A 242,525-nucleotide genomic window follows, 5' to 3' on the forward strand; every position below is an offset into this window, starting at 1 on the left:
TATTTCTAAATGTGGGTATAATAAATTAGTAAAACATAATCTTGGGGAAAGTATTACACTATTTCTAAAGTGGGTATAATCAATTAGTAGAACATAATCTTTAGGAAAGTATTACACTATTTCTAAATGTGGGTATAATAAATTAATAAAACATAATCTTTAGGGAAAGTATTACACTATTTCTAAATGTGGGTATAATCAATTAATAGAACATAATCTTTAAAGAAAGTTTTACACTATTTCTAAATGTGGGTATAAACAATTAGTAGAACATAATCTTTAGGGAAAGTATTACACTATTTCTAAATGTGGTTATAATCAATTAGTAAAACATAATCTTTAGGAAAAGTATTACACTATTTCTAAATGTGGGTATAATAAATTAGTAGAACATAATCTTTAGAGAAAGTATTACACTATTTCTAAATGTGGGTATAATCAATTAGTAAAACATAATCTTTAGGGAAAGTATTACACTATTTCTAAATGTGGGTATAATAAATTAGTAGAACATAATCTTTAGGGAAAGTATTACACTATTTCTAAATGTGGGTATAATAAATTAGTAGAACATAATCTTTAGGGAAAGTATTACACTATTTCTAAATGTGGGTATAATAAATTAATAAAACATAATCTTTAGGGAAAGTATTACACTATTTCTAAACGTTGCTATAATAAATTATAAAACATAATCTTTAGGAAATGTTTTGCACTATTTTTTAATGTGGGTATAATCAATTAGTAGAACATAATCTTTAGGAAAAGTATTACACCATTTCTAAATGTGGGTATAATAAATTAATAAAACATAATCTTTAGGGAAAGTATTACACTATTTCTAAACGTGGGTATAATAAATTAGTAGAACATAATCTTTAGGGAAAGTATTACACTATTTCTAAATGTTGCTATAATAAATTAATAAAACATAATCTTTAGGGAAAGTATTGCACTATTTTAAAATGTGGGTATAATCAATTAGTAGAACAAAATGTTTAAGGAAAGTATTACAACATTTCTAAATGTGGGTATAAACAATTAGTAGAACATAATCTTTAGGGAAAGTATTACACTATTTCTAAATGTGGGTATAATCAATTAGTAAAACATAATCTTTAGGAAAATTATTACACTATTTCTAAATGTGGGTATAATAAATTAGTATAAAATCTTTAGGAAAGTATTACACTATTTCTAAACGTGGGTATAATAAATTAGTAAAACATACTCTTTAGGGAAAGTATTACACTATTTCTAAATGTGGGTATAATCAATTAGTAGAACATAATCTTTAGGGAAAGTATTACACTATTTCTAAAGGTGGGTATAATCAATTAGTAGGACATAATCTTTAGGGAATGTATCACACTATTTCTAAATGTGGGTATCATAAATTAATAAAACATAATCTTTGGCGTAAGTATTACACTATTTCTAATCGTGGGTATAATAAATTAATAAAACATAATCTTTAGGGAAAGTATTACACTATTTCTAAATGTGGGTATAATAAATTAGTAAAACATAATCTTTCGGGAAAGTATTACATTATTTTTAAACGTGGGTATAATAAATTAGCAAAACATAATCTTCACGGAAAGTATTACACTATTTCTTAACGTGGGTATAATCAATTAGTAGAACATAATCTTTAGGGAAAGTATTGCACTATTTCTAAATGTGGGTATAATGAATTAATAAACATAATATCTAGGGATAGTATTGCACTATTTTTCACTGTGGATATAATAAATTAGTAGAACATAATCTTTAGGGAAAGTATTACACTATTTCTAAATGTGGGTATAATCAATTAGTAGAACATAATCTTTAGGACAAGTATTACACTATTTCTAAACGTGGGTATAATAAATAAATAAAACATAATCTTTAGGGAAAGTATTGCATTATTTCTAAATTGGGTATAATAAATTAATAAAACATAAACTTTAGGAAAAGTATTACACTATTTCTAAACGTGGCTATAATAAATTAATAAAACATAATCTATAGGAAATGTATTGCACTATTTTTAAATGTGGGTATAATCAAATAGTAGAACGTAATGTTTAAAGAAAGTATTACACCATTTCTAAATGTAAGTATAATAAATTAATAAAACATAATCTTTCGGGAAAGTATTACACTATTTCTAAACGTAGTTATTAAAAATTAGTAGAACATAATCCTTAGGGAAAGTAGTACACTATTTCTAAACGTGGCTATAATAAATTAATAAAACATAATCTTTAGAGAAAGTATTGCACTATTTCTAAATGTGGGTATAATCAATTAGTAGAACATAATCTTTAGGGAAAGTATTACACTATTTCTAAATGTGAGTATAATAAATTAATAAAACATAATCTTTAAGGAAAGTATTACACCATTTCTAAATGTGGGTATAATAAATTATAAAACATAATCTTTAGGAAATGTTTTGCAGTATTTTTTAATGAGGGTATAATCAATTAGTAGAATATAATGTTTAAAGAAAGTATTACACCATTTCTAAATGTGGGTATAATAAATTAATAAAACATAATCTTTAGGGAAAGTATTACACTATTTCTAAATGTGGGTATAATAAATTAATAAAACATAATCTTTAGGGAAAGTATTACACTATTTCTAAACGTGGGAATCATAAATTAGTAGAACATAATATTTAGGAAAAGTATTACTTTTGTCTAAACGTGGGTATATTAAATTAATAAAACATAATCTTTGTGGAAAGTATTGCACTATTTTTAAATGTAGGTATAATCAATTTGTAGAACATAATCTCTAGGGAAAGTATCACACTATTTCTAAATTTGAGTATAATAAATTAGTAAAACATAATATTCAGTGAAAGTATTACACTATTTCTAAAGTTGGGTATAATCAATTAGTAGAACATAATCTTTAGGGAAAGTATTACACCATTTCTAAATGTGGGTATAATAAATTAATAAAACATAATCTTTAGGGAAAGTATTGCACTATTTTTAAATGTGGGTATAATCAATTGATAGAACAAAATGTTTAAAGAAAGTTTTACACCATTTCTAAATGTGGGTATAAACAATTAGTAGAACATAATCTTTAGGGAAAGTATTACACTATTTCTAAATGTGGGTATAATCAATTAGTAAAACATAATCTTTAGGAAAAGTATTACACTATTTCTAAATGTGGGTATAATAAATTAGTAGAACATAATCTTAAGGGAAAGTATTACACTATTTCTAAAATGGGTATAATCAATTAGTAAAACATAATCTTTAGGGAAAGTATTACACTATTTCTAAATGTGGGTATAATAAATTAGTAGAACATAATCTTTAGGGAAAGTATTACACTATTTCTAAACGTGGGTATAATAAATTAGTAGAACATAATCTTTAGGAAAGTATTACACTATTTCTAAATGTGGTTATAATAAATTAATAAAACATAATCTTTAGGGAAAGTATTACACTATTTCTAAACGTGGGTATAATAAATTATAAAACATAATCTTTAGGAAATGTATTGCACTATTTTTAAATGTGGGTATAATCAATTAGTAGAACATAATCTTTAGGGAAAGTATTACACTATTTCTAAATGTGGGTATAATAAATTAATAAAACATAATCTTTAGGGAAAGTATTACACTATTTCTAAACGTGGGTATAATAAATTAGTAGAACATAATCTTTAGGGAAAGTATTACACTATTTCTAAATGTGGTTATAATCAATTAATAAATCATAATCTTTAGGGAAAGTATTGCACTATTTTAAAATGTGGGTATAATCAATTAGTAGAACAAAATGTTTAAGGAAAGTATTACAACATTTCTAAATTTGGGTATAAACAATTAGTAGAACATAATCTTTAGGGAAATTATTACACTATTTCTAAATGTGGTTATAATCAATTAGTAAAACATAATCTTTAGGAAAATTATTACACTATTTCTAAATGTGGGTATAATAAATGAGTATAAAATCTTTATGGAAAGTATTACACTATTTCTAAACGTGGGTATAATAAATTAGTAAAACATAATCTTTAGGGAAAGTATTACACTATTTCTAAATGTGGGTATAATCAATTAGTAGAACATAATCTTTAGGGAAAGTATTACACTATTTCTAAACGTGGGTATAAAAATTAATAAAACATAATCTTTAGGAAAAGTATTACACTATTTCTAAACGTGGGTATAATAAATTAATAAAACATAATCTTTAGGAAATGTATTGCACTATTTTTAAATGTGGGTATAATCAATTAGTAGAACATAATCTTTAAAGAAAGTATTACACCATTTCTAAATGTGGGTATAATAAATTAATAAAACATAATCTTTAGGGAAAGTATTACACTATTTCTAAACGTGGGTATAATAAATTAGTAGAACATAATCTTTAGGGAAAGTATTACACTATTTCTAAACGTGGGTATAATAAATTAGTAAAACATAATCTTTAGGGAAAGTATTGCACTATTTCTAAATGTGGGTATAATGAATTAGTAAAACATAATCTTTAGGGAAAGTATTACACTATTTCTAAAGATGGGTATAATCAATTAGTAGAACATAATCTTTAGGGAAAGTATTACACTATTTCTAAATGTGGGTATAATCAATTAGTAGAACATAATCTTTAGGGAATGTATTACACTATTTCTAAATGTGGGTATCATAAATTAATAAAACATAATCTTTGGCGTAAGTATTACACTATTTCTAATCGTGGGTATAATAAATTAATAAAACATAATCTTTAGGGAAAGTATTACATTATTTTTAAACGTTGATATAATAAATTAGCAAAACATAATCTTCACGGAAAGTATTACACTATTTCTTAACGTGGGTATAATCAATTAGAAGAACATAATCTTTAGGGAAAGTATTGCACTATTTCTAAATGTGGGTATAATGAATTAATAAAGCATAATATTTAGGGAAGGTATTACACTATTTCTAAATGTGGGTATAATGAATTAGTAGAACATAATCTTTAGGGAAAGTATTACACTATTTCTAAATGTGGGTATAATAAATTAATAAAACATAATCTTTAGGGAAAGTATTACACCATTTCTAAATGTGGGTATAATAAATTAATAAAACATAATCTTTAGCGAAAGTATTACACTATTTCTAAATGTGGGTATAATAAATTAATAAAACATAATCTTTAGGGAAAGTATTACACTATTTCTAAATGTGGTTATAATCAATTAATAAATCATAATCTTTAGGGAAAGTATTGCACTATTTTAAAATGTGGGTATAATCAATTGTAAGAACAAAATGTTTAAGGAAAGTATTACAACATTTCTAAATTTGGGTATAAACAATTAGTAGAACATAATCTTTAGGGAAATTATTACACTATTTCTAAATGTGGTTATAATCAATTAGTAAAACATAATCTTTAGGAAAATTATTACACTATTTCTAAATGTGGGTATAATAAATGAGTATAAAATCTTCATGGAAAGTATTACACTATTTCTAAACGTGGGTATAATAAATTAGTAAAACATAATCTTTAGGAAAGTATTGAACTATTCTTAAATGTGGGTATAATCAATTAGTAGAACATACTCTTTAGGAAAGTATTACACTATTTGTAAATGTGGGTATAATCAATTAGTAGAACATAATCTTTAGGGAAAGTATTACACTATTTCTAAATGTGGGTATAATAAATTAATAAAACATAATCTTTAGGAAAGTATTACACTATTTCTAAATGTGGGTATAATAAATTAATAAAACATAATCTTTAGGGAAAGTATTACACTATTTCTAAATGTTGGTATAATAAATTAGTAGAACATAATCTTTAGGAAAGTATTACACTATTTCTAAACGTGGGTATAATAAATTAGGCAAACATAATTTTCAAGGAAAGTATTGCACTATTTCTAAATGTGGGTATAATTAATTAATAAAACATAATCTTTAGGGAAAGTATTGCACTATTTCTAAACGTGGGTATAATCAATTAGTAGAACATAATCTTTAGGGAAAGTATTACACTATTTCTAAATGTGGGTATAATAAATTAATAAAACATAATCTTTAGGGAAAGTATTACACTATTTCTAAATGTGGGTATAATAAATTAATAAAACATAATCTTTAGGGAAAGTATTACACTATTTCTAAATGTGGGTATAATAAATTAGTAGAACATAATCTTCAAGGAAAGTATTACACTATTTCTAAACGTGGTTATAATAAATTAATAAAACATAATCTTTAGGGAAAGTATTACACTATTTCTAAATGTAGGTATAATAAATTAGTAAAACATAATCTTTAGGGAAAGTATTACACTATTTCTAAATGTGGGTATAATAAATTAGTAAAACATAATCTTTAGGAAAGTATTACACTATTTCTAAATGTGGGTATAATAAATTAATAAAACATAATCTTTAGGAAAGTATTACACTATTTATAAATGTGGGTATAATAAATTAGTAAAACATAATCTTTAGGGAAAGTATTACACTATTTCTAAACGTGGGTATAATAAATTAATAAAACATAATCTTTAGGAAAGTATTACACTATTTCTAAATGTGGGTATAATAAATTAATTAAACATAATCTTTAGGAAAGTATTACACTATTTCTAAACGTGGGTATAATCAAATAGTAGAACATAATCTTTAGGGAAAGTATTGCACTATTTCTAAATGTGGGTATAATAAATTAATAAAACATAATCTTTAGGAAAGTATTACACTATTTCTAAATGTGGGTATAATAAATTAATAAAACATAATCTTTAGGGAAAGTATTACACTATTTCTAAACGTGGGTATAATAAATTAATAAAACATAATCTTTAGGAAAGTATTACACTATTTCTAAATGTGGGTATAATCAATTAGTAGAACATAATCTTTAGGGAAAGTATTACACTATTTCTAAACGTGGGTATAATAAATAATAAAACATAATCTTTAGGAAAGTATTACACTATTTCTAAATGTGGGTATAATAAATTAATAAAACATAATCTTTAGGGAAAGTATTACACTATTTCTAAACGTGGGTATAATAAATTAATAAAACATAATCTTTAGGGAAAGTATTGCACTATTTCTAAATGTGGGTATAATCAATTAGTAGAACATAATCTTTAGGGAAAGTATTACACTATTTCTAAATGTGGGTATAATAAATTAGTAAAACATAATATTCAGTGAAAGTATTACACTATTTCTAAACTTGGGTATAATCAATTAGTAGAACATAATCTTTAGAGAAAGTATTACACCATTTCTAAATGTGGGTATAATAAATTATTAAAACATAATCTTTAGGGAAAGTATTACACTATTTCTAAATGTGGGTATAATAAATTAGTAAAACATAATCTTTAGGGAAAGTATTGCACTATTTCTAAACGTGGGTATAATCAATTAGTAGAACATAATCTTTAGGAAAGTATTACACTATTTCTAAATGTGGGTATAATAAATTAATAAAACATAATCTTTAGGAAAAGTATTACACTATTTCTAAACGTGGGTATAATAAATTAATAAAACATAATCTTTAGGAAAGTATTGCACTATTTCTAAATGTGGGTATAATCAATTAGTAGAACATAATCTTTAGGAAATGTATTACACTATTTCTAAATGTGGGTATAATAAATTAGTAAAACATAATCTTTAGGAAAGTATTACACTATTTCTAAACGTGGGTATAATCAATTAGTAGAACATAATCTTTAGGGAAAGTATTACACTATTTCTAAACGTGGGTATAATAAATTAATAAAACATAATCTTTAGGGAAAGTATTACACTATTTCTAAATGTGGTTATAATCAATTAGTAAAACATAATCTTTAGGAAAAGTATTACACTATTTTTAAATGTGGGTATAATAAATTAGTAGAACATAATCTTTAGAGAAAGTATTACACTATTTCTAAACATGGGTATAATCAATTAGTAAAACATAATCTTTAGGGAAAGTATTACACTATTTCTAAACGTGGGTATAATAAATTAGTAGAACATAATCTTTAGTGAAAATATTCACTATTTCTAAACGTGGGTATAATAAATTAGTAAAACATAATCTTCAGGGAAAGTATTGCACTATTTCTAAATGTGGGTATAATCAATTAGTAGAACATAATCTTTAGGGAAAGTATTACACTATTTCTAAATGTGGGTATAATAAATTAGTAGAACATAATCTTTAAGGAAAGTATTACACTATTTCTAAACGTGGGTATAATAAATTAATAAAACATAATCTTTAGGAAAGTATTGCACTATTTCTAAATGTGGGTATAATCAATTAGTAGAACATAATCTTTAGGGAATGTATTACACCATTTCTAAATGTGGGTATAATAAATTAATATAACATAATCTTTAGGAAAAGTATTACACCATTTCTAAATGTTGGTATAATAAATTAATAAAACATAATCTTTAGGGAAAGTATTGCACTATTTTAAAATGTGGGTATAATCAATTAGTAGAACATAATGTTTAAGGAAAGTATTACAACGTTTCTAAATTTGGGTATAAACAATTAGTAAAACATAATCTTTAGGAAAATTATTACACTATTTCTAAATGTGGGTATAATAAATGAGTATAAAATCTTCATGGAAAGTATTACACTATTTCTAAACGTGGGTATAATAAATTAGTAAAACATAATCTTCAGGGAAAGTATTGAACTATTCTTAAATGTGGGTATAATCAATTAGTAGAACATAATCTTTAGGGAAAGTATTACACTATTTCTAAATGTGGGTATAATCAATTAGTAGAACATAATCTTTAGGGAATGTATTACACCTTTCTAAATGTGGGTATAATAAATTAATAAAACATAATCTTTAGCGAAAGTATTACACCATTTCTAAATGTGGGTATAATAAATTATTAAAACATAATCATTCGGGAAAGTATTACACTATTTCTAAATGTGGGTATAATAAATTAGTAGAACATAATTTTTAGTGAAAGTATTACAATCTTTCTAAACGTGGGTATAATAAATTAGCAAACATAATTTTCAAAGAAAGTATTGCACTATTTTTAAATGTGGATATAATGAATTAATAAAACATAATCTTCAGGGAAAGTATTACACTATTTCTAAACGTGGGTATAATCAATTAGTAGAACATAATCTTTAGGGAATGTATTACACCTTTCTAAAAGTGGGTATAATAAATTAATAAAACATAATCTTTAGGAAAGTATTACACCATTTCTAAATGTGGGTATAATAAATTAATAAAACATAATCATTCGGGAAAGTATTACACTATTTCTAAATGTGGGTATAATAAATTAGTAGAACATAATCTTTAGGGAAAGTATTACACTATTTCTAAACGTGGGTATAATAAATTAATAAAACATAATCTTTCGGGAAAGTATTACACTATTTCTAAACGTGGGTATAATCAATTAGTAGAACATAATCTTTAGGGAAAGTATTACACTATTTCTAAATGTGGGTATAATAAATTAGTAGAACATAATCTTCAACGAAAGTATTACACAATTTCTAAACGTGGTTATAATAAATTAATAAAACATAATCTTTCGGGAAAGTATTACACTATTTCTAAACGTGGGTATAATAAATTAGCAAAACATAATCTTTAGGGAAAGTATTGCACTATTTCTAAATGTTGGTACAATGAATTAATAAATCATAATATTTAGGGAAAGTATTACACTATTTTTAAATATGGGTATAATCAATTAGTAGAATATAATCTTTAGGGAAAGTATTACACTATTTCTAAACGTGGGTATAATAAATAAATAAAACATAATATTTAGGAAAAGTATTGCATTATTTCTAAACGTTGCTATAATAAATTAATAAAACATAATATTTAGGGAATGTATTGCACTATTTTTAAATGTGGGTATAATCAATTAGTAGAACATAATGTTTAAAGAAAGTATTACACCATTTCTAAATGTAAGTATAATAAATTAATAAAACATAATCTCTCGGGAAAGTATTACACTATTTCTAAACGTGGGTATAATCAATTAGTAGAACATAATCTTTAGGGAAAGTATTACACTATTTCTAAACGTGGGTATAATAAATTAGTAAAACATAATCTTTAGGGAAAGTATTACACCATTTCTAAATGTGGGTATAATCAATTAGTAGAACATAATTTTAGGGAATGTATTACACCATTTCTAAATGTTGGTATAATAAATTAGTAAAACATAATCTTTAGGAAAGTATTGCAATATTTCTAAATGTGGGTATAATGAATTAGTAAAACATAATATTTATGGAAAGTATTACAATATTTCTAAATGTGGGTATAATAAATTAATAAAACATAATCTTTAGTTAAAGTATTACACTATTTCTAAATGTGGGTATAATAAATTAGTAAAACATAATCTTCATAGAAAGTATTACTCTATTTCTAAACGTGGCTATAATAAATTAATAAAACATAATCTCTAGGGAAAGTATTACACCATTTCTAAATGTGGGTATAATAAATTAATTAAACATAATCTTTAGGAAAGTATTACCCTATTTTTAAACGAGGGTATAATCAAATAGTAGAACATAATCTTTAGGGAAAGTATTGCACTATTTCTAAACGTGGGTTTAATAAATTAATAAAACATAATCTTTAGGGAAATTATTACACTATTTCTAATTGTGGTTATAATCAATTAGTAAAACATAATCTTTAGGAAAATTATTACACTATTTTTTAATGTGGGTGTAATAAATTAGTAGAACATAATCATTAGAGAAAGTATTACACTATTTCTAACATGGGTATAATCAATTAGTAAAACATAATCTTTAGGGAAAGTATTACACTATTTCTAAACGTGGGTTATAATAAATTAGTAGAACATAATCTTTAGTGAAAATATTCCCTATTTCTAAACGTGGGTATAACAAATTAGTATATCATAATCTTCAGGGAAAGTATTGCACTATTTCTAAATGTGGGTATAATCAATTACTAGAACAAAATCTTTAGGGAAAGTATTACACTATTTCTAAATGTGGGTATAAAAAATTAGTAGAACATAATCTTCAAGGAAAGTATTAAACTATTTTTAAACGTGGTTATAATAAATTAATAAATCATAATCTTTAGGGAAAGTATTGCACTATTTCTAAATGTGGGTATAATCAATTAGTAGAACATAATCTTTAGGGAATGTATTACACCATTTCTAAATGTGGGTATAATAAATTAATATAACATAATCTTTAGGAAAAGTATTACACCATTTCTAAATGTGGGTATAATAAATTAATAAAACATAATCTTTCGGGAAAGTATTACACTATTTCTAAATGTGGTTATAATCAATTAATAAATCATAATCTTTAGGGAAAGTATTGCACTATTTTAAAATGTGGGTATAATCAATTGGTAGAACAAAATGTTTAAGGAAAGTATTACAACATTTCTAAATTTGGGTATAAACAATTAGTAGAACATAATCTTTAGGGAAATTATTACACTATTTCTAAATGTGGGTATAATAAATGAGTATAAAATCTTCATGGAAAGTATTACACTATTTCTAAACGTGGGTATAATAAATTAGTAAAACATAATCTTCAGGGAAAGTATTGAACTATTCTTAAATGTGGGTATAATCAATTAGTAGAACATACTCTTTAGGGAAAGTATTACACTATTTGTAAATGTGGGTATAATCAATTAGTAGAACATAATCTTTAGGGAATGTGTTACACCTTTCTAAATGTGGGTATAATAAATTAATAAAACATAATCTTTAGCGAAAGTATTACACCATTTCTAAATGTGTGTATAATAAATTAATAAAACATAATCATTCGGGAAAGTATTACACTATTTCTAAATGTTGGTATAATAAATTAGTAGAACATAATCTTTAGTGAAAGTATTACAATCTTTCTAAACGTGGGTATAATAAATTAGCAAACATAATTTTCAAAGAAAGTATTGCACTATTTTTAAATGTGGATATAATGATTTAATAAAACATAATCTTCCGGGAAAGTATTTCACTATTTCTAAACGTGGGTATAATCAATTAGTAGAACATAATCTTTAGGGAATGTATTACACCTTTCTAAATGTGGGTATAATAAATTAATAAAACATAATCTTTAGGAAAGTATTGCACCATTTCTAAATGTGGGTATAATAAATTAATAAAACATAATCATTCGGGAAAGTATTACACTATTTCTAAATGTGGGTATAATAAATTAGTAGAACATAATATTTAGGGAAAGTATTACACTATTTCTAAACGTGGGTATAATAAATTAATAAAACATAATCTTTCGGGGAAGTATTACACTATTTCTAAACGTGGGTATAATGAATTAGTAGAACATAATCTTTAGGGAAAGTATTACACTATTTCTAAATGTGGGTATAATAAATTAGTAGAACATAATCTTCAACGAAAGTATTACACAATTTCTAAACGTGGTTATAATAAATTAATAAAACATAATTTTTCGGGAAAGTATTACACTATTTCTAAACGTGGGTATAATAAATTAGCAAAACATAATCTTTAGGAAAGTATTGCACTATTTCTAAATGTTGGTACAATGAATTAATAAATCATAATATTTAGGAAAGTATTACACTATTTTTAAATATGGGTATAATCAATTAGTAGAACATAATCTTTAAAGAAGGTATTACACTATTTCTAAACGTGGGTATAATAAATAAATAAAACATAATATTTAGGGAAAGTATTGCATTATTTCTAAACGTTGCTATAATAAATTAATAAAACATAATATTTAGGGAATGTATTGCACTATTTTTAAATGTGGGTATAATGAATTAGTAGAACATAATGTTTAAAGAAAGTATTACACCATTTCTAAATGTAAGTATAATAAATTAATAAAACATAATCTCTCGGGAAAGTATTACACTATTTCTAAACGTGGGTATAATCAATTAGTAGAACATAATCTTGAGGGAAAGTATTACACTATTTCTAAACGTGGGTATAATCAATTAGTAAAACATAATCTTTAGGAAAAGTATTACACCATTTCTAAATGTGGGTATAATCAATTAGTAGAACATAATTTTTAGGGAATGTATTACACCATTTCTAAATGTTGGTATAATAAATTAGCAAAACATAATCTTTAGGGAAAGTATTGCAATATTTCTAAATGTGGGTATAATGAATTAGTAAAACATAATATTTATGGAAAGTATTACAATATTTCTAAATGTGGGTATAATAAATTAATAAAACATAAACTTTAGTTAAAGTATCACACTATTTCTAAATGTGGGTATAATAAATTAGTAAAACATAATCTTCAAAGAAAGTATTATTCTATTTCTAAACGTGGTTATAATAAATAATAAAACATAATCTTTAGGGAAAGTATTACACCATTTCTAATTGTGGGTATAATAAATTAATTAAACATAATCTTCAGCGAAAGTATTACCCTATTTTTAAACGAGGGTATAATCAAATAGTAGAACATAATCTTTAGGGAAAGTATTGCACTATTTCTAAACGTGGGTTTAATAAATTAATAAAACATAATCTTTAGGGAAATTATTACACTATTTCTAATTGTGGTTATAATCAATTAGTAAAACATAATCTTTAGGAAAATTATTACACTATTTTTTAATGTGGGTGTAATAAATTAGTAGAACATAATCATTAGAGAAAGTATTACACTATTTCCACACCTGGGTGTAATCAATTAGTAAAACATAATCTTTAGGGAAAGTATTAGACTATTTCTAAACGTGGGTTAAATAAATTAGTAGACCATAATCTTTAGTGAAAATATTCCCTATTTCTAAACGTGGGTATAATAAATTAGTATATCATAATCTTCAGGGAAAGTATTGCACTATTTCTAAATGTGGGTATAATCAATTACTAGAACAAAATCTTTAGGGAAAGTATTACACTATTTCTAAATGTGGGTATAAAAAATTAGTAGAACATAATCTTCAAGGAAAGTATTAAACTATTTTTAAACGTGGTTATAATAAATTAATAAATCTTAATCTTTAGGGAAAGTATTGCACTATTTCTAAATGTGGGTATAATCAATTAGTAGAACATAATCGTTAGGGAATGTATTACACCATTTCTAAATGTGGGTATAATAAATTAATATAACATAATCTTTAGGAAAAGTTTTATACCATTTCTAAATGTTGGTATAATAAATTAATAAAACATAATCTTTCGGGAAAGTATTACACTATTTCTAAATGTGGTTATAATCAATTAATAAATCATAATCTTTAGAGAAAGTATTGCACTATTTTAAAATGTGGGTATAATCAATTGGTAGAACAAAATGTTTAAGGAAAGTATTACAACGTTTCTAAATTTGGGTATAAACAATTAGTAAAACATAATCTTTAGGAAAATTATTACACTATTTCTAAATGTGGGTATAATAAATGAGTATAAAATCTTCATGGAAAGTATTACTCTATTTCTAAACGTGGGTATAATAAATTAGCAAAACATAATCTTCAGGGAAAGTATTGAACTATTCTTAAATGTGGGTATAATCAATTAGTAGAACATACTCTTTAGGGAAAGTATTACACTATTTGTAAATGTGGGTATAACCAATTAATAGAACATAATCTTTAGGGAATGTGTTACACCTTTCTAAATGTGGGTATAATAAATTAATAAAACATAATCTTTAGCGAAAGTATTACACCATTTCTAAATGTGTGTATAATAAATTAATAAAACATAATCATTCGGGAAAGTATTACACTATTTCTAAATGTTGGTATAATAAATTAGTAGAACATAATTTTTAGTGAAAGGATTACAATCTTTCTAAACGTGGGTATAATAAATTAGCAAAACATAATTTTCAAAGAAAGTATTGCACTATTTTTAAATGTGGATATAATGATTTAATAAAACATAATCTTCAGGGAAAGAATTTCACTATTTCTAAACGTGGGTATAATCAATTAGTAGAACATAATCTTTAGGGAATGTGTTACACCTTTCTAAATGTGGGTATAATAAATTAATAAAACATAATCTTTAGCGAAAGTATTGCACCATTTCTAAATGTGGGTATAATAAATTAATAAAACATAATCATTCGGGAAAGTATTACACTATTTCTAAATGTGGGTATAATAAATTAGTAGAACATAATATTTAGGGAAAGTATTACACTATTTCTAAACGTGGGTATAATAAATTAATAAAACATAATCTTTCGGGGAAGTATTACACTATTTCTAAACGTGGGTATAATGAATTAGTAGAACATAACCTTTAGGGAAAGTATTACACTGTTTCTAAATGTGGGTATAATAAATTAGTAGAACATAATCTTCAACGAAAGTATTACACAATTTCTAAACGTGGTTATAATAAATTAATAAAACATAATGTTTCGGGAAAGTATTACACTATTTCTAAATGTGGGTATAATAAATTAGCAAAACATAATCTTTAGGGAAAGTATTGCACTATTTCTAAATGTTGGTACAATGAATTAATAAATCATAATATTTAGGGAAAGTATTACACTATTTTTAAATATGGGTATAATCAATTAGTAGAACATAATCTTTAAAGAAGGTATTACACTATTTCTAAACGTGGGTATAATAAATAAATAAAACATAATATTTAGGGAAAGTATTGCATTATTTCTAAACGTTGCTATAATAAATTAATAAAACATAATATTTAGGGAATGCATTGCACTATTTTTAAATGTGGGTATAATGAATTAGTAGAACATAATGTTTAAAGAAAGTATTACACCATTTCTAAATGTAAGTATAATAAATTAATAAAACATAATCTCTCGGGAAAGTATTACACTATTTCTCAACGTGGGTATAATCAATTAGTAGAACATAATCTTGAGGGAAAGTATTACACTATTTCTAAACGTGGGTATAATCAATTAGTAAAACATAATCTTTAGGAAAAGTATTACACCATTTCTAAATGTGGGTATAATCAATTAGTAGAACATAATTTTTAGGGAATGTATTACACCATTTCTAAATGTTGGTATAATAAATTAGCAAAACATAATCTTTAGGGAAAGTATTGCAATATTTCTAAATGTGGGTATAATGAATTAGTAAAACATAATATTTATGGAAAGTATTACAATATTTCTAAATGTGGGTATAATAAATTAATAAAACATAAACTTTAGTTAAAGTATCACACTATTTCTAAATGTGGGTATAATAAATTAGTAAAACATAATCTTCAAAGAAAGTATTATTCTATTTCTAAACGTGGTTATAATAAATAATAAAACATAATCTTTAGGGAAAGTATTACACCATTTCTAATTGTGGGTATAATAAATTAATTAAACATAATCTTTAGCGAAAGTATTACCCTATTTTTAAACGAGGGTATAATCAAATAGTAGAACATAATCTTTAGGGAAAGTATTGCACTATTTCTAAATGTGGATATAATGAATTAATAAAACATAATATTTAAGGAAAGTATCACACTATTTTTAAATGTGGGTATAATAAATAAATAAAACATAATCTTTCGGGAAAGTATTACATTTTTTCTAAACGTGGGTATAATAAATTAATAAAACATAAACTTTAGTTAAAGTATCACACTATTTCTAAATGTGGGTATAATAAATTAATAAAACATAAACTTTAGGGAAAGTATTACACTATTTCTGAACGTGGGTATAATAAATTAGCAAAACATAATATTTAGGGAAAGTATTGCACTATTTCTAAATGTGGGTATAATGAATTAATAAAACATAATATTTAGGGAAAGTATTACACTATTTCTAAATGTGGGTATAATCAATTAGTAGAAAATAATCTTTAGGGAAAGTATTACACTATTTCTAAACGTGGGTATAATAAATAATAAAACATAATCTTTAGGGAAAATATTGCACTATTTCTAAATGTGGGTATAATAAATTAATAAAACATAAACTTTAGGAAAAGGGTTACACTATTTCTAAACGTAGCTATAATAAATTAATAAAACATAATCTTTAGGGAAAGTTTTACACTATTTTTAAATGTGGGTATAATAAATTATTAAAACATAATCTTTCGGGAAAGTATTACATTATTTCTTAACGTGGGTATAATAAATAGGCAAAACATAATCTTCAGGGAAAGTATTGCACTATTTCTAAACGTGGGTATAATCAATTAGTAGAACATAAACTTTAGGGAAAGTATTGCACTATTTCTAAATGTGGGTATAATCAATTAGTAGAACATAATCTTTAGGGAAAGTATTACACTATTTCTAAACGTGGGTATAATAAATAATAAAACATAATCTTAGGGAAAATATTGCACTATTTCTAAATGTGGGTATAATAAATTAATAAAACATAAACTTTAGGAAAAGTATTACACTATTTCTAAACGTGGCTATAATAAATTAATAAAACATAATCTTTAGGAAAGTATTGCACTATTTTTAAATGTGGGTATAATCAATTAGTAGAACATAATCTTTAGGGAAAGTATCACACTATTTCTAAATGTGGGTATAATAAACTAGTAAAACATAATCTTCAGGGAAAGTATTACTCTATTTCTAAACGTGGGTATAATCAATTAGTAGAACATAATCTTTAGGAAAAGTATTACACCATTTCTAAATGTGGGTATAATAAATTATTAAAACATAATCTTTAGGGAAAGTATTACATTATTTCTTAACGTGGGTATAATAAATAGGCAAAACATAATCTTCAGGGAAAGTATTGCACTATTTCTAAACGTGGGTATAATCAATTAGTAGAACATAAACTTTAGGGAAAGTATTGCACTATTTCTAAATGTGGGTATAATAAATTAATAAAACATAATCTTTAGGAAAAGTATTACACTATTTCTAAACGTGGGTATAATAAATTAATAAAACGTAATCTTTAGGAAAGTATTGCACTATTTTTAAATGTAGGTATAATCAATTTGTAGAACATAATTTTTAGGGAAAGTATCACACTATTTCTTAATGTGGGTATAATAAATTAGTAAAACATAATCTTCAGTGAAAGTATTACACTATTACTAAACGTGGGTATAATCAATTAGTAGAACATAATCTTTAGGGAAAGTATTACACCATTTCTAAATGTGGGTATAATAAGTTAATAAAACATAATCTTCAGGGAAAGTATTGCACTATTTCTAAATGTGGGTATAATCAATTAGTAGAACATAATCTTTAGGAAAAGTATTACACTATTTCTAAATGTGGGTTTAATAAATTAGTAAAACATAATCTACATGGAAAGTATTATATTATTTCTGAATGAGGGTATAATAAATTAGTAGAACATAATCTTTGGGGAAAGTATTACACTCTTTCTAAATATGGAAATAATCAAATAGAAGAACATAATCTTTAGGGCACGTACTACACTATTTCTAATCGTGTATATAACCAAATAAGAGAACATAATCTTCAAGACAAGTATTACACTATTTCCAAATGCAGATATAATCGAAGAGAAGAACATAATCTTTAAGGGAATTATTACAGTATTTCTAAATATGGATATAATCAAATAAAAAAACACTGTTACAGTTTTAAAAGTGTTCTCTTCTTACTGTGGGATAGGTAGCCTTTTTTATTTGTGCCATTTTCATAAATGTTTTCAAGTTGAAGTCTGACTTTGTTGTTTACTAACCCTTTAAGAACTTTAAGATGTTTACATTTGTTGTACAGTATCAGTGAAAGCAGCTCAACAATTCTGTGTTGTTCAGAACGTTATGCGAAGACAAAACGGCTAAAGAGAATAATATGACCATAAGTGATGATAGGGTCAGCTGCAATAAGTGACCATTCGAGAGCATAAATAAGCTTGCGAATTGCATAGAGATTTGAAAGATTTTGCAAGTATGAAACATTAGAATATCCCTCTCCTAATATATAATGGCCGTTTATCGACCATGCAGCATAGTCGCCAGAGATGGGGTGACTACTGGCCATTTCCCACCCACTTTGTAAAACAAGAAAATAAATGTTTCAACAGATCTTTTAACACTGTTAAAATTTTGGTTTTTAGGAGGCAAAAATCTGACAGCTAAAACTGAAGTTTCGATTTTTAAATTATTTTATCTACATCTGATATTAATAAAACTTGTGTCGAAAGAAAATTTTATATTATATTTAATTTTATTATATTTTATATGTTATTATATTTTAATTTTATATTAGAGAAAATTCTTGATATTACAACACATTTAATGTTTTGAAAGTTTGATGTCATGAAATGCTGTAATTTTGGTGACTCACACATCATACGATGATGTAGTGGAAATCTAAGAATTAATCAGTTCTTTATTTGAGCAACAGTTTTCATACGTATTTGATTTGTACAGAAATGTTTCTAACGTTACTGGCTGCCCAGAAGAGAGAACGTTTAGAGTCTGTAGTAACCATATAACAATTCGTACAGAAATAAATACAACGATAGTACAAAGCACAGTGTGTCTATACACTAAACCGAAACACACGGTAGTGTATCGTGCGGTCAAGACAACCTGCAGGATACACTGTGTGTTACTAACAGAAGTGATAGTTTAGCACCTATCCCCGTCGCACCAAACATGCTCGCCCATTTCACCCGTGGGGGGGTTTATAATGTGACGGTTAATCCCACTATTCATTGGTAAAAGAGTAGCCCAAGAGTTGGCGGTGGGTGGTAATGCCTTCCCTCTAGTCTTACACTGCAGAATTAGGGACGGCTAGCGCAGATAGCTCTCGAGTAGCTTTGCGCGAAATTCTAAAAACAAACAAACAAACAGTTTAGCAACTTTTCCATTTTCTGTAGCTCAAACAATGATAATCCAGAAGATCAAATATTTTAGTGGATATTCTCTACTGGATCCTTACTTCACATACAAATTTCAAAGCAATACGTCAAGAAATACACAACATATAAAATATCCAATTTTATTCGTATCAAAAGGTACGTATATTTTATTTAAAAGAAAAATATAATTACCTTTATGGATTTTATTCAAATTTCGTACACTGGCAGGCATTAACGAACTACAATTAGATGTTAAATTTGATCTAAATATAAGCAACAAGTGCAAAGTTAGTCAACAAAACCAAAATATTTGTGCACGCCTGCGCAAAAAAGTCACATGAGTTATTGGTCTAAGTCTTTTATTCAAGCTTCAAACAAGAGTAAAAGTGGATCATTTTTTAGATTTTTGTCATTGAATTAAAGAAAACTGATTTAGAGTAGCAAAACTACAAGGTGAAAGGATGTGCAGATACACAAGTATTGGTAAGGTCAAGCAAACAAGATTACCAGTTTGTAACTCAAGTTTTCAAAAATAAAATGGGTGTACAGTTATTATTCACTATTCATTGCTTACGTTTAAGCACAAATTTTCTAAATTTTATGAATTATCATAAATAAACAGTGTTCAACGTCATGTAATATTAACTTCGGCAATTCTTGTAAACTGTAATGTTTTGTATGACTGTACCGCGTATGTGCGGGTGATGTCAAGAAACTGTTAATCTAGATTCTATGGCGTTACTATTAAGAAGATTATTAGAGAGGAAAAATATCAACATATATTTTAAAGAGTCTAGTTAAATCTTAAAGTACAAGTCTATCCTAATAAAAGGGTTGCGATCCTAAAGCTAATTTTGTTTACTGTCAAGTGTTACTTGTTTACTTGCTGTAGTTTGTTGCTGTGTGTTGACCAAAACTCGTGATAACCATCATTATGCCTCAAGCTGAACACATACGCAGCCTGGTTAACTAACAAACGAATATTGGATGTAGATTTATTATCAATGTTTTCAGAGTAGCTACCAATTTTGCCGCCAATTTTGATTTCATTTCTTTTCTTTGCTTAATTAAATCCTATTTTTTGGCTCCACCTGTTTTTTAAAACCGAAGGTGATTTTAATTAGATGTTATACTACTGTTGTAATGTGTATTACATCTTTATATGACTGGTTTGCTCTACATCTGTATATCACTGGTTTGTACTATATCTATATATTACTAGTTTGTACTATATCTATGTATTACTGATTTGTACTATATTTCTATATTACTGGTCTAGAATAGTTTATGCTAATTGTTATAAGTAAAGTCATAGTTTGTGCTATGCGTTATAACTTAAAGATATAGCTTGTACTATTTGTTATAAATTAAAGTAATAGCATGTGCTATGTGTTACATGTTAAAATTATAATTTGTGGTATTTATTATGGGTAACGTTATAGCTTGTAATATATGTTATGTCAAAGTTATAGCTAGTATTATGTGTTATAAGTCAAAATTATAATTTGTACTCTTTGTTGTAAGTAACGTTATAGCTTGTGCTGTGTGTTATGATAAAATTATGTCCTATACAAATAGTTTCTTTTAAAACGCCTACGTTTTTTTCTCTGTGTCAGGCTAAAGAAGTGGACATGATGTCAGAATATCACAATTATTTTATTACATCTCTGGTAAGTGTAGAAAAATTCTGTTATTGGTGTATAAGTTGTAAAAAATATCTACTCTATGTGTGTTAGAAGTAGACTCTAGCACAGTTATATATTATTACAAAAACAAAAGAAGTTTGTTGTACGTTCGAACTACATTTGATCTGGGCTTTGTTGGAAAGCGCTTTTTAAACTTTAATATTGTACAAAGTTATAGCAGAATTTAGTGCCTGTAAAATAAGTTTTAATGAAACTGAAAACATATATAAAAATAAACCGGCTTTGTGGAGTAAGAAACTTAACCGAACATGTAATAAAACATCTTTCTTGTTTTGTAATAATAAATAATTCTGATTTAAATGGTTTATTAATTAAATACGAAAGGTTTAGAGCGCTTGACTCATAATTTGAGGGTTGCGAGTTCTAATCCCCGTCACACCAAACATGTTCACCCCTTAAGCTGTAGATGCGTTATAATTTGACTGGCAATCCCACTATTTATTGGTAAAAGAGTAGCCCAAGAGTTGACGATGGGTGGTGATCTGTCTTCCCTCTGAGTCTTACACTGCAAGGTAAGGGACGGCTAGCGTAGACAGCCCTCGTGTGGCTTTGCGCAAAATTCAAAACACAAATAAACAATTAAATAAATATGTTATTTAATAAGATTACATGTTCGATCTCTTATCATGTTTATCCATTATAAACTTCTTCAAATATGAAAAATGTTTTTGTGATACGTGTATATTGGTTTTGATAATCGTTATATTTGGTATTCTGCTATGATTTTGTACCGTTTGTTTCACGATAAAAATTTAATTATTTAACTATTATTATTTTCATTTATTCTCAATTCAACTAATTTAGTTCAAGATATTTATATAAAAAAATAAACAGTCAAGGCCTGAAAACTATTGAAAAATCGTATTCATTTACAGATACTAAAAATTATGCGGTGTTTTGATATTTCAATAAAATTCAGGGTTTAGTGTTTACAACATTCCAGATTATGAACTGATGTATTTTACAAACGACGCCATTTTAAGGAGTTGCGTCACTGTTTAAATTGCCATCTAGGAACACATGTTGGTTATTTTCATTTAGGATTTACACATTGTGGACTTAGAGGAATTCCAGAATGTCGGAACGAACATTTCTGGATTTCAGCTTGTGGACGAAACAGCTCCAGAATTTGAAGACGCTTTGTTTCGGTTGTCTACCGGTTTAGAACCAAGTACGGAAAGAGAAAAAAGTTATTCGAAAGTAAGCGTTTTTAAGCCTTCCCGTTGTACAAATATTTTGAACAATTTAGTTCCAGTGAAATAGATTTTCGTGAAACAGAACACATAGATGAAAATAAAACCAGCTATAAATAAAAAAAATTGATAGAAATATAAATATTAATATTTTATTTGGATAATTTAACCTAACAATCCTGTTACCTAGGCTACAGCTAGTTCTACAATAAGTGCTGGGCAACGAGGAAAACGATCAACTCAGCAGTTTTTATCATGGAAAAAGTTTCAAATTTCGTGGATAAATTCCTAATCAAGGCGAGCCTGAATGCAGTAGAATGACTCTAAATAAAAGTAACTGGAATAAGCTTTATTGACGAGATTACCAGCCTCGCTCTGAGGTATTCGATACAGAAAACAGTTTCTTTATACTGATCACCTATTTATTTGTGGCTTATACAAAATATTCCGAATTCCTAAAGACGTAACTGTGAGAAAATAATAAGAGCGAGGCTTGGAGAAGGCTTAAGGTTTCCGACATTGTTAATCTAAACATGTTACCCGCCAGACGAATATTTATTCTGTATTCCTACTAACTTTCGACTGTTCTTAAGGCTTTATTTTATACAGTCAGGCCCAGCATGGTCAGGTGGTTAATACATTCGACTAGTAGTCTGAGGATCGCGGGTTTGAATCCCCGTTACACCAAACATGCTTGCCTTTCAGTCGTAAGGGCGTTATAACGTAACGGTCAATCCCACTATTCGTTGGTAAAAGAGTATCCCAAGAATTGGCGGTGATAATGATGACTAGCTGCCTTTTCTATGGTCTTACAATGCTAAATTAGGGACGGATAGCGCAGATAGCCTTCGTGTAGTTTTGCGCGAAATTCTAAACAAACAAACAAATTTATAGAGTCATAATGTTCTATAACAATAATGGATAATAGAGCAAATTCTGACAATGAATCGCTGAACCTCAACTTGAAGGTTGTGACAAATTATGCAAATTTTAATTTTTATGATCAGGAATCATAGAGTAGATGAATAAAAGTACCACAGTTCTGTTTATATAATTTGATAAGTTTCCTTAAGCTGTAGTAAATACATAAATTACAACCAATCAGGGCTTATTGAAAGTGGCACTAAACTACTTTTAGGAGTTTTGTATATTTTTATAAAAACTATAATATTTTGAATTACTTTAGCCTAAAGAGCTGGTCGTATTTTAGAGGCTAACGTACTAAACTGTAAATTCAGAGGTCCTGTTTCGCGTCCCGTTACCACAAAATCGTACTTCACACTTCGAGGAAATGAATGTGTAAGAAGGGTGGCAGTCAAATCCCACTATTCGAGCAGCTTAGCACGTGATGGTGAGTGCCATTGGCTGGCTGCCTTCTTTATAATCCAGTTCATAATAAATGAGAGCTACACGTAGATGGCTCATGTGTAGCTCTTGTTGTGAGTACCAGGAGTACTCTTGTTATTCTAAATAAATCGTTGTGGACGAAAAGTGCGAATCATTCTTTCAAAATATAAACAAAAGCGCTTCAATAAAACTTGCTACTTTTAAGGACAAAAAACTACAAAATATACTATTCATAATCTAAAGTTTTTCCAGAACGGAAAGAAAACGAAGACCCCTAAAGGCAATTAGATAAACCAAGAAAACATGATCAGTTGTTCTAACACAACTATCTTCTTAAATAAACATAGCTAATTGATTTATTGTCTCAAAATTCAGTTTAAAATGATAAAGTGTTATTTAATCAATTTGTAAACTCAACATGAGGTTAAAACTAACAAAATGTTATTTAATCAACTAGTAAACTCAACATGAGGTTAAAACTAACAAAATGCTATTTAATCAACTAGTAAACTCAACATGAGGTTAAAACTAACAAAATTTTATTTGATCAACTAGTAAACTTAACATTAAGTTAAAACTAACAAAATGTTATTTGATCAACTAGTAAACTTAACATTAAGTTAAAACTAACAAAATGTTATTTGATCAACTAGTAAACATAACATTAAGTTAAAACTAACAAAATGATATTTAATCAACTAGTAAACTCAACATGAGGTTAAAACTAGAAAAATGCTATTTAATCAACTAGTAATCTTAACATGAGGTTAAAACTAATAAAGTATTATTTAACCAACTTATGATGTCAACATATATATGTACCTCAGAATACTTACCAACGTAAATAAAGTATTATTTTATTTCCCGAGGGCTTGGAGACTGTTTTTTAATAGAATATCAACTCTCAAGTGATTCATCCGTTTCTTCAAAACGAGTAGATACTTTTAGTGACCAGCAAGTCACTTCTATTGAGAACAAAAACTAAGTTGGTGTTGTATTTTAAGTTACTCTTATAAAGTACAGTTTATCTACAATAAGGCAAACACAATACATGTATAAAGACAAACTAAAGTCTTAACCTTCAAATTACTAAATTTATTTTATATCCTATGGTCCATGTTTTGAACGATATTTAGCAAATTTAACGCTTAAAGAACTGACGACTAAGAAAGAGTTATTTTTCCAATTAAAATAAGTAATATTAATTATAGAAACTAACTGTAATCTTGATGGTAGTTTTGTTTACATTTGTGCGTGTTATCCGCTTGTTCTAAGAACCCTGTACCCAAGAAAATCATAGATTCTCAAGAATCTTTTTAAAGCTGTTTATATAGCCCAACGTTCCTACCCTTAAATAAATATATTTATAGTCGCTTTCGACCGTTTTTCTGTCATAGAATTAATAAACAAGCTATTCTGTTTAGTATATTTCACTAAGTAATTTCGTGTAAAAATATGTTTATTGCATGCTGCCGAGATAGAAAATAAAGGTAAGTTATTTTATACACGTATTAGTTGTTGTCTCCTAAATCGATCACGACTAGATACACTTGAACGTTTTCACAAAATAAAACAATTTTCTCTTTTCAATGCTCGCGTTTCTCTGTGATTTTACTACTTTTTCTGAACCACAAAATTCTTAACTGTAGTTGAAGAGCTGGGAAAAATATAAACAAACAAGGATGTATATGTTATTTCACGTCATTCATTATACTATACTTTTGTGCTTAATGAGACACCTAGCGAGATAAAACAAAAGTTTTTCTTGGAGATTCAGTTTTGTTTTACGTTTTATATAAAGAGAAAAAAATTCGTCTCATATCAAAATTCATGTACTGATCGGACACATGGTCAGTGTGGCGTCATACGTTCCGCTTATAAATGCGCCTAATCCTACGGTTTTTGTTTCCTGTAAAGTAAACAAAAGAAAAAACATAAATAATTAAACAATGAGAACAAAGGGGGCGGCATGGCCAGGTGGTTAAGGCATTCGACTGGTAATCTGAGGGTCGCGGGTTCGAATCCCCGTCTCACCAAACATGCTCGCTCTTTCAGGTGTGGGGACGTTATAATGTGACAGTCAATCCCACTATTCGTTGGTAAAAGAGTAGTCCAAGAGTTGGCGGTGGTTAGTAATGACTAGCTGCCTTCCTTCTCGTCTTACACTGCTAAATTAGGGACGGGTAGTGTAGATAGTCCTCGTGTAGCTTCACGCGAAATTCAAAAACAAACAAACAGTAACAACAAAAATATCTAGGGGCAGGAAATCAACTTATTATTTGTGCCACAGGGTGATTATTCTGTATTGGTTCCACGATGTCCTTCAAGAATGTTTGTGTTTTCTTTTCTTCTATTCGTGCACCAAGACTGAAGTTGCTTTGATGCATGACGCCGTCAAGGTTCTAGCTGTCACCCTTCAACATCTCAGCCGAAGAGGACAAGATATCGACATTCCTGTGGTCTCGTGTGAAACAGAGGAACCTTGGCCACAAGGACATTACTTTGTGAACTACATGAGGACGGTATGACTGATAGGTATTAAGGAAAATCACGTGACCATAACAACTTGTAACTAAAGGGCTAGATTAGATAACAATAATATATATATTGTGGAATTTCAAACATAGGTGACACACAAACAGAAGTCGTAAACAACGAGTTATACAGCTAGATGCTGAGCGTATTATTAGTACAAAACTTTTTAATGCTAAAGGAAAGTCTAACTTTATTTTTCTATTTTGTTTTCATTCTATCATACAGTTTATCAATGTACAATTGTATAATACTGTTCCAAGTGTCCTCCTAAGTTTTTACACGTGTTTAATGTTTCACCACATTTGCACTATGCTCTAGTACTTATTAGCAGTCGGTGTGCCATCACTGTTTTTTAGCTCGCTGTCAGTGATGAATGGGATATATAGAGATAGTCCAAAACTTGTACTGACCCCATACGATGTTTCACTGTAGATGTTCTACACTGATTATGGTTCCTATCTTCTCTCTGGCATCGAGCGTTGAATGTTATCCAACAATTCAAAGTTGGATCTACCTGTAAAGAGCACAGGTTTCTAGCTTTACTCATTGTACTGATTTCAACTGTTTGGTTATCCATTCTCAGCAGAGGTTTTAAAACAGTTATTTATTCACTGATACCACTAATGTGTATGTGTCTGTACTGAAAGAAACGTTTACACCTCTATAAACGGCTTGGTCGTAAATACCGTGTTTCTCCGAAAATAAGACAGGGCTTATATTAATTTTCACTCCAAAATATGACACTAGGGCATATTTTCGGGGGATGTCTTATTTTGATATATTAAAAAAATGAAGTTACAAAGTAAAACTATTAAACTAATCATTTAAAATAAACTATTATTAAACTATTAAACTAACTGATTAATACTTAAACAAACTAATTAACTAACTATTAAACTAATTAATAAATTAATTTTTTTTATTTCTTTCCTCTTCCTGCCATTCTTAACTAGAGCTTATTTTAAGGGTAGGGCTTATATTAAAACTATCCCCAAAAATCACACTAGATCTTATTTTATGGGTAGTTCTTATTATCGGAGAAACACGGTAATAAATAACATCGTTTTTGGAGAGTTTCTGTTTTCTTCCTCGACCACTTCTGTTATTAACAGTTTCATACCTATTCTCTTCAGAGGTTTTGTTAAGTCTCCAACTAAACAATGGAGTTTTGATAAAAAATGTTTCTACGCGCTTATCAAAAGATATTTTAGTTTTAGGAGCCATTACTGAAATCACTGCTACTACTGGTTATAATAAACCTGCCTCTACTTTTGTAGGCTTAACACCGGCGGCAACCAATCACGAACTGCATCTGGGATAGTTCATTTTCACTCCGGTACATTTTCATAATTATTAACGATACTTGTTTAGGCCAAGTAGAACATGGTAACTAAAGCAGTTACAAGATAAATATAAAAATATGACTGATAAAGCCGTGCAAATTGCTACTATGATAATATTAGTAAGTAATATTTTATGTAAAAACTGATAATATAAAGTGACCTCTGGACCGGGACCCTTCCTCAAGAAAGTCATTAACCCCCCCCTCTCATAGTAAGAGGACTTCTAAGTGAAAATTGGAGGATGCGAATTACACTCTTGGCACTGACTTCGTGAGAAAAGAACCCGGGGTTCAATGTTTGAGATTAACTTTCGCTTATCTGTATTTCACGTCAAGTGTTAGTTATTACATAAATTATTAAGAAAACACTAGAATTTAACATAGAACAAATGTATTACTTTTTAGCCTCTGACAAAACTCACTTATTCTTGTTGGAAGAAGCGAATCTGAATAATTTCACTGGAATATTTGCTCTGTTTGACTTTTTTTTAAAAAAAAAGTTTGGTTGGTTTTACCTAATTCTCCTCAATCTAATTCTTTTTATGGTTAAAATCAAATATTTATAAAAAGAATAACAAATTATTTGAAAGTTTGTCTAACGTTCTGGTCTTATCCATTTTTAATTGTACACTTTCTCAGATTACCACCAGGGGCTTAACTGGAGAAATAAAGTTTGACAAGTACGGATTTCGTTCAGACTTTAATCTGAAGCTGAATGAACTCACTCGTGCAGGACTGCGTCAAGTGAGTAGTGACGTTTATAATTAAAATACCAAACATCAGCTACTGGGAAAGTCAATTAAGCTTTGATAGTTATCAACTCAGGGAAAACATACTCTTGTAGTATAAAGATATAAAAAATTAAATTTCTAGAATTATGAGTTAGCAAGCACTTATATGTACGACTTTTGATATGTTATTATATTTTTACCACTGCCTGGGTACAATGTTGTTTATCCACAGAATGAAGTAATAGAGTGGTACAAGGAGTTGTTAGAAAAGGACAATCTTACGCTAACTAGTTTCCAGTCTAGGGTTAAAAGCTACTCTTTAGGTGGATCCTAACTACACAAATTATCAAGTGCACCAACAAAATACATATCACCTTACAACATATTTCAAGAATCACAATCCACTCAACAAAGAATCTAAATAAATAAAATCCATGTTATTAACATGAATTCCTTTTTTTCAGGTACAGGGCACACGACAGGCAAAACTTTCGGCGCCTGTCGTGTGAAAGTGGGTTTTCTCGGGGCACTCCCGTTTCCCCCCACATCAAAATCTTCAGGCATTGGATTTCTAGATCCCAGCCCAGGCAACTTTTTTGCCAGACCCTGAATCGGGCCGTTTGATTTGATCTGGATTTGAATGAATTACATTCATGTTCACATCTGCCCAACTTTTTCCTTTCGGGTCAGGTCCCGGCCTTTCTTTCCACTGCTGCCTTTGCCTCCACCCAAAACGACATTTAGAGAGACATTCTCCACCCAAAAAGTCAAGAATAATAACGATAATTAATTTATTAAAATAATAAAAAAAACTACCACTTAATCTTAATAACAATCCACGAAAGGGGACGAAGAGGAACCACAACGTTCCTGAACACCACGGTTGGAGAGAGAACTCTTCTGATTTCTCTCTCTCTAAACTGAACCCCTGCCACGTTAGTTTAGTTTTAGTTTGTTATTATATTTCTGTGTGCCCCCGATAGTATAGCGGTAAGTCTACGGATTTACAACGCTAACTTCAGGGGTTCGATTCTCCTCGGTGGACTCGGTGTTTTGCTGTAACAAAACACGTATACATGTCTGTGTAACCTGCTAAAAACTTATACGTATGTAATTTCTGGTAAGTTATTACAGGTATATACATTCTGATGAGGTCTTACACGTCTATGAGGTGTACACTGCAATATCTTAAAGCAAAAATGATAAACGTAAAGAACAAAAATATCTCAATACAGATATTCTATGAACCCTGATTTAATTATCACTGCACAACAATGATTTTTGCTTCTTGAACACTGTTGGGTGTTCCTTATAGATTTTTGGCTGCTGATCACGAAAATCACATCCAAATTTGCCCATCACGTACCGTTTTATCAAAATCTTCAGTTTTGTCATGTTTTTTCTTATATTTATGTCCAAAAATTTTCGTTTCTGTAAGAGACCTATGAACAATGTTTTGTTTAGTCTGGGCATGATCAGGCATGAAATCAGGCCAGGTTGGAAGCTGTTCTGTGGAAGTATGCAGCCCGGGCATGCCGGATCCAGCTTGACACTGTCTCAGCAGACTATAAAAGTGGCTTGCATATACAAATGCTGCTCATTAGATTAATATAGACCTTATAGTGTGTACGCATTGTTTCAGAATATAGTATTTCCTCAGTAGCACTGTAACAACTAAGTTAGATGTTATAGACTCTTTACAGGACGATTGGTGTCAGTCGATATGTCTCGTCAATGTCGTAACAGCCGCAATACATTCTGCTTTATTTGTGGCAAATATACGCTTGTTCATCAGAGACGCTCAATAACTGCTCTTGTGAAGAAAGCATATCATCTGTACTTCGGCTGTAAAATTGGTGATCAAGACCAGGAATGGGCGCCTCACATTTGTTGTGTGACATATGCTGTCTGTCTGAGAGCTTGGCTAAGAGGCACTCGACAGACAACGCCGTTTGCTGTCCCGATGATATGGCGAGAACAGAAAGACCATGTGACGGGCTGTTACTTCTGTTTGACTAATGTGTCTGGTTTCTCTGCCAAAAACATGAAGTCAATTGAATACCTTAATCTGCCTTCAGCAATGAGACCCGTGCCACATGACGACATTCCTCTAATTCCGAAACCACCAGAGGAATGGACCTTAGATGAACCAGATGAAGAAATTGCAATGCAGGGAACTGGCAGTGACATTGATCCGGATTTTGAACCATGCTCCTCAGACGATCCACATCTCATAGCACAGTCAGAATTAAACAATCTGGTCAGAGATTTGAGTCTGTCGAAAGCAAAAGCCGAATTGCTGGGTTTGAGACTGCAGGAATGGTGTTTGCTGTCACAAGGTACGAAAATTTCTGTTTTTCAAAGCCTCCAAGATGATATAACCAAATTCTTTGCACAAGTTGACAGTCTCTGTTTCTGTGTTGACATCGAAGGATTTTTCTCTGCTTTGAGTTGTGACCATGACCCGCAAGAGTGGCGTGTCTTTATTGATTCATCACTGTTAAGCCTCAAAGCTGTTCCGTTACACAATGACGACGTTGACCCTTCAATACCTGTTGGCTATGTAGCACACATGAAAGAAACTTACGAGAACATGGAAATGTTGCTGAAGCACATCCAGTACAGTAAGTACAACTGGAATATCTGTGGAGACCTGAAAGTCGTTGGTCTGTTACTGGGACTGCAGCTCGGCTATACAAAATACTGTTGTTTCATCTGTGAATGGGGACAGTCGTGCCAAAGAGTCACATTATTCTAGACAGAGCTGGCCACTCCGTAAAAAGTTAGTTCCAGAACAGAAAAATGTAGCACGTGAACCGCTTGTCGACCCGGCAAAGATTTTTTATCTCATCTTCACATAAAATTTGGACTTATGAAGAATTTCGTGAAAGCAATGAACAAAGAAGGCGGAGGTTTTCGTTATTTAAGACAGATGTTCCCAAAAATAACTGAGGCCAAAATCAAAGAGAGCATTTTTATTGGCCCTCAAATTAGACATGTTATGAGTGACAAGCGGTTCGAAGATCTGTTAGTTGGGCAGGAAAAGATTGACTGGAAAGTTTTCAAAGACGTTGTTGGCAAGCAATTTTCTTGGCAATTACAGAGTCCCACATTACATTCAGCTGGTAGACAAACTTCTCAAAGCATACAAAATAATGAAGTGCAACATGTCACTCAAGATTCATTACCTCCACTCACACTTGGACTTCTTCCCCGCAAATCTCGGTGCTGTCAGTGACGAACATGATGAAAGGTTTCACAGGACATTGCTACAATGGAGAAACGATATCAGGGCAACTGGAATCCGTCAATGCTTGCTGACTACTGTTGGACACTGCAACGTGATGCACCGGACATTGAATACAAACGAAAATCAGGAGTAAAACACTTTTAATAATGTTGAACTTAATAGCGTATTAGAAACATAAACGCAATTAAATACGTTATTGCCGGTAAACAGTTAACTGTCTATTTCTCAGAGTTCCTACGTGATGAAGCAAAACCAAAGCTATATTTGTGCATACCCACCGGGTACCTGTCACAATCAGCAAAAACTTTTCAGGAAGCAAAGCTTTTCAAAAAACTTGTTGTGCAGTGTTATCTTATAGAAAAAAGTCATTTCTGGTAGTAGGTAAACACAGCCTAAGAAGGTAATAAGTAAAGGTTGATTGTTTGTTTTGGAATTTCGCACAAAGCTACTCGAGGGCTATCTGTGCTAGCCGTCCCTAATTTAGAAGTGTAAGACTAGAGGGAAGGCAGCTAGTCATCACCACCCACCGCCAACTCTTGGGCTACTCTTTTACCAACGAATAGTGGGATTGACCGTCACATTAAACACCCCCACGGCTGGGAGGGCGAGCATGTTTTAGCGCGACGCGGGCGCGAACCCTCGGATTACGAGTCGCACGCCTTACGCGCTCGGCCATGCCAGGCCAGTAAAGGTTGAGTAAAGACCAACGAATGGACATCTCTTGGTTTGTTTGAAGTTAAACACAAAGCTACAGAAAGGGATAGGTGTACTGTGCCGACCACAGGTATCAAAACCCGATTTCTAGCGCTATACATCTGTAGACTTACCAGTATGCTATGGGGCATAAGTAGCAATGACATAAGTAACAGTGCGTATCGATACATATTCGTCTTTAAAACTTATTGCATCAACGTAAGAAACATTATTTTTTAATAAATTATTTCTATTTAAGATGATAAAACTAAGTAAATGACAATATTACGTTCTTCGTTCTGAAAATCAGTATTTTATTTTGAACGTTATAACTTATATTTACAACTTACTGAATCTTATGTTTAGAATATATGGAATGTTATAACTTATATTTACAATTGACTGAACCTTATGTTTAGAATATACTGAAGGTTGCAAGTTATATGTACAGTACACTGAACGTTACTACTTATACGTACAATATATTGAACGTTATAACTGAAATATACAACATACTGAATGTTGTAGCTTATATTTACAACATACTAAGCGTTGTAGCATATATTTACAATATACTGAACGTTACAACTTATATTTACAATATACTGAACGTTGGAACTAATATTTACAATATAGTGAGCGTTGCAGCTTATATGTACAATGTTCTGAACGTTAAAACTTATATTTACAACATACTGAACGTTACTACTTATATGTACAATATACTGAACGTTGTAGCTTATATTTATAATATACTAAACATTGTAACTTATTTGTACAGTATACTGAACGTTACCACTTATTTGTACAGTATACTGAACGTTACTACTTATATGTACAATATACTGAACGTTGTAGCTTATATTTATAGCATACTAAACATTGCAACTTATATGTACAGTATACTGAACGTTACAACTTATATTTATAATGCACTGAATGTTACAGCTTATATTTACAATATACTGAACCTTGAAATTTATATTTACGACATAGTGAACGTTAGAACTTATATATACAATATACTGAACGTTAGAACCTATATTTACAATATAATGAACGTTAGAACTTATATTTACCATATAATGAACGCTAGAACTTATATTTACAACGTACTGAACCTTATATTTTTAATATGCTGAATGTTATTACTTATATGTACAATGTTCTGAACGTTAAAACTTATATTTACAACATACTGAACATTAGAACATATATTTACAATATACTGAACGTTGTAGCTTATATTTATAATATACTAAACATTGTAACTTATTTGTACAGTATACTGAACGTTACCACTTATTTGTACAGTATACTGAACGTTACCACTTATATGTACAATATACTGAACGTTGTAGCTTATATTTATAGTATACTAAACATTGTAACTTATTTGTACAGTATACTGAACGTTACCACTTATTTGTACAGTATACTGAACGTTACCACTTATATGTACAATATACTGAACGTTGTAGCTTATATTTATAGTATACTAAACATTGCAACTTATATGTACAGTATACTGAACGTTACAACTTATATTTATAATGCACTGAATGTTACAGCTTATATTTACAATATACTGAACCTTGAAATTTATATTTACGACATAGTGAACGTTAGAACTTATATATACAATATACTGAACGTTAGAACCTATATTTACAATATAATGAACGTTAGAACTTATATTTACCATATAATGAACGCTAGAACTTATATTTACAACGTACTGAACCTTATATTTTTAATATGCTGAATGTTATTACTTATATGTACAATGTTCTGAACGTTAAAACTTATATTTACAACATACTGAACATTAGAACATATATTTACAATATACTGAATGTTACAATTTATATTTACAATATACTGAACGTTATTGTTTATTTTTGCAATAGAAAAGAGAGCTTTCAGGTAAGATTGTATTCTATTATTTGATCAGGCTGCAGACTGGAACCCTTTTATTGGAATCAACATTACTGGAAGCATGTCCAAAGCATTCGCAGATGTTAAAGCCTCTTTGAAAAATAGAACCCTTGTTGTTACAACTCTGATGGTAAGTTATCCTATCGTGGATCGATACCATATTGTTGCAATACTATTGGTAACTTATTCTGTCGATAAATAGACCTTTATTATTACAATACTGTTAATAGATTGTTTTATAAATAAATGAATACTTATTGCTACAACACTGTTGGCAAGCTGTTTTATTAAAAGAAAACTTTCATTGCTTCAACAATTTTGGTAAATTACTCTGTTACGAAAACAGATGTCTTACTTTTATGTTAATGTTCGAAACTTATTCTATTAAAACTTTCTCATTATTATATTAAAATCGACAAGTTAATATGTTAAAATAACCCTTAATGATACGATATTATAAGCAGTGTCTTCTTCCTGTGGTAGCTACGTTTTATTTTCCACAAAAATTCAAAGCCTAGTTTGATAACAAATTAATTATTTTGAGGGGTATCGCACTGGTTGTCGTAAATAGTTGAATAATTTCTCTATAGCTGATTTAGACAGAACCTTCATGATGGATAAACAAAGTTCAATCGGGTAACAAATTTATTCATAAATGATACACTAAAACTAGGTCATTTCTGTTTCTTTAAGGTTTGTTCGTCAAGTAACTTTGTTCATTCTTGTTTTTTTCAGAATCCTCCCTACGTTTCGCTGAAGGAAGACAACACTTTAGAGGGTAACAATCCTTACCAAGGCTACTGTGTAGATCTCATTGAAGAAATATCGAAAGAACTCGGGTTCAAGTACAAGTTTAGAGAAGTGAGTGACCACACCTACGGCAAGAAGAACCAATGGGGAGAATGGAATGGCATGATACAAGAACTGATTGAAGGGGTTTGTATTCGCAGTTCCACCTGAAGAAAATGTTAGCTGTTTGCGTCTGTTATTCCGGGACAAATTATTAAAGAACTTAATAATTATTCTTTTTCTCGTGTTTTGTTCATTTTTTTCCCTGCCTAACATCAGTTTATATCTATTGGAGCCGAATATGTGTAAAATAAATAACTAAAATTTCCTGTTTTTATTTTCTTAATACTGTTATGCACGTTACAAGTTTTAAAGGTTATAACTTAACCATAGTAAACTGTATAACACTTGTGACGAAAGCCTGGTTCAGAAGTAGAGTACTAAAGTGCATAAATGTATACATTAAATCTAGTGCTAAGCCTACTTGTCACCTAAAAAAATTAAACTCACTTGTCTTTCCTGCTTATACTGTAAAGTTATTCAGGATGTAGGTGAAGTAAAATACATAAATTCAATTTTTGAGATGGAGTGATCATATTATTGGATCGTCTTGATTCATTGAAGCATACTTTATGTTTATCTGTTGGTTTGTCTAGAAAGCAGACCTAGCGGTAGGAGACTTAACAGTGACATACGAAAGGGAAAGTGCTGTTGACTTCACCATGCCATTCATGAACTTGGGAATAAGCATTCTTTTCAAGAAACCCACAAGGAAAATACCCAAATTATTCTCCTTCCTTTCTCCGCTGTCCCTGGAGGTTTGGGTTTATATGGTGACTGCTTTCCTTGGAGTTAGTCTCTTTCTGTTTATCGTAGCCAGGTTCAGTCCATACGAGTGGACAAACCCTCATCCCTGTGATCCAAATCCTGACACATTGGAGAACCAGTTCACTCTTCTTAACACTTTATGGTTTACTGTCGGTAGTCTTTTGATGCAAGGATGTGAAGTGAATCCTAGGTGAGTGAAAAGAGAAACACAAATTTTAAAAGTCTCAGTTCCAGATGAGTGGATAAAGTCACTTATCAACTTCTTCTAAATTATACTTTAGTGGTAATAGTCTCCAGAAATCAGATACACTGTGACTGTAGTATATATTACTTAGGTTTAAGATGTTAAACTAAATGAAGATATACTATATAAACTTTATAATTATTATTATTAAATTCTTATTAATAACATTTACTATACACATACATGGAATCAAATGATAAAACCTGGTAAATATACTTCTTGCTTCGCTACCGCTAGCTTATCTTATTTGATTTTCATCAGACTATAATACTTAACCACCATCAGGTTATCTTGCTTATCTAACACCAGGTTATTCTAGTTGAATATTACCAGCTAACTTTCATCAGCCTTAAGCAGAATATTCTACCTGTCTATCACTGGACAGTTTTACTCGTCTACTACTAAACAGGTTTACTTGTCCCTCACTAAACAGTTTTATTTGTCCACCACTGGACAGTTTTACTTGTCCATAACTAAACAGGTTTACTTGTCCCTCACTAAACAGTTTTATTTGTCCACCACTGGACAGTTTTACTTGTCCATAACTAAACAGTTTTATCTGTCCACCATTAAACATTTTATTCTTTCCCACCACTCAACTATTTATATTATCCACAACTGGACGACTTTACAATCCCATCTTTTAATGGTTTAGATTAATATTATAATACAAGGTTTATTTTAGCACTCTCTTAATATAAAGTAACCAGGTATTTTTATGTGGCTGTCAACACATAACGTTGAGTATTATGTACATGACTCTCTTTCAAAGTTTCGTTTTCGTTCAATTACTCACAGTTATAGATATGATATGGTCTGATATATGATTTGTTTCTTAGGGCTATGTCTACAAGAGTAGTATCTGGAATCTGGTGGTTCTTTACCCTCATTATGGTATCCTCGTACACAGCTAATCTTGCAGCGTTCCTGACTGCACAGCGTCTGTCTTCACCGATAGAGAGCACTGAAGATCTAGCTAAGCAAACGTCTATTCAATATGGCTGCCTACAGTCAGGGTCAACGCAGGAGTTTTTCAAGGTTAGAAGCTTGATGGATATAAATTTTAAGCTTGTTTAAATAAAAATAGGAAGTTTAAAGAATGATAAGTCTCCTGGGACAGATAATACTTCTCCAAGGAACGATAAGTCTCCTGGAACAGATAATACTTCTCCAAGGAACGATAAGTCTCCTGGAACAAATAATACTTCTCCAAGGAATGATAAATCTCCTGGGACAGATAATACTTCTCTAAGGAACGATAAGTCTCCTGGGACAGATAATACTTCTCCAAGGAACGATAAGTCTCCTGGGACAGATAATACTTCTTCAAAGGTTTTAAAGAAGGTCAAGGACTGGATATATGAGCCACTTGCCACACTTTTTTGCAAGTCCTTGAATAGCGGACAAGTACCAACAGATTGGAAATTAGTTCATATCACGGCTATTTTCAAGGGAGGTAATAGAAGTTATCCCAGTAATTATAGGCCTATTAATCATACATCGGTTATGGGAAAAGTTCTGAAAAGTTTGATAAACGATACTTCAATAAAGTTTAGAATTTTGTTGGACAGTCTACATGGTTTCACTAAACAAAAATATTGTCTTAAAAACCTTCTGACATGCTTTGTAAATGCTACTGCATCTGTAGGTGATATAAGGATGTAGATTTAGTGTGTCTGGATTTTCAGTAATCATTTGACAAGTGCCATATAAGAGGCTTGTAAAGAAATTTATCTCTATCGGAGTAGGGGATAGGTTAATTAATTGGGTGGAAGAGTGACTGGATGAAAATGAAAGCAGAAAGTTGTTACACGTGGGGTTCAGTCACTCTTGAATAATGTAGCAGAGGTCAGTCTCAGGACCATTGTCTTATTTGACTTACACGAATGACATAGATTAAGGAATAATCAATAAATTACTTACATTTGCTAATGATATTAATATCTTGGGTGTTTCTGGCTGTGAAGACGATGCTACTGATTTACAAAAATACTTAGATCATTTAGTGAGTTGGGTAAATAAATGATAGATGGATTTTAATTATGATAAATGCAAGATAATGCATGTGGGTTATCGTAATTTTAATTATAAATATAATATTGATGGGAATAATCTTAAAAGTGTCATGAAAGAAAAGGCTCTTAGTGTAATAGCTGATTAGTTTATAAAGCTATCCAAGCAGTGTGTTGTTGCTATTGGTAGGGCAAATAAGATTTTTGGTTGTACCTACAGAAATAATGAATAGAAGCCTAAAGAGGTTATAATTTCATTGTACAGGTCACTGGCCAGGCCACATTTGAAATACTGTGTTCAGTCTTTAGCTCTTTACCTTACAAAAGACACTGAATTGTTGAACAGGGTTCATAGGAAGGTTACGAAAATGGTACCTGGGATGGAGGGGTTGTCATATAAGGAGAGATTTAAAACAAAATAGTTAGAGCGGGTTTCATTGAAGTGTTTAAGACTGTAAAAGGGATCGATAATGTTTGTTTGTTTGTTTTTTTAATTTCGCGCAAAGCTATATGAGGGCTATCTGCGCTAGCCGTCTCTAATTTAGCAGTGTAAGACTAGAGGGAAGGCAGCTAGTCATCACCACTCACCGACAACTCTTGGGATACTCTTTTACCAACGAATAGCGGGATTGTTCTTCACATTATAACGCTCCCACGGCTGAAAGGGCGAGCATGTTTGGTGCGAGTCGATAATGTTGATACCTCGACGGTTTTCATACTTAACAGCAAGAATTATAGAACTGATGGACACAAGTATAGATTTAGTCAAGGTAGAAGCGTATTCATCTAAAAAATTTTATTTTTCAAATAGAGTGATTAGCCTCTGGATTAGGTTGCCTTCGGATGTTGTGAAGACAGTCTATTTGAGTGAGTTTTAAAGAAAGCTTGATAGACCTATGAATGATAAGAATTGGTTTTAATTTTGTATTAATTTATTTAATAGTTTTAGTTTGGCTTAGAGGATGGGACAGCCGAGATGGACCAACGGTCCCTTATTGTCCTTTAACATTATGTTATGTTATGAAAATATTCGTCTCAAACAATAACTGACATTATATATAACTTTTGCCTCTGTAAAATTGTTTGTGCTTTACGACACTTCTGTCAGACAGAGATGCAAATAGCAATAACATATGGGAGTAAGTTGAGGACTTGTAGCAAATCTTATTCAATTTAGGTTAGTTTCATGACTTAGAATATAATCAGGAAGAATAGTTTAAACCACATCGCCAGGGGGCGACAGTGGACATTTAATATGGAATGGAGGAAGTGAAGGAAGATCAACGAAGGCAATGAAAGATAAATTCTTACAAACAAATAACTCTTGGTCATCTATCAAGTGATAGTTTTATTATAGCTTTTCATTCTTGGTTTTTATATTGTATAAATTAACTATCGGACTTACCTTCTAGTTTTCAAATACTCATAAACATCAGCTATGATGTGGTAAGGGAATTTGTGTGGTTATTTAAAAGGGTGGACACGCCCATATACCAAACATTTCACTCGCTAATAACCCAATCAACCAGAACAATATGACCACAATAAATCACGATAAATATCGTGAGCTATCTATTTAAATAACACAGGATATTTTATAGGTCCTAATTATTTGTAGACTCAAGACTATTAATTCAATCAATTCACTGATGTCGAAACCAATGTTGATTCCTCTGTCTTCTTTAAACCAGAGTTACTACTTTTATTGCGGTCAAGCTAACGAGAGAAAATACAGTTTGTTCTTGTAGAACTCATAAACTTTCGTCCGACACCCGTCCCACTAAATATGCTTGCCCTCTCAGCCGTGGGGGCGTTATAATGTCACGGTCAATCTCACTATTCGTTGATAGAAGAGTAGTCCAAGAGTTGGCGGCGGGTGCTGATGGCTAGCTGCCTTCTCTATAGTCTTACATTAATAAATTAGGGACGGCTAGCGCAAATAGCCGTCGTTTAGTTGTGCAAGAAATTCAAAAAACAAAACAACTCGTCCATCAGGCAACAAAAGGGGGCTCAATATGCTGTGGGGGTGGGGTTATTTATTTATTTAATAATCTAACAATAGTAATCTTATCTCCAGTACTAAAGTGGGTGTTCGAATATATAATTTGATTCCAAAGAAATACACAAACTAGAAAACAAATCAAAATCTAAGTAGAAAATCAACATTTATTTTAATTATGCCTAACGTGAGCACAGCTTTCGTTTGATAAATTTTGGTTTAAAATGAGTGTGAACTTTTGTTATTGTTATTATCACAGTCGTTTCTTAACAGTGTGAGATGTGTGTTTTTAATGAAATCGTTTGCGTCATATAAGGAATGTCTTTGTGTGATAATGTACATGTAACGTAAGGTGTTTTAATAATTCAATAATCTTGTTAATCGTCCTGGGTAAATATGAATTAACTGATTGTTATAAGATTATTTTAACTACATAAAAACTTTAAACAACGTGCAATGACTTTAATTCATTACAAGTTTACTGTTTTGTTAGCAATAAAGATTTTTTTAACAGATGTGACGTTTCGATCATTCTCGAGGACATCACGCTTTATACTGTGTCGTCTCGGCATATAGATCAATAATTATTACCTTTAACAGTTACAGTTTCACCTGTTATTAATTTACCTTTCGAACCCTTCCAAACAGGAATCAGATATCCCGACATTCAAGCGCATGTGGAATTTTATGGAGTCAGCGCGCCCTAGTGTGTTTGTCGAGTCCAACTTTAAAGCTGTAGAACGGGTTAAAAAGGGCAACTATGCCTTTCTAATGGAATCTACTAGTATTGAGTACATAGTAGAAAGAAACTGCGATCTTATGCAGATCGGCGGACTTCTAGATTCTAAAGGTTATGGTATTGCAACGCCCCCTGGTGAGTTAATGAAGTGCGTGAGTTAAATCTTTTATAAATTTACAATATTGATTGTTTTAATTTAGATATTTATGCATTATAAATATATTATATTTATATATAATAAGTATTTTATTACAATATTTTATCAAAGTTTCTCTTTCTAATTATATTCTTCCTGACGAATTTTGAGTAAAACATAAACAACTTTCTACTGGTTAACTAAACTTGTGTAAAACAGCAACAACTTTCTACTGGTTAACTGAACTTGTGTAAAACAGCGACAACTTTCTATTGGTTAACTAAACTTGTGGCCAGGTAGGTTAAGGCTTTCGACTCGTAATCTGAGGGTTGCGGGTTCGAATCCCGGTCGTACCAAACGTGCTCGCCCTTAAAGCCGTTGGGGTGTTATAATGTTACGGTCAATCCCACTATTCGTTGGTAAAAGAGTAGCCCAAAAGTTGTCGTGGGTGATGATGACTAGCTGCCTTCTTTCTAGTCTTACACTGCTAAATTAGGGATGACTAGCGCAGATAGCCCTTGTGTGGCTTTGAGCGAAATTCAAAAAACAAACTAAACTTGTGTAAAACATCAACACTTTCTACCGGTTAACTAAACTTCTGTAAAACTCCGATAACTTTCTACTGGTTCAGTAAGTTGATTTAAAATACAAATAACTTTCTATTGGTTAAATGAGCTTGGGTAAAACACTAACAACTTTCTATTGGTTACTCAACCTCATTGCTGTTTAATATTCTGAACAGGAAAGATTGGATATTAAGTTAATTACATACTCTAATACTGTGTCATCAATAATTACTTATAATTCGGTGATACATACTGGCCCCATTGCTAAGATTTGGGGTTCGGTCTTCGATGTGAACTTTGTGCGAAGTTGATTTCTACAAAACTCTTAAATATTTAAAATTCGGATCTTATTTTTATGTTTCTTTCTCCAGGTTCTCCATATAGAACACTGTTGTCAAGCACCATTCTCAAACTCCAAGAAAGTGGCACATTACAGATGTTGAAACAAAGATGGTGGAAAAACAAAGGGAAAAACTGTACTCTCGAGGTGACGAGTCAATCCGTTTCAGCCAGTGAACTTGGGTTGGATAATGTAGGGGGCGTCTTTTTATTGCTTTTCATTGGTTTATGTGTAGCGTGTGTAATAGTTATTTTGGAATTTATCTGGAAGTTACGGAGAGTTCCTCTTGAAGAAAGGGTAAGTTATGTTTTGAAAATGTATGCAGTTGATGTTAATATTACAGTTTTTCTTGGCTTTGCTTGCAGTCGAAATTACTTGCAACCAATTGCAGAACTTAAAAAAAACAAAACGAAACCAGAACTAAAATGAGATGAATAAACACATTGGCACAAAAAAGTTTTCAGAAAAAATAAATATTCCCATAATGAATAAGAACAAGTAGTGAACACTAAAATCGAGCAAACACCTTTCTGATATGTTGGTTCATCATTGTCTTCTGTAATGGTATTTTGCTCTGCTTTTATAACTGCACGTGGGAGGTTAAACCTCAATGGATGGGAGTGAAATACTGCCATCACTGGAGTGTAATTAGTTTGAGAAACCTTCCTCGACATCAGTCTTATAGCTTGAAGTATTAAAATTTCATTCTCGGAATGCCTTCTGGACTTCTTAAAAGCCCACTAAAAATTCGTTTTTTTTCGGACTTCTCTTAGTTTTTCAATGACTATAAAGAAGGAATAAACGTTCTTATCTATCTAGATAATGTAAAACTAAAACTAGTGTAGACAACAGAACAGATAACAAAAGACAAGCTCATTTAATATACTTATAAGATTCAATATTTTCATTTACTTGATTATGCCTCTCAGGAAGTCAGCAACAAGCTATGATGATGTTAAATTCATGATTAAAATAAAATTTTGTTAAAGTTTGAGATTACCGGCAAAGGAAACTAATTTTCTGTGTTTGAAATATTAACATAAAAAATAAATTTATCGAAACTGTAAGTAGCGTCATCTCTTGCCTTTTATTTCCTTTGTGAATAACAACAAATTGGAAAATTTTCCATTGAATTCTAAACCTATATTCTCTCAAGTATACGTTGTCATGCTCGGTAACCCTAAACATGGAGCTTAATTTTTACAGCTTATATAAAAAATAATGAAATAGACAATTTACTGTGGAAGGTTAAGAAGGAAATCGAGTTATTTTGTTAGATACGTGAATACAATAACAACAACGGGATTTTTTAACGTGAAGTGTGTCCTAAGTTGACATTTCTAGGTTTATATTTTAACTTCTGTATTTCAGTTAAAGGTTAATTTAATGAAATATTTGGTCAAAATACTAATACTAATTCATAGTACTTGTAAAATGTATATTAAAACTTTAATAATACTAGAATGTTTTAGAATAAAACATTGTTTGTTTGTTTTGAATTTCGCGCAAAGCTACTCGAGGGCTATCTGCGCTAGCCGTCCCTAATTTAGCAGTGTAAGACTAGAGGGAAGGCAGCTAGTCATCACCACCCATCGCCCACTCTTGGGCTACACTTTTACAAATGAATAGTGGGATTGACCGTACATTATAACGTCCCCACGGCTGAAAGGGCAAGCATGTTTGGTGCGACCGTGATTCGAACCCGAAACCGTTGGGCCCGGATAAAACATTTTCCAATTAGCATGATAGATATTTATTAATATTTGAATAAAATAAAGTAAAATGTTAAACAAATAAAATTTAGTGTTTTTTTAATGGATTAAAAAATGTAACATTAGTTAAGTGTAATATTAGGTAAATGTATAATGGTTAAGAAAAATCAATAAAACAGACTTAGTGTAAGAGTTTATTTCAAATATGACAATAGATTTAAAAAAATATACATTTACATTTTTAAAATATCTAATGTAATTTAAGTGTTCTAGATTTCAATTTAAGTATTTAGTTGGATCGCGAGATGGATAGAAACACGCATAACGAATGTACAGACTTAGTAATGAATAATTAATATAGTGCACGTGACCTTAGCTGGGCGACTTATTACATCACACTCTCGCTAGAAGGCGGTGAGAGAAAAGACTCACGTATAACAAAGGTTTATTGATTGACGAACTTAAGTCAGAACTAAAAGAGATGAAAGTTTCAGCGGCTAAACTATTAATAGAACAAAGTTCTAATTTAGATAAAGCTATTAGCAAATTATAACATGATCATAATCATTAGAATATCACCAGAGTCATGAATAAGATGGAATATAACTTGAGATATCTGTAAGCTAAGATATCATGAGAATCATTAACAAAATCGGATATCGTTAGAGTCATGAATAAGATGGAATATAACTAGAGATATCTGTAAGCTAAGATATCATCAGAGTCATTAACAAAATCGGATATCGTTAGAGTCATGAATTAGATGGAATACTGTTAGAGTCATTAGCAAGATGTGATTTATTGTGAGATATAACTTGATTTAGTTATCAGTAAACTAGGATTTACTCATCACTAAGACAGTATTTAGTTATCAGTGAGATAAGACTTAGTTGTACAAATTGTCTTGTACAACAAAACGATTCCTGATTCTATCTGTAAACAGTTGTGCTCACAAAATTAATACTGTATGACCTCAAAAATTCAAATCTCAAATCATGTTCCGTTCATCTGTCGGTTTCATTGTTTTATAAAACTGTAATAAAATGCCCTTTTACATACATCTCAACGCTTCGCTATTAAAGATTTGGAGTAGAGTCTATTTACTTTAACAGTTTTGTTTTATTTGTACCTCTAAAACGTTTAAAACGTGTATGTTTTGTAGAAAGTTAATATAATGTTATACTGTGTTTCGCGAGATAAGAAATTTGTTTGGCATTTGCGACAATTTCTAAAGGAATATAGAATGAGACAGGAATGTTAGAAAATACGACAGTGATGATGTGTTTTTAATGGAATTGAGTACGAATTATGGGCGTGGCATTTCATTCCCTCAGGAACCACTGTGCATGGAACTTAGCAACGAGTTGAAGTTCGCAATTATGTGCAAAGGCAACACCAAGCCAATCAGAAATGAACCAGTGCTGCCCTCTAACAACTTGTCGCTCATACAGTTCAGCAGTATTGGAAATATCGACTCGAAAGATACTGTCTCCTGACAACAAAACCCTAATATATATTTCTGGACGAATTCAACAGCGAGGGCTAGCTAAGTTTCTCCAAGTGGTGGCCATACTGAAAATACTTCTGGTAGTGTAGAACTCGTAGGATCCCAGGAGTTTGTGTCCAAACATTAATGAAACATTGGACTGTGACTGACGACAAGTAGTGTTCTAATTTTTCTGAAGGTTTTTCTTGTATCGTAAAGGACTCGTTAGCAGACAATTTATTGAACTGTAAATAGTAAAAATAGGAACAATTATTTCGAAAACCTAGTTAAACGGTCAGAATAGAAGTTTCTAATGTATTGTTTAGCCTCGTTTAGTTAATACACTTCTAAGCCTCTTCTGGGCTCGCTGGTTTTGTCTTTTGTTACAACAAAATTTTCTCAATGTTTTACTCATTTCACCTTTCTTTCTTCTCTCTGATAATCTAAACATTTTAATAAAATGCATTTTTTAGTCCCATAATTCAACTGTAGTTTTGTAGATCCCTGATATGTAGATGTTAGTTCCAGCCCTGATGTTTTATAGAAATCATTTATTTTGCCAATAGTGACTCCACCTAACGTGGAATTGGCTTACTTTAGGACAATCGTCCCATTTGGACATACCGCAATTATGGTGATTTTATCTTAATTATCAAATCTCTGAATTAACGAGAAACGGTTCATGACTCTTATGCCGAAATCATCTCCAATTTGAATCGTTTCTTCAGATAAAACATCGTTTACGCGAATCGAACAAACTTTTTCATTCAAGGATATTTAGACACATCAGGAGGTTGAGTGAATTGCTTGTCATTTCTTATGAATGTTTACAAGTAGAGAGCCAGTTGAACTGTCGTTTTAATTGTAGGATAACTTTGTTTCTCGAACTTTACCTATTGCACGTTATAATCCTGTAGACGATTATTTACGAGTGTTTTATTAACTATTTATAACAGTCTTTCTGAAGGTTTCTGTAGAACTAAAGTGTATTTTTTTTCAAACAACCAATAAATTTTCCGTCTTTATACTATTATCTGATTGTAACGTATCTCAGCTGCACTGTAATTTTTTATACAGGTATGACCATACTCTCACTTCGAAAAGATTATTGCTGGTAGCATTTCATTGTTTCTAGTTTTATCTAAGTGGTCAGTGCAAAATAAAATTGGTTCAAGGCTCTCCATTATAGTTTTTTAAGGTAAATATTTACAAATATTCATTTTCTAAGACCTATGAAGACACAAGAATTAAGTATTGTGTAGATTTGGTGTATAGTTTTACTGATAAAGTAAAGAGAAATACGATAACAGTATCGTTAGACACTCCGTCTTTATACCCACTCTAATTATTAAATTACATTTTAATTCATATTAATCCCCTGCTAGTACGACGGTAAGTGTACGGATTTACAACGCTAAAATCAGGAGTTCGAATCTTCTAGGTGGGCTCAGTAGATAGCCCGATGTGGCTTTGCTATAAGAAAACACACACACAATTCACATGATAAGAACATCTGACACAGTTCAAAAACACAACCTGACGGGTTAATATATATTGCGCTCAAGCTTAAACCAAAATGGTTTCTTTTTAGTATTAATTATCCTTTTGCTAATATTTAAAAACTAAATATTAAGAGTAACGTAACTGATTCAGTTGTGTTTAAAGAAACAAAATGCGAACTATTTTTAACCGCGGAATACACTAAGAGATTTATAACGCGAATGTTGTTATAATCAGTTCTCTATATTTCGTTAGTGAGTTATGTCTTAAAATATAAATATAGCAATTATTTTGTACGACGGAAACCATAACAATATTGAAAAACAATATAAACTGAATATTGATAGAAGGTGGAGAATGAAACGGACGATTGGTAGATATTCTATGTTGTTGTAACCAAGACAATAAAAGTATAAACATTATATTTCATGTTTACATGAATTGTGCTTAAATCAAGTTGCTTTCTTTCGTTCATTTTAACTTTGGTATCTTGAAACGACTTAAAGATCAAACGCTCGCAGAGAGTGGAGCTTTTCTTCTTCGCGATAGGTTCTATTGAAATATAAATTATTTTCTTTTAAATTCATCTAAAGAACTGTTTCGTGTGTATATAAACGTAAGTTATCTCTCATCAGATAGAAACTACTAATATCTGATACATGGTACAGAAAAACAAAACATGGTAAATTATCTGTCTTCGGAAAGGAACTATTAGCATCTGATACGTACTATACAACAAAAAAATATGGTACACTACCTAACATTTGGTTGAATTATTGACATCTGATACGTGTCACAGAAGAAAAAAAAAACGTGTTACATTATCTCTCGCCAAATTTCATATCTTATCCAAGTTATAAAACTTAACGACACCAACTGGCCATTTGCGACTAATAACGAATAATTCTTCAATTTATACATGCGTTCTGTTTCGACTGAAACTGAAAATAAGTGGTAGTGGTTATTATAAAATGCATGAATTTCTGAGAGGGACCATAGGTTGAATAAGAGGGGAATATTAATGTATTTTGTTCGCAGTTGATCATGTGATGTATGAATATAGATAAAGAAATGATGTTTATCATTTGGAAGTGTTTGTGTGTTACGTTTAATTACCGATATGAAGAAGGCACGTCCAAGTATTGACGTATCAGATAGATATTATGTATCACATTCGTAATATCTGTACTACAAATATTTTATCTGTTACTGTAATGTCTTTACAAACCAGTATATTTCGGGAACATAACAGCTTGTTAGCTCGAAACAAGTTCTAAATAGTTTATCTTTATTTCCAAATTATTCTTGTTCTTGATTAGTTACTATCTAAAACTAGTAAACCATCGAACCATAAAACATTACAATAGATGGATGGCTTACTATCTTACAATGCTAAAATCAGGGGTTCGATTTCCCTCGGTGGGCTCAGCAGATAGACCGATGTGGTTTTGCTATAAGAAAACACACACACACGCGCTTACTAGGATACAACATCTGACCAGCATCCTGATCATTTCTTTGTTACGACACTAGAATAGTACCACAAAGTGTACGAAATCATTTAGTTCTTGTGGCACTAGAATAGTAATACAAAGTTAACGAAATTATTTAGTTGTTGTGGCACTAGAAGAGTGCCACCAAGTTACTGAAATGATTTAAACGACAAAGTTTAGAACCTTTTCAATTTATTGAAATTACGGTAACTAACATCAAATTAAAAACCGCTGTATAATGAAATTAATGAAAAAAATAAAAACATTAATCACAATATAATATTCATTTCTACCAGTCGCCATTTTAATTGGACATTTGCTGCCAAATCTTATCTACCCGTGGTTATCACAAACTAAATTTCTTTTTAAGTCAACTATCCCACAATAAAGTTTTATTCCCAAATACATCCATCAGAAAATTAAAAATTTGGTAACTTGAAAACATATTTCTATATTCCATATAATTTTACTATATAAAAAACAACTTTTTAATACATATACCGTTGCAGTTTTAATTTAAGCAATTTAAGTAAAATTAATCAACGTAACAACGCCCTTTGTAATTACAACATACTAATGTTCAGTTATGCCATTTGATACGTTAAAATAAAAACTGATAGTTAAAAATTTGTTACTTAACATGAAATATCTCTTCTTTCTGCTCCCTCCCAGTAAAATAGGTGGAGTTTAAAACAAATGTTATCTCTTAGCACCTACATAATAGAGAGAGAGTTATACACATTAAAAACAGTTCTGTCAAAAGACTGGGGTAAAAAAAAAAGTTTCCTACCACAAACTGATATTTTTTTTATATATTCTGGAAATTAAACCTGGACGTGAAACTCAACAAAACAGTATATTACCATACAATAAAGAAGAAATACAAATGATAGTAACTATGTCTTTTAAAACCAAATTATATTATCAACTGTTAAACCTTTGGATTATTTTTATTTAACTATTTACAAAAATATGCTACCAATTGTTCCATGAGAGAACGATTGGTACATAAGATTGGATTATTATATATCTTATACACAACATATTCCATAAATACTTGATTAGTTAAATTTGTTTCTATCTTTACAAAACTATGAACTTAAGGCTAGAAAATGACTTTAAAATGAAAAGTATCACTGAGCTTCGAGTGTCTAGTGTTCAAAGTATCCTCTATATATTGTTTTTATTTGCTGATCAGTGGAGTATTCTGAAAATTCTCCAAATACAGTTCAATAACCCTCAAATAACAGTGATGTATCCTCAGGACTCTTCCAATATGGCTCAATACCCATCAAGGAACAGTTATGTATCTTCAGAACTCTTCTGCAACCTTTTTGTTATGTGACATGTGGCATATGGAAACATTAGTTTAGTTAAAAACCAAATATCTGAGCATACACAAGAAATAGTTTTACTAAGCTAGCTTTTACGTGTACATCCCATAATGTTTACAAAGATACAAAATTAAGTAGCATGAAGCTTATTTGTTTACTTTTTACTGAAGTTCCAATCTATTTTTAAATTAACAGTTACTCAAGATTATTGTGTGGAAACAAAGTTTAAAAATCGAAGTTTTGGTTATCTCCACACTTAAGTTTTGCTTAACAGTAACAGTCTCATGTTCTAGCACTGAAGAAGCCAAAGAAAAGTTGAAATGCCAGGTTGAAATAAGTTCTATTATAAATTATCTGAAGGTAATTTTTCTCACTGTATTTTAATTTTTTGTTTATTTAAGTTTATAGCCAAATAGTATGTTGACTGAAATGTTTGAAAAGATAGTATTCAAAGATTGAAGTATAACAACAATATAAGGTTAGTTACTCACCAATTAAACAAATATTTATTGTCAACAATAATTCCAGACACAGTTGTTCATTTATCTCCCTGACATTCATTTTCAAAAATAAAATAATTCACACAGAACATAGTCCAAACTGTAGTGTATAATAATATCATTTAGTTACACATATTAGGATCAAAATCCAACAAGGCAAGACCAAAGAGCTACATATAACAAAGCTATGAATATTCAGTCAATAGGCACAACAATGTCACAATGACAATAAACTGGGCACTACAATATTGAACGATGACTTTATAATGCTAAATGACTTATTGATCAGAATTAAGTAACATTAACAATAAATAATATCCAATTTTCTTTGGCTAAACTATTGTTTCAAGCACCAAACCAGTCTGAATATTGAAGCATTGCTTGCCCAGTGAACTATGCCAGGTTTTAACATACTTTTCATTGGCCATTAATTCTTTTCCTTTGAATTCCAATTAATTAAAAGACACTAAGTACCTTCACACACTTATAGTTAAAAAACAAACAAACTCCACATGTAAGCAACATCACTTTAGCAACTAAAAAGTAGGCTTAACCATTGTTAAGCCTACTTTGCAGCATTTTAATATTCTTTAACAGTGTAACAGTTCATCTCTTCAGAAGTCTTGCAAATAAGTTGAATACTAACAACAATAATCAATAAAATAAACAGGCTTCAATCAACAATGGCCTGCTTCTGTGTGGAAAATGGACAGATATTCATGCTGGCACTCTGTGGAAGACTATTTGTTGGAAAAAATTCCAAAATCCAAAATTAAGTTTTACGTTTAACCTGTCTAAAAAATCTTAAAAACGTCAGAAGTTAAACTTTTTCCATTCCCAAATTAGCTCTACGCATGAGTGAATTTTATGGTGAAGAAAACTGGAAATTTGTTTTGATAGTAGTGCTAAAAGAAGAAATCCTGAATGTTTAGTATAGCACATTGTAGTGTTTTAGGATAAAGGGTTATATTTTGTGTTTATTAATACAGTTTGAACTCACACATGTTTCACACATGGCAATCAACATGTCTTCATCAAGTTATGTACGAAATTTAAAGGCATACTGTCAATGTCATTACAAAAACTTGCTGCAACATAAGTATTAAATGTTCAAGAAAACCTAGTTTTGTTTGGAAAACACTATGAAACTTACTCTTTACATACAAACTGCAAGTTCTCATTCAAAAATTATTTATAAACTATACAATAAAACGATGAATAAAAATCACTCACAAATGTCAATACACATATATCTGTGTATAAGACTCTTCAAAAAACTGCTACAAAATACAATAAAATAAATACGGATTGAAATGCTCAATGTTCTGAGATCTATTATGAGATAAGCATTACTGTCAATTGAGGATAATTAAATTATGAAATTAAATGCAAACTGGAATGTTCTTGCATTTTCGAAGTTTATACACATTAGCAACTGAATATCCTTTTTCCTGCTTTTCATCTTTTGAATTGTAAAAGATGGCAAAAATCGTCCACATTGTAAAGTAAAACGATTTCATATTGATAAATTATTTACTTGTCAAAACAAAACTCCTGTTAAAGAAACTTTAAACCCTATTAGCTTAAATTGTTAGAAATATCTTTGTTCTGTATCACTGTAAGAATTCCACTCTTTGGGAAACTAATAAACACTTGTTGATCATTGGGAAAATGGTGCAAAAAATACTTAAAATAAGGACTATCAATCTTGGTAAAATTAATGACTGTGTCTCGGTAACTCAGACAATTGAGTCTGACACCACAAACAATTGAGTCTAATACACGAACAACCGAGTCTCTGTGACTTTAATAAATGAGTCAAGTATCATGAACCTATGAGTCTAGTATATGAGCAACTGAATCTCATTGATTCAAACAGTTGATTCTCAGATTATGATAAACCTTTATTTGTGGAAACACACACCAGTCTCTAAGAGTAAATGAAAGTGTGTATGAAAGACATTATGTGGGCCTACATTCATAGGAACACAATGTAAAGGAGTAGATATAATCAGATACAGTGACATGTGCTTGGTCATGAAAAACACACACCAGTCTCCAGAAGTAGCTTTAACAGTACATAATGAAGATAATGTAAACATAGTCATGGAAACATAAGCATCCTTCTCAATGATTTGAAATCATGCTTATGAAAAGATGCCCAAATTAATCTGATTATCTCGTTGTTGTGTTAGTATCTGACTAAACTAATTTATCAGTTAAAGATGTAGCCCATACACTCTAATAACAATTAATGTATTTCCTTTATCAGTTAGTGATGTAGCCCCTACTGTAAAATAATAATAAATTTACTTCCTTTACCAGTTAGTGATGTAAACCCTACTCTCTAATAATAACTAATAGACTTCCTTTATCAGTTAGTGATGTAAACCCTACTCTCTAATAATAACTAATAGACTTCCTTTATCAGTTAGTGATGTAAACCCTAATCTCTAATAATATTTACTCTCATTTTGTGATAATAACTAATAGACTTCCATTATCAGTTAATGATGGAACCCCTACTCTCTGATAATTAATTTACTTCCTTTATCAGTTAATAATGTTACCCCTACTATCTAATAATAATTAATTTCCTTTATCAGTAAATGATATAGCCCCTACACCAATAATAACTAATTGACTTCCTTTATCAGTTAATAATGTAACCCCTACTATCTAATAATAAATTTACTTCCTTTATCAGTAAATGATGTAGCCTCTACACTCTAATAATAACTAACAGACATCCTATATCAGTTAATGATGTAGCCCCTACACTCTAATAATAATTGTCTTCCTCTAGTAGATTGAATCAATTGATTCAGACCAGATATCTCTTCAACTTTTATGAAACTGTTTGTTAGAAAGGATTTTCTGAAACTTGACAACTTACCAAAGAAGAGCAGTAGTCAAGGTGATTAATGGTATATATCTACTTATATACACTTTAGACTCTGATAAACATATGTTTTGAAATGTATAAAAATGACAGGTTTCAAAATAGAAAGAAATGAAGAACAGAAACCTTAAAACTAAACAATTATTTTCTTGCTAGAATATTGAGATAATGACATTATTGACCATTTGTGGCAGTTGTGCATTAAGTTTAACTGACTGGTTGGAAAAATCAGAACACTAGGTTTAAAATTATTGGTTGGAACTGTAGCAATACTACTTAGGATAGTGGCAACAAAAGGGTAAACCAATTCGCTGAGATAGTGTCATAAACATACTAAGCCTATTAGTTAAGTTAATGTGAACACTGGGCTTGATAGAGACAACTAATTATGGTGACTATGTAAGACTTTGAATTTCATAATAACTTCACATCTAGATTTCACCACACATATAATTTTCCTAGTCAAAGCCACTTACACATACTAAACGTTTTCCCAACAAGATTCTCAGCAACTAAGAAACTATTTTTTGACTTTGACAGTAGTTTAACAAAAGACTGATTGTAGCATGTGATATAGTAATTTAAAACAGTCTTCTAATACTTTCACATGAAACAAAAGTGACATTCAAATTATTCAAAATCACTGTTTGAACCTCCTGTGTATATTCTATCTGTGCTGATATGCATCTAGATTTACATGTCCTGAGCATGGTAACAGCAAAAGAACTGTGACAGAGTTTAGCCACACTTCAAACGTTTAACCTGGAAAAACAACAGCTAATCTATACCAATATTCTAAGTGCTTGGCACTGCTTCTAGAATCTATCTAACTAGACCGAATTCTGTGGTAAATGGAATGACACCGCCAGGTCCAGCTAAAGATGATGATCCCATCAACTCTTCGTCCATCTGCCTGGCTGCCAAACGTCCTTCATTGATAGCATGCACCACAAGAGATTGGCCTCTTCTACAGTCTAGAAAAATTCAAAATACTGACTTTCAAAACTTATTGAATGTGCTCAAAACCTGGCTTTTATAAACCATTAACAGCTACTAATTTAAATGAAAACTATAATTATACAACTGAACTAAAGCAAAATAAGCATTAAAATAAGATTTACCATAGTTTAAGCCACACAATAAATAATATTTAAACAAAGCATTATCATAAAAAATTATCAATGAACTAACATTTAAATAAAGCATAATCATAAAAATTATGAAATAAACTAATATTTAAACAAAGCATAATCATAAAAAATTATGAATGAACTAATATTTAAACAAAGCATTATCATAAAAATTATGAAATGAACTAATATTTTAATAAAGCATTATCATAAAAAATTATGAATGAACTAATATTTAAACAAAGCATTATCATAAAAAATTATGAATGAACTAATATTTAAACAAAGCATTATCATAAAAAATTATGAATGAACTAATATTTAAACAAAGCATTATCATTAATAATTACCAATGAACTAATATTTAAACAAAGCATTATCATTAATAATTACCAATGAACTAATATTTAAACAAAGCATTATCATAAAAAATTATCAATGAACTAATATTTAAACAAAGCATTATCATAAAAAATTATCAATGAACTAATATTTAAACAAAGCATTATCATAAAAATTATGAAATGAACTAATATTTAAATAAAGTATTATCATAAAAAATTATGAACTAATATTTAAACAAAGCATTATCATAAAAAATTATGAATGAACTAATATTTAAACAAAGCATTATCATAAAAAATTATGAAATGAACTAATATTTAAACAAAGCATTATCACGAAAAATATGAATGAACTAATATTTAAACAAAGTATTATCATAAAACATTATCAATGAACTAATATTAAACAAAGCATTATCATACAAAATTATCAATGAACTAATATTTAAACAAAGCATTATCATAAAAAATATTAATGAACTAATATTTAAACTGTGTTTACAAAAATACTGAAAAAGTTGTGTTTTTAAAAATTGTTTATTGTGGGAAATATACAGAGGGATAAAAAATATATGGTGCAAATATTCAAACATATTTACCAAATTATTAAAATAAGATAATTATTTTACATGCTATGATATCACCTAGTAAAGTTATACACACAAAACTCGTTTATGGCAACCAAATTTTAGTAGTTATTCAATATTTTCTATGTATTCTTAAATGTATTTTCAGGTAGAGTATTCATGATGAAATTTAGTTGAATGGGCAGCAACTGCTTGTCATAGAAATAAATGTAGAGGCCATCATTTCAAAAACTTTCCACCTTTTATCTTCTGGTATTTTCTATACACTTCTGCAACATGAGTCTTTTGAAATGTCTCACTTGTTACAAATAATTTACAAAATTGAATTATAGAATCAGAAAAGAAAAAAGGAAAATTAATCATGAATTCAACAGACATCTTTCATTTGAATTACCAGTTCTATATCATCTTTCATTTCTGTCTTCAAGGTGGTGATTTTTCCTAATTTTAGATAAAACTAATTCTAGAGATATTAGGCTAAATAAAAGAGGTGGACTGAACTTAATTCTAGAGATATTGGACCTGATAAAAAATATAGATTGAACCTAATTCTAGAGAGATATTAGGCAGGATAAACAAGATAGATTGAACCTAATTCTAGAGATATTAGGCTAGATAAAAAGAGATAAAAACTAATTTTTGAGAGACATTAGGCTAGATAAAAAGAGATTCACCTCCTGCTGCATACACCTTTGGGACTGAAGTGTTATATTTGTTTGATACAGTAGAAATATTGGAACGAACATCTTTTACCAGAGCAAGCTCTTCAATCAGGTATTTTTCAGGTCCCAGGAAACCCATGGCCAAAATAACCAAGTTGGCCTGTTGAAATATATTGTAGTTAAGTAGTGATCTTTACTTCAAACACAACTAATTAGATAAGTTCTTAGATCAAAACTTAACCAATTAAGCTGGTCTTTACATCAAAACCTAACTAAATGGAATGGTTCCTATATCAGAACTCAGTCAAGTATTTTTGTTGTTAAGTGCAAAGCTACTCAGCAAGCTATCTGTCCTCAAATAGAAACCTAACCAATTATGTTGGTTCTTATATTAAAACCTAACCAAGTAGACTTATTTTTAAATTGAAACCCAACCAATTATACTTGTTCTTACATCAGACACTCACAAATGAATCTTGTCCTTATTGTAATTAATATTATCTTCTGATCAAAGTAAGATGTTGACATAAATCAGAACTAAAAACATTATATCTAGTACTGAGCACAGTTAAATATAATGATTAGAATACACTGTTTAATACATTAAGCACCCTCACTATTAACAAATTTTCATTATATCTAGTACTGAGCACAGTTAAATATAATGATTAGAATACACTGTTTAATACATTAAGCACCCTCGCTATTAACAAATTTTCAGTTATAAACCCAGTAATATCTTACAAGGTTTGATGAGCCTGAAGGCTTAAGGTAAACCTGCATATATAAAATAAGCTAGAAAAGCAGAATAATTATTACAATAAAATAATAAAGAAAAATTAGAAAGAATAAAAGGTTGATATATTACATATCATAGCCCACAATGTGATAAAAGTTTATCTTTTTTAGACTGACAGCCACGTGTAAACTACCACACTGTGGTAAAAGTTATATTTGGCATGGTCAGCTCAGTAGATCTAGGTTAGTCTTAAGTCCTCAAATTATACTAACACTGTAAAATAATCTATTATAAATGTTATCAAAAATCATAACTGCTCTATAGAATTGTAATTAACTTACTAAAACACAGAAACAAAAAATAAAACTAATAAATAACAGTAAATATATTAAAGGATCTAAAAAGATATACAAATATGTAAATTTTTAATTCTGTACACATATAAACTTAAAACCACATATATGTAATGCATTAAAATGACATTTACTACTAAATACATTATCTGAACTACAAGAATATCTTTTAAACTATTTGCTGGAGTTGTATCCAAGCCAGTTTCACACTTTCAAACAATGTGTGAACACAGTTATTCACTAGCCAGTTTCACACTTTCAAACAATATATTGATAGAGTCATTTACTAAACAACTTCAAACAATATATTAACATAGTGGTTCACTACAAAGATTCAGACTTTCAAATAATATGTCTACAGATTTAGGTGTGTGTGTTTTCTATAGCAAAGCCACACTGGGTTATCTGTTAGGTCCACAAAGTGGAACAGAACCCTTGATTTTAGCATTGTAAATTTGTAGACTTAACGCTGTACCTGCAGGGAACCACAGATTTAGTCACTAAAGATTTTCACACTTTCAAACATTACAGTACTGAAATTGTGTACTAAGTAAATCACAATTAAACACACACTTGGAAACAATAAACTAAAATTCATTACCAACTAAATTGTATGGCACCAGCTGATTAATTGTTTTAAAAGTGAAGCAACTACACTATTTCTCCAACATTACACATGTGCATTTAACATTCTTCCTAACTTTGGAAAGTTTAAGTGTGATACCTGTACAGACATCTGTTCATTCTGGTTTGCATTACGAAAATGTTCAAAACCTACCTTAAAATCTCTACTAGAATTTGGTAATTCTTGAAATGACCATCGACCAGTTGGATCTTTTGTCCATTTCACATTTACAGTTCTAATTCCTGCTACATGACCTTGGCCATCATCAAGGAATTCCTGGTCAATTAAGTAAAAATTTCAGATTCCATTACTAATTTCACATTAATATTATCTTAAAAACGAAACTACAATACAAGACACCCAAATAAGTTTTATTATGTTACACTGATCACAGTCTCTTAATTTTAAAATTTCTAAACATGATTTCCACCTCAGGAATTTAGGTTATCATTATTTCAGTATGAAAGACATTCTCCCAAAAGGACAACTGAAACCACTACATGAGGAACTTGTAAGGAAGAACTAAACAGCTTCCTAAGAACAAGAATCTCTACCTTGCTAAGTATACAGAAATTTCTTGGATCTTGTCCATACTTCAGTCTAACTTCTTCATGACCATAGTCCACTCTGAACACCTTCGGCCACTGTGGCCATGGATTGGAAGATTCTCGTGTGGGAGGAGGTTGTGGAAGAATTTCAAAAGTAACCACACTACTTGCTCCCTAGAGGTCATGGAAATGGGTAATATTTCATCTTGGTTTACTTTAGAAAACAAAACTGAAACCTCACCACCACACAGACACATATAACAGTTGTGTTAATTATAACCTTGTATGAATATACCACTTATTGTTGTTATAATTAAACGGTTTATAATTATGAAATAAAAACCCTATAACTTGAGCACTTTCAAAAAGTGGACCTTTCTTCTTTAGGACAAACACTTTGCTCCTGAAGAAGAAATGTCCACCTTTTGAAAGTGCTCAGGTTATAGGATTTTCATTTGATATCTAACATTCTTGAACCTATGTGTTTTTCCAACATCACAAAAAAGGTTTATGATTAGATATGCTTTTGTTTGAAGGATTACCAGTTTAAGATGACAATTACTTTTGTATTTAATTTTAAGCCTCATTGTCCATTAATACCAATACAAAATTAATAAACATCGCGTTTCTCTACTCTGTTGTTAATATCTTATTCGTGAATAACAATCAGAAGAATTAAATATTACTTTGGTATTGAGAGTAAATGCTCAATAAATAACTTATTTGGTTTGTCCTTAAACTATGTAAAGCTTACACACTAAACATATTAGTAAATATTATGCTCTTACTTAACGGACAGAAGAAGAGATTACAAATGTTTTGTAAAATAAACCCAAACCTCTCGAAGTGCAGTGCCAATACAGTCCACTCCTGTGTCACCACCTCCAATAACAATGACATCTTTACCTCGTGCAGAAAGAACATTTTGTTCAACATCCATACCATACTGATTCTTCTGCCAACTCTCCAGAAAACTCATAGCATAGTGTATTCCCTCCAGGTGACGTCCTAAATTTAAGAAAATGTTTTATGGGAAAGTGTTATAATTTTATATATTTAGCTTTTATATCTATATACATATTATTTTTAGAAAAATAAACACATCTGAATTGTACTTGTAGCGTTAAAAATTAATGAGTGGTTATTTCCGTGTAAACTTTAACAAATTATGTATTTTATTATTATTGTTTATTATCACAGGAATAACTACTGGTACACTACAGTGAAAGAGTAACTTAAGGAAAATTACAAGGTTCAGCTCAGATTAGACGAGGGCGGTAGTTTACAGTAATTTTAACATAAGTAGCACAAAAGATAGTGTATTTGTTATATACATGCTTTGTATTTACAGTACTAAACAAATCTAGTTAAAAGGTATTATTTGTTAATAAAAAAAAGTGATAAAAACACATTTTCATCAAAGGTTTTGTTTCTTATTAAAAGAAAAAGATAAATGAATCAAAAACAAATTTTAATAAAAGGTTTCATTGGTTATTAAATGAGAAGGCGAAAGAAAACTTCTATTATTTTCAAGTAAATGTTATTTGGCCATGAAAAATTAAGGCATGTTTGGATGAAAAACATTGTTACAATCACTTTTTACCGCAAACAAAGAGAAGCCTTGTTATCAAGAGATACGAAATTAAGTTTGAAGTTGAAACAGATTTTATAATAAAATCTGTTTGGTTTGTACTCCTTAAACTTAACTAAGGTTCGGCATGGCCAATAATTAAGTCTTACGTACAGCAACTAAAAATGCCTCTTAATTAATAATACAAATTACGGTGATGACTAATTGTATTCTCTCTTGGGGATGGCTACTGCAAATAGCCTTCGAGTAGCTTTGCAAAAAATTCAAAACAAACAAACAAAACTTAACTATTACATAATATTTACAACCAAGCCTCACTGCGTGGTAGTGTTTTTGTGAACTTTCAAATTTTAGACTAGAATATTTCTGTAATAGATTTTTAATACACAATATTTTGTTTATTAAGATATAAATCACACATCATTACCTGGAATTGGGAGATCTCGAGGCCATGTAGCTCCAACAGCAAGAAGTATAGCATCATATTGGTCGAAAAGAAAGTTTGCTTGGACGTCTTTTCCTACATCCACTTTTGTGACAAACTTGACTCCCTCTTCAGCCAGTAAATCTACTCGACGTTGAACCACCTAAAGTCATTATCGTATAATTTGAGATTGAATACTTCAGAAAAAATTAACCTTTGAAATGTTAGTTTTATTCATGATACAATCCAATATACCATTTAAAAACTCAGCAGTATCTTCATTTAGAAAACAACGAAATTCTACTAAAATAACAAACATCATGTATTTAAGTAAACATTATTTAGAGATGGCAATGATAAAGATATGGTGGAAATGTTCAAATATACAAAAATAATTGTTTTACTTGGCATAACAAATTTTCTTTTTCTGTCAATATTATTATTTATGTAATGCGATATCACAATGTTAAAACTCAAGTAGAGACGCAAAATTTATAATGAGTGTTAGTAGTGCTATTTATTGAGTAATATAATTACTAATGCCTCCTTGCATAAAATTATATCATAATAAAATAATAGTATTTATAAAATACTAATTAGCATGAATAAGAATGAGTACCTCTTTGCTTAGTTTCATGGTAGGTATACCATACCGTAAGAGTCCACCAATTCGATCATTTCTTTCATAAACAGTCACTGTGTGACCAGCCTGAAGTAAATAATGCAGAAGCTTAAATATCAGTAGATTCAAATGTTGCCTAAATTCAAAGAATTAAAACTTGCATTGTCATAATTTTAATAGTTGTTAAAATATTTAATGTCTAATATCATAGGGTGCATCACAAACCAAACGACTTCAAATCACTTTCTATCGTAAACAACTTATAAACCATATGTGTGTACATCAAAACATCAGTTAAGCAGTAAACTAAAAAATCTTGATACAGTCCATTGAAAAAATTGTAACCATTATAAGTCTATTTTATTATGATCAACAATAGTTTCCGATTTTCTTTGCCCTTGATTTAAAATGTTCCTTTGCCATTGAAGAAACGCCCTTTTGCCCATGACTAAATGTGCTTTTACTCCTCAATAAAATCACCACCCACCGCCAACTCTTGGGCTACTCTTTTACCAACGAATAGTGGGATTGACCGTCACATTATAACACCCCCACGGCTGAAAGGGCGAGCATGTTTGGCGCGATGGGGATGCGAACCCGCGACCCTCAGATTACGAGTTGCACGCCTTAACACGCTTGGCCATGCCGGGCCCCTCTACCTATAGAAATGTTACTTTTGTTTTATTTTTTCACTGTTTTCAGTGACTCATTTCATTACCTTGTTTAGTTGAGCAGCTGCTGCGAGTCCAGACGGTCCACTTCCTATAATTGCAATTTTTTTCCCTGTACGAAAGGCTGGTAAACGAGGGGTAATCCATCCTTGTTCAAAAGCATTGTCAATAACAGCACACTCTATATTCTTTATGGTTACAGGGGGAGAATTGATGCCCAGCACACAAGCCCCCTGATAAAAGGTTTAAAAAAGTGATCAAGAAGTGTAGAAAGTTTGCTAAATAAGACAGATGTGACTAAAACTAAGTAAACTGTAGAATATCGTAGATAATCTAAAACCGTAGAAAAATTATATCATTAAATAATTATATTAAGCGTTTTAACTTTAAACCAGAAAAGCTCAGGACGTTGTTAGTATTCTATACATATCTATAGCTAGAACTGATAAAATTCCAAAATGATCATAAGTGAGGCAGCGGAAAATTTACAGCTCAGATGCTAACCGACTAAAGTCAACAATTTTTAGATAAAACTTAAATTTGTACAGTACAAACCTCGCAAGGAGCAGGACAGACCCGGCCTGTAAACTCTGGGAAATTGTTGGTTTGAAGTAGTTGATTCAGCGCCTCCTGCCAGTTATTCTGTGAAACATTTAGACAGTTATACAGTATAATATGCCATTTTGTCATTTTTTGTCAAACATTTATAAATTATCTTACATATTGAAGATTGTGATAAAACACAATCATTTTCAGAGAAAAGAAAACAATGTTATGTTAACACCGTGACCTATGTATGGTGGGATTTTAAATTATTGAAAGTGTAATTTTATAATTAATATTTTTGTTTGGTAGGAGTTAAGTTTTGCATGAGGGTAAGGTTATTTTACAGTTTCGTAGGAAGTTTAAACGTCAGGTAGAGAAATGTTTCACACTTGGTTGAGAGATTTTTACTTTAAGGTAGAAATATTTTACAGTTATATGTGAAATGTTTTCACAGTCAGATAAGAAAAAATTTACAGTCAGATAATTAATTACTTTAAAGTTAGATATGAACATTTGTAACAGTCACGTGGGAAGTCTGTGCACGAGGCAGGAGGCTTAACTTAATCTGGAACATTTACAATTCAGAAATTACATAAACATTTTTGATAAACTTCAAAATGTTTTCATTTCATCTTCATAATTTTTTTTTAAATACAATAAATCCGCGTAGTAAACAATGTCAAATATTTTACTTTTATAAAATATAACTATAGTTTAAAATAAATGTGAAATAAACTAGAACAAGTTTGGTTACATAGAAGTATAATAATTATTTATACTTCGGATATTTCGTTTAATCAGAAAATTGTTTCAATGAAAATCCATGACCGTTAGGCCTGTAGTTAAAATTAAGAAGAGATAAAAAAGATAATTTTTGTATTTAGTCATTAATTTGGACTATCATCACGTTATTTTACTTTTATTTTTTTATGTAACTTTTAATACATAAAATTTCGGCCCAATTACCTGAGCCTTCAGAGGTGCAACAAATCTAATAAACTCCAGGATCTGATGGGACAGCTCGAATTTCCCCTTTCCGTGCAACAATAAAAACATCAACGCGCCCTCTGTATTTTACAACAATGAGTCTCAATCCTCATCAAATAAAATAATAATACAAGTTAAAATATTGCAAGTCATTTTATTTTGACTCTTTAATACAATGCTAGAAACACATGATAAACTGTAAAAGATAAATAAATAAATGTTGTTAATTTAATTTTACAACAGCAACAGAGATAATGCGGAGCTTAATGTTTGCTGGCTCCGAAGGAAATTCCCATAGTTTCATGGATACGTTTAGAACGTTTGGTTTTGTTGATATAGGTAATCTTTCAGGTTCCATATATGTAAAAGTAATCAACCTATGAAGGATGTAATGCTAGATGTGGTGCACAAAATAGAAAATTATTCTTAATTCGGCAAATTAAGGGTTAAAACCAATTCAGAGTTGGATTTAGGTGTAGCACTTGCGTATTAGTTTTACAGCTTTGTAAGAAGGTGTTTATACATATTTATACCGGCACTGGTGTATAATGTTAAAATTATGGATATATAACGCTCGTATCAATACATAATTAAAATCATTTCAAAATAATGAATGTACACGTTTAAATGTGTCACACGTCGTAGAAACATGTAGAGTCATTAATTTGAAATGATTTTCATTGTGCATTGATTTTAACGTTGTATATTTATTATTTTAAAAAGTTGTTTTGGTCTCTAAACTGAGATCTTTGTTTCTTCAACAGGCAGTTTTAACCCTTTAAAATTCTTAAACTTACTATATATATAATCCACCTAAAATTCTACTGAAAAAGAATATGTTTTTATGTGTTTAACGCAGATGACACTAGAGGGAAAATCAACCTGGAAAGTTTATGTTTTCACAGATACTTCTTTTTAACACTCCAAAAGATGAAAGTTCATAATAATTAAATGAAAAATGTTCTTTGAAATAAGAATAATAGGAAAGTTTCACATAGCAAGGTTAGCTTCACTTCAATATAGTAAGTTACTTACGTGAAAAATCAGATCATTCCATTTCGGTATTATGTTACCCAGTGGACAACCATGGCTTGACTGGCAGAAAGGAACACCACATTCCATACACCTAGTATTTGAAATAGAAATTATTATAATATACTGAAGCTGTGACACGTTCTCCTTCTAGTAATGGAAACAGAGAAACTCTTACAAAAAGAAGGAAACTGTGATATGCTATCCCTCTAGTGTTGGAAATGGAAACTATTACAGTATAATAAAATTATAATAGGTGCTCCTTTTCGTCATCTTCAGGTTGACGAAGACAATCTAAGAAGGTCCAAATGTTGTTCTGTACTTTATTTTAATGCCCATATCAGTTGTCTTGAGAATACAAATTACAGAATACATTCAAAGTGCTATAAATAAAATAATATAATAAACATATATGTGTGTGGTGTGTAAAAAACATATAAAATATAATCGGTTTCACGATCAAAAATCAGTATTACAGATATATATAAATAATTACTGATGTGTTTCTTTTTTCACTGACTAACTCTATACGTAAATTTAGTGTTTCAAAATGTCGTTTCTTCTTATTAATCACTTATCTTCACACCTGACCCTCCATAATATCAGGTCATCCTATAAGTAACATCTGAAAATTTAATACAGAAAGTGCAACATCATTTCTGTCTTTGTAGAAGGTTTTAATGACTAAAATATGTAGTAGGATGTGTATAAAAATGTTCAGACAAATAAAAGAAACGAACCAAACTCCACTTTTTCAAATCATTAATCATAAGAACCCTTATGAAGATGGATGTGTCTGAGTAGCACATTAGACAAACAATGCTTTATGAGTTTAAAAAAGGCAATAGTGTAGCAAAAACTACACGAAACATTCAAGGTGTTTATGTTGAGGAGTCTCTGAATGAAAGAAAATGTTGAAGGTGGTTTCAGAAGTTCAGATCAGGTGACTACAGCTTAAGTGATGTGTCACGTTCAGATCGTCCTGTTGAGTTTAATGATGACTTGCTGCTGGCTACATCTGATGACGATTGTGCTGTAACACTTGAAGAACTAGCACAGAAGCTTAATTCAACCCATTCAACAGTTCACCATCATCTGCAACAGCTTGTCAATACTTGGAAAATGGGTCCCTCATGATTTGACAGAAGCCAACCTTAGAGCAAGAGTGGACATTTGCACTTCTCTGCACTCTCCTGAACGTAACTCATCGTTTTTAGACAGGTTAGTGACTGGAGATGAAAAATGGACATTTTATAATAATGTTAAGTGCCACAGACAATGGCTCAGTGCAGGTAAACTGGCTAAAGCACAGCCAAAAAACAACCTCCACCCTAGGAAAGTCTTGTTAAGCATTTGGTGGGATGTTGTTGATGTGATCTACTTTGAGTAGCTGACACTCAATGTAACGATTACATCAGACTTCTATTGTTAATAGTTAGAGCACTTGAATGTTGTACTGAAAGAAAAGAGGTCTGCTTTGATCACTCATTAACATATTGTGTTACAACAGGATAATGCACAGCCCCATACAGCAAGGATCACATCTGCAAAGACTGAAGAGCTAGACTGGGAAAAACTTCCACATCATCCTTATTCTCCAGACCTTTCCCCCCATCTGATTATTATCTATTCCGAAGTTTGCAGATTCATCTTGATGTAAAAGAGCTTGGAATGCATGAAGATGTCAAAACTACCCTCTCTACATTCTTTTCCTCCAAACCTCAATAATTTTATAGAAGTGGCATTTAGAAACTTGTGAATCGTTGGCAAGAAGTAATTAATAATAATGGAACATACATTATTGATTAAGTAACATTAAAAGCGTTTGAAATCCTTTCTCATATTCTGAGCCAAAAATCAGACATTATTTAAGGGATGACTTGATACAATGAACTAATATGAAACAGAGCTTTTAGTCAACATGTTTTTTCAGTACCTTGCAGCTTGTACTTGTAGTGTTTTCCTAACTCCTTTGTGATTGTAAATCTCATTCCAGTCCTTCATTCTTTCAGATGGTGATCGATAGAAAGATGTCTCTCTCTGGTACTTCATGAAACCTCTAGAAGTTAGAAATCAAGATTTTCAACATAGACAATATTATATGAAAATCTATAAGAAAGCTACAAAAAGATGTACAGGCTAATAGTTAAGTTGGGCTTCATTATCATTATCAACCAAGACATCTCTTATTATCAGAGACAAATAAAACTCAGGACCTAATATCTAATTGTTTAATAAAGTAGTGTCCAGTTTGACTTCACTGTTAATTCACTCATTTTCACTGAAAAATAAAATTCAGAACTTATTCTATTATAGTTTTGTCTTGCTATTGTTAAAAGGAATGGAACTTATAGATAGAGTAACCCAAGGGGAACAGTCTAATGAGGGTTTGCTCCCTCTGATAAACTGAATGTTTTTGTTTAATTTTAAGCAAAGCTACTCAAGTGCTATCTGCTAGCTGTTCCTAATTTAATAGTAATAGACTATACAAAATGCAGAAAGTCAACACCACCCACTGCCAAATTTTAAGCTGCTCCTTTACCTACAAAAAGTGAGATTGACCATCATAATATAACGTCCATTTTGCTGAGAGGGTGAGAATGATCAGTGAAGGGATTATAATCCACGACTAGCAGATTATAAGTTGAGTGCTCTAAACACCAGGCCATGCTAGGCCACACTTGAGCTGTAAAATTGTGTAAAAACACATAAACACACCAGGGTTGAATGTAAGGTTTCTATTAGGTTAAAAAAAGAATTTTGAACAAAGTTAAATATATTTGTTGCTTGAAGTTTTTAACTGTAGTTTTAAATGCATTATGTTTCTGAGAACCTCTTCATATTAACAGGCTTAGTAAATGTTTATAAGTTTCACCACCATTCAAAAAAAAGACTTACTTCAGCTTATCCAGTTTCTGAAACTGCATCTCCTTCATCTCAAAGTCAGGTACTGAATCTTCAATGTCTCGTACACCAGGACTAACGAGTTGCTTTGCGGGTGAAGTGGGTGATTTTGCGCACAAAGACAGGTCCAAAGTCTGTGGTTTCTCAAGTTCTGTATCTTTCTTTTCTTTTTGTTTCTCTTCCTGTTCTGCTTCAAGTAATACACGGCGATAGTCTTTTGGAAACACCTGTCAACATTGGAAAATTAGTAAAGAAGCCATTTATTTGATGAGTTTTTGCTAACCACACTTTTGAAAGTCCATATTTGCATTTTTTTATAAAAGGCAAAGATATTAATGTTATCAGTTGCAGTTCCCAATTTTCAACTTATAACTATAAGGAAAGTAACTGGTCATTAGCACCCTACTGCCCACCTCTCACTTGAATCTTTTATGATATCTAACGGGTTCGAACCCAGGTCACCAGTTCTACCACTTGGCCAATTCGTGCACCCCCTTCTGAACATCAACAATAATAATAATGATAAAGATTATCTTTTAGAATTAGCAGTCAACCTACTTGTGTGATGTTAACTAATACCAGCCCGAACAACAGACACACTTAACAAAGTGCTACAGAATAAAAACATTGCAAACACATACAAAGTTTTACATATGAATAATAAGCAACTAATTCTTGACATAAGATAGACTTTATAGATCTAGTCTTTAGGCCATTTGAATTTAAGATAATAATATATGTTCTAAATTCTTATTCAATGTAGCTAAAATCTGGGTTTTGATACCCTTGGTGGGCACAGTACAGATAGTCCATTATGTAGCTTGTGCCTAACAACAAACATTATTTACTGAAAATGCTGGCTGTGGTATTAGGTAGCTGTTGAACATGCATACAAATAATGTTTTTCAAAATTTTCTACTACAAGTTCCTCATAAAGATAAAAAATTTAACTTCTCATTAGTCATAACTAATAACGGTGATAACTTAACTTACTGAAACATTAAGCACATTAGTAATAAGCTGTGAAAATTATCAACAAGTGACAAAAATGTTAAGGCAACTAAAACGCTATTAACAATAAACACGGATATTAATTTCACGTTATGAATAACTGTTTAGTTTATATATTATCTATTAATTTATTTTGTGAATGAATATTTTATTGATGTTTAGTTTTTTTTATTATAAGAAAGTTAAAAGCAGACAATTATTGCAAATTGTGTTTATAACTCATTGATGTCGAGAATACAGCAAGCAGACGATTTAGTAATAAACATATAAATAGTATGAGATGAGAGGGAAACAGCAGACAGATAAACACAATATCAGAAGAGAATGATATCAAGGCTTAGGAAAAGTTTTGGTGTGAAGTTAACTGCAGTAGAAATGAATATGCCTAACAATTAACACAGACCTAACATTGAATACGTTAAAGTACGACTAATGAGGTAATTTATTCTGTTAAAGTGTTGTTATAACGTAATTGAATCTGCTGAGTACACTTTAACAAAAGGAACAGAAAAAGTTTTGAAGAAAGAAAACCAAACGATTACTGAAAGAGTAGTATACGACTGAGGTAACTCGTGCCCAAATTGTAAGTGAATTAATTATACAAATAATACTAGTACAAAAGAAATATGGTAAGGTACTTGTCAACTGAAATTCTAAAGTAACTGAATAGATCAAAGTGGAATTTTGACATTTGATGTAAGTGAAATATTAGGTGTCCAAAATACAACTGAAATGCTTGTTATAAATGGCATGAATACTAACTTAAACGTTTGTAATGGGTAAGAAGAATTATTTAAAATGTCAGTACTAAATAACAAAAATGTTTACATATACAACTAAATACCTTCACAAACTGGCACGATTTGGAAGGCCATCCATGAAGAATTGATTCTGCTACAGAGGAACCGGTCTTTTCATAAAACTCTCGAACCAGACTTTCTACAAAGTCTATATCACTCTGTTCATCCAATGGAAGAAGGTACACCATCATTTTATTACACTTGCTCGTAAATTTTTGCTCTCTGTGAGGATAAGAAACAAAAGTAGAAACAACACCAATTAAACCACACATAAAAAGTTCAATCCAGTATTTTAAATGATGAGCAAAGAAGTAAAGAAAGTATCTTATATCTAGATGAAAATATAAAACGCTGATGATAATGACATTATTATGATGCAAAACTTCAAACTTACGTATCTAACACATAAGCTATTCCTCCTGACATTCCAGCAGCGAAATTACGTCCTGTTGGTCCAAGAATGACCACTCTGCCCCCTGTCATATACTCACACCCATGATCGCCTACACCCTATTATTAAATCCACGAAAAAGATATGTAAAAACCTCGTAAAAACATGATTTTCTCAGTATCTTACATACACCGTGATCATTTCTTCGAAACATTAAAAGCCCTGAGTAAGACATGCCTCTCAACTACATGTTAAATGGATTTTAAGTATTATTTCAAAACTCACTCAGGAAATAATATCTTTCAAAATGATCACCTCTTAAAACACCTTTCAAAAGTTAAATTCATCATGAATGTTAACTCTTCAGAAGTTTTTCTACAACAAAAATGATTCTACAGTTTAATAGATTCCCATAAAACGATTTTTAAGAATCTTAATTAATGTTTCATTGATTTTTTTATATTTTATTTTAAAATATAACATAGTTCAACAAAATATCTTTTGTATTACAATCTCCAAACAAAAAACGTTACATCTGTCACGTTTATCAAAATATCAATGCCTTACATTATTGTAAAAATCAAAAGGTTGAGTAGCATAAGAACCACGGATCTTGGTTGTGCAACATACTAACTATACATCTGGGTTGTGTAACATGTTATATGTAATTGTAAAATTAAAAATATATTTTTACTCGGTTTTCTAACAAAACGCTTCTCACTCTAACACAGCAATGGCGTGGTTGTCTATATATCTATCTATGTATGTGACCAAAATAATAAATACAGTGGTACAACCTGTTCTGCTAGTATTAAAGATGAGTGCTTACTTCAACTACTGCAGTAGCTCCCGAGTTTCGTACACAGAATCTTTCTGCAGCAATTCCCCTGAAGAATGCTTTTCCTGAGGTTGCTCCATACAAACATACGTTCCCGACTATTATATTGTCTTCAGACTTAAAATGGCGTGGCATTCCTTTAGGTGGATATACAATAATTTCCCCGCCAGATAAACCCTAAAGTAAAAAAAATTAAAGAATATGTTCTGAAATCATAAATCAGATTCGTCAACAAACAAACTAGATTAGTAAAAACCAAAATATGTATTACAGTAACGAAAACTTCTGTTCAAAGCATACAATGTTAATGACAAAGGATCCCTTAAGTATATAATAGAGGCCCTACATAACCAGGTAGTTGAAGCACTCGCCTTGCAATGTGAGTGTCGCAGGTTCGAATCCCCGTCACACTAAGTATGCTTATCCTTTCAGCTGTGGGGATGTTATAATGTGATGGTCAATCCAATTATTCGTTGTTAAAAGAGTAGCCAAAGAGTTGGTGGTGGGTAGTGGTGACTAGCTGCCTTCCCTCTAGTCTTACACTGCTAAATTAGGGATAATTAGTGTAGATAGCTCTGATGTAGCTTTGTGCAAAATTCAAAAACAAACAAGTATATAATATTCCAACAATGAGACTCAAATGTCAGATGTGCATGATGTTGAAATAATGTAAGCCAGAAAGCCACTTAATATATAATGTTACAGCAATTTGAGTCTCAAATCCCTTAAGTATATAATATTACAACAGTAACAACTTTAAGCCCTTTAAGTAATACTTGTTACAAAAGTGATAATCAAAAGCCCAGAATACACAACAGTGCAACAAGGATAAATTAGTATCTAATTTTAAAACTAACCTAAACCTACTGAGCTAGCAGAACATCAATAAATATTACTGGGGTTACAGTAAAAAATGTTGTTAAGAGTGAGGGTACCCAACTTACAAAACAATGCATTTTACTTTTTATAAGTAAGAAAATAACAACAGTATATTATATTAAATTAAATATACTCAGTACCATGACTAGTTTTAATTATGAAATACTTTTGTCCAAAATATAATATTAATTTCTATGTTAATCTCACCTTTCCTATATAATCATTAGCATCTCCTTCAAGTTCAACAGAAATTCCATGAGATAAAAATGCACAGAAACTTTGTCCTGCTGAACCTTGTAATTTGACATTGATACTTCCCTGGGGAAGACCAACACTTCCAAACTTCCTGTGGTGTTGTTAAAACATACTTATTCAGTACACCAAATTACCATCATTACAATGTTAAACATGTACCAACTTAGCACACTATATTATAAACATTACCATGTTAAACATTTAGTAATTCGGTGTTTTATATTATCAGAATTACAACGTTAACATGTACCAATTCAGTAAACTATAATTATCACCATTACAATATTAAACACACGCTGATTCAATTAGCTATATTATAATCTTTACAACACTGGAATGTACTAATTCAGTTCACTATATTTTCATTATCATAACTCTAAATATGTAATGGTTCAGTTATCAATATTACAGTTTTAAGTAACAGAAAAAGAAAAACTAATGTATCTATTACAAAATAAGAAACACTGTAATATTTACTGGAACATTACTTACTGACATTAACTATGAGGTTTTCTCTGAGTATTTGATAAATTATAACTCTGTCAATATTTTTTATTTTTTGGAATTTAAAAACTGTAAATGCTACACCGTATCTAGGTTGTACAACAATCAAATAAATGCCAGACTTTTTACTTCCAACCCTTGTTACTTTGGTACATCTGGTCGAGGAAGAGAATCTGTTTTAATGAAAAGTACAAGATGATTCTGGACTCACTTTGTTACATGATATGATAGAGTTGTAGCAAATCCTCGATCTTCGTTACTGATATCCATGTGTATCGTGATATTCTGTGTCTTTCCCTCTATTACTTCAGCAGCCTGTCTCAATAGGAGATTATCCTAAGGATGAACACATTACACACTCTTTAGTAAACCCTTTCTATGTCATGTACTTTCTACAGATAAAGAATAAAAATAAACGAAAACTAGAAGTTAATAAATATAAATGGTATGACTCATTTAAAAAAAAAGTCTAGCCACTTCTTTGGGGCTCAGTCATTTTGATTGACCTTGTAATCACTATGTAACAATAAAAGGCACTGATTAGTCTGAATATAAGATTATTTTCATATTAAGGATAATAATACATTCTCATTTCAAAGTTTTCAATTGTCATGTCAACTTCATGAACCTTCTAAATGAATATCAAAAGTTCTTCAATAAAATCTTTATATTTTACTTGCATTTAAAATAATTATTTCTCTGTTCATTCATCACAATATTGACAAAATCAGATTACAGTTTTGGGTAATACCAGGAATATTAATAACTTTTCGTTGAAAAGTTATTTTACCAAACACTACAACAGATATTAAGATACTTGTCTGTAAATAGGACATGTTTTACCAATCGTTTTTCGAGACTGAAGTTTTGTCTTATACTTCCACCAATTATGCTAACTCCAGGACGAAGGCTCATAGCATTTAGCAGGATTGGAGAAAAGTCCAGAAGAGCTGCTTTGGGATTCTTTGTGTTATTGTAACGGGTTAAAAGGTCAGTTCTTCCAATAAGATCCTGTAGTCGACGGACACCCATCCTTGCCATGTGCTCTCGAACCTTATATTGAAGTATCCCAAAATTTATTTTTTATGTGAGGGTATACATATTTATTTTTATGTATGTACTTACATATATATGCACATATAAGTAAAGAATTTGTTCAGTCTTCGATTACCAAAAAAATTAGGTTTTATAGCGTGTGTTTGTGTATTATCATCGAACCACAACATTTACAAGAAATGAAATTACATGTATACATGTATACTTTTCTTGAAATTTATTTCAACACAGTTTTGAAACATAACAGCTACAATGTCAAAAAATCTAGTAAACAATTTCACTCATTTTTAAAGTGAAATAACTAATACAGAAAGTTTTTACCTCTTCTGCCAAAAGAAACAGGTAGTTTATGAGGTGTTCTGGTTTTCCTTGGAATTTTTTTCGAAGCTCTGGATCCTAAAAATGAAAAAAAGTCCATAAAAATGTGAATATCAATTAAAATTGCTCACTAATGTATAAAAGGTAAACAAGTTAACCAGAAAACAGTTTAAAATGGACTATTTGAATTACTATATTAATTAAATGTACTTTCCACATCAGCATATATAATAGCTATTCTAAATGAGGCTATTTGTATACTTGTTTCAGCACCCCCTGGTGGCTCAGATAGCTTACAAAACTCAAATCGAATTTTGAATCTCATGATAGTCAAGGCATAGATGGCTTGCTTTGTAGCTTTGTGCTTTACAACAAACAAACAGTGAGCTCTTTGTTCTGTGCCTGCCAAAAGATTCGAGCCTCGACTTTTAATGCTTCAAGCTCTCACGTTTACTACTAAGCCACAAGGGAGGATTCACCAACTGAGGGTTGAAGTTCAATTACAATCAACTCCTCTCTTTAATTATAAAGAGTTTCAATTATTATAACGCACTCGAAATTTCACCATGTCATCATTTACCATGGAAAATGGTGTAGTGTTTTTCAAGTGAGTTGTTTAATATGTGACAGCCTGTGGCAACATCCATTTATTGAAATAAACAAAGAGGTAATTTAATGTAAGCTCTTTAAAACATTAACTAGAGAAACGTGATATATGAAGGTCTTTATGTGTATGTATATATACTCTTCAAAACAAGAAACGGCAAAGGGATACTTTTGTTATTTTAAAGAGAAATATATGTAATAACGTTACAAGCTCAGAGTATGTGATGTTACACGTGTTAAGGCACTGATTGTCAGACCAAAATGACAATAAAAGTTGTGCACTTTGAAAACAGAGGAAAACATCGAATTTTTCGCCAAAACGCATGCGTGTTTAATAAATTTGTTTGAGAGATCTGCATGTTCTGCAAGTGCAACATGTGCAAAATCCCTATACAAGTGACGGGTTCTCGGTTTCCATAGCTCACTGTTAAGCCACCGACACACAATACAGTTACGCCAAGACTGACTGAAGCACAACGCAACAACGCCATTGGTCGCTTGGAAGCAGGCGAATCTCGATCAGATGTTGCCAGAGCTGTGAATGTCCACCCAAGCACCATCACAAGGCTATGGAATCGTCACCAACAACATGGATCAACTCGTGACCGTCCACAATCTGGCAGACCCCGTGTGACCACGCCTGCACAAGATCGCAACATCCGGTTACGTCACCTTCGGGATAGGATCACCACTGCGACGTCTACTGCCTCAACCATACCAGGGCTGCGTAGGATTTCCGATCAGACCGTACGCAACCGTCTACGAGATGAAGGAATCTGACCTCGACATCCAGTCAGAGGCGTCACCCTCACCCAGCAACATCGTCAAGCACGGATGCAGTGGACTCGGGCACATCGGGTATGGCCTCATCGACGATGGAGGCATGTTTGGTTCAACGATGAATCACGTTTTATGCTTCGTAGGCAGGATGGAAGGACTTGTGTTTACCATCGCCGAGGTGAACGTTTTGCAGCAAACTGTGTGCAGGATGTTGACAAATTTAGTGGTGGTAGCATTGATGTGGGATGCCATCGCCTTCAATGCTAGAACAGACCTTTTGCGCATTCGAGGGAATCTTACGGCTCAACGATACGTCGACGAGATTGTTAGGCCCCATGTGCAACCCATCATGGTGAACGTCAACGACGTTTTTCAACATGATAACGCCCGTCCTCACACAGCCCGACTCACCACTATCTTCTTGAGACACCACAACATCAACGTTCTTCCCTGGCCTTCCAGATCACCAGATTTAAACCCCATCGAACATCTTTGGGACGAGTTGGACCGACGTCTGCGACGGCGACAACCTCAACTGCAGACTCTACCTCAGCTTGCAGCAGCTTTGCAGGCTGAGTGGACAGCCATTCCACAGGATGTGATTCGTCATCTCCTCGCTTCCATGGGCAAGAGATGCCAAGCAGTTATTGATGCTCACGGGGGGCATACTCGTTATTGACGTTGAGTGACGTTAAACTTCACCTAGTGAGCGTGGACTTCGCCTTGGCAGACTTGATGTTCAGCAGTGAATGTGCAAAGTTTCACACATGTCATACAGAACTACCCGGAATAAACTTGTTAACAATTTGTCTCATATTTTGCCTTTTGCGTTTCTTTTTCTGAAGAGTATATATATATATATATACACACACACACACACATATATATATATATATAAGGTTTAAACCAAAGAAACTTCAAACTGATTTGTAGTTAGTTACAGAATACAGCTTGTTAAGTCATCAGGCCAATATTGAACACAACATGTAACTGTGTATTTTTTATTGTGATGTGATCACAGCCTAATTAGGCTTATCTTTAGATCACATCATAATAAAAAATACACAAGCTGATGTCACATTTATGTTTATAAGGATCTTGTGGGCTGATGTGTTTATCAAAACTTAACAAGTGTAAAATTACACAGTTCTTAGAACCTTAAAGAAAAAATTCAAGAGCTTATAGAGAACCTAATACTTGTGTGTTCTACCCATAATAAAGTGCAGGAATTTACAGAAAAACCATCAGGAAATGTATAAGCCTACAGGAAATTTTAATATTTGTGTATTGTATCCATTATAAAAATAAAAAGCTTATAGAAGGACCAAATATGTACCTGTCCTATCCATATTCAAATGTAAAAGCTTGCAGATGGATCCAATATATACATGGATCCTACTATCCATAATAAAATGTAGGAAGTTACAAAAGGCCCAAAATTCGTGGATTCTATGTTTAAAGAAGTCAGTCTATATCATCCTAGCAAAACTAACTGACAGCTGCCAGTTATTCATGATATGTTTTATACCCCAATCTCAACAGACTGTATGAGCCATTGCTATATTAACAGTACACATACTAAAATCACAATGTGTTATTTAATGTTCACCAATGTGTCTTACACTGTATGTTTAACAAATGATAAGAGTCATACCTGAGTTGCTATGCCAACAGGACATGTATTGAGGTGACACTTTCTCATCATAGTACAACCAAGAACAATGAGAGGTGCAGTGGAGAAACCAAATTCATCAGCACCCAATATGGCACCAATAATGACATCAAAACCTGAAAAATAAAATCTTATTTAAACATATTCCACTACACAGAGTCATGCTGAGAAATCTGTTATACAAAATGTTGTAGCCTTCAAAAAAACAGCTTCCACAAATAATATTTTCTAGGCACTTACACATTTTACCATGGACTATTAAATTACCCAATAATTCTCGCTAAATGATAATATTGTTCATAGGTCACAAAATTATACAAATGCTGATCTTTCAACCACTCCTTCATTTATCTAATGACACGTGTGAGATGATCATCATCGTGACATATGGTACTCTTCCTTCCTCTTGCAAAAAAATGAAATTTTAGCCATGAAAGTATCTGTTGGTCATGGTGATACAAGCTGCAATCTTTAAACATCAGTTAATTCAAGCGTTACTTATACATATTAGGGTCATTTATATTATTTATCTAAGAGGTCATTCGAATAACAAAGTTATTAACCAGTAAGTTAAACATTTGTATCACTCATTTATCATCTTGGGCAGAATTGGTAAACCTTTAAGCAGATGCTTCTATTTTTATATCCAACCCAAGTAAAACAGCGATATGTCTGTGGACATACAAAACTAGAAACCAGGTTTCAATACTCTTGGTGGACTAAGCACAGATAACCTATTGTGTAGCTCTGTGCTTAACCCCAAACGACAACATATCGGCAGTATTTGAAATATATACTCTTTCACATTTAAGTTGTTTTTACTTTTTCTCTTGTGAGCCACAAGTCTCAAACAGATCTAGTGTTAATTTTAATGACTTGTAATTATTTATTTCATTAGTTCTTTATTGCTTTACAAATGTTATTTTTTGTCACTATGACATTTACTGAATAAGGAATTATATTCTAATTTTTTTACCAGTACGAATTTGTCCATCAACTTGCAAAACAACTCTCGACCTAAGGTCACTTTGGACAAGAGTCTGATGTGTTTCTGCAATACCAAGTTCCCAGGGAACCCCTGCTCCTTTTATTCCTGTCCAGCTGCTAGCACCAGTCCCTCCATCATGTCCAGAAATTGTTATGTGTTCTGCTTTACCCTAACAGTAACAAAACAAACGGAAATGTCTTAAAGCTATTACAAGTAGTTTAAAACAAAAGCTGTTGCTATATTGATAATTTACTTTAGTTGCTATAGTGGCAATTACTCTTTTCAGCTTTGTTGCTATAATGATTTTGTATTTTACTTATATAAAATAACAAGAGTTACTTGTTATATCATTTGCTAAAATTCTAGCATTTGGATTGGAACATTTCAATTCATAAATCAGCTGATAAAACAAAACGATAAGAAAAGTTATGTCTGTAATTTATTCATTCTCTCTGTGTAACTGCAGTAAAAAAATACTTGTTCTTACTTTAAGCACTGCACTAACAATGTTATCTATGTCACATTACTTTCTAAAGTGATTGAGTTTTTTTTTTTTTTTACCTTAGTTACTAATTTGACTCAACTACTGTAGTTAGTATCATGGTAAAGCTATCTATGCCACTGTGATTACTTGATATGGTAAATCTGTTCATATAACCTCAGTTATATAATAGTGAAATTACTAACATAGGCACAGTGGTAAGTATGTGGACTTACAATGCTATAAATCTGGTTTCAATACCCATGGTGAGCAGAGCACAGATAACCCATTGAGTAGCTTTGTATTTAAACCACTATAAAATACCCATGTTGTCCTTTTCAGTTGCACAACAGTATGTCTCTGGACTTATGCTACTATCTCTTTGTATAGTTTTATGTGTAATAACAAATACTAGTACTATAGTTTTATATATATATATATATATATAATATTTTTATTTCTTTATTCTTATTACACTATTACTTTTTATTATTATTTTGAATTTTTAGCTTAGTATTTTTATATCTTTAGCTTAAATATAGAAATAAGCTAAATCTCCTAACTTGGTCAAACCTTGGGGACATATTACGTCCAACAGTATTGTTAACATTGTGGACACCCATCTGATAAATTAATACACTTGAAAAATAATAAATATTTTATGACTTTTCATACTCACAGTTAGAACAATATATTAATTTTTAATTATGATTTTACCTTTGCTACTCCAGATGCCACAACACCAACTCCAACTACTGACACCAGCTTTACTGAGATTCTAGCATTTGGATTGGAGCATTTCAAATCATAAATCAGCTGATAGAACAAAATGATAAAGAAATCCATTAATAGAAAGTTGTAACAAACATGTTTTTCACATTAATAAGAGTTAAGTTATGTATTCTAAGACACCATCACCTCTTATATTATGAACAGAGATTGCGTATGTTATATCAAAATGATGTTGGGACATCATAAAAGTTTACAATCCATGTTGCCACATTCAGTCATACTCTGCCTGACAATCATTGCATCTTGGCAATAGTCCTGCATTATAGTTTCCATTTAAAAGACTTCATCATCAAAAAAATTCTCCAACCTGTAGGCTTACCATAATCCATATAATGTAAAAGAACAAAGATTTATCCACCTCTCTTCCAACAGTCTGATCTCATAGAAATCTGTAAATGTGGCTTCCCATTTTTGACTAGTATGTTTTGGATTGAATAGTTTTAATATCTGTTTAATATTCCTGGTATATGAGATATACAATGGTAAAATGGATATGTTGTAGCAGAAACGTGTACACAACTTACGTCATTTTTCCTTACAGAGATCTTTCTTGATTACATTGTGTACTGTTGTCTAGGGCATATAAATGGAATTTTGCATTGACCTTTGTTTTAATGTATCCTCACCTGTTACAAGACGTGTACTTTGCTTACCACAGTTAAGGCATGACTTTTTCTCCATGTCTCCTTCTTGATAGTCCTAGTGCCCAAGTTGATCAATACTCCTAATATCATTAAGAACAAAGTCCTTGATCTGAACACCTCTAACAGTATAAATATTTTGCGTCCAAAAGGACTATTACATAACCTTCCTGAAAATGATGAATAATCGGAGGCACCATAATACCTACAAAACACCAAAGAACGTCAAAATGTAGTTGTGATATATTCTGTTTCTCAGCTGTGATTGTCACTTGTTGCTTTGCATATTCAAAATCATTTTAATATATGGTACTGAATCGTCTCTAATATTTCTTCTTGTGAATATCCCAAAGTATAATTTTAATTGAAATATTATTCAAAGAGTCTATTAAAATTACTTATTATAGTAACAATTATAATAATTTAGTGGTAAACTGATGGTCATATTGTTCATCATGTTATACAAAAAGATTAGACACCAGTGCTGCAATCTAATACCCTCTGTAAAAACTGAAAGAGCCATGAATGATATTTCATGGTCCAAAACTGTACATATTAAAACAATGTACAGAACAAGGTAAATATCTATTCCTAGTCGTTCCAATTAAGACTCATTACCATTCTATTAAACATTATGAAAATACAATGGGAAGATGTTTTCTCTGAATATATTACTTTAAAATATATATATTGCACTAAAACTGTTTTTGTGAAACATAAATTACAAATTAGTACGTTATTTAGAAGTAACATTTTCTACTGAGGAAACAAAAATGATAATTCTATTGTTTATTTCAACTGTTACACAGAACTAAAAATATTCAAATGTATGTGTATTAAACTGCAAAGATAGATATTGTTACTTGTATGTTACAATGTGTAATAGAGGGCAGGGCCATCGAGACGGGCCCCTTGGCTACAAGCATTAAAGGCCCCCCTACACACACACCCCAAATGGCAAGGCATTATATATAGGCTCTTTTCTCAGGCCCTCTAGACACCCGGGCCCCGGGTCATTGGCCCCCCTGACCACCCTCTCATCAGGCCTCATAGAGGGTTAAGACCTAAGGCATAAGAAGTTATACCAGTCACAAAATATCTCTTAGAACCTGAGCACCTATCTAGAATTTAAACTTCTTTACCTCAGACAAGTCTTCAATAGAGTAGATATCATGATGTGGAGGTGGGCTGATAAGCCCTACACCAGCAATGGAATGTCTTGTTTTAGCAATGTCTTTAGTCACCTATGTAACATGAGAATAAACCAAAAGACAATAGGTTTCCTACTTAATATTATCAATAACAGTTTTAATACAATAAATAATATTTTGTTATATTTAAGAATATGACATCATACACGAATCTTCAGGAAAAAATAATTATACAAAAAGCATGTTTCTTCTTGGAAGCAAGTTATAGTGTGAACAATAGAATAACAGTCTTATACTACGAACATAAGAACTAAACGATGTTACAACAGAAACACAAGAACTACACACTGCAAGACTATAAACAGAAAATTCAGTGATATACTATAAACAGGAGATCTATGGTGTTATACTGTGAACATTATTTCAGGTTGCATCATAATATTATGTCAGATAGTAATAAATACGAAGTTTGGACAACCTTATATCCTGGAAGCTCTCCACCTTCACCAGGCTTAGCTCCTTGTGCCATCTTTATCTGGATCTCATCAGCATTAGCTAGATAGCTACTGGTTACTCCAAATCTTCCAGATGCGACCTATTAAACAAGAAGAGTTGAATAATACTTAGAATGAAGTTGTTGGATACTCCAAATCTCTCCGATGGTACCTATATAACAAGGAGAGTTTTATAACACTTAAAATAAAGTTGAAACTTTTTAGAACGGATGGCAACTGCCTGTTGTGGATGGAAACAAGTGTAGAGGATGACGTTTCAAAAGGCGGAAGACTTTCAAACATCGTCCTCTAAACTTGAGTCTCCACAACAGGCAGTTGCCATCCGTTCTAAAAAGTTTCATCATGAATACTCTGCCTAAACAATCTATCATAGAATGAAGTTGTTGGTTTCTCCAAATATTCCAGATGGTACCTATTAAACAAGGAAAGATTTATAACACTTAGAATGAAGTTGTTGGTTTCTCCAAATCTTCCAGATGCTACCAATTAAAAAAGGATAGTTGTAAGTCACTTAGGATCATACTCAAATGGTTTCATAAACCTTCTTCTGGGTGAATGTGAAACCTTTTTTGGAAAGAAGGTATATTTTGCATTTTTGTAATCTTACATGTACTTAACAAACATATTAAATAATGTTTGTAACTTTACCTGGCTTTTAACAGCCCTCCTAATTCACAAACTCATATATTATTTTTGGTTGTTTTATAGTCTCCCCAAACTTTTAATTACTATGGATACCAAGAAAATACAAACCATAGTCCTGAATAACAATGCCAGTTAGAACCCTACTTTAGATTGATTTATTCAATTAATCATGAAATCTATTTTCTTTAAGTAAATTACAAACTTTTCTGATTTTAATAATTTTTATGAAATATTTTCATTAAATACAAGAAAAAATAAATATTTCAGTTAATCAATAACTTATGAAAACAGTAATAAAATTATTTGTTTTTAAAATAAAGCTTAACACATATTAGGCCTAATTTTCATTTCATTAATCCACCTCAGAAATCTATAACCTAATAAAAGAGAAGTGAAATAGTCCTACAGTTAATAGCATAGAATTCACACCTGTTTAATGGCAGAGCGGGTGTTGTTGTTAGAATCATGATCCACCCATCGATCTGCATCCTCTCCCCCTTCACCAGTGTTGGACTTTGCACCTACTTTGTTCATAGCCTTTGCCAGTGTTTTGTGAGCTTCAATGGATATACTACCAAAGCTCATGGCACCTTTAGGAAGTAAAATGTGCATCAGATCCTGTAGTGGTCCATTATTACAAAGTTACTAATCACAAGAATGAACGACTTCCTATAGTCCATCTAATTTGCAAACTTATGTGGTGTGTTTAACTACTGTACAACAGAGTTTGTTCATTAAAGTGGTTGACAAATCATTATTATAATTTGTAAAACTGAAAATGTGTAAAAATGTAAACATGACTTATAGCAGTAAATGAACATTATGACTTACAAAACATTATTCTTTATTAAAGATGGATTAATACATATTTCACACAGATGGTTAACTACATCCAGTTAAAACGATTTAGAATATCCAAATAAGCAAGCCACAAGATAATTATAAACCATAGCAATACTGTGAAGGATAGGTATTCATTTTGATATTGGCATTTCATTGGTAGTGCATTGTCACTGAAAACTGGGGGTTTTTAGGCATGTAAGAGCTTCTTCTGGCACTAAATATTCATAAACTTAGATAATAAAGATATGTTCAAATCGAGGATTTAAAATTTCGAAAAGAAGAATAATACCTTTACCTAATGGCACTAGAAACCAAGAGTATATAGATCAATCTGGGGCACTAGACTCATTCAGAAATAAGCCTGCAACAAGTCTTACAACAACCTTTATACGCAAAGTGCATCTTCTTGTAACAGGTGATAATTCGCAACACAATGATCAAAGGAAAAAGCCCTCCATGTGTCCAAGGCAATAGTACTAGACAGTTAAAAGGATCTCCATCTGGAAACGAAGTCAAGAGGGTAGTGGTTTACAACCATGAGGTTTCTAGTGATACGAAAAGTTCAGTTGCAGGCAATTGGGGAAGTAAACTGCTCTTCATACTATTCCACACAAAAATATATTAGCTATTTCATCCCATACAGCTCCTATGAATTTCTGTGTGGTATGACTATTGAAAAAGGCATTGGAAAACCATCGTCCATGTACACAAGAGGGAATATGGAAAGCACACAATAAGAAAAGATTTTTAACATGACAGCCTTACAATGAAGCAGAGAGAATACTAAATGTAGATGTAGTGGCTTGGACTGTAACAACGTGGTGGGGCTGCAACACAGTTTTAATAACATACTCATCCTTTGTATAATTTAATAAATTTCATAAAATATTTAAGTTTTAAGAAATTTACAGTTTTGTTATCAAAAGATTTGTACAGAAATCTGCCAATTCTTTGCAAATAATATCTATTACTATAGTTTGGTTTGTTTGTTTTAAATTTCATGCAAAGCTACACTAGGGTTGCGAGTTCAAGTTCCTGTCCCACCAAACATACTCGCCCTTTCATCCATGGAGGCATTATAATATGACAATCAATCTCACTATTTGTTGGTAAAAGAGTAGCCCAAGAGTTGGTGGAGGGTGGTGATAAGTAGCTGCCTTCTCTCTAGTCTTACACTGTTAAATTAAGGACGTTTAGCACAGATAGTCCTAGTGTAGCTTTGTAAAAAAGTAATAACAAACAAAGCACAATACCCTTTATTAACTGTGGTTCTTGTGCAACCCCTCCTTTTTTTAAATGAGTGAAAGATTGACGAGCTATAATACATGGATTAAAATGCTATACGTGTTATACTATTTACTTATTATTTTCATTTAAAATATATTAAAATACTTAATTTTGTATTATTGTACTATTTTTCTCTACTCTAATTGCTCGTGACCACCTGGGGGTCCACACACTTTAGAAGAGGTTGGTTTAAAGTACTGAGAGATCTTATTCTTATCCTTTCCAGTAAACTGTTCTGTTTTTGCTATAAACCTGCTAGATTAAAACGTGTTTTACAAAGTATCCCTAATATGTTAGAAAAACATTTTCACGTCATTTTTAAAAACACGTTGCTACTTTTAGGAGTTGGATCTCTTTGGTTGTCATAATCATAACACAAACAACCCATTGTGTAGTTTTGTGCTTAAACCAATTAACTACAAACGTTTAAACAATCTGAAGGAATAAAAACAGTGCTAATCAGCCCTTTTTTCCTCACCTGTCACAAACCTCTTCACAATTTCCTTGGATTCCTCAACTTCTGATATATCAATCGGATCATCAGTGTAGACTAAATTCAGCTGTCCACGTAGAGTGCAGGACCTCACACTTTCCATTGTTGCTTCGACAAATTTCTTATAAGCTTCTTGGCTGTTATTTTTGCCAGCATCCTGTTGTTGTATATAAGTCTATAAATCCCTAAAATCTGCTATTTTGTAATAAAACCCATCACTTAATATTCTTAGTTTCATTCTTAAAACAGGAATTTAAAATTACGTAAGTTTCAACCACTATAATAACTTGTGTTTTTGTGTTGAATATCTCAAGACATTACATAAAGTAGGCACAAATATAAACATGTTTTATATTGCTATGTACGATAACTGTACTTCAATTCTGTAACAAATAGATAAATGAAAATTTATGAAGTATTCAACTCGACAGAAAGAAAGTTATTCAATGTAATGACGACAACACTGATTTCTAAGCATCAGGTTTTAAAGACATTTCTTACATGGAGATTGGGAACACTAAGTGGGTTGTTCAGATATTTTTTTTTTATATCACACTAGTGGTAGTAACCTAGGTTTCTAAAACACATTTTCTTACCTGGAGATTGGCAATGCTAAGTGGATTGTTCAGATGTTTTTCTCCCCCACTACGCCAGTGATAGTAACCTGGGTTTCTAAGAATCAGGTTGTCACAGTCTCTCTCATGAAATGCTATCTGATACCTTTCTAAAACTTCTTCTGCCAACATTTCAAAGGTTACACCCCCAAGTCGGGAAGCTGTGTTCTGGACAGAGAAAGCATAATTTAAATACAGAATTGGTGGTGCTATATTTTGAATTTTGTTATTCTTAAAATTCTGTAAGCATACCAACTGTAAACCTACAGCTTAGTAATGACTGGAGGTTAACTGGTTTAGTCATATATCTTGTGATATCTAATTAATAAAAATTAACACACTTTTAAACCACAATTATTTGTTATTAGGAAACAAAAACATTTTGCTGCATGTCTTATAATGATAAATAATTGTAGTTTTGAAAATGTGGACACTTTTATTAATGGCTTGTTTTATTAACATATGATGTTAAAATAAAAAAAGAACATATTTCAATATAATCCACCTGCCTCTAGACTAGATTTTTTTTCATATTGAAATAAAACTGGTTTGTGTGATGTTAGCTATATTATTTGAAGAAGAACCTTCAGCATTCAAGCATCATTTTGTCTTAGGTATTATATTTCTTTGGTAGATTTTAATACACTGAGGTATTATATTCATTATATTATAAATATCATATCTGTAATATGAGAATATTTTGAAATCTCATTAACTTATCAAAAAAAAGTTAGAATCTACATGTTTAATCTGATTCAGATCATGAAAACTGATGATAGGTATGTAAGGTTAGGAATTTTGTCATCTTATAAAATATAAAACAAGGACTCTCTGTGATAGCTTCTACCTTAAAACACTTATCAATTATCTCTTCACTTAGACCAACAGCTTCAAATATCTGGGCCCCCTTGTAGCTCTGCAATGTGGAAATTCCCATTTTGGCCATTACCTGTGAAAAGCAAATAATTACAGTTGAGATAATTAAAGTGCTTTACTGTTTCATTTTCAAATATCAAAATATTAAAGTACCCTGACCTTTGTTCATGCTTCTAAATATCAATGCATCTATGGTGTCTTTACAAGTGCCATTTTCCAGGTCTCTAGGTAACATCCAATTATACATTCAGAAACATTGTGCACACACTTTCCACAAGGAATTAATGGAATAAGATATAGTAGTAAGAGATATTACAATCTATATGAACTCCAATATAATAAAGATTCAATTTACTTATAGTCATGCCACCTTGGAATCAGGATATAAACTATATATCCTAAGGTAATAACAAATATAACTACTGAATCCAAAATTTAACTCTATCTAGAACATAGATATAAAATTGTTCCTTTACTGAGGAGTTTATGCAGGTTAAAGTAATTATCTATTAACCTATTAACCACACACTAGCAAACTACTAAAAAGGTAATAGCTAGTGAATGTCACGAGGTTTACAGGCACTACTTCTTAACCTATTCACTATAGACTATCAAACAACACAAAGGACTAATATCCAATTAATCCCACAACTTCCACAACTGTCTGAGAACCACATCTACTTAATCAAAAGTCCCATCGTTTTTCCACAATTGTGTAACATTTGATGACAACTGCTGCTCTGTCTCCAATATAATACACATGAACATACCTTAGAAATTCCTCTACCAATAGCTTCAATGTAATTATTGAATATCTCATCATCAGAGAGAGGAGGGTCCAGTAGTCCTTCTTCACGAAGTTCCTTCATAATCTCAAACACAAGGTAGGGACAGATGGCATCAGCTCCATATCCCAGTAACACACACATGTGATGAACTTCCCTATTGATAAGACATAATACTGTACACCAAAAAATACACATATACATGTAATGAAGCCCCCTAGTAACATGAAATAATACTATACACTAAAAATACACATACAAGTTATGAAACCTCCTAGTAAAATGAAATAAAACTGTACACCAAAAAATATGCATGCATGTTATGAAACCCACTAGTAACACACACATGTGATGTATTTGCATAGATATAAAGGGAGAAATGATTTTCTTTTTACAGCAATAAACATATGGAATGAGTCTCTTTACTGTACTGAGACTTACAGTTCATCAACATAGGTATTATGGAACTCCTATATATGAGGAGGTAAACATAATAGACACAAGTGATGGAGATCCATAGTGGAATACCATACTTGTTATTAGAAATTTAACAAACCATTATGTGAGGGAGATAACATACCGAGCCTCGCCTGTCTCAAGAACCAACACTACTTTCATTCTCTGACGTTCGTTTATCAGGTAATGATGTACAGCTCCAACTGCCAGCAGGGCACTAAGAAAAAAAAACCGATTTAATCACGTTTTTACTACAAGAACCACAGTTCACTCTGTTGTGTGATAATAAAAAGTTAAAACTACATAATCTAGCTGCTAAAAGCATGTTTTATAACTAATCAGTTAATAATATAGTACTTAAACTGTCCTTTCTTAAATCAAAAATAATATTGTAACAGTACAAAGCTAAGAAGTACCATACTGGACCTACAAGAGAGGTAGCACTGAAATCACATTAGTAATTAAAATATGTACAGTGCTTTTGAAGCCTTAGTGAAGAGAGAGGAACCATAGTAGATCCATCTTTACCTGCAACAAAGATAGATTTGAAAACACTGGACTTGACGTGAATATGTCCAGTGACCTTGACATCTTGGTGAAGATAGAAGATACACAATGTACTTATCATTACCTGTTTCTAAGGGTTAGTAGTCAGTAGTCGAATTCCTGCTTAAAATATGTCCAGTGACCTTGAAGCCTTGGTCAAGAGATAAAATTTCACATTCCACCTTAACAGTCGCTGCAATCACATTTATGAGTGCAGCATTTTTGTCTCGAATCATCATTTCAAAGAAGATGAGTTCAATGAATCCTTTATTATATTTAACGAAGGAGGCGCTGCAGTAGCATACCTGACTGGAATATGGTCCCTTGAAACCATCATGTCAGAAAGGACAACCACCGTGTACCCTTCCTGAGCTGCGGAACAGGCTTCGTGACAAATTCGGTTAATTGCTGGTAGGAGTCCTGCTCTTCCTTCTGATACAGGGTAAACAATGTTGATAACTTTTGTCTGGAATTCAAGGTATTATAACATTATTTGTTACCTTCTAAACAAATATACGAGCGTTGTATCACATTGTCATTGGTCACTTTCTAAATTACATGCTAAGTCCAATATATTTTTATTGCTATTACTATTGTTATAAACAATTATACATTTTAGCCAAATCTACTAGTTTGTTTAGGGCATGAGCTACAGTGTCTTTGTATAGAGATATGTGTGTGTGCATAAAACTATATGCTGTAATATTCTTCATTTAAAAAGATACAACCCATGCTTGAGCCCATTCCCAGTTGTGATCCCAATGACAACCTACACATCTTGTTCCTTTCTCAAGTGGGATTTCAATAGATACAACCCACATCTGAGCCCTTTTCCAATCGTGACCCCAACAGAAACAACCCACATGCACCTTGAATCTAGAAAGTAAAAACAACACGAAACCCAGGAGTTTCTAAGGCTTAAAATATAAAGAGTTTATCAAAGTACGTTCTTTCAGAGCTCCACCTACCTTCCATCCTTTGTAGTTTGTCGCTTTGATTACTTCGATGTCTTTAAGAGATAGGATTGGTTGCTCTAAGTACAAACGTCTACATTGTTCAGGACTTGGTTCGAGAATATTAGCTTCAGGACCTACTGGGCATGCCTTTGAAAAATATTATCCAGACATTATTATTGTTTCCACACAAATATAGAATCATCTGTTCATTAAAGTTATATCAAACAGCAGTGACAGTTATAACAAATTATGGATGAAATTTTGACTTTCTTAAGTACTCAGTGAAGTGATTAAGTGTTTCCATCAGTTAATGATTTATTTAAATGTGTATATAAAACAACAACCAGATGAGAAAACAGTTTGAAAGTAGGCTTTCAAACTAAGTACGTTCATAGATTCATGAGGCGCAAAAAAATTTACTTTAATGATGTAAAACACATCCACGGAAGAGACAAATAACAATTACATTGGACGTTTCGTATTACACCCATTTCACCTTAGGTAAATTATCGCAATAAATATAGTACTCTAATTACAATTAATTACTTGAAAGTTATATAAAACCTTACGTATTACGGTAAAGAACTATGAGAAGAGGGATAGTGTAGAACTTGGAAATAATATAGGCCAACATCAGATGAATTAGTAAAAATATCAGTGTAGCTGGTGAGAAAGAATGAATTAAAACAGGCAGAACTGAACAGAAGTTATCATTCGAGCCGGAAGAAGTTTTATTTATTAAGTAAACTTTCTTTAATGAGAATTTCGTCTGTTTCGTCGTATCTAAAACCTTACAAGTCATTTAAGAACATTTTGTTTAATAAATAGTTGTTTTTTTTATGCGAGTCTATGCGGTCCGTAGTCTCACATCAGTTTTACTTGTGAAACTAAAGACGAGCTTTATCTGGGGGGCCCGGCATGGCCTAGCGCGTAAGGCGTGCGACTCGTAATCCGAGGGTCGCGGGTTCGCGCCCCCGTCGCGCTAAACATGCTCGCCCTCCCAGCCGTGGGGGTGTATAATGTGACGGTCAATCCCACTATTCGTTGGTAAAAGAGTAGCCCAAGAGTTAGCGGTGGGTGGTGATGACTAGCTGCCTTCCCTCTAGTCTTACACTGTTAAATTAGGGACGGCTAGCACAGATAGCCCTCGAGTAGCTTTGTGCGAAATTCCAAAACAAACAAACAAAAGCTTTATCTGAGTTCCTTAGACGTCCGTGTAAACCAAGAACCAAACGATTCCGCTACGTCAACTTACCGCAAGAAAATCTCTAATTGCCAATACACCTGTTTCAGTGGCCTGCCTGTAACTACAAAAAGTAACCCGATAGCTTGTTTACTTACTTTAGGTTTTAACATTTGTCCTTGTTAGATCTCTCTCAAAAAAAAAATATACAATGAAATATAATACCACATCCTTCTCTTCAGCATAACCTAAAGTGTTTTTTTTTAAAACACCAGTTTTTTGTTAGCAATACTAAAACGTGACTGCACCTAACTGCTTCATATACCTATGTCTTAAATATTTAGGTAAACAGAGAATAATTCTTAAAAATTAACTCACCAAACTGCTACTTAAATTACCAACTGGACAGATAAAACATTGTTTCCATGTGAAAGTTTCCATTCCAGTACCATTTCATTTATTGGTAATTTACTCATATAAGTGTGGTAGTTAAAGGGCTAAGTCTATTCTAACCAATTCTTATTTAATAGCTCCATGGAAACTATTACTAATTTGTTTATTTTGGGTACACGTTATTTCCACGATTCACTCACTTCCTTCCCCCTACCTATAATTCTCTACAGTAATAAAAGCTTTTTTGTTTAAACTTTCAAGCCGTTAATTGTAGTTACACTTTGTTTTTTGTTTATTACAGTAATTAGCTGAAGGTGAAGTGTGTATATTCTGAAACGTCCAATAAATGTATTGTTATCCATCACTTACGTTATGTTTTTCATCAACAATTAGATTATACGATTACTGTTGAGGTTTTCACACTCTATCTCGGAAGTCCCTTAATTTTTTCCCCCTCTCCCAGTCTGGAGACAAACTTCTGTGAAGGACGTCAAAATCCATCTTAGACCACACAACACGACAAACAGATCGTCTAGTGCACGTGGGCACGGTGATTTTCAGTTCGAGTTAACGAACATCAAGGACACAAATCTTTCTGTGCTACACTAGGGTACTTGTGTATGTACTGCTGCGAGCCTGCTTCGTTTTTTTCTAATGAAAACAACTACTGTTTTCGATATTTCATCGAAATCTTGTGAGCTTTGATTTGTGACCAATCAATATAAAGCATTGTTTATTGTTCTGTTGACAGAGTCAGAAGATATCCTCAGCTTCGTTGTAATGAAGTTTTGAGTTACAAACCTGTAACTTTCCTTTATGAACGTGGACGCTGCTCTGGGTTGACTTGAGGCGTGGTTTAAGAATCTGATGGAGATTATATGGTCTGCCTTACGAGTTTTTTGGCTTCCATCAAGAACGTTGCAGTTCCTTGCTTCGTAATTGTTAGTCTTTATACTCCATATCATTGAACAACCTCGCTCCACGTATATTACTCATCAGAAAGAGCTGTGACAGAGTTCCCTTCCAATATACTTACTCTTGGTAGCATTGCATCGTCGAATGGTCTTTATTAGCACTTTAAAATTGTTAAATAGAATATTACTGCTCTCTATTAGGCTAACGTAGTTACCAATGGAAAAAATGACAGTTTTCTGTAGGAATAATAAATAAACTAGTAAATATTTGGTTACATAACACAATGTAACACAAATTTTGTTCCTGCATAGTATGTGTTATTTCTTAATTGCTTATGTTGTAAAAGAAAAGAAAATGGCCATTTTTCCCTTTAAACTTTGCTTTTGTGACTTGGATAAAGAAATTTATAAATTAACCTATTTTCTATGTAAAAACGGGCAAATTTGCACATTTTCATTTGCATAAGGTCTGAATAGAACAACATATGAATCAAGATTTACATGTATTTATACTAAAGTAATATAAAAATGAACAAAAATGTTTAGAAATGAGTAGTTTTTCGAGATTTGCTACTGTAATGTAAATCACTTTTACGTATCAGACCCCAAATATAGTCTCCCATCATGTTTTTGTTATACGTTCCCAGGTCACAAAAGCAAAGTTTGAAGCAAAAAATAGGTCTTTTCCATTTACTTTAGGTATAAGTAATTGGGAAATAACACTTTCAGCCCAGGAACAAGAAAAAGTAAAATTTATGTTATATAGTGTAATCAAACAGATATACTGTTAATTTATAAATACACTGAGGCATTAGATGAGAAAAGAGGAAAGTTGGGCAAGTATTACTTAAATGTGGTTACATTTTTTTGTGAAACAAGTTAATAATTAGTTAGTTAATTTATAAGTTTACTGTCTCACTTCAACGTAATACGAAGATTGTTCAATGATCGTGAATACTGCTGTTGTTTAGATAACATACCAAAGACATGACAATCTTCTCCCTGAAAGGGTCGATAGGTGGGTTGGTGACCTGCGCGAAAAGCTGCTTGAAATAGTCGTAGATCAGGGGCTGATATAAAGACAAACAGGCTAGGGGGGCATCGTTTCCCATCGAACCAAGAGCCTCTTTCCTAATCAAAACAAAACAATTCAAAATATAATATTAAAGATTATATCCTCCTACAGTTGTCAGATGAGATGTGTTAAGCGTATACACAATTAGGGTAACCAAAAAGTGAAACACAACAACGAAATAAAAGTGTAGTTGAGAACTGGAAGACATTGTTAGAATTATCTGACCATACGTTGAAAAGAGGTTGCCAAAATTAAAAAGAACCGATAATCAAGTAGATAACGTTAATTAAAGATTAACTTTTCTACAAGAAATGTCAAAAAAACTTATGTAAACTCGTTAAGACATTGGCAGACCTTCTACAAACACATGGCGATAGAAAATTTTAATTAAAAAAATGTAGCCAACATGAAGAACCATTACGAACATAACAGATGTTAAGATACAATATATTTCACAAATATTTTAAATAGGAACAAATTATTATGTTAGTACACCTGTTTGAAGTTCAAAATGTTAGTCTATAAAACAAAATTATTTTTCTTGGGTAGATTAAAATGTTGACCAATGGTTAAAATGGCATGTGAGACAAGTAAAGATACTGACCAATAACAACACACACGCAAGACAGGTACAAAGTCCGATTGACCATTAAACCTAAATAAGTCACGTGAGATGGATTAAAATGTTGATCAATCCTTAAAGAGAACTAAACTGTTCTTCGTAAATAAGTACAGTTTCATTTAAAGTATTTTAACAATGTCTTGTCAAACAACATCCGAATCACTATTATCTACTAGTGAATACATGATCTATACAGTGCAAGGACAAGGCCTAAAAAGCGAGGAAAGACAGGTAGGGGTTAAACATTACATCGTATTAATTCTATCGTTTTCCAAGAAAAAAAAATTAAACGTAAAACAATATCAACTCTATCATTCCCTTTATGTTTAAAACTCCTTTTCTTGATTTAGTGGTATTATACAATGAATAAATTATAAGAAATTTGAAGAAAAAAAACGTTACTTGCTTTCAGAACAAAGTTCATCACTTCAAAAACAATGTGAGAAAAATAGGCTTCCAGTTCTGAGGGGCTTAACATGTGAGGACCAATATGAGCAAAATTTTTCTAAAGCACAAATGTGACGATTCGTTGTGTGTGTTTTTTTTTTTTTTAAAGACTTACACAATTTATTCAAAAACATTTACATGAAGTAAAATCACGACAGTACCACAATTTCGAATCAAATAGTCCGTTTTTTTCTCAACTCACTTGGTTTTAACCATGGGCAGGACAAGCATATTGACTGTTTCAATTGTGTAGCCAAAGAGAGATAGGCGCCGATCATTGATAATACTGAGCCATCTCTGATTGGTCGTTCCATTAGTCAGATCTTCAGTCGAAGGAGAGTTTAACAAATCAATACTTTTTCCGGTAATAATTTTCCGATGAGCTGTATACAATTCTTTCAAGGTAAACTGGAAATTTTACAATCAGAAGTAAGTACTTTTAACTGGTATCTGCCATAATAATTTAAAAATGAGTTCGCCTTATTATGGTTAAACACTTCATAATTAATAAACACTGTTACGTTATAATCATTATGCATATAATTATCGAAACTGAGGGAGTAATTCATATCTTAAATATGTGGTAATTACAAGTAACAATCTATTAATAAGTATTAACTAAGCAGCCAACAAGATGATTCATATCTCAACAATGTGTTAATATATATTAACTAAGTAGCTAACTAGGTGATTCATGTCTGAACAATATGTTAATAAGCAGTAACTAAATGGCTAACTAGGTGAACCATGTTTCGACAATGTGTTAATAAGTACTAACTAAGTAGCTAACTAGGTGATTCATGTTTGAACAATGTGTTAATAAGTATTAATTAAGCAGCTAACTAAAAATTCATGTTTAAACAATATCTTAATACGTATTAACTAATTGGATAACTAGGTGATTCATGTCTGAACAATGTATTAATAGGCATTAACTAAGCAGCTAAGTAGGTGATTCATGTCTGAACAATGTGTAAATAAATAGTAACTAAGTGATTCATGCCTGAAGAATGTGCTAACAAGTATTAACTGAGTAGCTAACGAGGTGATTCATGTCTAAACAATGTATTATTAAGTATTAACTGAGTAGCTAACTAGATGATTCATGTCTAAACAATGTGTTAATAAGTATTAACTAAGTAGCTAACTAGATGATTCATGTTTGAACAATGTGTTAATAGGTATTAACCAAGTAGCCAACCAGGTGATTCATGTCTAGACAAAGAGTTAATAACTAGTAACAAAGCGATTCGTGTCTGAACAATGCGTTAATAAGTATTAACTAAGTGGCTAACCAGGTGATTCATGTTTTAACAATGTTTTAATAGGTATGAACGACGTGGCAAACTAGGTAATTCATGTCTAAACAATGTGTTAATAAGTAGCAACTAAGTGATTCATGCTTGAACAGTGTGTTAATAAGTATTAACTGAGTAGCTAACTAGGTGAATCATGTCTAAACAATGTGATAATAAGTAGTAACTAAGTATTTCACTAGGTGATTTATGTCTGAACAATGTGCAACTAAGTATCTAACTAGTTAATTCACGTTTGAACAATGTGTTAATAAGCATTAACTCAGTAGCTAACAAAGAGGTTCATGACTCAACAATGTGTTAATAAGTATTTACTTAGTCGCTAACTCGGAGGTTCATGTGTGAACAATACGTTAATAAGTATTAACTGAGTAGCTAACTAGGTGAATCATGTCTAAACAATGTGATAATAAGTAGTAACTAAGTATTTCACTAGGTGATTTATGTCTGAACAATGTGCTACTAAGTATCTAACTAGTTAATTCACGTTTGAACAATGTGTTAATAAGCATTAACTCAGTAGCTAACAAAGAGGTTCATGACTCAACAATGTGTTAATAAGTATTTACTTAGTCGCTAACTCGGAGGTTCATGTGTGAACAATACGTTAATAAGTATTAACTAAGTAGCTAACTAGATGATTCATGTCTGAACAATGTGTTAATAAGCATTAACTAAGTAGCTAACAAAGAGGTTCATGTCTCAACAATGTGTTAATAAGTATTTACTTAGTCGCTAACTCGAAGGTTCATGTCTGAACAATACGTTAATAAGTATTAACTAAGTAGCTAACTAAATGATTCATGTCTAAACAATGTGTTAATAAGTAGTAACTAAGAAGCTAACTAGGTGATTCATGTCTGAACAATGCATTAATAAGTATTAACCAGGTAGCTTACTTGGTGATTCATGTTTGAACAACGTGTAAATAAGTATTAACTAAGTAGCTAAGTAGGAGGTTCATGTCTGAACAATGTGTTAATAAGTATTAAATAAGTAGCTAACTAGGTGATTCATGTCTAAAGAATGTGTTAATAAGTATTAACTAAGTGATTCACGTCTGAATAATGTATTAATAAGTATTTACTAAGAAGCTTACGAGGTTATTTATGTCTGAACAATGTGTTACTAAGCAGTAACTAAGTGATTTATGTTTGAACAATGTGTTAAAAATTATTAACTGAGCATCTAACTAGGTTATTCCAGTCTGAACAATGTGTTAATAAGTAGTAATTAATTCACGTCTGAATAATGTGATAATAAGTAGTAACTAAGTGGTTAACTAGGTGATTCATGTCTGAACAATGTGTTAATAATTTGTAACTAACTGGCTAAGTAAGTGATTAATGTCTGAACAATGTATTAATAGGTAGTAACTAAGTGATTCTTGTCTGAAAAATGTCTTAATGAATATCAACTAAGTAGCTATCTAGGTGATTCATGTCTGAACAAAGTATTAATAAGTATTAACTACGTAGCTAATAAGATAATTCATTTCTAAACAATGCGTTAATGAATATTAACTCAGTAGTTAATTAGGTGATTCAAGTCTAAACAATGTATTAATAAGCATTAACTAAATAACTAACTAGATGATTTATGTTTGAACATTGTGTTAATAAGTATTAACTAAGTAACCAACTAGATGATTAATGTTTAACCAATGTGTTAAAAGGTATGAACTACGTCGCTAACTAGGAGGTTCATGTCTGAACAATGTGTTAATAATATTAACTAAGTAACTAACTAGATTATACATGTTTGAACAATGTGTTAATAAGTAGTAACTAATTCACGTCTAAATAACATGATAATAAGTAGTAACTAAGGAGCTAACTAGGTGATTCATGTGTGAACAATGTGTTGATAAGTATTAACTAAGTAACTAACTAGGAGGTTCACGTTTGAACAATGTGTTAATACTTATTAACTATGTAGCTAACTAGGAGGTTCATGTCTGAACAATGTGTTAATAAGTATTAACTAAGTAACTAACCAGATGATTCATGTTTGAACAATGTGTTAATGAATATTAACTAAGTCGCTAACTAGGTTATTTATGTCTGAACAATATGTTTATTAGTATTAACTAAATAGCTAACGTGGTAATTTATTTCCAAACAATGTATTGATAAGCAATAACTAAGTGTGTCATGTCTGAATAATGTGTTAATAAGTATTATCTAAATAGCGAACTAGGTGAATCTTGTTTGAACAATGTGTTAATAAGTATTAACTGAGTAGCTAACTAGGTCATTCATGTCTAAACAATTTTTTAATAAGTAGTAACTCAGTGATTCATGTTTGAACAATATGTTAATAAGTAATAACTAAGTGGTTAACTAGGTGATTCATGTGTGCAGAATGTATTGATAAGTTGTAATTGAGTGGCTAACCAGGTCTTCATATCTGAGCATTGGGTTAATGAGTTGTAACTAAGTGATTGACTGGGTGTAACAGTTTTTTTCAACAAGCTTCTTCTCACAGCATGTAACCTACTACATGTACAGTCATGTGAAAATGTTAGGATACCCTATGAAAGCCTGTGTATTTTTATAACATTTCTGGATATATAGATATTTAATCTCAATTTTAACAATACTGAGAGATTATAGGAATATAACTAAACAATTAAAAGTGAAGAAAAGACTTTTCAAAATCTTCTCCAAATGTAACTCTACAAAAATGCATATTCTAACTGAGGAAAAAATTAGGACACCCCCACATTTATTCCCACTTAAAATAAATTAACTCACACACAGGTGTGTCACACCAGTGACACATGATTAGAAGATCGTTACTCAGGATATTGAATGAGGCTTGCCCTATTTAAACTCCAGACATTTAGTTTGGTGTGCTCCTGACTGTTGAAGTGAGAGTGAGCACCAATGGTGAAAGCAAAAGAGCTGTCTGAGGCCTTCAGAAAGAAAATTGTAGTAGCTTATGAGTCTGGGATTTAAAAAGATCCCAAAGGATTTTGAAATCAGCCATTCCACTGTCCGGAAAATAGTCAACAAGTGAAGGACTTTCAAAACAACTGCCAGCATGCCCAGGTCTGGTCTTCCAAGCAAGTTCACCCCGAGAGCAGACCGCAAAATGCTAAAAGAAGTCTCCAAACACTTTAGCATGTCATCACGGGACCTACAGCAGGCTCTGGCTACTGTTGATGTGAAAGTGCATGCCTCTACAATCAGAAAGAGACTGCACAAGTTTAACTTGCGTGAGAGGTGTGCAATGAGGAAACCTTTGCTCTCTAAGAGAAACATCAAGGCCAGATTGAAGTTTGCCAGAGATAATGTAGACAAAGACCAAAACTCCTGAAATAATGTTCTTTGGACAGATGAATCCAAAACTTAATTATTTGGACACCAGAACAGAGGGCATGTTTGGCGTAAACCTAATACAGCATTCCAGGAAAAAAAAACCTCATACCAACTGTGAAGCATGGAGATGGAAGTGTCATGGGTTGGGGATGTTTTGCTGCAGCAGGACCTGGACAGCTCACAATCATAGAATCAACCATGAATTCTGCTGTGTATCAGAGGGTGCTTGAGAATCATGTGAGACCATCTGTACGAAAATTAAAGCTGAAGCGGAACTGGACCCTGCAACACGACAATGACCTAAAACATACCAGTAAATCCACCAATAACTGGCTGAAAACTAAGAAATGGAGAGTCCTGGAATGGCCGAGTCAAAGCCAAGATCTTAATCCCATTGAGATGCTGTAGACTTGAAACGGGCTGTACATGCAAGAAACCCCTCAAACATCTCACAGCTGAAAGAATTCTGCATTAAGGAGTGGGGCAAACTTTCTTCAGACCGATGTCAGAGACTGGTAGATGCCTACAAGAAGCGCCTCACTGCAGTTATTTCAGTCAAAGGGAGTAACACTAGCTATTAGGGGGTAGGGTGTCCTAACTTTTTTCTCAGTTAGAATATGCATTTTTGTAGAATTACATGTACAGAAGATTTTAAAGTCTTTTCTTCAGTTTTAATTGTTTAGTTATATTCCTATAATCTCTCAGTATTGTTGAAATTGATATTAAATATCTATATATCCAAAAATGTTACAAAAATACACAGGCTTTCACAGGGTGTCCTAACTTTTTCACATGACTGTAGCTAAACGTGCCATTTATAGCAACTTTTTATGTAAAATCTTCTTTGGCTTTCGAGATAAATTAAAGACAATTTCGGGATTATTAGGATTTACCATTTCTTTTAACCATTCTCCCAGAGGACGCTGTCGGGCAATCTGTAGTTTGAGTTCTTCGTCACGAATGAATGACTTTTCTTGTGTATCAATAAGTAGCATTCTCCCAGGGCGTAGACGCCCCTGTAAGAAGGTTTAGTTAATTATATATTTAAAAAATATATTATCGTTTTTTAAAATGAAAAGTGCTAACTTTTTAAATCTAAATATTTTAAGATAGAAATTTTAATAGGGAATACAAGATAGCTGGTTAAGATATCAGCACTCAGAAAGCGCTTGAATTTGGGTCTCTTTCAAAAATCATTATCAAATAGCTGAATATTATTCAAAGAACCGAAAATATGAGCGTTTGTGTAGAATGTAAAGCATAAATAACTTAAAATGTAATTACTTTGAACCTTTGTATACGAGTGTAAGTCGAGCAAAGTGCTAGTTTCAGCGGATATGCTCAGCGCCATCTATGTTCAGGCAGGTAAATAGCACTGAATAAAAAAACCAATGTCTCACATTTGGGAGTACGAAAGAAGTTGGACATTTAACACTGTAAAACACATTATCTTATTTTCTAATTCAATATTAACAATAAAGTGGAAATAATTCTGTCTAATTCGTTACTTTGTGAACATGTATCTTGTGCGAGATCTTAAAAATATAAAATATACCTTCAGGATTATGTTGTCCAGTGGGATGTCCAATACGCCAACTTCACTGGCCATAATGATCTTGTTATCCTTGGTTTGATAGTATCTGGAAGGTCGAAGTCCGTTTCTGTCCAAAATGGCGCCGACGTAACGTCCGTCAGTAAATGTCAGAAGCGCTGGTGACAGAAGATTGTTAAATCGTTTACGAAATTAAAACGTTTCGTTCTAACTTTCTTTATTGTTAAAGAAATAACGTAGTTATTCGAATAACTACGGTAATGCAAAAGACTCGAAACAACTGTAAGACGAAGACGAGTTTAACTTAACACACGAGAAGAAACAGTTATAATTCTGAGTTAACATACGAAAAGTAAGAAATATAACTCTGATTGTTTGTTTTTGAATTTCGCACAAAGCTACTCGAGAGCTATATGTGCTAGCCGTCCCTACGTTAGCAGTATAAGACTAGAGGGAAGGCAGCTAGTCATCACCACCCACCGCCAACTCTTGGGCTACTCTTTTACCAACGAATAGTGGGATTGATCGTCACGTTATAACGCCCCCGCGGCTGAAAGGGCGAGCATGTATGGCGCGACCGAGATGCGAACCCGCGACCCTCAGATTATGAGTCGCACGCCTTAACACGCTTGGCCATGCCGGGCCAACTCTGATTGAATGTACAATAAGAAACATTATAACTCTTGCTTTAATTCAACACACAACAAGAAGCATTATAACTGGTTTATCATAACACAGCAAGAAACATTATCGCTCTGGCTTTAACTTAACACAACAATAAATACAACTATGGCTTTAACTTAACACAACAAGAAATACAACTATGGCTTTAACTTAACACACAACAAGAAGCATTATAACTATGGCTTTAACTTAACACAACAAGAAAATAACTATGGTTTTAACTTAATACACAACAGGAAACATTATAACTATTGCTTTAACTTAGCACACGATAAGAAACATTATAACTATGGCTTTAACTTAACACAACAAGAAACATAACTGTTGTTTTAACTTAACATATGACAAGAAACGTTATAACAGTGGCTTTAACTTAACACACAACAAGAAACATTGTAACCCTGGATTTAACTTAACCCAACAAAAAACATAACTATCACTTTAACTTATCACACAACAAACAAATTATAACTATGGCTTTAACTTAACAGAACAAGAAACATAACTATGGCTTTGACTTATCATATAACACTAAACATTATATCTCTGGCTTTAATTTAACACAACAAGAAACATAACTACAACTTTAACTTAACACACAACAAAAACATTATAATTATGGATTTAATTTAATGCACAACAATAAACATTATAACTCTGCCTTTAACTTAATACACAACAAGAAACATTATAACTCTACCTTTAACTTAATACACAACAAGAAACATCATAGCTCTGGCTTTAACTTAACACAACAAGAAACATAACTGTGGCTTTAACTTAACACAACAAGAAACATAACTATGGCTTTAACTTTACACAGCAAAAACATAACTATGGATTTAACTTAATACAGAACAAACAAATTATAACTATGGCTTTAACTTAACACAACAAGAAACATAACTATGGCTTTAACTTAACACACAACAAGAAACATTATAACTCTGGCTTTAACTTAACACAAGAAGAAACATAACTACAGCTTTAACTTAACACACAACAACAAAAATTAACTCTGGCTTTAACTTAACCCAACAAGAAACATAACTATGGCTTTAAAGTAACACACAACAAAAAACATTATAATTATGGATTTAAATGGCAATAAACATAACTATGGCTTTAACTTAACACACAACAAGAAACATTGTAACCCTGGATTTAACTTAACCCAACAAAAAACATAACTATCACTTTAACTTATCACACAACAAACAAATTATAACTATGGCTTTAACTTAACAGAACAAGAAACATAACTATGGCTTTGACTTATCATATAACACTAAACATTATATCTCTGGCTTTAATTTAACACAACAAGAAACATAACTACAACTTTAACTTAACACACAACAAAAACATTATAATTATGGATTTAATGTAATGCACAACAATAAACATTATAACTCTGCCTTTAACTTAATATACAACAAGAAACATTATAACTCTACCTTTAACTTAATACACAACAAGAAACATCATAGCTCTGGCTTTAACTTAACACAACAAGAAACATAACTGTGGCTTTAACTTAACACAACAAGAAACATAACTATGGCTTTAACTTTACACAGCAAAAACATAACTATGGATTTAACTTAATACAGAACAAACAAATTATAACTATGGCTTTAACTTAACACAACAAGAAACATAACTATGGCTTTGACTTATCATACAACAAGAAACATTATAACTCTGGCTTTAACTTAACACAAGAAGAAACATAATTACAGCTTTAACTTAACACACAACAACAAAAATTAACTCTGGCTTTAACTTAACCCAACAAGAAACATAACTATGGCTTTAACGTAACACACAACAAAAAACATTATAATTATGGATTTAAATGGCAATAAACATAACTATGGCTTTAACTTAACACACAACAAGAAACATAACTATGGCTTTAACTTAACACAACAATAAATATCATAATTCTGGCTTTAACTTAACACACAACATGAAACATCATAACTGGATTTAATTTAACACACAACAAAAAACATTGCAACTCTGCTTTAACTTAACACACAACAAGGAACAGTCACAACTCCAGCTGTATCTTAACAAACACATAACCAAATAGAAATGTTCTTCATGGATAAAAATTAAACACAAAATAAACTGCACAATTTGTGTCTATGGTTTGAATCTGTTCTTAGAAGAAACTTAGGTGTTTATAAAGAAAATAACGTTTAGTTATTTTTACAGCTGTTTCTAATTTTTAACTCTTTGGTTACACAAGATAATTAAAATTACTGCATAGGAATGATTAATTATATAGTTGGGACTTTCTTGTTTGGCTTAGTTTAGACTTCTGCTTGTCTGTATATACCTGGACCATCCCATGGTTCCATAGCACACCCGTTCCATTGATAAAAATGTTTTTTTTCCTCTGACATGAGTTGATCGTTCTGCCAAGCTTCAGGTACCATGGTCATAGCAGCCTAAGAACAGAAGGTATACAAGGTTGTTTCATTCATGTATCTATCATAATTTTGTGTGTTATCTATACATTATTTTAACTTTAATTATTTCACTGCTATTGATGAGGCAAGTTAATCTTTAGAAATCTCCTGTTTCATATAATTATTTGTATCTCACTTGTTGCCCCAACACACGATACTTGGTGCTAATAGTTACCTATAAGAATTATTCATGGATTTATTTCCAAAGTTTTCATACCACTGAACAACATTTGGGATTTTTCTAATTAATTAATTGTTTTAATTAATAAGGATGAAACAAAAGTTATCTCGTGTCCTATCCATGTTCCCATTGTGGTGCTGCAGAAGAGGACATGTACATGTAAATGGCAGTACTACAGAAAGAGATATATAAGGAACAAACCTAGCTGTTAAGCACAACTAGTGAAATTAGTGGTTAAACTTATGTGTAACACTTTCTGATTTTTCCACACAACATGTATGTATGGAGTATTTAAGCATACAAAATAAAGACATTGGTCACAAATCACAAGTTCGGTTACAACTATAAGTAACTGATATAAAGTTAGCTACCAACAAAGTATTTAAATGCAATTTACCAAATACAACTTTCCAGTCTTCCAATTGATTTATAATGTATTAATGTGACGTTTCAGCTAGTTAAAACTAATGTTTGATTGTGGTTATGTTCTTCTGGATATATTCTAGTCCAGTAAAATAACCAACAGTGTAAAATAAAACAGAGGTTAGACTAACCTCCGGAAGAGATCGTTGTCCAACCATAACGAGAAACTCCATAACATTATCAACACAACCAGAATCGGACAGGTCAGGCTCAACCACTGGATATAATTTATTCAGCTCTTCTCCATAGATAGCGCTGTGCATCACTCCTTCTCGAGCCCGCATTAAGTTTATGTTCCCTCTCAAAGTGTTGATTTCTCCGTTGTGTGCAAGCATTCTGAAACAGACATTAGTAAACAATGTAAGTATGTACTTCTAACAAAAGATAAAAATTTGTTTGGTAAAACAGCTAATCTAGTACAATGGATACTCTTCATAAGGGTTAGTACTTAAACAGGATACACTTAAACACAGTCAATAACTAAATATGATATACTCCAACACAGTCAAAAATTAAACAGGATACCCTTGAACTCACTCAAACATTAAATAAGATACACTTCAACACAATCAATAATTAAAGAGAATACACATCAACAATCAAAAACTAAATTGAATACACTTCAACAGTCAATAATTAAATAGGATACACTTCAACACAGTCAATAATTAAAGAGGATACACTTCAACAGTCATTAATTAAAAACACAGTCAATAATTAAACAGCACACTATTCAACAGTCAATAACTAAATTGGGTACACTTGAACAGTCAATAATTAAACAGGATACACTTCAATACAATCAATAATTAAACAGCATCCCCTCAACACAATCAATAATTAAATAGGATACACTTCAACAGCCAATAACTAAATTGGATACACTTCAACAGTCAATAATTAAATAGGATACACTTCAACACGGTCAATAACTAAATAGGATACACTTCAACAGCCAATAACTAAATTGAAAACACTTCAACAGTCAATAATTAAATAGGATACACTTCAATAGTCATTAATTAAAAATTCAGTAAATAATTTAACAGCATACTCTTCAAAACACCCAAGAATTAAATAGGATACACTTCAAATCAATCAATAATTAAACAGGATACACTTAAATGGTCAATAACTAAATAGGATACACTTCAACAGCCAATAACTAAATTGAATATACTTCAACAGTCAATAATTAAATAGGATACACTTCAATAGTCATTAATTAAAAACTCAGTAAATAATTTAACAGCATACTCTTCAACAGTCAATAATTAAATAGAATACACTTCAAAACACCCAAGAATTAAATAGGATACACTTCAAATCAATCAATAATTAAACAGGATACACTTAAATGGTCAATAATTAAACAGGATATACTTCAACACAGTCAATAATTAAACAACTTACTCTTCAACAGTCAATAATTAAATAGGATACACTTCAAATCAATCAATAATTAAATAGGATACCCTCAACAATCAAAAACTAAATTGAATACACTTCAACAGTCAATAATTAAATAGAATACACTTCAGCTCAATCAATAATTAAATAGGATACACTTCAACAGCCAATAACTAAATTGGGTACACTTCAACAGCCAATAACTAAATTGAATACACTTCAACAGTCAATAATTAAATAGAATACACTTCAGCTCAATCAATAATTAAATAGGATACACTTCAATAGCCAATAATTAAATAGGATACACTTCAACATAGTCAATAATTAAACAGGATACACTTGAACACAGTCAATAATTAAATAGGATACACTTGAACACAGTCAATAATTAAACAGGATACACCTGAACACAGTCAATAATTAAATAGGATACACTTGAACACAGTCAATAATTAAATAGGATACACTTGAACACAGTCAATAATTAAACAGGATACACCTGAACACAGTCAATAATTAAATAGGATATACTTGGACACAGTCAATAATTAAATAGGATACACTTGAACACAGTCAATAATTAAGCAGGATATACTTGAACACAGTCAATAATTAAATAGGATACACTTGAACACAGTCAATAATTAGGCAGTTCGTAACAATTCGTCACTCTGTTCTGTTACCGTCTGCTATTTAGACAATAATTTGTTTCTGTTAAGGTAGCTAAGCATCAGATCACACCAACTTCGTAGTAATGACAACCTAGGAAACCCGAGAAAAGCGTACCTACGGTACATAAGCTGCATAGAGTAAACCTAAGATGCATACAAGATATTTGAGGTACATACATTCTTTTTAACTACTTGTTAATATTAACTGTGAGTAACTTTCACCTAGACTTTAAGGGAAGAGAAATCTGAGGTTGGAAACTGTACTAGATCAAATGGTCGCTGTATCATAATGTGTACCCTGTGTCAGGAATTCGACAGATTTACAGTTCTGTGTGTTTAGATGGAGTTATAAAACCCAGCCAATCTCAGTTACACAAAGCTATTTAGTCTTAACGTTTATAAATCTGGTTTCTTTTGCTTCATAAATAAAATATTATAATACCGAAGAGTTTTTTCTAGACTATTACTGCCCTCAAACTCAGGAGGGTCACTACTGAAACATAGGGAGCTCAGATAGCTCTCGTGTAGTTTTGCGCGAAATTCCAAAACAAACAAACGGCAACATAGAGGCTATAACTTTCACTATAAGAGCTATCTATGTTCGACATTTTCATTATTTTTTCCATTTTAGTTGCTGCTATGTTTGTCATCAAAGCTCGCATCAGATGAGTCCGCTATCTGTCTATGCCCAAAGATGTAACAAAGCTGCGGGGTTGGTTACAGAATTTCTCTTGAAATAATGGAAAAGTCCTAAACAAAGCCGCGAACGGGATGAAGTTGCACTGGCTCAAGAAAAAATAAGAAAGCCATTACTTCAAGATGAAAGAACCAGTTGTCAGAGATGAAAACAAACTAATCAAACAGATCAAAGTTTGATTATTTTGAAACGAACAAACTATTCTCATTGTATCTTCTTTGCTGTGTTTTCAATCCCAGCGAAATGTTTTCTTTGTTATTTGCAAAGAGAGATTTGACTTTAAAACTCATTAACATGCAAAAAAGTGCTGTTTACTCTTTAAAAAAAGAATGAGATATACAGGTATTGACTATTCACAAAGCAGCGACGACAATGGGTCTTACAAATCAGACGATGTAATGTTATATTTAACTTTGTAACTAGACATATGTATCAATAATACGTTCTCTGAACCAGCTTATAAACGTTTCAAATTGAGTTAGTAGGCTTCTCATTTTATGGTGCTAGAATTGAGGGTTCGATCTCGGAAGGATCACTTTTACTTTTAACAAGAAACAGCCAATTAAATATTCTCACGCCCTGTATTCCACTATTAGTATTTGAATAAAGCCTACAGCTACGAAAAGACTGACAACGTGGCTTGTCACTTCACACGAGTTGAGCCTGTCGTAATAGAACACAAGACAGAGCATGAAAGAATTACACGTAACAAATAAATTATACCAAGACTTTATCAACAGGAACGGCTACAAATCTGTGGGAATTACCGCAGGTCACGTACTGTACGTGTATTTTCATGTGCCACAATAGCAACTCTACATAAATCTCAACTATACGAGCGAATACATTAAATTATTCACTATCAAACGGTACTTCAACCACGGTAATAACTCAATGAACCTTAGGACTATTGCTTTTTCATTACCTTCCTACAAATTATTGATTTTGTTATTACAGACTTCCAACTGATCCAGGAAATATATTGAGATTAAAAACTGTATTCAGTCATATGCAAGTTCTTCGATTAATTAGGTTAATTTTCTTCAGATTAATTAATCAACTTCGCAAGGTAACCGGCAAGTTTACGATGGTTTCTTTACGTTATTTACTGCTAGATGGAAAATTCTAAATTGCATTCTATATAAAAGGAAAAAAAAGGAAAAGACTCATGACTTATATAATATTTTTATTATGTCTTATAAATAGTGCTTATTTAACACAGCGCTATGTCTGAGGAACTTATACCGCTAGAAACAGGGTATCCTCGTGATTCATTGCAAGCAAGATTGTTTAATTGTACGCAAAAGTTTCGGTAAAGTACAATAATTATATCCAGAGTGTTGACCGAATTCTAAGGTACCCGTTTATACCTCGAGAAACATTATGTGTCTACGTCACTGGATGTGGCTGACATACTATTACATATTTTCGTTTACGAAAAACTCGGATATAAGATAATAAAAGAAATGTTAAGACGTCTGAATAAAACTATTTTTATTTTGTGCAACGTTTTTGGGAGATGGATGATCTTCTTCAGGTAACACAGAATGTATTACATTGAAATGAGGCTCAAACCTAATTATTGACGGGTAAGAATACAAAAGTTTCAACGATTTGTTTGTTAGAATTTTGCGCACAGCTAAACGAGAGCTGTCTGCGTTAGCCATCCCTAGTATAGCAGTGTAAGACAAGAAGGAAGGCAGCTGGTCATCACCATTCACCGCAAACTTTTGGTAAAACTCTTTTACCAACAAAATAATGGAATTAACCGGAACCTAATGACGTTCCCACGACTGAAAGCTCGAGCATGTTTGGTGCGACGGGGATTCGATCCCCGCGACCTCAGATTACGAGTCGAGCGCCCTAACTACTGGGTCACTGTAGAATAAACTCTATCAACTGCCCAAATATAACTACTTATTACTACTGAAACAACTAGAAACAATAGGTAAATTTAATTAACCATAATTCATAATAAATTAACGAGAGTACGACAATAAAATATTGTTTAATAAAATCATTACTGGGCCTTTTTTGGTAAAAAGTCTTAAAAAAACAAGAAAGGAAACAGAAACGTTTTTCAATTTTTTGCTAATTTTATGTCCCCCGCTAATACAGCGGTAAGTCTACGGATTTACAATGGTAAAATCAGAGGTTCGATTCCCCTCTGTGGATTCAGCAGATAACCAGATGTGGCTTTGCTGTAAAAAAAAACAAACACACCCGCTAATTTTATTATTATTTATGGAAAAACCAGTTCCATACGTTTTTAATAAATAATATATTTAACAGTTTCGTTTTGACGTTACTTGTTTATTACTGATACATACTCGAGTACACATGTTTTAATGTATAACTTTCTCTGTCCCACTTGCGAAGCGTTAAAAGCTTTATAACTTCATTCTGAAATTTCAGAAAATATCCGCACTCGAGAGTTTTTGGGTTTTTTTACTTTAGTTTAAACATTCCCTACTTTGTGCTGTCCTGATTGTTCTTTAAAAACTCTAGACATTATTGTTTTAGAATCTTACCTTAAAGGGTGCGCTCTTTCCCAGCTTGGAAAAGTATTCGTTGAAAACCTGGAGTGGACTAAAGCCAAGTAAGTTTTGAACGTATGATCTTGTAAGTCCTTGTAGTATTCCCATAGCTGACCAGAAGTTAGCTGACCCTAAAAATACAACATATTAATAAGTTTAAATTTAGTGGCCTTCAACTTAATTTTGAAATTTAGGCCACAACGTAATCGGTCACGTTGTAGTTACTGTATTAATGGTTCAAACGTAGGTGTAATGCTCGCTAAGCCTAATTTCTAATTAATTTGTTGTACGGTAACAGTGTTGTAATTCAGATGTTTGGAAGCTCAGTATTTCCGACGGAAAAAAAACAAAACAAAGAACGAATAAAAAGAGATCTCGTAGCAGCTTGTAAAGATTAATTTTAGTTCAAATTCAAAATTAGGGACGGCTGTAGACAATAAGGAAGGCAAGGCAGCAAGTTAGCAGCACCAACCGCTAACTCTTAGGCTGTTCTTGGCTGATCGTAAATGTTACAACCAGAAAGTGAGAAGCGAACCACGAACCTTCGTGTTCTCTTGCCAAGTACAATAACGCCTGTAAACGCATGTACCACTTTTATTTCATCGAAGAGTGAATAGTTACTCAGACTTACCTTGTACACTATAGTTTCCGTGGACAAACTACAAATGTAAAATCGGATGTCACGAGATGGAATTCTGTGTGTAGCCGATTTTCTTAGAACAAACACCTGTGGGAAGAAATGAATGCTTGATAATTTTAACATACAAGGTATTTGTGACGATAAAGAATAATATTGTATTTTAACTAAAATATAATTTTAATAAGTGTATATGTTTCGGGTTAATAATGATCAGTAACAGCAAGAAGATTGGACGAGTTGAAAAAGTAACACTTTATATAACAACAAAAACGTAAGAGCCGAGACTGTGTACTTGGAACGAGAATACAAAGCAATTAAACTGAACGAAATTCATTCAAAAACCAAGAAAAATGTTCTTTTAAGTTGCATACATACATGTAAGTGGAAAAAGGAACGTGATACCCATCTGAGCCGTACATTAACCGAAACTAAACTTTACCATAAAGATTTTTATAAAATAATTTCTTATCATTCAAATATGTATAAAATATGCCTTTAAACTTCCTTAAAGTCACCATATCTGCTTCCTCTTGGACAATGTATATTAGGTACAAGAATAACGATACATCAACATCAGCAATTCCCTGTACAGTCTTAAACACTTCAGTCAGAGCCCCTCTAACTTTGCTGTTTTCTCAAAATAAAACAGTTTCAGAAACCTTAACCCGTCCTCGAATGACAACTCTTAAAGGTATCATCCTATTAACTACTCCTCTGAACCTTTTACATCAGTTCATTGTCCTTCCCAATGTTAGACAGCTAAGACTGAACTCAATAATCCAAATGTGGCCTAACCAATTATATGTACAATGACATCATAATTCCTTTAGATTTGTATTCAATATTTCTGTATATACAGTCAAAAGTCCTACAACTAGCGACAACATAACCAGAACACCAGCACCCCGCTTTTTCAAACTTACACTCATAATTCAAATTATAGTATCCAGTATACATTACCTTGAACTTATTATAATTAAAAGCCACCTGACATTTATCCTCCCAACTTACAACAATCCAGGTCCTTCTGTAAAGCGAATGTGTGTGTGTGTGTCCATGTATCTATTTATAGCAAAGCCACATCGAGTTATCTGTGGCCACAGAGAGGAATTGAGCCCCTTATTTTAGCGTTGTAAATCCGAAGACTTACCGCTGCCCCAGCGGGGAACCTATACAAATCCCATTTAATACTTTACAATTATATACGTTCCATATTAATAATTATTATGCTGTTTTACGTTAGAAGAACAATATAGATCTGTATTCCTTGAAGAAATAAGTTTCTATTTTGAGAACTCTGTACAATGTAATGCCGTAAAGTAAAGAGAAAATTATAATCCGACAAACTTATAAAAAAAAAAAATTGAGTCGCAGTCTTTCTACGTCACTTGCTGGTGGGCGGAGCAGATACGTTGCCAACGTTACATATCACAATAAAGCTTGAAAAGATCTTTCTAGGTCAAACATATATCTGGGCATGCAGTGTTCATATAATGAGAAGTTCTCACCTAAGTTTTATATATGTGTTAACCCTCTCTTCCCTTACAATATGAATGTTTATGTCTTCTCTGTTACGTTGTATCCTTTCTTCTATTAGAGTACACATGTCTCTGTTATGTTGTATCCTTTCTTCTGTTAGAGCACACGTCTCTCGTTACACTGTATCCTTTCTTCTATTAAAGTACACGTCTCTGTTACGTTGTATCCTTTCTTCTGTTAGAGCACACATCTCTCTGTTACACTGTATCCTTTCTTCTGTTAGAGCACACGTCTCTCTGTTACATTATATCCTTTCTTCTGTTAGAGTACACATGTCTATCTGTTACACTGTATCCTTTCTTCTATTAGAGTACACATGTCTCTGTTACATTGTATCCTCTCTTCTGTTAGAGCACACATGTCTCTGTTACGTTGTATCCTTTCTTCTGTTAGAGCACACATGTCTCTCTGTTACATTGTATCCTTTCCTCTGTTAGAGCACACGTCTCTCTGTTACGTTGTATCCTTTCCTCTGTGAGAGCATACATGTATATCTGTTACAATGTTTCTCTAAATTCTTTCTCTTATAGTATGTATTGCTCAACCTTATGTTACAGCAGATGCATACTTTGTTACCTTATAAAAGAAGTTTAATTACTTGTTGATACAAGGCTTCGTGGCTTCCAGCAAGTTTTAGTATTTCTCTGTTCTGTACAATTTACTGCTATCATGACGCCATCTATTTACTAAGTAGGTTTACATAAAAAGCTACTAGGAGTGACCACGTAAGACTTTGAATAAAACACACATATTATCCTTAGAAATCTTAATAAAAATAGTAATTATTTTCGTTTTAAAAGACAATCAACACAAAAGATCGATATTTCAAACAATATATGTATTATTGTCGGTATTTCAAATAATAATTGTATTATTGGATAAGATAGTCACGTTCTTTTTATGTTTGTCGCGTTCCCCGCAAGGGGCCGGTGTACACCGCAGATGGCCTAACCGTGGCTTTGCTATAAGAAACACACGCACGTTTGTCGTCGGTACTGACAGAGAAGTTCCCCAGTGGCACAGCTGAATGTCTGCGAACTTGAAACGCTAAAAAGTTCGTTTTGATACCAATGATGGGCAGAGCCTAGATAGCTTATTGTGTAGCTTTGTGCTTAATTACAACTAACATCGAATATTTTCTCATTGTGCTTTTGTCAGAAAATAAGATTCAATGGTTAAAATTGATATATGGGCACTAAATCCATCAACTGAAACTAAAAATTCGACAAATTTCTTGTCGATGTATTTATATTTTCAGACAGTCACAGTAGTTGGTTTACATTTATAACCACAGTATAAGCTTAGTGACATATAGGCCTAGTTGTTATGATACTAGCAACTTCTTAATGGTATGTTACTTAATAAATTAAACGTATCAATATTGTTTTAATAAAATTAGATGCATCCTTTCAATTTTCATTAACTGTACAGAATGAGTACAACTTATTTGAGAGATACAGAAATTAAATAAATTTTATGCTTGTCTCATTTTGTCCGTAAATGGGTGATTTACATCTCCCCCTATCCGCCTTTGCAAAACATTGGGTATTCGACTTTTCGTATCGTGCTTGTTGTACACATAAAGCGTCATAGTGGAAAAAGAAAACAATGGCTAAAAACAGCGCAGCGTTGAGTCTGCGCGAGACATCACGTCTTTCCATTGCTCTAGTCTCTTGGCAATATGCCAAGTTATCCAGGAAATTGCTTTATCTGTTATTGTGAACTTCGTTTCTGAATATATACTATGAATTATCAGGCTTCGAACTATATTTCTTTATTTATTTTTCCCTACTAAAACAGTATGAATGTTTACGATACAATGCGCAACAAGAACAAACATTTTTTAAAATAACGATCTTTGAACAACGTAAATAAATCCTTGAACTATAATTTTAACCAATCAAGTAACAGTAATATTGTATATGGCCATACCTGTTTATATACTAAGCCTAAAACAAAATACACAATATCATGAAATATATATACGTCTCCATATTTGTGCGTTCAACTGCACATAACTTGTTTGACATTAAAGTAATGCAAAGAAAAATAATGTAGATTATTTATTTTATTTTTCCAAGTCAGAATTTCGCGCACAGCTAAAGTAGGGTTACTTCTATGTAGCCGTTTCTAATTATGAAAAGCTAGACAAGAAGGTTTGTTTCTTTGTTTGTTTTTGGATTTCGCGCAAAGCTATTCGAGGACTATTTGCGCTAGCCGTCCTTAATTTAGCAGTGTAAGACTAGAGGAACGGCAGCTAGTCGTCACCACCCACCGCCAACTCTTGGGCTACTCTTTTACCAACGAATAGTGAGATTGACCGTCATATTATAACGCCCCCACGGCTGAAAAGGCGAGCATGTTTGGTGCGACGGGGACGCGAACCCGCGACCCTCAGATTACGAGTCGCATGCCGGGCCAAGACAAGAAGGAAGGCAGCTGTTCATCAGCATCCACTTTAAACTCATGGGTTATTTTTGTTCTAATCGAATAATAGATCTGACCATAACTTTTATAATGCACCCATAGCCCCAAAGAGTTTTCGATAACAGGTCATGAATCGTCGAATATTTCTTTTCTAAACAGAAGGATTGCAATCCGAAAATAACCGTTATTTCAGAATACTATCATTTGAAATGCAACTTTTTCAGAATACTATCATTTGAAATGCAACTAAATTGAATTTTCAGAATGTACAATAGTGTTACTTCTACTGACCGATCACAACAGACATTAATGTGACGTACACAGTAGAATTTGTATATTTATAGAATTTCGAAAATAGTATTTACGAAGAAACAAATATTTCATTTTATTATATCGTGATTTTTGTAGACCGACTGCTTTAAAGTATTGGGGTTAGGACAAACCTATTTAGATCCTGTGCTGTCTTCTTGGAGTTTTTTCAATGGTGGTAATATTAGAGTCTTAAGAACATCAGGATGAAAAGGTCAATTTCCCGAGGGAACGTGGCACACTTCCTGTGCTCGTGGAGAAATAAACTAAAAGTGAAGCATTGTACCAGCTTTTAACACCTTGAAAGATTATTTTGTGAAGTGCAAAAAACATTCCTCTGGAGTAGTTATGGAAACGTTCGAGAAAAAAGGTCTAGAATCAGGAAACAGCAGTGAATGTAGAATGATATTCATAATTGAGAAACTTAAGGTTTCGTTTCATTATGCTGTGAGAACTCTATAATTAGTATGTGAACAGTTTATGCGACATAAATCGAGGTTAAAAGTCAAATATTTCTCAATTTGTTGTACTTATGCATTAAACTACTGTATATATCTAATTGTCTGAGTTTTTGAGGGTCAGTGTAGGTAAAGCAAGGTTAAAAGTCAGACATTTTTCCATTTTGTTGGACTTGCGCACTGAGGTACTGTAGTTACCTAACTGCCTAATCTCCTGGGGTCAGGCACCCCAGTGGCAAACCGGACTCAAACTGCTAGAAATCGAGTTTCGATACCCGTGATGGGCAGAGCACAGGATGAAAAGGTCAATTTCCCGAGGGAACGTGACACACTTCCTGCGCTCATGGAGAAAGAAACTAAAAGTGAAGCATTGGACCAGCTTTTCTGTGTAGCTCTGTGCTTAATTTCAAATAATCAATCAATCAATTTGGAGTAGGTGAAAATAAATCAAGGTTAAAGGTCAAATATTCCTCTACTTGTTGTACTTATGCACTAAGCTGCTGTAGATATCTGTCTGAGTTTCTGAGGGTCAATGAAGATAAAGCAAGGTTCAGTGTAAAATTTTACATCATCGTGTTAATAGAAATTTGCTTTTTTTGTAATATTGTCTGAACGTCAACTGAGACAATGAACTTCTAACATACAACTTTCAATAACGTTTTCAAAATTCTTTGTACTGACCATATGGTAAATAGTTTAAAACATTCGATTTCATTTCATATGAGCACATTCGTAAAGATAAACTGATAAAAATTTAGTTAAGTATCTCTGTGGTAAGTTAAACGACTTACACTATTAAAATTTAAGGTTCGAATTCCCGCGGAACACACATGGTTTTCTCTAAAATAATAACATTTCAGAGGTTAAATTGATATAAATGTACTTAAGATGCCAAAAGCTAAAATCACAGAAATTTACTTAAGATGACCACATGATGATATTCAAGTTGACAGCTTGTCTTCATATATTTCTCTACTTTACATATTTCAGAATCCAACAGCATAGAATAAGTGGACCATTATTTCTATTCTATGCATTTAGCGATAACTTTCATTAACTTCTGATCAAAGCAAGCTATCTAAATATATCAAAATTAAAACTAATTCCATCTTTGATATAGGTAACGTAACAAACAATTCTATCTACAGCTAAAAAACATCATAACACAAATTATGATGAGTAGAATGCATTTATATATCAATTGGTACCTTTTCTGTTAGCGACATTTTCGGCCATATTCTCATAAACTGTAATAACAGAATAGCGATTGTTGATTTGTGTTTCACCTATTGTAAAACACGAAACAGCGTTTGAAAATACGTTTAACTTATTGTAAGTGATGTTTATTGGTTAACTTAATAACCAACCTCTCTTTTGAAACGGTTTTCACTGAGACCTGGACCAATCACAAAGGCTTGTTTCATAAGCGGTTCTGTAGACAGCGCCACCTCTCCTAAAATCCCACTATTCACAGGAACATCTCTCCAACAAAGGACCTACAAAAATCAAATTATTTTCAAATTACAATCCACAAGACGCTTCAAAAATCTTCCTCCTATACGACGATAGCGTAAGCCTAAAAACAGATATTACAATGCATTTTGTAATTTATAAAATCCAAAGCTCAAATGTTTTATGTTATGGAAATTTTCAAAGAAAGAAAATCTTTTTGCAACTGACTTTTATCTATTTACCTGTAAATTATATTCGGAAGCCAACTTTTGGAATTCTGTTTGAACCTTATCTACGGAGCTTGACTCCAGAAATAAAATCCCGGTAGCATACTGACCACGAGGTGGCAGCTCGATCTGTTGCTCTTCCCTAAAAACAAAAAATTGAATACTTATTATAGTTCTTCTTCAAAACTGTTATCAATCACAAACTATTATTATGGTATTACTGTTACAGTGCATGTTTTAATGTTCTCATCGTAAACATTACAATATTAAGAACCGAGTTAATTAGTTTCTTATTCGCTTGACAAATATTTTGCTGTACTAACAAAAATGTAAAGTCCAATACAGAAATATGTTTATAAACATGGTATTACAGAATACGTCAATTACATTTCGGATTGCCATATATTCGGTTATATTTTAAAATTATGTACAAATGATGCATTATTAACTTCAGGCCCATCTACCTTCGACAAGTTTGAGAACTTAGAACGTCAAAGATTGGTGATTCGATTCTCAAAACATTTTCTGCTAAACGTCAATTAAAGTGCAGAAAATTTCTTCGTACGTTTGTGAGACTATTTTTGTAGTTACTTATCAGACACGTCATTAAAAAGTAAATCAATATGTAACTTTATTTTCATTATTACGTGAATCGGACTGTATTAAAAAACCAGAAAATATCAGTTTTAACAAAATGAAACGAGTTTTCGTCTTTCCTCACAAACAGTAACAGATGGAGACTTTACGGATATTTCTAAGTTTAGAAGGCGAGAAGGGTAGAGAAAGTTTGGTTTGTTAAGCGCTAAACTACACGGAGAATCGAAACACAAGGATTTAACGTTGAAATCTGCAAACATACTGCTGACCCACGGGAGAGAGTGAGAAACTATGAAAAAAGTGTTCTGAAAAACTAAGAAAAATCACCTAATTGTCGTGTTGTTAGGCCTAAACTTACACATGTAATGGGCTATCTGTGCTATGCTCATTACAGGGATCAAGCCTCAAATTTATTACGAACTTTAAAGTTTACTATTGATGTTAAATAGGAGAAAAACGAGAAAATTAGGGCATAAAATCGTGAAAAAATGAACATTGAAGTTTTTAAAACATCTGGTCTGTTATATGAACGAAATCAAAGAAGTGATAAATTAGTATATTCTACACAACTGGCATAGCCAAGAACATGCTCGCCCTTACTGCTGTAGGGGCGTTATAAACAATTATGTGACAACCAATCCTAAATTGGTCTATCACTTTAAATGTTGGGACTGCTACCCCTGGAATAGTTTTGCGCAAAGCTTAAGAAATAAACTAGAAGTGTAGAGAAACTAGGTCATTAGGTACAACAAAGAAAGACAGACTTATTTATACACAAATTACGTCATCAGTGACGTAGATAAAAAATTCTTTTCTACACATCCCTTTGTAAAGTTCTAAAGTAAGAACGGTACAACGTCAATTGAGTATGTAAAAATGTTTATTTAGAGCTATCTAGCGGGAATGTTAGAAATTGTTATACTGTCTTCGGTTATTACCTTAAACAATAATAATAATATAATTATCTCTTAAGGGGTTATCAACACTTTAAATGGAAAATTCCTTGAAGTAATTGCTCAAATAATCGAAGCACTTTTTAAGAGACTATTTTCTGACATTTTCAGGTGTGTGCCCTCTATTCTGATTCCACCTGTTGGTGTTCATAAAGAGATTCAAGGTGAAATCAGCTGTTACATGAAACTTCGTATCGAAACAAAGCAGAAAGATCATTTGTAGCCACAATAATGAGATGGCCTGTTTCGTTTCGTTTTGAAGTTTGTGCACTCCTTCAACAAGAGTAAATCGATATTTCTGATTGATAGTGAATCTATAATTTGATGTGTAGACTGAAGTTTAGTTCTACCATATCCACCAATCAAATTCATACCTATTAAATCTTTATACTAGTAACATACGATTTCTGTACAACACCTCTTGGTCGACGTTTTTATTATAACACAAACGTGTTAGAAATTTTGAGAACAATGTATTTCGTGCCTCAAATTGAAACACTGGTTTCCTTGTCATCTAAAAGAAATGTTTCCGAGGTTCTCTGACAGCACAATGCTACGTTAGGCTATAGAAATCGTCCTGACACGATAGAATGATGAAGTTACGTCAGTCCTTCTGCTGAATATTCAAACTTTTCGATAGAATGATGAAGTTACGTCAATCCTTCTGCTGAATATTCAAACTTTTCGATAGAATGATGAAGTTATGTCAGTCCTTCTGCTGAATATTCAAACTTTTTCTTTCTCTATAGACTTTGTTCATGTTAATTTCAACGTTCACGGAAGATTTATCCCTGAGGTGCAGTTTAATACTTACAAAGTGATAGATGTTTTATTCCGTGTTCAAAGGCTATTTAACTTTAAGTGTTATTATAACACACAAGGGAGCAACTCAAATTAAAACTTTATTCTTAGACCACCATCACAAAACAGGCATACAATGACATCATCTCCAGGATTGTAAAAAAAAAAATTAATAAGCACCCCACTAGTACAGCGGTATGCCTACGAATTTACAACGCAAAATCAGGGGTTCGATTCCCCTCGGTGGGCTCAGCAGATAGCCCGATGTGGCTTTGCTATAAGAAAACACACACACAATTAAAAAACAAAGGTTCAAATCATATATTCCAAAGCCGTGATCACATGAAGACTTTATTTATTTATATACTAATTTTAAGGAAAATCACACCATCTGAATTTTAGTCTTTTAATATTACGATATGGTTATCAGTTCTGAAAGGAGGTCTTCTAGAAGTCTGACCTGTGATTTTAAGAATTTAGCTACATTATTTGTTTGTTTGTTTTTCGCGCAAAGCTACTCGAGGGCTATCTGCGCTAACCGTCCCTAATTTAGCAGTGTAGGACAAGAAGGAAGGCAGCTAGTCATCACCACCCACCGCCAACTCTTGGGCTACTCTTTTACCAACGAATAGTGATATTAACTTCACTTTATAACGCTCCCACGGTTGAAAGGGCGAGCATGTTTGGTATGACGGGATTCGAACCCACGACCCTCAAATTACGAGTCGAACACCTTAACCATCTGGCCATGCCGGGGCCTTATTTGTTTTTAATAACTCTACAAGCGCTACTCTCTATTGGCGTATGAACACATAATGATATGTATTTTTATAACTTTACAAATGTCGCCCTCTGACTTTTAATTCCGTTCCATCTCTGTCAGATAAAAATACTATGTGTTTAGTTTGTTTGTGGCCTGTTAAGAACGGCGTGTATTCATGTCACACCAAACAATTTTCAGTTACGGTGGTCAAGTGAAAGATTAAAAAATAAGCTAATGTTAAAATGAACAACAAACCCCTGGCAAGATATGAGTCAGCACCCACTCGGCCACGCTGCTCTCGTCGTTAAATAAAGAAACATGAAACTGTTTAGTGCATCACTCACGGAAACCTTTCTTTCTTTAGTACGTTGGGGTTATTTACGTATTCTTACTGACATTTTAGGTTTAAGATTACAAGCTACACGAAACCAACTTATTGTTCTCTCTCTTACAAGAGCACTTTACGGTAGAAAGAGTCAGGAATCGCTGCCAGAACTCCAGCCCCGTCGCCGGTACTATTGTCACAGGCACAAGCTCCACGATGTTCCATTCTTCGTAACATAGTCTCGGCGTCTCGGATCAGCTACACGAGAGAGAAGAAACAAGAGGTTCTCCATCAACAGTCTCCTACTTTATTTAACAGAACTAACTTAGAGGTTGAAGAAAAAAAGGCATGGCAGGGGGTAAAGAAAATGTCCTAGTATTTACACCGTAGAAACTGAAAACCTACAAATATAAAACAAACAGCACTTTATTTTAAACATTTTTAAAATGTCTTTTTTATTAAATAAATAATGATTTAACCATAGCTTATAACTTTCTCAACTCGCCCAGTTATTCACTAATTTATACTGCATAAACATTAAAAACAACACATAACAGTCGCTCGTACTCTAATTGAAAGACTAGCGGTGTTAAGCTCGAATCCCGCGTTCGATCCCTGTTGTGGGCACACCCTATTGCGTAGCTTTTCGCTTTGTACAAAGCTGAAATGAATGGACGTTAGTGACTGGGCTAATACATGTTGTACTTTTATTTATACCCGTTTGTTTTGAATTTTCTCGCAAAGATACATAAAAGGTTCCTGCCCTCAGCCGTCCCTAATTTTGAAATGATAGATTAGAAGAAAGACCGCTTTTCAATAGCAGCTACCATCTATTGTTCGACCTTTGTAATATCGAGTAGTGGTATCTACCTAATGGAAGCCTCTGAACTGATTTTAGCGACACTGAAACGCAAATCAAGAACTCTTGGATTCACAGACGAGCACGCTTACCATAGGTTACGCCTGGCCCAATATCTGACGCGTGACGTGGCACATAGAAACGATTTGTAAAGAAGAACGTGACTTAATGATATACGTTCCGGACCATGGTTCGCGTTTCGTTGCCAAGAAATCGCACACTACACTCCGAGGCTGTAGGTGCGTTATAAGAGTGACGGTTAAATCCCATTCCCGAGCAGAAGCTCGATGGTTAGTGTTTCCGTTGACTGGGTGCATTTCTCTAATCTATCGGCTCAAAACCAATAGTTGTCTCAACGCATATGACTCTTGAATAGCTTTGAGAATATCTAAAACAACTACATGGTATCCCAGAAGGTGGCGATCTATTCTATAACGCTAAACGTGGATATGATTGAAAGAAATTTAAGAACGTAAAAAAAAGGAGAAATACGATATTACCTGATTTTTTTTTATTTCCAGTTTTGTAAATATTAGTTTTATTCCACTTTCGTAAAAATCTCAGTGTGTAATATATATGAAGCCTAGTCTCTATATCCAATCGTTTGCGCGACAAACATGAATTTATACATACAAAACAGTGGAAGTGCGTGGACTCAAGTTATTGTTGCAAGGTTACATTCATTGCTTCCCGTCAAAGTGGAGTTGATTTATCGAGGTCTAACAAAGGGATACCAAACGAAAGGCAAGTACGTAAAACAAATATATATATTGTTACTTTTCCTATTGTTGGTGCTAAGTTGTGTCTAGACCTGTTGTTCATTTTAGTTTTTAATGTTTAAAGCAGTTACGTGTTGCAGAGAAAGGCGTACCTTTATGACAGAAATACTTAAGCCATTAATCTTTACCTGACACGCTGAAACAAACAAACCGAAATTATTTACTGTCTGGTTGATTTTCTTAGTTCCAAAATATCAACATACTTAAGTCAATAACCGTAGTGTTCTGTTTGTTACCCCTAGGCTCGTCTGGTGGTTTCGAGGTACATGAGATTCTGCATAATTATTATCATATACAGAGAAACGTGTTGCAAAAACTTCAACTTAACAAGACTAGAATAAAGCGTTTATTAAGAATGTTTTAATTATCTCTGTTTACAACTATACAGCGAATTAAATTATCTCAACAGCGTACGCGAAAATTGTCTACGACAATTACCGTGACATCGACATATGTTTAACAAAATGCAACCCAATGTTATCCAGTAGATTAGTATATTATACTTTGTGACTAAGTAAAGCACAAAACAGTTGATCAACAGATAATAATAACATTGGTACTAACAGCTCTCTACATAAACGTACTTTTAGAATAGTTTCTTTTACTCCTATACACCTGACAACCAATATCACTTCCATCTTGTTAATGTCATCTGAAAATTGTTATTATCTACTGCTTATCAGAAAAAGGTTGTTTCAAAGTCCACAATATCATATTGTGGGAATTGTTTTATAAGAGTTCACAATATCATATTGTGGGAATTGTTTTATAAGAGTTCACAATATCATATTGTGGGAATTGTTTTATAAAAGTTCACAATATCATATTGTGGGAATTGTTTTATAAGAGTTCACAATATCATATTGTGGGAATTGTTTTATAAATTTACTCTTTTTCAATTCTTGTTCTATTTGCTAGCTCGGAAATCTTTTAATCAGACAGTTATTATTATAACTATGGTATAATGTTTTTCATCACCCTAGGCATTTAAAATGAAACAATTTTAAAAACTTACGAACACAATTTAAATCTTTTCTTTAACTTACTTCAACCAAAAAAACTCTAAAATATCACAAAATTCTACCGGAAGTAGTACTGATATCTGTAGTGAATCCCCCGGCTTTTCTTAATTCATTCTGGCAGGGGATCAATGAGACGCTGAAAGGTGGAGGTTTCCGTTAGATTCCTCCACGTAACCTTTAAACCCAACTTTATTTAGCAGGTTTCGTTTGGCTTTATGAAGTAACATCAGGTAATTCCAAGTTTAAAATGATGCAAAGTATTTTGCTATGTTCGTACGTAATGCTGGGATGACCAACAGAGGTCTCAACAACATTCACTACTTAACTTTCAGTATAGAGATAGGCTTGAGTTAAGCCTAATGTAGCGTGGCGTCGTTTTCACTAGACTCGTCTATACGTCCCTTTATTTGTAATGATCCGTATTTTCTTTGTTCACTAACATACCATATTTCCAGATACATTCTGAACAGCTACTGACATTTGTTCTAGCACATTCGGGGACTATGCATTTAGAATTGTGACACTTATTGTTTTGTCAAAGAAGATCTGTTACAAGAGATTACTATACATGCTGTCTTTCAGAATATTGTACTTTAAATAATCTTTTAATCACTACGTGACGACCACTTGTAATAACAGAGTTTTTAATCATCAAAGTGTATTGTGGCTAAAATCTTCCAATTTACAGAAAATAAGTTAAAACCGATCAATAACTTATGTCAGCAACCTGTAGGACTTAATACAAACAAATAATTTATGTCAGCAACCTGTAAGAAATTAACACGAACAAATAATTTATGTCAGCAACCTGTAAGAAATTAACACAAACAAATAATTTATGCCAACAACCTGTAAGAATTAACACGAACAAATAATTTATGTCAGCAACCTGTAAGAAATTAACACAAACAAATAATTTATGCCAACAACCTGTAAGAATTAACACGAACAAATAATTTATGTCAGCAACCTGTAAGAAATTAACACAAACAAATAATTTATGCCAACAACCTGTAAGAATTAACACGAACAAATAATTTATGTCAGCAACCTGTAAGAAATTAACACAAACAAATAATTTATGCCAACAAACTGTAAGAATTAACACGAACAAATAATTTATGTCAGCAACCTGTAGGACTTAACACAAATAATTTATGTCGGCAACCTGTAAGAAGTTAACACAAACAAATAATTTATGCCAACAACCTGTAAAAATTAACACAAACAAATAATTTATGCCAACAACCTGTAAGAATTAACACGAACAAATAATTTATGCCAACAAACTGTAAGAATTAACACGAACAAATAATTTATGTCAGCAACCTGTAGGACTTAACACAAATAATTTATGTCGGCAACCTGTAAGAAGTTAACACAAACAAATAATTTATGCCAACAAACTGTAAGAATTAACACGAACAAATAATTTATGTCAGCAACCTGTAAGAAATTAACACAAACAAATAATTTATGCCAACAACCTGTAAGAATTAACACAAACAAATAATTTATGCCAACAAACTGTAAGAATTAACACGAACAAATAATTTATGTCAGCAACCTGTAGGACTTAACACAAATAATTTATGTCGGCAACCTGTAAGAAGTTAACACAAACAAATAATTTATGCCAACAACCTGTAAAAATTAACACAAACAAATAATTTATGCCAACAACCTGTAAGAATTAACACGAACAAATAATTTATGTCAGCAACCTGTAAGAAATTAACACAAACAAATAATTTATGCCAACAACCTGTAAGAATTAACACGAACAAATAATTTATGTCAGCAACCTGTAGAGCTTAAGACGAACAAATTCGGACGTCGTCTTCTTCCCAATAGTTCATAGTATATGACTGAAAGAATTCCTCATCACGACAAGGGTCATACGTAAGCAATACTGGAAAAAGAAATTTGGGGATTTTTTGTGCATGCCTAGTTAACCCTTCCTAAAACGTAATGCCATTACGTAAAGTTCCAGCGATATTAATGCAAATGTTAAACTTCTATATCTGCTTCTCGCTCAACCCACACTTTTAATAAACATATCTCCTATTAAATACATTAAGAAAACAAATATTTGTTTATGACCAGCAAACTACACGTAAACAAGAACAAATATAATACTGTTTCTACTTTACGTGAATGAAGAACAAGGGTGTTCGATACTTCACCAAACTATTAAATAATAAGTACATTAAAAATCACATTAAACCTTGGGACAATTAATACATCCAAGAAATATTAACATACCAGACTGAACCTACTGAAGATAAACACATCACATTAAATCCAGAGAATAATATTAACACATCAGATTGAACTTAGGGATAATTAATATATCATAATAAACACCAGAGTGAGCCTAATGAAAGTTAATTGATTAAAATATATTAATACCTGCAAGATCGTCGCTACTATGGAAAATACAATATATACAGAAACACATAGAGACAAACAAACAGGTAGGTATACATGCATCAAAATCTTAAGGGAAATATTTAATATTGTACAACAATACTTAATGAATATAAAAACCGAAATCAAATTGACTTAGGGGAAAAAAACAGACAAATACACAAAACAATCGTGCCAAAACCAAACTAAAATTGCATCATTTGTCAATGTATACCTTTTGAGGATACATGACTGCTTCCAAGCACTCGAGAATAATCTTGTCTCCTGGACATTATATAAATATCCTGATGATAAACAAACCAGCTAGAAATGGTCAAGTAGGGGCTAGGGTGCAGGGTGTTCCAGTCTCTACCTGTGGATAGTTACCCCTAAAATTTTTATCACCCAATTAAAAATTATGAATAAAAACCACCCTTAATTTTGACATTCGAATTCATGAGTTGTATGATTATTAACAGCTCTTTTTCGTCAATAATCACTGTTATTGTTAGGCATGGCTGGCATTCAAGTATTTTTAACAAAGCTGAAACCTACGGAAAATTCACAAAATTTAACAGCATAAAACATTTACGATTCAATATGCATTTAATCTGTAACCATACAGCTTCCAAACTTCTCATATCTGTACTGAAACCGTTTTTTGTCTGCCTCATTACCATATCTGAAGTTTTTATATTACACATACAGCTTCCATACTTCTCATATCTGTACTGAAACCGTTGTTTTGTCTGCCTCATTACCATATCTGAAATGTTTTAATCATTATTTATATCTTATGTTGTGATAATCTTAAGTGAACGGTTTTTTCTGTTATTTTGAGCGATTTTAATTACTCAAACCTGGCGCCACAGTAGATTTGTTATTTTTATATACATGATAAATAATCTTCCTAAAATATTCTATGTTGCAAACAACATTTATTTGTCTATCTATATTACTCATTTATCAAAGGTTCAATTTTAATTATACAATTTGGGATGATTTATTACTCTATTTGAGCAGTGGTGGTTAGTTGAAATGCAATGATAATATCCTATTACGATCTCGAATATGAACCACGTGGTTTTTGTAGCATGTGACATTTAAATGATAATTATTCAGCAAATGTGGTTCCATAAATCTGTTTTTAACATAGGTTCGCGAGTTTAAATGTTCATACTTGTAAAATCAATTATTTTTTATTTGATATAAGATTATTTACGCCTATCAATTTATTTTGCAAGCTAAAAAGGTGGCATTAATTAATTTAATCGCGCTAAGAAATCTAATTAATTTTAGTCCATCTCTATCCAATTTTGTAAATACTTTTTTGTTGTCTTCTTATTCCGATTACAACATCAATCACGTGATTTCACCTCCATTACCCATAGAGCCCTCTCGTTGTCGGTAGTGTATTAACCAGTCTGTCCTTAAAGTGAGTGGTATTTCCAGAAAACAGCAAAAATATCCTAAAATAACTTTTAAAAAATACCATTGTAAGTTATTATGAATAAAAAATAGTTTCAACTGGAGAGTGAACTTCAGAGAATCTTTTAAAACATTATTATTTTGTGAAAAAACAAAAACTTCGCCATATTGTTCTTTATAGTATATACTGTTAACATATACTTAATAACTTACAAGAAACAATATAAAAATATCAAACTAAATACCTGATGAGACTCAGCGCCATCTATACTGACGATAAAACCAACCCCACAAGATTCTTTTTCGTACCACGGATCATAGAGCCCTCTAGCGGGCGGCAGTCCATTACGCCAGCCGTCTGTCATGGCTGAGTGATCGATCAAAAATAAAGGACGGTTCCTCTTTTGTGAGCTGAACAAACAGAACGACATGAGAACAAGATTATTCGAAGCCTTTGAAACTGGTTAAACTGCAAATAAAGATGGCGCTGCGCACAACTGATAGGAAATCAGGGTAAATTGTTAGTTTTTCTGTTTTTGTAACTTTATTTAATATGAAAGGATATTTATATGAACAGTGTTGACACATGAAATGAAAACAATTCGGTATGAATATCATAAAACTCCTTAATTCTAAAACTAAAGCTAGGTTTTTATAAAGGCAGTTGAAGATCTTACGTCATTATTCAAACCTATGATCTGGAGAATGAGAAAAAATAAATCAGGGGGAAAGGTAATTGTTTGTATCCAGGAAATCAGACAGGGGTAAAATACGGTTCGCTGTTTACTCTCGTAGTTGTCTAAGTAGTGTCTGTCTGTATGTCTGTTCATCTACTTATTCATCTGAACATCGATCTTACGTAAGCAATCAAAAACGTAAAAGAAAAAAAAAATGTCACGTCTGACGGCAATAAGATTGGACTTTCTGGTTCGGTCTACCGTTTACAAAAATCAATATTCTGACACATTGCAGGCAACTACAATGTTATATATAGTATCATTATAAGAATCTTAAGTCTTAAGAATATCCCTAGTGAAAAAACATCTGTATAAAAGAATGAAGATCAACTTATCTGTAGGTGTGTACAATAAGTAACCACTACAATATTTGTCTTACGCAATACAAACTACAAGTCACTATCATGCAACAAATCCAGAACCACAATAATAATAATAGTGATATATAGAAGTTCAATAAGACAATGAGATAACGTTATCCAACAACGAAAACCTTACCCAAAGAAAGAATCAACAACTAATGTAAGTACAGATTTACAACATTACTTCATACCCGAATGTAGAGAATGTAACAGAATGTTAGTGAATATCAAATGTAAGATTATTATTAGTTTATGTTCAACTATATAGAATAATATTGTTGGTAAACATTAAAAATGTAAGATTATTATTAGTTTACGTTCAACTATATACAATAATATTGTTGGTGAACATTAAAAATATAAGATTATTATTAGTTTACGTTCAACAATATACAATAACAGGTAGACAGTGTGTATCAAAAATGAATTCATAAGGTATCACTTTACACCCAACTATAGAACAATATTTACTGTAATTTAATATCCAGATTATTATGCAAGTTTAACTTTGCTGAAAAGTGACAATAATTTCTGTTTAATAATGCAGTGATAAAAACACCAGTTCACATTCATTAATGTACGAACAAATCGTATATTTTTTATCAAATGAAACATTAGGCTATATGCAACAGCAGAGAAATATAATGCCGATCTACAGTCAACGATGTTAAAATGAAGTCAGTCAGCATACAATGATGATTGGATAAAATGCTAGTTCGTAGTTAACGTAGTTAAAATAGTAAGTTGATTTGTATACACCAACGTTAGGATACATTATCAGTTTGAATACAACATTGTCAGGACATAATATCAGTTTGTATTAAACATTGTTAGGAAACAATATTCATTTGTATACAACGTTGTTAGAATAGAATGTCCGTTTGTATGCAACAATGACAGAATAAAACGACAGTTTGAATACAACATTGTTAGGATAGAATGTCCGTTTGTATGCAACAATGACAGAATATAACGACAGTTTGTATACAACGTTGTTAGAATAAAATGTCCGTTTGTATGCAACAATGACAGAATATAACGACAGTTTGAATACAACATTGTTAGGATAGAGTGTCCGTTTGTATGCAACAATGACAGAATATAACGACAGTTTGAATACAACATTGTTAGGATAGAGTGTCCGTTTGTATGCAACAATGATAGAATACAATGTCAATTTGAATACAACACTGTTGGGATAGAACAGGGGTCACCAAACTTTTTTCACAGGGGGCCAGATTACTTGTGGAATGAAAAGCGAGAGCCACATGATCATTATGTTCAATACTCATAAGCTGGAACGAAAGCTCTCTGTAAAAGACTTAACACTAAGTTTAGGACGCCACATTAGCCATGTGGGAGTAGCATGCAATACACACATATAATAAAAAACAAACAGAAATACAACCAACATTTTTATTTACCAAAAGGTTATCAAAGAAGGTGACATTAGCAAAAACAATCGTCACATCGCACATAGTGAGTACATATCTGAATTTCACTAAGCCGCAAAAAGTTAGTGAGATTTATGAAATTGGCATTTGGTTTTCGAAATATCTTCAATGTTTGGTTTTGAATTGCTGCATCAAATCATTAGAATAGCTTTCAAATGTTCATCAGTCAACCTTGATCGATGTACCGACTTCACATACTTCATTTTTGAAAATGCTTGTTCACAGACATAAGTTGTTCCGAACATTGATGCCATACCAGATGCAAACTGCTTCAGCTTTGGAAAATCATCTTCAGATATGCAGCTGTAAAATTCAATAAGTTGCCCCACTCTGTGTTTTGCTTTCAACAAGTCATTTCCTTGCAAATCGATGACCTCCAGCTGAAGTTCCACTGGCACGTCATCAATGACACAATCAAAAGAATTCTGAAAAAGGAGAATCTCAGTTTCGATTCTGTCGAGATCTGAAAATCTCACTAAAAATGCTTATTTAAATCACCAATAATCTTTTTGTGAAACTCCAGGTTGACATCTTCTGTGATTCCAGCATGAAACTCATTGAAACACTGAAAATGAGAGAGGTTTCCTCCTTCCAAATGTGCTTCAAACAATGACAGCTTTCTCCGAAATCCTTTAATGATTCTATAGAGATCACAGAGAAGGTTATTCTTCCCCTGAAGTTTCAAGTTCAATTCATTCATGTGGGATGTGATGTCAACCAAAAATGAGAACTTTTACAACCAGGTTGGATCCGACAGAAGTGGATCGGCTCTATATTTCTCGATAAGAAATATATCTATTTCTCTTCTCAGCTTATAAAAACGAGACAAGACTTTACTGCATCTGAGCCACCTCACCGCCATGTGATAAGGCAAGTCACAGAAATCCGAATCAATTTCTTCAAGAAACGCCTTGAACTGGCGATGATTAAGTGCATGACCTCAAATGAAGTTCACTGCAGAAATGACTGGTTTCAGTACGCAAGAAATATCTAAGTCTTTCCACAGAGTGCTTGCTGATGTATGATGCAGTGTATGGACAGAGCGCTTGGGAGTTGATCTTCCAACTGTTTCCTGATCAGCCCCACCAGACCCTTCTTTACTCCAGCCATGTGTTTTCCTCCATCAACTGTTACACCTCTAAGCTGATTCCACTGAAGGTTATATAGTCTTGCAAAGTTTCATGCACTTCCATGAAAATGTCTTCTCCAGTTGTTCTTCCGTGCATGCTGCAAACTGATGCCAACTCTTCCGCGATCTGAAAGTCCAAAATCCAGTGCCAGAGAATACCATAGGAAGTTTCTAGCTTTTTGGCGTATCTGTCATGCGATGTTCTCTCCAAGTTCTTCTGCTCTCCGTACAACTGAAGTTGCTGAAAGACTGATACTTTCAAAGAAATTGGCTTTTCCAGGCCACAGCTCATTTGCTGCTTCCATCATACACTCTTTGATGAAGTTGCCGTCAGTAAAAGGTTTTCCTCGCTCTGCCATCCTATGCACTATTTTGTAACTTGTACGAGTGACAGATTCATTTTCAGCAAACCTTCTCGTGAAGAGATTCTTTTGAGATTCAAAAACACGTTTCATGGATTCAAATTTCTCAGAACGGAACTTTCCTGAAAATTTCAAATATGTTGATAGATGTTTTGTTTCATAGTGACGCCGAAGATTGTACTCTTTCAAAACGGCAACACTTTCGGTGCATATCATATAAGTAGCTTTCTGGTTTTTTGTTTCCACAAAGAAGTACTTTTCTCCCCATTCTTCATTGAAAGCACGACACTCAGAGTCCACTTTTTTTCTTTTTAAAGCAGCCATAACGATGGGTGAAAAAAAACAAAACAGGATCTGGAAATGAAAAACACAGAACGCTGTGAGAAAAGTATTGTACTGGTCCAAGAACGCACAAACAAAATATATTGAAACGTACGTTTGCCACGACACTTACCTAGGAATGAGTTACGAAAAGCGCATGACCCGACTACTACGAAAAATGAGCTTGCTGAAGCGGTAACCCTAGGCCGCTGAATTTACAAGACGAGTCGATAGGACGAGGGTTAAGTCTGTACTTGTTTTTGAAATCCTAATGCTTTCATTGATACGTGCCTCGATATGAATAAACGGGCAGCAAGAACGAAAGAAGAATTTTCCTATTGGTTAAAAATGCGCGTGACAGCCTTGTTTCTTTTTATCATAACGTCTTATGTTTGCCAGCTTAAAGCGATCATCGGTGTGATTTATTTTGTTATGACAGTCGGTCATCTAATGAAATGTCACTTTTTATTTCCAAGCGGCTAGCTGCTGGCGGGCTGGACAAAATGACCTCGAGGGCCGTAGTTTGGTGACCCCTGGGATAGAATGTCAGTTTGTATGCAACGATGTTAGATAGAATGTCAGTTTGTATGCAACGATGTTAGATAGAATGTCAGTTTGTATGCAACGTTGTTAGAATACAATGTCAGTTTGAATACAACATTATTATGATAGAATGTCAGTTTGTATGCAACGTTGTTAGACGGAATGTCAGTTTGATTACAAAATTGTTAGGTAGAATGTCAGTTTGTATAAAACTTGGTATGATTAGAATGCCAGTTTCTATCTGTCGTGAAAAGAGGATGAGGTTCGAACCTGTGTTGGCAGAATGCACATTTTAGCCACTGAACTAATCTACTTTCATTTGTGTTCCTTCAGCTTCCACTCTACTAACTGTAGTTCTTGGAAACGATTTACGTTTTCTTCAGAAACTATTTATCTTCCTAGAAGATTGAGTCGCACGTGAAACGCTTATACGACTCTTTGTAACAGTGATGGATTGGATAATATTGTTTTGAACACATTATTACATAAAATCACTTATTTGAAAACAAATATCTCTTTCTTCTGGTACTAGCGTTGGCTAAATTGCATCCTAGGTTTGTACACAAATTGAATGAAATATCCGTATGACTGTCGAACATACACCTGCAAAACAATAAATCCTGTTTTCAATAGAGACAATGCGTTTGGAATTTTTCTTGTTTGTTTGTTGTTAGTAAGCAAAAGATGCACAATAGCCGGTCTGTTATCTGGCTACCGCGGGTATTGAAACCCGAACTTTAGGGTTAGAAACCTTCAGGTTTATCACCGACATGACATGCTCTCAATGAGTTTATGTAGATGTTCCTGAATGAGTGATTGTCATCCTTTTTTGAGTACTTCAAAAATTCATCTTTGTGTTTGGTTTGTGATCTTTTGTTAATCGGTTTAACTCAGCCCATAAATTTTCAATCAAAATGATAATAGGTGATTGATCTGGTCATTTCATAACCTCAATTCTCTTGTTTCTTAGATATTTTTTAATGACTTTACAATTACAGAAATACTTGTTTGATCATTTTGTAAGCTAATTAAAATAAGAATAGCTAAGTCACTACAACAGGTTCACAACACTTTTTATGATAAAATGTAACTGAAATTATTAAAAATTCAGATATTTACAAAAGCCAGTGTTGAAATTCGGATTTCATATCATATTTGAACAGATCTCGTCGAGTGCGTTTTGAAAACATATATTTTATATATTTTTCTATTATCTAAAAAACACCGTATTACAAATTAACAACATTTTCAAGGGGGTGCCACTTTTTGTCTACTCCCTGTAAATATATATTGAATACAGTCTCATATGCTCGCAAATGTTGCCCAACAAGAAAATCCTTACTACAAAGGCACGTTAAAAAAGCAAAAAAAAGCTGTGCTTCGTAAGGCATCAGGCACGTGCTCTTTCAAAACATAGAACTGCTGTAGTTAAGGGCTTACCTTTAAGAGGTTTAAAAATCATTGTTTCAGTGTATTATTAAGTGGATGATTGATACCTTAACTTTGTTAACACAACATCGAATAATAAAATATTTGGAGAGACGTTCACTGTTTTCAACACTCAGTGGCTTAACATATTATTAGACTTCCTTTTTGGCATTTAACTCAAACTTATAATTACAAATTAGAGGTTTGTACGTTCTTTCCTTATAATATTTTACCTTAATTTTATTATTAAACATATGTTTGCCGCACGTTTCATTGCACATTCTATTATATTGTTACTATTTACATTTGAGTTCTTTCAAAATTTTGTGGTGTTCACTACAGTTCATTACCTCTCTATATATGTTCAGATATGAATGTTTATACAGCGAATGATAAATAAAGTTTTCTCCTTATTTACTTTTATCCTAAACTCCTTCGAAAAATAAGTTTAAGGTGTTTGTAATTGTACACAATATACGCAAGTGACGAGAAACCTAGAAATGTTGTGAAATATATGTAAAACCGTATTTCTTAGTGTTTGTAAATTATCAACGTATGGAAAACTACATTGTTCAATGTACGTAAAACTGCATTTAAAGATGAATTATTCGCTGTAGGTTATAACGTAAATACGTGGAAATATTAAAAGTCAAACGGGCATCAGTAAATGTGGTTTTAACTTTGTCGTCATTTGTTTCTAAACTTTGTAATTCCATTAGTGTTTCATACACAATTGGCAGTATAATCATATATATGTTAATTTACATGTTTTATTTTATTATTATCCTCAATATATTTTATTCAACTTAAGACACTAATCAGTACGTTAGTTATGATATACACCAGTTATAACTGCCTGTACAGCATGTTTTCCTGCATGGTTGACTTGTTTCACAGGAAAGTAATACAATGTGAGTAAAAATTCGGTTCTTTAAATATACCCTATCTTCTTTATCACTAAGATATCGAAACAATGATCACGTGATTAGAATATATATGACTGTAAGGACGTAAGATTAACCAAAGAAGTAAACTGATTATTAGAAATCTTTATGACTGTAGTAACAACAATAAGAAGTAATCTGATTATCAGAATATTTGTGACTGTAATAACAACAATAAGAAGTAATCTGATAATTAAAATCTTTATGACTATAATATCAACAATAAGAAGTAATCTGATGATTAAAATCTTTATGACTGTAATAATAACAATAAGAAGTTATTTGATCATTAAAATCTTTATGACTGTAATAACAACAATAAGAAGTAATCTGGTTATCAAAATCTTTATGACTGTAATAACAACAATAAGAAGTAATCTGATTATTAAAATCATTATGACTGTAATAACAACAATAAGAACTAATCTGATGATTAAAATCTTTATGACTGTAATAACAACAATAAGAAGTTATCTGATCATTAAAATCATTATGACTGTAATAACAACAATAAGAAGTAAACTGATTATTAGACATCTTTATGACTGTAATAATAACAATAAGAAGTAATCTGATGATTAAAATCTTTATGACTGTAATAACAACAATAAAAAGTTATCTCATCATTAATATCATTATGACTGTAATAACAACAATAAGAAGTAAACTGATTATTAGAAATCTTTATGACTGTAATAACAACAATAAGAAGTTATCTGATCATTAAAATCTTTATGACTGTAATAACAACAATAAGAAGTTATCTGATCATTAAAATCGTTATGACTGTAATAACAACAATAAGAAGTAATCTGATTATTAGAATCATTATGACTGTAATAACAACAATAAGAAGTAATCTGATGATTAAATTCTTTATGACTGTAATAACAACAATAAGAAGTAATCTGGTTATCAAAATCTTTATGACTGTAATAACAACAATAAGAACTAATCTGATGATTAAAATCTTTATGACTGTAATAACAACAATAAGAAGTTATCTGATGATTAAAATCATTATGACTGTAATAACAATAAGAAGTAATCTGATGAGTAAACTTTATGACTGTAATAACAACAATATCTGGTTATCAAAATCTTTATGACTGTAATAACAACAATAAGAACTAATCTGATGATTAAAATCTTTATGACTGTAATAACAACAATAAGAAGTTATCTGATCATTAAAATCATTATGACTGTAATAACAACAATAAGAAGTAAACTGATTATTAGAAATCTTTATGACTGTAATAACAAGAATAAGAAGTAATCTGGTTATCAAAATCTTTATGACTGTAATAACAACAATAAGAAGTAATCTGGTTATCAAAATCTTTATGACTGTATTAATAACAATAAGGAGTAATCTGATGATTAAAATCTTTATAACTGTAATAACAACAAAATAAACTTTATGACTGTAATAACAACAATAAGAAGTAATCTGATGATTAAAATCTTTATGACTGTAATAACAACAATAAGAAGTAATCTGGTTATCAAAATCTTTATAACTGTAATAACAACAATAAGAAGTAATCTGTTTATTAGAAATCTTTATTACTGTAATAACAACAAGAAGTAATCTGATTACTAAAATCTTCATTACTGTAATAACAACAACAAGTGATCTGATGATTAAAATCTTTATGATGTAATAACAACCTTAATAATTTTTGTTCAAAGATAGTTTGTCTTAATAATAGTATTTCTAAGAAAATAATGTATTAGGAAAAGTTAGAATTGTCATTGAAATTATACTATGACAAAAATTCAATCCTATATTTAGGATTTTTACACCACTTTTTAATGCTGCCAAATGTACTAGTAATGTATTAATATATTTTCTTACAAAGTGGTGTACGCCGTACCAGAAATTCAACATACTGTGACTAATTTATGACGGAGAAGATACAGGGTGATTTAAGGTAGACTTATACCAGGGACACGATATATTTTAAAATAATATATTTTAGAGATAAATATAGATATTAGAGATGACTAGCTATACTTTATGACAAAGAAAAGATAAAAAGTAAATTAAGGTAAATTTAACCAAATAAATTAGAGATGAGTGAAAGAGTTTCAAAAACGTTTTTACTTTTTAAACGATCAGTTAATAACTTGTTAAAAATGTTTTACAGCAAATAAGGTAGACACTCTTAGAAAATCAGGTCTACATTGTAATGAAAACAAATACAAAACAGAAATACAAACGAGTCTAATCCGAAAAAAGGTTCGATAATGGCACATCATATAACACCTGCAAAATGGCTCACTGGGCTTAAAACATTAAAATTGAGTTTCGATACCCGTGGACGGCACGGCACCGATACCCCATTGTGTAGTTTAGTGCTTAATAACAAATAAACAAGTAGAAATACTGATTTTAAAATTGTGGAATTTGAAAACCTGTAGACTGAATGCTCGTAAAAAAGATACCATAGTATTCGTTAATACTTAAGTGAAACTAAACGTTTTACATTATTTTTGTTGTATAAAGAAAAGTGGTTGTTGTCCGAAATAAATGGTGTTTCTTCAATAGAAGGAAATCGTTTGCATTGAATTATATACATATTGTCTATATAGTGATACAACGGAAACATAAGCTTAATTTATTGTAGTCTATATAGAAATACAACGGAGACAAAAGCTTTAGTTTATTGTAGCCTATATAGTGATATAACGGAAACAAAACCTTTAGTTTATTGCAGTCTATATAGTGATACAAGGGAGACAAAACCTTTAGTTTATTGTAGTCTATATAGTGATATAACGGAGACATAAGCTTTAGTTTATTGTGGTCTATATAGTGATATAACGGAAACAAAACCTTTAGTTTATTGTAGTCTATATAGTGATACAACGGAGACATAAGCTTTAGTTTATTGTGGTCTATATAGTGATATAACCAGGACATAAGCTTTAGCTTATTGTAGTTTATATAGTGATATAATGGAGACATAAGCTTTAGTTTATTGTAGTCTATATAGTGATATAACGTAGACACAAATTTTGGTTTAAAAAGTCTATATAGTGATATAATGGAAACAAAACCTTTAGTTTATTGTGGTCTATATAGTGATATAACGGAGACATAAGCTTTAGTTTATTGTGGTCTATATAGTGATATAACGGAAACAAAACCTTTAGTTTATTGTAGTTTATATAGTGATACAACGGAAACAAAACCTTTAGTTTATTGTGGTCTATATAGTGATACAACGGAGACATAAGCTTTAGTTTATTGTGGTCTATATAGTGATATAACGGAAACTAAACCTTTAGTTTATTGTAGTCTATATAGTGATACAACGGAGACATAAGCTTTAGTTTATTGTGGTCTATATAGTGATATAACGGAAACAAAACCTTTAGTTTATTGCAGTTTATATAGTGATACAAAGGAGACAAAACCTTTAGTTTATTGTGGTCTATATAGTGATATAACCAGGACATAAGCTTTAGCTTATTGTAGTTTATATAGTGATATAACGGAAACAAAACCTTTAGTTTATTGTAGTCTATATAGTGATACAACGGAAACAAAACATTTAGTTTATTGGTCTATATAGTGATATAACGGAGACATAAGCTTTAGTTTATTGTGGTCTATATACTGATATAACGGAAACAAAATCTCTAGTTTATTGTGGTCTATATAGTGATATAACGGAAACATAAGCTTTAGTTTATTGTGGTCTATATAGTGATATAACGGAAACAAAACCTTTAGTTTATTGTGGTCTATATAGTGATATAACGGAGACATGAGCTTTAGTTTATTGTAGTCTATATAGTGATATAACCAGGGCATAAGCTTTAGTTTATTGTAGTCTATATAGTGATACAACTGAAACAAAACCTTTAGTTTATTGCAGTCTATATAGTGGTACAACGGAGACAAAAGCTTTAGTTTATTGTAGTCTACACCTGTGATACAACGGAAACAAAACCTTTAGTTTATTGTAGTCTGTATAGTGATATAACGGAGACACAAGTTTTGGTTTAGTTAGTCTGTTCAGGTAACTCAATGTTAAGTTTAAGAGTTTATAACAATAAAATTCTAGGTTCGATCCCTGTGGTGGGCATAACGCAGAAAGCCCATTATACAGTTTTGCGCTTAAAACGATCTTAATAGTTAACAGGCAACATGTTTAATCAATATAACTATATAATCTATATATCTTCTACTTACGAGTAGAACATTATTCTACAACAGGCAAAATGTTTAATCAATATAACTATATAATCTATATATCTTCTACTTACGAGTAGAACATTATTCTACAACAGGCAAAATGTTTAATCAATATAACTATATAATCTATATATCTTCTACTTACGAGTAGAACATTATTCTACAACAGGCAACATGTTTAATCAATATAACTATATAATCTATATATCTTCTACTTACGAGTAGAACATTATTCTACAACACACCTACCTTTTAATCCACACACTAGCGTAGTATCAGTTTAGCAGTCTTTGCTGTCCCAGACTTTATCCACTACCCTGTAAGCTTAGACCTAGAAGAATGATTTAAGTCTTTCTTTAGCCACCAGAATTACAGCAGTAGCTTAAACTTTTACAAGTTCTCGTCCGAAAGTATAGTTCAGTTATTTAGTCTCAAAGCAGAAATCGAGGTTTCTCAAAGTTCTCGTCTTCTTTGCGATGCCAACAAACGTATCCTGGTTTTGTCTTATCACGTTCATGAGTTGGCGACTTTTATGATGTTCGGTGCGCGTGATCTGAGACGTATTCGTCCAAGAGACGCTAAAAGCCCAGAGGATATACGATTCGCGCATGTGCTAGGCATGCGGCCATTTTACTCACTACGTTTATTGTGACGTGACATAGACGCTCATGGTAACTGTGTCTTTCACAAATGTCAGAGTTTTGCGCGGTGTTGGCTTATGACGGAAACATGAATATATATAATATATATATAATTTTTTTTCCAATATTTTAATAAACTTTATGAAGCTTTACGCTGGAACTCGTACAAGGGTCTGGTTAAACATACACAAACGCAGAACAAAAACATTTACGAATTATCTCTTTCTGTGATATGTTTAAAACTTATGATGATTTCTAAGTATTCTGAGCTGCTTTCCATGTAGCTTTAAATACATGCTCAGTTATTTTTAGTTGTCGAATATTTGAATAGAAAACAATCAACAGCATAAAGGTTCTAAATTACTGAACTTGGAAGATATAAATGTATATAAAACGAATGTTGAATGTATACACAAATTGATGAAAGGGAAAAATGTGTTTGCGAGCGAAACAACGAATAATCAATACGACAGTTTCCTAATGATGTCAGAGATCACGTGATATTCCCTAAGGTTTCTTCTTCACGTAAAACATCAGTGTTCATAGCTGGAAGGTATTGAGAATATTTTGAAGACGACGAAACAACACGTTTATCATCTGAATTGCTACTAAGGAAAGATATGTATACATCTTTCGGAAAATATTTAAAGTTTTGAACTGTCGGAAAGGCAGCTAGTCAACACAACCCACCACGGACTCTTGGGTTGTTTTTATGTCATTGACAAGTAGGTTTTAACTGTCACTCCTACAACAACCTCAAATGGCAACAGGTCACAAACTGTGAACCCTCGAGATGAAGATAGAGGAACTTTAAGCTAGACGCTTGGACACGGTCAACTGTAGCAAGAAACAACACTTTTGTGAATAATAAATAACATGTAGCTTATCATATTCAACATGTAAGATGTAGAGGTCATGGAGTTTACATTTAGTATGTGACCTATAAAGGTTAGAATTCATACAGCTTACATTCAATATGTGACCTATAGAGGTCATAGGTCATGCAACTTACATTAAATATGTGGCCTATAGAGGTTAGAGGTCTTGCAACTTACATTTAGTATTTGATCTACAGAGGTTAGAAGTCGTACATTTTACATTCAGAACGGGACATATACAGATTAGGGGTCATGTAGCTGATATTCAACATGTATTATTTGGACTTCCATTAGCTGTTCTTATAACTTCAATTATTGTTAAATTCTCACAAAAGAGGTTTGATTCTTAACATTCTTTCTTTAAATAGTTGTTTTATTCTTAATTAGGTCTCATTCTATAGTGCATTATATGAGCAGCTTTAACACGGGTAATGGGTTTTAGTGGGCTGCTAACTGGCTGCTCTTCCTGTGGTGATTATTTCAAAATTAGCCTCAGCAGCTTTGACATAGATACAAAACACAATATTCATCCTATCATTCCATTTACAGTGTGGTATCATTTGTCCAGTGCTGTTTTGTTGCTAAGATACCGGCTACAAATTATACAATAAGATGTTTAGCACTTGAAGCGGACACAAAATTTGAATATTTAGTTTTGTGTGAAACAAGAAAGAAATAATACTTAGATAAATCTACACCCTCGCTAGCGGCCAGCATCTTTTAAGATTGTTAAACTTGTTTTGAGCAACATTAATTTTAAATGTTACTCGTTGATTCACATCGTAAATCTTGTACCAGTCCTACTCTGGATTTTGTCGGTTTTGCTTGGCTGATTTCCAGACGATAATATTGCGTATACAGAAAAAAACAGACGACTGCACTTTATAGACTCGAGTCAAACTACGGCAGTTGACGTAAGCCAAACTTAATATCGATCGTCGTAGCGAAATGTAAGTTAAGTTTGGATATTTAATATCAGAACTACCATATTAATATCTTAAAACTCTATCTCACTCCTTTGTGGAGTATGGGAAATAAAAGGATGCAAGAAAATAACATTTCATAGTTTAATCTGGTTCAAATAATGGAATTCCTCAGTTTATTCCTTCGCGGATGAGGTCCGGCATGACCAAGTGTGTTGAGGCGTTCGACTCGTAATCCGAGGGTGGCGGATTCGAATCCCCGTTACACAAAACATGTTTGCCCTTTCAGCCATGGGGACGTTATAATGTTACAGTCAATTCCACTATTCATTGGTAAAAGAGTAGCCCAAGAATTGGCGGTGGGTGATGATGACTAACTGCCTTCCCTCTAGTCTTACACTACTAAATTAGCAGATAGCCCTCGAGTAGCTTTGCGCCAAATTCAAAAACAAACCTTCGAAGATGAATACAAATGAACGAAATGCATTCTTCCTCAATATACTTCTTTAGTGAAAAACGTAGTTCTTTCTATATCAAATTATAGTAGCTTCTTTTTTTTATCGAAATATGTCTTAACAGAAAACATTTAACGATTTTGTGTTTGTTGATGAGTACAAAGATAAGAAGGAGGCTTTTGCTTTGTGCCCACCACAGGTATTTAAACCTAAATTTTAGCGCCATAAGCCGTCGTACTTAACGCTGAGGCACCACGAAACAAGATAATTCATAAAGAAATAATTCTTTACAAAATTTGGTGCTTTAATCCAGTTTATTAAAGGATACACATCTTTACTTGCTTGACCACCTACAAAATAATTACACTAACTATGGAAGTTTTATTGTATTCTAACCATAGGTGTTTCGTTACACAAACCATTGAAGTTTCATCAAACTTCGGATCATTACTATTATATATATGTAACTATCCTAAAGACAATGTGACACTTTGAACTCCTCTGTTGACAAAGAGTTTGATTTTTGTTCATAATTATATGTGTGTGTAATCTGAGTGGATATACTTTTGCTTTAAACAAAGTGTATATTTTCTTCTCGATATCAACAACTAACTCTTGATTCACATCTTATTGAAGGCATAGAATCGGTCAGGTATTCCATTAACAATGAACTAAAGGCTCCGATGGCCATCAAATCGAATCGTAGAAGTTTCCTAGGAATGGATCTCTTGTCTGTAGCGGTCTGGCAAAAAGTTCGTGGTACTCTCTGATTGGTCAGTCTAGTGTGGCAGTTCCTTTATATACATTTCATATTGTTCGTTTTATTGCTGCGTACTGGTATTTGGCGAGTAATGAATCCATAGTTCGATTAATTAAAACCTGAAAGTTCCAGAGTGTCTTGTGGGCTGCTCGAAACAAGCCTTTCAGTATATAAAATCTATTTAATTAATGTCTTTATATACACAATGTGGTCCAATCTATCCTTTTATTTTAAAATGTAATAATTAAATAGCTAAATATATATAAAAATATGCAGTTTTTTTACATTGTGTAAACCAACTCAAACAGTTTTTTACAGCCATGTTTTATATTGCAAAAAGGCAACAGTACAAAAAAGGTTTAATACGTCGTTTGGCTCGAAGAGTCAAAGACAATAACTAAGGTGCAATGTAACTGCAGACGTCGATAAGGAAAGAAATATGGGGGTATATTAAGGATAATATGCATCGCACACCTTAGAGGAAATATAACAAAACTAACGACAACGATAAAGGATGCTATCGCGTCTATAACTGTGGATATGTTGCAGGTGAACTAAATTCAAATATCATACATACGTATTAATAGTGTACACGTAGTTAAGTGTTATATTTTAAAATAAGATTAATCAATTTGGACAATCCTGTTTGTTCAAATATAAAGTTTCTGTATATACATTTTATTTGTATAAATATCATTTCTTAAGAGTCCGGCCCGGCATGGCCAAGCGTGTTAAGGCGTGCGACTCGTAACTTGAGGGTCGCGGGTTTGCATCCCCGTCGCTCCAAACATGCTCGTCCTTTCAGCCGTGGGGACGTTATAATGTTGTGGTCAATCCTACTATTCGTTGGTAAAAGAGTAGCTCAAGAGTTGACGGTGGGTGGTGATGACTAGCTGCCTTCCCTCTAGTCTTACACTGCTAAATTAGGGACGGCTAGCACAGATAGCCCTGGAGTAGCTTTGTGCGAAATCCAAAACAAACAAAACAATCACAAGAGTCCAAAGTTCCGTCGACTAGCGCCAGTCTGTGGAAATTTGTGCAAACAAACAAATAAAAAGAGATAGAATATTCTTATATAGTGGTTTTTACATTGTACTAGCATTTAGTTGTGCGAGACGGTTTATGGAAGCAGTTAGTTAGCTGTTAAGAAAAACTATTATAGGTTGTGTTCCACAAACCACTAAAAGATGGTCTCAAATAACAGATTTTTGTTTTATTTGGTATGGAGTAATCTCAAGATTGGGTACTTTCAAATATTTATTTGTTTTAGAGCAAAGCCAAACTGGGCTAACTGCTTTGTCAACTGTGGGAAATCTAGTCCCGGATCTTAGCGTTGTAAGTCTGTAAATTTACTGCTGTTCCACCAGGGGCATCTTCAAATGAGAAACGAAGTATAGTCAGTTGTGTAACATTTTAACAACCGTATCGGTAATTTATAGTTTAAAGAATAAAACATTACAGACAACGTGAACCTACTGTAACTAGGCTCAGGTCTCCAACTGTGCTGATTTTATATTTATTCCTGTATATCTTACTAGATTATATCGTTAAATACAGATATTTTTATAAATAAAACTACTATTTTCAATACATTAAATACAAAGATCTTTGACAAAGGAAAATGCTTTTCGGAATTTGCTAACTTTCTAAACACTATGAATTATGTATCTAACTTAACAGTCATGTATATGTTACTTAGACGTGGTTTTGAAAGAATTGACATAATTTGCGCGCATGTTCAATTAGAACATAATACTGAGTCAGGTGTGACTTGTTAAGTTAATGGTGTCTTAAAATATTACAATGGATGAAGCAGCAAAAGATTTGTGATGTTACTAAAACAAATAAGCAGTGTCATGATCTCGTGTCAGGTCATTTCAATACTATTCTCATGTAGCTTTGCGACATAAAATTTCGAAATGGTTTTTACTTAAATTTGTTTGTTTATTTGTTTGAATTTCACACAAAGCTACACGAAGGTTATCTGCGCTAGCCGTCCCTAATTTAGCAGTGTTAGACTAGAGGGAAGGCAACTAATTATCACCACCCACCGCCAACTCTTGGGCTTACTCTTTACCCAAAAAAAATAGTGGGATTGACCGTAACGTACACTTTTGTCAAAACTTTAACTTTGCTTTTAAAAATGTCTTAAACGGCTGTAAAAAAATACACGAAAGGATTAAAAAGAGGTCTTTTTGTTTGCTTCAGAATTTAACGCAAAGCTACACAAGAACTAATATTGAAGTGATAGACTAGAAAGGCAGCTAGTCAGGTGCAACAGCTGCCCATATATTTGGACTGCTCTTAAATTATCGATTTTATTTCTACTATGTTGCCAGATTGCAGAAAGCGTTTTTGTACCAAGGGTCGCAAACCATGAATTCTCAGATTGAGCCACTTAAGGTCCGATATTACCATGTAAATTCATTATTTCTAAAACACATAACAGTCGTAGTCCACTTCTCTTTCTCGTCCAGATTGTTTGTTATTGTTCTTCTTTAAGCAGTTATCCGCATGGTTGATGTAGCATCCAGCCTGTAGTTGTTGTTTGAAAGGTTGACATAGTATCCATCAAGTAGTTACTTGAATGGTTGATGTAACGCATAATAAGAGGTTCAGTTATTTAAATGGTTGATGTAGCATCTAACAAGTAATTGTTGTTTTAAGAGTTTATGTAACATCCAACAAATTATTATTGTTTGATGTAAGATCCAAAATAATAATTATTTAATTGGCCCGCATGGCCAAGCGTGTTAAGGTGTGCGACTCGTAATCTGAAGGTCGCGGGTTCGCATCCCCGTCGTGGCAAACATGCTTACCCTTTCAGCCGTGGAGGCGTTATAATGTTACGGTCAATCCCAATATTCATTGGTAAAAGAGTAGCTCAAGAGTTGGCGGTGGGTGGTGATGACTAGCTGCCTTCCCTCTAGTCTCACACTGCTAAATTAGGGACGGCTAGCGCAGATAGCCCTCGAGTAGCTTTGCGCGAAATTAAAAAAATAAACAAACAATGTTTTATTCTAAAACATTCTAGTATTATTAAAGTTTTAATATACATTTTACAACTAGAGGGAAGGCAGCTAGTCATTACCACCCACCGTCAACTCTTGAGCTACTCTTTTACCAACGAATAGTGGGATTGACTGAGCATTATAACGTACCCACAGCTCAAAGGGCGAGCATGTTTGGTGTGACTGGGATTCGAAGCTGTGATCTCGGATTACGAGTCAAGTGCCTTAACCATCTGGTCATACCGGACCCCCACATAAGTTTTCTATGCTGTGTCCATTACAAGTATCGAAATTCGAATGTTTAAGTCTTCAAACTTAAGTTGAGCAGTTGTAAAAAGAAATATTACGTCAAGTAATTGTTAGGTTATATTATCGACATTAAAAACATTTTTTTTAATGTTAAAATGCCTCTTTTTTATATTCTGGATAGAATAATTGGGATTTAAACCTGAATAACTCACAAGAATTTGTTTAGCCCGATAAGATTTTATATTTACTACATTTTTATCACTTGGTCCAGTTCTTCCGCACTCTTGACTAACAAGTGAGAAAATCGAAGAGTTATATCCTTCGTTCAGACGTGTGGGAGTTACCTTACACACAAAGTAAGTGTAATTTGATACGCGCAGAAATCTTGGCACCGTGCCAAAAAGCGGGCACATACTTGTTGTTCTGACTAGATTTTTTTTGTTGCAGTCATTCAGTTCTAAATGACGTGCTCCCCTCCCTTGTGGCACAGCGACAGGTCAACGGTCTTACACCGCTAGAAACCGACTTTCGATAGTCATAGTGGTTTGTTTTAATTTCGCGCAAAGTTACACAGGAGCTATCTGCGCTAGTTGCCTCTAATTTAGCAGTGTGAGACTGGAGAGAAGACAGCTAGTCATTACCACCCACCGCCAACTCTTTTACCAACGAATAGGGGGATTGACCGTACCATTATAACGCCCCCACGGCTGAAATGGTGAGCATGTTTGGTGTGACAGGGATTTGAACCCGCGACCCTCGGATTACGAGTCGAATGCCTTAACCACCTGGCCATGCCGGGTCTACTCATAGTACAACACAGATAGCCCATAGCGCTTAACTACAAACAAACAAAAAATATATATTTGCTTTCGCTAAGTTAGTTGTCAAAAATCACATTTCTTAAAGAAAACAAGTCAAGTTACAGTTTAAGGACATGTTTTTCATCTAACTATATAATCAATATCTTATAAAGCGGCATCGTTAAGTACATATAATCTTTACTCTCGTAGTACTCGAGTATTTCATGGCTGGAGTCCTCCCCCCTGCTCAAGACTCAAACATTTAAGCTTTGTGACTCGATGATAATTGCGAATAATCTTCTACCTTTGGAAGTTGAAAGGAAAATTTACGTTCTTTCTGACGTTAACGGAGTGCCGTTCGACAACATAAAGTAAGTTTATCTATAAGTTCACAGTAACAACATACCCATATTTTGCATCTGTTTCTACAAGTAGGGATAAATATCCGTTTAGGAGTTTAGACATTATCCAATATCGTGAGCTATGTGTGAACTATTCGAAGAAAAACAGCAGATTAGATCCACCTTTCACATGTTCACCCAGACAGAAGTTTGTTGGGCGAATTCAAGCCCCTTCCCTTATACCACCCAAAACTACTAAACAATACACCCGATTTCACACTTTTGTTGCTCAAATTGTTAGGAAAAAATAACAATAATAAAACGGATGGAACACAGGGATTTGAAGGTGTGTACAGTATAGCGGATGGAACGAAGAGACTTTTATATCTGTTCAGTAAAACAGATGAACATAGGTACTTGTAGGTGTGCACATTAATAAATAACTATAAAATGTAACTATAGATTCCACTGTTTAGTTCAAGATTCGAGTGTTTATGAAACAGTTGAATAAAGGAAGTTCTGTTTCCTTCTTACTCTTGTTCATCATTGGTTTGAGTCTGGTTAGAAGAGCAACTTATTTATCATTATTAAACTACCGTAATAACAATATCTAAAGGTTCATTAACTAATCCTCACTTCTCTTACGTTTACACATTTCTACAGATTGGAATTATTCCCAAAGTAACTGAATGAAGGCGACTGAAATGATATTATTGGGCAAACATTGGGCTTTGTTTTTGTGCAACTACGGGTATCGAAACACAGATTTTGGAGTATTAATCTTGCAAAGTTATCGCTGGTTGGCTCTTATAGTGGATACTTGGATTTTGCAGGCAGGGGTTGTCAAAATGACGGACCTCGTATGCCATTCTTTCCCCTAAGCATTGATAAAAAACTTTATTAAATTTGTAAAAGGAAATAAAATATTGTTTATTTCTATTTTAAAGTGGCAAAGATGTTATTACATTATATATATTACATGTACCTCTAAATGTATGGGGCGCAGTTGTCACAGGTACAAAGGTGGAACAGCAATAAACGATTCTAAATCATTAAACACTAAATCACATTATAATCATTGGTTTGAAATTAGATGCTTCTAATAACGTATTAAAAATGCTCGTTCACATAAAAAAAAAAAAGATTACCTCCATTTTCCAAGATTTCCTATTCACGCTCCAGTTAGTCGATACATATATTTTTTATCATACACGTCTGCCATTTCTGGTGAAAACGACATCAGGCAAGTTAATTTCAAAATACAAAATAAATCCTTGGAATCATATAAAACTAAGAATATAAAAATGTTTTATCAAAACAAACAACAAAAACTTCTCGATATTTCGACATCGAACGAATTTCCTGTAGACAAGCCATAAAACACAACACCGTGTTTGTGATTTACGCTTAGTCTAGGTGAAGCGTACTTTACGTCAGTAATATTGTTTCACCTCTAGAAAAGCCGTCTTTTAAAGTTTCTTTCATTATCCGTATTCAGAAAAATTATTTTGCTACTAAAACACTATACATTTTAACATCAGTAATTTTACGATATGTATTTTTTTACAAAAAAAAAAGTATTTGGTCGTTCCTACTCAAAATTAAGTATAAATAAGAAAAAAAAAAATAGAATTTCGCGGACAGTTGCTCGAGGGCTATCTACATTAGCCGACCCTAATTTATCAGTGCAAGAATAGAGGGGGAAGGTAGCTAGTCATCACCACCAACTCTTTTTACCAACGAATAATAAGATTGACCGTCACATTATAACTCCACCACCAAGCCTGAAAGAACGAACATGTTTGGCGTTACGTGGATTCGAACCCACGACGTTTAGATTACGAGTTCAGGGTCCTAACCACCTGGCTCATAATTAAGAAAAACGTCATGTTATAAAACTACTACTTTCATTAAAATCCCCTATCTGATACACTTATAACCGAATCACGAGCGTGAAGTGCCCTATAGTAGAGACCTGAATTTGAAACTGGTGATCAAAGCTCGAATGCGTGCAACACCATATATATTCCTCGTACTATAAGCTGTGAATGCATTGTAAGAGTGACACTCACCCCTTAACATGGAGGGTGGGTGCCGCTGGCTAACTACTTTCCTTTTGATGAAAATCAGAATTGAGGATAGTGTCAGATAGGCTTAGCAGCTGTACAATAAATACAAACAGAAACATCAAATGTAGTTGCTTGTTAGTTTTATTTATTTCTCCTTTTAGTAATACGAAACGGAGTCATTAATGTCATGAAAAAATGCGTGTGTTTGTGTGTGTATTTGGCTGAGGGAGACAAAACTTGAGAAAGGTTTATAAAACATTTACCAATTTATTGTAAATTGAAGCATGGCCTCAAACAAAGTTTGACATTACTATTATCCTGTTCACTTGTTTTGTGTCGGCACTTTCTTGAAACATGCTTGTCTTAAAGTATTCGAACATTCTGCGGGATATTTTTAAACATTATCTTGCTCTTTCAACAAACCAAAGAAAAAAAAAATATAAGCATTTCTAGTCCACTACTGGTTCCAAGTTATTCCTGTTTACAATCATGACAAGGGCTATCAGCGAGTATCTTCACGTTCACAACTCCCTTGTCATTACCGGGAATGACGACTTTATCGTCCTGTTTAACAAAATGTTAACTACTGCTATCACTTTCGTTTTTCTTTGGGGAGAGAGACTAATCAAAGCTTAGGATTATAAAGTTTTACAAATCCCATCACTATATCGAGTACAAATAGAGGATTTAATAAGAAATTAGAAGAACTATTACTTTAATTAGTTTCTTTGAATCCATCTTATTGCTCTAGATTATTTATCTTCCTGCGTCAGGATATCCAAATTGTAACAGCGCTAAACATTGTTACTTATGTTATTCATTTACTGTACAAGTTAAAAATAAATTTGGGTTTATATAGTTACTCAGTGTTGGTCACATGATCAACAAAACAATTACTGTTAAAAGCTTGAACCTGGATAATTGTGGATAACAAGCAACGTTGTGAAAAAAACAGTTTATGGATAACAAATAAAGCTGTGAATAATTCCTTTGCGACTAATAATTTTAATGTAAAATCCCTCGAGATAAAAGGTGTATGGCTTTAAAAAAAAGGCTTTTACTTGTTATTTTAAAACGTTTAAAAACAAAACAGAATCTGACAGTTTCTAAACCTTTACTTTATACAATTATTGTAGTAAATAACTGACCTAGTATACTGATTACAGAGTTCATGAAAAATGAAACAGATATACTTGGTTCGTCTTTTATTTACGGATTGCAATAACAACTGAAAAACAGTGAAAATGGTTCACAAAAAATTACAAATACGTTACCGTTACTACATTTGAGACAAAAAAAAAAAACATATCGAAGTCCAGCTTCGAATATTTGTGTTTAGTTAGTCAATTAACCAATCAGAAGTCGTGATGTACTGTCATGTAGATGCCTAAAGAAAATAATCAACAAACCATAGGTCGTGTTACACTGGAACGTATACCTTTGCTTTTGATTGTGTTAACATTGAATATTAATTTCAAGGATCTCAAAGTGGCAACATCGGACCACATTGTAGTTTCCCTGCGTTTTTACGTCACACTCTTTCTTATTTTAATGTTACAGTGATATCCTTGAAGCACTGTTGTTCTTACGAACTTTCAAATGTCATCATGATACCACAATAAAACATTACGTTATCATGACAACACAATAAGGCCATGATTACATCAGCCTGATATGAGAATATTGGCGGTACTTAACATAAGGCAATTTTTCTGCACACCGTAACAGGTTTAATTCGCGTAACATGTAGTTAAGTGACGTCACAAGACATCCAGTGGCTAGACACTTTTAGAAAAACGTTCACGAACGTACGCAGTCTGACAAAAAACAACATAAATTTGCACGCTCATCTGTTTGGTCATTGAGAACAGTGTTTTACTCAAATTGTTACACAAACTATCTGAACCACAAAATGAACTTGGATTAACATAAACAACAAAATAGCACACAAGTAGTTAAATACTTTTCATTTGCATACAGGAACAGTGTCAAACATTAGTAGAATAACAGTGATAAAGTTAGTACTTAAAGTGGAACACCTTGTTAACACTTGTGGTCATAGAAAAAAGTTTAAAAAGGGTGAATCTACTGACTGACGTAGCCTTAAAGCAAGGACCTGTAAACATTTATATCATGTTATCATAAGACTTATTTTCAGTTAACTGTTAATGTGCATTAACAAAAAAGAAACGTTAAGTGTTGATTTTGATTTAATTAGTAACTCAAATTATTTAACTCCAGTGTATGTGTACGTATCAGAACTGGTATGGTCTACGATTCCTTCACTACAGTTTAGGACTATAATTACACCGATAAAATCAGTACATCCATTAGCGAATGAAGAACTGTTTGTTTCATGTTGGTGTTGAAAACTAAATATTTAAATTTATACAATTCACATCTTGTTTCATGCTATTGCAGCTGTTCCATAAACTATTTTTTCTCTACTACACATGATTAAACAGCGACAGACAGTATAAGTGGTTAAACTTTGAATATAAACTTTTTTCTATGAATTAGAGAAAGTGAAGGTGGGACAGTTCAACATTTTGTAAGTTCAACCATAAGTACTCTTTAGTGTTACAGACAAGATGTACAGGTCACGTGTAGATATAAAGTCACCTGAAATATACTCTCGGAGAAATATTGGTTCAGGGCACATGTAGACCTAGTCATCTGAAGGACCTGAAACAGACTCTTACAGGTTGACTGTACAGGTCATGTACAGATCCAAACTTACCCGAAATATACTGTTGCAGTTTACACACGACAACAAAAATGGAATATTGTAATATTATAATAAACCGAACTGCAACAGAAAACAAGTATTTGCAACACATTTTTAGAAATTTTATATTACAAATTTTAAAATCGCATTGCAGTGACCAATGACTGGGCATGAAATTCAACAGTACAACAAAGTTGTTTTTTCTGTATGGTTTTCAAATAATGTGCTACCACAAACTTCACAGTAAATGTCCTCTGCAACTTCTTTGGAAAAAGTACGAAATTACTCTCCCATTAAGTGAGTTCATTGTGCAATCTAAAAATGTAACTAAACCAAAATAGGAGTAGCATGTAATATACAATGAATAAACATCAGCTTCCCCCAGATGACCTGAAAAATTTAATACCAGTTTGACTATCAGTTTAATTTGCCATAGAAAAAGGTAATTCAAAAAACATTTTAACACAATGTGGATAACTTATGTGGGCTATAGTGTGCTCTCACTATGAACATACAGTATGACAAAAATACATTTCAAAAATTAACTTAAAGGTGATCATAAACAGTCCATAACCATTTTAGGTTAAGACACTAGTAGTGTACAGTGGCAACCTTGATGAAAATCCTTCTTTTAAACTGAGCAGTAAGTGTAGATTTTTGCCAACAGCGACAGCAAATTTCATGTTTCGAACAGCTTCAGCCTACTATCTGAAAAGAAATGCGAAATTAAAATACACAAACAATTTATTTGTTTAAGAATTACCAATTATTTTATAAATATAATTAAAATATAAACCACTACAACTTCAGCATGTTTGCATCAATACAGAATGCTAACTAAAAACAGAGATGGAACAAACTGTTTAACTAACTAACAAACGAACCAGGTTAATATTAGTGTGTGTATGCACACATGTACATATATGCATACTAAGGACAATAAAAGGACCTACTGGTACATCTAGCCCATTCAATCTTCTAAACTCTGAAATAAAAACTTTCTAAGCCAGTCGATATCATTCAAATAGTTATCCCAGCTTCCTTAAACTCCCTCAAATTAACTGCATCTGAAGGAATTTCATTCCAAAGGCCAACAACCTTGTTTCAGTCAGAAATCACTTCTACCCTCTCAAAATTTATACTTGTATCTCCTATTCTTACCATCACATAGAATCCATAAACACTAATTTATTCCCTTAAACACCTCCATCAGATCCCCCTCTAACTCTTCTTTTTTCAAGAGGAAAACAAGCTCAGAGATCTTAAATTGTCCTTGTGTGTCAAACTTTCCATCTGAGGACCCTCCTTTGAATCCCTCCTAACAATTTAATGTTCCTTCTAAGGTAAGAAGTCCAACACTGAATGCAGTATTTCAAACTTAGCCTAACTGGTGGCCTATGACACTAACCCCCCATAGGAGGTCTGTTCAAAAAATACGTGAACTGTTTGAATTGCGCAGCTCCAGTTGGTTTCAGGGGAATCCGCTTGATGTTGCTAGGTTCACACAGATCAGCTGATTACGACGCCATTTCCCAATTGCAGATATCTTCATTTGTGTATTAGCTACGCGGCTTTAAGTGAAGTGCGATTTTTTCGTTTGGTGGATTTCAGAATGAATGACCTGAAGGAGCAACGACTTGCTGTGAAATTTTGTGTTAAACTTGGAAAATCTGCGACTGAAACTTTTGCTATGCTTAACACGGCTTACGGTGATGTTGCTATGAAGCGTACGGCATGTTTCAAGTGGCATGAACGTTTTAAGGATGGTCGACAGTCCATTGAAGGTGATGAGCGTCCTGGACGTCCTTCCACGTCAATTGATGACCCACACGTCGACAAAATCAACACCCTGGTGCAGGCAAATCGACGTCTGACTGTCAGGGAGCTTGCTGAAGAGTGTGGGATATCAGTGGGATAATTGAAGATGCACCACGTTGCTGCGAAATTTGTGCCTCAGAACTCGTGAGTTTTTGGCCAAACACTTGATCACTGTTCTTCCCCACCCCCCTACTCACCTGACCTTGCTCCTTGCAATTTTTTCTTGTTCCCCAAACTCAAAAGACCCTTGAAAGGAAGAAGATTTGAGACGATTCCCGAGATTAAGGCAAATGCGACGAAGGAGCTGGAGGACATTACAAAAGAAGTGTACCAGGACTGTTTCAACAAGTGGAAACACCGTTGGGATAAGTGTGTGTGTGTTGGGGAGGAGAGTACTTTGAAGGGGTCCTAGACCTGTAACTTCTAAATAAAGTACATTTTGTTTTATGATGTCAGTCCATGTATTTTTTGAACAGCCCTCGTAGATACAACCTAATATTCTATTGAACCTGCCAATAGCTATGTTATTCCTGTTTAAGTCCAACAATATTGCATGGAATACTCCATACTTCGTAAACAAGATGTGACAAGGGAACTTTTACCTGCTACATACACAGTACTGGCAATAGCCATTTCTTATTACTATTCTAGCAATTATCTATGTGACATATATTAAATAACTGTTCCTATGCTTGAGTATGTATTAGGTCAAAAAACTGACTACATAAATTCACTGGCCAGAAAGACTTTTATAGATTTATCTGTCAAACTTTGAAAAAAAAAAAAAAGTACATGAAATCATACTTACCACAGTAGGTTTCTTGAATGTTTCAAATAATACTTACTATTTACCACTTTTTTATTAAAGGTTTGTTCACTCATACAGTGAATATCATTTCTTTAGGTTAAAGTTTCACTTTTAATATATTTTCCATTACAAAATAAAAATGCAATCGTGGTTCAGACTGACTGGAAATAAGAGTTTTGTAGGTCAGAAGAATAGTTGCACTTTCAAAACACAAATTTTAGCAGGTTTAACAGGTTCACTGAAAACATGCATGATATCTGTAACATACATAGCTACAGAAAAACTTGCTCTAAAGAAAAATAACACTGTAGCATTGACTATTAAGGAATACAGCACTTAGATTTGGTGAGAGTTGTAAGATTCTAAAAGGAGTTATCAGTAAACAATCAAATGAACATTTTAAAAATAGTATAAAGGTGCCACCAACATGGCACCCAGTGTTTCCAACTTAAAATAGTTTCATGTATTTAACTGAAGTTAAAAAGAAAGTGCTTACATTTATTGGTTAAACATTATTAGAAAAAAACAAACAAACCTATTTGTCAGTAGGGCTGTAAAGTTTAACAATAATCATTTTGAACCAGTGGAAAATGTGAACAAATGAAGTTAAAAGTTCTCTCTCCAACAGTAACAAAAGCCACAACTGTTAATTCTCACCTTAAAATAATTACTGTTGGAAGGAAACCAGAAGTTTCACAAAACAAGGGTTATATTTTATAGTTAATACTTTGTTAATGTATTAAGAAAACTCAGAAGTAGAACATGAAGGAAGTACAGAATGATGAAAAAGTAACATTCCATTATGATATTTTCTTTAGACATCTTTGTATCTTTTGTTACAAAAATTGGTTAGGATATCTTTAACCTTGGAAGAAAACAATCTCAGGATGATATTACTACAGCTTAGTAATTCATAATTTTTAAAAAGTTGTATTAAGAGCAGAACTTAAATCATGAGATGTGACATTTTCAGTAACTATGTTTAAGTACTACTATAGTACATAAGCACACAAGCTGTGAAATAAATTTCAAAACAAAACAAAACTATACATACCACTCAGAGATCCCCAAATGGATCAACAGAACCTGCTACTGAAGGTTGTGAAGAGTTTGGCTGCATTCTTCCAAACACCCCCATGGGTTGAGTACCTCTGCTTCCCATGGACATCCCAATATCCATTCCCATACCTAGAGCCATCTAAAATGAAGAGAAACAAAATGAATGAATATAAACGAGTCTATAGTTAACAGCTAGTCTTTACCACCAAATAAACATTAATTCTTTTTTAATCTTCTGGGTTCTAATTTTTATGTCTGAGTTGGACTTGCAATAGAATATTTTAAGCTTAAAAAATAATAATTAAAGTATCTATGTGGGCCAAAGCTCTTTTAAATTGAATAGATTTACTTAAAAAGGTTGTCTTAACTCTTATTAATACAATTACTACTTGATAAAACATTCATTTCACATGATTTAAATGATAATTATTTCTAATGGTTTTACAAATGGTTCTGCAATTTGAGGTAATATGCAAATGTTTTCTTTAAAACACTCCTGAATTCAGCATTAACTACTTCTACAAGTTTGTTAATATTAAGAAAAAACACATTGGACTATCTGCTGTGTCCACCACAGGGAACCAATCCCTAGAATTTACAAGTTCATAAACCTTCTGCTGCTCAACTAAAGAACTACCAACATAAGTCTTATTTGTCACCTTAGGACTGTTTCATGGTTACAGAAGATCAAGAAACATAATTTCAAACTTAAATAACTAAAATGTAAAGTTTGAAATATGTTCTCATGAGAGAGCAGTTACAATGCAACACTAGGAATTGTAATTAATGCCAAAACCTCCAACATCATCAAACAGTGGTCTATTCTTTTTTCAGAAGCAAATCTATCTATTTGGATCAGTTCTTGCACTTTTATAAACACCTTGTAGTGATTCATGGCAAGATGGTTAGGACACCCAACTCACAATCTGATGGTCAAGCATTCAATTCCCCATCCCAAACTTGTTTGCCCTTTCAGCCAGCCAGCATTAATACAATGATCACTCCCACTATTCCTTGATAAAAGAGTAGACCAAGAGGTGGCAGTGGTGATGATTATCTGCCTTCCCTCTAGTCTTTTGCTGCTGAATTAGGGATGGCTAGTGCAGATAAACCTCATGTAGCTTTGTCAGAAATTCTAAAACAAACAGACAAGTAGTAAGTCACTGAACTTCAAATTAAACTTTTTAAACTATTTGTAAAACAACGTTTCACCACTTATCTCTAAATATGTTGTATTTTCTTTAAACCATTAGAAAGTTTAAAAAAGTGATCACAGCCTTCTACCTAAGGTGACTAAAAACAGTTCTACTATGTTCCAGCTTATTAATACTACCATGAGGCAACTAATCTATCAGATTAGCAAAAAAGTTTGTCTACCTCTTTCAATGAAAAAAAGAAATAGCTTACAATGAAGATAAGAAGAATGTTTGTTGAGAATCTAGTTTTAAATAAAAATAGCTACAACTAACTGGTTCAGGAGTGTCTTAAGAGATTTATTTAATAAACTACCATTCTTTACTGAAGTGGAAATGAAGGTAATTTTAAGAATGTATCTTGTTAAAAGAGACAACTAATCCAGAAATTAAATTTATAATTACCGTTACTTAAAGCAGAATAATCCTTAACTGAACCTTTATGAAAAAAAAAAGAGAGACAATAAATAAGGAGATGACAAACCTTAATTAAATGCTTAAAAAAGTTGTTCAGGACTGTGGCATTATTGTACATAATTTAAATTGATTGATTGATTTAGTGTTTTATGGCACAAAGCAGCGAGGCTATCTGCACCAGACATTCGGTAAAAATGTATAAAAAATAAATAAATAAATAAATGTAGTAATAGACATAAATGGAAATGAAGGTAAAACAAAAAAGTATAAAACCAATGTTGACACCTAGTCTACAATGTTAAGATAGAAGGCAGAGTATAAGAAGTTGTAAGGTATTTACTCTAGCAAAAAGGTAATGATCATAACCTGCCAGGAAGACTAACAGGCAAGTTCAAGAACCACCGTCAGTCACCTGAAGTTGGCCTTTCCAGTCCTGGTTCTGGGTTATGTGTCATAGCAGCTATTATCAAAATGTAAAAGAATAAAAGTTTTAAAAGACACTCCGCAAAATCGTAATAATGAGTAGCCAAATGTCCAGTAAAAAGATAAAGTCAAGTAAATGAAGTAAAATTTGTAAAAGTAAATGAAGGTAAAAACAAAACAGCAATTAAAACAGAAAATGGTGTAAAAACCAATGTTGACATCCAGTCAACAAAGTTGTAAAGGACTACCTGTAACAGAATGGTAATGATCATAACCCGCCAGGAAGACTAACAGGTAAGTATAAAAACCACCGTCAGTCACCTGAAGTTGGTCTTTCCAGTCCTGGTTCTGGGTTATGAGTCAATATGGCCAGTACTTAAAAAGTAAAGTAGTAAAAGTGTGAAATGATATGCAGCAAAAGTATAATAACAACTCGCCAGGACGACTAACGAGTAGTTCAAACGGATAGTTCAAACAGTAGCGTTAGTCACCTGAAGTTGGACTTTCCAGTCCTGGTGTCGAGTTATTTAATGTTCTGGCCATTGTCCAATGTCAAATTGAATGAGAGAGATTAAACTGTAAAAAAGGAACCACAATTAAAAAGGTGTAATGAATAAATATGCAACACTTAAATGAGATTAAAAAGATTAATGGACATTAAAAAATTAAAAACATTATCAAGGTGGACAGAGTCACCATCACCAATAACTCTGTCCAATGTTACAGACTGACCCTGGGAAAAAATATGTTTAAAATATTGCCGTCGTTGAGAATTGTAACAATGGCAAGAAAGTAAAACGTGGGTGATAGTGATTTGAGTGTTACACAAACTACACATTGGTGCATCAGTTCCAGATAAAAGAAAATGATGAGTTAAAAAACTGTGACCAATGCGTAGCCTAGTGAGAACAACTTCCTCCTTCCGAACTTTATGGAAGCTAGATGGCCAAAGTCCAATTTTGGGTTTGATTTGAAAAAGTTTGTTGTCGCATTGCTCACTCCAAGTGGACTCCCAGCTGGCACGGAGCCGAGCCTTGAAGATAACACCATAGTCCATGTACGGAATAGGCATAGGAGTGATGGTGCTGAAGCAGACATATTTAGCTGCCATGTCTGCAAGCTCGTTCCCATGAATACCAACATGGCCTGGTATCCAGAAAAACTGGATTGAAGTAGCTGCTAATGAGAAATGGGCCAGTCGGTTTCGAATATCAGCGAGAATAGGATGTGAGCTAACGTGTAGCGATTCCAAGGCAAGTATAGAACTAAGCGAATCAGTATAAATAGTGCAGTTGGAGTACTGCTCAGCTGCAATATGATCCAGGGCAAGAGATATGGCATACAGTTCAGCAGTGAACACAGAAGCTGTAGAAGGGATTCTGCGTGCAATTACTGACCCATAGCAAACCATAGCAGAGCCCACTGAGTTACCCGATTTGGAACCATCTGTATAAATGGGAACTGAATGATTGTTTGAAAGATATTCATTGAATAAAAGACGGTACTTCCAATCTGGAGTATCTGCCTTTTTAGGTGACTGAAAGAAAGGTCACATTTGGGGCTGTAATAAGCCATGGTGGGATGGGCGACCTGTGGAATCTGCAATGTTATCCAAGGACAGACCCAATTCATCCAATTAGCCAAATGCGAAGGCCAAATGGAGCAATGACAGATCGTCTGTTCTGAAAAAGTACTGCCCACCGAGGAAGGAAAACACATTTCCAGGTGGGATGCTTTGGTAAGGAATGAAGTTTCGAAGTATATTGTAAAGATAGTTGCAAATGGCGAAGGTGTAGAGTAAGTTCATGAGATTCAATGTATATACTTTGAACTGGAGAGGAACGAAAAGCCCCAGTGCAGAGTCGAAGTCCTTGGTGATGAATGGGGTCCAGCATCGTTAAGGCCGAGGGTCTGGCAGAGCCATAGACCATTGATCCATAATTGAGTTTCGATCTAATAAGAGCACGATATACCTTTAACATTGAACAGCGATCTGCCCCCCAACTGGTAGAAGAGAGAACACGGAGGATGTTCAGTGCTCTTGTGCATTTGACCCGAAGCTGCTTTAAGCGTGGTATAAAGGTCAGTTTACGATCAAAGATAAGCCCCAAGAACTTGGTCTCCGGGACCACTGGCAGCAAAACTTCACCGATATGAAGTTCAGGATCAGGGTGAATACCCCGTCGACAGTAAAAGTGCATGCATACAGTTTTGGAGAGAGAGAAATTAAAGCCGTTAGCCAGAGTCCACTTCCGTACACAATTGAGGGCAGTTTGTAGTTGCCACTCAATATATCTCATGTTTGACGACTGACATGAGATGTTAAAGTCATCGACATACAGCCCATTCGCAACAGTGAGAGGGAGTTGTTCAGTGATGGCATTTATCTTTATACTGAAGAGTGTAACACTCAATACACAGCCTTGAGGGACTCCAAGTTCCTGTACAAAAGAACGGGAAAGTGTCAAACCAACACGAACTTGGAATCTCCTGTCCATTAAAAATTTTTTAATAAACATGGGTAGATGGCCACAAAACCCATATGTATGGAGGTCTCGCAAAACGCCATACCTCCATGTTGTGTCGTAAGCCTTCTCTATGTCAAAGAATATTGATACAAGATGTTGACGGTTGAGAAAGGCTTCTCTGATAGATGTTTCAAGACGAATTAGGTGGTCTGTGGTGGAGTGCTGTTGACATCCTTTCTAATGTCTTACAGAGACAGCTCGTCAAAGCAATTGGACGGTAGTTTGAAGGAATCTTGGGATCTTTCCCTGGCTTAGAGAAAGGTAAAATAATAGCCTGGCACCAGGCATCAGGAAAAACATTCTCCTGCCAGATCCGGTTGAAAACAATCAGAAGGACATCAAGAGAAGCAGGAGATAGATGGTGCAGCATGACATAATGAATATCATCAGGTCCAACAGACGTACTGGCAGACCGATGAAGGGTCATTTTTAGTTCCACCAGGGTAAAGGGACAATTATAGTCAAAGAAACAGTCAGTTCGAAAGGAAAGAGGTGATCACTCTGCCCGAGTCTTGATGGCCAGGAAGGTGGAGGAACAAGCAGAAGTGCTAGATACCCGGCAAAAGCTTTCACCTAGGGTGTTAGCGATGTTCCGAACATCAGTCACCTCCACATAATTTAAAAGTCTGTGTTCAGGACCATAGTGTTATTACAAAAAACCAAATCTGGTGTCAATGAAATATAGACCCCTACATTTTGTTGTGGTATTCCTGGCTTAGAGAAAGAGCCACTCATTGTAGTCCCTCTTCCAAGGTGTCCTGCAATACCCTGTAACAATAAAAGCAACACAAGTGAGCTCAGACCTTTTAACTTGATTTCATTAACTTGTCAAGTATACATAATTAAACATTATCATTCCATTAATTGATAAGTCATTTAATATATAGTTCTAATTCACAATGATTAGAATGCTATGGTACATCAATTGGGTAGCTGCAATGCTGGCAATATTACCAGCCATAATCCAAGTAATACTTCACAAGATTTTATGTTAGGTTTCTTTGAGTTATTTATATAAATTCAATTTTATATAAAGTTATAATTCAATTTATTTATATAAAACTCGTTTAATGCTCCAGCAGTAATCTGCCATCATATGTTTGTCCCATCTCCCTTGGTAACGCTCTTCCATGGTCTTGAGGTCCTGATGGAACCGCTGCCTTGCTCGTCACTTACAGCTCCTGGGTTCTCAGGGAATCTATCAAGATGACTGTACAGGTAATGGAGTTTGACACTCCACGTTACATCAAGATCGCAAAAGCTGACAACATATTCGCTACAAAAGTTTCATAGTTGTCAGCTTTTTTATTACCGAAAGTTTGCCATCACCGCCACAAATGAAAGCCATGCAGTCCTTTCCTTGTCGTTCATCTTTCTGGCAAATTCTTGATCATGCACAAGTGCACGAATCTGTGGTCCATCAAAACACCTGCCTTGATCTTCTCGAAGGACAAACCAGGGAGCACAGAAAATATGTGTTGGAAGCATTCACCGCCAGTATTCAACGCCTTTATAAACTGTTTCATCAAGCCCAGCTTGATATGGAGAGGAGGAAATATGATCTTTTCTCGACTGACAATTGGATCGTTGACAATATTTGGCATACCTGCTCTTCAGAGTCTCAATGATGGGCCACTCCTTCTGGTTCCAGTGCTTTTCTCGAGCTCGGCTGTCCCACATGCAAAGATAGCAGGGATACTTTGTAAATCCTCTTTGTTGACCTAAGAGGAAAGTAACCATTTTGAGGTCCACACAAATTGTCCAGTTGTGCTCGTGGTATTTTAGTAGGTCAATCACAGTCTTAATGTCATTATATTCCTCTCAGTAAATACACAGAGTGTCCAATTGGAACAGCTGCATAGACATTGTCATTATGAAGTAGAATGCACTTCAAACTTTGCTTAGAACAATCTAGAAATAATCGCCAGTCATTTGGATGGTATACTGGCATCCCTAATTCCTGAGAAGACCTGAGATATTATGACAATAAACAAACATATTCTCCTCTGTAAAAAATGGCACAAAAGTCTGCTCCGATTTCGAAGTATGACACTTTCACATACTAGGCTAACAACATAAAATTAATACTCAGAAAAATAAATAAACTTAAGGACAATACAAGCAAGTATAGTTCATATATCAAACACTTTAACAAATGCTATTAATAAAGCTAATAGTAAATAAATAATAAATTTAAATTATTTATAACTAGAAGTCTCTTATGAAAGACCAGATATTTTGGGATGATTATTAACAGAACATTGTTAAGAAGAAAAAATCCGATACTTTTCCAAAAGGCCATCCCTCAAATAAATGTAAAATTTTAGTTTCAGAAAGAGAAAATATTTCAAATGCTTTTAATGTTACTTAATCAATAATGTATGTTCCCTTATTATTAATTACTTCATGCCAATGATTCACAAGCTTCTGAATGCCACTTTTTTCTTTAAAATTCTTGGGGTTTGGAGGAAAAACATGTAGAGATGATAGTTTTGACATCTTCATGTGTTCCAAGCTCTTTTACATCAAGGTAGTTTTGCAAACTTCAGAACAGATGATAATCAGATGGGGCAAGGTCTGGAGAATAAGAAGGATGTAGAAGTTTTCCCCACTCTAGCTCTTCAATCTTTGCAGATGTGATCCTTACCGTATGAGGTCATTCATTACCCTGGTGTAACACAACACCTTTACGATTAATCAAAGCAGGCCTTTTTTCTTTCAATGCAACATTCAAGAGTTTTTACTGTTGACAATAGAAGTCTGATGTAATCATTACATTAAGTGGCAGTAACTCAAAGTGGATCACACCAACAATATCCCACCAAACACTTAACAAGACTTTCCTAGGGTTGAGGTCCATTCTGGAGTGCTTTAGCCAGTTTACCTACACAGTCACTAACCTGTCCAAAAAAGGTGAGTTACATTCAAATGTTCACTCTTGCTCTAAAGTTGACTTTTGTCAAATCATGGGGGACCCATTTTCCAAGTATTGACACCTTTCCAAGCTGTTGCAGATGATGGTGAACTGTTGAATGGGTTGAATTAAACTTCTGTGTTATTTCTTCAACTGTTTCAGCACAATCTTCATCAAGTGCAGCCAGCAACAAGTCATCATTAAACTCAACAGGATGATTTGAACTTCTGAAACCACCTTCGACATTTTCTTTCATTCAGAGACTCCTCAACATAAAACACCTTGAATGTTTCATGTAGTTTCTGCTACACTATTGCCTTTTTTAAACTCATAAAGCATTGTATGCCCAATGTGCTCCTCAGACACATCCATTTTTGTAAGCGTATATTTAATTAATGATCTGAAAAAGTGGAGTTTGGTTAGTTTCTTTTATTTGTCTTAACATTTTTATACATGTCCTACTACATATTTTAGTCATTAAAGCCTTCTACAAAGACAGAAATAATGATGCACTTTCTGTATTAAATTTTCAGACATTACTTATGGGATGATCCATTACTTCAACCTATTAGTAAAGAATACTGAAAGTCAGTTCAAAAATATAAGCTTTGTTCATTTACCAACTCATTAACTTTGGTTCTCTCTTTCTCTCTTTCACATACACACACAGTCTTACAATGATTAATGTTTTTAGGTTTTTGCTTTACTTCATCGCCAAGTAATATCAAATAATATGATGTTATTAAATTATGTTTAGCATGTAATCAAATTAGGTTTAGTCTAAAACTGAAATCCAAAATTTGTGGAACTTTGCCAAATATACCAATATTTAAGAAATTCATGCTTTTCAAGAAATTAAACAATAAATAGTTTGCTCGTAGTTTGTTTGGCAATAAATAGAAAGGATATTGTTTAAAAAGGCTAACATACTTAACAATGACTGATGGATGTAAAATATTATCTAAAGTATTAGTAAAAATAAATACTATATTTTATGTTATTAAAATCATTTTTTTTAAATAATTCATTTTAATCAGAATTTACCATAGGTTGGTAGCCAGCCTGGGAAGATACCCAACTGGCATTCCCAGATGGTACAGCTGAAGAACCAACCCATCGCCCTCCATCACTCATAGTTCCTGCATTAGACTTAACTGTTGATTTTGTAGGTCCCCACTGATGGGCTTCAAATCTGTGAATAACAGCAGATTCAATTTTTATTATAACTAAATAGTAGTACCTTAGGCCTAACTTATAACGAGCAATATTCAGTCAATAATTTCTAGCCTTTAATACTGCCACAAGAAAAGTAATACATCTTTGTCATAACCAGATTATTATTTTCTTACATACACACACCACACAAATGTAACAATTAATTGGTGGAATTTTAGAAAAACAAAATAGTTTCTGTATGGTATGTATGTAAATAATCAGGACAGACATTTGGAAAAGGTTTTCTAACTTGCTGAAAACAACAACAATGTTAAAAGTTAAAAAGGAATCCCAAATTATTGTTTAATTCATCACCATTCACCAAGTTACACTGGTTTGGGGGTATTCTGCATTTCATCAGAAAATAACAAAACTAAACAACAACAATGTTAAAAGTTAAAAAGGAATCCCAAATTATTGTTTAATTCATCACCATTCACCAAGTTACACTGGTTTGGGGGTATTCTGCATTTCATCAGAAAATAACAAAACTAAAATTCATATAGTGGTTGTATATTGTATGCATAGTGTTTCTATACAAGTACAAGTACATTGTGGTGAGTAAAAGATATATCCAAAACACTATATATTTAGATGTACACACTACTTACTTCTTTAGGTGTTGTGTAGGGACACCAATATCCAAGTTCTGGGCCAAATTGGCTAAACTTGACTCGAGATCACCTTCCACTATTGGTTTCACAGGAGATTGCTTTTTGTGTGTGTCAGTTGTCAGACTCTTAGAACTATCACTTACTGTCAATGGTTGAAGTATCTCTCCAAACAAGTCAAAAGCACCTTCATGATCAAAGATAAAACTATTCTTAAACTACTTCCTATCATTAGACCATTTATTTGTTTCAGTTCCTTAAGTTAAGCAATGACGCATTAAGTAACACAGGTTTATGTCTGTAATTTGTTTAACAACAATTTAATGTTTTAACATGAAAGTTTCTATAATGCTTATATCAGATGTTTATAATTTATTAAAAAAACATTGCAACGACTGGCTCAACTGAGTGCTGTCTCAGATCTGAACTAACAAGAAAATTATAATGTATGTAACAGAATCCAACGTGAACGTATTAATGTACCTAAATAAAATAACTGCACAATTTAATAATTATCAGTTTTTTGCATGCTAATAAACCAAATAATACAAGTCTATATTGGAATTTAGTGTCAGAAAATTACATTCACTATTCATACAAACCCTACAAAATAAGTTAAAAGAAACAAAAAAAAAATTCAAACTCAACATAAAATGTGAATTTAAATTAACATTTTTTTACAATAAATAAATATTTATGCACAAATAAAGAATATAAAAATGAAAAGTATCAACTCTGTACAGCAGACATTCAAACAGAAACAAACATCATAATAAGCAGACCAGATTGCAAAGGAATTCAACTCCAAATGAAGAAATTGAAACTTAAAACCAGTTTCACCTGATGAAGAAAGTTCTTTTCTTGAAACAGGTAAAGCTGGAACACTCATCCCAAGGGAAGGACAATACAATTCTGAAGAATGAAGCTTGACTATTCCTGATGGTTCAAAGAATAATAAAGAGGAGCTGTCTTCTATTACAGCCTCTGAAGGTACTTTTCCAGCTGCTGGAATGGCCCCTACTGGTAAAAGTTTCTCTGAAGGCAGACTTTTAGTCATGTGGCTTTCCCCTAATCGTAACATAGTCAAAGTTGATGAAGTTCCAGTCACAGAACATTGTTCAAATGGCAAATCACTTTGAGATGGTTGATATCCAGCCACAGAACTTGGTCCCATTGGCAAATCACGTGGAGTTTGTGGAGATCCAGCCACAGAACTTGGTCCCATTGGCAAATCACATGGAGTTTGTGGAGATCCAGCCACAGAACTTGGTCCCATTGGCAAATCACGTGGAGTTTGTGGAGATCCAGCCACAGAACTTGGTCCCATTGGCAAATCACGTGGAGTTTGTGGAGATCCAGCCACAGAACTTGGTCCCATTGGCAAATCACGTAGAGATGGTGAAGATCCAGCCACAGAACTTGGTCCCATTGGCAAATCACATAGAGATGGTGGAGATCCAGCCACAGAAGTTTGTCCAATTGGCAAAATAGTCACAGGAGCAAATTCAATAGGTGAAACTAACTGGATTGGTTGATTTTTAGTTATAGAATTGGACTTTATAGTTAAAGCAGTTTGGGCCTGTTCTTCAAAATCCATGAAAGAATCTTCAAAGTGTTTATGTTCAAAAGATGCATTTAGGTCACTAAATACAGCAGAATTGAGCAAGTGCTGATGCATATCAGAAGTCTGAAGAGCATTGAAGGTTAACAAATTCTTAGGATCTGAAGCAGAGTCTGTGGAGAGGCTATCTGAACATTTTAATGGAGGAACAACATGCACTGCTGATTTTGTTTTCACCACTGAAGGAAGTTGTGCAACTGACTCTTCAACCTTACACTCAGTATCATTGAAAATGTCTATTTTATCTTCATATTTGGCTGAAACAGTTACAGAAACAGATGATGAGAAAAGGGGATTAAAGGCAGTTTTAAAAGGGTTTACATCTGAACATAAAGGATCACTATCTTGTGAGCTGCTTCCCCAGACTAGGTTTTCTGAAGTTTCACATTCAACTTGTTTGCCAAGTACTGACTCAGGCAGACAAGATGGAACTGGTTTAGTTCCTGTCTCTCCAATTTGGTCAGTTACTGAGGAATGTGCACCTGATCTTCCATAAGGTTCCATCTTCAACTCACAATCCCCTTTTCGTTGTTCAGGTTTTATTACTGGATAAAAAGTGAATTTATACAATATAGTAAGTGTGTTTTAAACCTTAATGATACCTAAGGACAAACTTAGCTCTGAAATAGCAAAAATAAAAAGTAACAAGTTTTAAATCATTTATAGATTTGATTTATAAAACAAGGTAATAGAGAAATTTAGTATTATGTTATTGGAGATGATTGTATCAGAACAGATACACTGTTTCAGTACAGAGATATGTTTAATCAAGTCAAGTATTTTTATCTAATATTTATGGTAAAGCTAGCAAGGCTAACTTGCATGTTCCTAAATTCCTAATTTCAAACCACTGACCAAAACAAAGGCATCAAGTTGTGAGCACCCTATTACTTAACATCACCCTTACAATGAACCCACAACATAAAGTGCAAGAAATATGTATTGCACTTTATACCCAGCTCAGTTCCAAAAATCCACAGGTCCACCACAGGACTTACTCTAGCCAAAACCATATAACATGTTACATACGCTTCCTGATGACAGAAATAACATCTCAGTTACAAAATATCCACAGCTGAAGGTAAAATAATCTTTGTTGGCAGCAGCTCAAACAAGAGTATTTAGTTTGGTAGTATAAAAGTAAAATTAATAATAAGTAAAAACTCCAGTTTTCTTAAGTCATTTAGAAGTGTTTAATTGTACAAGCCATTTTATTAGTGTAAGGCCAGTCCATGTCAAACGTAGTGTTTTCAACCAATATATGCAAACTTAAATTATATTGTAATGAAACTAATAAATTAAAGCCACCCAGAACTTAACCAGCTTTTTAAGTATCATACATTATTTTTAATTAATATTTTTATGCTAAAAAAAACACACCAGATATTAAATACACTTTTCTAAAAATCTACAGACGTTGTAGAAGTTATACAGACCCTCTCTTATGTCTGGAAAACCAGTAGTTTTCCGATTTCAAGGAAGCATGTGAAAAGTAAAAAACAAGATTTTACACTACATGTGAATAGTTCAGTAAAGCAGTTATGACCAAAATACATATACAAGATCTATACACCAGTAAGTTATGAACATTAGAAAGTTTACATAAAAAAAACCCATGAAGAAACAGATTGGAAATTCAATTTACATCCAAGAAATATTCACAGATGCTATAAATCAACAGATCATGAAGTATGCCAGTCATGAAAAACAACATTGTATAAGAACATGAAAATTATAAATGTTTCAATTGTTAAAAACATACCAAAAAAGCAGTCTTCTCTCCAAATGCTGAAGCAAATGAAGAATCAGTCACAAAATGACCAGATAATGAGGCATTTTCAAAAATATCTATAAATAAAAAGGTTTATTTAGTATCCTTAATGTTTCAGATAAATGTTTATTTAGTATCTCGACACTTCCAGAAGCTCTTTATGTACATGTTTTTTGGACAAAGCTTTTTTATTCTATAAATTATAAATTACATCCATATTAAAAAAAAAAAAAAATTCATCTTATAATGACTTGCACCTTTTTTACTCGACAGTTTACAGGTGCAAATGATAGAACCAAACCAAAGGTATACAAAACTAATGTGTTATTTCATTTCTACTTTAATTTTTGTACAGTTTCAAAAGGATGTAAACATTTTTGTTTTAAAAAGTTGTGTTCATCCTAAACTACTGAACATGTTATTAGTGTTAGACATATGCAAGACTGTTATCAGTGTTGGACATGTGAGAACTGCTAAATTTGTCATCACTATACACATGCAAGCTAATTATATGTACTTTTGAAGTAAACTAGTTTTAGTGTAGGATAAATTAATAAACAATTTGATATTTCAACATATTTTCTATCCTAAATGAACTAAAAATAATGGTATTTGTACCATTAGTCCTTAAGTCACCAAACGGCAACCTTTGTTGATCTTCACTGCCACTTATCAGGCTGTCAGCAAAGGGATTGGCATTAAAGCGTAGAAAACTGTTACTTATCTTGGTAGGACTAGACTTTGAAACTGATCCACCTATAGCAGATTGAGAAAAGAAATCTACTTCAGTACCAGATGTCACAGGCAAGACAGTGCTAGGTGTTTGGCTACTTGGTGATGACAGAAACGGGTTAGTCTTGGTGTAAAGGGTAGGAGTACCAGATGTACTGGTTTTTCTCTCATTGTCAGTGATTTCTTTAAACTTGATATCCTAAAAGTAATCAAAGCAATACAGAGCAATGACATCTCAATTAAACAATCTACACCCTATTTTGTGAATTATATATCAATGTAATCAATATTCATAACAAAAGTTTCATTTCATCACAAGTATAATTAGGAAGCCATTCACAGATAGCTAACATAATAAAAGTTGACCAACAATATGTCCTTAAGTTCCAACCTACATTTACTAAAAATTAATGAATCATCTGGCCATGCACTAATTAAAATATAAATGGTCTAAATGGATTATTCCAGACTACGTAGAGTTATTTAACTGTTAACAAATGAAGTTACAGCCATTTCGCTGAAGATTTTATACTAAAGAATACAGAGATACTAACCAAATTAGTCCAGTGTGGCTGTTCCCAGTGTACTGGAGAGTCTTCCTAAAACAGAGCAATTTGGAACATCAGTACAAACACAAACAAATCTCACAATGATCTATAAAAACAGTTTCAAATATACTTTTTTAAAACCACCTCCACGTCTTTCTGATCATTTATACCACAGCTCAAGCTGTTTGTTATTAAACACATATATGCACAATGTGCTGTGCCCTGATATTTAGTGTTATAAGCACACAGATTTACTACTGGGAGAATGGGACAGGATCTGACTTAATTTGTACTTTACACTTAAAAAAAGACCTCTCAATACCATCCAATCAGTTTCAAGTAAACATGATAATTCTTAATACACTGATGAACCTCTGGAAATCAAAGTCAATTCATAGTTCAGTTTTTCTCACTTAGGAATGATATGTGAAATCTGGTGGACATCTTGAGTGCATTATAATGTTACTATTTCAACAGGGATATGAATAGAAGTAGACTCACATTGTCAAACATCTTAAGAAACTGAATGATATGTGAAATCTGGTGGTCATCTTGAGTGCATTATAATGTTACTATTTCAATAGGGATATGAATAGAAGTAGAGTCACATTTGTCAAACATCTTATGAAACTGAATGATTTGAAACTTTGTAACAAAGTACTGAATTAAAAGAATACAAGTAGAAGGTGCTTATGTGTTATTTGGGAAATGTTATATCTATCTACACAAAAAAGAAAGATGCACTATTTACAACATATATATTGCATACTAGTAACAAAATAGTCCAAAGCTGATTGGCTTAAGTTTAGGAGTGGGAAGGACTAATCAGAAAAAAAAAATCTTAAATTTTAATGTATTTGCTTGATTGATTGTTTTCTGAATTTCACAAAGCTACAAAAGAGCTATCTCTATTAACTGTCCTTAATTTAGCAGTGTAAGAGTAGAAGGAAGGCAGCTAGTCATCACCACCAACTTTTGAAATTACTCTTTTACCAATGAATAGTGGGATTAACCATCACTATAATGCCCTCATGGTTGAAAGGGTGAGCATGCTTGTTCGGGCAAGGTATTCAAACTCACAACACAAAGATTGTGAATCAAGCTTCCTAACCACCTGAATGGGCCAGATGTATTTAAATCACTTTATATTCTTATATTTAATGTGATTACACATATAATCATGCTAAGGCAAGTGGTGCAATGCTGGAATATATTAATTACACATGTAAGCACTACAGAATGGAGTTTATTGGACAAGTTCTTAGCTGTTTAATCACCATAGCAAGCTTTTTCAGCTATAACATGTACTAAAATGTTAATCAACTCAATTTAGAAGAAATTAAAGAATTTACAAAAAATAATACACACCTAAACTAACTAAGCAATTTTTTTAAACAAAACCCCACAACCATAAATTGAGAATATACCATATAATTGCTACAATATTCAAAAGTACCAGTATTATTATGCAGATTAATCTTCCAGGGAAAACTTAGTTATAGCTTAGAATGAAGTGTTTTTACTTTTGGATCGTACTTTCTTTTGATCCATATGAGAAGCATCTTCATAATGATCCTCTGGAATCCATTCACTTTTCTTCACCCCATTTACTTCCTGGTTTTGGGCTCCATCAATACTTCCAAATGCATTGCTATTGGATAAGAGAGTAGATATTGCCTTTTGCAAGTTTGCGCTGAGCCTAGGACAAGTGAAGTGTTTGGAAGAAGGTGAAAGAGGTAAAAAATAAAAAAGGGGCCCAAGGGGAGAAAAAAAAATAGAGGATAATGGAAAGAAAATAATAATGAAAACAAATCAAAACTAGAATATAATAAGCATTCTATAAAAACAAAACAAAACTATTAAATCATTCCAAAACTTTCCATAAAACTATACCAAAACCATTAAATCAAAGTTAAAAATAAAAAACAGGATGAATTAAAAACATTGTACAAAATATAAAACAACCCTTATAACTTAATTTTAAAATATATGCTAAAATGAAGTAGTTAAACCTTAACAAGTACACTTTGTTGTGACTAAATCAGTTTTTCTTGTTCTAACAGAAAAACATTTTATCTCCATAATCTTTAATAACTTATTACAAAATAGACCTTACTTACTTTGTTCTCTTTGCAGTTCCTAAGAAATGTTTACTGTTTCACATTTCTAACTAACCCTAACTACCATAAATTCTGCCATCTTGTCTATCTGTAGTAGTATTCCATTTTAAACCAATACAGAGAAATGTTTATAATTCGTAACTTACTTCTGTAAACATTTCTATGAAAAGAATGGAGCCTATGCATAATCTTGAAATAGAACAGTATAAATCTCATTACTAATAACCAAATTGTCATATTTCTCTGAAGGTTTAACCTCAGAGAGAAAGTTAAAATATATAACATTTGATTTAAGCCTTGAATACATTGATACATTTTACTTGACCAAAGAAAAATCACATTATACAAACTATTTCACACTTTTTTTTACTTACGCTTTAAGGCTTAAAACATAATATTTCTTTGTTAGTTTACACTTTCCTATTCAATTTTAAATTCAATACCCTGTTGGTCCTACTGTTGTGGTTGAACTTTTCTTCTCTTCTAGAGACATCAGGTGCTGCTCGAGAGATTCCAGGAGACTGCTTGGAGCCTGGAAAAATAAAGTAATCCTGTAGCTAGAACAATTCAGGGTACACTCTTAACATGAGCCAGTATTATGAAAATCAAATTTAATCAAATAAGAAAACTTTCTTAAACTATGAAAATAATATACTCTTCAAAAAAAGAAATGCAAAAGGGATATTTTTGTTATTTTAAAGAGAAATATATGTAATAACGTTACAAGCTCAGAGTATGTGATGTTACATGTGTTAAGGCATTGATTGTCAGACAAAATGACAATAAAAGTTGTGCACTTTGAAAACGGAGGAAAACATCTGATTTTTCACCAAAACGCATTTGTGTCCAATAAATTTGTTTGAGAGATCTGCATGTTCTGCAAGTGCAACATGTGCAAAATCCCTATAAAAGTGACAGGTTTTCAGCTTCCATAGCTCAGTGTTAAGCCACCAACACACAACACAGTTATGCTAAGACTGACTGAAGCACAACACAACAACACCATTGGTCGCTTGGAAGCAGACGAATCTCGATCAGATGTTGCCAGAGCTGTGAATGTCCACCCAAGCACCATCACAAGGGTATGGAATTGTCACCAACAACATGGATCAACTTGTGACCGTCCACGATCTGGCAGACCTCGTGTGACCACGCCCACACAAGATCGCTACATCCGGTTACGTCACCTTCGGGATAGGACCACCACTGCGACGTCTACTGCCTCAACCATACCAAGGCTGTGTAGGATTTCCGATCAGACTGTACGCAACTGTCAACGAGATTCTTAGGCCCCATGTGCAACCCATCATGGTGAACGTCAACGTTTTTCAACATGACAACGCCCATCCTCACACAGCCCGACTCATCACTGTCTTCTTGAAACACCACAACATCAACGTTTTTCCCTGGCCCTCCAGATCACCAGATTTAAACCCTATCAAACATCTTTGGGACAAGTTGGACCAATGTCTGCGATGGCGACAACCTCAACCGCAGACTCTACCTCAGCTTGCAGCAGCTTTGCAGGCTGAGTGAACAGCCATTCCACAGGATGTGATTCATCATCTCATCACTTCCATGGGTAAGAGATGCCAAGCAGTTATTGATGCTCACGGTGGCATACTCGTTATTGACGTTGAGTGACGTTAAACTTCAACTAGTGAGCGTGGACTTCGCCTTTGCAAACTTTGGATGTTCAGCAGTGAATGTGTGAAGTTTCACACATGTCATACAGAACTACCCGGAATAAACTTGTTAACAATATGTCTCAAATTTTGCCTTTTGCGTTTCTCTTTTTGAAGAGTATATTTTATCCATTTTTATATCCAATTATTTCAAATTACACTAATGTTAAATAATAGGAACTTTTTTTTAGTTTCAACAGCATATTTCAAGTTGTTGATTTATGGAATATGTAATGCAAATAGTTTACTAAAATAAGCTTAAGCTTTAATCCAGAACTTAGGGTAAAAGAAATGATTAGGTAGGTAAATCAAACATTACTTTTTTAAAAGTTCAGGTTTTTGCAACTACAACTGAGACAGTTTTATAAAACTTATAGATTTTGGATGAAATTTTAAAGAGTTAAATATTATTTGAACCACCACTAGTCTCTGTAATATTTCTAAATGGCATATTAGAGATTCAAAGTGTTTATCATTCTAATTTGTCAGTTTTAACATTTCAAACAAACACGAAAAATAACTGCAAATAATCAATGACATTGAAACTGAAAAAACAATTAGAAAATGTATTTTTAAGTGTATATAATAAGTTGCTAGTTAACCATGTACAATTCTTAATATTTCATCTCTCAAAACAAAAACATAGGCCAAATGGACTTGACCAAAGGGTACATATAAACTGTGACCAGACAGACAACTTAAGGTATACGTTGACGTAATGGACATAATTAAAAACAGACTTCAGTTTAAAGATAATCTACCTTTGTTAGATCTGGTATGTCACCTTTATCAATGCCAATGTCCTGAAATAAAGGAAATATTTAGTGAAGTTGTCATACAGTTTCAAATTATTCTTTTGTACTGTGTTTTATATAAATGATAGTGTGTGTCATATTCAAAGCTAATATTTAACAGATCTGGACCAATGACAATTTACCATAAATATTTCTTCCAAACACTACTTACACCAGAAAACTGTATTTATAAAATTTAAATAAGATTAGTGATTGTATTCTGAAAGAAAGTTGGTTAGTTGGTTTGTTGTTTTATAGCACAAATCAATTAGACTATCTGCACAAAATATGCAGTAAAAAATTAAAGTAAAATTATTAAAATTCATAAAAAGGAATCAAGGTGAAACAAAACAAAGTTTAATTTTTCAATTAAAAACATAAATAGTGTTAAATACAATTTTTACAGCAGTAAGAGAGAAACTACAGTAAAACAAGTTGTAAAGGACTTTCTGTACCATAACTGTAATTATCATAATTTGCTAGGATGAGTAACAGGCAAGTTCAAAAAATCAGCATTAGTCACCTGAAGTTAGCCTTTCCACTTTTGGTGAAAGAAAAAAAACAAAAAAAACTCAGAGAGCAAATATGCATTTACAACAAGACTGTGATAACCAAATATCACTTGTTGTCATGGTTAGTAGCCTAAACAATCAAAGTTGAATTATCAGTCAATTACTAATGATTTTTCCATACAGGTACTACAGGGTCCTTGTTGGGACTTCCATGAACTGGCAGGATATTAGCAACCCAAACAAAAATATAAGCTGATTAATTTGTTTATCTACATAACTTTGCATACATAACACTAGTTTGAATCTTTACTATAGAGAATCAAACCCTTGATATTACCTACAACTACATTAGCAATTACAGTTTGCAAGCACAACATTTTTCAACACACTTCATGCTAAGTTAGTGTTTACTGTTAGCATTTTCTTTGTTCATGGTAGGTAATATGCTCAATTTCAGAAAACAGTACAATAAAAGTATTGTACACACATGAACATTAAATGAATGAAATTACGTGTTTATCAGTTTTTACTCCTTGTCTCTAAACTAGTTCCAACTAGAAAGTTACATGAAACAACAGTAGTAAACACCTATTTTGGAAATCACAGATTATTAATAAAATGTATAGAAAAATATGGCTTCAAATGGAAAATAACCAAGTTTTAACTTTTAATGAGGAAATCTTTTATATCAAGTAGCAAAACTACAACAATTTATGCACAGTTATTGTCAAGAATAACAAAACAAACCTCTGCAACTTTCAAGAATTCTGCAACTTTGTTCATATGAATAAGAAACTTTTTATACATGTCCAGACCTTCTTGACAGTGTTTCTTGTTCAGGTGGAAATAGTTTTCTGAAATAAATAAGCTTTTATTTTCTCTCTCTAGCACACAAAGAACTAGATGGAGTGCAATGACAGACATTGGATTAAAATAAACAGCCCCACATACAATTTGTAAACCCATCTAAACAGAAAAAAAATTCTGCAATGTATCAAAATTTTAGGCTTTGTTCTATGTTACACTGACACAACAATGAAAAATTTGTAAACCCATCAAAACAGAGAAAGATTCTACAAAGTTTCAGAATTTTAGGCTTTGTTCTATATGTTACACCAACAACCCATTTTATTAGGATAAAATACATCAATTAATTTTTCAAACAGATTTAAAGAGAAGCAAAGACTACAATAATAAGTGTACCAATAAGAAATTTTACACTGAATTGAGAAATGTACCTACTTAACAACCAATCTCTTTTTTACAAACATACATGTGAATATCCAATCATTAAAATGTATAATATGGTGTAAAATGATAAATCTGACAAACAGATACTAAAATGCAAATCACAATAAGTATGGCAGTTATTATTTTGATACATATGAACAATTATAAAATTCTTTTAAAGCCACATCAAGTCAGAACTTCTATTTCTCTTGTGTTGTTATATCTGTAGTGTGGACAAGTCAATCACACATCTCTTCAATCTTGTGGAAGACTCCTGTAAATTCATACATTTAAAACCAAGTTTCTTACAAACTGAAAATTCCTTCACAAACAAACCTACAGGTAGAAAAAGCCAAGTAAACGATGAAAGTCAGTTAATACTGACACTTTCCAGATTACAATCTGATACAGAATATAGGTTATTATTAGGTTAATTATCCTTATGCTTAAAATTCAATTGGGTTTACAAAAATTACTTTACCATTATCTACTTTAATAGTTTTAGTTTAAAAGTTGAAACATGCCCTGTGTTATTCCCACATGTTATACTTTATTTGAACTGATTGATAAAATACTAGAGGGTAGATAACAAAATAATAACAAAACTTATCAGAAATATATTTTTAAACAACTTAGTTCATTAAACAGCCACTCTGGAAAATCAGACTCTTCCATTGTTCTTATACTGATCAGAGATCGCCTCATTGGACTTCACGTTAACCAGGAGATGACATTTCAAATCAAAGATCTCCTCATTTGACCTCTTGGTAAGCAGCAGATGAGGTTTTATAGCTTCAAAATTCATGTTCTTTGTAAATGTTTTACATTAAGTTGCAATCAATATTGCCCAACAACTAATTTTAAACTACATTTTCATGTGCAATGATCATACATTTTACTATAAGGAAAGAAAAGTATGTTCTATTGAATTACATTTTAATTTTACCTTTTTTGAAATGGTTCTTTGTCATACTAGTTATGTGTAACTATTTGTTGTTGAATTTTATGGAAAGCTATTTGTGGACTATTTGTGCCAGAAGCTCCTTATTTTGATGTGATAGACTAAAGGAAAGGCAGATAGTGGGAGTGACTGAAAAGTTCAAATGCTCCACAGCTCAGAAGTCAAGCATGTATGGTGAGAGAGAGTTAAACATGCAACCCATAAATTGTTAGTTAAAGTCCCTAACTACAGCCCATGCCACAACCAGTTATTAGCAATGTTGACATACACATTAAAAATACATTTTTTCATGTCCACTCTGCCTAATACTTGAATTCGATCTTACTTTATTCAGTGTAAAAATGTCCCAGTGTTTATAGAATGATCTTGTAGTGATCTGGAATCAACACATTTATGAATTATTTCACTGTAGATTCTATAGTGATGCAAGTCCTAAGCATCAATTCAAATTAAGATTTTACAGCAGTGTGCCAAAAGTTCAGACTTAAAAAAACAGAAAATAAATCAGAAAATGCAAGAAATATTACATGTCAGAGTAAACATACACATATTATAAAACAGTCAAATAATGAGTGAAAGCCAGTACAAAGAAATTCTTACCCAAGAGGTTAATAATGCCATCATTGTAACAAGCAAACAGACGTATTAAGTCTTGAAACAGAAGCATGAAACAGGCCCGAATCACAGAGTTCATCAAGTCATTCGAAGTGCACTGAAAGTTCAAAAGAAGCAATAAGCTTTCAGTACAGACACATTACACATCTCAAAATTACCAAAAAAGATAATTTACCACTCTTGTGATGTATTATTATAAACTCATTATAAGGCAATATTAAAAAATATAGCACTGAGAAAATTAGATATACTAATGGTATAGAGATACAACCAACTATAAACTTTCATTGTGTATAATTATTCTACTGAAGTAATAAATTAATACTATAAATTAGTAATCAAAGAATATAATGCCTTATGCCAAAATATGATGTGTGCACAAATCAATAGTTCTAAAACAATTAAAAACATTAATGGTAAGTAGGTGACTGTTTAACCAGCACTACAAAACAGTAGTTATTAAACTGATATGAATCAAAAACCTTACAAAGAGAATCAAACAAACTGAATTTTGACATAACTAGTCCTAGTCTCTCTGCAAGGCTTTTGTGTTATATGTACAAGTCTTTAAGATGGCAAAATATATATTTTAAATGACTGAAATAAACAGTATTTCACCTGAGGCTGTGACTATTCTAATACATATTGAGTAAGGGTTTACAGTCTAGAAGCTATTATGTTTTATTTTTCAGAAAACAGGTAGAATTAGGCCGGGGGGGGAAAAAAAAAGTTAATTATTATCTTATTATTTTATTTGACTAATATATAACATCATATTGTGTATTATACACTAGTAAAATGTCCTGTAAACAAAAAGTTCAATTATTATCTTATTATTTTATTTGACAAGTTTACCAATATATAACATCATATGTCCTGTAAACAAGTTGTCAATCTCTATTATATACTGTATTATACACTAGTAAAATGTCCTGTAAACAAGTTATATTATATACTGTATTATACACTAGTAAAATGTCCTGTAAACAAGTTTACCAGTGTCAGTCAATCTCTATTATATACTGTATTATACATTATTGCTGTTAACTCACATCAAATTCCACAAGTGTGTTCACCTGGTTTTGAAGAGCAGGCATGGTCTCACATCAAATTCCACAAACTGGTTTTGAAGAGCAGGCATGGTCTGTAACAACTGAAAATCCAGAAATATTTCATTTATCAAACTGACATTTAACCCTGTTACTGAACAATTCTTGACCCTTTGTTAGTTCATTATTGTCCAACATGCAGTTACTCATCGGTTAAGAAACTACTTTATAATAATGATAATTAAACCAAACAATTAACACAAACTGTCCTTAAAAAGGAAAATACAGAACGTTGGGTACATCACTGCATGTATGAAAAGAATAATCAGCATTTATGATCATTGCGGATATATGAAAACACAACTAATTTTAGCAAGAGCTCTAATAACTCAAAAATTGTCTAAGCTTATTAATTTACACACCAAAAAAAATACCACAAACTTGAATTCAATTCAAATGACTGAAGAGACTCAGTTTATTATTTTTTATCTTCACTGCATCCTGAGGTTGAGTGTCTATTGACATAATTTGTCTACATTTATGAGATTCTAAGTGCAGTGAAGTATTCCATTTACGAGCCAATACACAAAGGTGTATATTTCATATTTCTGTTTTTGAAGTTGACTTCAGTAACTTAAGCTGTTCAAAAATAATTTAAAATGTTCTGTATTTGTTTTTACGCAAACCTAATGACACCACAAACAATCTTTCAAAGTTTGTTCATTAAAATATCTTTCTATTTCTTGTAATCTTAAAGAAGTTTTTACAAAACACAGAAAGATATGTTCATTATTCTAACAAAACAGAAGAGAATTACAATGTATTCTTAAGGAGAAACTTACACCAAGATTAAATATATTAACCTTCCCTACTTTGTTTTAGATCTTTTAACTGAAAGGTAAAAAATTATAATACTTTCAATTTAAAAAACATCTATACTTTCACCAACTCCAGCTTCAGTGAAAATGCTACGAAGTCCCCTACTAACAAACCACTGTTGAAATTTATTTCTTACACCTCAATTACAGATCCAGCAAACAGTATGGCAATAAAACTATATGAAAACAGATGTTAAAAAGCTTAACAGTTGAAAGGGTTAACTTTGCAACCTTCTGATCAAGTGTGCAGTTGGTACAGAGAAAAAAGATACGTTTTATTAAATGTTACCCAAATTCTTTATAACCTTTAAGAGATTCTACAATTACTTTTACTTCAGGTTGACTCATGAAATGTGTTAAAATTTCACAAAGCAAAAATACTTTATTACATTGTGTGTGTGTGTGTGTGTGTGTGTGTGTGTGTGTGTGTGTGTGTGTGTGTGTGTGTGTGTGTGTGTGTGTGTGTACACAATAGAGTTCTAGTCTTTATGAAAGTTTGCCAAATTTCACTAAGATATACTTTGTTCATTCATAGCTACAGTAAGTAGTTTTATTGATCCAAACATAGAATATCAGAAGTAAGGAAAATCTTTCATGAATAATACATCTAAGTAACACAAGACCACAACAGTCATATGTATTACTGTGATGTATAACTTAAAATGTAAAACTATGCAAGATAACACTGAAATCAGTCCAATTATTTCTTGCCAGCAAAGAACATTTCTCAAAACAGTTAATGAAAAACAGTGAATAAATTTAGAAACGTCTTAAAACAATACTCGAGTAACATTAACCATGGTACTGCGACAGTACCATCACTGACAACTAAACATCAGTATATCTATGTTACAGTGGTGAAATGTGTAGATCACGACAAGACATTGATCTAATATAGAACTGAAGGATGAAAAGTGAAACAAGTTTTCTTCTAAACCAGAAGTACAATACCAGATTTTGTTCTGTAAAATGTTGCTAAATAAACTTTTAGTCTCTTCACATCTACTAATGATAAACATCAAAAACTATGTTTTAACCAACACCAGTTATTCACACTACAAGTTACTTGTATTAAACAACAAATTTACATACGTTTTCCGTGCTCATAGACCTTAGCTTTCCATCTTCTTTCCTACGTTAAACATTGGGAAGTGAAGTTAGAATAGAGCATCCAGAAGTTAGTTGTTTTTACGAAAACAAGTAAAAAAATACATAAACATAATTATATGATCTGATGAGAATATAACCAAGCATATCTGTTTGATTTTAGTGTAAATTTAACATAAAGCTATTTGAGGAATACATGCAGTAGCTGTCTCTAACGTAGCAGTGACAGACTAGAGGAAAAGAAACTAACCAATGCTAACTATTCAATTCTTTTTCCAATAAATAGTGGGATTGACCATGACATCCTAATGCCCCTCATGGCTGAGAGAGCAAATATGTTTGGTCCTGGGAATCAAGCCTGCAACCTACAGATTGAGTCAAGCATTCTTACCTAAAGAGCATGCTCAAAATAAACTTAAGTTGATATGTTATAAATAGCAACTCCAAAGCCATTTTAAATCAAGTCAGTAGATAATTTAGTAACTAGAATATAACACGCAACAAAACCTCACACCTAGTAAGCAAATGTTGCCATATTTCAACTACTTTAATTAGTGCTTAACAATAAAAGAATATTGTATCACTTAAACATGAATCAACTTAATCACTCCAGATAGAAGATCGACCCAAATTATCTCTCTCCATAAGATCTCAACCAATCTTTGTAAAGTCTCCCATTTTTACTGCTTCCATTCCACTAACAGTAACAACTCTAATCTTATTAAAATACTCATCAACTGCTCACCAGGTAGCTTATACACTAATTAAAAACTGTTTATCCTTGTAATTCTCATTATATAATGGTCTTCAATCTCAACTTGGAATGTTCTAAATCTTGTTATTTTGTAACGATTATCTTTCTTCTCACTATCCTACCAAATGTAGTTATTCTCAAATCTCCTCACCATACAAGTTGATACTGCTGTTAATAAAATGATTCAAAGCTTCTTCAAACATCTTGCTACCCAGTGTAGTGAAATATATATGTTACACTTACCCTGAAAAATTACATGTCTAAACAATGCATTCTTGCTTTCAGCATATCCCTAATATTTTATTGAAGTCTACAACCCACTAAGCAGTTTTTCCCATGTATAGTTACAGGATCCAACAGGACTAAGTCTGTTTCTATTTTCATACCTCCAAAGGAATGTTTTCCATACTCCTTTAACTAGCTCTTCTGAAATACACTTTCCAATGACAAATAGAACATGCCCCTTCAAACCAGCAATCACTTTAGGGCAACAAACACTGATGTCGTGTACGTTATCTGATGAGCAACACACACTATGATGTCCTGTACATTATCTGATAAATTCTAGTCCCATTATTTGTTATCCTCCCCAGTACAAATAGCTATCCAACATACATTATGAGAAACTCACTATACAATCTTCTTGTTCCTCACTGTAATGAGTCAAACATTCAAATCCAATAGAATGATATCTGAACCTATCTACAACTTTATTACCGAGATGCACCTCTGTGAAATCAGTACCATTGTGGCACTCCCTCCACAAACCATTTCTTACCATAGTCATTTCCCATCCTGCTTAGTTTATTTGTGTTCCCAATCTACTGTTAACTTTCTCAAACTTATATTAAGTTATGGTCAAGTAAGCACACACACTATACTTTGCTTCCCACAAGGTGCAGTCACGTGTAAAGTTTAATTCTGTCTTTAGAGTAACTGTCATTTACATTAATACTCACCCTCTGAGAATTTTACAAAAGTCAAAACCTACAGATCTGTATGCTACTGCTTTTTGACTGAGATACTTTGAATACCTTCTTATGAACGTGGACATCTCATATCCTGTAATAAATGTTACAAACACAGAAAATAAATTAAAAATTAAAAGATTTAGAAGACAATCAGGTAGAGTTTTGATTTTAATATCTAACTATAATTTCTACTTTCACTTAATATCAAAATTAAATCAAACTTTCATTAAAACCAACAACTAAGTGTTCACAAATATGTTCAAAAGAAGTGAAAGGATATTTGACAAGTTTAACTCATGGAAATAATCTACATACAATTTTTTTTCATTTTAGATTCAAAATCCAAACTGGACAAAAGATTGAGGAAAGACAAAAATCTGTAGTTTAAGTGATGCCAATTAGTTTAGACACATTGGTTTCTAATGTGCATTACAGGTTTTCAGAACTTAAACCCCAAAGTTAAACATCTGTTTATTGACCATTTTTGACTCCAAAGATTATTCTATTGTTGATCTTCAGCATAATCCATCCAGAGTTTTGATGATCTACTGACAATTGTGTTTAAGTTTGCAGTATGTCCTTTGAATACCAAAACACTAATCATTATAACGACCCAATATTATTTATTTTCAGGTCTACCTTAACCTTGGCCCATTGTCACAGGATTGTGGACATTACAGACATTTATCCTTAACCTTGACACATCCTTATAAGAGTTTGTATGTTACAGAAAGTTAACCTTGACAAATTATTACAAAAGTGTGGACATTACAGAAATTTAACCTTGACACATCATTATAAGAGTTCTGACATAACAGAAATTTACCCTTAACCTTAATACATTATTACAAGAGTTTGGACATTACGAAAAGTCATCCTTTTTTTGTTTGTTTAGAATTAAGCACAAAGGGCTACCTGTGCTTTACCTATTATGGGCATGAAAACCTGGTTATTAGCAGTGTGAATCCCCAGACACACCCATGTGCCACTGGAAAGCAAAAGTTATCCATAACTGTGACACATCATTACAGGAGCATGGACATTACAGAAAGTTACTATTAACCATGACACATCATTACAGAAAACTTACCTTGTGCTCCACTTTTGTCTATGAAGTTCCCAAGTTGAAAAGTGTAGTTACTTGATGCAAAGAAACGTAGAAATCTCTGTAATGGAATTACACTTAAGTTACCTATTGAAAGATTACATAATTATATACAAGTATGTACACATGTGTTAGACAATGTTTTCATAACATCATAAAGCAAACAAATACAAATACAATGTTTACTACCTCACTAATTTATTAAAAACTAATTCAAAGATATTGAGGCTGAATATTAAAACACTAGTTGGTTGCTTGGAACAAATCCCCAGTAGCTACAACATTGGTTTCAAAATACTAGCTTAAGTCGTAGCTTTAGCAGAATACTTCTCACTTACTTTGGTTTGTGTGGAAAATGTTTAACTATAGACTTCTGTAAATTTCTTCAGACTCTCTGCTGAAAGTAGTAGAAATGAATACATAGTAAACACTGTCCACATATTAAACACACTGCCTACATCTGTTTTGAAATATTTTGATTTGCATATCACATAAGAAAATGTTTAAACATCCATCTTAAAGTCCACCTAAAACTTATCACATCAGATACTACTGGCACTACCAACCTCATTACCATAACACATGAGATGATGAATAGTGACCAAAACTTTGAAGACAACTACCCATGATGAATGATGAGTTCTCTCAATGAGGAAGTTGGCCATTTGCGGAATAGAGACATTAGGTTCATTTGTACACTGTAGAAGGCCTGAAAATAATGAAATGAGTCGTTACAATGCATATTAAATGTCACATACATATCTCAAAAATAAATAGAAACATTTTGCATTTATGTATTAATAAGATGACTCAGTAAGACGTGAAAAAATGTAGTGTACGAGACTTATCTTTACACAGTAAGATTATTAAATAAAATAATAAACAATCTCATTTTTAGATATTTATTGTCTATTGTTAAATACTGGCTTTATTTCTTAATGTATCTGTGTAAAACCTTACACAAGTGTCATCTTGATCTAAACAGAAGGACTAGTTTGCATAAGTATGTTCTGTGAATCAAAGAAAACTTGTTTTAGGTCCAAGACCCTACAAAGTGAAAGCATAGGAAAATATAACATGTCAATGATGCCACATCTATCATTTTCAGTGCCAACAAGACCTTCTATTCAATACCATGCAATACCATGGTTCACAGGCTAGCTGGGATAAAAAAAAAGAGACATAACAGTGGTCTAGATAGGTTAAATTAAAAATAAACTTGAAAATGGCATGACTTCTACATCCTAATTTGTTTTACTATATACAAATAATAAAACTACTGAATTCTATACACACTCACAGAGAATGTAGCAAATGTTTACTATAGTTATGGATGAAGAGATCTAAAACTCTTGCCTTCAAACTTTTCAAAGCCATGATGTATTAGTTTTAACATAGCTAGAATACATATTTACATTTCATGCTGGGAATGAGGATACTTAACCTCCTTTAAGGAAGAAGTTATATGTATATTTTATGAACTAGTTCAACCATCTTTTAAATAACAAAACAACAGAAAATAAAATTGAACGAAATATTTTTCTATGAAAACTTCAATGGTTGTTCACTACAACTGATAAAATATAAATTAAAAAAAAAATCTAATCTTTTCATTTAGTTTTAAGATTTGTTTAGATTCATGCAAGACATTTAACACAATGATTTAAATTTCCAATTCAAAGTAGTCCCTCTTCATGTGGTTTTCTTACAGACACACCCCCTAGCAGTACCACCCAAAGAAAACTCAGTCAAGTTTGCAGGAAGGAATGTTTGGTAAAAAATTACACGGGTAAGATTACATGTTGCTGATTTAAGTAACGTGGTTTGGTTTTGAATTTCAAGCAAAGCTATACCAGAACTATCTGCACTAGCTGTCCCCAATTTAGCAGTGCTAGAGTAGAGGGAAGGTAGCCAGTCATCACTACCCACTGCCAACTCTTGGACTACTCTATTACCAATGAATAGTGTGAATGACCATCACGTTATAACACTCTCATGGCTGAAAGGGCAAGCATGTTTGATGGGATGGGGATTTGAACCTGCAATCATTGGCTTATAAGTTGAGCAACCTATCCTTTCAAAGTTAGGAATAACTTAAGTAAATACTGTATGGTTATCTTATTTCACCATCAGTCACCTGGGCATGCCAGGCCTATTTAAGGAAGTTGGTTGTTAAATTTTATAACAAATACATTTTAAAAGTTCTGTAGTTCTTATCAGAGACATTTTTGTATGTACCTCATTAGTCAACATTTGTCTGAATCAGGTTGTACAGGAGAAAAGGCAGTAAGAGTGAAGAACACCAGTTTAAAATATACAAGATCTTAGCCTTGTCCACAGTTAAGGCTACTTTTCTACTAGAACATTTTTCTTGTGGAACAGAATAGTATGACTGAAGGTGCAAAACTGAAAGAAATTAAGAATGGCCAAACAGGTCCTTATTATAACTTTAAAAAAAATGTTTTTGGTATAATTATACCCATAAATACAGTATTGTTGAAATAATGTGTTACCGTTACCAATTTCTTTTGGTAACACTATTTATGTACATATACAGGTAGTGCAGATAGCCCTTGAGTAGCTTTGCGCAAAATTTAAACACAACAAAACAAACGTATACAGTTTCTTAGGTAAAGCTTCTGGCATGTTGAATAAATACATATAAAATGTTAACAATCCAGGTGTAAAACTAAGTGTCAAATTTAACACTGAATTGAAATAATATTCAAAATTATGAGTGAAAAAAAAAAAAGGAGGCAAGATAATGAAAATATTTACGTGACAAAACATTTAAGTTTCCTTACGTTTAGAACTATAAAAGAAATCACTTGGTCGTTTTTAAGTTATTTTTTCTTAATTTGAGATATCATACATAGCTGAGAAGTTTCCAGACAGAAAATGTGTGAAATAGTAATTAAATAGAAAGGGGGAAATTATTATAATAAATATAATAGCTTTCGATTGTTGCAATTGTAGATAAAGCTCTATTTTAAATTATGGACTGAATATGAATACAGAGCGTGAATTTTGCAATACAGCAACCTGTTATTAAAAGCTACAGAAAATAATTTCTCATTTTTAAACTAACATATAAAGGAAGAAAACTTACAATCCAAGTGTTTTTTCTTTGGGGCAATTAGTTCTTCGGTAGTTGCTTTACACACACTTCTTGCTAACCCTTGACCCGCAAGAGCATGTCGAGCTGCAGTCAACCTATCCTGCAAACTCTGGCCACCTGACATAATTTTTGTAAGTCTTTATTAGATACAATTCAAGGAGAAAAAATAACAGAAAAACATCAAGTAGTCTACACTAAACCTTAACTTAAAATAAACATGACTAGCATTCACACTGCCGCTATATAATCTACCAGTAACACCCCCTATTTGTTATTTGGGTACATTGCCAAGATTGACACAACTACGGCGACACATCTCCATACCCAATCAGAGAACCTAGCATCTATTGCCTTCCATATCGATTCGCTAAGACAAAATTACTGCTGCTAACAGCGCCACAATCCGAAAAAATTAGCAAATTTTTGTTTATATCGGTTATTTTCTTATTACATAGCTGGTTTTAGCTACATGACGCCTAATTATAATATAAAAAACATTTTTCGGGCGTCGATTTCCAGTTATTGAACAGTAAAATATCTAGGCAATATAGTTTATTGGTGAAACCAACATTAATAAATAAAATATTAAAAAACAACACAGCTGGCCAGAATTTTTGCATTTAACAAGATCAGACATCAGCAAAAGATACGACAGTCGTTATGCAGTTTTAAAAAATACTTTTATTATGCATTCTTCTTATTGACAATATATATATACGAGGTCTGTTAAAAAAAATACGCGGACTGACGTCATAAAACAAAATGTACTTTATTTAGAAGTTGCAGGTCTGGGACCCCTTCAAAGTACTCTCCTCCGCAACACACACACTTATCCCAACGGTGTTTCCACTTGTTGAAACAGTCCTGGTACGCTTCTTTTGTAATGTCCTCCAGCTCCTTCGTCGCATTTGCCTTAATCTCGGGAATCGTCTCAAATCTTCTTCTTTTCAAGGGTCTTTTGAGTTTGGGGAACAAGAAAAAATCGCAAGGAGCAAGGTCAGGTGAGTAGGGGGTGGGGAAAAACAGTGATCGAGTTTTTGGCCAAAAACTCACGAGTTCTGAGGGCTGAATGGGCTGGAGCGTTGTCGTGATGGAAAAACCAGTCGCCACATTTCTGGCCTTTTGCGACGGATGGCGTCCCTCAGACGTTTCAGAACTTCAATGTAGTTAGTCTGGTTCACTGTGGAGCCTTCGGGGAGGTACTCGTGGTGAACAACACCCTTAGCATCGAAGAAAACAGTCAGCATCACCTTGACCTTGGATCGAACTTGGCGAGCTTTTTTGGGTCTGGGGAATGTTTCACCCATCCACTGGGACGATTGGACCTTCGTTTCAATGTCATAACCATAAACCCATGATTCATCACCTGTTATGATCCTTGACAAGAAGTTTTCATCTTCTTCTGAACGATCAAGCAGTTCCTGACAAACCTGGACGCGATGGGCTTTTTGTTCGTCCGTCATCAGGCGTGGCACAAATTTCGCAGCAACGCGGTGCATCTTCAATTTTTGTCAAAATCTCGTAACAAGATCCAACTGTTATCCCACACTCTTCAGCAAGCTCCCTGACAGTCAGACGTTGATTTGCTCGCACCAGGGTGTTGATTTTGTCAACGTGTGGGTCGTCAGTTGACGTGGAAGGACGTCCAGGACGCTCATCATCTTCAATGGACTGTCGACCATCCTAAAAATATTCATGCCACTTGAAACATGCCGTACGCTTCATAGCAACATCACCGTAAGCCGTGTTAAGCATAGCAAAAGTTTCAGTCGCAGATTTTCCAAGTTTAACACAAAATTTCACAGCAAGTCGTTGCTCCTTCAGGTCATTCATTCTGAAATCCGCCAAACGAAAAAATCGCACTTCACTTAAAGCCGCGTAGCTAATACACAAATAAAGATATCTGCAATCGGGAAATGGCGTCGTAATCAGCTGATCTGTGCGAACCTAGCAACATCATGCGGATTCCCCTGGAACCAACTGGAGCTGCGCAATTCAAACAGTCCGCGTATTTTTTGAACAGACCTCGTATATATATATATAAAGAATGCAGCATCAAAAATAATAAAGGGCTTAATATTAACGTCTTACTTTTGCTTATTTTAAAGCAAAGCCACATTGGGCTATGTGGCATATCCACGACGGAGAAGCGAGCTCTGGATCTTAATGTTCTAAGTCAGGGGTGTGCAACAGGCGGCCCGCGGGCCACAACCCGGCCCGCCAAGCCATTTAGTGTGGCCCTAGTTGTTGTAATCTAACCATGTGGCCTGATCTGTAATTCAACGCAAATGGAATATTTTTAAAAGCATCGGTCCTACGGGATTCCCAGGCTTCGACTCGACAAACTTCTAAAATTATCTTTGCTAGAGAGGAGCAGGCCGAATTCGATTGGTCGGCCTCCTTAGGGCATGAATAGGTGACGTGCACTAGCACTATTGTCTACGACTCAACGTCATGTCCTGAACCTCGCCTTCGCCCGCTGGCGACAATTTTCCCTAACCTCTGCTGTCCGTCATTCATTATTGGTGAAAATTTTATTACCTTTTACAGTTACTACAAGAGATTGAAGGTAAATTGATTATTATTTAGCATATTGTTGTGACTTTACTGAATTTATTAAAATTTTTGCTTTCAGATGCATCTGATTCTATGTACAGTGTGACCTCGTTATTCGCGGGGGTTACGTTCTTTACCCTCCCGCGAATAGCGAAAAACCGCGAATATTGGACGCAGTTTTAAAACGTATATGTATGCGATTATTTACTATATGAAATGCTTCCCAAACACTAATGATACTTATACTCATTGATGCAGTAATAATGTAGCAATATTGCATACTGTTATGTATTTCACTAAATTGTACCGTGCGTTACCGGGCTGTGCTTTGCCGTTTGCGTTGTTGGGGAAGCTGAGGCAGTCTGCCAATAGCAGTCCAATCTTGTTTGGTGAAGACGACAATTGATAAAAACGGCTTGATTGAGTAAATACAACATAAATCTCCTCGAAAAGCCCTTTCAGTCTCTGTGACCTACAAAAACGCAGTTCGCGCATAACCCGCGAATATGCGGGGCCGCGAATGGCGAACCGCGAATAGGCGAGGTCACACTGTATTTTGCTATTCTCAATTAATTTAAGTACCGGAAGGCTATGATCGGGATGCCAATTTAGAAACATGTGTTTCTGTCCATAAGAGGTTCCATGTGTAAATAAATTCTATGTTTTTTTCTACTTTGCTATTTTCGTGAGAATAATTTTTGTTTTGATTTCAGGGCTAGTAAAATGTCAGCAGTTAAGAAACGAAAAATTGATGATGAGGGAAGGTTATTCAACAGTGAATGGTGCACAAAATATCTTGTTGTCCCACATAATCAAGGTGTTGTCTGCCTCGTCTGTCAAACTACAATTGAAGTCATGAAAGAGTACAATATTAAGCGACATTACGCAACTAAGCACTCCTCCCAGTTTGATGAAATTGTTGGTCAGGCACGAAAGGACAAAATTGAACATTTAAAAATATCCATTGAAAAGCAACAAGGTGTTTTTACCACTTTCAAGAAAAATTCAGAACTGGTGACAAAACTGAGTTTTAAGCTTTGTGAATGTATGGCAGAAAAGGGAAAGCCTTTCAGTGATGGAGAATTTATTAAAAATTGTTTAACAATATTCACAGAATATGCATGTCTAGAGAAAAAATATTTGGTGGAGCAAACTAGCCTTTCCCGCTTTACTGTCTCACGCAGGACAAAAGATCTTTCAGAGGACATCAAAGAAACTTTGAAAGAGAGATTGAATTCGTGTGAAGCTTTCAGTCTGGCTTTGGATGAAAGCACTGATATCAATGACACATCCCAACTTGTCATTTTCATCAGAGCTGTTACTGCAGGCTTTGATGCTTTCGAAGAGTCTTTAGATATGGCAAGCCTTTCCTCCACAACCACAGGACAGGATATTTGTGAACAAGTGCTTAAGGTTGTAGAAAAGTTTGAACTGAATCCTTATAAATTATGTGGTGTTACAACAGATGGTGCTCCTTCCATGACAGGTAGGACAAATGGATTCACCAAGAAATTTCTAACTGCAATTGGAGCACAAGACGTAGTTGTAAGCCATTGCATTATTCACCAAGAGAGCTTGTGCACCAAAGTTCTGGATTTTGCAGAAGTCATGAAAAATGTCGTCCAGTGCGTAAATTATATTCGAACACGAGGATTAAATCATCGACAATTTAAAACTTTTTTAGATGAGCTGGACAGTGAGTATTCAGATGTTTTGTACTTCTCTGCTGTACGTTGGCTTAGTAGAGCTGCTACTTTGAAGAGATTCTGGAATCTGCGAGAGGAGATTAAGTTCTTCATGGAGAGCAAACGTCAGAATGTGGACTTCTTGAGCAATGAGAACTGGCTGAATGACTTAGCATTCCTCACAGACATTACACAGCATCTGTCTGATTTAAACTTAAAACTACAAGGGAAAAGTCAACTTGTGAATAAGTTGTTTGAGCATATTTGTGCTTTTGAGAAGAAATTGGAACTTTTCCAGGTTCAGTTGAGAAGAGCCATATTGACCCATTTTACATGTCTTGCAACAAGGAAACTGGAATTTCCTAATCTGGATTGCACCAAATATGGAACCAGTGTACAAAAGCTGCGTGATGAGTTTGCAAACAGATTTCCAGATTTCAGACAAACTGAAATTAGATTGAAATTGTTCGCTCAACCTTTTGATTTGGCAGTGGAAGACAGTCCTGATGATTGCCAAATGGAACTCATTGAACTGCAGGCTGACATGGACACTAAAAGGAAATTCTCTGAAAACAGTTTGATAGACTTTTACAAACTCTGTGTACGTGAAAAGTTTCCCAATTTGTCCCGTCATGCACAAAGAATTGCCTCCCTTTTTGGTAGCACCTACTGCTGTGAGCAATTTTTCTCCAAAATGAAGCTCATCAAAACCAAATGTAGAAGTCAGCTGACTGATGAACATTTGACCAGTCAGTTAAGAGTGGCAACCACTTCTGTCAAAGCTGATATTGACAAGCTCTGCAAGGACTCTAAATTTCAAGTGTCGCACTAAAATGATCACTCATGCAAAAATATAAAATATTATTGCTTGCATTTTGAGAATTTTTTTTAATTTATTGTGCATGTACACGAATAAGCTTGTTTTTTAAGTGGCCCCGCTTGATTGATGAAGTTGGTTATATGGCCCACCGACGAAAAATGTTGCACACCCCTGTTCTAAGTCCTTAGATTTATCGTTTTTCCACTGGGAACAAACGTCTTAGGAGAAGTCTATTTAAATATTGGTGTCTTTCAGTATCATTTTTATTTTAAACATTAACAAAATAGCTAGATTATTTTAGAGCTTAAAAAATCAAGTATCACGTAACTGCTGGTATGGGTATTAACACTTTTACTAATAAAGAACGGCTGGTATAGGTACTAACACTTTCACTAATAAAGAACGGCTGGTATAGGTATTAACACTTTTAATAATAAAGAATGGCTGCTATGGGTATTAACACTTTTAGTAATAAAGAACGTCTGATATTGGTATTAACACTTTTAGTAATAAAGAACGGCTGGTATTGGTATTAACACTTTTAGTAATAAAGAATGGCTGCTATGAGTATTAACACATTTAGTAATAAAGAACGTCTGATATTGGAATTAACACTTTTAGTAATAAAGAATGGCTGCTATGGGTATTAACACATTTAGTAATAAAGAGCGGCTGCTATGGGTATTAACACTTTTAGTAATAAAGAATGGCTGCTATGAGTATTAACACTTTTAGTAATAAAGAACGTCTGATATTGGAATTAACACTTTTAGTAATAAAGAATGGCTGCTATGGGTATTAACACATTTAGTAATAAAGAGCGGCTGCTATGGGTATTAACACTTTTAGTAATAAAGAATGGCTGCTATGGGTATTAACACTTTTAGTAATAAAGAATGGCTGGTATTGGTATTAACACCATTTAATAATAAAGAATGGCTGGTATTGGTATTAACACTTTTAATAATAAAGAATGGCTGGTATTGGTATTAACACTTTTAGTAATAAAGAACGGCTGGTATTGGTATTAACACTTTTAGTAATAAAGAGCGGCTGGTATTGGTATTAACACTTTTAGTAATAAAGAACGGCTGGTAGTGGTATTAACACTTTTAGTAATAAAGAACGGCTGGTTTTGGTATTAACACTTTTAGTAATAAAGAACGGCTGGTATGGGTATTAACACTTTTACTAATAAAAGAGAAAACAACATTTCGACCTCCCTAGGTCATCTTCGGGTTAACAAAGACGGTCATCAAAAATAAAAAAATAATGTATATCCTTTAAAGAACGTACTGCAGATATCAATATTAGAGGTGATTTTAAGGATTTATTTGTTCTAATTACATTATAAAACAAAAACCGCCTTCCTCTTTGTATCAGTTTAGAGTTATGGATGGCTAAGAACTCTTAGTTCTTATGTATATTATATTTCAATCAGATGTATTAAAACACTGAAAACTCATCAAATATTTCTTATCGTTATTGATAACAAACATTTTGGTAGAAATCTAACAAAAAATAAATATTTCAAGATGAAATCAAGTTAAACCTTTGACTGCTAGTTTTATGCTTGTGAAGTAAAACTTAGATAATTAAGGAGAATATATTTTTATTGTTCACTGAATTTAAGTTTCTTTTACTAAACTGAATGAAACCTGCTGATATAGTAGCTCCTAGCCAGCTAACAAACACGACTAACATCCTTAGCTACATACATTACAGCCACCAAATGGTCATTTTATTGGATTTGTAGCCTTCGATGGAACAGCGGTTAGTCTTGAGATTTACAACTCGAAAATCATGGGTTCAAGTCCCCTCGGCGGACATAACAGAATGCCCGATGTGGCTTTGCTATAAGAAAAATACATATACTTGGCTTTGTAAATTTGATGTTATGTAGTTCGTGTCACGTCATCACCACAGAAAAAATACGCTTCGCATTTTAGGGCCGTGAAAGCGTTACAAAAGTGGTGTTAAAACCCTAATATTCGATTACAGTAATCCAAGAGTAGGTAATGAGTTGTTTTAAGTAGCTCTTTTCCATCTAATAAGTTATTGCAAAATTAGAAACAACTTGTATAGAAAGCTCTTGAGTATTTTTGTACGAAACTCAACAAAACAAATTAATTTGTATTCGTTTTGAATTTCGCACAAAGCTACACGAGGGTTATCTGTGCTAGCCGTCCCATTAAGGGGCATTTTTAATTGCTGTACGCAAGACTTAATTTTTAAACTTACTTTTGACGTTTATGTGTGTGTGTGTGTGTGTGTGTGTATTCTTACATCGAAACCACATCTGCTGAGTTCACGGAGGGGAATCGAACCGCTGATTTTAGCGTTGTAAATCCATACACTTACCATTGTCCCAACGGGTGACTGAAGTTGTGAAACAAAAGAAAAGCTATATATTATTCTGTTTAGTTTCGTGATCTTAATTCAAGTATTAGAAATTTAGTTATCATGAACAGAAAAGTACTTGAACTACAATAAAGGGTATCTTGAAGTGTTATAGCAATATATTTTGATCTTTATTTTGACTTCCCTTTTATTTATCTATATTTTTATTTATTTGTTATTTCATTTTAATAAATGTGTTTGACACTCGTAGTTGGTAGAACACAAACAACCACTATGTAACTTTGGGCTTAACAACAATCAAGTGCCCAAACAAATTTAATTTTGCTAATATATTTTTTGTACTGACTTTACGGCTCACCTGTTTAATATTGTTCATACAGGAACAGTTGGTCGTGAAAACTGATTGTATGTGTAGTGCCTAAACCACTAATATTAATATTAGTATACAAGTTATTAGTATGTCGTATCTCAGCAAAGCTCAATAAGCCGTGGTAGTGGTGTGGACAAAAGGTCTCTTTAGTACTAAATAAGGAAAAGCATAGTGTAGTTGATATACTAGAATATGTTCTCCTTTCCTTTCACTCATGCTGTTTGTGAGTTTGAAGTGAAGTGATAAAACTTGAAATAAATTAAAGCATGAGTAAAATAGAACAAAATTAAAATGTTAAAGTTTGTTACCAGGTAATGAACTGACACTTTAATTTTAAGCAATTTATTTTACTTGGTCAGTCTCAAAGTATTGTTACAACAAGCACGTATTGTTTTTGAAAGTGTGAATCTAAGGAATGCACTGTCTGAAAAAAGTAAGTGTTTAATCTCCTTACTATATCTTTATATGATGAAGTAATGACGTGGCCTTCTGTCTAGATATCTATTTATGTGACAATCTCCTTACTATATCTTTATATGATGAAGTAATGACGTGGCCTTCTGTCTGGATATCTATTTATGTGACAATCTCCTTACTATATCTTTATATGATGAAGTAATGACGTGGCCTTCTGTCTAGATATCTATTTATGTGACAGAAATAATAAATACAATGATGCTATCTGTTATGCTGAAATACAAGATCTTATCTTAAACGAAGTAATTGAGGCTTAATGAATATAGCGCCAACTGTTGAATGAAACCAAAGTTTATTTTAAAAATCCATCATTCGGTTATTCAAGATTCAGACAGAAAAATAACTACATGTACATCAATCATTTCTTTATCACAGATCACAATTTTAAATAAAAGTGCTGGTAACACATGAACACGACTTTCTCTAGAACAGCACGTGAGGGTTTAATTATATCTTTATTGGTGTATTTTTTTCAGTTTAGTACTGAGAAACTGGAGTCATTAAAAACTATTTTTGTTCAATAAATGTAACCAATTTTATTACATAAAAACAATACAGTTTATACCAGTAAAATTGATGAAAATGTTTAGCTTTATACATTGAATCATTTTTATCCACTAAGTTTAGAGCACAATAATTTTCCCGTGCATCACTTTTTAGAATAACAATGTTTTTTTAACATTTATATTTATATATTTTATTTCATTTATCTTCTGTACTATATGTTGATGCATAAAAACATTTTTATACCAGAAATAAAATTTTTTATAAATTTCTAGATTTGTAATTTTTATTTAATTAAACACTCAATGTTTCACTCCACTTGGGGCGTAGATTGTTTTACACCCGATGGGGGGGATGATTTTTACAACCACTTATGTGGACTGTTCAATTTGCAAATTGGTAATCTCTGAGTACGTGAACCTGAAAGCTGTAAACATGCAGTCACAGAGTAAACTTGTTGCCACGATACTTCAAGGTTTCCATGTGGGTTTTTACGAGTATAAGTGAGGTGTTGTGAACAGTTTTCAAAATGTTAATAGAATAAAGACAAATGTGTCACAAATTAACTGCCACATGAATTTATTCCTGTACACTAAACAGTATAAAAGATGGCCATTATACTTGACAAGGTTACTAATAACTTTCATTGCATGAATTACGTTTTCAAATATTAATAAAATTAGTAATTACCTTGATAAGTTCATATCTACTGAAAAACTGTTAATGTTGTTTGATAAAATTAATTTAAATGTCTTTGCGAACTCTTGAAAATTACATATCAATACAATGTAGCACGTAATTATTCATACTTTTCACTGAAGAAAGATTGATTTAGTCCTCTAGTCTACATGTTCCCAAACGTAGACCTCCTTTGTGATGATCTGTTTATTAATCCTTTCATAAGCTCTTCTATATTTATCTTGTCGACATCATCTTTGTGAATGTGACAAACTGCCACATAGTTGAAAAGGCATTGAGACATAATTGACCTTAACCACGTCTTCAACGGTCTTCATGCAGAAAAGCTGCGTTCACATTCGCAGCTGGATACTGGACATAGAAGTAAAATTTTCATGAGAAGAAACACTTCACTAAACATCTGTTGGCTTGTTTCATGCATTTTACAATAAGCATCATTTGCATTGCACCTTTCAGAGATACTGCTTTTGTTGTTTGTTCCTTTGAACGTGGGCAACTGAAACTCGAGCCGTTGTACAGAGATTTCTGGATAGAAGTTTATAACCGAGTTGTCAATCTTGCCAGATGTGATCATGTTCTCAAGTGCCAGATAGTGCCTCAAGTCATTGTTATCTGCATTGAATCTAGTGGTCAGATGTTCTATGACTGTGTCCACAAATTCAAAATATTGGCTTCAGTAGTAATCTCTAGTTGTTGCAGAATGGTGTGCTGAGGCATCAGCTGTGATCCTTCTGGGGGGTCTGCGAATGCGTGGTAGTTCAATAGGTACCAGATCTAGGGAAGTTACCTTTTTCTCAGCTTCATCAAATATCTTGTTGTAATATTCCTGTGTTCGCAATACCCGCAGTTGCTCAACTGTCATTGCAGATGCTTCAATCATGCCAGATACTGTCGCTGATTTTGCTTGGAATGCACGGTTTAGTTCCTCTAATGCAGCTAATGGATGCTGAGCCATCAACAATCCTAAAACTGTCTTTCCTTTGTCAAATCTATCCAGCAGACCTCGCGCTTTCACTGCTACATTTGATTTTTCATTTGCTAATTCAGACAGAGAATCATTAGCACATGTAATTGCAGATTGCGGCACAATCAGCGTGTTGGACACAGTGGGCGAATGTATTTAACTGGACCATTGTGGCTGTCTAACGATATAATATTTTCAAAGATTGTCTTGTGTTTGCCTGACCTCTGAAGCAAGACACCAAGTTCATGTACACACTGGATAGAATCTCGAACACATTCACAAGCTTCAACTGCATGTTGCATTATTAAATTAGTCTTGTGTGCTCCGTAGTGAAAAAAACAAAGCTGATGGTCGCTTCTCTTTTATTTTTGCCTGGCATCCACTGTACGCACCACTCATGTTAGCGGCTCCATCATAAGTTTGTGCTATTAATCCTGACAGTGGTAAATTGAGTCTAGTCAGTACATCAAGTATAGTCGAGGATATTGTTTCACCAGTTGTATTGAAAACACTGTACAAACCAAGAAATGGCTCATGGACGTCAAGGTTCTCATCTACGTATCGTACACATATTGCATCCTGTTCGGCACCTGTAACATCTTGAGTGCCATCAACCATTAATGCAAAGATTTTACTTTGCTGCACTTTGTATGCTATGTTCCTTAGTATTTGATGGCTGAACATCTCCATTATTTCATTCTGAGCCTGGGGTGATGTGAATGTGGTCTTCTTTGACAAGTTTGCCGTCAACTCAGGATCTTCCTCTTCCAGGAGCTTCATTAACTGCAGGAAGTTCCCCTCCATATCAGTATGTCCACGTAATGCTAAACCTTGACGCACTAAGAAACGTAAACTTCTGAATATTTTGGCTAGACTTCTTTTGCATTCTTCCTGCTGCTTCTTTTTTTCCATCATGTAGCTGGACAGTCACTGGAGTTACATCAAGTGAACCTTCTGGAGATATAACGAATCTGTGCTGAGAGGAGGATTGGTGTTCGTTGAATTTCTGTTTTGTCTTTTTCCAGTTGCAAAAACCGGTGGATATGAAGGTATACTCCACTGGCCTCTCCAATTTCCCTGTACAAAGGCTTCTATTTTCCGCCTTGGCAGAATGAAAGCATATGACTTTTTGAGTCTGATTGTCGAAGTGCAACCATGGAACTCATCAAACCACTTGCCCTGAAAGTTGATATTTTGAGATTTTGCTTTCTGTCGTGGTATTAGTTGTGCGTCTGGATGATACGGCTTTCCACACTGTATCTGTGGATTGTCAGGTTTTTCATTACTGCACAAACTTGTTTCACAACCCTCTGGTGGTTCATAAAGTACAATAGTTGCACAAGCATTTTCAGATTCGTCCTCTGATGAACATGGTAATTCCTCTGTATGGCAAGTTTCTATTCCTTTGCTTGTGGTTGTTGGATTATCTGCATCTACATTGCCACTTGTAGTACTAGTAACTGGCTTGCAGAACTGTCTAATATCGGAAAGTTTCAGATGCTTGCTTGTTATAATTGGAATCTGTTTCCCAGATGACTCAACAAGCTAAAATACAGTCTTTATTGAAAAACTCTAACGTACAACGAACGAAGATAGAATAGAATAGAAGTAGGACTGAACTGTACAATGTATTTAAGTCGAACGCGCGAACCTCACAGTGACTACCGAGCCGACTGACCGCCTGGGCATTGCTAGGACAATAATGTGTGCTAGTTATAACACAAGTAATTGCAAGTTTCTCGAAAAATACTTAAACAATCACAAATATATTATATTCCTGTTAAAGCTCATCAAAAGGCAAACACGTTGTGATATAATGTCTATAAGCATGTCTATTAAATAAAAACACCTAAACAAAAACTAGCAATACAATTCGAGTAAAGGCTTCAGGCCGTTAAAATCGCTCCTTTCGTGTTCTAATTATACAAGAAAATACAATATTTTTACTATCTATGATAAGAAAATATATTGTTCTTTTACCATAAAGCACCAGCACTTTATTAGAGGGCGGTGATAATCTGAAATTTCATGGATTATTGATAGCCACAAACACAGGTCTAATGAGCCCTGTTGTAAAATCGAGGCTCAGACTAAAGGGAGCGGAGGGGAGTGATGTCGGGCGTGTCTGGATCCGAGCGGCCCGAACCTGTTGTTAACTGTATACTAAAGGTACACTATGGTCAGCGGATTCGGCAGCTAAGAAGAGTAAGGCGTTCGACAATAAAACCGGCTAGACATGCATAAGAACAAATGACTTAGGAAAACCGCACAATATACACATAAGATTGATGCAGCTACAAGCTACAAATGACCTGCCAGATCTAGATCACAGGAGTTTACGCTTGGGAGTAATATTTTCGAATTTCATGCTCTGTTCAATCTGTTGTGATGAAAATTTTACTTAATCTTACACTACGTACAAGACGTAGGTAGATTCTGTGATAGTACTTGCAAGCCTTGCATGTATACTTAGGCTTACTGACTGATACTTCCGAACTATCGCTTAGATCAAAAAGCTTAGAAGCACGCCTATATTAAAGATGTACATTTCGGCTACTGAAAAAGCCTACATCTAGGCCTAATTATGTAATTCGATTGGTAAGAACACGAAAATCACAAGAACAAACACACAATTTGTAGGCGTGTGATGCAATAAAACAATTCAACAGACCAAACTGTAGGGGGGATGATTGTATGCACCATAACCCCAACCTAAAATGAAGGGGTGATGTATCCCACCCATTCCCCAAGGATCTACGCCCCTGCACTCTACAGCTTCTTCGAGAGAGTTCATCTAAAACACAAACCGTAATTTGTCAGTTCATCGTTTTCCCAACTACGCCGTTTCGTTTTTGCGTCGTTAAAAATATCACAGAAAAATAAATACAATTTAAAAATTAAAAACGAAAAAAAAGCGTCACTGACAATTCTTTGTTAAAGTCACTGACAGCTCTTTGTTAAAGTCACTGACAGCTCTTTGTTAAAGTCACTGACAGTTCTTTGTTAAAGTCACTGACAGTTCTTTATTAAAGTCACTGACAGTTCTTTGTTAAAGCCACTGACAGTTCTTTGTTAAAGTCACTGACATTTCTTTGTTAAAGTCACTGACAGTTCTTTGTTAAAGTCACTGACATTTCTTTGTTAAAGTCACTGACAGTTCTTTATTAAAGTCACTGACAGTTCTTTGTTAAAGCCACTGACAGTTCTTTGTTAAAGTCACTGACATTTCTTTGTTAAAGTCACTGACAGTTCTTTGTTAAAGTCACTGACATTTCTTTGTTAAAGTCACTGACAGTTCTTTGTTAAATTCCTTCTGTGGGTTCGCTTTACTGGTTTTATTAAACCATTACCAGCTCAACTTTGTTTTGCAATATTGGAGACACGATGGGTTTCTTTGACTCTTAGCTGATGTCTCGTCTACATAAATCAGCGCAGCAAATATACGATCTATGTTAGTGAGAAACCAGTATTCATTCTTTAGATCAGAAACTTGTATTTATATTCCATTTTTAAAAAATATAATAACACATGTAGGTTTTGTTTGAAAGTGAAATTTTACATAGATCACAGAAGTATTCCTTTAGAGTTTAGACAGTATCATGTAGTATAGAAATGACCTACGTTTCAGAGCTGTTTGTTAGTTTTCCTGCAGAACATGTTAGCTTTTAATAAGAACTGATCATCAAAGTATAAGCTATCTCTAGTTGTGGATGAATGTGCGTGAGAACAATTATAGGAAAGTTTACCACTATTGGTGTATCATTTAAGAGTTTTATATAAGAAGCGCTGTTATTGTTAACAGATCTAATTCAGTAACACAGACACACTTCCAAATTAAGACGGCAAGTGCAGGTAGCCTTCATGTAGCTTTGCGTGAACATCCAACAAACAAATATATTTTAATGGGAACTACGAATACATGTGCGAGTGTTTCATGTTATTGCGGACGGTATTAATTAGGGTTTGAAATTCTTCAGAGATGAAGATTCCACATCAACACTTTATATAATATATATATGTGTGTATGTGTGTGTGTAGTTTTTGTTTTACTCAAGTATGTATTGATATAATTTTTCATTCTTCGCAATCATTCTTGGAGTAACTTATAAGGCTCAAGAGATAACAAATAACTTATTTCCACGTGTTAATTCATTGGAGTAGTCAGAAACTAGATAATTATATTTAGTGTTTATAACCTTACATTAGACATGGACTAAACAACCAAGTTACAGAACTAAAGGGTCAAATGTAGCCATTCCTAACTTAGAATTTCCGATAAGAGGAAGGGTGTGCTTGTGTGTTTTCTTATAGCAAAGCCACATAGGGCTATCTACTGAGCCGAACGAGGGGAATCTAATCCCTGGTTTTAGCGTTGTAAATCCGGAGACTTATCGCTGTACTAACGGGCGCGAGAGGAAAGGCAACCAGTCAGTAGCGCCCTTCAATTACTTTTAACCAATATTTTGGATCTAAATCGTAGGTTGAACCTTAAACCTTCTGAGTAGAATACTATACCCTAACCCAGGATGTAACACTATCCTCTAATCCAGAGTAAAACATAAACTCTTAACCCAGAGTGTAACACTAACCCCTAACCCGGAGTAGAAAACTAATCCCTAACCAAGAGTAAAACATTAACTCTTAACTCAGAGTGGAACATTAATCTCTAACCCCTAACCCAAGGGGGAACACTATCCTCTAACCAAGGGTTATTTCTGGCTACCTTGTTTCAACTGAAGTTTAATATTTAATATAATTGATAATACACACATTCTGTTCAACTGAATTAAAAAATTGGAATAAATTTTTTAAACAACAAATCTTATTTTGTATAAACTTTTCACAAGAATCATTTTTCTATTTATTATATATGCAAATACATAGAAGATCATATATTAACATTTTGTAACACAACATAATAATCATATACTTTGTCTTCTCTAAAAAAAGATCTATTTGTGAATTTCATGACGCAAAACTAAACAAGGGTTATCTGTACACAAACAACTAGTCTTCATCATTCATAGCCAGAAAGTAACGTACTTCTTGAAAGAAAATTTTTTATCTTGGTCGTAATTATTTCACTATAGTGAAGGATTTACTACTATTTTAATAACGATGTTTATTTAAGTTAAATTTGGATTTAGAAACGTACATACCTTACACTTTTAAATCTGTATTGTGAAATTCCCGCCTATTCACCAAAGTTGTAGAAGATTCTCGAGCGTAAGAATCAACATTTGTGTACGTAAACACTGGTGCATCGTTTATATTGATGTGCAGGCTTAGATTTCTAGACAGTCTTCTCATGACTGTAAATGTAACCAAGGCAACGCACCGAGAGACAGCGTATATATATTGTTGGTATGCTGTAGTTGTGGTGCAATAAACCTCGGTTTGGTTTCTTTTGGATTTCGTGCAAAGCTACTTGAAGGCTATCTGCGTTAGCCGTCCCTAATTTAGCAGTATAAAACTAGAGGGAAGGCAGCTAGTCATCACCACCCGCCGCCAATTCTTGAGATACTCTTTTACCAACGAATAGCGGGATTAACCGTAACATTATAACGCCCTCACGGCTGAAAGCGCGAGCTTGTTTGATGTGACGGGATAAACCTCGGAAACTACACGTATGATTGTTATAACAATTATTAGTCGGGAACTTAAGACATTTGACCAGGAAATTTTATAAACCATTTTAACTTCGGCGAATTAACATCAGGCATTAATAGTTTTACAAAGACATTATATAATTTCAGCAGTGAAACATTCGACGTGCGATTAACGAAGAACGCAGGACCAGCTAACTCTCTGTTAATTGAACTGTATCTATACATGTATAAACTCGAAATTAATTCGCTCATTGTGAATCCTCGATAAGACATCAAAGAATTTCCAGACCAGGTAGAAGATTCATTATTGTTTGTAAGTTTGTAAAACCTTTGTACATTGATTATCATTTATAATAATCGTTATTAAGTATTGTGTTATTATTTGTATATTAAAACATATTATATTAAAAAAGAAACTGTGTTGTTAATCTTGTTGACAAGTTTTAGAAATTGGACACATATAAACATTTAAATTTTAAATCTAAGTTATCATTTAAGTCAGTTTTAGGCTGTTTGAAAATTGTAATATGTAACACTATGTATTCTAACAACGAATGACGTAGGTTAGATATTTTATCCTTTAACGTTTACACATTTAAATTAGCTGACAAGAAAAGCAAGTAAGTACATTTTTTATGCAAGCTGCTTCGTCTGATCCTAAGGTTCGATTTCAATAGAACAAATAAAAAGGTTTACTTTGTGGTTAACTAATAAGAAACATCTCTAGTAAATTGATTGTTAACGTGCAGGACCTATTTTAAATAATTTACCTACTCTTCCTTGTTTTATAGTTTCACGTAAAATGACACAAAGTCAGTAATTCATAGTTAAGCTTAATTTTCAACTGAAAGGAATAGTGGATTGTCTTGTCGCTTTTATGATGCACCTAGGACTTCTTAGTGCAAAGTGGGTTTTGGAGTCAACAACAGTTTCATGGATTCACAGTAAAAGCATGCTACCACTTGGCCACACCACATAAGAGATTAGCAGATATAAACCTCTTCTACAAGTGTTACTGTGTAAAACGTATAAACAAACTAAAGAGTATCCATTCATTATTGAACATTTCTGTATTTACTGGAAAACTTCTAAAGTTATCTGTCACTGGCACACTACCACCACCGTCTATACTAAGAGTGTTACTGTTACTTTTATAATACACCCATATCTTAAAAGTACATAAAAATATTTTGGGTCACAACACAGACGTGAGGCAGGAGTTCCAGCCCCAAATCTATCACAAGGTTAAGCCTTAAATAATGAGATACAAAATAGTAATTATGTATTTTGTTGTCTTTATTTTAAGTGTCAGGTACTATAACTCTTACATTCTGGATTATTTAACAATTATAAACCAAAACTTTGTAAAACAACAATAATAGGAATGATGAATAGTGTTGGATATTATATTAAGGTAAATACTTTAAACATTTTGAGGTTGATATATATATATATGGACCTAAACTGTTAGAGATAAAACTTATACTTCTGGAAGTATTTTCATTTCATGTTTTAACTACAAAATCTACAATTATTCCAGTGTAACCTTTTTCTTGTATCTAATATATTTCCAGATTATGTTTATAAATCACTATTTTATGAAAAAGAAAATATATTCGCAGAAACAAGAGAACACTTATACTTAATTTTCAATGAAACAATTACATACACACACACAAAAAAAGACGTACTAATCTACACTTTTAAAGATTACATTTGTAAGAACAAGGGAACAGTTGTACACCATCTTAAGTTTTTTTCTATATTTTGACGCCAAAGGTTTTCATCTTGATCATCCTGTTATTCTTCATCAGATTTTTCTTCCGAAGAAACTTCATGTAACTTAACATCATCTATTTCTACAGTGTCAAAATCTTCAGAGAGCCTTTCTGTGTTGTTTTGGGATTTCTGTTCCATTTTGTTTGGCAGATTGCTCGAAGCTAACAAAAGTAAATATTTTACAAGGACACTGTTTTCACAATATGCAAAGAGTACCTCTGGAAACTTCATTCAGGGAATTTGCTTGAGACCAGATCCAACCATTTCGTTCATACACAGGAAGTTTAGTTTGAAACATGTTAGAAGTATTTTGTTAAAAACATGCTACAAGTATGTTGTCACCATAGGGAGAAAGTTTGGTTGAAACATGCCACAAGTATTTTGTTAATATGCACAAAGTTTTGTTTGAAACATGCTACAAGTTTGTTGTCAACATACAGAGAAAGTTTGATTGAAACATGCTACAAGTATTTTGTTAATACGCACAAAATTTTCTTCGAAAACCGGTATAAAATGTTTTTGTCATTACTTAAATAGTTAGTTTGGAAATGATTTACAAGGATTTTTTAACACGCACACTCGTTGAAAATGTTTATTGACATTTTACTAATAAATAATTTTCAGAATGGTTTTACCTTAAGATATAAATAATTTTAATGAAATCTTCGCAAGCGTAGGCCTATTCTTAGTTGTAGTAGCAGTTATTAAGATAAGTATTGCGGGCCTTGTTTCGCTCAGTACGTTTAAAATACACGTCGTAAAGTTCAAAATACGTAACGAAAGTATTACACAACACAGACAATTACAATTTATAGGTACTTTTAGGTTATTATTTTAATGTTGTAACTTAAACGTTTGGTATTACTCACTATAAAGATATTTTGCATAACTGCGTTTAGCCTAAACATTTTCTGTCTCTGATGAAACCTCAAATTTTCTTGTTTTCTAATACACATACAATAGTTAGCTAGTTATTACTTAATCAGTTAGTTGGTTATGAAGTTTTCAGAGTTGTTGATGAATTACAGATATATTGAGTGTAGGCGCTTAGTTATGAGTTGTTGCCATAGATACGAAAGGAAATGTAAGAAGCAACAGCTATTCATTTTTGTGATTTAGGCCTATCGCTTGGTTACCGTTAGTTCTCAAAGTTGCGTAACCTGTAAAATTTTCGGTTTGTTAAATAAAACATTTTCCTTTTAATTAAATGGAAGAACTTCTGTTTTCAGCACTTCGGCCATAATCCCAAATTTTTCTCGCAGAAGAAGTAGATTTTATAAGTATTTAATTAAAACAGTTAAAGAGTTAAATAAGTATCAAGTGAACCCAAAATGATAAAAGAATGACAGATATACCTGCATTGCAATTCGAAGAGCTCTGTCGAAACACAATTCGATCCTCCAATCCAGTGGTTATAGGTGACATTTTTGTTATATATTTTTGTATAATATCAGTATCCAAGTCCTCTGGCGAATGATAAAAAAGATTATGAATACTATAGGAATATATGGTTAATTTCTTAAAACAATTTTCAGTCACTTAACTTTTGTGTTCAAAAGCAATTAATTAAACTGTTAAATAGAGGTCGATACTATTGCTTTTGATACAGATACTGATATGTTAATAACATAAAAAGCGGAATTTTGCCATTATCAAATCACACACCGAAACCAATAAAAAGTGTAAGTTTATTTCATTTAGATATAAAGAAAATATTTTTTTAAAAACATAATATCAAGTAGGGTTCCTAGAACTAATTGGCTAAATCACATTATCCAAAAGGCATTTCTTTTTGCTTAACACGTAAAGCCACATAATAATGACCTTATTTAACTTCTTTTTGTGTCGTGTATTAGTTATCTTTTTCTGAAACCGTTGTTTCACAATTTAAATATAAGATATCACCGTAGAAAAACGTTTTCGGTTATTTTATTTTCAATAGAACTAACTATCCTCGCCAACAATGCGTAATATATAATATTTGTTCAATTATCTTACAGTTAAGGCTAAGTTTTGACAACAGACAACGTGATTCTGTGCGTTTCAGATTCGTTAAATAGATGGCAATACTATTTCTATATTTGTAAATTAGTGTAACTAATAATTAAAAGAAAAACGTACCGGGGTTATAATGACGAACTGCTTTTTCTTTGATTACCGTATATCCATCCCCACCGTTTGCTAAGTAAGCCGGCGTTATCACAGAATAAATCTCACTCTCGTTCACGGGGATGAAACGAGGAACACGACACTTTGTACATTTGACCAACAGACTCACTACTCGCTGACCAGAAGGTTTTGTGATGTCGTAAGTCACTTTCATTCCTAAAAGAATTATTTTATGTGAAATAACTTGTACAAGTTTTATTATCTACGTCCATTCTAAAGCGTGCATTACTACAGAACACAAAATCTGTTTGATAGGCTTAGATGTAATATGCTTAATACTTAGGTAAGAAATTGGATACAAAGTTCAATGGACTTCAGTGAGAGTTTAAAATCTAATTTATTAGATCTCCAGAACCTATTTACATGAACTATCTTTTAACTCTCCGTTTGCTATAACTAATGAATAAAATAGATTGGATCTGGCCAGGTGGGTTAAGGCGTTCGACTCGTAATCTAATGGTCGTGGGTTCGAATCCCTGTAGCATCAAACATGCTCGTCCTTTCAGCCGTGGAGATGTTATAATGTTATGGTAAATCCCACTATTCGTTGGTAAAAGAGTAGCCCAAGCGTTGGCGGTGGGTGGTGATGACTAGCTGCCTTCCCTCTAGTTTTACACCGCTAAATTAGGGACAGCTAGCGCAGATAGCCTTCGTGTAGGTTTGCGCGAAATTCAAACACAAACAAACAAATTAGATCTTCAAACTTCACTGAACCTTTTTATTACGTTTTTATTATAATTATTATTTTCTTTTATCTTCTTTATTCGAATTTAAATCAGAACGTATGCAGAATATTGGCCAAACGATCTGGTTAGAGATTCATCTTTATACTTCAGAATGGGGACTGCCTTATAATGCATCAAATCTTTACTTCTTGTACGCTATACCAATGCCTCAACCAACGGAGATAAAGGGTCGGCTCCTAGCTACAGCTACTAAGGCACTTCTTAACAAGTCATAAATGGCAGAGTCAAATATACTAGTCAGGCACCGCCGGAAAACTCACACGCCACACAATAGGCCTGTACCATACAAGTGTCAAGACTCATCTAAGAGTTGGTGGTGGATGCTATTAACTAAGTGCCTTTTTTTATAGTGAATATTCAAAGTAGACAACAAGATATTAGTGTGTGAATTATATTTGTCGTTAAAACTATTTAAAACTGTTTTACCTGAAATTTGAAGAAAGGCACCAGGTGGATCCTCAGCATTCAAGTCATATTTGTGAACTGAATATTCCATCACGCTCAGCAGGTCTTTTCCATACAGTTCCACTATGTCAAAGGTGTTCCTAAAAGGTGCGACCGTCAAAATATCTTCCAACATAATGTCTCCTAATAAAAAGAAATAATTCTTGAAGTTACCTTTTGGAAGCTATGCTAACATTCAATCTTTGGTTACATCAAAATGTGTTTACTATCACATAATAGGTATAAAGTATCTAAGTAAGACATGCTACCGGTAATTTTAACTTAATCACCAGTGCTTGCTAGCCCGTGGATCTGTTAGTGATACAAAGGAAGAACTGATTTATTTCATTAATGAAATAATAAAAAGTATAACGTTTTATAGATATTTTAGGAGGTAAAACTTTGCTTCTTTTTTTCTAATATTTATTCATTATTTTCTAGTTTTTATTCATTACTAATCTGAGTTTTATTCTGGACCATTCTCAAAGCTGATGTGAAACTAACTTGTAAATATGAGACTATTCCAAAACTTAACACTGTCAGTTAAAAATGGTGGTTAAATCTCCGCAATCCGGAGATCGCGGGTTCAATTGCCCATTACACAACATGCTCGCCATTTCAGCTGTTGATGCGTTATAATTTAACAGGCAATCTCGCTATTCGTTTGTAAAAGAATATTCCAAGAATTGGCGGCAGGTGGTGCTGACTACCTGCCTTTCCTCTAGTCATTTCATAAGCACTTTTCAGTTAAAGATACAGTAAAGGAGATAAAAAAAAAAAGGGTCTAACTTGCACGTTACCCGCTCAGGTCCAGACAGACACACAAGTTAGCTTCAAAAGTGTTCCTGGGGGATGTTGGACTAAGATAGTCATTTAATGAAATTATCCGTTTGTTAAAAATTACTTGTTGATTTCCAGTCAGTGACAGGATTTCTCATACAAAGAAAAAGGGGCGTTATCCATATTTCCATATTTAATGTGTTTTGTTTTTTTTGTTCAGAAATGTCTACATTTCTTCATACTTCATTCACATAAACTTTCTCACGGCATTGGCACATGATGTAACGGGAACGTCTTGCTTCTTGTCCTTAGGTATTGAAGACATTTAACATTTTGTCTGGGAGCTTAATGTAAATATTGTAGTCAGTATAAAGTGTTTTCATATTATCGTTGGTTGGTATTCCCATGACATCATGGAAACATGTTCTTTCTTCCTGCTCCAAAGTTGGTGAGTTCTAGCGAAAAGAAGAAAGTCGTAGAAAATGAATTCATTGAAAATAAAAAGATATTTTATTAATTTTGTATGCAAACGTTGTGAAGTGACTTATTCTATTAGCTGTAACAAAAACGTGAAGAAATAACAGACGTTTTGACTGGTTTATAGTGCCTTGAAAAATAAGTGAACATAATTAAAAGTCTGTCCATGTACAGTGTTTAAAGAGGACAGATCATATATTTAACATGATGCCAAAATATCTCAGATAGGAAGTTTAGATGTTTTCCAACATGACAAACCAACAAGAATATAAAAATGCTTAAAGTTGTAGTAAATAGAGTGTTTATATTATACCATGCAAATTATTTGAGAAAGGTTATGTGGGTGGACCGTGAACAGTGTGTACACCAGAGTTTCTGAAAATAAATATACGTCAAGTGTGGAAACACATCAAATCAACAAAGGTTTATATAAAACCTTATCTACACAGAGAGAAGAATCGTCGAGAGTTCTTTAAACCAAAGTCTGTCTAATTTCAACATTTCTCAAGGTCACTTTAAGCTGAGAAACTTCAATGTTCATGTCATTTCTGGGATCACATTGTTGATCACTTTTCCCGCCAAAAGATAAATTGTAACTGAAAAGAACATTCGAATGGGTTGATACCAGTTTCTCCAGTGACTACACTTCTGCCATTCTGTTTCTTTAATGGGGTTTTTCGTTAAATCAACTAATTATTACTGTTGAGGGGTTTATTCCTTGTTATTGTAATCAGATATTGCAGTCACAACAGCTTCCTCAAAAACCGAAAAGACTGAAACCCACACGATACAGAAAATAAATAAATAAACACATAGAATTTTCGAATACTTTTTAGTATAACAAAAGGTGGAGTCAGTTATCTTCATGAGGAACTCACAAAAACAAAAAAAAGTAGAATCCGTTATCTTCATAAGGAACTCACAAAAACAAAAAAAGTAGAATCCGTTATCTTCATGAGGAACTCACAAAAACAAAAAAAGTAGAATCCGTTACTTTCATGAGGAACTCACAAAAACAAAAAAATAGAATCCGTTACCTTCATGAGGAGCTCACAAAAACAAAAATGTAGAGTCAGTTTCCTTTATGATGATGTAAACAAAACAAAAAACTCGGATTGTTTACATATTTTTTTGATTAAAAGAAACTTAAAGTTTGGTTGGGTTGCTTTATGAGTGAACAAGATGTGTAGGTAGTTTCGTTTATGAGACATTTTACCATTATTAATTTTCTCATCAATGGAAGCTCTTATTCCTCCGGAATTCCAAATGGCAATCGCATATTTGTTCCATTGAGTGTCTGTGGGTTCTCGGATGTATTGGTTCATTGCAGCGTCAGCTAAAAAGTTACCAAGATTACACTCTTGCATTCTACATAGGGTCCTGTCACCCCTTAACAACACATTTGTTCGTCCAACTTTCTTTTTGCTAATTTCCTCGACTTTTTCTTTGTACGGAACCAGTGCTGCCAACGTATCCGGATCTATAAAAACAAATGTTAAAGAACTTTTTAAAACTCTTTTCACTGGTTTAATCTTGAAGTTTATAAATAACCTAAAACATGCAACAGTCAAAGCATTAAAGTTATATTACTTGAATAACAACTTTAGATTAGTTTTCTAGTGCATATTACCACTTCCCTGCATAAGTCCATGTGTGAAGTCTAAGGGCTTATAATACTAAAATGTTTGTATACACATAAAATTGTAGACTTAAACAGATTCTTTTCTTGAACATTAAATGAACAAAGTGTAAGTGAAGAAGGCCTTATAGCATTTGTGATTCTTAGAGCTTTCTGAAGGCTTAATGACAGAAAAAGAAGGACTCTGAGATCCAGTGACTGAATTCCAAGTAACTTGTCAGTCAGTGTCAGAGGTATTGGAAAAGTGATAAGGAAAACAAAAGATCGAATGCTTCCCACTGTGAATGTAACTAATATCAGTGATTGATTTCAAGTATTTTTTGGTTATGCAACAGCCAAAACAGATAACAACCGTTCAAGGATCTTAAAACACTTACACATTTGTGTCAGTGTTTGTTAAACTTTTGTTGGATGAGGAGCTGTTATCATCTATGATTATTTTAGAAGGATAGACTAAACATACATGATACTTTGTTTGGTGGACGTGCATTACTACGTTATGAATAATTATTATTTTAGAAGGATAGACCAAACATACATGATACTTTGTTTGGTGGACGTGCATTACTACGTAAGACCCTCGCTGGTACAGCGATAAGTCTACGGATTTACAACGCTAAAATCAGGGGTTCGATTCCTCTTGGTGGACTCAGCAGATAGCTCGATGTGGCTTTACTATAAGAAACCATACACACACATTAGTACTAAATATCACAAAAGCATTCTCTTCCGTCTTTCACGAAATGCAAACGTGTACACAAACGAACAAGCTACTTGACAAGTATTATCTGATAGTTTCTGTAACTCATTTCAAAGCAATGAGTGGAATGAAAATTCTAAAGAGCAAACTCAGACATACAAAGAAGCATCTAAGAAGCACACGATAATTCAGTCTCCACCAACACACAGATTGTCAATGGGGGACAAAAAAATCAATCTCTTCACTACTGAGGAATGTTTAACCACTGTTACTTCCAATAGCTTCAATTTTTTGTAACTAAAAGTAACATAAATATCTTCTGTTCCATTGGATAAGAAAATCAACAAGAGTAAACAGAAGATTAATATTCCAAAATAAGGAATCATTTGGCCCCATACCAAGGCTGAAATTCAAGAAATGTGCAAGTCTAAATAAACCACCACTAAGTAGAATTTCAAGCAAATCAACACTGATTGGTCAGACAAGCGAGACAAATGTTTTTAGCTTGCTAATTTTACCAGTTATAAGGTCTTTTACTGCCTGACGAAAGACGTCTCCCAAAACTTAGTAAAGAATAAAACTAGAAAAAATTGCATCGAAACGTTTCAGTTTATTACCAAACGCACTGCTGAGAATCATCTTCAGTAATGGTTGTCGTTGCTATTGATAATGGCTATGTTGTCGAGGTTTCCATGAAAGCTGGTGAAAGATTAAGGCGAGGAAATGTCCCGGTATCAGAACTACTCCTAGTTCAAAGTCACACCAAACATGTTCGCCCTTTCAGCCGTGGGGGCGTTATAATGTTACCATGAATCCCACTATTCGATGGTAAAGGAGTAGCCCAAGAGTTGGCGGTAGGTGGTGATGATTAGCTGCTTTCATTCTAGTCTTACACTGCTAAATTAGAAACAAACTAGCGCAGAAAGGGCTCGTGTAGCTTTGCGTAAAATTCAAAACAAAGAAACTAACCAAACCTAGTTTTAAGATGTTGTTAAACCCCAAGAACAAAGATTAGGCAAACCAAAAAACGCTTAATGAGGAACAATGTTATTAGATCATGTGGATTCGGGAAGCGTTGATGGTAAACAAGAGAGAGACTGAGGTGTTATGTCAGGGGTATAGAGTTACATCATGAAGAGACACAATCAAGGGCATTTCTTCACATTCATATTATCATGAAATCTTAGGTCTTGATAGAATCTTTGGATTATTGATCGATATGTGGTGGCCATGGCAACCAAAACTACTTGCTGGAAAATATTCATTATTTCTTCTTCATCACAGGAGTAAAGAAGGAAAAGCACTTAACCCTAGTGCACAAAGTTGTTGAAGAGACGCTTGTGCACGAACTTTGTTTACCCTGAAGACTCCCCAGATGAGGATCACAAAGACAGACTATGATCTGAATAATTTATGAACATTATTTACTGTTTGTCATAAGTGGTGTAAACTATACGGAATATTCAGTTACATAGGAAATGCTGGATTGAATATAACTTAAAATGTTAACATCTTCAAAAGAAACGATTTAGATGTAAGAAGAACTATTATCAATCACAAGTATCATAGACCGTTTATTGTCTTCAAGAAACTTATTTTTGTAACTAACCTATGAAAAATTAACCTTTAAAATATTCAGTACGTTGCGTAAACTATGTTAACGACCTTTAAAATATTTAATACATTATTTAAACTATGTTAACGACCTTTAAAATATTTAATACATTATTTAAACAATGATACCGGCTTTTAAAACTTTTTGCCGGAATTTTTCAGAAACTTTTTAACTGAAGGTTCTATAAGAAAAAGTAACATTTTATTTTCCATGTATACAAAGGAGAAAGTTGCCCTCAAATAACAGCTTTTTTGTTCATTCTTGTAGCCCTCTAGCAGTACTAGGGTACGTTTCAAGTTTTAAAATGTTAAAAATGGGTTTTCGATATTTGTGGTGGGCACAGCACAGATGGTCTAATGTGCAACTTTGTGCTCAACTATAAAAAAACAGCAACAAATAACCTTAATACTTGTATTAGTTTTATTAAACAGAAGTGGTTATTATTATTATTCTATATACGGAAGAAACGACGTCACTGAAAAAATCTCAACTTTAATAGATGCTGTTTAATTTTAACCTAGTGGTTGTGGCGTTCGATTAGCGGGATCGAAACCCATCGCTCTTTCAGCTTTAACGGCGTTGTAATGTAACGGTCAGTACCACTATTTGTTGGTAAAAAGAATAGCTCAAAGATTGGCGGTGAGTGGCAATGCCCACCTGCCTTCCTTCTAGTCGATCACATCAAAATCAAGACGACTAGCTCAGGTAGCCTTCTAGTGGTTTTATGTGAAATTAAACAGATAAATAAACATGTTTACCTTCTTTAGTTGTGTTGTCCAGAAGAATCGGGTTTCCTCTCCAAGATGTTAGCTTTCCGTTGTCGTCGAAGGAAACCTGTAGGTAACCGAGGTATTTACCAAAAGCAAAGTCTTGGACCACCACAGCCTTATCACCACCTTCGTTATCAACGACGATCGGGTATTCTCCTGCGGGTTTTTCCACTGAAGGTGGTTCTCCTGGGTATACAAGTAAAGATCAGAGTGGTTGCTAAATAAAGTATTACATAAATCATTAGACCAGCTGTAACCTGGCTTGTCTTTGTACTTCTACACTTACGTTTCAACCCAATTTTCTAAATGAACAATCCTTTCGTAACTATTTCTCTCAGACGAAGTGCCAGCAAGAAGGTACGTTATAAATACTTTTCGTCAGTTTATTTTTAATAAGACTTACCACAAAACCAAATGTGTGTATGTTAGCTAAAATCAAAACTATGATTTGCTTCGTCCCTACATAACAATGTGTTTATCTGAATTATAATTTCATATATTTTATTTTACCATTAATAACCAACATTTAAAATTTTATTTATTTTAACCGCTGCATTACTTCTAAATTTAAATACTTTTTAAAGACTAGAAATTTAAGTAAAATTTGTAATCGATGACTGATATAGCACAAGCCTACGAGTTTAAACTCCGTAAAAGTTGTTTTGGTTTTAATAACTGATTTTCTATAATTCAGCTACGCAGATCAAATTGTTATTTCGTTTACCACAGTGAACATTTTTTATTATTATATTTGGGTTCTAGAACGATCGATTGACTCTCACGACGCGATTAGTCTAGAGAAATCTATAGCCAATGGTTGTTAGCATTTTAAACATAACAAACTGTGACCCGATTTCAATGAAGATGATTCACTCGTGTAAAAGTAAATATGACGTTTTGTGAAAAATATGTATGTGATGGAGAAAAATGACATCATTTTCGGATTCAACGAAAGAAGTTACTGCAAAAATTTTAAGACAATAATACCGTAGCAGGCATATGTAATCTTCATATATATAAAAACTTTAATTATAAATAAAATATTTAATTATTATAGCGACATCTAGTGAGGAGATTGCAATTTAAGCATGCCTGTATATAAAAAGGTATTGGTATGTCCACCAACAACAATATCGATTCCTTTGACCTTCTTGGCAATTTCTTTATCTTTAACAAACCCGGAATGTCCAACAGCAATAAAGATATCAATTCCCTCTTCCTTCATCTTGTCAACCTCTTCCTGAATACACTCAATTTCATCTGTAAACACCAGTTGCTCTGAAAATCAAAAGGTTGAAACATAATAACATAATATATTATTTAAAATGTTACGTAATAATGGTCGTCTCTGCTGTTGATACAAGCTAAGCCTGAAAGCACTACCTAAGGAAGATGATTTCCATTGTTACCATAAAACAAATGTGAAAATATTACAAGTTAATGACTGTCTCTGCTGTTAACAGTGCTAATGGTGATGGTGGGGAACTTTTAATGTTAATAACATAAGCTTGAAAACGTTTACACAAAATATGCTTGAATATATTACGTGTGTAATAGTTATATATTATGGTTCTAATATCTAGTAACAGCAAAAGTACAAAACTGAAACAAACAACGAATTTTAATCTTTATAAGAAGGAACGTAAGGAAAATATATTTAATCAGCTTTATTTATAACCACGTTGACCTTTAGTTTCACTGTTAGTTTTAATTGGAGGTCAACACTAATTATAGACAACACTTTATCTAATGTTCTGCACGTATAGGACGCACATACCCTAACGTTCTTATATTACCTCATGAGACAAGGTTAGTGGACGTGTAGACACTTATATAAGCAGAATATTATTTTTTTTCCAATATACAGAGATGTCGCTAAGCGCTAATATATATGGGCCCTAATTTTGTAAAACCCTAGTGGCAACTATGCCAATAAACCTTACACAAGTCTTCTATTATTTTACGGAAAAGTTGGTTGCGATAAACGTGTGTAACATTTTTAATTTTCCTTTTGTGATAATGGAAAGTATTGTAAATAAAAAAGAATATATTTACTAGTAGAAATGACGCTTCATCTCGTGATAAGATGACCCTTGATAAAATATATTCTATATTTCGAAGTCAGAAAACTATGATTTTACTGTGGTATATTGAACCAAACGCTTTCAAGAAGAGTACCTTGTTTTTTACTCCTTAGCTTTGTTATCGGTTGACCAAAAACATCTTGATATGAAGAAAATAATTAACGATAATTGGATTGTTAACATAACAAATACTGGAAAATATAGCGGTTGAATTTTGTAGTAATTCTGAAAAAATGTCCATAAAACACACATAAAATATAATTCACCACTATTTAAACTTAATCAATATCTAATCAATCAACAGTGAGGATCTAGATTTGACTACTTTACCAGTTAGAGACAACAGTTTAGTTTCCGGTGTTATATATCCTATGACTCCAATCTTTTTCTTTCCGACTTCCAAGACTATGGACTTATCAAACTTTCCTTCCATGGTGGGTTCTTTGCTGGCGTTTATATTGCAACCGAGTACAGGAACTTTTGATTCAAGTTCCTCAAGAAATGGGACAATACCAGCAATCCCATCATCGAACTCGTGGTTTCCAAAGCTCTGTAAAAATATTCTGGATAATTATGATATTCACAGAGCTAAACATCTGAGTCAGAACACATACAAAAATTTATTCAGTTACCGTATTTAACCCTCGAATTCCTATATGTTATAACGTGTATTACCGGTTTGTAAATTCACTCATTTTAAATTTAAAATACACAGAGTTCCACCAATAAATCTTGGGATTAACTGCAATATTGGTAGAATTGTAAAATTCATTTTGTATGTAAATCATACGTTAATATGGATCTTTAACTAAACAAGGATTTAATTAAGTTCAACTTAAACTCTTAGAGTCATACATATTGTACTATCCAATCTCTACATGTGACTCACACAAGTTGGCAGTTCAGCTAAGTTTATGTTGAGTCTGTTACCATAAACGGTGTCCTTCTGTAGACATTACAACTTAGTTATTTAGATTTTGGTACAAAGTTGAAAATAAGTTTCTCCAGGCGCTCTTTGTAACGTGCTGTTCATTTTATCTAAGTTTAATGATATTTTATGATTTACAAAATTATACAAAAGACTAAATGCTATTTTCGATCGTTCTTTCATCTCATACTCTTAAGATGTGCGTTTGTCATGAAATGACGACGTTTTAAGCAACAGGGTGTAGTTTGTGTTTGATAAACACCAGCTGCTGAAACCTCCTGTTACTATGTGAAACACAAGTGTGTTTGTACAGACGAAGGATGGATAACTTCACCGCTATATTCCCCCCCCCGAACATTTTCAATAGAAGGGGTGGGGTAGGGAATTTTATTTTAAGCAGATTTCTGAGTAAGTTGTAGTGTACTTAGGTTATTTATTCTTCATTGTTCTGTTTGATACTATTCGTTACGTGACACACATTTCTATTTCTATTAAGTTCAGATGATTCAGAAAGCTTTTGATGTGTTCGACCAACAGTCGACACCTACTTTTGGTTGTTTCAAATGTCTTCGTTTTGTTTGACCTGCAGTAGACACGTACCTTAGGTTGTTTCAAAGGTCTTTGTTCTGTTTTAGCTACAGTCGATACCTACTTTTGGTTGTTTCAAAGGTCTTTGTTCTGTTTTAGCTACAGTCGATACCTACTTTTGGTTGTTTCAAAGGTCTTTGTTCTGTTTGAGCTACAGTCGACACGTAAGTTTGTTGGATTCAGAGAAATTCAGTATTTGACAGAATGGGTCTAGCTCATTCATACATTTGAAAATAACAAATAAATCGGTTTTTGTAAAGCGTCAAAAATTTATATCTCTGAGAAATAAGCAAACATTTTCTGTTATTGTGCTTTGAATAAATATTCCTACCATTGCATCATGGTCAAGTCTTTGGACAAAATCTGTTGCAACTTTCCATCTGTGGACACTGTACCATAGAGTTCCCTGGAAATAATCTCCACCATTCAAGAAAATCACATTTTTCTCCTTGCTTTGGATTTCTTTGACCTTCAGAAAATATGAAATATTAGTCACGGTTGAGAAAAAAAAACAAGAAAATGTAATATATCGAACCCATAGTTTCTGAAAACCTTCAACTACTGCTAAGAATTCGTCACTTCCTTTTCACTATATTTATTTTTCTAAGAAAACAAGTGTTATACGATACAATTCATTGAACAAACTCGGCATATCTAATTTTACGAATAATATAACCTCTTACTATCAGAGTCAGAGAAACTAGCCAATAAGGTAAATTGTTTTATTATGTGAATTAAGAACAAGATAAAATTTGGTGATTGAGAAAGACGTTAATTGTTTTGGCTTGTACAAAATTAACAAAAAAGAAGCCCTCAAGACTTGAGATTATTTTAGAGTAAAATAAGCTACTAGATTATTTTTTTTCCTTTTTATTACTTATAATTTTGTGCGCTACCAATAACAAGCGTGGGGTGCGCGTACACCCGATCTATATCAGCTTACCCTCAAATTGAAATGATTTTGTAGTAAACTAATTTTGGAAACTTTGGGCTGATCAAATACATCAATCAAAAAGGTTCGAACTTCCGATACTAAAACTGTAATTAGATCTCAAATCGGTCAAGAGATAGAGCTAAGAGGTAAAAATTTTTACTTGAAAAACTCAGCCGTTATGCCGCGTCTAAAAGCATCTCAAAAACCGTTATAACTGTCATTTTTAAGCCTATTAGATTCTGCCGGCGAGCTCTACGTCTTTGATTGGCACACAGCAAAACTACCTGGAGAACTTTTGAAAATATTCTTAGAGAAAATTAACTTTTTATTTTATTTTAAAGACAACATGAGAAGACAAAAGACAACTGAAATGTGAATGGACGTTGTGAGAACAAACATCGATTTTTTTCAAAATGAACACGAACTTCAAAGATAACAAATGATACTAACTAAACTATTTCATACCTAACTCACAACAGCAAAATGACCAAACAACAAGTTACAAATATTATTATCATAATGGACGTAGCATTAATGCTAGTATCTATTTATGTAATCAGAACTGAATCGCATCACAAACAAAAGTTCACACTTTTGGTATTCAAGATTCAGACAATTATAAAAATAGCCGTGTTATGTGCAACAACCATTTCTTTATCACAGAACACAATTATAAATAAAAATATTCACAACATGAGCATGACTTTCTCTCGGAGGCCCAGCGTAGTCAAGCGTGTTAAGGCGTTCGACTCGTAATCCGAAGGTCGCGGGTTCAAATTTCCGTCGCGCCAAACATGATCGCCCTTTCAGCCGTGGGGGTGTTCTAATGTGTACGATCAATCCCACTATTCGTTGGTAAAAGAGTAGCCCACGAGTTGGTGGTGGGTGGTGATGACTAGCTGCCTTCCCTCTAGTCTTACGCTGCTACATTAGGGACGGGTAGCGCAGATAGCCCTTGTGTAGCTTTGTGCGAAATTCAAAAAAACAAACAAACTTCACTAGGATTGTACGTTAGGGTTTGATTTTATATTTATTGGTGTAATTTTAAATATACTGCTTATAAACTGAAGTTCTTTAAAAAACTATAATTTTTCAATAAACAGTAACAATTTGGATATATAAAAACATTACAGTTTATATCAGTAAAACTTATTTTTAATTCTGTATATTGAATCATTTTGATTACGTATGGAAACTACGATTAGTAATTAGTATCACAAATAGCTGTCCGTAGAGCGTCATTTGTGCTAGTAATGGAAATAACCCAATTCAGGAAACACTCAAGGACATGTACATTGACTTTATAAACGAATACCAAAATCCCCAGATGAAACTAAATTACATTTCAACAGTCAAACAGTCCATACCACACCTAGCACAACAGTTTATTAAAAGTCACTATAAATGTCGAAGGTTGTCTTGCTTCCATTTCCAAGAGACACGAGATAGGGAGCGCAATATTACATACAACTACTGTTGTTTCGGTTGTTACAGAAAACATGTTGAATATTCCTAGGATATACCTAAATTAGAAATGCCACAAACATGGGTATTGCTGTAATACATAAACTACCTTATCTGTAACACAGATAGTGGTTAAATCGACCAACGAATGCATAATAATAGACATTCGTATTTCAAACAATAGAAGTGTATTGCTCTTCATTAAAAATAATAATTTTAATTCGCTAAATGAATCAATGTAATAAAAACTTAATTTTACTCGGAGATCTCAGAAGCAAGTATCAAAATTCTGGTTGTCATGTAACCTCATCAAATGGAAGAAACTTAGGATGGTTGAATAACAGTGGTTGTATGTTGTTAAACGGTTTCATCCCTACAAAACACAAGTTTTTCATATTATTGGATGTTTTGTATTAATTCATTAGCGATCATTTTCCAATAACATACACCTTCAATCTTGAATCCCTATATAATAAACCTATAGGTTTAATTAGAATAAAGCAAATTGAGAACAATGTGTAAACTTCACACATATCATTACTCAGGTCAATCTCTTCACCCTAAATGTAACATGAGTTTCAGTTTTGGTCTACAATTGAGTTCCTATTCCGGATTGATTTCTGGACACGTGTTTAGTATAATTGAATTTGTAACTTACCTGTACACTTGCTGCTCCAACAGTCCATATTTTTTTCTCATGTTTGCTCTTTTTTTCCTATCGCAGAACAACAGTTGTAACGTAGGTGTATTACTCGTAAACCACGTTATGGTAAGAATGTTTTTATATATTTATTTCTCTTAAAATGATAGAAACATACGCAGTTTGAGTTCCGTCTGTTTAGTGAATAGAGTGCTTCTTTCTGTTTCTATGACTTGCATCACATTACATTTGATTTGATAAGTTTATTTAGTAGAGGAATATTGATTAGGGTTCTTAATTGACAAAACGTTTCTTAGGTTTCTGTGTCTCTTTTAGTTTATATGTTTTAACCTGCCTGAACTGTGAATATTCTGATACTAGATTAACATGGAAAGTTTGAATTAACTATAGACTGTTATTTATTGTTGGTGTAGGATATTCTCAAGACCTATCTCTATCAGTTGTCCTTAATTTTAAACTGATAGAAATGTCATGTAATCATTAGCACCAACTGTTAAGTTACAGTGGGGTAAGACTATCACTTATAAAACAAACACGGAGCCAAAATCTGAAGTGCAATTTTGGAACAACAGGACTCGAACCATGGATCCTCAAACTGTGGCATACTATAATCTAGAAAAACCGTTCTACAAGTTCATCCTCTACAGAACGAAACCGAAAACAGAGATTGAACATTTTGTGGTTTTTTTATGTTTTATGTAATTTAAGTCATAACAAGGAAATAATATAATATTATCCAGCTTGGGCACTGAGAGAAGGGCTGGACAAAACGAGCTGTGGACATAATACCTTCCAACTAGTGCACTTAACTGAAAGCAGAATGTACAGTCTTTGTTCTGGGATTTAATCTATTTTAATGGAACATAAAATCAAGCTTGAGTTCTTTTTTTAGTCTCGGCAAAACGGCTTATAAAATGCGGTTTTTTCAAGTACAAACTTTTTCTTCAGAGCTCCGTGATTTCTTGACCTATTTGAGATCTAATTACAGTTTTAGGCTCGGAAGGTCAAACCCTTTCCATTGATGTGTTTCACTGCGCTTAAGGTCTCATAGATTAAATTACTCTAATCCTGCCTCAAAACTTTTAATTTGATGATAGGCTGTTAGAGATCTAATCGGGTATACGCGCGCATTGCTGGGGCACAAAGATATAATTAATGAAAATGGGAAAAAAAGGACTCGTTGAGGGAGTGGGGGAGAACGTGCTACTAGTAACCCCGCTCCCACACAATTCCACAGCTTACGAGATCAAGTTTACTCCAGTGGTTACAGTTGGAAAATTCTATCGATAACATTGTATATTTAAAATATCCCAGAACTAAGGTAAAAAAAATAAAATAGTAGTTACTAGAGTTTGGCATAGCATCGCTCGATTCACACAGAAAACGATCGTTTATTTATGATCTTTAGATAAAGATCTTTTAATATAGCAGCTTTACAACTGTTACAAAGTTGGAGTAGTAGAGTGTTAAATGTAACAACACGAACTGGTATTTAACACTGTAGTTTTTGAATGATTTTTTGATCAATATTAATAAACAAAGGTTATAGGCCATGAAACTTCAGCAAGGCTCTCGAAACGTCGTCCTCTGCATTTGTGTCTCCACAACAGGCAGTTGCCCTCCATTCTACAAAGTTTTGTTATGAATACACTGCCCAAACAATCTATCAAAGTTATAGGTGTTTCAGAAAGCCTCGTTAATATGCATACAAAACTCAATCAATACAAGTACTGACCATTCCGAGACAAAGAAACCGTTTCTCCAAGTCTTTTTCCGTTTCTCCACTACAACACCAAATAAGTAAAGCTGATATTAGTTACAAAAAGTGCTGTAACTATAGTAACAAAAGGTGCTGTAACTATAGTAACAAAAGGTGCTGTAACTATAGTAACAAAAGGTGCTGTAACTATAGTAACAAAAGGTGCTGTAACTATACATTACTTAGCCTTGGCAACAGCCCTCTTATATTAATATTTACTTATCGTTAAAAAACGATAACAAGAAACAAAGAATGTAAAGGTTCAAACTATAATTATATCATAGGCAATCCACCCTGATCTCGTTTTTCGTAAATAAAAGCTACCTTCAAAATACATGAACGTTCTATACTGGCTTTCTGAGCTTGTTTGACTAAACCTAACGACAAACAGATGGTTAAATCAGCTTACCTTTGTTATCTGGCGAGCTATTCCTCCAAAGCATTTCCCACTTTGTGCGTGTTCCTCAGGGCATCTACCCCCGAATTTGTTGAACTGTTCAAACCTGGAATGGATATCGTTGGTGTGTACTATCGTTAGATTAAAAAGAGCTTCGACTGTCGGTAGACAGACGAGGAACCAGCCGCCACATAAAAATAGTCCTCGAAGGAGACAGAAAATGTTAAGTATTCTCATATTAACATACAGTTAATTCTTAGTTAATAGATGATATATAAAAAAAAACGATTTTTTTACACATAAAATGATTAATTTATTCTATCAACCGCTTTACACGTCACACTGTTATCTTCGCGTGCTCACACCGACGTAGGTGCAACACTAGTGAGAGCAGGAAAGCACAATTTTCGTTCGTCTAGACATTTATATCCGCTTGAGGGCTCGAGCAGGGGAGAGGGTGGTTTTAGATTCATGCGCATGTGCATTTAGTAAAATCATCACAACGCACTTGGGCACTATAAGCTGACGATGACCGAGGGAGGCCGAAGCGTTGTTCGCTCCTCTACGTAAAATATTTTCTCAACCTAAACGAGCCATTTCTACATGTATATTTTTCACTATAATCACGGATTTTTTTATCCTCCTCTGCTTATTTTCACTTTTCAAATATTTTTTCGACTTTTGAGTATTATTTATTTTTTATTTCCTTATTTTGCATTCCATGTCTTTTTTATGCGAGCATTCACGTTCATTTCAGGATGTACACCCATATTCGTGTTGCTGTATATTATTGTTTAAAGCAAACAAAATAACACATGACCTTGTTCCATACTGGTCTATAAAACAAATTTAGAAATATTAAGTATGGCATGGTAACTAAAAGGTCGTTTCTTATAAAACGTGACCTTGTTCCACATTGGTCTATAAAACAAATTTAGAAATGTTAAGTATGGCATGGTAACTAAAATGTCGTTTCTTATAAAACGTGACCTTGTTCCACACTGGTCTATAAAACAAATTTAGAAATGTTAAGTATGGCATGGTAACTAAAATGTCGTTTCTTATAAAACGTGACCTTGTTCCACACTGGTCTATAAAACAAATTTAGAAATGTTAAGTATGGAATGGTAACTAAAATGTCGTTTCTTATAAAACGTGACCTTGTTCCATATTGGTCTATAAAACAAATTTAGAAATGTTAAGTATGGCATGGTAACTAAAATGTCGTTTCTTATAAAACGTGACCTTGTTCCATATTGGTCTATAAAACAAATTTAGAAATGTAAAGTATGGCATGGTAACTAAAATGTCGTTTCTTATAAAACGTGACCTTGTTCCATACTGGTCTATAAAACAAATTTAGAAATGTTAAGTATGGCATGGTAACTAAAAGGTCGTTTCTTATAAAACGTGACCTTGTTCCACATTGGTCTATAAAACAAATTTAGAAATGTTAAGTATGGCATGGTAACTAAAATGTCGTTTCTTATAAAACGTGACCTTGTTCCACACTGGTCTATAAAACAAATTTAGAAATGTTAAGTATGGCATGGTAACTAAAATGTTGTTTTTTATAAAACGTGACCTTGTTCCATATTGGTCTATAAAACAAATTTAGAAATGTTAAGTATGGCATGGTAACTAAAATGTCGTTTCTTATAAAACGTGACCTTGTTCCACACTGGTCTATAAAACAAATTTAGAAATGTTAAGTATGGAATGGTAACTAAAAGGTCGTTTCTTATAGCACGTGACCTTGTTCCATACTGGTCTATAAAACAAATTTAGAAATGTTAAGTATGGCATGGTAACTAAAAGGTCGTTCCATAAGATTTTTTTACCTAGATTCGTTTTGTACGACAGACCTGCAGAAGAAATACGGGTGTGAACATAAAATAAAACAGGGTTCTGACATGATTATAACTAAAACCATGATATAACGAAGATTGCATTTTTTTATACAAGGTTCTGGTGTTCTGAATACCATAGCAACCTGATGAAGTGATACCTGAAAGGGCGAGCATGTTTGATGTGACGGGGACACAAACCCGCGACCCTCAGATTGCGAGTCAAATGTCCTAATCACCAATCCATGTTCGGCCCCGAAATGAGTTTTAGTCTCTGAGATGTTATTGGTCCTGTTTATTATTTTCATCAAGGGGCTGAAGAATGGGGTGGAGGGTATAGTGTATAGTTATTAAATAAGTTATAATTACTATTCTCAGACGTAGGTTAGTCGTAGTGTAGGTGCTTTTGAAGTACTTAGCGAAAAGTTGATATTTCTTACTGTCGGTACTCTTCACGTGTGTAGTTGTCGTTGTCTTTATCTGTACAGACGGATTTAAATTCACATCATATTAGCGACGGACGAAGTCGTGTTTTAACACATATAACAAACGGAAAGTTCTGTTTGTTAATAAGCTTCTAGACTCTATTTTCAAGGCTGTCAACCAGCGTTTTAATGAAGAATAGAGACATCTCTCACGATAATTGTGTTGTGTTTTTCAGAAAATAATTTGTAGATGTGTTAACGCTGTGCCTAACGGTTTTAGAAAGTACTGCAGTTGCTGTTCTTCTAGAAATTTCGTGTAATATTTCTGGGTTGGGAAATAATATCTAGCTATGTCTTGAGTTAAATACGAAGAAGTTAAGTAAAATATCGTTTAGTTTATTCTGAAATAATTTTTAATCAATTTGAGAGAAATCATATATTCTGCGGTCTTCACAGATTCCTTTCACATATTATTTAGATAAAAATTGGAAACAAACAGATTTATTAGGGTCTCCGAACCCAGAATCCTGAGTTGAAACGAGTGACATCTGGAATTATTATTATATGTCTAAGATGTGTAGGAGAAATGTAACAGCACTATTGTTATTTGTTATGAAGTAAAAGATTGAAGATATGATCACCTAGAAAAATTATACGAGAATTTGAACTGAATAGTTATTGGATGAGAACAACATCGGTGTCAGTTTTAGAACTAAACCTTTTTACAACATACATGCTACATAAAATAAATTCATTGGTAAAATATTTTGCACTGTCTAGAGAGAGTTTGATTTTTTGTCAGCAAATGGACGCCTAAAGATTTGGGTTTCGAGAGTATGGAGTCAATAGATAAAAGAAGAAGAATATAAAGCTTCATTGTTTTTTATAACAATTGCATTAGACTGTTTGATATAATTATATTTATTCGACTTTTTATAGCCTTAACTTCTGTGGATATCAGTATGTTCAAACAAATTTGAAAAAGGGTTAAAAAGAATAAAACATGGTTGAGACGTCACTTATACCAACAGACATCCTGACAACAGATGTTAGGGTTAGATATGAAGTATTAATACTCATTCGCTTTATTTATGTCACATCAGAAATTACAGCAAGGCTTTTAACATTCTGTTATTTATCTGTTTTGTGTATTAATAATTACGATTTTATTGAATGAACTTGTTTCAGAATAACAACAGAACGCGAGATGGCGTAGTTTTTCCTACATTCGGGTATACTAGGAAAGAGTCTCGATATTTTGAAGGTCTCTTATTTTTAATAACAAGAAAAGCTAGCAAACAATAACGTACTTTGGAAAGTAAAAATAGAAACAATACCTCATTTATTTGTTTCACACTTGTTGCTAACACTTGTAACAAACTGGTGTAATACATCTACTATCATCACAAACAATACTATCTCGTTAACTGTAGTACCAATAAACTATTATAGTGAACAAAGTCCGAATTTGTTAAAATCAAAGCAAACAGAAAGATAATATTTTTATGTCAGATTTCAACATAGAATACCTGAGATGAAACAACAACTATAACCTTCTCGTAAAAAAATCGGTCAGAAGAACACGCTAAACAAGATTTAGTCCTTCGGTCAGAACAATAGGTTAATAAAAATTAAAGAAACTGTTCTTTGGTCAGAAGTTCCCCGCTAGGATAGCGGTAAGTCTTCGGATTTACAACGCTAAAATCAGGGGTTCGATTGCCCTTGGTGGACGTAAGTAACAGGTAGTCCGATGTGGCTTTGCTATAAGAAAAACCTAAACCCTTTGGTCAGAACAATAGGTATGTGTGGGTTTTACTTATAGCAAAGCCACATCGGGCTATCTGCTGTGTCTATTGAGGGGAATCGAACCCCTGATTTTAGCATTGTAAATCCATAGACTTAATGCTGTCCCAGCGGGGGACCAGAACGACAGGTTAATAAAGATTAAATCAACTGTTACTTGGTCAAAACAACAGATTAATAAAGGTTCAGTTCTGTGGTTAGAACAACAGGTTAATGAAGGTTCTGTCCTTTCGCCAAAATATCTTTACAAATATTTCGTTAAAAAGAAGAGTTTAAGAATGATTTCCATGGGTTCTAAGTATTGTCAGAACTGTTTTGTATTATATTGACAGTTGTTATATACACAAGAAACGAGAACAAAGCCACTTAAGTACAATAATTTCGTGTTCTTAATTTAAAGATATTGAAACACGTTCCACTGACATCGTTCGATAAGAGCACACTTCTCGAAGTTTTTGTTGCATTTTGTTACCTACATTTTATGAAAGAAACATTTTGAAAGTTTTATAACAGGAAATGACGTAATTAAAACAGCTGTACATGAAAATACTTACCGTGTAAAGAAGGCGTCAGTAAAAGTCCTTGGAAATAGTAAGTTCCGAGAAATTTTCTGCAACTTTTATTATATAACTGTTATTAATTTTTGCACTATGCAATGATAATAATGGAGTAATAATAAGTGTTAACAGTACACCTGACCGTAATAATAAGTGTTAACAGTACACCTGACCGTAATAATAAGTGTTAACAGTACACCTGACCGTGTTGAATGTTTTAATGATAATAATGGAGTAATAATAAGTGTTAACAGTACACCTGACCGTGTTGAATGTTTTACCTCACAAATTATCATCGGTGAAGCCGCATATTGAGGATTTTTGTTCTTCCCTGATAAAACGCTGTGAGTAAATAACTGAATAAAGCGATTGGATGAAATATCCTGTTTTTTTATGTAAAAAATATGAAACCTCAGCAGGACTGAGTGAAATTAATCATTCACTCATATTATTAGAGACACTTTAACCAGTAAAATCTCTGAAACCAACAAAATTCCTGAATTTACTAAAATCTATATATACACCAACATCTCTGTAACCAAGAAAATTAGGGACCCACGAAAACTTCAGTGCATAAAGAGCTTTAAACTACGTTTAACACAGCCCCACGAGTAATTCTGGAGTTGATGTCTTACAAAGGCCTAATGTTCCAAGTTTACCTTTACGTTTTAATGTCTTACAGAGGCCTAACACTCTATTTTTACATTTCTGACTACATATAATGTTTTTGCTAAAGCTTGTAAGATGCTATGAGATTATATTATATTGTAATACACAAATCTTTTCCTAACGATGTTTTCAACTACACAATTATATTTTAACTTCATCATGTTTTACATTTATGACACCTTATTGCATCTCATATATACATAGGCCTACGTGAATTAACAACTGATCCAGAATAATGAAGAATATTTACTTATAAACTCTGGAATGACATTTTATATTTATTTTTTAATGTTTGCCCATTTGAACTTCTATACGTGAATTTTCAACTGTACAGATATTTTTACAGGCAAACAATTTGAAAGCAATTGCTCTCGATGGAAACTTCTAGTAATATATTTATTTTCTTGTTGAGTAAAAATATAGAAAAGGTTCTGTCTGTTTCAAGCAGCCCCCCAGTGACACAGCAGTGTCCCTGCGAACATACAACGCTAAAAACTGTAAAACTTCTGCCTAAATTTAAAATGGGTTTTAAATCCTCTATTATAGAAAAATACCAAACTTATACAGATATAAGTATAGAAACTTCACGTGTTCACTTCAGTCTGTTGTTTTAATGAGAGATATTCATATACTGTTTATTTTATAATATCGGTTAAACAGATCTTCAGGGGTGTTGAAGTTTGGCGTCCTTAAGGTTAAAGAACTTTTCAGAATTCCTATCTTGCTTATCTCTAATTTCACGTATTTTAGTTGATGGACACTTGGTTTTATGATTATGATTCTAGTAGTAAACAATGCCTTAGTATTGTCATCCAATCAACTGATCGGTTGGTTTTAAAACAGTTTTTATTCATGTTCATTGGACGGTTTAATTTCAACCTCCCTCTCTGCCTAGTAATAACAAATATTTTACCATATTTTTAAAATTAATAATTAGGTTTTTTCTGTGTTGTTGTGACAAAACCGTTATTTGAATATAAAATCAACATCGTTACGTAAGCGGTTTGGTTTTTGGCACTGTCTGTTCAGTTTGTCACAATGTGGTGCAAAGTGCGACATCTGAGATCTAAAACCACGAAGATTCAGTCTTATCTGATCAGTTTGTCATTAAACGTCTTTAAATATTTACAACACAGATGAATGACTTTTTTTCTCTTATGTTTCTGATGCAATCGCGGGATAAAAAATTTTAAGTGTTTTTAGATCAACAACATTGCTTAAAAATGAAGTAAAAAATTCTCGGCTGTATTTTTGTGGAATGATATTCCATTGATACTTTGTAACGATGCTCCATTATTTCACTTTAACCCCAATTATAGAAAGATTCAGGTATTTCTTTAGTAATGTACGGACAAAACAGTGTATAATGTCATTTAAATGAATGTCACGCATTTTTCTTGTTGCGTCACCAGACTGGCTCAGTGATACATCTATAGTCTCACGACGCTAAAAATTAGGTTTCGATATCAGTTGTGGACATAATAAGGATAGCCCATTGTGGTTAACAACTTCCATTTTTTCAGTTTCATTAATTGTTTGTTTTAAACTTTCGTACAAGAATATCTACACTTAACTGTCCACAATTCTACCAACTATAGGGCTACTCTTTACCGATCGAGAAATGGGATTTGATAATACTTCTTCTAACACACTTACGGAACCAACACTTCCGTCGAAACAGGACGTCAATCTTGTGTAGCTTGGCGCGAATACCTAAAACAAACCCAAAAGCAAATATCAAACCTCAAACATATTTTTATAGTTCTAATTTTTTTAAACATGTATTTATCTTAGACAAAAAACACTTAATAATTTAAACAAAATATATGTTGCCAAGCTACTCAACCACTCCAAAGAGACACATAAAAAACTTAACTTCATATCATCCTTGACCCGTATTTCGAAAAGATAATATAAAAAAAGACCTTCTGACGACAAAGTTAAAACACGTGTAACATGGTAGCACTTCAAGGCCCCTTAGGTGACTGATGCTCGAACTAAAAGTGACATGCACATACTTAATATCTCTGTAAATGCAAAATAAACTAGAGTTACACCCAGCTTAAATACAAAAGTTATGAGGCTCGACATCCACAAAAGTTTCTATTAAAAAGGAAAATAATTGATTATATTACCATAATGTTAGGTTTGATACTGAGCGCAAAACAACATAATGGGTAAATTGCAATGTGCCCACCGTAGGGATCAAACAAAGTTTTTTAGCATTATAAAGCCTCAAGTTTACCACCGAGCGAAGATACTATAATTACAGAAGCATGTTTCTCACAGTGTTTATATAAGCAAGAAACATAAAAAAACACTTCTGATAATTCGAAGATACCCCACGTACAATCTATAAGGAAAGATAAACCAATACATATTTCTGAGAAATTGGAGATATCCCACGTGCAATCTGAATGATAACCGATACATATATTTGATAAATCGTAGATATCCTATATTCAGTCTACAAGGAATGACAAAACGACATACATCTCAGGAGATATCCCACGTGCAATCTGAATGATAACCGATACATATCTTTGATAAATCGTAGATATCCTATATTCAGTCTGCAAGGAATGACAAAACGACATACATTTCAGGAGATATCTCAAGCACAATCTATAAGGAACTAATAAACTCACGATCTACGAGCATACTAATTTCACAAATATAGTTTTAACTGAATGGAATTAATAAACTTAAACTCAATAAAAAGATTAACTTGATAAAGGTAGATCCATTTATATAGAACTGATACTTGAGTAATCTACAGCTATCCCTGGGGACTTACAAAATTATTTAATGTGTCATGTGATAGGAAAGTTATGAGCACTTCAACAGGGTAAGTCAACTCACAAACAGTTAACACTCAGCATGACATCAGAATTAGGACTGAAAGGGTTAACGCCACCGAAATTTACCCACCACCAGCTGCATTCAAAATCTCGAGTACTTTACACGACGTATTACCATGGAGAACAGTTAGAACTAGTAGAGAGTTTGGAGAACAGTTAGAACTAGTAGAGAGTTTGGAGAACAGTTAGAACTAGTAGAGAGTTTCGGATACTTCACATCACGGAAATCTACTCACGAACAGTTTTACCGCAACTTTTGATATCATAAAAGATAATCAACATATAGATCTTGATGTATGGAAACTATGCTGTGAGAAACCCCACAAGAAGTAGATGTAACAGGCACTCTAAAGGATTCGTTACAGTTTGGATGTATTTTAGTTTACATGGACTTGTTCTTGTCATTGCGTTTGAAGGCGTAAATTCGTATTTAAGAGGTGGTCAAACTTGCTTAACGAAAAGAGCCACATACTATACACTTCAGATGCTTGAGAGCCACGAGACATGAACAAATATTACACACGTTTTTATTGTAACATACACATTATGTTATATAAATATTAATAAATACATGTACGTAATAATATTTATTCATGTATGTAGTTTTTAAACTGTTAATTTATATTAGTTTTAGTAATTACAAAGTACACACATATATATACCAAATGTTTTCAAAATCCTGTCTGATTATTGTTTTAACTACATTGAGTATATTTAATTTAGTAATGAACTACGGAAACATCTAAGAAAAATACGCAAATTTGCATTTTATTAACAATAAATGAGACTTTAAAAAATAAAAATAAAAGAGGTAAAAACAGATATTTTAATGATATTTATTTGTCTTAGTAAATATCTGGTCTAAACATGGAGGAAAATATGCAAAACAATAAAATTAGAGTTATTTTAATCAGATACTGCATTACAAAATTTTAGTCTTATCATAATATTTTCCTGACACGAACAGACAGTGATACAATTATCAGGCTATTTACTGCTAGTAGAGGTCTTGTGAGTTTCCATCTTGGTTGTGAGTCGTTGAAATTCGGCTGACATATAATTAACTCTGTCAGATGTTGATTTGTAAAGATTACACGATGCTTCGACTTCACAAACTTCATTACAGAGTACAGTGATTCACAGCTGTATGTTGTACTGAAAATTGAGATAAGTCGCACGCTGGTTTCCTTCAGTTCAGGATATTTTATTTCTGGAACTTGCTTCCAGAACTCAATTGTAGAATATGATTTATGGATCATCTTTAGACCCAGGTCCTCCTGCAGTTCTATTAGCTCCATTTACACAGCAGATGATTCTGTAACTAGATGTTCGAGAACTGGACAACCATCATTGATCACATCAACCGTGAATGGATTTACAAGAAAGGCAGAGCAGGGCTTCAACTTCTGCAAGTCCTCAAACTTGTCTAGGAAATTATCAAGCAGCCCTTGTAATTTATCTTTGTATTCTTCCAGTTTGTGGTTTTTTTATTTCAATATCAGGGAATGTATTTATTGTCCTTTTGAGATTGGGAAAGTAACTGAAATTTCTTGACAATATGTCTTTGAAAAAGTCTTATTTTATTCTGAAAACTGAAAATTGTCTGAGTAAGATCAGAAACAATCTTATCCTTCCCCTGGAGTGACAAGTTGAGAGTTTGTAGGTGATTCATTATATCAGTCAGGAACATTAGATCTTGCATCCATTCATCATTTCCCAGTTGAGGATAAAACCTTTTCTTTTCTTCAAGAAAAATAATAATAGGCTTCAACCGATCCACAAACTTATTTAAGACATTGCTGGTTGACAGCCACCTCACAATGCAGTAGAAAGAGACATCACTAGGTTTATTTTCAAGCTCCATTTCTTCTATAAAATTTTTGAATTGTCGGTGGGTCTTCCCGTTTAACAGTGTAAAATTGACAGTTTCAAGAACAAATATCATGACATCTTAGTACTTGATTTACCTGGCTGCCAAGTGTTCATGATGAATAATGCAGTGAACAAGGAGAAACTCTGGAAAGCTGGGATAACTTTTCATAAGTGTAATTAATCCTGCATTTTTCCCACCATTGCAGGTGCTCCATCTGTTGCAATACTGACGAGTTTATTCAGTGGAATATCAGTATTTACACATGTAAAAACGTTTGGTATGGGTTGAGAAAATGTTTTTATGTAGAGGAGCGAACAACGTTTCGACATTCTTCAGTCATTGTCAGGTTCACAAAGAAAGAAAGAGGTAACTGACAGATAGCTGACCACATGTTTGAAGGCGATTGTGTAATTGAGTGTAGGAATGTTAAGGGCGTGCTTAGATGTTTGATTATATTTAATAATATAGGTATAAAGGTGTTCCTTTGTATTTTGGGCTCAAGTTGTTATATAAATAAGGCTTCTTTAATTTTGCGTTTGTTTATGTTTGTTTCTTTATTTAGTATTTGAGTGTTTTTTATGGTTATGTTGTGTTTATTTGATTTGCAGTATTCGAAAACGTGTGAAGATGACTTTTTGTATTCTTTGAATCTGGTTTCTCTTATTGTATTTGTTTCTCCAATATAGAAGTCGTGGCAGTTATCACATTGTACTTGATAAATAATGTTGGTGTTGTGTTTGTCAGTGTAGTTTTTACATAGTATAGACCTTAGTTTTGTGCCTGGTTTTTGAATAAATTTGATATTAACTGGAATGTCGTATTTTGTTACTAGTTTTTGCCAAACGTTGGTTAATTTTCTGCTGATGTCGATAATATATGGTATGCAGCAGTATATGATTTCGTGATTTTTTAACTTGTGGGATATATTTACTTTTGTTAGTTGGTTTTGCTTTCTGTCTAGGTGTGTGCGTATAATGTTTTCTACGGTTTGTGAAGTAAACTTATTGATGTTGATGAAGTATTGTTTTATTTTGTCTAATTCATCGTTAATTTTATCTGGTGAGCATAGTTTTATGGCTGTGTTTATTTGGTTTCTTAGTATGTTGAGTTTTTGTTTTGTTTCATGTGCTGAGTCCCACTAAATGTGTAGTCCAGTATGAGTGATTTTTCGGTGGATTTCTGTTTTGAATTGTGTATCGGTTCTTGTAATTTTCAGATTAAGAAATGATATTTGATTGCTTTCTTCCTGTTCACATGTGAAGTTAATGTTGGGATGTATAGAGTTAATGTGATTGAAAAAAATTAAGTGTGTGTCCTGTAGATGTGAATCCCACAATCGTGTCGTCTACATATCTGTATCAGTATAGTGGTGGATGTAATGCTGTGTTAATTGCTTGTGTTTCAACTTGTGTCATAAAAATATTGGCTAGAACTGGTGATACTGCGTTGCCCATGCTTAGGCCATTTGTTTGTATATAGTTGTGGTTGTTGAACTTGAAGATTGTCTTCATCGTGGTGAATTCTGTGAGGCTTGCTAATTGGTTGCTGGGAATGTCTATAGATGGGTTAGGGTCTCGGACATAGAGTTCTAAGGCTATCTTGCAGGCTTCAGTGGTTGGAACTTCTGTAAAGAGGGATATAACATCGAAACTGGCCATTAAGGCTTTGTGATTAAGTTGAGTAAGATTAGACTTGAAATTAAAAGTCTTTAAAGAATGAGCTGGTTAATGTTATATATTTGGAAAATACCCGTGGTATGTATTTACCAAGATTGTAATTAAACGATCTGGACAATCTGGTTTATGAGGTTTCGGGATGCCGTATATTTGCAGTGTGCGTGAATCGGTTTTACGTAGGTAGGAATAAAGTATTTTTGAAATTGTGTTGTTTTTCATCATTTTTAGTAGTATTTTGTTTAGTTGCGTTTCGTGTGTTTTTGTTGGATTTTTATGTATTGGTTTAAATTTGTTAGTGTATGATAAAATGTTCTTCACTTTTTGGATGTATTCACTCGTGTTCATTATGACTATAGCGTTACCTCTATCTGCTTTTAGAATTTTTATGTTTTGTCTTGTTTTAGGTTTTTAATGGAATTAATGTCTCTTTTTGTAAGATTGTTTTTCAGTTTTCTGTTTTGTGAAATTATGTTGATGGTTTTGTTGGAAAATTCTTTAAAAAAATCGTTTAAGATGTTGTTTTTAGGTGTTTCTGGAAAATATTAATTTTTAATTTTTTCTGGGAAGTTTGGCCTTTGGATGTCAATAAAATTATCTAAGTTGTCTTCTTTCTGTTAGTTATTCTTGTTTTCGTTTACTGTGGGAAGTATCAAAAGTCTCCTGGCTAGGTCTTCTAAACATGTTTTAATTTCTAAGATTGGAATGTACCTAGGTGCTATTGCGAAGTTGAGTCCTTTGTTGAGCGTTAAGTAGATGTATCTCGTCTGTGTTTAATTGTCGGTCGGATCTGTTATGAGGTTAGTCACCGGTTTGTCGTGATGTCTTTTCTGTTGTTTGCATCTTTTTTTTTCTAGTTTTTTGTTGTAGCAGATTTTTTTGTCTCTGTCATTCCTAGTGTTGATTTGGTTTATGTTTCGTTGTATAAGTCCGTAAATCTCTGGTTTAATGCAGTATTTTCCTACAACATCAGTACTGATCTGGGAGTTACGTCTTTCTGTAATGTAGTGTGAAGCTGGAGTTTGTGCCATTAGTCACTGAAGTTTTGTTTTATTAGGATTTAACATTGCAACAACTTCAGCTATATACTTCTTAACAAATTCATCATCAGACTATGGGCGTTTAGCACGAGCAATATTTCATGACCTAACAAAACTAGCGTCAGTCAATGTACCAACTTCCTAGCTGAACGTTGTCAACAGTGTCTGCTGGATATTTAGTGATGATTTTAATACAGTTAACTTGTTTTTCCGTTATTCTGATTTAGATGGATAATCCGACGAAACGTTTTTGTGGTTTGTTTCATAGTGGCGTTCTAGTTACTGGCTTTGTAATGATTGAATAATACATTGCAGATAAGACACAAAGGTTTACATCCTTTAACAGTGAATGCAAAATTTTTCTCCTACTCTGGCTTAAAATTTCTGTTTTCATCTTCATATTTTCACTTCTTACAATCTGATGATGCCATCTTACTTCACAAAATTTTCACAGACACTGATAAAAAAGTAAAGTGAAAAGAAATAATATGTTCCAACACACACAACCCAACCAAACTCTACAGCACCAAGTATCACACTAACACTCTGCTAATTTCATTACCCGCAGCACAGCCACACACGCCACAATCACGCGATCGTAAGCCACGCCCAGTAAAACTAATATTGTCAGCACCGGCTTGTATGATTCTCCAGCACAATTCCTCTAACCCCTGACTCAAATCTAGCATTAAAATTAGGGATTTAAATTCTTAAATATATTTACTCACTATGAACATTAAACTTACGTTTTCATCAAGTGGACTCTCAGTTTACACACGATAAATAATTATAACACTTAATTTTTTATTTACATTTTATATTAATTGTGTTGCTAAAAGAAACTTAGCCAACATATTTCCGCGAACCGCACATTATGTGTCAAAGAGCCACGGTTTGGCCACACCTGTCATATTGCGACGTCTTCATTGTGTATTGAAAAAAGTTTTTGATGCAGGTATTTATATACAGTCATATGAAAAAGTTAGGACACCCTATGAAAGCCTGTGTATTTGTGTAACATTTTTGGATATATAGATATTTAATCTCAATTTCAACAATACTGAAAGATTATAGGAATATAACTAAACAATTAAAACTGAAGAAAAGACTTTTCAAGATCTTCTGTTAATGTAATTCTACAAAAATGCATATTCTAACTGAGGAAAAAAGTTAGGACACCCTACCCTCTAATAGCCAGTGTTACTCCCTTTGACTGAAATAACTGCAGTGATGCGCTTCTTGTAGGCATCTACCAGTCTCTGACATCGGTCTGAAGAAAGTTTGCCCCACTCCTTAATGCAGAATTCTTTCAGCTGTGAGATGTTTGAGGGGTTTCTTGCATGTACAGCCCGTTTCAAGTCACCCCACAGCATCTCAATGGGATTAAGATCTGGGCTTTGACTCGGCCATTCCAGGACTCTCCATTTCTTAGTTTTCAGCCAGTCCTTGGTGGATTTACTGGTATGTTTTGGGTCATTGTCATGTTGCAGATTCCAGTTTTGCTTCAACTTTAATTTTCGTACAGATGGTTTCACAACATCCTCAAGCACCCTCTGATACACAGTAAAATTCATGGTGGATTCTATGATTGTGAGCTGTCCAGGTCCTGCTGCAGCAAAGCAGCCCGAAACCATGACACTTTCACCTCCATGCTTTACAGTTGGTACGAGGTTTTTTTCCTGGAATGCTGTATTTGGTTTACGCCAAACATGTCCTTTGTTCTGGTGTCCAAATAATTCAATTTTGGACTCATCTGTCCAAAGAACATTATTTCAGAAGTCCTGGTCTTTGTCTACATTCTCTCTGACAAACTTCAGTCTGGCCTTGATGTTTCTCTTAGAGAGCAAATGTTTCCTCCTTGCACACCTCTCGTGCAAGTTACACTTGTGCAGTCTCTTTCTGATTGTAGAGACATGCACTTTCACATTAACAGTAACCAGAGCCTGGTGTAGGTCCCATGATGACATGTTAGGGTGTTTGAAGACCTCTTTTAGCATCTTGCGGTCTGCTCTCGAGGTGAACTTGCTTGGACGACCAGACCTGAGCAGGTTGGCAGTTGTTTTAAAAGCCCTCCACTTGTTGACTATTTTCCGGACAGTGGAATGACTAATTTCAAAATCTTTTGGGATCTTTTGAAATCCCTTACCAGACTCATAAGCTGCTATACTTTTCTTTCTGAAGGCCTCAGACAGCTCTTTTGCTCTTACCATGGTGCTCACTCTCACTTCAACATCAGGAGCACACCAAACTAAATGTCTGAGGTTTAAATAGGGCAAGCCTCATTCAAAATGCTGAGTAACGATCTTCTAATCATGTGCATCTGGTGTGATACACCTGTGTGTGAGTTGAGCCATTTTAAGTGGGAATAAATGTGGGGGTGTTCTACCTTTTCCCTCAGTTAGAATATGCATTTTTGTAGAATTACATTTACAGAAGATCTTGAAAAGTCTGTTCTTCAGTTTTAATTGTTTAGTTATATTCCTATAATCTCTCAGTATTGTTAAAATTGAGCTTAAATATCTATATATCCAAAAATGTTACAAAAATACACAGGCTTTCATAGGATGTCCTAACTTTTTCACATGACTGTGTATTTGAGTGTCAGTAAATGTGCAGGTAAATAAATAATCATTGATATATTGATGCAAGAAAAGTTCATTACCCTAGAGGGTCAGGTTATCTGTGACCTCTTCCTCCTCCCCGTACTTGTGTTCTTGATGGATTGGTATTTATAACTGTAGAACTGAGTATTATTTTGATCCTTTTCAGGGCAATGTCCATGTATTGTGGCTCATATACAGTGATTATTTTATTCTATCAGCAGAATGTCAAGTTTGTTGGTGTCATTTTTTTTAAATACATATATATATGTATATATATTTTTATTATTATTATTTTTTATTATTTAAAATTTATATATTTTTTCTTTTTACTTATTTTTATATTTAAAATATAAGTTAACTGGGGAGAGATATTTAGGACTAGCTTTATCATGTATGAGGTACCTGTCTAGTTCGCATAGTAATTCGTTTTTATTCCAATTCTTATTAAAGTACGTTATTGTAATATATAGGAGTCTATCTGGTATGGTTGGTATGTTCGAGTATTTGTGAATGAACTGAGATGATATAGTTCTTGAAACTCTGTATGCAGTTGAGAGGAGTGTGTTTTGGATTGCTTGTAGTTTAGTTTTAATTATTTTATTGCTTACAGTTATCCATGCTGGAGCTGCATAATCTATTACAGGTCTAATATATGTTTTATAGATTTTTAGTATGTTATCTGTAGATGCTCCACTGTTTTTACCAGTTAGACTCCTAGCATAGTTAGTTCTTCGCCAGACTTTATTTTTAATTTCGTTCACATGATTCATCCAAGTTAGTTTTGAATCATAGGTCAGACCTACAAATTTTGCCGATGGGGCAATATGGAGTAGTGTGCCATTCATATGTAATTCTGGCTGTTGTTTTTTGTGTTTTGTCAATTTCCTAAAGACTACGAGTTGTGTTTTTGCTGTGTTTATTTTTATTCTATATTTTTGACAGTATTCACTTATTCTATTTAGTTGCGGTTGTATGTTAGTGGCTGCTATCGTGGGTGTTTCGGCACTTTTCCAGACTGCCACATCATCTGCAAACTGTGAAGATAATCCATGATTTGGATCCCTCAGTGGCATATTGTTTACATACATGATGAAGAGTATAGGGCTAACCACCCCCTCCTTGAGGGACACCAGCTAGTGGAGTAAAGTATTCAGAAAATGTTCCTTCAACATTTACTCTACATTTTCTATTTTACAAAAAGTTAGATAACCAGCGAATAATTCCTCGCGGTAGTTCCATTTCATTCATTCGGAACCTTAGACCATCGTGCCAAATGCTTTCTCGATATCAAGGAAGCAAGCGACAGTACATTCTTTTTTATTGAAGCTATCTATTATGGTTTCGGTTAATCTGATTAGGTGGTCTGTCGTTTGTCTAAATTTCCTGAATCCATTTTGTTCTTTTGGTAATTTTGATGTTATCTCCAAGAATGTGGAGAGTCTATTACTGATTAGTTTTTCAAGAATTTTGTCTTCACTGCTGGTCAGGCTGATTGGTCGGTAGCTATTAGGTTTATTTGCCGGCTTTCCTTCCTTATGGAACAATAATATATTTGCAAGCTTCCAAGAAACTGGGATGTATCCTGAGGATAGAGATAGGTTAAAAAGTGAATTTAGGTGGTCAAACAATTTCGGAGTGCCCTTTTTTAGAAGGATAGCTTGTATTTCATCTTCACCTGGTGCTTTGTTTTTTGTGTTTTTTATTGCTTCGAGTAGTTCGTGAAGGGATATTTCATTTGTTAGTAACGTGCTTGTATAATCTGTGTCGGAACTTGTATTTGTATCAGTCATGTTCATTGGAAAAATTGGTTCAAATTGATGTTTATTGTTTAATATGTGATTAGTGACTTTATTGTAGAAATATGTATTCATATCTGGATCAGTGTGAGTTTTAAAAGTATTTTGGAGTTGATCTTTGAAAGCTTCGGCTATTTCTTTATTTGTGTGTGCTATAGTATTATTATGTTCGAGTGGAGGATATTTCTTTGTGTCTGTATTTTCATTTGTGAGTCTTTTAAGATGTGACCAGAATTTTTTCGGGTCAGTTTTATCATTTAGTTTAGTGCAGTAATTGTCCCATTTATTTTATTTTTGTTGTTTTATTTGTGTTCTGATGTGATTTCTAATGTTTATTTGCGTTTTGGTTTCTCTGTCTCTTGTTATCATGTACTGTCTTCTTAACTGTCTTCGTTTTTTGATTAGATTGATTATTTCTGAGGTGGGTTTACATGTGTTGTTTTGGTATTGTTAACTTGGCTGCTTTCTGAAGGCACTCCGTAATTGTTTGACAGTAGTTATCCATTTCAATATGGGTTTTAACTTCTTTTATAACTTTATTATGTAATAGGTTGTCTAATTCCTGTTTGTAATTTTGCCAATCTGCTTTTCTGTAATTAAATTTTTCTTTCCTAAATGTTATATTTTTATGGGGGCGAGATCGAAGACAATATATTGGAAGGTGATCACTGTCAACATCTTTTTCCACTTGAAATTTTATTATTTTCTGGCTCAGATTATATGTACACATACACAGGTCTAGTATGTCACTGGAGTTAATGGCATACGCTGTATGTGTAGGGGTGGTATCATTTAATAAGACTATATTGTTATCATATATGAATTCTACCATTGTTGTTTGAGCTCCGGCATCCAAAGGTAACATTTTTACCAGTTAAGTCACCCATGACTATGGAGTTTTGGTTGTGGGGAAAGATTCTGCTGAGTAATGCCATATCTAGTTGTTTATTAGGTGAGCAGCAAATTCCTGCTGCAGTTACTTTAGTTTTATTTCTTTGCAGGATATCGACAGTAACATGTTCGTTGTTACTGTTCAATTTAATTTATATTACTGATAGCTCCATTTTGTAGAGCAGCATAATGCCTCTGTTTTCATCATTTTTATTTATTCTGTCTTTTCTTATTGTTGAATAATTTGGTATTTTAAATCTATTGTTATTGTATATCAGAGTTTCGCTTACTATTATAATATGGGGGTTAGTTTCTTGTATTAGATCTTCGATCTCATGTTTCTGTTCTTGCTGTTTGTGGAGTTCTTTTCCTTTTAACATTTCTGCATATGTGGTTTTAGTTGTTTTATTAAATTCTGTTGATATGTCTGTTTTTGGTAGTCTGTATTTGGTTGATTCTGTTCTGATGATGGTGTTCTTATCTGATAAATACGTTGTTTTATTTGTTTGTATTTATCACATCCTTTATAATTGGCTGTGTGGGTTTCACCACAGTTACAACATTTGGGTGTTGTTTCTTTATCTTTTATACACTGGTTGATATGGTGTTCCCCGCCACAGCCGCAGCACCTCGGTGTTGCTAAGCAGGCTGCAGAAACATGTCCATATCTTTGGCAATTGTAACATTGTGTAACTACTATTGCGGGAGTTTTAAGCTGTTCTACTTGGTATTTTTTATACCAAAGCATTATTCCATTAGTTATTAGTTTTAGTATGTTGTAACTGTCGTCTATGTTTATACGTATAAGATTAGTGGGTGCCTGTGTTTTTTTTTTAGATTATTCGCTGTATATTATTATGTGGAATGCCTTGTTCGTCTAAAGCAGGGGTGTGCAACATTTTTCGTCGGTGGGCCATATAACCAACTTCATCAATCAAGAGGGGCCACTTAAAAAACAAGCTTATTCGTGTACATGCACAATAAATTAAAAAAAATTCTCAAAATGCAAGCAATAATATTTTATATTTTTGCATGAGTGATCATTTTAGTGCGACACTTGAAATTTAGAGTCCTTGCAGAGCTTGTCAATATCAGCTTTGACAGAAGTGGTTGCCACTCTTAACTGACTGGTCAAATGTTCATCAGTCAGCTGACTTCTACATTTGGTTTTGATGAGCTTCATTTTGGAGAAAAATTGCTCACAGCAGTAGGTGCTACCAAAAAGGGAGGCAATTCTTTGTGCATGACGGAACAAATTGGGAAACTTTTCACGTACACAGAGTTTGTAAAAGTCTATCAAACTGTTTTCAGAGAATTTCCTTTTAGTGTCCATGTCAGCCTGCAGTTCAATGAGTTCCATTTGGCAATCATCAGGACTGTCTTCCACTGCCAAATCAAAAGGTTGAGCGAACAATTTCAATCTAATTTCAGTTTGTCTGAAATCTGGAAATCTGTTTGCAAACTCATCACGCAGCTTTTGTACACTGGTTCCATATTTGGTGCAATCCAGATTAGGAAATTCCAGTTTCCTTGTTGCAAGACATGTAAAATGGGTCAATATGGCTCTTCTCAACTGAACCTGGAAAAGTTCCATTTCTTCTCAAAAGCACAAATATGCTCAAACAACTTATTCACAAGTTGACTTTTCCCTTGTAGTTTTAAGTTTAAATCAGACAGATGCTGTGTAATGTCTGTGAGGAATGCTAAGTCATTCAGCCAGTTCTCATTGCTCAAGAAGTCCACATTCTGACGTTTGCTCTCCATGAAGAATTTAATCTCCTCTCGCAGATTCCAGAATCTCTTCAAAGTAGCAGCTCTACTAAGCCAACGTACAGCAGAGAAGTACAACACATCTGAATACTCACTGTCCAGCTCATCTAAAAAAGTTTTAAATTGTCGATGATTTAATCCTCGTGTTCGAATATAATTTACGCATTGGACGACATTTTTCATGACTTCTGCAAAATCCAGAACTTTGGTGCACAAGCTCTCTTGGTGAATAATGCAATGGCTTACAACTACGTCTTGTGCTCCAATTGCAGTTAGAAATTTCTTGGTGAATCCATTTGTCCTACCTGTCATGGAAGGAGCACCATCTGTTGTAACACCACATAATTTATAAGGATTCAGTTCAAACTTTTCTACAACCTTAAGCACTTGTTCACAAATATCCTGTCCTGTGGTTGTGGAGGAAAGGCTTGCCATATCTAAAACTCTTCGAAAACATCAAAGCCTGCAGTAACAGCTCTGATGAAAATGACAAGTTGGGATGTGTCATTGATATCAGTGCTTTCATCCAAAACCAGACTGAAAGCTTCACACGAATTCAATCTCTCTTTCAAAGTTTCTTTGATGTCCTCTGAAAGATCTTTTGTCCTGCGTGAGACAGTAAAGCGGGAAAGGCTAGTTTGCTCCACCAAATATTTTTTCTCTGGACATGCATATTCTGTGAATATTGTTAAACAATTTTTAATAAATTCTCCATCACTGAAAGGCTTTCCCTTTTCTGCCATACATTCACAAAGCTTAAAACTCAGTTTTGTCACCAGTTCTGAATTTTTCTTGAAAGTGGTAAAAACACCTTGTTGCTTTTCAATGGATGTTTTTAAATGTTCAATTTTGTCCTTTCGTGCCTGACCAACAATTTCATCAAACTGGGAGGAGTGCTTAGTTGCGTAATGTCGCTTAATATTGTACTCTTTCATGACTGCAATTGTAGTTTGACAGACGAGGCAGACAACACCTTGATTATGTGGGACAACAAGATATTTTGTGCACCATTCACTGTTGAATAACCTTCCCTCATCATCAATTTTTCGTTTCTTAACTGCTGACATTTTACTAGCCCTGAAATCAAAACAAAATTATTCTCACGAAAATAGCAAAGTAGAAAAAACATAGAATTTATTTACACATGGAACCTCTTATGGACAGAAACACATGTTTCTAAATTGGCATCCCGATCATAGCCTTCCGGTACTTAAATTAATTGAGAATAGCAAAATACAGTGTGACCTCGCCTATTCGCGGCCCCGCATATTCGCGGGTTATGCGCGAACTGCGTTTTTGTAGGTCACAGAGACTGAAAGGGGCTTTTCGAGGAGATTTCTGTTGTATTTACTCAATCAAGCTGTTTTATCAATTGTCGTCTTCACCAAACAAGATTGACTGCTTTTGGCTGACTGCCTCAGCTTCCCAACAACGCAAACGGCAAAGCACAGCCCGGTAACGCACGGTACAATTTAGTGAAATACATAACAGTATGCAATATTGCTACATTATTACTGCATCAATGAGTATAAGTATCATTAGTGTTTGGGAAGCATTTCATATAGTATATAATCGCATACATATACGTTTTAAAACTGCGTCCAATATTCGCGGTTTTTTCGCTATTCGCGGAGGGTAAAGAACATAACCCCGCGAATAACGAGGTCACACTGTACATAGAATCAGATGCATCTGAAAGCAAAAATTTTAATAAATTCAGTAAAGTCACAACAATATGCTAAATAATAATCAATTTACCTTCAATCTCTTGTAGTAACTGTAAAAGGTAATAAAATTTTCACCAATAATGAATGACGGACAGCAGAGGTTAGGGAAAATTGTCGCCAGCGGGCGAAGGCGAAGTTCAGGACGTTGAGTCGTAGACAATAGTGCTAGTGCACGTCACCTATTCATGCCCTAAGGAGGCCGACCAATCGAATTCGGCCTGCTCCTCTCTAGCAAAGATAATTTTAGAAGTTTGTCGAGTTGAAGCCTGGGAATCCCGTAGGATCGATGCTTTTAAAAATATTCCATTTGCGTTGGATTACAGATCAGGCCACATGGTTAGATTACAACAACTAGGGCCACACTAAATGGCTTGGCGGGCCGGGTTGTGGCCCGCGGGCCGCCTGTTGCACACCCCTGCACTAGAGGGTTTGTTTTGAATTTTGCGCAAAGCTGCACGAGGGTTATCTATGCTAGCCGTCCCTAATTTAGCAATGTTAAGACTATAGGGAAGGCAGCTAGTCATCATCACCTCCACTGACTCTTGGGGTACTCTTTCACCAACGAATAGTGGGATTGACCGATACGTTATAACGCCCTCACGGCTGACATGGCAAGCATGTTTAGTGTGATGAGGATTCGAACCCGTAGTCCTCAGATTACGAGTCGAGTGCCTTAACCACCAGGCCATGCCAAGCCCATTCACGAGGAAATTAGTTTCTTTGTCATGCTTTACAGCAAAGTTACAAGTTATTGCTTGGTTTTTTTAAGTTAAAAAACGAAACGGAACTAAAAATCAAACACAAGCATTAAAACAAAAGTTGATAAATTTAAAACAAAAGTTAATTTTATAGGAAAGAATCGATTTATCATCTTAAATATGCGTATAAAGGAGCCGACACTTTTCGTGTGTGATGAATTGAGAAAAACCGTAGTTGTAATAGAAAAACTTAGTTTTAATAAAGGAGAAAAAGACAGAAACTTAGCTTCTGTTTATCTCAAACAAACAACACTTAACTATCAACTGGTATTGATGCACAGTTAAACTAATCTGTTTTTAGGTAACTGAAACATAACTATCAACTGGTA

General features: G+C 33.0%; 5 protein-coding genes across 13 annotated transcripts; 1 reads left to right on the forward strand and 4 right to left on the reverse strand.

Annotated features, from left to right (window-relative positions):
• The first annotated feature begins 21,478 nt into the window (after positions 1–21,478).
• On the forward strand, positions 21,479–48,031 carry LOC143257207 (glutamate receptor ionotropic, kainate 2-like). Of its 3 annotated transcripts, XM_076515587.1 has the most exons (11): positions 21,479–21,534; positions 22,612–22,770; positions 26,477–26,632; positions 28,627–28,731; positions 34,616–34,729; positions 35,335–35,535; positions 36,045–36,406; positions 37,300–37,498; positions 41,120–41,345; positions 42,284–42,549; positions 45,299–48,031. In XM_076515587.1, the coding sequence occupies exons 1-11, from the start codon at positions 21,496–21,498 to the stop codon at positions 45,458–45,460; spliced, it is 1,989 nt and encodes a 662-aa protein (XP_076371702.1). In that variant the 5' UTR covers positions 21,479–21,495; the 3' UTR covers positions 45,461–48,031. The 3 variants fall into 3 exon arrangements, with proteins under 3 accessions (XP_076371702.1, XP_076371705.1, XP_076371704.1); XM_076515589.1 differs by lacking the exons at positions 21,479–21,534; positions 22,612–22,770 and adding an exon at positions 25,473–25,600; XM_076515590.1 differs by lacking the exons at positions 26,477–26,632; positions 28,627–28,731.
• A 2,220-nt stretch (positions 48,032–50,251) lies between these two features.
• Positions 50,252–137,077, reverse strand: LOC143257208 (uncharacterized). Of its 4 annotated transcripts, XM_076515591.1 has the most exons (45): positions 136,762–137,077; positions 125,268–125,433; positions 118,653–118,783; positions 115,102–115,228; positions 114,775–114,903; positions 108,666–108,761; positions 108,029–108,165; positions 102,848–103,052; positions 101,980–102,091; positions 98,952–99,106; positions 98,290–98,412; positions 92,960–93,165; positions 91,594–91,744; positions 88,136–88,270; positions 87,473–87,633; positions 86,746–86,838; positions 86,151–86,322; positions 85,352–85,453; positions 84,487–84,672; positions 83,876–84,047; positions 81,697–81,857; positions 80,586–80,702; positions 80,099–80,200; positions 78,241–78,339; positions 77,031–77,211; positions 76,037–76,170; positions 73,000–73,074; positions 72,466–72,675; positions 71,834–71,958; positions 71,071–71,209; positions 69,976–70,161; positions 69,150–69,265; positions 68,800–68,977; positions 66,939–67,171; positions 65,977–66,099; positions 64,044–64,134; positions 62,031–62,117; positions 61,523–61,708; positions 60,802–60,891; positions 60,186–60,345; positions 59,006–59,175; positions 58,174–58,341; positions 57,773–57,895; positions 55,915–56,062; positions 50,252–54,153 (listed from the first exon to the last, which is right to left on the reverse strand). In XM_076515591.1, the coding sequence occupies exons 2-45, from the start codon at positions 125,385–125,387 to the stop codon at positions 54,002–54,004; spliced, it is 6,267 nt and encodes a 2,088-aa protein (XP_076371706.1). In that variant the 5' UTR covers positions 125,388–125,433; positions 136,762–137,077; the 3' UTR covers positions 50,252–54,001. The 4 variants fall into 4 exon arrangements, with proteins under 4 accessions (XP_076371706.1, XP_076371707.1, XP_076371708.1 ...); XM_076515592.1 differs by lacking the exon at positions 60,802–60,891; XM_076515593.1 differs by lacking the exon at positions 58,174–58,341.
• Positions 137,078–147,829: 10,752 nt separating this feature from the next.
• Positions 147,830–165,666, reverse strand: LOC143257209 (uncharacterized). 4 transcript variants are annotated; one of them, XM_076515595.1, is made up of 6 exons: positions 163,194–165,666; positions 162,354–162,540; positions 161,572–161,719; positions 158,307–158,381; positions 153,048–153,191; positions 147,830–150,075 (listed from the first exon to the last, which is right to left on the reverse strand). In XM_076515595.1, exons 1-5 carry the CDS (start codon positions 164,476–164,478, stop codon positions 153,051–153,053), a joined length of 1,836 nt encoding a protein of 611 aa, XP_076371710.1. In that variant the 5' UTR covers positions 164,479–165,666; the 3' UTR covers positions 147,830–150,075; positions 153,048–153,050. The 4 variants fall into 4 exon arrangements, with proteins under 4 accessions (XP_076371710.1, XP_076371711.1, XP_076371712.1 ...); XM_076515596.1 differs by having other exon boundaries at positions 149,878–150,071; XM_076515597.1 differs by lacking the exon at positions 158,307–158,381 and having other exon boundaries at positions 149,878–150,075.
• Position 165,667: 1 nt separating this feature from the next.
• Positions 165,668–184,209, reverse strand: LOC143257211 (phosphatidylinositol-binding clathrin assembly protein LAP-like). Its single transcript, XM_076515599.1, has 15 exons — positions 183,916–184,209; positions 181,373–181,515; positions 180,792–180,867; positions 179,690–179,792; positions 177,958–178,001; positions 177,197–177,201; positions 175,995–176,042; positions 174,928–175,039; positions 172,884–172,990; positions 171,592–171,633; positions 169,589–169,677; positions 168,562–168,724; positions 167,032–167,076; positions 166,364–166,676; positions 165,668–165,822 (listed from the first exon to the last, which is right to left on the reverse strand). Exons 1-15 carry the CDS (start codon positions 184,046–184,048, stop codon positions 165,725–165,727), a joined length of 1,521 nt encoding a protein of 506 aa, XP_076371714.1. The 5' UTR covers positions 184,049–184,209; the 3' UTR covers positions 165,668–165,724.
• A 17,038-nt stretch (positions 184,210–201,247) lies between these two features.
• LOC143257212 (snake venom 5'-nucleotidase-like) lies at positions 201,248–220,303 on the reverse strand. Its single transcript, XM_076515600.1, has 10 exons — positions 219,916–220,303; positions 215,020–215,157; positions 213,503–213,722; positions 212,181–212,366; positions 211,077–211,274; positions 207,581–207,844; positions 205,090–205,251; positions 203,870–204,073; positions 203,104–203,214; positions 201,248–201,909 (listed from the first exon to the last, which is right to left on the reverse strand). Exons 1-10 carry the CDS (start codon positions 220,138–220,140, stop codon positions 201,770–201,772), a joined length of 1,848 nt encoding a protein of 615 aa, XP_076371715.1. The 5' UTR covers positions 220,141–220,303; the 3' UTR covers positions 201,248–201,769.
• Between the last annotated feature and the right edge of the window lie 22,222 nt (positions 220,304–242,525).

The sequence above is a fragment of the Tachypleus tridentatus genome, chromosome 7 (assembly GCF_004210375.1).
Source record: "Tachypleus tridentatus isolate NWPU-2018 chromosome 7, ASM421037v1, whole genome shotgun sequence".
Taxonomy (NCBI): Eukaryota; Metazoa; Arthropoda; class Merostomata; order Xiphosura; family Limulidae; genus Tachypleus; species Tachypleus tridentatus.

Coding starts and splice junctions, on each gene's coding strand:
- LOC143257211 (XM_076515599.1), bottom strand. CDS start 184,048: ATGTCAGGTGGCCAGAGTTTGCAGGATAGGTTGACTGCAGCTCGACAT. Junction 181,516..183,915: donor AAAGAAAAAACACTTGGATT/GTAAGTTTTCTT, acceptor CATTATTTTCAG/GCCTTCTACAGTGTACAAAT. Junction 165,823..166,363: donor TGGTGACTTAAGGACTAATG/GTACAAATACCA, acceptor TTTTATTTATAG/ATATTTTTGAAAATGCCTCA.
- LOC143257209 (XM_076515595.1), bottom strand. CDS start 164,478: ATGGAACCTTATGGAAGATCAGGTGCACATTCCTCAGTAACTGACCAA. Junction 161,720..162,353: donor CCTACACAACACCTAAAGAA/GTAAGTAGTGTG, acceptor TGTTATTCACAG/ATTTGAAGCCCATCAGTGGG. Junction 158,382..161,571: donor AGGCTGGCTACCAACCTATG/GTAAATTCTGAT, acceptor TTATTGTTACAG/GGTATTGCAGGACACCTTGG.
- LOC143257207 (XM_076515587.1), top strand. CDS start 21,496: ATGATGTCAGAATATCACAATTATTTTATTACATCTCTG. Junction 22,771..26,476: donor GAGAAAAAAGTTATTCGAAA/GTAAGCGTTTTT, acceptor TCGTGCACCAAG/ACTGAAGTTGCTTTGATGCA. Junction 26,633..28,626: donor TTGTGAACTACATGAGGACG/GTATGACTGATA, acceptor ACACTTTCTCAG/ATTACCACCAGGGGCTTAAC.
- LOC143257208 (XM_076515591.1), bottom strand. CDS start 125,387: ATGACAGACGGCTGGCGTAATGGACTGCCGCCCGCTAGAGGGCTCTAT. Junction 84,673..85,351: donor TAATTGATAAGTGTTTTAAG/GTAGAAGCTATC, acceptor TTCTCTGTCCAG/AACACAGCTTCCCGACTTGG. Junction 69,266..69,975: donor GAGCTACTGCAGTAGTTGAA/GTAAGCACTCAT, acceptor ATTTAATAATAG/GGTGTAGGCGATCATGGGTG.
- LOC143257212 (XM_076515600.1), bottom strand. CDS start 220,140: ATGAGAATACTTAACATTTTCTGTCTCCTTCGAGGACTATTTTTATGT. Junction 215,158..219,915: donor TAGCTCGCCAGATAACAAAG/GTAAGCTGATTT, acceptor TATTTTCTGAAG/GTCAAAGAAATCCAAAGCAA. Junction 211,275..212,180: donor CAATACCTTTTTATATACAG/GCATGCTTAAAT, acceptor TTGTATACCCAG/GAGAACCACCTTCAGTGGAA.